The following is a 260,128-nucleotide window of genomic DNA, read 5'->3' on the forward strand; positions in this document are numbered from 1 at the left end:
GGCCCTATTTTATTTTCAAAGCCCGAATCATGAATAGACAGGCAAACTATAGATATTTGGACTACGGCATCTCCCGGACTGTCATTTTTGTCTTCTTAAGAGAAACAACCGTAGTTCCGTTTCAAAACACTTTTCACCGTTTTATATTGCTCAAGTTTTACAAATGCCCAATATCAGGCAAATTTGCTGAATGGGGATCCACCATGTACTTTGCAGGTGTAAAAGGATGTTGTGTGATCACTTTATGTAAAAAAAAACAAGTGTACATCTGACATTAGCGAAGCATGAAACCTAACCAACGAGTCCCATATTTTCTAATACTAATTTAACAACAATTTATTTATCAACACTATTGGATAGGTGCTGCCCATTGAACTAAATCTTTTGAAACACAATTTAAATTATATTTTTGTATTTAACAAACACGAATACATTACATTTATATTTACATTCATTCATTTAGCAGACGCTTTTATCAAAACAATTTCAAATGAGGAAGCATTTAACATTTTGTCAACATCAATGAATGAATGAAGATAGCTCATGATTTAAAAAAATAACCCTGGAGATATTCTGTAAAAACATAAAGATCCTGCTATACACACAAAACAATGCCTTAGAATGCTACAATACCAACAAGAGAATTACTTAAAATTTCATTATCATTCAAGAAGATGAATATATGTGCTTTTGTATTTCAAAGAGAAGCTCAATAGTGCTCTAAGCAACATTTGTTCAATATTAAACAAAAGAATAAGTACTTTTTGTACTCTTTTGGCCCTTGAAGGGCCCTTGAGGGGCCCCCGGGAGCAGTCTTTGAGAGCAGCATGTTTAATGGGCCAGCACTGGGAGCATTGCCATGCAAGCTAAAAATGTTTACTGTTTGTTCAGCCAGACCGAAGTCAAGAAAGACAAGACGAATTTGATTGCTAATGCAAAAATAACAGACAATCATAAATCATGGAAGTGGGAGTCGATGACGAGAGTTAATCAATACGGGCCCTGACTTTGCCATTGTGCGGAGTGGCACTCCATTTATAACAGAGGAGTTTGAGGAGAAACATTACTCACATTAGGGTATGCATGGAGGAGGGCGAGGGGGCGAGAGGGTACTTAGTCACCGCAGCTGCAGAATGCTGGGAGAGTGTCTGAACGGTAGCCATAGCTCTGCAGATGCTCAAACATCAATTCCCCAGACCCAAATGATAACGTTTTTGCTCTCCTCCATGCGTTAAGGTGTGGGACACGTTGCAACTCAATTGGTTTGTGTTTTAAAAAAAAGAAGAAGAGAAGAAAAACAATGTGCATTTCCTGTAACAAATAAACAGAAAAAGTTCACTAAATTCCATTATACTCTGCTGAGAGGAATGCTGTCCACAACTGTTGAGTCTCCTTGATTTCCTTTCTGAAAGTCAGGCAGCCTACTCGATTTGAGTGGGTCTAGGATGGAGCTCTCTGGGGAAATTGGGCCCGGGGAGTGCAGGCTGATTTACTCTGGGCTTGACCCGTCTGCACAATGAGCTGAAGGCACAGAGGCGACACAGGGTTCTCATCCCCGCAATATTTTCCTACGCACACTAAAGGACAGGCCTAATGCACCACAGACCGGGCAATGCTTTCTCTCCTTCATCTTCTGGTCTTTCTCATTCCCGGCTACGATTTTCTCAAGCTGCTGTAATTTTTTTCTCACCAGTCACCCATCTGGTGATTCCAAGGTGGATGTATGACTTTATTTGAGTTTCATTAGATTCGTATTGCTTTGATACAGGAAAGAACATATCAGATTGATCAAGAGCCAATTTAATGCAGGATTCATGGAGTATGCATCAGTCAACATGCCAAGTAAAGAAGCAGAAGCAACAATGTCTTCACAATCAGAGACAAAGAACCGCATTCCATGATTAGAAAATACTATAATGGCTTCACTTGAAATATCTTCCTCACCTATCAATACAGATAAAAGGTAAGGTAAGAAAGAAAGTGCTTAAGGTCCGCACCTTTTAGAGTAAACGTATTGATTTTCTAGGGTGCTCTTGTCGAGGTGGAGCCAAAATTACTGGATGAATAGTAGAATGAATGGTAACCAAGTAAAGACTGTTATGAAAAAATACTAGGTGGTGTTAGAGTTTAAAAATACTAGGTGGTGTTATAGTTTAAAAATACTAGGTGGTGTTAGAGTTTTAAAATACTAGGTGGTGTTAGAGTTTTAAAATACTAGGTGGTGTTATGGGTTAGGCAGTACCCATTGACTTGGCATTGATTTTGATCGAATAGAATAGAAGTGAATGGGTACGGCAGTTGTGCAGTTACCAACATTCTTCAAAATATCTTCTTTTATGTTCTGCAGAAGAAAGAATTTTCATTTTGGGGTGAACTATCACTTTAAGAGCAACAGTAACACCACTACATCTGAATCTTCATTATCAAAAGGGTTGTAGTTTAAAACCGTTTAACTCTAGTTTTACTCAACCCAACACGCAAAAGCTTAAAAAGACAAAAACAGTCACAGTTGGACAAAACAGTTCAAATTGTATTTGTTTTGCTTTCCGTCACAAAGTTCTATCCCCTACACCCATAACAGGTCACATCAACAACCTCCTACCCGAGATAACATGCAGTTACGCACACACATACCCACTTTTCTCAGCCTCTGCCTCAGTCCACTCGTCCTGACCTCTGGAAACGGTTAGAAATTTCACACAATATCCCAGCACAGCAGTGTCTGTGGCAACACTGGGAGCCAATATGTTTCCATAATTGGGCCTGTAGTGGGGGCAGAGTCCAAGGCAATTAATCCGTTCCTCCTCTGTTGTTTTGCGGCCGGATGGCGGCGACTAGGTACAGAGTAATTGGACGAGAGCGCCCTTGTCCCCTCCGCTTCACATTAATATCCCTCCACCCAAGCTTTAATCCCGGCCAGGCCTCAGCCCGCGTCGCCTGAATTGCTTCCATGTCAAGTATTTGCAACATCCACGTGGATCCTGAAAGCAGAGAAACGAAGGCAATGATAAATAGGAAAACAGCAATCGAGGGATGGGTTAAGAATGGGCTAATGTTCTAAAAAGGTGTCTAACTTGTCTACAAATACCTATTTAATACTTAAGGCCAGGTTTCACAGACAAGGCTTACCATTTTTTATTTATTTATATATTTTAGTTGCTTTGGTTAAGTTACGTTGATGAAAACATTACTGGTGTGCATCTTGAGACAAAACAATGGCATGACATATTTTAAGATACAGTATGTCAAGGCAACTTATTTTCAGTTAAGAAAGCTCAAACTTTTAACTTAGTCTGGAACTAGTCTTAAGCCAGGCAAAAGGGTGTTGATCCGAAGTAAAGTAGACTCAAATTCAACAAACTTTATATGATTATATTATATTATATTATTATATATTATTATATTATTAATCTGACTTGAAAATCTATTTCCATTTCATGAAATTTATTAAATTATTTTGATGAGATAAAGTAATGCAAAAATGTGTACATAATATTTTACATGGTATGTTAAACTAAATCAGTGGTGTAGTCTACGTGATACGCAGGTATACACCATATACCCACTAGAAAACGTCAAGGATTTCCATATACCCACTAAAAAAAAGCTGGACAACATTGTTTTGTGTCAGAAAAGTGCGACACGCTGACTTTTGTGACCATTGGTGTAACTGGGAGAAAACAAAAGGAGATCATGAAAGAAAAGCATTTAAACTACACTATTTCAGTGCAAGCTTGCCCCTGAAGCTACTGCCTTAACTTCGGGTGACACCTGCAGCTACAGCCGGTGTTACAGAAAATGAGCCCGCCGAGGCTCATGCTACGCTGTACAGTGGGTCCCCCTCCGTCGATTGCGTCCGCTGGTCACCCGTATTCCCCCCGATCTTAGACGAACAATAAAACATTTAAAACCACTGAGTATTCTTTAACAAAATAAGCTTATTTGTCATCATTAATCTAACAGTAAGGGGATTGTTGGCATATTAAATTGTATCTAACTAGCCACTTCACAAACACTATCAATAAATGAGAAAGGGAGAAAAAACGTATATTACAATGTTCATAATTATTTTAGATGATAAGAGATGAGAACTCCTGGCCAGCCTTGTGAACGTCAGGCTAGAGAAACTGCCAGCAATCTATAAGTAACTGGTGCTGGATAAAACTGCACAAATGTTAATTTTTTATAAATAAAGATAAACAGTGCTGGCTTCCGTTTATCAATGTTAATAATAGGCGCAACTTGCACTCATAAATGTGACCCAGTGGCTGAAAACTAGGCTAGAAATCTAGTTATTAGTGACGAGCTTCAGAGTTTGATTTTAAACATTTATTTCAATATGATTTACTGTAAGTCTTTGACGTGGCCTTAGTCAGTCAAAATCAAACTAAATCAAAATCTAAAGATTAGACTTTCACTGTATATTCTTTACATTTTGATGGTTGCCCTGCTGAGAAAATTATGGAATCCTGCCCAAAACACTATAGATGCAGATGGGAATCAATAGAAAACCCATTAATAACTATTTTTAAAATTTCTAATAGAAAAATATGTGGTTCATAATGGTATTTTGAATGGAAACCACTAGAATTTATGTAGCCTTTTGCAGGATGGATTTATGTAGTTCTTCAAAAGTAAGTGACGTTATAGCTGGGCACAAAGATGCACTGAAAATTACCAGCTGATAAAACCTGTGCTTTAGGTATTGTGCCTACATACACAATCTAAGGCTAAATGTTACTCTTAACTGGCTGAGAGACCATGATTAACAAAACCAGCAAGTCCCCCTAGCTGTCATTGCCTATTTAAATCCTGCTTTCAATAAATCTTTCAGAATGCTCTTGACTGCATATAGAGGCACACTCAATGCATTCGTACATGAGTGTGGTGGTTGTTCATGGGTTGTCGATCTGGGACGGGCGAGTTGGCTTGGGGGGGTGAGTATACTCACTACAAAAAACTGGACTACACTACTGCACTAAATGTGTGGTAGTTAACTGCTTTAGGATCAACATGTTTTTATAGATTTCTCAATAAAATAGTGAAGCAAATGTGTCATTTATATTCTTAAGTGCAGATACTTGTAAAGAAAAGAATCAAAATTATGCAATGCATTGTGAGGTTAAACAGAGGGGTTATTTTGAGGTCAAGGTTCACAAATCAATGAGTCATTTTCTGAGTCAAAACACCACAGGCACTTCTCGAACACTTACTGTAATTCTGGCCCAGGTCTGTGAACAAAGCATATTCTCTTCTTTTATTCTGTCTCTGTTCTCGCTTTGTCGGTTCTCTCTCTCTCTCTCTCTCTCTCTCTCTCTCTCTCTCTCTCTCTCTCTCTCTCTCTCTCTCTCTCTCTCTCTCTCTCTCTCTCTCTCTAATCTCCTCCAGCAACTTTTATAAGCCTAGGTGCACCTCAAAAACAAATCAATAGAGGTGTAATAGCACAGAGCATGCTTTGAAATTTTTATATCATTAGTTTTGTTTTTCCACACTTGCTTCTCATGCATCAAAAGGTGGATTGGGGGTGCGGGGAGGTGGAACATGCAACGGCGTCTCCTCGTAAAGTTTATTTAGTATTCTATGAATATCATATCAGTTATGTTTCCTAATGACTTGGCAGAGATGACAGTGGACATGGGGGAGGGGTGCAGGTGCTGATAGGGAAGGCAGAGGGGAAAAAAGAGAAAATCAATAGGAGTAGCAGACTTTTCCGCAGCATGCTGGAGAGGGGATCTATTGTGGAGGAATTATGATTTATGTCAGGGGTGGAAGAGCCGTCAGGGTGCGGCATAGACGGAGGTGTGCGCCAATAATGATTAATGCCTCCCCTCTGTCCCCGACACGAGGCAGCCGCGGCCCCTCTCTCGCCCACCCCGCACACCCACCTCAGTAGCTTTTGCATACTCCTCAAAACTGGGTTTCCTACTCCAGCTCTGCCAAAGATGCAGCCCTTCATTTCATATCAAACCTTTTTTGTGCCACAAGCAGAAACAGATCACACAGATGAGTTTTGTAAGACTACATTGAATTAAGACAGTATGTTGAAATTGGTCAATTGTAAAATGTTAATTGGAGTGTGCATCAAATGCATGCAGGTCATTCTCTGTGCTGTTTATATAAAAAGTGTAAAACAGGCCTAACACTTTTCAACAACCTTCTAACTCAATGTATTGCGCTGCATGTGTGTTTGGCTGGCAGGCTGCAGTTGGCCATGATAGATTCGCAGCTCCCCAGCTGCGCGGCTGCAGGACAGGGCGGTCACTTTTTAAGCTGGACGTCCGCACTCTGTCTTTGCCAGCTGTGTCAGCGCTCCCAGACCGGAGACAGAGTGCAGGGGGAATGGACAGAGAGAGAGATGGACAGAGCAAGAGAGCCACTGATGGAAGCAAATGAAAAGATGGAAGAGGGGCTGGTGACAGCAGACAGAAAGAGAAATGAAGGTACTCGGAGTACAGAAGCAGCCAACAGTGTCATAAGTTAAAAAAGGTTTTAAGCATTTCTTGTGTGTTGAGACATTCCAGAAATGTTGCATAACTTAAAACTCTCCACAGTGGGGTTCAATAAGTCTGATCTCACAATATGGGATTCTCAAACTAGTTTTAACCTGAGGAAAAAGTTTTGGGATTTAGAAATTATTTTTTAAGACACATTATGTTATTCAAATAATTTAGATATGTATACTAGGTCACCAAAAGGGAAATTTGTGCATTTTTTAACATTCTCTTTGAACCATTCTTAAATCATGCTGGTAAAAAATGATTCATTATGAGTCCTTTCCAGCTTGAGGACACATCATCAATAAAGCAAAGAAACGGGACATACCCAAGAAAAAAGGCTGGAATTCACATATTATTCCTAAAGTATATTAAAATTAAAAGGATAGGATTTGCAAAAAACATAAAATATGCTACATAAAATATTAGCGTTTTAGACTGCTGGACCCTGCAATAAAAATGCTTTATTTAGGATGCCAACTCAGTCCAGAGATTGAGGCCATTTGTTATCCTATTCAAAAAATAAATGACTTTCCCAGCATAAATGAAATTCATCACTTTGTTTTTTCTCTCATTAGATCCCATTCTAATAATGGAATAGTCCTTTATTTTGAGTGCAAAAAAACACTGACACTTCCAGAACAGTGAGACACAAAAGCATTGATAGTTTCCTAGTAGACCCTCGTCCACTTAAAGAAATATACCGGGGAAATTGAATTTCAACAAGAAGCACTGCTCACACTGAGGTATATTCATACCCCGATGTGTGCTACTTTGCGAGGAGCAGTGAAGAGGAACCGTCGTGTTGAAAGCATTCTTTGGAACGCCTTTCATTATCACCTGGAAAGCAGGGGCACCCTGTGAACTATTCTAATATGTGGGGAGCTGAATGAGGCTTCTGAGGAGGGAGTCGGAGGCAGCCCATTGTGACCTCGCTCCTGGAGCCGACGCCTCGGCACACTCTCGATGAGGGCGTCTGCACCGCTGCAGTGATTCGCCTGAGCCCCTAGAGGGCAAACCTAGGTCACTGGAGAAAGGGGAGCTGAATACAGAAAGAAAACTTTTTAGTAAAGCAGAGACGAATGAGATGAAAGCCAGGCAAGCAAATGATCAAGCACCGATTTGCTTTACATCAGGTGACGGCACGCGCTCCGATTTCACAGTCACATATAGTGCCCCGAATGCACTCGGAGGGAGAGAGGGAGCAAAACAAAAGGAGGTGAGTTGAAAGAATGGAGGTGGAAGGCAAAGAGGGCGTCGGGTACAAAAGCGAGTCTGAGGGGGGAATATGGGAGGGAGTGAGACTGAAAAGCTCATTTCCACCCTCCACTGCTTTCTTCTGCCTAGTGTAAAAGATTACCCTACAGCAGCCAAGTAAAGAGGAGCTCTACACACACACAAAGGGGCATAGATTCAGACGAAAACACATGTGCACATGCACACACATAGCACTCTGTTATGTGTTTCCGAACATTCACACCTGCACATCTGAGCAACACTTTTGGCAAGATATCAAAGCAGGATCGGAGCTCCTGAATAGCACAGTACTGGTATAAAAAACTAGATAAATATTGTTGTTCTCATACTCTCATTATAGTAAAAACATTGTTAAACAATTATTTATTTTTTTACAATAAAGTATTTGGGTAGTTTTCTGTAATTATCGCTGAAAATAACAGAACAATTTATTTTTATTGTCTTACTACAAATACAAATTCCAAAGATCCTAGTTCTAAAGAAAATTCTTCATGCAAAACAGCTGTGAAATACAGTACCTTAGTAAATTACATAATATTTGACTAATGCACATAAGACGACAGAATTCTAAACAATTAACCTTCTGGAGCCGCAGGGAACACAAATATGAGAAAATTCTGATTTGTTTTTCCTTCAAGTCATCTTAGTTTATATCCCCTATGCATTAATCATTTCTCTATTCAGCAGAAAGTGTGGAGCCAAACACCCCTGGCAGGGCTCTCTCTCTCTCTCCTATCACAGCCGAAAACAATACGGAGGCTGAATTGGGCGTCCGCCCTTCGCTCTCCGGCCTTCAAATACTGTGCAACAAGGTAATTAAGAGCCAGAGAGTGAAATCACATATGGACAGAATGCTAGTGCCAGCCTTGAAAGCTTGGCCTTTGAAATGCCACGTTGTGACTGGCTGAACCCCAACCAATCGATACTGAATCAGGTAGACACAAGGTACAGGAGAAGAAAGAAGATAAAGCCAGAGAAAAAGAGAATGCTGTTGGATTGCCGTACCATGCTTCTCCTGGCTTTCCCTTTGCCCATACACAGAGAAGACCCTCCGCATAGACCCTCTCCTCGCCTTGTGATATCGCTGCTGTGGAACACTGGTCGTAGAACCTTTTGACATTGAACCTGGACTTGATCTGACAGTGCTTTGTTGGGCTTCTACGGTTCTTACGTCTGCTGTTTCTTTGGTTCGTGTTAAGATTCATACCACACAGGACATCTCAAGGGGTCGTAGCTAAATTCCCCAATTTTGACTTGACAGAATTTATGGTTCCTCAAAGACCTTTTATCTAAGGTTTATGCACATATGCTTGAAATTAGATTTATAGGCAAATTTAAGCTGTGGCTATGAAGTTCTTAAAAGAAACTGCTTCCAGTTTTTATTGAATGGGTGATCTTCAAATGTATGTAAAATATGCATTCTATAAAGCATCTAAAATATCAGACAGTTTTAAATGAGCAATTTAGTTACTACACTCCCACATCTTGTTTCACTTTAAACAGTGCAGATAGGTGTGGTCTGGAACACATGGGGAAGTCAATGTGTATGCATTGCTCTGGTGTTGCTGAGCACGATTTGACAATTTGACCCAATTTTACAGGCCTCCATCAGCGATGGTTGTGCTGCCCCTGTGGGTTGATATGTGGATGGGCTCCTTGGCTCCACGCAAAGGTGCAGAGCCACTGAAAATAGAGCACAGGCTCCCAGCGGTACCATTGCAGCTTCGGCATTACAGGGCTATTAACCAGAATTGTAACTTCCAATTAAAAGATGATTCAACGTTGAATTCTGATGGATGAATTTTGATTAAATGGAGACCCCATTTGGAGCGGAGGGAGACGGACTTCGGTGGGCTCAGGGTCTGGTTAAGTGGTAACGGTCTAATAAAGATTTCTGTCTTTTCGGCAAATTAAGGTTAATTACTTTAAATAACGTAGCTGGAAGCGGATAAAAAAGAGATGTGCTTTATTCTCAGGACGGTTGTAATGGATAGAGCAGGTATCCACCCCACTGTTGGATTTCATGGACGGGCACCCATCAGATATGCATTAAATCTCTCTTACTTATGCCAAGGACACATACATGCACACACACTGTAAATGAATATGGAGCTATGAGCTCCACGTCAAACAATCCAATGGCTCGTTTTATTAGCCGAGGTGCGTGATCGTTGACCTCCTGTTCTGTAATCCCAGAACACAGCGTTGAGTGACAGCACCATTGAGTAGAACAAGATAAAAGAGTCCACAATAGCCTTATTAGTTGAAGATCTGACTGCAATATATTTAATGCTGAATCTTAAAGTCTTAATATATGTGTGTGTGTGTTAAGCTCAAGGGGGGGGGGGCTGGTTCTTTTTAAAATGCTCTTATTTTCTAAACCCTTGCTAAATATCAGAGTTGGTTAGGCGGTTATCTTTGGTTGTCTTTTCAAATATATATAGTCCTATATAAGTCAGAAATTTGAATCTGAATGTCTTACAAGCTTTGTGGTGCAGAGCTTACAAAAGTCAAAAGGTGTGTGTGTGTGTGTGTGTATCCTGGCAAGTATTGTTACTGAGCTACACTGCTGTGATTACTGATGATGTCTGCCATTGATTAGCCAAACACAGTGGGAAAGGTAGGCACACAGCTGGGACCAACACTGGTCTCCAGGAGTTTATATATTTACACATAAGAGTCCACTATAAACCCTTCATCACTCAAGTACACATGGCTAATGTAAACACATCACAGAAAGCCTCAGCTCGCATTCACTAGTGCCTCAATACATTACAATACATCCCAGCTTCCCAAATCAGCAATAATCAGCGAAGTTTATGAAAACATGAACAAGCAAAAAAAAGCTTTGAAATCAAATAGCCTCGCCTTTGTGTAAAATTGTTAAATGTGAGGACAGCCTTTAAACACAGTATAGAACAAAATGCAGGCCAAAATGCCGGGGTTTGTATCAGACCTCACGCTTTCCAGACATTACTTTTCAATTTGTAGCCATAGTATAAGTCTCCGTTAGCCTCTCCCTGGCGAAGGCTGCTGTGTAATTGACAATGACAGAGAGCAGTCAGACTTGATTAGTTCAGGCATGGTAAGCAGTTCATTACTCCCAGGCTGGGGGCGGTGGGGTGGGGCGGAGGTTTTCGAACCCTTAGAAGACATGAGCGGAAATATAGACTGGGGCCAATTTTTGTTTTTTATATAATTTAGAAGATAACTTTTAACGTACAAATACGGAAGCCATTAGCCAACTGGATACAATCATATTTGTCACCATGTCATGACATATTATGCGGACTGACACCTACGTATTTTAACTACACAAGGCCATTTTTTGATGATGTACAGAAATGAAGACAGTTCTGCCAAAATTGGCACTTAAAGAGTCTCGCTTCCTCAATTATAGCATAAATACAAACATGGCACATCAGTATATTAATAACTTTTAATCTCATTGGTTCTTTTGTGTCCCGTGGCGAATCACAAATAACAACAAGATACAAAACAAGTGAATACCAATGAGAAACAAAGTTACCACGTTTTAATTTAACATGTTGATCTGTTTGTTTACATTGATGGTACTGATCACTACACAAACTCGAAAATATTAATTGTTTTCTCTTGCAAACATGTTGTTTCACAATAAGTCAGGATTGGTTGGATGTGCCTTTTTGGATCTTTTACATTTTCAATATCATTTATTTGTGTACAACTGAAGAAAGAATGTCATATCACCTAAAACTTTGACAAGTATCTTTGTTTTTATAATCGAGTGAGGCATAACTTTGAGGATTGTTTTATTTAAAATAAATAAATAAAAAGCATGGAAGAACGTCACTAAAGTACAAGCACTTTTTTTCCATTTTATTGAGGCTAAATAAAGTGTGTGAAAGTCTGTGGAAGCCATTGTATATGTAAATCCTATCTATAGGCATGCTACCTCTGACCTATAGGATCAGGGCCCAGAATGATTTTGTAATAGTATATTTACATCAGCCTGAATGTTTAAGGTGTGCCTTTTAGTGACTTGTTTTAGTCTTTAGATCTTAATCAAAGTTATTCATTCAAATATCATCGTTTTTACAAGGGTTTATATGAACTAAAACATGTTTTGTGCATATTTTGTTATGAACATCAATGTGTGCCTTTCAGAGTGACCTTGCAATAAGAGATTAATTATTTCATGCATAGCATCAGGGATGAATATCCAGTCGTAGGATTCATCACTGTTTGAATGCATATTGAATGTTAAGTCTTCTTACATAAAGAACACACAAATGCTTGATTTTTGCTGTCAGTAGATATTGAAGGTCATAACTTTTCCAAAGATATGTAAGCTGTACAGTAGGTTTAATAAATGATTTATATTTATACTATGAAGAAGCGTAAGATTTATCTTCCTTGTTAGCTTTTTGCTGTCACACCATAGGACACGTTTATTTGTCAACTACCAACAGTCACTATACGAGTCACAATGTGTGCAAATCAAATCGAATAACAGAGTATACTAACCAGTTCATTCTACATAAACTAACTAAATAAATAAACATAGATAAAAAATGACAACAAACAGCAGAAAAGCTAAATTTTACAAGACCACAAAGCAAAATAACATTGCTGGTACAAAATGTCTTCCACATGCATTCTGCATTGAAATTGACTTTATTATTCCAACAACGTTTGACTATGGTGGGCATAGTACAGCAGAAGATTTCACTGTATCACTACAATGTATTAAACAGGTGAGATAATGAGAAACAGAGGCACATAATAGATGGAAGAAGAGGAATAGATACAGATGGAAAGAGCTGGAGAGCATTTGTGCCACAGCAGAAGCCGCTCTGTGAAGAATTGCAAAAGCCTGGGCTTTAAGGCAGCTGACAAAAGGCCTGTCCCGAACGATTACATGATCTAAATTCTAATCAAACATCATTTACAGCTTGTTTTATTTGGGCCTCTTGAGAGACTGTCCCTCCTGCCTCTTTGCCATGGCAACCAGTGTCTCATTTCAGAAGTGTCATGCCACATTATCATCTGGCTAGCTCACACACTCCGCCCGACAACTTCGCCCACCCTCTCTTTCTTTTTTCTCTTTCTGGCTAACATTTTCTGCATTTTTATATAAGCCTATGTTTAAGGATAATACTGTTATTTATCGCAACGCAATATGCCTCTTGGTTTTAGCCTTGTTTTGGGAACTGAGAAAATGGCAAATAAGATATACATAATGTCTTCACAAAACATACATACTTATTTGACCTATAGTACTTTACAAAAAATACTTTGATAATAATAATGAAGACCATAACAGTTAACTAGCACTTTCTACCTCTACATAAACACTAAATGTACCAAAGGGGCTAATTATGATCCATAACATTAGCATAAAGGCAAGAACTGTGGGACTCTTTATGTTTTTACTGGTAATACAGTATGTTATTAATAATCTGCCTAGAACGAAATGGTTGGTGAGGGACACTGATGGTAAAGCAATATATCATGCAGTCATGTGTATAAAGAGGGACGAACTTGTTTCTCCAATGTATTCTGTATTTGATTGGTATGATGCACACAGCTGGTGGCTTTTCCACGCTGCCGCGATCTGAATCACTCTGCTAATTGTCTAGATGGATTGCCTACACACCGCACAGCGACTATACACTCAAACAGACATCATTTTCCAAAGATAGTTGCTGTTTAAAGCAAATCAGCCGCCTCTTCTCTCAGTCCCGTGTGTACGCACACCCACCATAAATGGAAGACGATGGCGTACTCGAGACCCCATAAACGTGGCAATTTACAGCAAAATGCAAACATTCTTAGCGCAAAGTCCAATTTCATCAGAAATAAACTGAGGGTGCCTTTGATTGCACACCACATCTGTCCTCGAATCAACTAAATTTAAACGTGACAAAAACACAGGTGGCATAGGTGCGGCGGGTCCCGAAAGGGGCTGGTGTCCCGTTCACTGCATGCAATTCAAATTAGGGACCTTTTTAGAGCAAGACCAAAATCACATCCTTTGGTTACCTAAATAACAAGCCTCATTGCAGGCTCGGGCCTGAAGAGAGAAAGTAATTTGGGAGGATATTTGCTTACATGTGTATAAGCAATTTGGTGCATTAGGACACCCCCCTCCTCCCTGCACGCGCACAAGCGTGAGGAAGTGTGTGCATGAGTGGCACCACGCAGGCACACGCGCCACCATGCAACGGGGCGGCTGCTGCCTCGGCAACGGTTCCCGCGCCGCTCCGGTCACCAACCCCCTCCTCCCCTCCTCATACCCGCTCGGTGGGAGTTACATTCCCATCATCAGAAGCTGCAATTTGCTCAAAACAATGTGAAATCATACACTGGCGTGTCTGGACAGCCCCGGCTCCCAAGGCGCACAGCACATATGCAGATTTCTGGATTAATGTCCCCCGCGAGCAGGACGGAGGACAGGGGAAATGAGGGGGAGGGAGAAAGAGAGGAAAGTGGGAACAAATAGGCTAACAAGACCAGGGGTCTTTTCCCTATATTGTCTTTGCTGTGCTTGCTTGAGTGATGCTGAACAGATGCTTTTAATAACTTAACCAACTGCTACTTATCTCATTGGTAATTCAGACATACTATAAATATTAAAACAATATGCTATGTATAAAAATATTCAAATATAAGTAATTATTTAATAAAATATATTTTAAATATGATTTGTTCAGTATGGACCTGTGAGTTAACATACCATTTTTGTTGGACGTGTTCCAGAAAGAGCTCTGCAAAGATTCTCCCACAATTTTAACTTATGTTACAGCATAAAGGCCTAGAAAATGCGAGAGTAAATATTTATATTTTAAAGAAACAACATAAATAATATCACAAAATACCAGATTTAACTACGTAGGAGCCTCACAAGAACGATCGTGTAGATTCACTGCATGGTGTGGGAGACTGTTCACGCCTGCCGTTGTTTTTTTGTATACTATGAGGCATGAAGCTGTGGGTATCACACATTTATGCAGCGGTGTGTGTGAGCGTGTACGTGCAAGTTCAACCCGGCTGCAGAGGTAGATCTGCCTAGCACACTAGGGCCTGTGGGGAGTCCAGGCTGTTCCAGGTCCCTGCTGTAATTTTCTGTCAGCCTGGCAGGATTTACCTCGCCTGGGGCAACAGCGGCTGGCTGTGGAGCATGCCACCAATCAAGGATTGAACCTCTCACCTCACTGGCCGTGTGTGTACACAACACCACCTTCCATCTTTAAGTGCGAGCGTGCGTGAGTGTTTGTGTGTGCGTGACGGAGTACGTGATGGCAAGAATGGAGAAACGCTATATGTGTTGTGTCACAATGATGCACTAAAAACCTCTATGACATCAAAACACAAAGACAAGGGTATGAAAGGTATAGGTTAATTGTATCTAAAACATTTAACAGACATTTGCAGATCATATACGAGCAGACATGCTACTAGCATTTAAGTATTTTAGTATTTAAAACAGCAAACGTGGACATTAGAAGATTTAAAACCAAATATCAATGGGCAGCATTACTACATTAAAACAAGAAAACAATTATATCACGTCAGTCTGGAAGAAGGTCAGTTTTGTACTTAAAACACTCATTCATAGTAATTCCCTTCATCCAGCTCTGGTCACCTTACCCAAGGGTCTGGGTTTTCACAGGCAGATCTGCAGGTCAGCAGCTGAGAAGAAAAGCAGGTACTTGGGAGCAAAGCCTCCACCAAGCCCCCTTTCTTCATGTTGAGATTGATGAAGCCTTGGCCTCAACGCTGCTGTACATACAGTGTACCAACAGCCATGTCAAAACAGAGGTCCAACACTCGCCACCTGACAGCTGTGCTCTCCAAAGCCCCAGTCACACCACTACAGACTTACATGTACACACTTACTTCCTTTTACAATATCGTACATAACATCAGCTGAAGTACTGCATAAGACCCCATGCAGCGTAGGGAAATAAGACTCTAAACATAAATAAGAGACAACATCTTGACAAATGAGTTGCTAATGAGAGCTGTATAACAGCAGCTGTCTTCGCTTTAATCACAGAATCAAACAGAAGCATCTCAAATGATGACACATTTCATGAAAGTAATCACCAAATAAATGAAAGGTCCATATGCAACAGATTGAGATGGAGAAATAAAATCAGCTGTTACACTTACACAGTATTTCAATTTGCAGTTTCCTCTAGGAGCTGAACATTCTTGGGAAATTCATTTTTTCTTTTTATGACTTTTGCTTAGCTCATGACAAAGTAAAAAAGAAACCATATAACAGGACCATTTTTAGTACAAAGAGAAGCAATGTTGTGCACCATTTGGCTACTCCCTGTCATTATCTGCTTTTTGGCAAACCCTTGGTCTACTTTGAATTACTTTATGCCACAAATACATTTTCATAAGTGAGGACTTTAGGTCAAAAGGGTGAAAAACTTTGCTTACACATTTACCAATTTAGAACCTAAAATCATTACAAAATACGTCCATAAACACATTATGCATTTTTAAATAACAAGTGGTGGTACACAATATTGTCAAAACAATAACTTTCCCTCCAATAACTGTGATAAGTATTTATAAAATGTTTACCAAAAGCATCTATAAGCATCTATTAACGTGGCTTTACCGTGGGCAATAACAAAAACCTTAGCTTGTGTTTTTCAGTATGCATCTCTCTGACTTCAGTTTACCTCTAATCCTCCCCAACAGAAAGAAAGAAAAATTTTGTAAATAAATATCGGTTTCAAAGTAAAGGCACCAAAGCCCTATAGGCAGGTGTACTTATTTCAATCAGGTGACATTTGTTAGCTACACACACCAAGAAGGAGGCAGCCACTGGCTAACCTTTCAGCTGTGAATTATGAGAATTTACCTTCATGCTTCAATGCTTTTGCTGTTCTGCTGCCTTTAGTGTCTAAATCAAAGGCGGGATCTGCCACCTCGGCACTTTTTCTGGCAAGGGCAGCCATTGCACGAACGCTTGACAATCAGTGACATTTACCGTGTCGCCCAGCCCACTACAGCAGACAGCACAGAGCCCTGGAGGCAAACACAAGTCAATTCATGCTAGCAGCCATTTTCCTCCAATACTGCAACATGGTGGAGTAAAGAAAAGCTAGCAGTATATAGAGTGTTGTCTAGGGAATAAATGAACAATTGTTATAAATTATTATTGTTATTGTTTAAATATTCTGGTTAATGGTGTAGCTAACAAGAAATAATTTCAGAAAGTTGACTTTTCTACAATGGATCTTAACAATCGAACATCTGAAAGTGATACAGGTAATCCACCCAAAAATGAAAATCCTGCCGTCAGTTACTCGCCCTAACCCTATTGAAATTTCAAACCTGTATAACTTTCTTTCTTCTGCAGAACACAAAAGATATTTTGAAGAATGCTGGTAACCAAACAGTTACAGTACCCATTGACTTCTAAGTCAATGGGTACCAGCGTTGTTACCAACATTTTTCAAAATATCTTCTTTCAAGAAAGTCATACAAGTTTGAAATAACAAACAACAGTGAGTAAATGATAAGAGAATATACATTTTTGGGTGAACTATCCCTTTAAACGTGAGACTACATGCCAATTCTGTCCCTTTAAAAATCCATGTCACAGCATTTAAAATGCACTTGCCATCCAAAGAAAATCCTTTAAATTATTATAAAAAGACACATAATTGCTTCTGGACATTTCCAGTAAAATCCCCATATCTGCATGTGTCACTTTTCCCATATGCAGAATAAGCGCAACGGATGTTCTTAACATTAGCAAGTGACTAAACAGCAGTTTTGAAAAAGTAGAGAAGTACAAAAAACTTTAGCTCGAGGCCGTAATGACAAAACTTCAGATTAGATCCAGAAAGTGCAATAGATATTTGCGAACAGAGTATCGCCTCAGGGAGATGAGAGTGGCTCCCAATGTCTAGCTTAGTGAAACTGGGGCCCCATCACTCCCCAGACGTTTCTAATTTATTTAACAGCTCAACAGGTAATTTTCCAGCAAAATGCTGATTTTCCTCACCGGCTTCCTCTTCAGCATGTATTCTAATTACCAGTGGCTCTCTTTGATCTCGGGCACCGCACTTCACACCGCTCGGGCTTCCCGGGATCTCATTTCATTAGAGGTTCATTTCGTCTTGGCTCACTCCTTATTCCGCTGATACACATTCAGTTAGGGGGGAGATACGACCTGACATATTAACTGAGCGCACTGACAAATACTGTCAAAATACACAGCGGCGCTTCCGTCCGCTCCCCGAAGACGGGGCTCAAAAACAAAGTCCGCCGCATTTAAAGAGACGGATAGTGGGATTAGATATGAGTCCAGGTTCTGATTACCTGATTAAAATTTGGAAGCTGGGTTAAAGACAGCAGTATTAAATTAATTTCATCAGCTCCATATCAATCACGCCGCTCGGGCTCACAGGGGCAGCGCATGCTGTGAGTGGTTTTAATCTGTATTTGGCAGTGAAAAGATCAGGAGTCTCTTGATAATGTGTCAGGGTTTCATTGTTACAATATAATGTGACATGACAATACAAAGCTCACTACAATGCATGACTTCTGATAGATTTCTAACTAACGCAACTTGTTCAGTGCAGGTAAACTTATCTACCTCCTACTCGCATAACCACCTACAGTACAATCATGTAGTTGTAAAAGCCAAAGTTTGGGAATATCTAGCACTCCAACAACATCCAAATTGCAGTTAATATGCAATAATCTCGATTCTCTTATCAATTTAACAGCCCTCCGAAGAAGTTAAGGCCATTCCACAGTTCTTGCTCAAAGTGGGTCATTAGACACTGCTGAACAAAGACAAAAAGATGCCTCATCTCAAAGCAGTGGCGACAGGACCCAGTGCACTAAAAGGGGTCTTCAGAACGAGAAGAGCCCAGAAGGTGGCAGTTTTCCGGGAAGGGCCCCCTCAGCTCCGCCATCTGTCCGTCTGTCTGTCTCCGCAGAGGGTCACTGCGGGGGGTGGGTGCACACCCCCTCTGATGCCCGGAACAGTGCCACGCCTGCACGGAGCGGCAGCGTAACGCGGACGGTGCCCCGCGCCGCCATCGGATGGGCGAGTCTGTCTTACCTGCTGTGATTCCATTACCAGACTGCCTGTTCCGGCGCTCAAGTGTTTCTGTAGCATATTAAACAGATTAATAGAACAATGCTCCAGGGAGCAAGCGGCCTGTCAATCTCGGCTAAAAACACAAAAGCAGAAAATTAAAAAAGCCCATGGCTGAACTCCAGAGCCGATAAAACACGCTGGAATCTGCAGAGGAGGGGGAGCAACACAGATGGTAAATATTTATTCTCCATCTCGTTGCTGTAGAGACCACACAAACATGCTGGTGTACAAAGACGGGCATTCTAATACAGGAACCTGCACACACACTTTATATTTGGCCTATCTGCCCGTCACACACACAAACAACATAAACATACATTCACAAACGCTTTAAAAGGTCTGATACATTTTTGTTTGCCATGCGAGGAGTTCAAGGTCAGAATGAAAAGACAGTCCTGCCTCATGAAATATACAGTGACAGCAATTAAACCTCTACTATTCACTGCTACAATGTTTTTTGCTCGCTTAGTCCAGCACAAAGTGCATGGCAAATATATTATGGGGATGTTGCTCATGTTAGATTGCCCATGAAAGCAATTTAATAATTTTGATTTAAAGATCTGAAAGACAGGTCTGACTTCGTCCTAAGAGATTCGGAGTAAATTCACTCTGAACTGCGTTTTATTTCTCTGAGAGATTCCAGGAGATTCGCTCTGGTCTACAGAGACCACAGAGGCATGCTGGTCTATCTGCCATCTTGATCTTGTCTAGATTTGTCTACACCAAACAGTCATCGTGCTTTTATAAAATTTTCCAGTTTCAAAACATCAAAGCCAATTTAGGTCAGTTTCTAGAAAACAAACATGTGAATACAAATCCACTTACTCTATTCGTCAGACACTGTGTTGGTCCATTGTGTGGAATTGGCTCTTTCCTCAAATCCAGTGGCTTTTCCTGGTCCCTGTGCCGGCTGCTTATAACCAGGTTAATTGCCACAGTTGCAGTGGCTGTTACATCACAGGAGGGGAGAAAGTTTAATTGTGCACTGTCCTGATGGTTAACCTCATAGACAGCTGGCCTGCAATATAAGTGATGAAGAGCTCATGAACACTTGCTACCCCGAAAGACATTATGGGATTTCACATTTATGTATATACATTTTAACTATTTCCCTGGCTTTGACAGAATTTTCTGTCATTGTGAGTCAACGCCTACCTGCTTGGATTGATGGAAACTTCTGCCAAATCCATCTTTTCAATGCTATACAATAGGGGAGCTGTTACTCACCTACAGAAAGAGTATACCACCTACAGATCCAAAATAAGCATATACTCTGTTTTGTTTTGATGTCAGTTGAGCCTTTTACAAAAAATGCATTTTAATCAGCATTTTTTGATACATTTTCTTGACTTTTGAAGACACCTACTCACATCAAAGTGTTGATAAAAATAAACCTTTGATAATGGAATAGAATTTAGTTTTTTGCACGCTTCTTTGATTAATATAATGTCGCTGTCCTTCCGACACCTTGGATGTGCAAATTTACAGTTTTTCAGGAAATGGAACACTGAACTTTTAAAATGATTAAAAACTGTGTTGTCAATGTTTACAAATTGGTTAGCTATTTGAAAAACCCAGTGACAAACATAAAGGGTGACTAATTATAATGATTTAGCCAAAAATACAAATCAGCAGGACATCAGCTTTCGGAAGGACAGCAGTGATCTGTTCGTATAAATAAGATATTATATTAAATATTCACAGGGAAAAATATTCTGGAGGCAAAACTCTCAAAAAGGCTGACACTGGATGGAAACTTTAAAAACTGGGGGGAAATATTTATTCCCGATATGTAAACTTAGCCTCTCTATCTGCATCTCTGTTTGACATAAAACTATAGGTTATTATAATGTGCTTATCTTTATGATAGGTGAAGTCAAATGGCATCAAACTAACTAATTATTTTCACTTAATCCAGAAGCACTATCTGTTTCAGTTTTTCAACACTACACACATCAGTACAAAATACAGAAAATCTAAACATTTACAAATGAATCAAAATATTTAGGCCTTAATTGTATACAGTATATTCTTAAAAAGATAAAACCGCAAGTGCTTCTAGTTCACTGTTGTTTAAATCTTGCAAAAATACTCCATTGGCTTACTATTTCAATGCAGGAAAAGGTAAGAAAACTGTTTAAATAACTTATTTTCTATGTCTTTGCCCAATAGAATGATTTTTTGCACTTCACATTTTTGTTCATTATCCATTTTAGCACTGTTTATATGTAACATTAAACTAAAATGTAAACAGGGGCATGGGCTTATGAGGTGCTGTCCACGGTCCTGAAAACCGTAGCCAGTAACCATAATGCTCTACATAGAGTAGTTATATCAAGAAGAGGTTATGACAGATTTACTTCACTCTCTAGTCACACAACCATCCACACCTCAGCGCAGTCTGACCTTCACCGGTGCCCTTTCCTGCTCCGTCGCACTGCAGCCACCCACCTCTCTCGCTCTCTCTCTCTCTCTCTCTCTCTCTCTCTATTTCTCCCCCAGTTTCATTCACTCACTCTCTCTCTCTCTCTCTCTCTGCCTATCATCCCGTTTCTCTCTTTTACTCGGCTTGCACCTCTCCCCCTTCACTCGTTTGCATTCCTCTCGGCCCGCTCCTGGATCATCTCCACTTGGCAGCCAAGCCGGCCCTGTCTGTTTTCATTCCCCTCCAAGAGGACAAGTAATTTGGGAGAGAGGAGAGCAGATGACCACTGGCTTCTGACCTTTTCTGCCTCAATTTAACTCCTCCGTGTAGCACCGCGAAAGTGGCAATCAGACTAGGCAGAAGTGACACCCTCATCTCAGCGCGCCGGAGCCCCGCACACAATCACAGTGTCACTTTCCATCACAGCACCGCGAGGAGAGGAGGGGTAGGTCTGGACGCCACTGTGGACGTTTCCCTCCGCACGGCTCTTATTAATGTGATGGTGGAGTGGCCAATGAGAAAAGCACCATTAACAGGAACTGGACTGTGGCTTGTTATCAAAATGTGATGACATAGTTGGAATCATCCTTACAGTTTATGTGTCAAGTGCTAATAGACTTCGGTAGTGAGTGAGGCGAAACCAAAAGGTGAATGACAAGCACTGTGTGAACATGTTGTTACTTGTAGAAACAGATCGAACTAAACTTGTGAACAGATTTTCATTTATACACTTATTTTGGTTTTGGATTGTTTTTGGTTTTGTTGGATGGGCTGCAAATGATCTAAAACAAAACAGAGCAACAAATACGTGACATTTTATGTAGCAATGTCTACTCACCTATATCGTATATTTTGTACTTGACTTATGTTCTTATTTAGAAAAATGTTATGTAAAAACAATAAACATTTCAGGATGCAGGGGTTAGTTGTCTCACTTCACTTCAGTGAATATTTCTTAGGGTAGATCTGTTTTGCAAACACATTCTGTATAGGAACGTACCTAAGTCTTGGCTATAAAAATCAGTAATAATTGACTTCATATGGATATTTATAACATGCTATAAACAGATGTGCAGAGACATAAAACCCTTGTGACAACTTTCATCCGAAAGGTCACGATTCAGGGTCTGATTCTCAAAATGCCCAGTGGCAGCCAAAAGCTCAGAGACTTCATCAATGCATTCTGAAATGCTGAGGCTGTCGATTTTGTTTGTCTGAGAAGAGCAGGGGGCGGGGAACCTCTCGGACGAACCGCAGCGCCTGCTCAATATCAGCAAGTTCCACCTCTGCTAAAAGACATGCCAATGTGTGCGGATGTATGTAAGCCAGTGTGAAATACAATGAGTGCCGTGCTCACAGGCTACACATGTTATGGCAAGAGCAGCCGTGAAATAAAGTCGCTCAAAGGGGATCTGTTACAAGTGGCATATGCAAAAAAAACATCACATGAGCCACAACACACACTGGATAAACGGATTACAGAGAGTGTTCATGGACTACTTTAGGACCACACGACTTAAGGAGCCATGGAGCATTGTAACATGATCAAAAAAAGCATCCAAACAGATACGATATGTGGCGTTGTTAACTACGGCAGCCAATGCAGTTCAGAGAAAAGACTAACTATCATCTTTCTTTTTAACCAGAGGGAGTTTACCTGACTAGAATACAATCATAAATGATGATATGCCTCTAAGGGGGGTAGTATCATTTGAAAAGATCCAGTCATTGTACTCTCTCCTCCCCTCTGTGCTGAAAATGAAATTGTCTGATGTGCAAGATTTACCTATGGCCCCGTTCAGGCAAGAGGGTCGCGGCTCCACGTGTCATCTTGTGGCACCATCACGGTGGCTCCAATTTACACACGGAGCCGTTCTGCATTTCAAAGGAGCACAGCGCGAGCCCTTCTGTTAGCGATCGCTATCTGAGCCCCGCGGAAGCGAGATTAGGCCAGCTGGAGAAACCGCTCGCTGCTTCCCACGCATTTACATTTTCATTTTCATATTAGATTTTTCCTCCATTCCCCCTCCTGGGCTTTAACTAGTCTGTCCGTGTACCTTTGCCTTCTTAGATCTCCTCAGAATAGGGCTGTGGCGTAAGCTAAAGGATGCTGCTCTTTCTCCGACGTCTTTCTCTAGCTTTTTATGCATGTACGATTAATGGAATAACTAATTAAACTTTTTGATGTAACAACAAATAATAGAGTTCGTTAGTGAAGAGCCTTTCAAGTATTTCATCTCGTGAAAAAAAGACAACTGTTTAAGAAGGACAGAAATAGATCAAAGAATTACTAATAAATCCATGCGAGAAATGCAAAAAGCGTTCAAACAATATCGTCCAAAAATGAAACGACTGCGAGATAAAAGGAGGTTCATACGAGCTCCTCGAACGTTCTTGTTCTACTCTGGTTTTGGGCTGTGAATCAGAGATACTGTTCAGAGCGGCCTTGACGTGATTAGATGTTTTTACCCTTGAAAATCAAACTTAAAAATGCTGACACTAGAAAGAACAAGACACAGTTGAAGTGGTAACGGGCCGTATAGCTCATGAACAGCTTCGACGTGTGCATTAGAAGAACATTGAAGCATCAGACCAACAGATGTAAACGGTAAGTGAGTTTCTTTCTTCTGTAAGAAGAAAAATACGATATTTTGAAGAACGTGGGGAACCAAACAACATTGACCCCTATTGACTTCCATTGTATAGACACAAAACCACTGAGATCTCTCTAAATATCTTATTTTGTGTTTCACAGAAGCAATCTGACATCAATGATGTCCCAGAACTAAAAATTGCTAACATTCTTCCAAATATCTTTCTCTGTGTTCGGCAGATCAAAGTAATTCATACAGATTTTGAACAACTTGAAGGCGAGTATTTTTTTGAAATCCAGTTTTTGGGTGAACAATCCCTTCAAGTTCTACAATTAAATATGTCAACACATCAATAAGATTGAATCTCGTTGGTTCTGGTGTGGCAAAGTCACATGCCACAATCAAGCTTTTTGGACATTTGGGACCTAAACATTTTTATTTATTTAAAAAAAACTTTGTGTTCAGCTGAGGAAAGCAAGTCATACATCTGGGACCCTGAGTAACAAGCAATTTGAGTATTTTGGATTTTGGGTCAACTGTCCCTTTAAGTTATGTTTAATATATAGTTAGCTACACTATGAGGTGCTAACCAAAAGAAGCTAAGTTCCTAGACGTAATTTAAAGTAGTTAATCTAGATGCAGTAGTAGTTTCCTCATCAATGTATTGTAGTACACCATTATAAGCATATACAATATACTTTTACTGAGTTTTAACACAGAAGGGATAGTTACATTCTTCCTTCCAGTTTTCAGCACTTTAAATGCTTCTGTCTCACAGGCAGATCTCGCTCACTGTGAGTGCAGGGGCCTCATTCAAAGTGGCACTCAATGAACTTAAAGGGCCACGGTGTTACAGTGATGCATTGCACACATAAGCACCAATGACTCACCCTGCATATTAAAGGCAGCCAGCCACACACCTATGTATTCTCATCACTTTCCTGAGACCTCAATAAGCAGACAGAAAAACTAAACCAATCTACCAGCAGAATGGAGTGACAGCTGAGCTACAGGCTGGCAGTGGCCAAACTGGTCAGCCATCAATGTAACTAATGCACATGATGTAAAAATCAATAATTGTCTTGGACACCCATATTTTATAAGTGTTTAGTTATTTTAGACTAATAAGAATAAAAAGAGGTTTACATAAGAAAACGCAAATCTTTAAATTCTGTCTTCATTTACTCACCCTCGAGTTGTTCCAAATCTGTATAAAATCTGAATAAACACAGAAAAAGATATTTGGAAGAATGCTTGTAACAGTTCTTGGCAATAATTGACTAGTAGGCAACAAATCCTTTGTACATTTCTTTGTTCTGTTGAACAGAAGGATATTTTGAAGAATGTAGGCAAGAAAACAGTTCTGGGGCACTTTTGATGGAAGTCAATGGTGCCTGAGAACTGTTTGGTTACAAACATTCTTCCAAATATCTTTATCCGCGTAAATACAGATATGGAACAAGTTGTGGGTTGGTAAAGGATGACAGAATATTCATTTTTGAGTACCTGTCCCTTTAAATTACTTACCCTCATGTTACTTCAAACTTACTTTTCACTGTGGTAGACACAGTTTTATATTCTGAAAATCAAGGTGCAAGCATTTTGAGTGTGAGGAAATGTGCTAGACAAACATTCTTTACAATAACAATTGTGTAGCACACAAAAAAGACAGACAGGTTTGAGTCGAGTGCTACATTAAAATCCAATCATCTGTAAATAGTACATAGTTTTAAAATGACCATGTATCCAATATCCCCTTGTCAGATAAATAAAGTTTGAATTTGGATTTCTGAATTCTTCCAAAATATCTAAACCAATGTAGATTTTCCTTGGCTAGAGAAAGCAAAAATATCCCGTGCAATGTTTACTTACATGGCTTAAATGTTTACTTATGCGAGTGACTCAATCTTATCTCCACAGGACAAGGGAGGACTCATTTTACATTTTCTGCATGTTCCTGATGGCAGACAGCTGACCTTCACTGCAGACACACTTGGGCGGGTAACGGCGTTCAAATTATGTCCGTTCCAAAGGACTACATGAAACGGCCATGGCCCTTTAAAGTCGTTCAATTAGATTATCATTTTCATTTCTTTCTTCTTGTGCACATTCAAGACGCACGCACGCCTCCAAAATAAAATTATACACACCCTAATACACACATGTGAAGGGAGGCACAAATGCAAGCGCACACTCTGAGACGATTGGGAAGCAGGGAGGAAGAGTAAAAGAGGAAGGAGACGTGTGTGTGTGTGAGAAAAAAACAAGAATGACAAGAAAAGCAAACGTGATCTGCAGGCAGATTCTGTGACTCTTGTAACAACAACTCATCCCTGGGATGAAAAAGTCAAATTGCCTGTTTTAAAAGGCTGATTTTAGACACTGTAATTGTGACAATCGTTCATTTAAAAAGTCTTAATCATATTTGGATTATATTTACTATATAAAATTTAAAATAAAATAAAAACAAAATTGTGTATCAATAAAACAAAGTGTGTATAAAAAAAAAAGTGTGTATCAATAATAAAATAAAATTGTATGTCTAAAATAAAATAGAATTGTGTGTCTAAAATAAAATAGAATTTTGTTTCTAAAATAAAAATTTTAAAAATTAAAAGATATTTAAAAAAAAATGTTAAATAAATAAGAAATGAGTAATCAAACGAGTGAATCTAATAAAGCCCCTGCTTTGCTTCCTTTGCTCTCTGATTCGCCCCCACCCACACAACCCATCTTTCTTACTCTCCCGCTTTCTCTCCCTGCACTTATTTTCTGCCCCTGCTGTGGTTTTGAATCCCCCGAGCTTGTCAAGAGGACTGGCAGCGCGGACGGCACCGCATCACGCATTACAATTCACCAAAGCTTTGTGTGTGAGGCGGTTGGGGGGGTGTATTTTCAGGGGAGTTACCATAATTATATGACAAAATGCAGCAAATCTCACAGGGTGCAGAACACAGGAGCAGGGGTCAGGGGACAGAGCACTTTCAGCGGGGTAATTTGTAAATGTCATTCAGGTGGGCTCCTCTGTCAAAGCAGGCATCCGCAGCAGGCTTTCTCATGCAGATTTCTAGAAGCAAAGCTGCCAATGCTGCTTAATTCTGCTGACCCCTTTGGCACTGTTACCTAGGTATGCTTGTACTATCAGCATAAATATGCTATGAAAACAAACTTGGTACGTTTATGAACAAGATTTTGTGTACCATTACAAAATGCATTGTTGTGGAGTGACATTGCATTTATTAAGTTTGGCTTGTTTTAAGATAAAATGACACATTCGTTTAATTTTAAAGAATAATACTTGAATACACAATGTGAACTATTTCTCCTATTATTACTATGAATTCATCAATTTACATGAATAATATAAATAATATTTTTTTTAGTTTTTATAAAAACATGAATATAAATAGAAAATGCACTGTATATAATAAAAAGCAGAAAATATTAATTTTACCTGTATATTATGCATAGAGGCTTTATACTACAGAACTGGTCTTCGGAGTGCAAAATCATATCCAGCACAGGCAGGGACTAAGACAAAAAAAATGCATTGCTATGATAAAAGTATTCTGCGTAACCTTTTTCTGAGTGCTTGGCCTCTAAGAGTCAGTTGAGATAGAAACGACATGAGGTGAGACACTGCCTATATGATTAGGTGCTGTTGAAATGACCAAAACGCTGCTTCAGAATGTGTTACGCCAATCTGAATAATCACAAGAGACCATTCCAGACCCAATCGATGCGCTATCACTATTTTCCCTTAAAAGAGCTGCCTCATTTTCCCTCAAGTGGGCTATCAGTGTTGCCTATAACCCATATATTTCAAGGCCTGGCCGAAAGTTTCCATCTCACCCTCTGTGAATTCATTTCAAGGCGGTCGCTCTCTGAAGCCTTGCTCACGAGAGCTTGGAGGTTTCTGCAGGACCCTACCAAACATACTTGTGCACCTTAAATACAAGAGTTCTGAGGAGACAAACCAAGCCTCAAGGACTGATATATCGTGCAGAAAGGATGGTTACACAATAGATGAGCAATTGCAGGTAAGGTGAGCCTTTAAGAAGCAGTGCTTTAAAAGATTTATTGAGGAACAGAATATGTTTGGTGACGTTGTTCATTACCTTCATGAAAATACATGTGGTTCATTCTCTCTGACTTTAGTATCAACCTGTAACCTCCGCAGCAGAAGCGATTCATGGCCTAGCTGTGACGTTTCTTTGTTAGCCGAACTTCATTGCCGCTCAGCTGAATCATTGATTACTAACCATTACATAAAAGTAGAGTTCAAGGCGAATCATGAAGCCTGTGAATGTCACCACTATATATAAGGAGAATTCAAGTAAATTCAGTTGCTTGTAAGAAAACAGAACTTCACAAAAGATCCTAAACATCTCATGGGATCAAGGAAAAGACCCATGTACTGCTTTGTCTACGGTAGCCTGTTTAGAAGGACTATTCTGTCCAACAAAAGCATTAAAAACCACATGAGAAATGTCTTTCTTTGCTCCTGTTATTCATTGGTGACTTCATATCTTTGAAATTGGAAGACAGCCATCATTAGACTATTTCCTTCAGCACATTGACTATAATAGGACTGTGGGTTTTATACTCAAGAGGCCTTTATACTTATTCTGTCTGAGCGCAGCACATTGCAGCTTCCCATCCAGGCGCCAGTCATTATATCTAAAGCAGTTGTGATATTCATTATGAGGAGACACCTTGCCTTGACCATTCTGCTCTCAGCCAATGGGACAAAAGACTCCCCTCAATGCCACGCCAACACTCTCACCCTGTGACTGCAATGCAACAAGTTTGCATATATACTAACCTGTTTAATTCCATTTACTTGATTGTAAAATAACCCTTTTCACCCTTTAACTGCTCCAGCATCTAACTTCTTTCAAACACATTTTCAGCGCTTAATGGGTACAAAGGTGCTCATTCTGTGACTGAAAACCTGAAGCTAATGAATCAGCTTTTAAATAAATAGCTGGGATCACCGCGTGCAGCTTTCTTCACCCGTGCCGGCGATACGCTGGTGTTGCATGGTCTGTTTTTTAACGATGACTTTCCTCCCTTTCAGGGGCTGTGACTGGGGGACCGGAGTCAGTGGTGCTGCTTTAAAAGGCATTTAGCCAGTAATAACATATATGAACAATACGATAAGAAAATTAAACCTTTTGCTACTCTCATCTTTGAAGTCAAACTTAAAAACAGCCTTCTTTATCCATACCCAATACACAGCTTGGCTGTATCATCTGGAAAAATGCAGGATTCATGTGTTTGAGTGTGTAAATAAGTGAAAGCATATTTCGCCTATGTTTGAGGATTCAATAGATACAACACTATCGGGGAGCTCTGTGAATGTAAGTGTGAGCTGTGTTTTATTTCTCAGTCATACCCAACTGTTTCTGCAGGGAGCAGATGGGTATTGTAGTTAATGGACCAGCACTCTGAGGCATGGCTGCGTTTGAATCAGACCAACCCTACTGCTTTTCCAGCAGGAGTGGACAGTAGGCTTTGAGCAATGTTTGTGGCGGTGCGTTCGTCCATTTAACAGTTTCTCAGTTCTGATGATAGTGAGCTGAAGAGGAAGCAGATTTGTGGGTACACCAACACCAACTCTTATAATAATCTCCCTCATGTAGCTCAGCCTAGCATTACAGCTAAGTGGAATGATACCCAGTACTGGTAACATGGGTACAAAATCTTGTCTTAAACCTACAATAGCTACAGTAAAACAAGCTCAACAAGATTTGATTTAATTTGACTTTATTCTTAAGTGTAAACGTGATACAATAGGTTCTTCACAGGAATGCCATAGACAAAACACATTTGGTTCCTCAAAGAAACACAGAGTCAAATTTCATTCTTAGCTCATATAGTGTAAAGAATAGTTTTCCACTACGAACGATCATTTTGTGATACAAAATGGTTCTTTGGATGTAAACAGTTCTTTAATGCAAAAATGGTTCTCCTATATCTTGTGGCACTTTTTTAATAGTGTAAATGAAAACCACGTTAGAATGATATTAAATAAATATATCATCCAACTCAGATGTCCAAAACTGTCCAAATTCACTGTTTTTCAGGAAATGGAAAAACACTGTACCGTTTAAATGAATAGATACGGTGTTGTCAAAGTTGACAAATACTTTTAAATACTTTGTATTAGTTATACATTTGCAAGCCCCAGTGATAAACAAAGGATGACTAATAATAATAATGATGATTTATGCCAAAAAAATGTAATTACAAAATATGGAGATACAAGGTTTTTGAAGGGCAGCAGTGATGTGCACCAAATAATATACTGAAATAAACAGCAACACCTACACTATATTGGCAAAAGTATTGGGTCGCCCCCTCCTATTAAACAGGTTTGACTAATTTATTAATTTACGTGGGTACCAATCTTAATGTTGCAGCATATAATAATATTCAATGGAATTGTGTGCTTCTAATTTTAAAGCAACAGTTTGAGAAGGGCCCTTTTCTTTTCCAACATGACAATGCCCCTGTGTATAGGGCAAGGTTCCGAAAGAAATTACTGATTCAGTCAGTGTAACAGAACTTGACTGGTCTGCATAAATCCAAGTCCTAAACCCAGCCGAACACCTTTGGTGTGAATTCCAATGCAGACTTTGAGCCAAAAACTGACACAAACACAAAGGACTTGAGCACAGGAGTTATTTTGGAACAGAAAAAGGCACTTCTGAAACTGTTCAAAATTGCATTTCTACAAATGGCATCATAAAGAATTTTGTTTCCATCTCGGTTGCAGCAGTTTTGGAAGAACTTCTTTTCTGTTCTAAAATGACTGTACCGCTGTGTACAAGTCATTGATGTGAAGTGATGAGTTTTTGGCTCAAAGTCTGCATTGAAATTCACACCAAAGTTGTTCGGCTGGGTTTAGGACTTGGATTTATGAAGACCAGTCAAGTTCTGTCAAGTTCATTCCTTTCTGAACCTTGCCCTATACACAGGGGCATTGCCATGTTTGAAAAGAAAAGGGCCTGTTGCTATGAAATTATACACGGAATTTCATAGAATATCATCATAATGTTACAGCATATAATTGGTACCCACAGAAATGAATAAAGTAGTCAAACCTGTTTATTAGAAGGGGCGACCCAATACTTTTGGCAATACAGTGTATATACCTTGACCTATTTAGTAACATTTTTACTGAATCAATTAATTCAAATGGACAATTTGACAAATTAAATCAGAGAAAACTGCAAACAAAGTTTCAGAGGCACGTCGCTGTCCTAATGAACCTCTAAGTTATCTCTTGAGGAAACTTAATGGCCAAATAAAAGTGCATTAAAATCATCATGATATGCACAATGTTGTCTAATTTCCTATCGCCAGCAAAATCACCACAGTTTTTCAATACTCCCCAGCGCAAATGAAATATGAATGTCCTAAAAAAACATAAAATACACAATGAAGGCTCGCAATCCTCACATTCCAAACCCATTTTACCTTAATCTATCCAGCACAGTTCCCAACCAGAACTCCCTGTAAGCAGGACACTTTAGCAGGCAGCGACTACTTTCCCCTGAGGCGATGAGAAAGTGAAGGTTTCATTGCAACTATCACAGCAATAACGTGAAAGCACACTGCGTTAAACCCATTTGGAGAGGTCACGTTCAAATGAGCTTTGCATCAGAAGCTTTGCATCACCCGCACACATATGCACACATGCTGTAGATGAGACAGAACATACAGCAAACAGACAGCGGCTAGCCAACGGCAGTGTGTTCTTTCACAGCATATAACTAACTGACAGATTGCTCAGGGTCTAGAAAGATGTGAGAAAAAGAAGAAAGATGTAAGGATACAGAAAGAGTTGGTGAATCTCTTTTATTACCCTGCTTGCAGTTTGGTCACCATCTGTCATTTCTTGTAGCAAGAACAGTTCAAAGCATATATACAGTCTGACAATTTAAACCCTCAGATTCTGAGCATCCCTCCCGCGCAGCATACGGCAGAAAATAAATCAAACGCACGATAGACCCACAAATGCAAGTGATCTAGAAGAGAAGATCTCTTTTCTCCTTTCAAGGCAGGGTGAAAGTTTAACATTCCAAGCGCTTCACAAGCACAGAGGCGCATGAAGAAACAGGAAGCGTTGCGCCTGTCGAATTTAGGAAATGTGTCTGAAAGCAATCAAACAATGTCCGGACCAATACCGGACTCATCATGATAAGAGGCAGTCGTGAGGCTGAGGGGCTAGCAGGCAGTGCTCTAATCAGAGGCCGGACCGCCGTAATTGCCTGCTACAATCTATCTCTGCCACTGCCGGCTCCATACTTTCCGTAGCATTAGAAGGCTGCCCAGTTCATTTCAATACGCAGCACGCCGTCAAGTGAAATTGGCAGGGTAAATAGGAACTGCTGTTTATTTCCTGCTTCCTTCTGTCGTACCGGGGCCAAACACAGAGTAAAAGGGAGTGCTATTAGCTCAAGCAGAATCCACACAAACCGCAGAAATTACTGTCAGCAGGCAACCCTCCGCAAGCCACAAACAATAGACGCCATCCAAATTAAAGCACAATAAATCACAATGCGTGTAGTTGTGCCGAGCCCATCGGAGACTCGTCTTTTTTATGTGTGTGCGCGTTCGTTTTGAGTTTCGAGAAGCAGAGGGCCTCGAGCTCTGCGTGAAGCTGCGGAAAACAGGTCCGGAGAAATCTTAGGTCATTATCAGGAAGCACATTCTGAAATTCACCTCACACTGCTTTTAAACTCTCTTGAAAATAACATGTGCCAAACATGTGTAATGGCATAGGGAGAAAATAGGATAATAATAGTGAATGGTTTCGGGTAAACAATGAGGTTTTGTTACTCGCATTGTTGCAGAGGTGAATTCAATTCTTTGTTTGCCACAGAACACACTCTCCGTCTGGATATTTGCTTTGTACTTTGTCAAATAAAAAACACTAACTAAGAAACTAAAAACAAGCATCCCATTTTACTTTAAATATGTCTAGTGGTAGTTTGAGAACCAATCTATAGTAGACAAAACAAATGAACCAGTCTATACAAACGGATCCAAAAGGTCAAAATCATTTTAACATTATGTATATTATCACTTACGGTGTACATTAAGAAACTGAGGTTTAAAAAATCTGTAATGAAACGGAATAATTTCATACTTTAACTTAGTGTTGCAGACACCTTCTGGGGTCAAACATAATGACTTATCATGGCCACCACATAGTAAGCAGGAAAGACTAAATCAATAACCCATTGTAAACGACCTCGTGGACATGGCCCAATACAAACCAAGAATATTATGAGGCACGGAAACATCCACAACATCCAGTCCCATGAGAACTCAAGGCAAGTCAGGTATGTATAAAAACCAGTTAGGTCATTAAATCATATTCCTTCGCCAATAAAATACACATCTTTTCTGTTTCCTGTAAAGTTACCGCTATGCTGCCAACAGCAAACGTCTGACAATATTTTGACAAGATCGACAGGGAATATTTTATATCTGGTTTTTTTCTAGGGTACTTCACTGCTTTTATGAGGTGCTCGTGCTTTTTCAATCAGCAATAACAACAGTATTTGCCGCATTCCATTCAACAATAATGTTTGAACCCTGGGTTCAAAAGGCCTGAAAAAATTGTTCAGCCTGACTTTTTCAGTTCTGGATGTTCAGCCTTCAACAATTCAACAATAGAGTCTGAACGGTGGCTTGTTCAGAACAGGCTACAGTGCTATTCCTTAAAATGACCTCCAATTACCTCAAATATATTTTGAGGCTTATCAAAAGGATGACGGGTTCGACGTTGGTCCGCACTCAAGACTTTTTAGCGTGAAAATGTGCAAACGTTTATTGTTCAATTCAGTCTGCCTGAAAGTGTTTTTTCCAGGTCGGTTTAGAAGGTTTGAAAATGAAGAGTGCTGAGCAGCATCTCCAATTTTTATGTCAGTTGCTAAAGTCTATATCAAACAGTGTATTCTTATCTTGTTTTACTTCATGCACAAAATGTTTGCACATTTTAAGAGCAGTGGTTAAAAAAAATACGCTTTGTACTATCAACACATTAAACACAAAACACATAATAACTGCTGTGTCTTTTCTACTTTGCATTTCTCATTTATCAAACAAATACCCTGAAGTGGTCATTTGTGGTGGATTCAGATTGCAACATTAAGAGGTAAGACCACCGCAATCTCCCCTGTTATCTAGATCTTCTCGGATTAATTATCACAAATGCCTAAGAAAAGGCTCCAGCACCTAAAGCCTGAAGAACATTACTGACAAGAATCTTGACTAAATCAGATTCTAACTGCTAAATCAATGGCAATTATTGTGAGACAATTGACAGCAATGCATCTCAAATGAGCTTCTACGCTTTTTCTGCCAGTCTTTAACAAGGACTTGAGGAAAATATAAGACATTGAAATGTAGGTTTTGGTGAACTCTATTGGCGTCCATGACAGAACAACAGTGATTTACAGGAACGGCCAGTTTTTTTATCTAGTTTGCATTCACACTTATTTTCACTGGAGCGCACACAAAACACTGCTATCCAATCAAACAGCTAATCTGTAAACACAATCACTCACTTCAACAAGTGAGGTCATGGTGTCATATTGTGTCATGTGATCAAATACATCATCTTCATCAAAACATGAACACAATGCATTAGGGCCATTACAACATGCAAATAAACAAATCAGTTTAAGTCACTGTCAAAGTACAGTAGTAATAGACCATAATTTTGTGTAAGATTAAATACTAAATGTATTTGTAATAAAAACAAGTTGGTTCAAAAATACTTTAAATTCATTGGCATTTAACTTTCCTTTTTAAAATAGAAGGGGGTGTGAGGCTTTTCCAGTGGGGTCTCCAATGCATTGCAGTGACTCTTGGTTTGGACACACCACAAATCACAGCCATACATTAATACTACAAGAGTAATCGATTAATTCTGAATGTTGGGTCTTTCACAGTACGCTCTATTATTTCTAATTACCCAATGGGTCACGGAAGTATGCCTCTGCAATTGCACACTGCCTACCAGGTATATAAAAAAGAAGAAAAAAAAGAAGTCATTCTAACCCTCCTGTCCACTTTCATACACACACACACACACAGGCCCTCTACCAAAAGATCACAGCTCCACCTAGTGGAGCAACAAATGGTAACCTGGTAATACCACATTAAACTGGAACATGCGCGTTATTTGACAGACAAATGTCTGAGAATTGATTCAAATTTTAACAAAGTGATTGTTTTATTTATTTAATTTAGTTAAAAGTACGTTCTTTTTGACTTATCTAATGATTTAAATAAACTAAACATCCTGCAATAAAATACACAGAGTTCACAGTATTGGTAGTATTGCTGGCACACATCTGACTGACCCTGGGTCAGCCAAAACATATTTCCTTGTGCTGTCTTTAGTTCAAATGCAAATTCAAATGAAACCTTGGCACTTGGCAAATTAAACATATTTATGGTCTCGTAGTATACAACATGAGTTGAATTTGACAATACCTAAAATAATAATAATTTTTTTTTTAATCTGATAGTATAAAAGCAATAACCATGTATTTATACTACTTTTTTACTGTTTTGTTTAATACATGTAATAAAGGATAAATGTAAATAAAAACAACATATTTAGATATTCAATGCAGTAACCATTGCAATATCTTCTACAAGTACTTCAAACAATACAGGCGGTGGGTTTGTCTTTTGCCATCTTTGTATCATCTCTCACATATAGCTGTACTATGCATGGTAGTTAATTTTCATTTGGTTTTAATGGAAAGGCATATGAATAGTATTTATGCATTCATCAACAGATAACAAACACATCTATTTTTGTACTGTCACATCCTGCCTATCCAGTGAGCAGACCAAGCTGGAAAATAAGCTCGCCACACACACCGTTTCTCTCGCTCTCTCTCTCTCTCTCTCTCACACACACACACACACACACACACACCCTCTTCACCCGCTGAGTTCCACAGTCTGGGCCTGCTGCACCGAGAGGGAATTTACATTTTAATAGGCAGAGCTTCTCGCACCGACTTCGAATGAGGGTATATGCTCAGCTGAACAGCGGGAAATGCACCCCACAGCAGAAGTTTAGAATGAACCTCAAGACAATTCCTGGTGCACAAAGACAGAAAATGATATATTTTAGCCCATCTCTGTCCTGAATATAGTGAAATATGCATACATATAGAAATAATTTTCTGCCAAACCTCGTCCACACGTCTGCGGGTTTGCGCAACCATTCTAAATTTAAGCAGCAGCTTTCAACATGTCTCGAAGCGAGTAGAACCGAGACGTAATGTGTTGTGTGCAGAAAGGCAGAAACATACAGAGTCCATAAACAAGACTTCCAGTACCAGAGCGCTACTGTCAATATCCTCATTAGACATCAAACAAATGGATTTCTGGGGACTCGCAATTGAGTGGCTCAGAGATGACGTATTTTTGTTAGCATTTGAAGACTTCCGTTTCCATCGCCCCAAAGTCTATGGGTTTTTTGTAAATCGCCTGAAATAAGGTCTGTAGCTAAGAAAAGCTCGAACTATTTTCACGTTTTATCTACAACATAAAACAAACCAGTTATAAGCCGCTTGTGATTTTTTTTAAACCTTTATTGTGTTTTTAAAACGGCGGTAGCTAACAAGTTGCTAAAAGTGGAATCTAGTAATAATGCAACATGGGCAAAAATGTCTTTACTCAGTGAATGAATCCCCATTTACGATTTATTACTTACCAGGGAACACGTTTTTAGTAAAGTTTGAGAAAGTTGTAGGGGGCTTGGCGTAGCAACCATAGTGTCTGTTTATAGGATCGTGTTAGCTGTTTACTTCTGCCGCTTGTATTTACGCTTCAAAAAGATTATCTTGATAGAAAAAAAGGTGCAATTAAACATCATGAAAATGTGTAATTCACAATCTTCAATTTTGCGATTGTTCAAAACTCTATGGGAAAAATAGGCTTTAGACATTTAGTCATTTAGCAGACGCTTTTATCCAAAGTGACTTACAGATGAGGTAAACAAGGTCGAGGGAACCAGCGCAACGCTTACTTGTTAGTCTACAAAAATACATCATCTCTGAGCCACTCGCCCTGAGACTGTATTAATGCTCGTCTTAACAAAAAAATTACTCATGGCCGTAAGTTCAAATCCATAGGTGCTTATTGAAAAAGCAACATTGCTGTACAGTATGCTCAAGCAGGAATGTTTCTTTTTTGCTGAGTTTATGATTTAAAGTTTATTATGTTTATGTCTATATACAGCCTTCTATCTGTTTTTGGTGCAACAATGCAAACGTTCTTACCATCACATGCGTCAACATTTATATCTATTGATTTCCACATTCTTGGAAACAACCATTTTGTTCTCTCATCCTCAACATCTTTGCCTCTTTTTCCATTTCTACGCCATGTCACGAGTGAGTGTGAATCAGCACAAGATGTCACAGCTCCGGGCATGTGACGGCCCCTCCCAGCTCTAATTAATAACTATTGAACACGCTAACAACAATCAACACTAATTAAATACGAGCTTGTTGACAAGAGTGCAAACCTTATCAAAAACACCCCTTCAAAAAAACCTAACTGTGAAGAGGGCGAGGAAGGAGGGTGCTTCTGTTTTCCGTAATTAGCTAAAGAAGAGCCCCGAGCCACTCTTTTGATTCAGGGCCCTGCAAACCAGTAACGAGTTTTGTCTGACACCCCGAAAGAGGAGGCAGTCGCCCTTTACAGCGGGTCACATGACCAAGCTGAATCTCTGCTCTGGTTATGGGTCAAGTGAGCAGAGTACAGACGTGCTTTCCATTATTTTGTTTTCACAGATGACTAAGAAAGAATGCTTATATTGTTTTTAGCCAATCGTGAATATCTTTTGTTGAAATTTTTTTTCATTCATCATATTTATTACGTTTTACAGCCAAAAAATATGTTATAAATGCTTTTGATGAACACGGACCACCCGAAAGAGATGAAATTTTCACGAAACGTGCTCTATAGAGCAGTTTGTCCGTTTAGTGCTACTTTAGAAACAACATGGCGAATTCCATGTAAGGGGACATGCGGTGTATGTAGATAGAAATAGCTCATTCTAATGTAATAAAAACCGAACGCTTAATCATGTAAGGTCTTTATACACCTATGAAGACATAGTTATGTATATTATATTGCATCTCCTGTCAATACATCCTTCAAAAACAATACATCCTAACACTGCCCCAGTGTAAAAATATAAGTATATTAATAAATGCATTACAAAACACCCGTTTTAATTGAGATTAAATATAGATTTTGAATATATTACTTAAATAAAAATGAATATAAAAAAAAGTTGACCTTTAAATGTAGTTTTATGGCCCGTAAAACATTTTGGCAAGTAAATTGTGTCAATTCACAATGGCAAAAAGTTTCAAGGATTCTTTTCGTTCAGAAAGCACACAAAGCAAAAAGATCTAAGAAATCTGCACTGACAAATAACTCCAATTTAAGATCAAAGCAAAGCAAAAGTGTCTGCCACTACAGCAATCTACGAATGACATTAGCTGTCATTGGGGCAGTCAACTTGAACAAACTAAGCAAATGTCACAAAAGGGCAGATTAGCAGGTTTTTTTTAACATTACATCTTTAATGTATTCTATGAACAACAGTGGTAGTGCAGAAAGTTTCAGAGCTGCTGGCCACACACAGGGTGGAGTGGGCAGTCGGGGCATGAGTTGCCCTCCCGTGCCCCACTAACCTAACTGACATATGTATGTGCGCAAACAACCCCTCGCACTCTCCAAAACCGGGAGTAATGCCGAGTGACAGCTACCACAGGGTCCGGCCTTTGCATCGACAGCAGCCGTTTGTTTCCATGATCGCTCCCTGATAGGCAATTGAATTTGTCAGTGACCCTAAACAATTGCTCCGATAAGATCCAGCGGGCCTTTCCTTCCCCTGGCCCGACTGCCCATCCTAATCAATACAGCCGATCAATGGCCAGCGGCGACTATTGATAACTCCGTCCCGTCTGCTCCCTTCACCGCAGAAGCTTGTCCAGAGCAGAGCAGGACCACAGCCCCCCACCCGCACTTGTTGATCACTGTCTTGCATTGCCGGAACTGATGTCTATATAAGCGTCTGTTTGTACCGACCACTGCGCACGCAGTCCTTCGAGCAGAGATCAATAAGACCCCTGAATCCAATCAGAACATCCCACCTGATCATCATTGAGCCGGAGACACTGTAGCAAAACAACACTGTAGCGCTTGTGTGCGTAAGAGCGCTTCTCAGGTTCAATTGCATCAGGTAGGGGGTTTGGAGATCGGGAGAGCCCCAGCTGCGAGGAGCCCGCCGGTTTGTGAGCCTTGTGCAACTGAAGAGCCTAGAGAAGCAGGGAACCGTAATTAAAACCCTACCTGAGCTCCACTCTTGATTCAAAACAGGGAGCACGCTCCCCATGTGGCTCGGCTATGCCACACGGCTCCCAAACCCTCGGTCACATGTGGTTAAGGATTTTCCACCTTATTAGATAAATTGCCAGAGATTAAAAGCAGTCCCCCCGATTCACATTCGGCCCCTAAAAAACTCTCTCATGGCACCGCCAAGACACGCTGACCCAAAGACTGAGACCATAGCAGCTGCAGCAATTAGAAGCCATTAACAGAAAATTAAAACGAAGACGCAGAGAGGCATGAGAAGCACGATTCGCCGAGCACCTCTCCGAGAAACTAACGTGGATCTCCCTTTCCGTCCCATTGCCTCGCACATCTGTTTGTGTTTGTTGCTTTGGCATGTTTCCGCCATCGCCTGAGCCAAGAGGAGTTAGTTCACCGTGCTCATTAATTAACAGATTAAGCCCCCCTGAGAAAATGGCTTGAAGGCACCGCTGTCAAAACCCCAATCCCAACGCGTATGAGTCGGCATGATATTTGTCCATCTAAACCCGCTGTCAAAACATTGCATAAACAAACAATACCCTCTTCTTCTCGAAGAGTGTCTAGCTTAAAATGCTGTGAAACAAAATTACAAAACATTTTTATGCGATGAATGGGATTGAAATGGCACAGCCGATGGGTGAGTTTGATCCAGTCTGGCCATCAAGAGGAGCTTGTTTTTCTTCGGCTCACCAACAAGGAGAACAATTAGTATCCAATCAATAATAATGCTTCCTGTAAATTTCTCTATCAATTTTCAGACAAATCGGAGCCCTTGAACTGTCAATAAAAGCCGCTTGTTTATCCGAAAAACCAACATTAAGGTTTGCACCAAGCTCTTCAAGCAAAGTTGTTTGCGCATAATTGGAATTCTTTCATCGCCTGCACGCATCTGGGCGATCCACACCTGACTGGCCGTTTGAAAAGAAAATGCAATGAGCGATCGTGCACTATCAATTCAACGCGTCACCTCTGCGTTCTTGAACGCATCCAAAAACGTGACTGTGGCACAGGCGATGATTTATACGATATCAAAGATGCATATTAATTAATGACTGTCATAATTTGACTACAAATGGATGTACGGTATTTCTTTCGGACTAATTATTAAACGGCCTGCTGTTTGACAACACATTATGTATTCTCAAGAGTATGACAGAATACAATGAGAGTAAATACCGCTCATAAATGCTTCAGCCCTGTGCGATTGTGATTAACAGTGACTCTTCACACACATCTCTTCCTCTCACAAACATAAACGCAGGCAAAGAGAGAAAAATCGATTCCGCACGTAGTTTCGTTCCCTGTGTTGACAGCACCACAAGACACCGAATTCCACCTTTGGGACAGTGTTAATGTTGTTGGCAAATATTCTGTACTCATTTGAAAATGAGTGATCGCGTGGTAAATCTCTGAAATAAAGCAAAAAATTTGCTTTATTTCAAGGTAGCTAATTGGCAATTAGTAAAACAGTTGTGGAGCATTGTGGCATCAGTCTAATTGATAGCGTTTAGAAAGCTGGCTTACACAGCAGCATGCTTTCAGAGCTGTGCACAGCAAGCTACATTTCTTCATTAGATTACAGCAAATTGCTAAAACAAGGAAATGGGCTCATTTACCTAAACAGTGTAAATGAATGTATGTTTGTGAAGCTTTTATGAAACTAGAAATAACTTGCTTGTCTGTGTTTTAATGCACTCGTGTCTCCAGGCGCAGTCAAAGATCAACGGGGTAATTAAAACCAGCGCTTCACTGGCAAACTTTCCACAATATATGACAGGTGTTGACTTCAGGTCCCTGCGTTTATTCTGTAGCCTCTACAGAACATAAACCCAAAGGTCAAACTAATACTAAAGCGTTATAATAATTTCAACACCAGCTAGGGGGCTTTAGACACTTAATTTCACGTTATGAAATCACTGTAACGCATCAACTCTTGTGAAAAGCTTATCGCTTTCATAAAAGCAGCAATAGCAGTATGACTCCGGCGACCACAAACAGCCTATAGGTTAGGTTGAACTTCAAACAACTTGGTAGGGTAATAAAAAATGCATGGTCACGCGTATGCGTTTATAGTCATTTAACAACAGCTTAACAACTCAACCATTCAGAATTTGAACCGTTTGATAAATTACAAAAAAAAATGACATGCATTCACAGAAAAAAGGCCCTTTAAAAAGGTCCTAATGTGGGCAGTTTAGGTATGTACACATTTGGTACCAATAGGCTATGTACCTTTTAGGTTCCAATATGCACTTGAGGTGCAAAGGTGTAGTTTTTGAAAGGGTACCGACCTAGTGACGTCTTTTTTCTGAGAGTGCGAGTGTACATTGAAAACTAGATTCACATTTCAAGATAGAAATTTGCTTGCAAAAGAGAAAAAAAAGTTACATCAATATGCACTCTTTGGGTGCAAATGTGTATACTTTTTGAAAGGGGACCAACCCAGTGACACCTTTTTCTGACAGTGCGAGTATAAAATGAAAACTAGATTCGTATTTCGCATTTCAAATGTGCTTGCAATATATATACAAAAATCTAAGTCACAAGTACATATAGGTTTTAGATTTTTGGACAAGTTTAAAGCAAAAAAACATCTTTAGCAAGGTAAAAGTGATACGAATAGTTAAAAATGATCAAATCAACATACAAACATCATAATAACGTCATCCTCATAATTTCTTTTTTTCAGTCAGCTTCTAAGGCTATGCTCAAGGTGAGAGACATATAATAATAAAGCTATAAAATTTGTTATATATATATATATATAAAACCTGCAAGACTACATTTGGATTAGTTTACTTAAAAGGAACCATTACATTAAAATAAAAAATGATCTACACATTTAGTGGTTTAATATTCATTAAAATTCAGACTAACAACATTCTGATTTACATCTGGTACATTGACATATTTAAATAAACAGAAAATGCATGTCTCAGATTTGAGAGCCATGTGCTCATCCACATGTCTACTCTGTTTTTAAGGGTCTGGATCCCTTCTGCCACCTCCCACCGCAAAATCCTAATTACAAATCCAGAAGCACAAAAGCAGGGTGGAAGACTGACGAGGGCGGAAAAATATGCCAGGAAGGTGTGAGCTGCTATTCTGACACTCTCCGGCATGTGCAGCATATTTGTAAACATCGTTAATCACAGATTAGCAGATGGGAGTGTTAATTGCACCTGTGGAAATAACATGACCCAAAGGATGCTTCTATTTACCGCCTTCAGATGGCATTTCCGTACAGGGAGGGTGAGAAGGAAAACCAGGAAGGCTTTGCCCGTGACACAAAGAGGCTGTTTTTGAATGACTCTCCAGAAAGTTGTCATCCACCCCCCTCTCATCTCACACCTCACATGCTACTCTAAAGTGAGATCCAGCATCACATTGCCTTTCACTCTCTCTTCTGACACAGATCGCAAAGCCATGCTCCCCTGACCACCTGCTACCCACCGCACTGAAAACCATACAATACACTACACACAAGGAGCTAATTAAATAATCTTGCAGTCTTTTAGAAAAGACATACCAAATTTATCTTAAAGATACAGTCTGTAACTTTTGACTCCGTATCACCATTTTTGTTTCTTTAAATTCTTGTTTTTTTTTTTATCATACTTTGAAGGAATAATTCACACAAAAATGTTTTTTGTTCTATTGAACACAAAAGATAATATCTTAGAAAATTTGGGGAAGCAAAGAGTTCTGGGGCACCTTTGACTACTATAGTAGTTTGTTTTCCCACTATGGTAGTAAATAGTACTCCAGTATGGTTTGGTTACAAACATTCATCCGAGTATTTTTCATTGTATTCATTTTGTCTTTTGCCAAACACAGTATGGAACTACTTGAGGATGAGTAAATGATAGAACTCATTTTGGGAAGAACTTTTTCTTTTATTGATATGAAAGATGCCCTATGAAAACGGACTCAACAACTCAAATTATAAACCATAATTATAAGCTTACAGTTGTTAACTGTGGTAAAAAATAACATTTTAAACAAGAATGTTTTCCTTTATTTTACATTCTATAACCGATTTATTCATTTTGAACCGAAAGAATAACAGACTTCAGCATTAAGCACTTTGTTTCAGGAATTTGTCATTGGTTTATAGATGTTTTAGCCAATGTGACAAATCAGAAGACCTGCATGAAAAGGGCAATATTTATCGACTGACCGAGCTGTTATATGGAAAAAAAAAAACATGGAAAAAAGTTAATCCCTACCCAAACTCAAGCTATTGAACTCTCCAGATGACGTAACGCTCGTCCAGACGAACTTCCTGTTTCAGTTCTTTAACAGAACACCAATGTTCAACAAAATACAACAAAAAAATACATATAACCATTTCAATCTATTAAACAAATATTTGTAAGATTTAATTATATAAGCACGATTAAAATGCTAATAATAAATCATTAAAAACTGAAACCGGAAGAGCCTCTGGACCAGTGTTTACATCTTGCAGAGTTGTCTAAATTGGTTAAGCCAATTTTAGCATACATGTTGGGCTAAATGCTTAATCTCCATTCTATACTTATAGTATGCATTCTAAGTGTTTGGTATGCGTAAACATTAATAAAATGACACCCATCATCTTTAATGCTCAGCGGGAGACACAGAACCGGTGTCAAGCACTTGGGTATGCATATGTCAGCCTTGCAAGGTCAACAAGGGACGTATGGTTTTATTCTGTTATCATGCAGTGAAATCAGCCCTTTGAACTAATTCTCAAGCAGCTGGCCTTTGCACAGTAACACACACACAGCTGCTCACACTCACGTGCCCCAGCATGCCCTGCGCCCAGCCTAGCTGAAGCAGTCTCGATCAATCAGGCTCCTCCCATGCAGTGATCGCTAATTGATGCACTAATCCAGTCTTTAAGTACTGTGCCAAAGAGCTCGGGAGTGCGTCCAAAGTAAACACCTGCCGTCACTCATCAATGTGTTTCGCTTCTACAAAACAAATCGAAGGAGACCTTGTACTTACAGACTTACCATGCATGAGACCCAAGACAGGGAGCAGGCAGAGATATGTCCAGTCCTTTTGCCCGGTGTAACACAGATATCCATTATTCCACATACCGTCTTAACGTGGCATATGTAATGCTGTGGATACCTGGAGGCTACAGAAGAGAATGGCAGCAACAGAGCATTGTTGGAAGAATCGCATTGGATGAAACCAGCGGTTTCCATTATTACTGTGCAAGCAAGGTTCAGAATGTATTTCAAAACTCTTTTTGAAAGCAAAAGACAGTAACGATAACTAAACACATTGTCAAACTAAGAACTAATTTCTATCAGCAATGTGGGGCTTTGGAAGATGCGTTGAAATTGGTGAAGGTTTATAACAACCTGTTTTGGTTGAGCTATCACAATGAATGGCTGGAGATCCGAAAGCCCACTTTCATTGAGAGGAGAAGCAAACTCTAATATTACATGAAATTACTTCTCTGTGTAATCTTACCTACTTTATTTTAATGATTGTCATCTTGACAGAGGTCTCTGTGGACTCTTCAGCTTGTGTCACTCTGACATATCTTGCCAAGTGAACTGTCAAGTGTGGCACGCTACTGCCACCCAGTGATCCAAAAATGTACTTCAGTCTACCCGATGAAGCAAAGGCTCCGAATGCATAGCAGAAATCAATGTTTTTACATTTTCTTTAGCCAACATTTTCCTTGTACTATGGGATGGATTTCACTTACAATTTTTAAACACACTGCAAAGGTGCATGCGTGTTCATAATGAATTATTTCAGACACAGTTCTTCATGTGTGCCAATGCATGGCATCTTTTATATGCTCAGGTGTAAAACAAGACGTCAATGAAAAGCATTACATAACATATAAACCTTTATACAAACAGTATAATCGAGACATAAAGAAAGTGAATGTAAATAGTATATTCAATAAATGCACGTGTGTTCAACTTAGTAATTGTTATGTCAATTAATATGACAGTTTATACATATATAAAATGTATTTTTTTTGGTTGTGAAACCAACAACAATAGAAATGTGCTTTGTGTCATTTGTGCACAACAGCTTAGTGTTTGTGGTTCATCTTTTTGAGTTCTGCAGTACCACAAACCTGGATGATCTTGTTCACGACAGGCCACACAGTCTCTCACTGACTTCCCACAGCTTCCTTGCCAGGGCATCGTCCCGCCCCAGAGCACTAACATTCTGTAGTCCGCAGGAGGAGAAGTAACGTCCGCTCAGAGGCTCAAGGCCCTCTTGCAAAGCACAGTAAAGTGTGGTCTGTGCTCCAGCCTCAGTGTCCAGGAAAAACAGCTTTGACATTGGAAAGAAAAGCAGCTTTTGCCACCCCAGTCCCATGTACCGACCGATCTCAGTTGCTATCACACCTGATGAAATAAAGAAAATCTGGTGACACACTGCACAGGGAATTACTTAATAAAAAGTAGATGTATGTAGCAAAATAATACTTCAATGAATAGTTCATTAAACTAATAAAGTGTCATAAAAAATGTTAACATTTACAGTATTATTATATGCGCTAACATTACACATGTATACATATGTCTGTAGAGCACACAACATTATTTTATATATTTCTTCTTTTAATATACAAGTTTGAAAGTGATAGAATCTTCCTTTATGGGTGAAGTTAAGGACCTTTACGACCTCAGTTTATGACCCAAACAATAACTGAGGGGTCACTGACCCGGATGCAAGCAGTAGCATGTGACATTGGTCCCCTCCAAGCAGTTTGCGAGCTCTCGCGTAAAGAGCACGTTACACAGTTTGCTGTGACAGTAAGCTCTGAACGCGTGCCAGGACGACTGGCCGGTGACCAGATCTTTCTGTGTGTTGAGAAGGTTGAAATCCACAGATCCCAGACGATGAAGCAGGGCAGACACATTGACTATACGGCTGTGCTCGGCCTCCTTTAGACGATCCAACAGCAACATGGTGAGCAGAAAATGACCCAAGTGATTGACCCCAAACGCCATGCCAAACCCGTCTTCTGTTTTGCCACACGTAATAAGTCCTAAGAATAACAGTTGATATCAATATGCAGTACATTAAATACCTTCATTGCAAACCTTTGTTTTTTGATGCACGCTAAATAAATAGTTACCTGCATTATTGATAAGCAAGTCAAGTCGAGGTTCACTCTTAAGAAAAGTTTCGGCAAAGTTGCGCACAGACTTCAGACTGGCCAAGTCCAAAAGCATGTACACCACTGCAGAGTTCCCACTTTCCTGGAGGAGTTACGATTTAGCACATCTGACTTTTACACTCGTGCAAATAAAAACACTTTTTTGAAAAAACTGGGCTCAATGGATAAGTTTACCCTTCTAATGTCATACACAGCAGCTTCTGCTTTTTCTTTGTTGCGACAGGCCAAAATAACCCTGGCTCCTCTTCTGGCCAGATCCAAAGCTGTGGCTTTGCCAATACCTGTGTTACTCCCTATAAAATAGACAGTAGACTGAACTGAAATTGCTTCTTTAATGTTCACGTGTATATTAACTAGTTCAAAACTTTACTCATTCTGTTTTGTACGGAAAAATTAAATAAAGGCCTATATAAATATAATATAGTATTAGATATAATATAGCATTTGTGTAGTCACTAGGCCCAGAATATAAATATATATATCCAATACTTAATCCCAATTAAAAGAAAATGTATTAACACAAGAATGTTAGCATGGTGTAAACCAATTCCATGCGGGCTGGCCCTGTGATATTAATACAACATTAATATTCTGGCTCTTACTGGCGGCCTTTATATTATTTGGTCCCGTCACCAATTTCAAAAACAATTTCAACAAAATTTGTAATGATTAAGTTGCCACAATTATATTCTCTGCATTAACTAAATAAGACGTATATGCTTCATGATCAATGTTTTTAAGATCATGTACAGTTTTATTCGAATGTCTCTAAATCTAACTTTTGAACAGTGGTACATGCATTTATGTATATATGCAATGTATACAAACAAGATGGAGCGTTTTATTTTGCATTATGTTGATATTGTATTCAACAACAGATAATAAACATCAAACCTGTAACAATTGCCGTCTTCCCTTTTAACGTTGCGCTGCTCTTGAATCTAGATCCTCTAAACAGACTGTAATAAATCAGTATATATGCAAATATTGCAGCTGCCAGCACTGACAACACGACAGACATTTCGGCAAAACGTGTTTGCTCCAAGATTTCAGTGTAACTGCGTTTGTTTTCACAACTTTGTGTAACTACTTCCGGGTTCTTCTTACTTCAAAACGACGCTAGGTGGCACAGTTTCTCTCAGATCCACTTATGAACGGTCACTTTTTTAACATTTATTATCGCAATATTAATTCCCATACAATACACGTATTTGTTCCCTTCCACCAGATAACATCCCACCAAGAACCCAACACAGGACTCATTAAAACCCCTATTATATCCAATATAATTTCATAATGTTTTTGTTCCCGCAGGAAATAAACTTTTTATTCAGAAAGCATCTTACAATTGTTCAAGGAGACACCCTTAATTAATTATACCTTTACATTAGTTAAAGATATATAGCTTAGTTAACAACTTTAGTATTGTTTATTTTATTTTGGCTGGTTTTAAACATCTACACATATCAAGCACACTCTCACAATGGGTTGTTTTCATGCTTGTACCCTTTATTGATGTCTTTTGAACAGACTGCATCACGACAGGGATGAGGAGCAAAGCTTGAGTCACTGCGCCGTGCACCCACATAATCTGCTTGATTTCTTCCTGACATACTTTTCTTTCAGTCGATGAAGAAAGCGCTGCAAATGTCAGCCGAATTCACCAGACGTTCAGCCTGTGCTCGGTCAGGTCTAGCTGGGCATGACGGGATAAGAATGAAGGGGTGGAGGTGAGGAATAGGTGGAGGAAGAGGAGGAGGATGCGGGAGGAAGGGAGGTGGGCGGGTCGCCCTCACTGCTGCACTCGGCGGAGAGACTGAACTTGGGAGGTCTGAGCGTGGGAGCCCCATTCCCTGTAGTGTTTGTACTCGCCCCCATGGTGGTCACACTCCATGATGTATTGGTAACCACGGTAGCCGGGATACTGGTAACAAACCCATCTACAGGCATTGAGAAAAATCCACACTGAGTTTTAAATGTATTATTCCCACATACCGACATCATAGGTTAAAGGAATAGTTCACCCAAACATGAACATTCTTTCATTATTTACTCTTGTCACTGAAAACCTGTATGACCTTCTTTCCTCTGCAGAACCCAAAAGAAGATAATTCGAAGAACGTTGGTAACCGAACAACACTGGCCCCTATTGACTTTTATTGTATGGACACAAAACCACTTTCTCATAATATCGTCGAAGAAAAAGTAATTCACAGGTTTTGTGAGTTGAATAATTGATGACAGAATATTTATTCCTGGGTGCACTATCACTTTTAGTAAATGTGTGGAAAAGAGAGACAAGTATGGTACTCACGCCCCACTTTCCACCTGCATTGATCCGATCTCATTGGAGGGCCAGCGCATGGCCTGGAGAGAGGGGTAGTCATCAGTCATCTCCCACTGGTGTCCAATAAAGTTTTCCCGCTCAAAAACAGTAATCTTTGACTCCTTTTGGTTCTTTAGATCATAAAATTTGGACATAACACTTGGAATTTTGATCATTTGAAAGGAAAGGTTATAATTAAAGTGTTTTGGTGGTCAGAAATTAAACCTCTGAAAACTAAAACCTGTAAAGAATTTCATATTTTGCCTAAAAATATTTCTGTTTTTTACGGGTGATATTAAAACATGAAAAACATCAAATGCCCATGGATCAACTGATGGCATCCCATACTCACGGCAGAGCAGATTGGTCTGAAGGACATTAGCCTCTCAATGTGATAGGCATTGCTGCCACTCCAAGACTCCCAGCGATGGTAGTCTCCTCTTTCCAAAATGAATTGCTGCCCACAGAAGCTGGAGTGTTCAAAGCCCACCCAGCTGTTCAAAACATGTACACAGTTAGAAATAATGACAAACAATTACATCACAACACACTAGCCTCAAGCATTTATGTACTGTATGTATTGGCTATATTTACTTATCCTATTCAATTTATAATCCAATAATGTGAACCGGTTTGTGTAAGGGAAGGTAAAATAAAAACAACGGACTTACGCTCCACACTCCACTTTCAGAGAGCGAATATTGTCCAGGCCACATTCCATGATGTTCTGACATGCGGAGGTGAACTCCATGCGCTTGCCTTGGAAATTCTCTTGATCGTAAACTGTGAGCTACAGGCATTTACAGAAACAACAGTCACCATTGACATGCACAGTTGAGATAATGTGTCAAAATGTTATTCTTAGTGTTGTTATCAAGCATTTACTTGCCTTCCATGGCCCCATTGGCATTGGATTAGTCAGAGCCATCCTTGAAGATATCTCAATATTGACAGACCTGAAGAACACGGGTTTCACCATCCCATTTATGACAATTGTACAAAAAGCTTGAGGCAGTTGTTAGTGCTGCCAAATGTCATTGTTGAACTAAAGAAAATAAATCATTGACTCTGTAAACTGATTTACAGGATATCATTCTCACATGAAAATGATAAATTCGGTTAATGAAAGAGAAAAATCTGATTTATAATTACAATTATTATTTTGATAGAAAAGCTTTACACAATGGAAACATGCAAATCTACAAGGTACACAGATTATATTTGGCCCAGTATAGCTGTTGTGCATCAAAAAACACAAGTACAGAGCGTTCTTAATGCTAAAAGCATTTAAAAAACATGATGCATTTTTTTGTGAATCATTTTAATCTACTTTCTTCTGTTTAACATTTATTTTGTAACATTTATTTATTGCTAAGAAGCTTCCTGTTTGTTATGGTCTTTAATGGTGTTCATGCAATGCTGTGTTCCTGCTCCATAATGTGCACATCAGTGAGTTGAACATGACTGACTAAAATAAAAGGACTAACACAAGGGCTTACCTGACCTACCCAAAAAATAGCTGCAAGCGCTCAGGGCCTCCACACAACAGTCTCCAGACCTCCAACTAAGGGCTCTATTTATACGTTTCATGACAGAATGGGAAGACTGGCCACAGGGCGAGCAGGAGTCAGCACTTTGCTCCAGGCCTCATTGTTTTGGACTGAGCCTTTGGCTTTACCCTGCTCACAATGCCATCTGCTGTAGCTAGGGAGGCACGGTGCCTACTGGCATCTACCGCCGGGGTGCATGCCAGGCACAATGATTTCATGCATACTTTTACAAACTGTATAACTAAAGTGAACCACAAAAAATGTGGGATCTTTTTAGCAAAGAAGTTGGTAGAAGTGTTTTGTTTAAATTTTGTAAGGACCTGAAACATTATAATGTAAAGTTAAATATTCAAGGAATGAAGGCCATTGTTATAAATATCTGTTATTAAAAAATAAAATTTTAGTACTGCACTGGGAATCTTCTTCTTTCTCTCTTCTCGACATTGTGACATAAGTGTTTCAGCCACCCGCTTTGGCCTGCCTTTACATACCCGCACACAGATGCTGTCCCTCACATATGCATACAATACACCATTAGAAGCACATCCATTCAACATGCATGTCCTGCCCACTCCTTTGACTTTATGCAAAGCAGGCGACCGGCAATTGCCTGGTGTGAAGTATGGCTAAAATAAATAGCATTAAGTTTAAGAAATACGCATCATCTTCAATTTGGAGGAATTAGGTTTGACTACTGGTTTAAATTGGGCGTTGGAAACAGACTTTTATACCCACATGGCACTATGTGAATTATACTGTATGAATCACAATTTATGTTATGTGGGCCAAGATTCACACAAACGTTTAAGCAGAAACTTAACTGCAAGCTAAGACTCCAATTTTTGTGAAACCACTTGATGAGCTAAAATACACTCATGTTTACCCATAAAACTGCTGAAGTATCATAAAGTGCAGCACAACAACAACAAGACTCCCTCTTTCTCCCAATGGAGAGGTCTGTGGCCAAACGACTGAAGTCAGCACATTACTGGCTGCGTTACAGAAAGTGAATGAGCAAGAGAGAATGAAAGACCGGTGAATAGCTGAAGAGACAGGGCGATAGAGTTCTACTCTTTCTGCTGATGGAGGTAGACATCATACATTCAGCCGTGGCCTGGAACAAAGCAATGAGCAAAGTCAGCTGGGTCACACAGATAAGCCTGGGCTTCAACCGCCCATCATTTTTTATCCAATCACCTGCCCTCGTTCTGCCCTAGAGGTACAGCTATATATACATGTATATATAAGCCATTGGAAAGTTCATTCGTATCTTGGCATCGCTTACTCTGCTAACACACCTCAAACATTCTTGCTCTGTTCCTGGCTGTTTTGCTGAATTTTGGTGAGATCCCATATTGGGGAATGGAGATCGCAGAGGGTGGGCAAAGGGTCAAATTATAGTTAATAAGCATAAAAAGGTTGACTGTTTTAATAATAGGAGATCTCCCACCATTTAAACAAGCTGGGGTGAATCCTAAATGTGGGAATGTCTAGAAATTATAGATACATTAAAAAACATGTAATTGAATGTAAATGACACGGCCTGTAATAGTCTTGATAATTAGTTTCTCTATAAAACGTGTATGTTTACTGTAGCTGAATATATATAGCTCAATTCTGAATTATATGTTTTACCTTGTGCCTGATTGATGGTTTATGCGTGACAACAACAATATGATATTCTTGTATCTTGATAGCAAATGTGTAGCATATCTTGAATTCTCTTCCATTCTCTGTATTGGCAAACAGCTTCAGTCATGTCTCACACTGCTGTACAGGGAAGCATGGGGAGTCGCCATGCCACAGGAAAGAGCTCCTACCGGGTAAGTCAATCCCATAATGTTCTTACCTGAACATTACGCTCATTTAAACATTTGCACTATTAGGCTTCCATAACAGATTGGTGATATGTAGAATGCACTTATGTACTTGTCATATTTACAAATCATATTTGTACTCTAAATCTGTGCGATCAGATATGTCTGTTTGAGTTCGAGAATTTCCAAGGGCAAATGATGGAGCTGAGTGGAGAATGTCAGAATATCTGTGAGCGTCTGAGCCGAGTGGGTTCCATCAGAGTGGAGTGTGGGCCGTAAGTACAGAATGAATTTAAGAATCACATACATGTTATACAATGAATAAAATTTACGATAAACATTAATGAAAAAAAAATACATTTCATTTAAAATCTGTGTTGTAGATCAACCAAAACCCTTTATCATGGAATTTAATTTGGAATAAATTTGGAATTTAAAATTCTTTGTTTACAGCGAAATGAAAAACTTTCAAACTGATGCTTTTAATAAAAAACATTGGATATAAACAATTCCGATGCATGGTATAACATATAGTAGGCATGCTTGTAAACTGACCATATTTGTATATCCTTCACAATACTGCAGATGGGTGGGTTATGAGCAGCAGAACATGTGCGGTGAGATGTTCATCCTGGAGAAGGGAGAATACCCTCGCTGGGACACTTGGTCCAACAGTTACCGCTGTGACCGTTTCATGTCTGTCCGACCTGTTCGAATGGTGGGTAAACATAGCATCACAAGACATAAACATCAGGAGACAGCTTTGAAGGAGATTCATGAAAGACAGCAACAACATAACTCTGTTTTGTCCCTATAGGACCCACAAGACCATAAGATCTGTCTATACGACTGCATTAATTTTGAAGGCCGTAAGATGGAAGTTTGCGATGAGGACGTCCCAAGTTTGTGGGGTTTTGGCCTCCAAGACAAAGTAGCAAGCATCCAAGTTAATGGTGGAACGTAAGTGATTTCTATCCTAAGCAATTTTGTGTGTTTTATCTATACATTTTTTGGGAAGTGAACATATGACCTGCCCTGAGGTTTCTCAAAAGTTTTTTATCATTACTCCAATGCCTAGGTGGGTTGGGTACCAGTACCCTGGTTACCGTGGATACCAGTACCTGTTTGAGTTTGGATCCTATAAGCACTGGAACGAATGGGGTGCCAGTTTTCCCCAAATCCAATCTGTGCGTAGAATAAGAGACATGCAGACACATCACAGAGGCTGCTTTGAGATGACGGCATAAACACAGACAAACAGCATAAACAGGTGGATGCGGCAAGGTCCTGCAGGAGGAATCCGTCATATTCAAACTGCCTCACATAACAGATATTACCCATGGATGATGAAACCCAATTGCATGTATGCATGGTCGGTTGCATGGAAAGTAAAAAAAATCCCAGTCCCATTTATACAATTATTATTATTACACGTGATGTTAATGCAAACTGAACTTTAATTAATATTTGTTTTTCTTTCATTGACTCCAGACTTTGTTTAAACTTTTCCTTTAATAGATTATATTAATTTCTAATTCTGCCACAAAGGAACTAAATAACGATTCACTCATCCACAGCCATCAATATTTCCATCCTTTTCATCTTCTGAATGCTTGACTGGTATGTTTAGCATTATAAATGGAGTAATGCAAAGAAATCTCAACATGTCAGGCTTGATTGAGGGAGAAGATTTGCCTTTAGGCTAACTCTCTCTTCTGGCCATCTCAGACCCTTATCTCTAGCAAAGAGGTAATCCTGTTACACTTTTCTCAGGGATGCTGGCATCTAAAAACACATTTACTACAACCAAAAATAAACGATTTTAAAAGCACAATTACAGTAAGATATCATTTGTTTTGCTTTGCATGTTGTCACATTCTTCTCAACAACACACTATCATTATTTATATGTCAGATGATCTCAGAAGTACTGGGATTAAAGCAGCGAGTTTATAAACTAAAAAACAAGCCAACATGTAGTAAATGCGGCCTAACAACAAAACTGCTCTTATGATTGTCTTTCAGGATTGTGTTACATTGTTTTGATTATGCTTCACATCTTAACTGGACAAGTATGAAAAAAACTCTAACGTTTGCAGTTTGTAGCGACTGCGCGTTTCTATCAGTCACTATGGTAAAAACACGTTTTATGGCGCTTATTTGCGCAAATAGAGGAGCTGTATGTTGCTTTTCATCAAAATGTCCTGCATTCCATGTTTTCTGGGTTATTTTGAAACTGTTTATAGGTAAATACTGTGTTGGTGTTAATCATTCTTTAAAGTACCGTGGCCGAGAAGTGCAAAACAAAACAACAAGTTGCAAAACTAAAAACAAATCTAGAAGCAAAATCCAAAATTAAAAAGGACAAATTGTTTTTAGATTTGATATTGTGTGTCAAATGTATTAATCTTTCTAAATACCTTGAATTGCAGGTGTCACCTTTTGAATTTGTTTTAACTGTATAAATTAGAGGTCCACCCATATGCGTTTTTCATGGCCGATGTTGATTATTACAGGTCAAGTAGACCGATAACCGATATTTTGAACTGATATGTCTAGTGTAAAATATTTAGAATAACGAGAGCTCTGACAAAAACGTTGCCCAAAAACCATGGTTTCTACACGTTTACTATAGTAACAACGTGGTTAACAGTAAGGAAATAAACAAACAATAGTTGTCAGAAAGACGATCCACTTGATGCACTTAATACTTTTAATAAAGTTTAACTTTTACTTTTGAAGTAAAACATAAAAAAGTAAGCACTATAATTTAATTTAAGAATCGTGATCTCTATTTGAAACCAAAGAATCGTGATTCTCAATTTATCCGCAATCGTGCAGCTCTAGGCATTAGAAAGAGAGAGTGAAAAGTCTGTATCTTAAGAAGACTGGCTAGGGGAGGTGAATGATCTATTCCTGTAACAGTAGGCTACAGCCTGCGTTAAATAACCAGCAGAAGGCAAACAAACAAATGTCCCTTGCCAGAGCTTGGATGCGAGAACGGACACCCGCGCACAAACGCTTTCGTCGATCTGAATGCGCGTTTGGAGATGAAAGTGGAGCAGGTCTGCGACGCAGGTGTCCCGTGTACAACCGAGGAGGATTTGTTCAAACATTCAGAAGGCCTAATGACTCCGGAGGATGTGCTCGGGCTGCAGAAGATCACAGACAGTAAGTTGAGCGCTATCCGAAACAGGAAGCCAAAACAAATGTTTTCTCTCACGCTGTGACATAACAAAAATCTGGAAATCTGAATGAATTTATATAAAATAACTTAAATATGCTGCGTCTTTTAAAATGTACATTTTATGATGTGACTTAATAGTTTTCATTCGTGGAGAATGACCATTGCAAACCTCTGACTGACGATTATTACGTAGTAAATCGACAGATGAATCCTTCGATAATCGATTAAACAATTACTGCTGATCGAGTGAAGTTTGCATGTCGTTTTTTATTGAATGTCTAATTTCTTAGTTGCATATATGCTATTATATACAACTGCATACATTTTTCCTTGTAGGCTATATGGTCCTTTTAATCCATCAACAGGTGTTTATTCATATAAGCTATAAAGCAAATGTGGTTGAGTAGCCTATATGTCCTGACAATACTATAGCTGACCAATACTGTTATAAATGTCTGTTTTATTTAGTTGTCAATAACTGGCACTAGAACAAAGAGACTCAAAGATCTTTGAAATGCAAATGCAAGAGTTCAATTCATTAATATGAGAACTATTTTTCAAAGCTGAAACCGCCACAACTGACTGAAAGAAATTTGCATTACTGTTACATTTATCAGGTGGCTTCTCACATTGTTTTGTGTTCATGAAAAGTTCATAAAACAATTAATGATACCGTTAGTTTTGAGCAGTGTTTCTTCTTAAAGGATGAATTACAGTTTTGTTTACATCTGCACATTAAAGGGATATTTCACCCAAAACTGAAAATGATGTCATCGTTTACTCGGATCTCATCCCCCATTGAATAGTATTTATTTCCCCTATACTATGGCAGTAAATGAGGGATGGGATCTGTTTTGTTACTGACATTTTTCCAAATATCTTCCTTTGTGTTCATCAGAATCAAGATATCTATACAACTGGTTTCTGGTAATTAATTTGTTATATAAAGAAGTCTCCTTTGTTAACCTACAGGTGATACAGGATTGTAGCTATATGTCAGCTGATGTTACTAGTGACAAAATTAGATGTACTGAAGATACATGGGCAATAATATTAACAATCCATGCTCTATGTCAGTCAATTATGGAAAATAAATATCTCTTTTTCACTTTATCTTCTAACCACTTTATGGTCAATATTTAATAGAACTATTATTTCATTGAATAAACAAAACGTCTGCTTTAAAACTTCTTACCCATAGCAGACTTGTGCACTTTTGCGTCCCTTTGTCTGTGCCCAGCACACTTAGAAAAGAGCTAAAAAATTTACTTAAGTGATTGGCTAAGCCCAGTTTTACCCATCTGTTAAAAGGAAGCTTGGGTAGTGAATAGATTGGATGACTGGGTTGGGTCGATGATGTTAATGTACTGTAAAACTTATGATTTAAGTAACATGAAAAAAATAATTGTATGTATATGATAAGCTCGCCTCAATGTTATTCTATCAGACAAAGACAACTCAAAGGTTAAAGCTGTCCTAAATCTCTATAGCATCTCCCAATCGGTGACATGTGGTGGCAAACATTCTAAGCTTCTTAGGATAAATCCAGCAAAGGGCAGGACGTCTGACAAAGCTGCTGCCAGCACCTCAGTTGTCTCTTCTAGGAGGTTGGCACAAGGAAACAGGAACACAAACAGGCCCAAACTTTTCACCAACTCCTAATACATTTAGGAGTATACATTTCCTTTACATACAACATCACAGAGTAAAGAAATAGTTTTTTTCCCTGCAGTCTCATCACACAGACCCAGAGGCATGTTTTTGATGGCTCCCCTGGGTACATGTCGTAAAAATAGGGTTAGTCTGAGAATCACACTACTGTAATTGCATGCATATTTTTAACTCAATGGATGTTAGGGTCACATGCTTATAGGAGCAAACAATCTGAAGCACACATTGTCAATAAAATGTAATAATATTATATCAAGCATTTCTAAAACACATAGAAATGTATTTACCTGCAGTATGCCATCAAAGCTACCATACATGAACTTGATAAAGACCTTCTTATTCAAACTGAATCTCGAACTGATTCAAAGTGATACATTCACAAATCGGTTTTGTTAGTTCAGATTCTAAACTGTATAATTGTTTTAGGGAAATAGTTTCTTAGTAAAGTCACTCATGCTATGGACAGCATTTTGTCAGTTTGGAACTTGATAGACCCAGTTTCTAAACTGGGGCGAACATGTGTCTGGGCACATGCTTAATTGTTTTGGTTTGGCTTCATTCCCATAGATTACCTTTGTGGTCCAGAGCAGAACACACACAGCATTGACTTCACCAGATTCAGAATCAGAGACATGGAGACCGGCACAGTTCTGTTTGAAATCGCCAAACCACCTGCCACAGGTGATACATGGGCCTGGACTCTCAAAATCGATTGTATTTCGATCATCACTCCACCGAAATAGAATGTTCATTTAAATGCAAGCCTTATCTTGAGTTTTTCCTCTCGAAGCCCTGATTTAGATGCGGTCTGTTTCACAAGAGCTTCAGTAATGCCAACCTCATTCTGACTTATAGGGAGTGTGGAGGACACAAAAGACTTTGATCCTAACGGCGGACGCTTTGTGCGTTACCAGTTCACCCCCGCCTTTCTACGACTACGCCAGGTTGGTGCCACGTAAGTAAGAAATGATTTGCAATCAGTAGCAGAATTACACTTGATCCTAAAATTAGTCTAAAATTACACATAAATCGGTTTGACTTCATTTTTAATTCCTGCATTTTAAAGTGGCAGCTTCCTGGCTGAGACAGTCTTCAAATGTGCATGCCATTAACTGTTGTATATGTTTATCAAGTGGTATCATCCCCTTCTAGGCCCCTGATTTTCATTGGTTTACACACTGTGGAGACTGCTACCGATTGGTCCCTATCTGTAAAGCCCATACCCACACGCAATTCTATGCAAACTATAGTAGGGAGTAACAGTAGAGTCATAATCTCACAAGAAGCCCAATTTTGATGAGACCTCTTTTTCCCTTCATCCACAGGGTGGAGTTCACTGTAGGAGACGCTCCCATAAACAATTTCCGAATGATCGAGAGGCATTATTTCCGTGGACAACTGCTGAAAAGCTTTGACTTTGAGTTTGGCTTCTGCATCCCCAGCAGTAAAAACACATGCGAACACATATACGAGTTTCCACCTCTTTCTGAAGAAACAAGTAAGTGTTTTAACATTTAGGCATTTGGCAGACGCTTTTATCCAAAGCGACTTACATTGCATTACACTATACATTGTATCTGAGTATATGCAATCTCCTGGGATCAAACCCATGTACTTGGCGTTTCTAGCTCCGTGCTCTAACAACTGAGTTACAGGAATGTCGTGGTTTTTAGCGGTGGTTACATTTATAATGTATATGTTCGTGTATGACTTTCTCAGAATTCTTGTGAGAATGTGCAGTTTTTTTTATTGACACATCCATTGTGTTTCTTGTATCCTTCCACAGTGCATGACATGATCCTTCACCCTTATGAGACGCAGTCTGACAGCTTTTACTTTGTGGACAACACACTTGTAATGCACAATAAGGCAGATTATTCCTACAATGGAGGACAGTAAGAACACTGTCATCACATGCAAAGTTTGAATGGACTGGTACAGAACTGGAAACAACCTCTAGGCCGTGTTTGTGATGCATTTGGTTAAGGAAATTAAACCAATCTCAGGATGTGTGTGTTTGTGTCCATGTGTGTGCAAGAGAAGATGTTGTCAGAATAGGCCTGTACTCATCGTGCATATTTCGTACACTGATTTTGTAAAACTGTTTGATATTGGGTTTCTTACGGACTGTGTTTCTCTTTGAGTGTGCAAACTTGTAAGTAATGTAATAGAACGCTGTTATGAACAAAGATCCTGTTTTTTTGTCCGTTAATTACTGTAGGCTACTACTTCTTGGACACTGTGTATTTATTGTCCCAAATAATTCTACAAAATGAACCTTTATTTACATAACGCCATTGCCAGTCAAACATAAAGTCATGCATAAAACTCACGTCATCACAGGTGAATCGATAATACTGAGTCCCAAAAGTATAAACAGAAGGTCTGATAAAGATACAGAACACAGTTTAATGTGTTCGAAATGTGAGGGAAAAACCCTAACACTTCTTACACTCTAAAATTGCACTTTCTTGTATCTCTAAGAAGGATGGGTTGTAAAGTAAACGTTTTTTTACTTTTGTATTTCTATAGTTTGGGCCAGTTACAGTATAATTTAAATTTGTATCATTATACTACTGTACCTATATGCACACTGTTACATTCATTTTCATTTTAATAGCATCTTTTGTCAAAAACTGTGATAGAAAAATGTTGAATCCTTTTTATCCTTTATTCATTGAAGAGTTAATATAATTTAGATTTTAGTTGTATTTAGTTTGATTAATATTTTAAATGAGCTTTTATTATTAGTTCTTTAGTTTTATTTTAAAGTTTTAGCTATTTTGGTATATGCTTTTGTCATTTTATAATTTATTTGTTTATTTTTTATGTTGCTTTATAATATTAATTAATTTTTATTATACGTTTTTGTTTATTATCATAATGTTAGTCCTTTAAACTGAATTAAATTTATTTTTGAGGCAACATTAACATTTTTTCTTTAGTTAGGTTTTTCCCATAATTTTTAGGTCAATATTTGATTTGATTTCAATGAACAGAGACGTTTTCAAAGTTTTAATTTTAGTAAACTAAAATAACCTTGATGCATAAACTACATAGTGCTGAAATTCAGACAAAATAATACTTACACTGTAAACAATTAAAGGAATAATATATAACACAACCAGGGAGGAAATCACTTAAAATGATATACATTTGCCATATGTTCATATTAGTTCTATTAAAAGATTGTACATAATTGACATGTCCACCAGATCCACAGTCTGGATATAATAAGGCTTATAGTTATATTTTTCCCTAATCAAAATTTTGGTACTTAGGATTGTTGACATAAAAATAGAAATCTTATATATTACCGTAACATATGCTTGCAGGGAGATAATTAATTCCATCAATTAAGAAGTGGCTTTTTAACTTGATATAGTGCTTTTCTATGTGTTTATGTTGGAAGAATGTTCACATAAAAAATGCTGGGTTGTTGTGACTCCAGCATTAAGTTAATTAAAATAACCCAAGGACTGGTTTTGTCCATATTATACCCAACCATGGGTTGACAACAGCCCAGCATTTTTTACTGTAATAAAGACAACCACGCCCCCTGTGGTTGCCATGGCAAATGCAAAAACAGAAATCAAAACTGACTATAAAAACTAAACTACTCATTCATCACAGCAAGCCTGAAATGCCTCATTGAAATCTTACCAGCTGAAACATTGAAAGTATCAGTAGTATCATAATTGCACAAAAGCAATGTAGTAAACCTTTATTACTCTGTCATCATTTTCAGCATAGGAATCACAGTGTGAAAAAGTATATCTGTGTTTTGCCTCATTTTACAGGATCTGACAGACGTATTTGCTAACAGCAAGGATTCTTAAAAGGACCCCTTCTTAAAGGTCTCAGAGCAGCGGCTCGGTTATTGTCTGCATGAGGACTGGATTCATGTAGAGGGTTTAATCCTCATAAGAGAGTAATGGGAGTGTTTTCTGATGTGGAGCGGAGACCTTGCATGCTGTCTGCCGTGGTAAAAGCAGCCGTGTAAAGCCTATTCAGGTACAGCTCCGAAATGTTGCCTTGCACCCTGTTTTCGGTCCCAACTGACCCGAACTCTCCAGAAGGAAAGCTGTATAGCTCCACGTCACCTCTTGCTTGAGTGGAAATAAGCCGAGATGGGGAGGACAATGTGTCCATGAGTGCCAACGAATCTGGAGCGAGGCTGTCATTCCTTAGCTCCTCCCAAAGGTTTCCTTTAGAAAACACAGGAAACACTACATGAACGTGCCCTGAATATGGGTACAAATTTAGTTTGAGGAAAGTTGGAAGCTGAACAGCACAAGCACCCATTCACTTCCATTTTATGGAGACAAAACCAATGCAAGTGAATGGGTGCCAGTTAAAAACATTCTTCAAAATATCTTTTTGGTGTTCTGCAGAAGAAAGAAAGTCTTACTTAAAATGACTAGAGGGTGAGTAAATGAGAACACTAGCCGCCCCTTGGAGCTTCTTACCATGTAACTGTAGGTCTGTAAGGCTGGGATTTAATGCGTCAACATCATTATTGATTTCCCCTTCCAGCAGAAGTTCCTGCATACTGCATCCTGCTGTGCCATGACCGGCCTGCAGGGTGGTGCTGTAGCTTGGCGGGGTGTGAGCTGGTAATGGTGAATTCAGATTGCCAGTCCTGGAGCTGGGAGGATTCCCAGTGCAGGGCAACTGGGAGACATGCGAGTTGAAGGAGAAAGCTGAAGAGTCTGGGGATAAGTATGGGGGAGGTGGGTGGACAGATTGAGATGGCAGAGGGCTATAGGGAGATTTCTGATGCTGGACACTGGTCTCATGGACAAGTGGTTGTCCATAGGATGGATGCATGCTAACTCTTAAGGGGTGGGAATGTGTATGGCTATGTAAATTGAAGTAAGAACCAAGATTCTTTAACTTCTCAGGTCTTTCCCCAAGCAGACGTTCCAACTCCTCTGTAATAATAAAAATGACATCGATTCTTTATGCCTCAAATGATATAAATATTATAATATTTATGACAATTATTATATAATACATTTATACATATATAATTTAACCAGAATCACAGTAGTAAATAAAAAAGGGGTAATTTATTGCAGACCAACCAAGATTTTAATCATACATGACAACCCAAGTAGCATGTTAACATGATGTACAAAAAACATCAATGTTTTCCCAATTGCCCAGTTTTCTGAACTATCCTCATTCAGCCCAAAATATTCCAAAGATTCCCATGAAACCGCCCCTGTACACACCTGGTCGGGCCATGCTGCGGCGTACAGTGAGAGGATCTTTACGCCTCCACTTGTGTAGCTCCTCCTGCATCTTCTCCACTTTGGCTGGATTTAGCGCCCACAGGCAGCCTTTACGAGAGGAGTTCCCATTCTTGTTCTCCACCTTCTCAAAGCATTTGTTCAATGACAGGTTGTGTCGGACAGAGTTCTTCCAACCATCGGGGGCTGTCTGATAAAGTACCAATAAAATATGAGTTTTAGAATTATATATTAGGTAATAATAGAGAACACTGGATCTGGATTAAGTCTGGATGTTATAAAATAGGATTACATGTAAATACAGTATTGTCTTCATAGAACATTTGAATATTTACTGCTTGAAACTGTTTTCACTCTTTAGTTTAATTCATAATGATGTCATATCAGACAACAGTGTGGCATTTAGTGAACTCGGCTTCTTTCCATCACTGTAACCCAAGCTCCATTCATTTTATAATTCTGCTCTTCAACGGAATTGCTTCTTTACATCCCTTCAGTCAAGTAAATCGAAGTTATGTTGTTCTTTACTGGTCTCCGTTACCCAATGATGTGCCAAAATAGTGTCACAGAGTCAGCCTAGCCCCAGGTAGAGGGTGAATCAAACCATCAGGCATACTATATAGAGATCGTGCCATGACAGGTGTGTTCCATGAAGCCTGAGGATGTGCTGCTTTGGTGCATTACCCTGTTTGCATTTTTCTATTTCTTACATTAGTCATGCATTAGACATGCTCTCCTACAGGATATCAAAAGTTCACATATAAATGTATATTCAACTTTTACAAAATCAGATAATGATGTATATACCTTAAAGTACGGAAAGTGTTCCGTCATGAAGCTGTAGATCTCGCTTACTGGCAGACTGCCTGTTTTGCTGTTCCTTAAAGCCAGGAAGATGAGAATACTACAAAGAAATATTTAATATCCAAAAAATTAAAGTAGTTGTAGTGGGGTATTGATGATTGTTTGATTATATTTCTTGATATTAATGATGATATGTTTGATAGGAAAACGGTGCATACACGTACCTATAAGAATAGACAGGTTTAGGGTACAGCGGCGGGGCAGAACTGTCCGGAGATGTTTGTGAAGACAGACTTTGGTTACAGTAATGTGGTACAACGTCTATTCCTCTTGAGGTGTACACACCAGAAAACTGGAGATGGTACATAAAAATCACGATATAGACATATGCCTTTGATTTACAGCATACAGTGGTTTACTATGGTTATACATTTTGGGGGGTTTACACTTTATTTACTACATTGGACATTAGACAACTAGGTGTCATTAGTGTTACAGAGACTTACTTTCTGCAGAGCACAAAAGAAGATATTTTGAAGAATGTAGGTAACCCAACAACGGCAGTACCCATTCACTTCTATTTTATAGACACGAAACCAATGCAGGTCAATGGGTACTGCCGTTGTTTGTTTACCAACATTTTTCAAAGTATATTCTTTTGTGTTCTGCTGAAGAAAGAAAAGTCATGACGGTTTAAAATGACAAGAGGGTGAGTATATGATGGGGTGAAACATCCCTTTAAATCAGGTTTACCTGCTGTTCTACAGGGCTGAGTGTGCTGTACATCTGATGGGTAACTGAAGTGTAGCTGGGAGGTTCCTCAGATCTCATCTCTGGTTCGTTGCAGAGCTGCTGAGTTCCCTGCCACAAGAGCAGACCATGATCTATTAAGTGCTGACATATCAAATGTTAATGCTTCTTTCTTAATAAGGCCATCTGCTAGCACATCTGCCTGGCAGATCTTTATGCTTTTAAGTCTTTGCCCCTGGCAAGTTCGTTTCTTTGTAGCATAAAGGCTAGCTTGATTTTTCTTTGCCTCTCCTTTTTCCGTTTATATTTTTTCTCTTTACTCTTTTCCGCTTGGTCTTACCACGAAACTGGTGGTGTCCACATCAGAGCTCAATGGAGTCCAAGAGGATTGTTCGTCCAGTCCAGCAGCTGCCACCCTGAGACCCCTAAAAGCCTCAGGAACAGCCCCTTCGCTGCATTGCCGACTGTAGGGATGGAAGTGCCTGTTCTCTGCCAAACCGTGTGCCTGTACAGGACCCCCATCTACGCTGTGTCTGCGAAAGCGCTCGGCAATAGCGCTCTTCTGCCTATAGGGAGCGCTTTCTCTATGAGAGTACGGTGCAAATACCTCACCAACACTGCCCTGGTGACACTGTAGAGTATTATAAAACAACATATTATAGAAGCAGATTTAATACTTCTGTATAAAACATGCATATTAGCTCACTAATCATAAAAACAAATTCCATGTTCCTGTTTTATACCAATTTATGCACTGTGGGTTAAGGTTAAATAAATCATGTTTTCCATAAAAATGCAGTAGCATGCACAGATCTTTGATCTGCTTAAGAGTCTATAAAAGCATGTACTGTGACATGCAGCCCTTCCCTGCAGGCCATAATGAATTAATATAAAATCAAATGGATTATATACATCTATTTCTGCCTCAGGGTCTGTGTCCTTGAAGTGCCTTGTGCAGGGGTTCATGTACTCATCGAATGGTTATAAATTTCACACTCTGTGGTAATGAGAGCAGCTGGTGGGCAACAGTTTCTAAACGGCGGCAACTATAGAAAGGTCTAGACTGAAGGTAAAGAAGCAACATGTTATCAGATTCTTCGATCTAAGTTCAGATATAGAAGATTTATTACCTTAAGGATTATTAAAATCTATCTATGCATCTATCTATATTTATTTATTAAATACCTGTGATTCTGGCATCTGAAATCCGGGTATCTCCAGGTGGTCAAATGAGTGTAGATGGCTTGGAGATGGTATTGGTGAGCTGCTTGTGGATGGGAAAGACAGGCCGCGTGGCTCAGCGGACATCGTCCCTTCAGCCTGCCTCTTTAAAAAGAACAAAATACTGTTTTACATTTTTATTTTGACACAAATACAACGACGTAATCAAGCCCCCGAAGTTAAAAGCGATATTGATTGATAAACAATGCAATGTCTGGTTGATTCAATACGGGCTGTCAATCACAGGGACGTGCTTTTCATAGAATCACTTCCTGTTCAAACACACCTGCAAAGATGAATACCGTGGATTCCTATGACAGCCACTAAAGGGTTCTGTAACAGCTGGGGTCTAACTGTCCATCATATGGTTAGTTATATAACTCACACACAGAATGTAACATGCAAATTAGATCCTTGTGATGTTGTAAAGAAAGAAAAGAATTTTCACATGCAAGTCAAAACATGACATCTTAGACCATCGCAATCCCTCAGGTTTGTTCACCCAAAAATGAACCAACATATTCTTCCATGCAAGGAAAATGAATGGGGCCTAAAATCTCCTTTAGTGGTTTATGGACAAAAGTGAATAAAGAATGACTAAGTAATATTTTACTTCAAAATAAAAAAACTTACTCATTCACTCGTGTCATTCAAAACCTCAACCTGTATATTTTTTCCTATGGAAGATATTTTGAGAAATGTCAATGGAAGTCAATGAGGGCCAATGTAGTATTTCTTTAAAATATCTTATTTTGAGTTGTGCCAGAGAAAGAAAGTCATACAGGTTGGGAGTGATGAACGAATAATAAATTTCATGTAGCCTATCCCTTTAAATAAATAAAACATTATGTAATAAAGTAACTTTTCAGTAAATTACTCTCTTTTGTCTTGGCCAAACCTACATTTATAATCCATAATTATGCAACAAATTGTAACTAAAATCTCTGTCTATAAGCATTTTCAATAAGTGATGTTCCCATCACCCTGCTGCAGAAAAAAAACTGTTATTGATCTGTTATACTTCACTGCTCTAAAATCTGTTCTTAACAGTTTAAACATAAGGCCACAAGACTATCCAGTATATCCGGTGTTCACGGAAACTTAAGTTACTCTCATCTACTGTCAACAGAATGTGTCAGGGCCAAAAACTCATTAAAATCACCAACAAACCATGAAGGAGAAGCAGAAAAGTGTTAGTGAAAATGAAATGGAGAAGAGGGAGTTTTGTGCCATCTCAAACAGAGTGTAATTCAGTATCGGAAGGGAAGTTGATCTGTGACTTAACTGATCCCCCGACCTGTTATGGTCGACATACAAACCATTTCCACTCTTAAGAAGAGAAAACTGCTGAGCACAGATAAGTAAAGTTATGGGCGGGCGTAATAAGCAAGTTTTATGTTACATATTAAAGTACTTGACCTGTAGGACACATCACATTTCAATCCTTATCTATATTTTTATGTTATAAATGGTAATTGTCCTTTATGTATCAATTTATGTTGCTTGCATTTGACAGCATTAAGATGTTTCTGCGAGCAATATAATGTGATTTTAGAACATTTTCATCTACAATTCTTGTCTAGAGGGTGACAGTGTTTGTATAGTTTAACTGCAATATATAATGTGATATAAATACAAGAAAAAACATTTGATTTAATGAAGTGCCATCTAATAACAAAAAGCAAATATTACAATTAATTCTAACTGATGCTGAGGATATTGCATTACATGTATAAAGACTTGGCTTTCCTGAAAGGTGTGCTTGTGTTAAACAAACTATTTATTTTGCCATTGCATTATAGTGACTTAATGCCATTAGACATTTATTTATGAATAAGTATTCTATAAATGTGAAAATACTTTCAGCGCTATACTGGCATTTTGGGTAGACTTTATTGGTTTGTGTGTTGTCTGGGAATCTTTAATGCAAGCCAAAATTTGCTGAATTCTGAATCAAGTAAAACAGACTATGCTGCCCCATCCTTAAAAACAGGTTCAAGTAGGTTTTTTTTAAATATAATATACATTAATTTAAAACGACCTAAAAAAACAAGTATTCGATATATCTAAAAGTAGACCTACTTTCTTTGGCATAAAAATGTATCATACCTCTCTCAAGACTCATCTTAAAACTGATCAACATTCATCTGACTTTGAGCTTGTTTCATGCATGTCTATACAGCCACACCCACCCACTGGAACCGTTCTCATCCCACTTGAGTGGCATTTCAAATGAACTGCATCTTCCTCATGCATCATCCATCTAGCCATTTACCATTTAGAATAGTCATCACTGGGAACAAACTGGTGCTTTAAAAAAATAAACTTTCTATTTCCTCAAGTGTGATCAGGTTACAAAGTCCTCTTAAAATACTAAGGACAGAGCCTTAAACATTTGCAAATCTAAGACACTTCTGAGAACCATGTGTTTTTTTATTTTATTTATATATTTTTTGGAAGGTAGGAAAGCTGTTTGCACATCTATTCGCGGTTCTTTTGCAATGGGCCACCTGTACACCTGAATTCATAACTGTTTAGTTGTTCATAGATTAAACCAAAACAGGTTTTATCATTGGGTTTCATTTCAAGTCACTCTGGATAAAAGTGTCTGATAAATGAATAATTGTAAATGTAAAACAAGAATTGAAATGTCAATATAATGGAATTGAAAGATCAAATATTTATCATCAGTCAAAGGGTATAAATAAAAAGCCTTGCAGTAATGATTTAGGATATAAACACCTCGAGCTGCCTTGTTTGACTGCATTTTCTTTTTAATATAAATACTTTTATTTTCTTCCAACATTATAAAATATGTAAATTACATATTACAATTCGTCATTTGTACATATAGCTGTCATGTAAAAAGCAACATAAAAACAAATGCATTATTTTGCTGTCATCTCTTAATACAATACATTTCAACTGTACGCAGCAACTCTATACCTCAATTATATTAGTGCTTGTAAACAGACAATATATTACAAAAACATGCAAAACACAGCTGGAAACGTATATCTATAATATAACATTTATATCATTACTCATTCAATAATAAATCATATTTATTATCCCATGCCTCATAAACATACAGTCACTCTCAGCTCTAAGATTTTAAACTGTGAATATTTCAAAGGCTCAGTCCCTTTGGCCGTAAGCCAACATGTGGGAGGGAAGACATGCTAGAACAGGTTTTCTGATACACACACACACGTGCTAAGGTCACTGGCAGCTAAGAGTCTCTCCGAAGTAATGAGAACATTTCTTAAACGTTAAATCAGACACATCCCTAATCATATCCAGAGGGAATGGGCACCCTGCCTAAATTCAGCACCCAGAGGAAGACGACCCTGCACCTGCCTTGCCCTGCCTTACTCTTCTCTTTTTTCAATACATTTCAGCGGAGATTTCATCCAGGTGGAGACAAGCCTTACAAGAAGCCTGGGGGATATTTCTCCATGACTTATTTACAGTTGCCAAATGGGATACAGTAGTTAAAAATTTTCTATGAGTGAGAAAGCTGTTTACAAGAGAGCCCATAGATGTTTATATGTCTGTGTGGGCTTCAGTGATCAGAAGTCTTCTAAGATTGTATTATGCTGTTAGTTTGAAACTCCAGTCAGACGCATATGATATAGCCTGGATTTTAAGAAATATATTTTGCACTTGAATGTGTAGTCACAATTGCATAGAGTTACATGAAGACTTACCAATGCGTGTGGTGCTTCCAGGCCCGAACAACTGTAAACGTAAACCAGGCGATTAAAGTCCACAGGTACCTGCAAACTGGCTGCAGATCTTCTCAAAATCTCTCTCTTCATGAGTTTCCACTCTGCTTTTATAGTGACTGACTACTGACAACCAAAACAAATGAGACAGGTATTTATAGAGAGAGCGAGAGAGAGAGAGAGAGAGAGAGAGAGAGAGAGGGAGAGAGAGAGAGAAAGGGAGGGAGGGAGGGGAAAATGAATGTCAGTACAGGTGAATTCTTCCCCTACCCTTCTAGTGAACCTGGGAGGACGAAACATGGCTCTCGTGAGCTGCTGTATTAAAATCATATTCTAATGAGAAGGGGGATTAACTGGGCGGAGGGAAACACAAACAGTGATAGTGGAAGACAATTGAAAAAAGTGCTGATGTGACAGTGCTTGGTGGGGCAGATCTAGGCTTTATCGTGTCAGGTAATCAACACTAAAGAACAAGTGAATCAGTGAAAGATGGCTGTCAGGTCTTTTAACAATGTTCAATAAAAAATTCACATTTGTGATGTGAATCACGTGAACCAAACGCGTGAAGCATGTGCATTTGTTATGTCTTCTGTTCTTTTATATACTGCATAAATAAAGTCAAGGGGGCCACCACACAACATTTCAACACAATAGGGGTATTAAAGAAATTTGGATTTTTTTAATATTTTTTTTATTTGCATTATCTACAATCAGGTTTGGGACATCACCGTCTGAGTAAGTAATTACAGCGTACATAAACTTCAATGGCTATATAAGTTATGTGCCTCAATAATAACGTATTATGCCGTAATGCTTCAACATGCCGTTTCAGCAATACTTTTTCAAAACATTCAATTGCCCTATTATATTTCAAGGTATCCTGATTATTCTTGTTTCAATGTTCTTCGCAAAGAAACCCCTGGAATAACATCCCTTAAGCTGCGATGGGGTAACTGATCATAGTGAATAGTCCGCGTGTCCTCTCCTGATCCCTGGTTTTGACACAAGAACATTAGCCTTTCCTTCATAGTGTGCTGAAAACCAACTGACTAAACAGGCAAGATTACACATCTTTGTGCAATACGTGTACAGATTTAAAAAAACGGTAATGTTTTATCTGTTGTCACCCATTTGTAGGAGGATAATAAAAAGCAAATATGCATCAATATTGTTTTATTAGAATGTGTTCTGTCTTTTATTCTGCTGTATTGTCGAGAGTGAAAACTATAGATGATTTACAACTTCAAAAACATTTGCAGCACCTGCACTGATGAGGGTGGGTATTCACTTTTGGCTGAACTTAATAGCCGTAAAATTTGCACGTATCATTATCACACTTAAACAGCTTGAGTTTCTCCCTTTAAATATAAAGGCATGTTCATAAAAAAGCAAAATTTTTAACATTGCATCGCTCTAGAAAATACATTCCCAGGTGTGGTTCCGCCATCCTCAGTAGAAATCATTATGATGCGCTGGATCTGGACAGAGACAGGGTCACAAGGGTTAACAGTACTCATAGTTCACCCCCTGATCTTCATCCACTCATCCTAGCTCATCTCCTTGAATGAAAGGATTTGATTTTTGTATCCATCCACTTGCTCCAAACCAATCAAGGTTTCTGTGCTGTAATCCTACGAGATGGCATTGGACAGGACCTTCTGAAGACCTGCATGTACAAACAGCAAAGTAGAGAAAATCAATCTAAATCAGTGTCTGTCATTTCCAGTTGCTTGTTTATTTAATGTGTATTGTTTTTGCATGCATTTGCAAGCATTTTTGTATAACAATCTTTTTATATACTTTTTATTCTTACTGTCAAAGTGATTTCTCAGTAAAGTTATTTGTACTCAATAATGTGATCTGTCAGTCTGACTTATCTGCTTTTTAATGAAAGATTATATCACAATTTTCATATTTAGTGATTGTATTTTTTTGCGTGTATGATACTGTAAAATCAACATTATCCCGAGTAGTTAGTAGCTGATGTCATAAGAATGGCTCTTTCTGTACAAACAAACAATAATTCATATGAAAGATGATCTTGGGACAGTTCACCCAAAATTCTGTCATCATTTACACACCCAAGTTGTACCAAAACTGTATACATTTCTTTGTTCTGATGAACACAGAGAAAGATATTTTTAAGAATGCTTGTAATCAAACTTTACTTGGCCACCATTAACTAGCATAGTAGGAAAAATGACAATGGTAGTCAAAAGCTTTTCTGCATTCTTCCAAATATCTTCTTTTGTGTTCAACAGAACAAAGACACTCATATAACCAAGTTCTTGGTGGACAAGAACTTGGTTACAAACATTCTTCCAAATACCTCTCTGTGTGTTCATCGGAACAAAGAAATGTATACAGATTTGGAAGAAAATGAGTAAATGAAGACAGAATGTTTGTGTGAACTGTCCTTTTAAGTCATGATATTAACCCAAGCTGTGTCCGGGAGGTATGTGATTGACACATTATTGAACATCACAAGCCCTCCCCTTCACCCTGAACCCAGGACAATAAAAAGAGCTTTACCATACAGTATATAACACATAATAGCACATTGTTATGAAGTATTTGTGTAATTACAGCCTGTAACAACACAATATCATATATACATTTCCTTTCGAACAGAGATGTGAAGATACGATTGATTCCAAATGTGGATCTCAGTCATCAATCTACCCCCAGGGTTTATGTGCTGGTGTGGGCAGAGCTGTCAGCATAACGCGTGTTCAGGCTCATATAGAAAGCCACTAGTTTATCTGCTCTTGCAGAAGGTATTTATTCATTTCCCACCGCATTTGTGTTGTACGTTCATCAGAAAGTAAGGTGTCTAACAGGACTGACCACTGTTGCACAGAACCCTCAGGGTAACATTGAAGGATATTTCTTGTCAAATTCCAGTAAGTGACACTCAAACAAGCACCTTGCACTAGAGGCTGTGATACAAATTGTGGATTCCACATTGTAGTTAAAACACGAGTTAAAAGGTTAACGTGGCTGAAAAGACTGTTGCAGATTTCAATGACTTCTTTTTGCACCATTTCGACATTTTAAAAATGCAAATATTGCTAATGACGTGGGGGGCCTGAGGATAGTTGTCATTTATTTCTCAGATAGTTTTTTGTCTCTTTATGTACGGGGATTAGAGGGGCATGTCATCACAATAAGAATGTGCTATTATATAAACTCAGTTTTAAATAATCATGTTTTTTACTGTGCATTTCAAGTAATAGGAATCAAACTGCAGCTGGGTTGTTTTGATTAAGTAATAATAACTCAAAAAGAATTACAACTAACTAACAAAATAAAAAGCAATAAAACATGATGATATCATTTAAAAAAAACTAAATATATATGAATATTACTTTAAATAAATTTAAATAAATAATCTGTTATTTGTTTTGGCACATTTCCAATTGTGGCCAATTGAATAGCTACATTTCAATCTAAATGTAAAAGTTATTATGAAGTTCCAAACAAAAAATCTACATTATGTAAAATATAAAACACACAAAGGCTGAAGATGAATAAATATAGTCTTCTGTGAAAAACTGTGAAATTGCACGTAATTACACTACCAGATAATGTGAGATTTTTGTTAAAACAAAGCTTTTCAGTGTAACAGATGAGAGACAGCAAGTAAAATGAGAATGCCTCAGGCATACTTACATTGCCCTTTTCCCACTGTTACAAACTGACAACATGGGTGGAGCACAGACGTGGTGGTGGGGTAGAAGCGAGTTATTGGGTAAACCTCTTCAAAAAGACAGATTCGGTTTGGAATACACATTGGGCTGTTAAAATTATGCAAACAATTCTATCCATTATTGTAATAAATTTTCTTCCATAGGACTTGGTGAGTTTTGTGATTTGATGCAGCAGGTTTATTTAAAGAAAAAACAGACACCTTTTACAGTAATTGTGGATCAGGACTTAATGTGATCAAGTCATTTGTTTATTTTTAAACTAGTTTAGTGTGTTTCAATTTGACATGTGTTGCATCAGAGTTAAAAAGTACAGGTGCACCAGGTGTGGTGAGGTAGATTTTCACGGCACAGGGTTCATTTTTAGTTTCCCCTGAAACATTCTGCACTAGTTTTTGTGTGTCAATGGTCATTATTCAGGAAGATCAATAACTCTAGTATGTAGCAAAATGTTTTTTTCATTATTTCCGTATCTTAAGTATTACAGTATAGTAAACTGCTTTGAAATTGGATTGCATGAAAAACTATTTATCTTTCAAAATTTCTGTGAGCAAGTGAAATGAATGTAAACCCTTAAAAATCCCATTAAGAGTTTAAACCATGTACATTCTCTTCAAAATTATTTCCTTTTCAAATCCTATTATTACTTGATCTGGAGTCAATTTAAAATGGGCCAAAATCACCACAAAACTCCCTGAAATACAGAATTCTGGCTGATTAATATAAGAATTAGGATTGTAAATACTGAATTTGTGGAAGTGTAACCCAGCTGGGAGAGAATATGTTAAAATTCATGTTCACTACTGGAATGGGAAAACTCTTTATATATTACATTTGATAAAATACGATTATGTGAAGTGACAAGGCTAAATATTTGCCTTAAGGCTAAAATACACTTCAAGATATTTGCTCAGATTTTGCCCAGATTTTCAGTCTGGACATGTTGCAGAAAGTCTGTGCCAGTCTGCAGATTTGATCAGTTAGTGTGCTTCTATCTGAAACATTGAAAACCTCTGCAAGTGCATGATGTCTAGTTTAAAAAGGATTCTGTGCAGATTTTGTTGTGTATTCCAGCCATTACTTTGCAATTGAACACAATGGGTGTTCAGAAATATACATCGCTATGTGCAGGACATGTGTGAAGCATTCAAAAAAGAACCAAATATAATGTAGGCAAATTAATAAAGTGGTGGCCAAAAGTAATGTTTAACACTGGGAAATTGGCATCTTTGCTCTTTAATAATTGGTCAAATTAATTCCATAACAAAGTTCAGAGTTTTGTCAATTTTACCATTTTCCATACACCTCATATTTTTAAGGTTTTAACAATCCTGATGTTAAAAGCAAAGTTTATGCATTTCTGGTCATTCCTCGGATCAAATGTCAATTTCGTGTGCGTTTCAACAGGGGGCGCTAAAAACAGGCGGGCAACTTTTACACTCGCCGGCTTCCGTAAATTGCTTTCGGTCAGCTGTTTGTGAAGACAAGTATTCTGTTATGTCTCTGTTCTGAGTGTTAGGATACGTTGAAAGACTCACATCATGGACAGTTCCGACACCAGCGCTATTCTTTCGGAGGACCCTTCAGAATCGGATGAACCCGGTCATTTCTGTTGTTGTTTTCGGGTGCCTGCGGGCGCCAGACCTCCGCCGTGCTCGTGTCCGTATTCTGTGACCGTGGAGCCCGTGATTTTTCTGTCTATGTTCGCCATCGGTCTCCAGATGCCTCTATACACGCAGTACCTGTGGGATCGGATCAGTGAAGATGTAGGTTATAATGGCACAAAAGCAGGAGGATGTAATGCGTCGACTGTTCACGACCCTTTGGAGAAGGTACCGCTAACTTTAACTTTTTGTGTCTCCTAATCCATTTCACAATTCTCCAAAATGGTGTGTTTTGCGAATTGTTCAAGGGGGGATTAAGGTGTTCACGTCTGCCAGATGTCGTCCCATGAATAGATCCCAACACGCTACCAACAATTGGGGCAAAGAACATATGCACCGATATGTTCATTTTGGTCGATAACGACAACCGCTGATTCTTCGCCGATAACCGATATATTGGCCGATACACAGTATCTAGATATGAACGTAACATTTCTTGAGACTGAAACAAAAGGTGTACGACTGCTTTGTAAGAAAAGATTCACTGCAGAAAACAAGGTAACCGTTAGTTCTCTTTCCCCTTAAAAGTATGTACCAAGCCTACTTTACACTTGTTAAAGATTATTTAACCTTCAAACCATTCGTGTATTTTCTTTATTTAACAAACAAATTACAGAGGCTCTTCCCACATGTCTAACAAGTCTCAAGACGTATTCAGACACCAATCGGATTTAGACACCAATCGGATTTAGACACCAATCGGATTCAGACACCAATCGGATTCAGACAATATGCATTTGTTCCTATAATTTACGCATTCATAAAGTGAAAAGACAATACTGTACAGTATTTTAACTGTGAGCAGCGTCCAGCTGAAGTTTATTTATGATTATGATTTATCCGCGATAATATATCGGCCCATATTATCTGCCGATAGCATAAAAAATGACCATTTATCGGCCGATACCGATATATGGCCGATAATTTATCGTACACCCCTACCAAAAAACGTGGATGCTTTGTTGTTTTATCAGTGGTGTTATTTAAATGTTTTACAACTTTATTCCCATCTAGGAAGTCGAGACACTGACTGCCCACTGGAACCTGTACATTAGTTTGGGTGGATTTCTTGTTGGCCTGCTTGTGGTTACCTGTCTGGGTCCATGGAGTGACCGCGCAGGTCGGCGTATGATTCTTATCATTCCGTCCTTAGGTTTGGCTGTTCAGGCAGGCGTTTATCTGATTGTGATGTATTTAAAGCTCCCTGTGTTCTGGTTCCTCATTGGACGGATTATTAGTGGCCTCTCGGGGGACTTCAATGCCATTTTGGCGGGTTGCTTTTCTTATGTGGCCGACACGAGTGGCAGGAGCTCACGCACCTTCCGCGTAGCTATATTAGAAGCTTGTCTGGGATTGGCTGGAATGGTTGCAAGTATCATCGGAGGACAGTGGCGTCGGGCGCAGGGGTATGAATAAATATATAACTTTATTTACATTTATACATTTGGTAGATGCTTTCATTCAAAATAATATACAGACACAGTTACATAATTTGATATACAGTTGTATAGTTTTTGCTAAATTATTTCTCTCCAGGTATATCAACCCTTTCTGGCTGGTATTGGCCACAAATCTAGCAGCGGCCCTCTATGCCTACCTCTTTGTGCCTGAATCCGTTGCTCGTGACCCAGAGGCAAGGCTCTTCTCCACCAGTCACCATCGGGCCGTTTACCGCCTCTACACATCTGATGAACCGCAGGGACGCAGGACTAACTTGTGGCTCTACACTTTCACTTTCTTTATGGTGGTGTCTGTACATTTTGGGTGTAGAGACCTTTATGTGCTCTATGAGTTGAGTGCTCCGCTTTGCTGGGGTCCTGAGCTGATAGGATATGGCTCCGCGGTCCTGCAACTGACGTACCTCACCAGCCTGATAGGACTCAGGGCCATGCAGTGCTTTCTGAAGGACTCTTGGGTAGCTTTGGTGGCTCTGACCTCAAACATCATAGGCTTGATAGTGATTTCAGTCGCTGACACCACAGCGCTAATGTTCACAGGTAAGGTCTCTTGTTATTGCCTCATGACAAATACAGTGTAATACTGACAGATAATACAGTCACAAGTTATTTAGCTGACACACATATCCAGAGTGTGAATTCATGTTCTACCTTTAGAGTAGATCTACATTACAGGATAAAGGTCAGAATACCTGAGATAGCTAAAACAAATGCTGATGAAGAACCACACTGTCCTCAAGTGGCTGCACGTGGTAAATACGCAATATGCTGGTGAATATACAGTGCAAAACTTACAGAAACTGCTTACCTGTTTTCCAGGATATGGTATTTGTTTTCTTTTTATGGCCTGTACTCCAGTGCTGAGATCTAAACTGTCTAAGCTGGTCGACCCCTCAGAACAAGGTAACACTGATAGATAAATGGCAAAAACACTGATGTCTTTGCACTTAAGGCCTGTATTTTAATTGATATTTTTTGCTTTGCACAGGGGCACTGTTTGCATCAGTGGCATGTGTGGAAGGTCTGTGCTCACTTGTATCTAGTGGGGTTTTTAACTCCTTGTATCCGGCTACCTTACAGCTTATGAAAGGTTTCCCCTTCATCTTTGGGGCTTTGATTCTCTTCATTCCAGCTGGAGTTATTGGGTAAGAACCTGAAAACCTCTGAATGATCGAATGAAGATATAAATTAAGTTGATATCACATTTGGACATAAAGGTAAAGTGTTTTTAGGTGATGCATTAAACTATTTTTATTGTGATGTGTACAGGGGCTTGGGTTACCAGGAGAAGAGGAGAAACCGTGAACGCTCTGGGATATCCTGATAAAGTTTCTACTGTAGGCAGCACAAGTCTGTGACCAAGGCTGGGATTCTAACAGAATAAAGGTGACTGCGATTAAAGAACACAAAAAGTAGACTTCCATATGATATAAATTAAAATTCAACTGTATGTGTGTGTAAATTCATATATTTGAATCTTTTTTTACAAATAAAAACATATTTTTTTATATCTTTTGAATAAAAGATTTTTAAATCTAATGTGATGTTGACAGAGATTTCTGTATTAATGCTGTAAATACGTCAAATGATGTAAAATCTAAAGATGTAAAGACAGATGCAAAGGTAACATTTCCTTCTTTTGAAGGGTAGTTTAATTCTTTTAAATTAAAACGGCTATTATAAAAAATGCCATACTGGACATCTGGTGATCACATACAGCACTTATCAGCCTGTGATCTTGATTTGCATAATTCTGTGTAGACATTCTGTGTGATTATTAAAAAGCCATGTGTCAAGCTCAGGACATCACACTTTTGCCTCATACGGGTCATGATCACAAAAGAATTATCTGAATGTGAAACAAAAATAAATGTAATGCTTCCTCTTTATCTAAAAGTGCCACGATAAACCTCTTCTGTAAACAAGAATTCTTACATGCACTGTAACATGCACATTTGTGAAAATTGGAAAATAAAGGGATGTTTTCCAAAAACACATTTATTGCTGTTTATTTATGAAAAAAAGTTCATTGTCATTGTTCAGATTTGTATTTCACATTAAAAAAGGCTAACGAACATCATAAGGCAACAGTATAGGGAGCTTTTGCTAATACAGCTGAGCATATCCTGAGGTGTTAGTACTGTAAATGTTCAATAGCGTTGTTAATTGTTAGATACCTTGCTTCATCAAAGTGAAAATGACTTCAATTTGCTGCATATTCTGGCAAACGTAATCTTTCCATCTTCGGAGTGATGTTACTATTGCTGTATTTTCTAATACTGTATGAGGTGCTTCATGCCCATAATATGTCCATAAACAGCTGTGATACATACAGAATCTATGCAATTGAAAAAATGAGTTATTTGCCTAGTGGATGAGGCAAATCGGCTACATAATAATAGAGTAGTTTATTATAACAACCGGTGCACCAAACATGTGTTCAACTGCTCTCTACAATTTCCAGACCTCTACTGCAAATTGATTTCTAAAGAAACATAAACATTACATATGTCTGAAGTCTTTTAAGGCTTTAAATTTGTGTCCATAAATGTCTAAACCAGTAATGAATCAGAAGCGAGGATCATCTCATCATCAATTACATTAGAGGGTGACTATGCCGATGTCAATAATATGATTGACAAATCTGAAATGAAATTCGGCTTCCTGAGTTATAGAATGTCCCACATAGTTTTGGTTAGAATGGTCAATGAATAGCATGTGAGGAACATCAAGTTAATATAGCAAGAACTTTGGTTATTTACAGTTTGTCGTCTATAAACAGCTGCAAATGATGCTTACAGACATTAAGTAGTAAATAACACCGAATATTCTTGGGAAAGCCCTCCCAAAAAGATTCGGCTACATGCATACAGGCTATAGTGTTCTGGTTACACAGCGACCATTACTGAGAACGCCTGTATATTCGGTATTAAGATATATTCATATTAATTAGTCATTTCTTTTGTGTCTTTTTATCTTCTGTTTTTGCTGCGTCTGTCTGCTCCTGGCTGGGGCCTCCCTCCAGGAAACGCAGAATCTTCTCTATAGTGGCTTCCTGATACTCGTGAGACCACCTGTAACATCGAGCCATTTACACACAGAAAACGTATTAGATTTCTCCACCTGTAATAAACGTAACTCTTCATATTAAAATCTGCTGTTGAATATGAATCTGGTATACAACTTCAAGGTACAGATCTAAAATAAACCAGAGTGGTCAATGATTAACAGCATATTGAATTTCAAAAGGCACGTGTCTATAGGATAGTGCTGCAACACTTGCTCAGTCAGCAACAACATGTTACGTCAAGTTTTGTAATGACTTACTTAATTCCATTAAATTTGAGAATAGTGCTCATATCCTCTGGCAGACAGGCTGGATCAGGCCACACAAAGTTTTCAGTGACAGGAACAATGTTTTTCTTTCCATTTAGAGCTGTGACGATTTCCTATGGATAACATTAATCAGGTAATATGTCAATATAATAGTATAGATATATATAGATCTAATTGTAGTCTATATTTGTACACATCATTTTATATGCTGGTATCAGGTGTTTGATCAGGTGTTTGAAGTTCTAAGAATAACAATTCTCTTAAAATTGGCATCAAACCTTATGGACCCAATCCTTCATAGCAACATCCCCCATGCATTTGTCCAATGCATTGGCCGACAAGACCAAGATGAAGTTGCGTGCTCGCTGCACGCTCGTGATGAGCTTCTCCTCGAACCTGCCGGCTTCCAGCTTCTCCACATCAATGAAGACGCTGAAACCACGTAATTGTAGATGCACCTTTAGAAGGCTATAGAGAAACAGAACAGTGTGGGGTTAGCTACTTTCCTTTTCTGCTACGGTTAACTGAAGCATTCAACCTTAGAGACATCTTTTTTTTTTCAAACCAGAGTGAAAATACAATCGTACTGTAATTAAATGGCACACTGGCAACCCTGGTTCTGTGGTCTGACCTTGCAAGCTGTGAACCCGTGGTGCGACGGTAACTGATGAACACATCAGGGCCCGTCGGCCGGGAATCAATTAAGCAGGGTTTGGTGGGACGGCGGGCAGACGATAGAATCTTGGTGCGATGGATCCCGTTGTCTATGTGACAGTCAGACTGCAGCTGTTGATCTGTGATGTGAGCGATACTGTTCCGTTCGACCCCAGACTGAACTAGGCCGTAGGTGTACTGTCGGAATCGGGGGTCTATGTCGCCCAGCCAGTCTGCGAGGTTATTGGGGTCACACGTGGAGTAGTTGGCATAGGTCTTCAGCACTCGCAGCTCTCTTAAAAACCTGAACAGTGGTAGACAGAGGTTATGACAAAACATTGTATTAAACACAAATACCGGACAGGAATTACCTAAAACCAGAACTAGGCCTTAATTTAATGAGGGCATTACATGCCTTACAAAAAACATTACTTGTGTGCATTACTTTGAGACAACAAATGTATTTTAAGATGTCAGTGCAAGTTGTTTTAAGTTTGCACAGCTCTAACATTGAATTTAGTCTAGGACTAGAATTAATCCCTGTCTGGGAAACCGCCCCATAAGTACCAACCTCTTCCTAGTTAACCCAGATTTCATGCCTAGGTCATGAATCAGATCCTGTTCTGTGATGTTCAGCAGGAGATCTCCATCAACCTGCAACTCCTGAGACACAGTGAATCTCTCAATAATGCAAAGAAAGTTCAATTCTAGCATCTAGATATGTTGTTCAGTATATTTACTGTGTAGCTGAACTAGGAAATGGGAGTTGGGTACAAACCTGAAACTGATCACTGAATGCATTGAAGCCAATCTGCTGCAGCCATGTCTGCACCTCTCCCACCTTCCAATTGGGCACAGATGACAGGACACGTCTCGGTACGTTCTCACCCATCATCCTCAGTGCCCGCTTAGCCAGAGAGCAGACAGTGGCATTACTGGAGTACATGACGATTCTTTTAAGACTCTGTACGGCGCCGATCTCATGAAATATCTGAGTACAAATGTGCAGAAAACATAAATATTTATGTACTTTTATTCAAAGAAAACTTGCAGTGTATTCCTTTTTTATGAGTAAGCTCAGTACAACTGCCATCAGTACTAAAAAGTTAATACATGTTTAACCTTGGTATTACGCTGCCGGGACTTAATACTGGTCTCAACGCAAAGGTAAAACGCTGCTATGCATTTCCCCTCCAACCGTGTGCCGTCTAGTAGGGGCAGTAAGTGTTGCAGGTCTGAGGCTGTGCGGCCCTGCATGTTGTCCGTGCTGTCCAGCAGGTTGCGGGCAAACTCATCAGGGTCTAATGAGGCGATGAACGGCTCCACCAACTCCAGTGTGCCCGACTTTACCACCTCTTTCTCAATTTCCCTATTAGCCGCCAAAACAGCCACTGCAAGACAGGCGTGGAAACGGATCAGCTCGTCCTCTTTAGAGAATGCCAGAGGGAACAGCCATTCAGCTGCCTGTTTCTCTATCATCAGACGCTGGCAGCGGTGCCCGCCATACATGGCGCAGTTAGCCAGGGCAACGGAGCAGTGCCGCAGCACGGTTGGGTCCGTTCCACGGCACCAGTACAGAAGCGTGTCCAGAGCACCGTTAGTGATGAGCTGGGCAGATGTCTCCTCCGTGTGTTTAAACATGTGCTCAAGAATGCCCGATACGCTACGTGCTAACTGGGCGTCCTCCTGCTCACGGGTCAGGTTTAGTATGACACCCAGGCCCATACGTGCTACGTAGTCCCTGAAAAGAAAAGAAAAGCAATTTCATAAACATGGTATTTAGCCTCTTTAGAAGACAAACATACAGAACAGTTGGACACTTAATCCACTATTTAAAATGTAAAATGTATTTCACTGAGATCAAACCAAGTGGCATCAATAAATGATGGTGGACCTTTTATATTACAAATTCACTTTTTCTTAGACTGGAATTATTTTGAGCAAACTGACACCATGGTTTTATTATAGTAAAAGCATAGTATTACCATAGTTTCACATCAAATATTATGTTTAAACTATGATGAGAAATTGTTGGTTGCTGTTTTCTTTATTTAAAGGTCAACTGGCACGTGTAATTCATTCTGTAATAACCATAAATATTTACCAATGACTTTGACAACCAAAATGTGAAACATGTTTTACTTCTTTTGTCATTTAAATCTAACAAACTTAAAATGATAGTTCCCCAGAAATGTAAAATTCTGTCATAAGTTACACACACCTCATGTCATTTCAAACCTGTATGATTTTTTTCTGAAGATATTCTGAAGAATGCTAACATAAAACCATCAAGACATTTTTTCAAAATATCTTCTTTTGTATTCCACAGAAAGGTTTTGAACAACATGTAAGGGACAGGCACTAACAGCCGTGAACAACGTTCAAATGTCATTTTGGTTTAATCTTTTCTAAATATAATGCCAAATGTTATTATTAAAAGACTTATTTATATTTAATTTGTCAAAAAAAACTTGTCATAATAATTTGCTGCATCCGGGTTACCATGTGGTAGTAGTTTTGAGTGGTTGTTAGCTGGGAATAACCAGAGCCATTGAGAGAGAGAGTTGCGTCAACTCCGTTGAGTCCAATGGAACCGTTTTCCATGGTGGTTAATGGAGCCTCTCAATAGTTCCCAGAAGTGTTACTATAAACGCAGAACAATTGTGACAAACTTTTAACAAATTTAAGGCCATTGCACATTACATGCGAAATGTACGGCTCCGAATGTTAAAAAATAAATACGACCTCACATTGAATCAATCACATTTACACACTGCCTCCGATATTTTCGTCCGTCACAAATTTTGCGTTTTTCGCATCCGTAGCAAGCATTTTGAGAGGCGTTTTGACCATTCAGAGACACCGTACAAACGAGCGCCTAATGTGAAAAAACGCAAAATTCCGGACTGTATGTGCAAAGACCTTCAAAGATGTAATTTAATGAATAAAAAAGGAAAGAAGTGAAGCATTTCATAACTTCCTAGAACTATCTGAAGGCTCCAAGCATTACATGTCACGTGAAAAATGTTAACTTCTGTTAACGCGACTCTGAGGCTGCGTCCGAAATCGCCAACTTTCATACGAGTAGGTGAACATTTGTGTGAGTTTATGAATAGTTTATCCGAAACCTCGGTATGCAAAAAACAGAGCCCTTTCAGAAAGTCCGTTAGCAAAGGAAGTGACTTCCGTTTGTGATCACCTGATCTTGGATAACGAGTTTTCGCGACGTAATTTGAAGCAAATACGGTGCGGGATATTGACGTTCCGTACAAATGTACGTACAATGATTTAGTTTTTATTTGATTTACACTATTTTGGTCAGTATTAATTATGATTACAGATGGTTTAAAAATAGAATAAAGACTTTCCTGCAAATAAAAATGTCTGTTTGATATGTTTAAAAATAGCTACTAGAAAATTCCTTTATCATATATTCCCTTTATTAATACCAAGTGGAGTGAAAAAACAAGGTGAAATAAGATATAATTATTTAACAGTAAACAGGATTCAGAGTGCACACGTGCAGCGTTGTCGATATAACATTTGGCCAGTCAATTCGTGTACAAACGCATACACAAGAGACAGCCCAACACCCTCCAAAGAGGTCGCTTCAAGGGCTCAGTCCTTCTTAGGGAGCGTAGGGATGCTCACTTCCGTTTGGAAAATGCCCAAAATCTCGTAACTCTCACATTCAACCGCTCTGGGAATAAAATAACCTGCAGATGTCGCGACTGGCCAATCAGAATCAAGCATTCCAACGCGCGTGTAATAATGATGACAGAATCCCTAGCGCACGCACAGCACTATATTTTTAAAAGCCAAGTGAACGTTTGTTATCTAATGCGGTGACATTTATACATTTTGTAATATGGTTTAAATGTCCAAATAATTTGGTGGCAACCATATGAACAACATACTTAAATACAAATGCGTTACCTGTTTTCTGATACCAGTATCTGTTCCAGGAGCTTGGCAGACTCATACGTGATTTCCACGGCTGGCGTCTGCAACAACAGCAAAAGCAACTCCAATCCTCCATCTAACCTGATTCTGTTGCAGATCTCCTCAGCTACCTGTCGACCCACGGTGGGCACGATCCAGGCCTCCTCTACTAGCTGGAAACATTCAGCGATGGCCCGACGGGTGTCGTCCACATCGCCGGTGTCCCTGGAAGACTTCAGCGTTTTGATGGCGGAGCGCAGCGCGGGGAGAGAGCCGTCCAGCACGGCCTGTACGTCGGTGCTGTGCCCGGGAGAAACGGCTTTGGGATCAGCGCTCGTCCTCCGGTTCTGCAGTCGACTGACATATTCGGTAACCGTGAGTCTGTCAGAGCTAAACATTGAGAAATGCCGGCAAAGATTACTGATATAAACGACGGCGGATAAAAACATCTACCAGCTGTTTCTTAAAGATCAGCGAGCCTGTTGAGACTCAACCCGTGGGAAATGCTCTGAATACAATCTGCTGTCTTGTGTGAATTTGGTTTCTTTCTGTCACGAAGACATTGACCTGACGAGCAGCATGCAAACGTGTTGGCCTGTTATATATTCCCAAACAAAGCGTTCAGATGACAGACGTATCAACAGCAGTCGTTAGTTCCATATCAAAACCAAAAATAAACAAGAGCCCACCAAAAAACAATGCCCTTTAAATAACAGCCTTATGTCTCAGACAAGGCCCATGTCGAGTTTGTTTACAAAAACCGTACGAAGTAAGAAGTCGCTGAAATGCGTGATCGGGTAAAAATAGACAAAAAGATTGAATGGCGTCAACCGGTTTGTTGCTGCGCCGTGAATTCAGATTTGCTGAACAAAGTCGATTTCAGTTTCCTTCGGATAAATGCTAGTCACTCACAGTACTCGAACGCGCCCCCTGAGGTTATTGTAAAGCAAAACAATATGACTATATTTAAAAAACAAACAATGTTCTCGAGTGAAACAGCATCTTCAAGCATCTTCGTCTAGACCCGCCCAGTGCAGTGTTCGTTCACCCTCAGCATCAGTATCTCTGGGATTCAATGTTCGGCTCCACCTAGTGGAGAAAGATGGGAACGTCAAAATACAATAGTCTTTCATCGGACGTTATCTTGTAGTTTGTTGCCTCTTTGCGATTTTTAAAGGATTTTCCTTCTTAATGTACTTGGGAATTTAAGATATAATAATTCAGGTATTTGATCAAAAATATTTGATTATTTGTTCCATATTAGTAACTTTTACAGTAGACTTAGCAAGTTGGGGGAAATATGCTACTATGTTTTTTTATAAAGAAAATGTCACTAAAACTTTAGGGAAATTACTAGTCTTAGTGAAGTGACCAAAGTTTTTATGGCAGATTGATAACCATTTGTATTGCCATTGTGCTGGTACAAAACTCACGGTTGAACTATGGTACGTTATGTTCATCAAAATGTTTGTAGGTAGGCTATTGTGTTAATCATCAACTTTTTACCGAGGTCAACAGTGTTTACCAGAAGCTTAAGCAATGCACTCGCAAAAGACCATCATGGTGGACTCCAGATATACAGATAATGGCTTGTTTTAAACATGCATTAACGGTTGTTAAAAACTTTTGCATTAATAACATAGATACAGAATACAGGATAATTCATGGAAAAAAAGAATATGGAAAAACAATGCTGTGAATACATAGGCCTACATGTTGCAAACAATTAAAGTAAACAAGAGAAGGTAAAGCAACCCCCTCAGCATTGATCCACAGATCTCTTTGTGTGTTGTTTTCAGTCCGGATTGTCTCATTCTCTTGTGTCTTCTTCAGAATCACCAGGATGAAGTTAATCTTTCTGCTAGGACTTGTTATCTACACATATGCATTTGAAGGTATATTTTCATATATTTTACATTTCTTTTGATGTGTCATTAAGAAATGTGTTTCTTGACAATTCTTTCTGTCAGAGTCCTGTCTCGAAAGGTGTGAAAATGGTTTTGACGCCACCAAAACTTGCCAGTGTGACTCAATGTGCACTTACTACCAGACCTGCTGCAAGGATTATGAGTCCATTTGTCGTATTAGAAGTAAGTTAACTTACTTAAGCATGCAAATTGTGTATTTCCAGAGCTTCTAGTTTAAAAAATCTCATAAAAACTAAGGAGAAAATTGTTGTTAATGTAAATTCACAGCTCGTGGAGACACTTTCCCTTCGTATCCTGAGGATTATGATGAGGACACAAACAGCACAGAGGTGCCTGGCGTGTCCATTTCACAGCACACACTCCTGATCCCTTCTTCAGAAACTTTTGCTGAAATTTCCAGCCTGTTGACACCAACTTCGAAAAGCTTAGACAAAACTGATGCAAATCCCACAATCGCAGCTGCTGCAACTACACCATTACCCGATAGAATCAAAGACCCCATCACAACTGCAAGCACACCCACAACTGCAGACCCAACAGCCCAAGACCCCGATGCTGAGGTGTGCAGTGGAAGATCTTTTGACTCCTTCATGCAGCTCAAAAACAGCTCTATCTATGCCTTCAGGGGTGAGTAAATGTAACAGTAATCACAGTTGTAAATTTTTGTTTCTAAAAATGAATAAAAACTAAAATCCAAAGACAATTTTTCACAACAGAACCTCTTTCACAAAAAAATACTTGACTCTTGCTTGAATATTGACATGTATTCACCAGGAAAATATTTCTTTGAGCTGGATGAAAAAACAGTTTTGCCAGGGTACCCAAAACTCATCCAAGACGTCTGGGGAATTAAAGGTCCAATAGATGCTGCCTTCACTCGCACAAACTGCCAAGGAAAGACGTACATATTTAAAGTATGAATAGACTCAATTAAAAGTGCACATTCATGATTAAAAAATATCTAAATATTTTGTTTCACAGATAATTGTAAGCAGCAATATTAAATGATTTTTTTTTTAAATTATTGTCAGGGTAATAAATACTGGAGGTTTGATGGTGGTGTTCTGGATGAGGATTACCCACGAAATATATCTGTGGGATTCGAAAAGATACCAGACCACCTGGATGCCGCCTTTGCCATTCCCGCTCACAGCCATCATGGCAAAGAGAAGGTTTATTTTTTTAAAGGTCAGGCCTGATCTAAAAACAATAACATTATTCAAATGTACTTTTATGTTTGGGATAATGCACCCCAAAACTTAACTGTATACATCCTCATGTCGCTCAAAACATGCACAGGATTCTTTCTTCTGTGGAAGACAAAAAATATATATTTTTAGAAATGTGTCAGTGGTTTTGTTTCCATCCAATGGGGGTCAATGGGGCAAATATTATTCAGAATATTTTTGTATGTTCTGCATAAGAAAGTCAGTCGTACAGGTTTGGAATGACATGACATTTTTTGTAAATGGTTAACATGTTTTTAGGAGATGAGTATTACCAGTATGAATTCAAGTACCAGCCATCCCATGAAGAGTGCATTAGGATGTCTTTAAGATCTCCTTCAGCTCTCTTCAGTAGATACACTGATATTTACTACGACCGTTGGGTTGCACACTTCAACCAGCTTTTCAGAGGAGGTAAGTAAGCTGTGAATACTGTGAAACTGGGATTGCTTCTGTTGCACAATCTTAAGCTTTTTGTCCACTTTTGTAAAGCTCAAAGTCACCATGGTGGCCATCGTTTCATAAACAAAGACTGGATTGGCATCAAATCTCCTGTGGATGCTGTGCTAGCTGGCAGACTCTACGTTACTCCAAGACGGCCCAGCAGGAGGCAACAGGACAGAAATTACCAGAGGGAATGGAGCCAGCAGTGGGACCAGCAATGGAACCAACAAAGGGGATCCAGGAGAAGGCAGAATAGATCTCCACACTGGGAGACCTTTGCTGAAAGGGGCATCAATATTGGACAGGAGTTTGCTCAGAGGTTTGGGCAGGACGGGTGGCGAGACCAGGACAGACGTAGGGACTATTATAACAGGCAGAATGACCAGGATTATGACTATAGACACAACCCTTCTGAAGATATAGTCTATGACATCCTGCGCAGGAGACAGCCCTTACAAAGTGTCTACTTTTTTGAAGGAGGTAATGCAATTTACATGTTTTTTACAGCTCTAAAATATTTGCTTGCCCTATTATATACCGTATACAGTAGATGACAACCTTCTTCTTTACAGATAAGTACTACAGAGTGAATCTACAGACCAAGAGAGTTGACTATGCAAACCCTCCATACCCAAGACCTATTGGCAAATACTGGCTCGGCTGTAAAAACACACCCGGAGCAGAAAAGAGATAATTCATATTGTTTATATTGATAATATCATAAAAGAAAAATAAACTGTATTTGCAAAGGACGATCAGTTCACCTCTTTTTTCGTTTCATTTTATTGTCCAGCTTTTTTGGAGTAATGTTGTCATAACATTTTACATACAAGAGGTACACAAAGAATCACTTTGTTTGGTTCTCAGCAGTTCAATATAAAATCTGGGTTCTGAAGTAGAAACGGTTAAAAACTACTGATCTAAACCATCCGATTTCAAATCAGTAGTTGTTTGTTGTTATCTTGAGAACAGGTCAATGTCACGAAAAGTCAGCAAAATCTGTAGGGACAAAGTTCAACCCCTGATGTATATTCCGGAATATTGTGGTGATTCGTAAGGTTCAGTGGACACAAAGTCATTTCGAGTCATTTACATTAAGGAAATAAAATGTGTGTGGGTGACTTTCTTTTGTAGAACACACCAGAAGATCTTTTGAAGAATGCTGGAAGCTAAACAATATTGGCCCCCACTGACTTCCATTGTCTGAACACAAAACAACTGACACATTTCTCAAAATATCTTCTTTTGTGTTCACCTGTAGAGTCATTTGAATGAGATCAGGGTGAATACATTTTCACAATTTCATTTTTTTGACTGAACTATCGCCTTAAGCTCTTTCACATTATAGATCCAGAAATGACCGCAATGGGAATAAAACCTCTATATCAAAAATTGTATTTTAGGCAAAAGTTACAATAATGGAAATAACGAGAATATATAAACAAAAAAAGGTTTATTAAATTGCAAACCTTGCGTACAAACTGTAATCCAGCTCCCTTTAATAAGTAAAGATTAGAGTCTTTTGAATGTGTTTACATAAACGTTAGGAATTATTTACATAAATATTCTCATAACTAGGTTCAATTTCTGCTTGGCCCACAACTGTCTCATTTATAATAACCTCAGACAAGGTGGAGACTCCATCAGATGGAGCCACAGTCTCATATTCATGTTCTCCTGGAGCATCCGTTTCACTGTCTTGTTCCACCAAAGACCTATGCACATCAGTCTCTGGAACACTTTTTAAAATGGAGGACAGGGGCCTCTTGGGGGCGTTGTTGTCCTGAGGAAAGTCTGTAGTCTGCACTATACAGGGAGAGCTGAGGTGCTTCTTGCGATTAGGTTTCCTCATGACCACCTCCGCGTTGCCTGGCCCGGTGGTTTGCTCCCACGCGCTGGCTCGTGCCCCCAGCTTCCTCCTCGGAGGCTTGGCAATCACTTGTCCCCTGCCTTTGGGCTGGGCGGCCATCTCTTTCTGTCTCTGGAGACTGCCCAGTCTGCGCAGCATTGCCTGCACAGGCCCCTCTGAGCTGGGCTCTTGTTTTGCCATCTTTGGGGTCTTGCCTACAGTCACATACACAGTTGTCAGTTTCTCTGCATCTGCATCTGTTTCTTGTCCCCCGTCAGAGGAGCTTTGAGGGTGGGCGTTTTTTCTTGTGTTTGAAATGGTTCGCCGCCTCCCACTTGGAACATTAACAGGAGTTTTTAAAGGATCAGAGCTATATATTTCCGAGCTGGCTTCTGGTGTCTCAGTGGAAGCTACTTGCTCCTCAGAGATGTTCTCCTCGTTTTTCTCTTCTGCCTTATTTGCGTCTTCCTCAGTGTGGTTTCCTTGAACTCCCTGGAGGGCCGAGAGCATCAGGACCCCCCAAGTTTTGGGTTTTCGGACAGAACCAGGCAGATCCTGGGTGGAGCTGCGGCGCTCCTTATGGCTGAACTTCGTGCCTTCGGCAAAGGACACTGAAGGGCGTTTGGATTTGGCGATGCTGGAGGTACGTGGGATACCGAAAGCTTGTGACATGTCCTCAGTGCTGAAGTTTGATGGGTCAAGGAAAAAGTTACACTTGGAGTTCAGCTCCTGGAGCTCTCCACCGGTCACAGTTAGAACATCTGAGAGGGGACCAAAGGAGAACACGAATAGCTTAAAGGTTAATGTTATTGCTCAGATGTTGTCTGGATTATAAATTAAATGAATGAGGTGAATTATTTTATTAAATCGTGTAACAAAAATATGTTTTCAGATCACAGTGTGAATATAGCACATTAAATTAGCCTTTTTTTCAAATATTAAATAATTATTTCATTAAAAAATATATTGCCATAGTCTAGGATACACCCGTTTTTTTTGTTTTGCTACGTGCGGTATTTTCGATATATTGCTACACCCCTATTTACAACTCTCTTTTTCTGAAATGTACATAGAAAGTAGATTAAAGGTATATTTTCTTTATTTTTAAATGAACAATAAGTATACTATTAGCAAACTTGAATAAACGTCTCTTTTTTTGTCAGGGAAAAGCTGTCTAAAGATGTCTATAAAAAACTTTAGGGATAGTTCATTCTTCAAAAATATCGTCCTTTATGTTCAATCGAACGAAGAAATTGATATAGGTTTGGAACAACTAGAGGATGGTCAAATTTTCATTTTTCTTGTGACTTTGGAGACCAACAGACAAACAATCCAAACTACTGCAACAACTTGTATGACCACATAAGATCACACCTTAACATAAGCTAATTTACAAAACGTTTTCTCTACCTTCTCTAGGAGGTTCACAGTAGATAGCCTCTCCATCATCATCAGTTTCAAACGAATCAATCACCCAACCAGACGACGGCTGTTCAATAAAGCTGTGGTTAAAGGTGAGCTCAGGATCATGATGTGAGACTAAAGAAATCACAGAACAGCACATTTTACATTTGTAGTTATGAGTAAGCAACATACACCAATAGAATAAATTACAGCAGACACATTACCCGTAACCCTCGGTAGACCAGATGACCACATGGAGATACATGGCATGGCTGAAGTCATGTTGGCCAGCACAGTGTAAACATGATGCTTCATGCGGACTGCAGGACTCCCATCTCCAATCGCCACACTGTAGGACGGGTTTAGCACAAATTGGTTTATTACATACAGACTTTGATTCTACATATTTAAAATGGCAAATTCATACCCTTCCTTTCCTTCGACTGGCCCTCCACAACAGCAGCAGCAGAACAACAAGGCAAGTATTAAAACAAGCAGGGGGATCAAAAGCCCGGCTAAGAGAGCCGCCCTGCTACCTAGACAAAAACAGAGACACAGAAATGGATGAGGGGTGCAGGTATCTGTGAATCTGCAAATTGATAGAGACATTTGTATGATTCCTGGGTCTTTTTCTAGGAGACATGTATGAGACACGGGCAATTTAAGTAAAAGTTTCCATTTAATCTAACATAAAAATAAGTGAAAAATAAATCTCATGTGTAATTTTTCTTACTTATGTGAACCTTATATAGTGTCTGTATTGTACACACTGTGTGGGCAAGCCCCTGTGGTTAGATGGCAGGCGAGATTCCCACAGTCACACACAGAAGAGCAGTTGACACCGTACGAGTGAACAGGGCAAGTGTTGTTACAACTACAACAGAGATTAAACTGTGAGTGATGCGCTTTCAAATCAAAGGATACATTTGAAGAAAATCCATTCTCATTTTCACCAAGTAAAAACAACCTAAAAATATCACTGTACCCTCACCTCTCACCCACGAAGCCAGGAAGGCACATGCAACTTCCTGTCACATGATCACAGTGGCCGTGATAGCAGGTTTTACACAGGAATCGACAACCATCTCCGTAGGTGCCATCTGTGCAGGGTTTGTCACATCTGCAGAAAGGGAAATCCAAAATGAAATATTTAGTATTTAGGAAGTAAATGTAGTTATTGAGCAGATTCCTTCATCTAAAGCATGTTGTTTTATATTTGTTTACACGTATGATCTTGTGGGGTCAGCCTATTGTCAAAGTGATAAATCATACTCAAATCATGCATTAGCTTGTTAAAAGACTGCTATGTATTTAGCATCAAAATGCTAAACTATAGGGTGCTTTCAAGGAAGATGACCAGACAAGCACAAGCTAGATGTTAACAGATCTGTACCTTAGTCCAGTCCAGCCAGGGTCACAGCGTAAGCACACTCCAGTTTCCGGATTACATGGCTCTTTGTTTCTGCATTTTGGGCAAACCTCCTGACAGTGATGACCATAATAACCTTCTGGACAGCGCTGGTCACAGCGGGGGCCGCTCCACCCTGATTCACACGCATCACACAGGCCATCCTGTTTGGAACAAGGCCTGCCACCCGTACAGTGTCCACAGCTACTCACGCATACACACGTGCAAGAGAACAACATGCAAGAGTCAATACAGTGTGTTAGGTTGGACTTGATGCTTTATATGCACATAAAAATATCTAATGTAAATAAGTGCACTCATATACAGACATTTGATGTGTAAAAGTTCAAATTCATTTATAAGGATAACTGTATAGTTACCTGTAACAGCTGTTATTCATGTTTAAATCTCCGGTATCAAATAATTGAGCATAAAATAATATTTCACTCAAAAGTAAAAATTCGGTGAAAATGTACTCGATTTCAGGTCTCTATGCAGTACATTCAACAATAGAATAACACATATTTCACATACACAAAACATGATATATTCAATACAACATATTAAAAATGTTTGTTAAACTTTGAGTTTCATTTTTTGTGTATATGGTCCAGTTATTTAGCTAAGACTGTTATTTAATAAAAATGCATATTATCAAATACTAATATATAGTAAGATTGTGATTCTGAACAAATAAATAAAACTGGTAGACATGGTTTACTAACAAAAAAAACTAACTGGACTGAAGCAACATGAGTATGAGTAAGAGACAGATGTTCAATTTGGGTAAATCTTTAATCAGATATTTTTTACTGTGATCAATTATTGACATCATTCATATCATTGAAATCTAAAAATACTTATCGCTCATAAAATAGCTCTAAACTCTGTATACAGTCATTTGTATAAAAATACATTTTAATTCTACATAGATTTTTGTAAATGAACGCACTTGTTTTCATTTTAGTATTTTTACACAGAGTTTCAATCATTAACTCGAGCACTCACCTCTTCTCACATCCTCGTCCATATTTTCCTTCACTGCAAGGTTCATGGCAAAAAGGGCTCTTGTAACCCGGGTGACACAAACAGGTGCCATTCGACGGGAGACAGTCGGCATGATTGAGATCACAGATGCAGCGGCGGTCGCAGGACGGTCCCCACCAACCATTGATGCATTGACATTCCCCAGTGCGCTGCTGGCAAGGAGACACGTAGCAGTTGCACCTCAAACTGCACTTTTGGCCCCAGTAGAGCTCATTGCACAGACAGCGGCCTGTGGCTTGGTCACAGGTGGATGTGCCAAGGTTGCACTGACAGGCTTTGGAACATGTAGATGTCCACCACCCTTCATCACAGGTGCAATTGCCGTAGACGGGGTCACATTTCCCATGAGGCCAACATTTGCAGATGTTTTTGCAATGGTTGCCCCAGCGGTTAGGAAAGCATGAGCACTTGCCCGTTACAGAGTCACACAACCCATGAGGATGGCAGGGACAGAGTTCCCGACAGTCTGGCCCCCAAAACTCAGGAGGGCATCCTATACAGAAGAAACAATTATCATAATATAGGAACCTCAAATGTCCAAATTTACAGTTTTTCAGTTGTCAAATATGAAAAGCACTTTTTAATACTTTGTATTGGTTAGATAATTGCAAAACGCAGTGACAAACATAAAGGGTGAATAATAATAATGATTTATAACTCAAATAAATATCACGAAATATGGAGATACAGTACAAGGTTTCAGAAGGAATGATATCTCAATTTTAAGGATGAAATCATACAATTATTTATTTGCTATACATTTACCACTTAAAGGCCTGAAAATACTGAAATCATGGAAGGATCGGACCCCTCAAAATATATATAAGGAATAGTTCACCCAAAACTATTTTTGTTCGCATGTAGTCCTTCTTACGGTGTCATTTCAAACCTGTATTGCGTTCTTTAACAGAGCAACAAAAGAAGATATTTTGAAGAAAGCTGATAACCAAACAACATTAACCCCCATTGACTTCCATTGTACTGTGACATTTCTCAAAATATCTTAAATAAATTATAACATTTCTGATTGTGGGATGAACAACCCCTTTAAATATTTAAACATTTTACTCACGGGTCTTGCACTGGTACCCATAAAACCCAGGTTTGCATCGGCAGAGCCCGGGGTAAACACACACTTCCTCCTGTAGACAAGCTCTCACTCCCTCACAGAGTGCTAAGAAAACAAGAAAGAGAGCAAGATGACCAAAATACAACGGATAAAAACATTACAAAACTGCTGACGGCAACAGGCCTCAAGGAACAAAACTCATTCTGTCAGGCACCATCAATAAAACAAACAGAAGGTATTTGTATTAACCATCTGGCTTCAAAACTCACGGACTGTACATTCATCACCCTGCTGGCTCCATCCAGAACAACATATAGGAGAAGAGTCTCTGTTGAGGAAATATATCATTAAATATATTATGGGATTCAAACGACCACTAGTGAAAATGAAATCTTCTTTATTTGATATGTTGTTGAATACAATTTGAGTGAAAATTGAATTAAAACATTAATATGAATTGTTTTGGGTATGTTTTCCTTTTTTTTAGGGACGGCACTCATTCAAACAATTGACATGGACCACACTGGCGTACATATTATAATAAATGTAATAAAAACAAATAAAAACATGTTAAATTTACTAACCATAATCATTAAATATATTAATATAACATTACCTATTCTTATTATTTCAAGAAGCTTTCTGGAAAAAAAGGCGCTACAATGACACACCCAAAACAAATGAATGTATGTTATAGATAAACAGAACAGATGTATCAAACGTACGAAAATGACATGAGATACCTGGGATTCGAGCAGACATTCTTCCCCGTCGGCGAGAGTATCTGAGCTGAGCATTGAATACACATGAGCATCAGTCCTAATGAGAGAAAGATGTCCATCCCCGTCTCAGTATCAAGGGAGGAACCGAACCAACCAAAACCCCCTTTGGCTCCACCGCACCAGTACAGTTAGTTCTGTACTTATGGAACAGAACTCCAGTGATCTTGTTGGTCTGCAGTAAAATGGGCTCTCCGAATCCTTTTGTTTCCTCTGCAAGTTTCCTGAGGAAGAAAAGGCAGCTTCCTCTAATTCAACAAGCCACTGGTTGTTTAAAGACAAAATAAATCAAGGCCCAAACTTCAGGGAGGGAGGTGTCGGGTGTTTTTAATGGCAAGTGTGTGTTTGCCAACACCATCTCATCTTTTTATTTATCTCTACACCAATTAATTGTGTCCCTCATCCCCACATAAATTACAAATATAACCGACAACATTTATTGTGTTAACTTAAAATTCACTTATTTCAGAATGCAGACCAAAAAGAGGCCCACTCAGGTCAACCATCACACGTAACACTTTGCTTTTTCGTCACTTTTTAGTGACCAACATTCTTACAAATTGTAATATTCATAATAAACGTAAAAACATTATAATATATTTTTCATTTCTTAAAGTCCCCAAAATTACTTTATGCATGAGTCACAGACATGACTTCAGAATTACATGAAGCCAAAGGCCTTTATAACTCACGGGCACCCATTATCTCTGATTTCCTCAAGAGGAAACACAGTCTTCCCCTGTCTCAGGAAACACCTTAAGACTCACACATTACAAATCGACTTAAACCATGATATAAAGATGCAGACACGTGCTAACGTGAACAGTTAACAGCGTTTACAAAGGAATCCAGGCCATCATATTTAAAATAGATTTAGAATAGATCACAAGTTTTAACATCCCTTCTTAAAAGTTAAAGGTCCGGTGTATAAAAATGTGCAGAATCTAGTGGTGAGGTTGTGAATTGCCAGCTCACTCCACTCCTCCCTTTCGAAGCACTACGGTGGCTGACACAGGAATAAGATGTCGTCACGTTTTCACTTCTTTACCGAAGGAGGTATTTACGGCTAGTGTAGAAACAACATGGCAAATTCATAATGTAAGGTCTTCATACAACCCTTAGGACATAGGTATGTATATATTATTGAATTTCTGTCAATAGATCCACCAAAAACATACACACAGCAACTTTTAATTGCATTAGATATATTCAATCACACTTCAGGCTTTTGACCAACAGGTTGACATTATTTTGGATTGACAAATTAACACAAGAGCTCCACGGCAATGATACTCCTTAACATAACATGTTGGATACAAATACAGTTGGCTGACCAACTATTATTCATTTAAAAATATATTTTAAACTTTTCTTATTTATGTATTAAAATACAATTATTACACACAAAGGCATGCTACAAAATATACAAAAACTGGTACAAAATACTCTTTTTAGGAACAAACAATGAATAATGTTCTTTAGTTTTTAGTTGGACTAACATGAGCACACAACACTCTAATGCCCCCTAGTGACATTTTTGTCAATGTGCCTAGTGTCAATGTGATTATCTTTGATAGTCATGTCGAGATCTTTGGTAACAAATCTGTTTAATATTTTCACTGTGGGTGGTTCGCGGCCAGGTGGTTCAAGATGAACAGAGGATCTCTGTTTCCTCGCCATTTTCATGCTCATCTGGATTAAGAATTTCCCATGTGGAGCTGGATGTCGGGTGACTGGAAGCCTGGGAACCAGAAGTTTTGATAATACTGGGCCGCGTTAGAAAGCCAAACCTGAGGGGTTAAGACAGGATCAGGATTTAAAAAATCACTGGTACAGAGGGAAAAGAGTTAAGAGCGTTGGTGTTTCTACTAAGACTAAAAGATATGAATGAAAAATAATGTTGATATTTTGATGTATTTCAAAATATATTTAGATATATATTTACCATAAAATGGCAATGATTGACCGTTATCTGAAACAGTTTGAATACGTATATGGAAATGAAAATCTTATTTAAAGTGAAGTTTAAATTAGGGACCACAAAAAAAAATCTGTCTTAAAGGTCTACTGTATAAAGGTTTGCGCCATGTAGTGGTGAGGTGGCGAACTGCAACCAACGGCTAACTCCACCACTCCCTTTCAAAGCACTACAGCGTCTGACACAGGACTTAGATGGAGTCATGATTTTCGTTTCTTTGCCGACGGAGATAACGTATTTACGCAAAACCATCTGCAGAGCAGTTTGTCCGTTTAAGGCTACTGTAAAATGACCATTGGACCTTTAACACTTTCATACTTTAAAATCCAGTGTTTTAGAATGCACCAAATGTTTAAAGTGCATTACAATCACTGCTATATTAATAATGTTGCTTCATTTGACATAACCAGTAAATTCATCAAAACCATACGGTATGTTAGTATATAGTGCAGCTCTGTGTACTGTTGCATCACAGGTATTGAAACTGAACTCACAGGTTTCTGATGCGTGATTCTTGGGGCCTGTTGTCTGTGCTGCCATTATCTTCATGTTCCTCTCCGCTCCTCTCAAACAGAGGACCATCCATTTCATCACTGTAAAACACCAATAGGTGCTCAAAACAATGATCACATCTACAGTAACGTAACACTGCAGGATGCTTACTTACGTGCTGCATTCGCTAACAGGTATGCCAAGCATTTTGGCTTTGATGATAGTTCTCTGTTTCTTAATGGCAGAGCGCACAGCATCAAGTAAAAATCCTGGACATCTCTCATCATTCAATATTTCCCTGAGGAACAGAGACGTGTTCAAACGGAGTTGTTGTGACAGGAAATGATAGAATGTATGGTATAGGTTTGGTCTATCTCACCTTTGGTAATACGCAAGCTCCTCTTTCACTAGAAAGAGATTGGCCTTCAACTCGTTCCTCTCAAAAAGCATGTCCCGTACTTCCTGCTTGGTAAAACACGGCCGATTTGGATCCTTCAGGTCAATGATCATCTTATCTGTAGGGTCAATGGCTGAACTATTCTGAAAGAGGCAAATGTGGAATTATATGAGGGTGAGTCAAGCGCCATAAATAACTGAAACAGATCTTTTTCAAAAGTGATCGATAATATTACATATGATATGCATATGAACTATTCCACAAATATTACTATTTTTTCACAAATGATGATATTAATATAATTGCGAGTGCCTCCAATACCAACCAAAATAACTTATTTACATTCTATCTGGGTTTTTTAAGGTAAATGGCACTAGACAGTGATGTAAAATAAAATATGTTCTGATGTGTGATATAATTAAACATGCCTAAATGTTTCTAGGCTAAAAGCTGTGTACACACATCCTTTTCTACTACTCTGCGGGCAAACATGACCTATATTTGCACCACCCAGCCAAACCAAGTGGAAATAAGGTCTCATGCTACAATACCATCAAGCTTTAAGGAAGTAGTACACAAACACATACAAAAAACACAATACCAAAAACAAACCCGATGCCAGACGGCAAGCTGGTTAGTTAGACTTACAAATAAGCAATCTACACAGAGGAAGCAAATGGCTAACCGTGTTAGCTGGAGTATGCATGCTGGCTTTCTCGAGCTGTGATGTCAGGCGTTCGATCTCCTTCTGTTTCTCGCACAGGTCAGCCTCTGCGTCAGCTCTCCTCTCCACTGCAGTCTTTACCTGAGCCTCTATGATGTTTTGCTTGTGCCTGAGCTCTGCGTTTATCTTCATTAACCTGTCCTGCTGTTCCTGGAGCTGGAGAACAAGACAAGCTCAATGCCAATCTAAACTGCAAAAAACATTAAGACTAGTGTTCAGGTCTGACCAGTTTCATAACAGTCCAAACCACACTCCCTTAGGCGCAATGCAATTCATGAGTAACACATTGTTGGCTGCGACCGCATTGATGGGACATCTACTTTCCGTTTTGATAGTTTATTTTGTGTCAGCGAAAGTGACACGCTGTTGACACTGTTTCATTTCAACAAGACAGCCTTGATGTTGCATAAAGCTAAATAAACAAACAGGTCTACTAGAGAGAGACATTTTATATATAGGGGTCTGATTTTTAATAGATAGGAGGTTAAGACTCTCAGCGCATTTGAAATGTAAAGACAGATTCATACCGCTTCAACCTCATTGGACATGCTGGAAATCTCCTGAACTTTCGCTCGTAACTCATCGCGTTGCTTATCCACCACTTCCTTCAGCTTCAGCATCACCTCTCGCTCCTGCCGTTGAGTGCGGTCTGGAAAAGAGATGGAGAAAAATGCATAGACACTGTTTTAAAGACAGACAAAGTTTAATAAGTCACACAAGGAAAGCTTGAGACTGTAAGTTACCTTGATATTAAAATTGGGTGTAATCGACTGTATACCCAGCAAACACAGAACGTTCCTGCAACGTTCATTTTTGGCTCCCTTAAGAGTACTTGTAAAACCAAAAAATAACGTTATAAGAACATTCTTTTCAGGTTTTATTTTCAGCAACCAGAACAAACGTTCCCAAAACAGGATGTTCTTTACTTAACTAAAAAAATGATACAGAACATTCTCTGACGGTTATTTCTGCAACCAGAAAATAACATTTCAACAATGTTCCATGGTGGTTTTAAAAAATGACCTAAAAATGATCAAAGTTTGACAAGAATGTTTTGTGAAATAGTGAAAATAGTAAACAGTAAAAAACGCTCCCCAAATGTTCTAGAAACCAAAAGTTGTTAGCCTGGTGTATAAAACAATATTACACAGTAGGAATCATATCTCAGATTTTAAAGTTCCAAAGATGATCCAGCTGCCCACAAAACTGTAATGAACATCAACAAAAACGCTGCTTGTTGGGTTTTACACAATTTTACACATTTTTATGAGAAATAAATAGACAATGTTGTTGAGGCCATATCTAAATTGTTCTAAAGTTATACTTGCTTTTTACCTTCTTTTGAGTGTGTGCATTGTAAGCGGCCCAGAAGCTCCTGGTTCTCTTCCTTCAGCAGTTGCACCTGTGCCTGCAACCCATCTACAGTCCCTTTCAGTTTCTGCTCTTTCTGATGCCAGTCCTAACACCACAACAGTTAACAAATCACATGGACTTCCGGTTAATAAATCACACAACAACAGTAAAACCTAACACCAAATACCCACGCAATACTATAAATAGCCAACGTGCTTTTTTTTTTACTTAGGCCTTTTGTACAGATGGTACACGATTGTTCCCTAAATAAATTAATGGCAGGCAGACCGGAAGTGACCCCTATATTTCCCAGTGCAACTAGTCGTTATCCTCACCTACGACAAATGAACGTCGTCTCACAGAAAAACAATACAATACCAATAACGTAATCTTCGCTTATTTTAAAAGTCAGCTACAGTCGTTTATAGTAACGTTAGACTACTTATGTTACAATATATGCATTTCTTTACATACCCTTGATAAAAATGTCGCGCTTATGTGCGTCACTATGCGCTACGCTTTTCGTGTTTAAAGAAACGTTACACACCGACCAAGCGACCATGTTTTCGTGCTCTTACCCGACTGTCAGGGGTGATGTTCGTCTCGTCGCAATCCTTAACATGTCGTTTCTTCTGCTGTAACTGTAGCGACTCAAAGGCTTTCAATAATTCCTCCTCTTTGCATTTTTGAGCTTGATTTATCGCCGCGAAACTTTCCAGAAGCTCCAACACTTTCACTATTCGAGACACCAGACACTCCACGCTAGCTTTGCCGTAGCTATCTATAAGCTTCTCCACTTCCCATCCCACTACCTTAGCGATCTCATATACGTCGTCCACCGTCAAAGACGAGAACGATTTCTCGAAAGACCGATTCGTGCGAATAGTGTCATTTTGGTTTTGATCGACGGCTGTTCCGCAAGTCTCCATGTTGCACGTGAACTCGCGTTCAAAAACGACAATCGAAAGTCAGTCAGATGTTTAAATTCAATCTAAACGCGGTTTTTCCGTTTCTTATAGGATACAAGCGTGTATTCTCGACGAAAGGTTGTTTTGTAAGGCCGCGCAGACCAGACATAACTTTAGCCTTTGTTAAGACGCTTCGGTAAACAGCAGCGAATTATAAAGCTGGATGTTCATCCGATGTTAAGCTTTGCGTGTCCTGACTTGATCGGCAGTCTACACCCACAGCACCCAAAACCCGAATAAATCTTGTCAGGGTAGGTTTGCATAGCGTTCCTTTTCAATAAATGGGTAAACAGAGGTGCATGTTTGCATTGGCCGTCGTCTCCTTTTCTGACCCACGCAAACCGAGAGAGCTCAGTGAAGAGGAACACATGCAGATTGAACATTGCTGCGAGGGATTGTCCTTCCCATAATTCTTACATTTTATAACACATTCATAAGTTATGAAACCAACCTAAATGACGACCGCAACCTTACATTCTTATAAAAGTTGTAACCTTTATTATAACCCACACTACAGTGTACATAACAGATGCACAACATAGCCACAGGGTACAGACAAATGACTCAAGATTTATAAAACACGGTACAAATAATCAAGAAAAAGGGATCAGATATTTTAAGGTGAGAATTAATAATTCAAACTCACATTTTACAGACAGAAACCAGCACAAAATATGCTTTCAGCTTTGTGAATTATCAATCCAATGGCTGTATTTTTAAAGCAAAAAACAAAGGCTGACATGCTCCGGATTTTTAGCGGTTTACAAAACTCTAAAATGTATCTAAACTTAATGAAAATAGAGTTCAAAGGCATTGCTTTAGACTGTTGGGTTCTTGTTCTATATATAGTCTCAGTCTGTGGAATTATGCATACATGTCTTCACGGTCAGCATTGTAGATTTCACCCTCCTGCAGCGAAGCAAAGTTAAGGAAGTGAGATGGTCGGTGGACCTCATGGTAGAACTCTTTCGGGTTAGCCAACTGTAGATCATACTTCATATTGGGATCGTGGCGAACGCCTGTAATAATGGCGGAGGGTTAGAAAAACACACTGGACTACATTTATTTCCAAATTTCACAATAATTTAAAGGAAGGCTGTGCTTACCCATGAAGTTGTAGTTCCAGGAACACTGGCCAGGCACCATGAAGAATCCCAGGAAACGATCGGATAAGAGCATCTGGACTCTCTCGTAATGAGATGGGAGGTAACCCTTGGGATTATTACCCTTATCTGTATTTTGTCTGCCCCACTCATATCCACTAGGAGTCAACTTGTAGGCCGTCAGAGTGCAGGAACCTGGTGTAAAACTAGACAAGCAATCAAGTTTTAATATGTGAATCAACAAACACAAAGAAATTTGTTACGGTCTGTTTTTGTACCTGCAAGTAATAATGATGGTCTTCTCGCCATCCCAGGATGGGTTGTCAGCCATGACCTTTGCATGGGTGGTGACGTCCTGAGGGGAGAGCTGGGGCGATTCATTGGGTTGGGTGTGGACCCATCCAAGGGGCTCCATTTCCTAAGAAAGCAACAAAAGTGATTAGCTGGGACAATGGAGATATCTAGACATTTACATTTAGCGGAACGCTTTTATCCAAAGCAACTTACAAATGAGGTAAACAATGGAAGCAATTCTACAGCAGAGACCCTGGGATTGTGTATTAACGGGGGAGTATCAGTTTGTTGAATACTGACCTTCAAGTACTCATGTTGTGGCAGCTGGTTAGGGAGGTGAACGGTCTGATGTGTACCCCATTGTGGCACCATCACTATGCAGCGAATCTCCTTCACTTGAGGGTTATCTGGAGGGCTGGTTCCATACAGATACCCTGCAATCTAAAGTGTTAACAAGAGAGGTTAAAGTCACCATGCAATCAAACAGGAAAAAGTGTTGCAGCGATTATTTATCCATGCAGTTTTCTTTTTTATTCATCTGCACTTGTAATCTTTAGTCAAAAACGTTTAGCTCCTCTCCCCCTCTTAACAAAAACTTCCTCACATGACGTCAGCAATAAAAAAAAAAAAAGAGTTAGGAAAATACTGACTGACATTTTTAGCCCTCCACTCCAGGCCCAACTTACAAGAAACACAAGGGGAAAATAAACCCTCACCCTACAGTTTTCTGAATTTCAGAAGCTGTTTCATTTGGATACACGATAAGGAAAAGGCGATCGCAGCTTACGTTTCATGGTGACTTTAAATTCTGGCACAAGGGATAAAACTAAATGCATAATTCAGAAACATTTTTAAAAGGAAGTCTGACCTGAGCACGCAGATCTGAGATACAAATGAACTTCTTCAGAACATTCTTAGGCAGGATGTAAGTGTAGCCCGTCTCTTTGATGTCATCTGATGACACGTAGATATGGTTGGTACGTAAGTGCAAGTTGGCAGCAGAGATAGCCCTGTGGGAGATCAGAAAACAAGTTAACAAAAGCCAAATAAAGATACGAGCTACATATTCTACGTGATGATCCCAAAAAGCCAACCGTACCTAACTCTCCATTCAGTTTTGGAGGAGAAGGTCTGCGTCTCATAGTTGCTGGTGGTGGAGGTGATGATCTCATCTCCGTGTTTGTTGACTGTGCGAGTCTGTGTGGCTGTTAGCTGAGACTGTTCCTTGGTCTGCTTCTCAATCTCAGCTATCTGCTGCCTTTGCTGGGATGGAGCTGAAATCTCCATACCCAGGATGATATCTCTGATCTCAGACTGAGTCAAAGATGCCACGTTTACACTGTGCAGAAAACGGAATTATTTAATAACAGGAACCCTTCACACGTTTATGAAGCCATATTAATGTACACTCAAAGTCAGAACCTACTTGTTCTTCTTGCCATAGTCAGCTAGGATGAGATCTTTGAGCTGCACTTCAACCTTGATCCATTCTTCATCAGTCAGAGTGGGCCAGATGTGATGAGGCTCTGTGATTGTGGTCTTGTCAGGCTTCAGGATAACTTTGGCACGGTCGTTGTTCACATGAAGTGCTCTCAGAATTAAGATCAGACGAGAGAAAGCCTACAAAATGAAAGATACTAGTTTAAAACTTTATAGTAATGGCCCTTACACGCATCTTAATGTTTAAATGTGATTATGGGGTAAAATAATAGCAAAAGAGCTGCATTTACAGTGTAGGAGGAGATGGTCTTGAGCCAGTCGTCATACAGATTGAACAGAACCATCTGAGGCTCGGTGGCTTTCAGAATGAGGTCCCCAAACTTCTCCACCTTCAGACAGGCCTGGAAAGGCAGCTGAAGCTCAGAACCCTTGATAACAATATTGGGGAAATCCAGCAAGTGCACCTGAAGAAAAAGAATAACGGAAAACATACAAATTACCACATCACGAGTGCATGTATAACATAACTATACAAAAAGTATAGCACGGTTTGCTAAAGTAACAGTATTAAAGGCATTTCTAACCTCAAGTGGATCCAACATTCCCTTCCTTGTTACAATGATCTGCTTGGGCTGCTCTTCAACAGGCAGCGATCGGATAAGAGCAGCCACTTCTTCAGCAGTCTTCCATTTAGCCAGCTATTAAAAACACAACACAAGCCAAGTCAAGTTTATATATATATAGCGCTTTTTACAATGTTGAAATGTTTCAAAGCTTCTTCACATGAAAATGAAACCACAAGAGGAAAATTAGTGTAATGAGTCCAAACAGAGAGCACCATCCTAATTAATGCAATTTATACAAGTTAAACTTATATCAGCAGTCTCCCGGTAAGCAAGCCAACATGGCAACAGGGCAAGAAACCAAAGCTTCAATGATTAATAAACCTGGGTGAAAGTTCTCTTCGGACGCATTACAGTTGCCGTCAGTGACTTGAGTATAAAGTAAATGTTTACGATAAACAGGGAGAGCATATCAGTATTGATTTTTTGAATTTAGATTTGTTAAAAAAATTAAAATGCTCAACTCAGGGAAACCAAAAAACATGTATTTGACAAATAACTGCAAGGTGGGGGAAAATACAAGACAGATGTCCAGACCAACCTGTCCAAGACGCTTTTGACCTGCCCAAACAGATGTGTGGATAATCTTCAGGAAAAGCTGTCCAGTTCTGGGGTTGAAGATGAAAATGGCTCCATTGATCGGTTTCGTGGTCAAGTTGCCTTCAAATGTCTAAAAAAAGAAATTAACCTTTATAAATATCAATCTAGAATAGACACACAACCATATCAACGGACATCTTGATGCTGCATTCACTTGCCTTGTGGATGGTGACTCTGTACACATTGGTGTCATCCACAAACCAGATGATCTGGTTGGAGAAGAGCTCTCCATAGTTCTGCGAGGACAAGTAAGGCTCAGTGGGCTCTGAAGAGTAAAGTTGCAGACCCTTGCGGATACGCTCTCTCAGCACATACAGAGCTGGATTGGCCTTCATTATCTTCGCCATGGCCTGTTGGATCAGAGGTTTGCCTCCAGGGAACCAATTTCCATAGGCACTGCCATGAGAGAGACACAACAAGTCAAATACAGTAATGTAAATAAAGGTGTACTCTCATCCATGATCATGTGATCTTTAATGTACTGAAGAACACTAGTCACAACCTCATAAAACACTGACCTGTGCAGATTGTATGCCAGATCTAAGGCAATCAGGACACCAGTGGGTGATGGGTAAATACTCATGTTGTCCGTGGTGTAATCCAGAAACTTGGCCCTGGCATATCTCTCAATGTCATGGGAGTCATAATCACCCCATCTGAGCTGAATGTCAATCCAGTACTTCTGTGTGGTGGTGCTGTCCATAACATCCCTATGGGAAAGAACAAGAAGCCATTTATCATACCGTATGAAACGATTTAGATATATCTTCAATAGGATACATCATAAGATTTGATCTAGTATATAAACTCTTAGATTCCAAGTTACTTTCATATATTCTTTTTGACATACTTTGAGTCTGCAAGAAGTGAAGGACGAGAGACGTTCCACTTGTAGGAGGCAAACAATAGAATGTCAGCACAGGAGGAATTCATCTTGTATGACTTCCTGGGATGGATGGTCTCTTTCTGGACCGTCTCGATTTCCAGAGCATCCAGCTCTTGGTCAAACACCTGCATACAGCAAACAGAAGCTTATTGACGGCACAACAGTTTAGCCTTACATGTGAAACAATAGTAACACTATTTTTGGTTAAACAAAAATGGTTGACAATTCTACTTTTAAAGCTGGACATATCCATACCTGACAGAGATCCATGACAACGCTCTCGTGAATCTTCTGCCACAAGTGAGCTCTGAAGATCTGGATCAGAGAGATCTTGAGGGTTGGAATTTTACCATGCATGAAGATTCCAGTGAGGTCCAGCTGCACTTGGAAACCCACGTATACCTTAAGAGAGACAAATAAAATAGTGAGTACTAGGAAAGACTTATTCGTTGACTAAACCCAAATGCACCAGGCAGACATACATTAGCTCTGTTGATTGTAGGAGACCACCACAAAGTGAATCGTCTGTTAGGAATCTGGTTCAGACCAGATCTCTGAGCATTGGTGAGTTTCTTCCATTTCATGGACTCCTCAAAACCACTGGCCTTCTCCCTAAAGAAGATTGAAACATGGATTAAGGAAAATAAAAAGCTCATTCAGACTGGACCTTTTTTGATAAAGGTTTAATTGATAAGACTACTAGAGATGTAACCTTACATAGTACACAAGAGATTGAAATGTTTACCAGAAAAGACCCTCCCAGGTGGGAAAATAGGTTCCCTTGAACAGAGTGTGCTCCAGAATGCCCTCCACTCCTCCAAGTGCTTGAATCATATCTGTGCGATAGTTGTTCAGATTCCACAGTTTTCCGTCATGCCGTTGGTGAGTCCACCAGAAAGGATTTTGCTTCAGCACCTGAACAAAACACACAAAAAATTGAGACAACATACAGATATATCAGAAAAGTTTCTAGCATTGCTTTAACATCCGAAGATGGATTTCCATGCAGGAAAGTCCATTACCTGGTACTGCTTGAAGTCTGTTCTGACTCTCCAACCCTTGTCATAGGCCAGCGTGTGCCTGTCTTTCTGGAAGAGGGTGTTAATACGAGGAATACCTCTGTCCCAAGAGTCCTCCAGATCCTCTAGAGTCAAACGTCTGGATAATATAAAATACTAATTCATAAGGCTATACGCACATCGCACAAACAATCAGTTTTTGTGTTTGGTTGTGAGGACAGTACCTGTTTTGAGCAATGGCCTCTTGACGCTTGAGTGCGTATTCGGCCCAAACTCTTTGGGAGTCAATGAACTCGCTTTCCCATGGCTGGATGTATCTGTACAGATTAGGAATCAACTGATCTTCTTCATGACTCATACCAGAGCGGAAATGAGTGATGCCCACGTCAGTCTGTTTGGACCATCTAAGTGAACACAGAACAACTTTAATGCACATTCCAAATTCCGTTAATTCAATTTTTAACTTCATTTTGATAATGCTAAATTGAAAGTAAAACCAGTTGCGCACCTCAGATCAGACTGTGGAATCAGTACATGTCCCATTGAAAGCATTCCCAGTCCTCCCAACTCTTTAGGGGTGTAAAACACCACAGGAGGGAAACGACTGGGCATTTTGGAGTTCAACCCAATCTTGATACGAGTTTGGATTTTGTTCTCGCACTTCACCAAAAGGTCCAGAAGCTCCTGGGTGTTGACCACAGCTTCACGGAAGTAGGTCATTAGACCAATCAGAGCAGTGTTCCACTTATTCACAATCTAAGAAGAGAGATGTTATGTAAAGCCATGCGCAAAATAGGGTACACAGGTTATAGGACGGTAATGTGACAATCTCATACAAATCTTTATTGGAACATTTAACTAAATGAATAAAATTTCTTGTATGTCTGACGTGTTTAGAAATTAAGGTTTTACTTTTGTGAAAGTTGTGGACCCAGAGGCCATCAGAATTTGTCGAACTCTGTTGTGGAACCTCTGCATCGACTCATCATCCACACGCAGGAAACATTGCGCTGTCCTCTCTTTTGTTACCTAAAACCAACACAGAAACAGTTATCCATAACTCATTTAGAAAAATGTTACCACCGTCTCAAGGATCTAATCCTATTTACCTCATTCTGCAAATTCCAGACACCATCTTTGTGTGTGAACTCCTCGTAGCTCGTGCGGCACTTTGGCAAGATGCGACACTCAAAGCCACACATGTTGAAAAGCAGGTTAGGGTTGTCCTTGCTGTAAACTGACACAAAGCTGTTCTCCCACTGAACTGTGGTCACAGAACGGGGAAGGCGATTCTTGATGTCCCAGAACACAGCACGGCCCCTGAGAGATGTAAAGGAGGTGTGAGTCAATGACATTTTAGGTTCATATTGTAACGTTTTAAAACAAAACAAATGTCTAAAGTGCTTACAAATTCACATCATGTTTCATCAGCCTCATTCTAGCATCTCGAGGCCAGCATTTCTTATTGTTGTAGCCCACAATGTTTTCATTGTTGGGGTCTGGATGCTCAGTTAGGTACCTCTGGATCAAATCTCTTGCCTCATCAGCAGAGAACCTGAGTTTAAGGAAACCAAAAGATAAAAAAAAACTAGTACAGTCTTGAAAACAAATGTTTCAACAAAGACATAGCAGACCATCTTAGCATGCATTTCTGACCTGAAAAATATGTGAATACGATCTATGTATCTGCAGTAAAGGCGAATTGGATGGGCACTCTCTGTGACCGTGTCCTGGAAGCTGAGGAAATCATTGGGCATCTGTGGAGGTCCAGCCATCTCACTGGCTCTGTGCAGACCCAGCACCAGCAAGTCCATGACAAGCCCATAGTACTGCACGATGAAAGAGGCAAATTGCAGCCCGCGGATGATACCGTAAGAGTTGGTGTGATTCATGTCCTGTAAAGACAAAGAGCAGCAGGCTAAATACAACAGATCAGTAAAAAGTTTTAAATAAACAAGACCAACCATAAAATAAATGTTTTCAAGAAATTACGCGTAGAGAAAGCAGACCTTATAATTGATGACAACATTGTTTTTGGCTGTCATGTAATCAGCAATGTTGTGATCCACAATGAGACGCAGAAGCCTGTTCAGCAGCGTCAAGTCAATCTTCTCGTACATCTTCTCATAGCGAGACTCCAACATGACATTACACTCTCCTTCTGTTGTCTCCCACACATCCTGCAAGTTGTTGATGCCTGGAAGAAACAATTAAAATCATGTTTAAGCAAATTCTAAGCATGTATAAGTAAACCAGCCATAGCAATACCCCACCAATCTGTGCTGAATCTTTATAATGTAAACCACTAGAAAGCAGTGTAGTCTTTACTCACCTTGGCACCATTTGTATACTAGTAGTGGAGGAGGCTCTGTGTCAGCTGGTTTGATCCATGGTGGGAAAAGTCTGCGCTTGTCGGCTTCATACCACAGGTACTGATCCAAGTATGCATCAGTGATCTTCTCCAGAGGTTCAACGTCATAAACCGGTACAAGGTGACTATAAAGGTCCATGAACTCAATACCCACCTAGAAAAAAAGGCCTCATTTTAGATGCGAGCTGGAACCAGCAACAGACTAAGAGGGCACTTGTCTGTATATAAAGTGCACTGCGAAAGTTGCATGTGTGCTAACCTCTTTGAAGGCTCTCTGAGTGAGTAAGTGACGTTTGATTCTGGACAAAGCCTCGTGAGGGTTGTCGTAGGCCTGCTCGATCAGACCCAACTCCTCACGCTGTGACTGGTTCAGCCTAGACTTTACACTAAATTGAGAAACAAAGCAAAGTCAGCAATGGAACATCAAACTGTTGTATAGCCACTGAAATAGGTGTGGGCAATCGGATCTTAAATCGAGATCCATCTTGAAGCTGTCCTCAATCCACTTTTTAATGGAATCGCAAGGATCGTGATCTGGTCTGTTGTCTAAAAGAAGAGGTGTGTTAGACAACATTCAGCGCTGCACAGACCCATTGGCGTATGACATTGAAGCAACCTGAGAGCAAGGAGCTCGGTATGCTTGCAAAACTGTATTGCATGCGCAAGACCATTTTGAAAGTGCTTTAGATAGGGCGGCTTGTTTGTGTGTGACGTTAAACGATGGCACACCGCTAATTTACATAGTTTTAGTCTATTTTGAGATGGAAACTTTCCCCTAGTTCATATAGCCTATATCTAGAGCCCTGTGATGTCTGATGTAGAATCCTACTATTTAAATATGTCAGCTGCCGGTTCTGTGTATGAGGGAATGTGTTGCAGTTTACATGCTTCACGTGTGACGCTTATGGAACAAAATAAAACACAGGTTAACCTAAACGCTCGAATAAGGAAATACTGTAGTGTTCTATAGTATTTGATATAGCAAATTGTGGTATTCTTGTTGTAAATTGATGAACTATAGTAATTCAACTTTAATATTTAATATAGTAAGATTCAAACACACTTTATTATAGGAAGTTTACTGCAGTTTACTATAGGCCTAGTAAATACTATAGTATAGGCTACTAGAGTATTTTTATGTGGACAAATATATCACTATTTTATAGTAAAGAATGGACAACACAGAAAATAAAAATGGGTGAACTAAAAATGATATGGCCCTAATCTATCCATTGTATATAACATTAATGTCCTTTGTTGTTAACCAGTCTTAATGTGTTTTTTTTAAGATGATAACAGACATTTTATACTTGTGCTACCTGTACAACTGTTTTGCCTGTGCTAGAAAACCTTAAACCTCTGTAGCACCATTGCTATGGGCAAAAAACAATGTACAACCCTGTATTTAAATTCAGATCGAGATTCTTTGTTATGAAGATTGTGATATGCTTTTTTGGGAAGATCGCCCAGCCCTCCACTTTACTGATCACACTGATACACAGATGGCCTGACCTGTAAGCTTCTTTAAGTCTCTCCAGAGCCAGGATGAGCAGCTTAGTGTCGTGTTTATACGAGAGAGGAGGAAAGGGGATTGGAGAGAACCGCCGACTCTCCAGCCAGTGCACTGTGGTGGTGTAGATGGCCACGGCCTCCTCAGCTGTGATGTAGGGACCATCCTACAAGACAAAGAGGACAACAACTTTTCTATATCTTTTTACAGAAACATTAACCTCATTAACCTATTTAACACAACTTGAAGCATAATGAACTTATGTTCATTAAGAAAAGTACCTTTAGGTAGTTATGTTGCCTCTCTTGCTCTGCCTTGAGGTAGAGTCGAGTGAGACGTCCCAAGTTCTTCTTGCACACAGTCTTATCCACAGTGGCTCCTCGCCTGATTCGCTCACGGTTGTAGTGAGCAGTGTTGGTCCACCAGTCAGCTTTGGCCTTCACGTAGCGGAGGATCATGTTCTCGATAGGGGTTGGAAGTCCTGGAACCTGAAATGAGAAATAATTTTGGTTAATGTTATTTGTTTTCCTTCTCTAGTCAATATTGTGTGTCATTGTTAAATGTGAATAATTTTACATACCTTCCAAGGGATGTTGGCCTTCCAGCACCTCCACGACTCACTGAGATGCTGCAGGATGGTCCTGGCTTTGTTCTGTTTGATGCCCTCAGGCATCATGTCGAGGATGTCGTGCATCACGGCAGCTCTCAACTCCAAGTCAAAGTGAGACTCAACACGCTGTTTGGTTACGGTCTTGGCAACACCCTTGGAATGTCGACCTGAGTGACCAGATATAAATTATTTCTTGACATATTTGACATGCTACTAAATCTTTCTAAACTAAAACATTTTGCATAATTTTTACCCTCAAATTGCCTGGCCAGGAGGTTGCCAAGCCACCTCTCCAGAAGAGGGGTGATGCCTCTCATGAAGAACAGCCAGACTCTCCATCCTGGAGCCCAGAAGCCACATCCTGGACCTTTCCCAACTGGTCCCTATAAACACAAAAAGCCACCTTAGATACAAGATATAGCACCAATTCTAACACAGAAATGCACTATGGTTATTCACTATTCAGTGTGACACGTGTGAAAATATGGGAGGTTACTCACTGTGTTGAAGCGGTAGTAGACCAGATGCTTCAAATCTTTGCACATTCTGATCTGTCTCATCAGCTTGTACTTGTAGCGGTACATGCCGGTCAGCTGACCCACATGGGCGAAAATGTACTGTAGCCCATCAGACAACTGCATTAAAATTTAATGACAGGGGGTTTTAGGAATGGAACCTTAAGACTTCCTCATAGGTTAAACAGAATTTGTACTGTACTCATTACACAAATATTATACCTGAAAAGCATCGACGTTGCCAAGTCTGTACTGCACATGGCTGTCCACAACAAGCTTGCTCAAACGAAGAACTTCACGGCACAAATGGAACGCATTTCCGAATCTGGATTTCTTACGTTCCTTTGTTGTGAGGGTCTTGACAGGCTTTAAGTTGAAGTTGTAGTCCAAGTGCAGGTAGTTCAGGTTCTTTCTGTGAATCAGCAGGTTCAGCATGTTGTAGCCCTGCCGACACACCTGGAGGCCAACCTCTACCCAATCTAGCTTTGTAGACTGGAAGAATTTGGTGGCCTTGAAAGAACGGAACAGGTATCTACGAAAAAATTATCACACATCCATTGTTAGAGTCAATGTATAAAGCTACAAACCTAAAACAAGTAATATATCCCATTGCTAACCTCTTTTTCTGTGCCTTAGGGGGTCTGTGTTTCAAAGCATTAAGCACATAGTACTTCAGAAGCTTCTGGTAGGACACGCGCACCTTCACAGGCTGGCCTGCAGGGCAGTGTTCGCGATACCTGAAGACATAAAAACACCTCTAGACATTACAGACTTATTGTTCAGTCTGCTAAACTAAAAGAACGCTCACAAAGATTACATAGCTAAATGTGGTGCATATATATATATAACACCAACCAGTTTTTGATGAGAGGAACATCAATGGCTCGTCTGGTTCTTCCTGATCTAAGATTAAACGGACGAGGCGCCCAAAGCAATGCAATGCCATTAGCTGTGTTGTCAGTGTAGAGGGGCGTCTCCTTCAAGAATGGCTCAAGATACTCAGGTAGCTCAAACTCCTCATCGTCATCTGGCAATGGCTCTTGGCTCTGCACATTAGCAACTCAATTGGCATGGTTGGAAAGATGGACATTATGAATAGTCACTATGTCTTATACTTACTTTGACAGAGTGTCTGTGAGAGATGGGGTTGATCAAAGGGTCAAAGTAGAATGCAGGCAGATCAGGATCCTCCGTTTTGATGAACACAACATTGGGTGTGTGATACCTACGAAGTACAAATCAATAGATTGGCACAAGGAGCAACTCAACTGAATGAAAATGAGCTGAGGATGAAAACGTTAAATACCACGTGAGGTGCACATGATGTGGCAGGTTGTTGTACAGGTAAGGGAATGCAATTTTGTACTCTGTCCTGATTGGCTGCCTGATGATGATCTTGTTGATGTCATTGAATTCATTCCAATCTTCATCCCTGTAACCAGATGACATGTTAAACCTCTGGAGTACATAAAATAACATAGTTAGGTTACAAAATGAACAGACAATACATACTGGAGGTTAATGTCTCTGACAAGGGGCTCAAATTTGGGTCCACCAGGAATGGCCATGTTTAGAGCTTTTGAGGTGAAAAAAGCTTTCAAGTCAAACAAGTAGAAGTAGTTGTCATCCACCAAATCTGTCATCAGCTGATTGGCCAAGCGGTACAGAGTGGACATCATTGGCAAGGTGAACTGCCAGCGTCTGTATGTGGTCCCATTCACGTATCTGGGAAAGGAGAACGTAAATCATGAGCAAAGGGAGGAATAGGGAACATACTTTTATACTTGTATCCCAAAACTCACTTGTTAGAATCATTAAGGGGTTTATGCTCATATAACCAGTCTGCAACAGAAGAGTCCTCCTCTGGGTCCAGCTCCATCTGGATTGCTTCTAGAGGCTCAACATCCAGAATGTTGTCTGCATAGTCCAACGGAGGTTCTTCATCATCGAATGGAGGGAAACGCATCCGTTTGAAGTGCCGCCTGTCTCTCTTCTCTCTACGCATCATGATCCACATTGACCTGGTGAAAAAAATTTAAGTCCCTGGTATAAAAATCAGAAGGTATTCAACAGAATACATTATTAAAAGTTAGAGGATTTGGCAATCACCTACCCCCACTGAGCAATGTAAACTGGCTCTATAATCCATGGGATTTCATTTACAAAGGAAATGGCGCCTGTAATGTGGTAAAGGACAGGAACATCTCTGATTTGCTCCCATGGCATGGGCATGTTCTCCAGCAGTTTGAGCACAGCATGGGGCATATATTTCAGGGCACTGCAAAAGAACCGATACAAACAAATGTTAATGGAACCTAAAAGAAAGCAATAAACGCAGTTGCTGAGGACAAATAAAGCCTGTACAATGTGATTGTAAAAGTAGGGTTACTTACCCAAGGTAGACCCTCTTGTCATGACGAAATTTCCTGTTGGTCATGTCACCATGATCCCTGATGATTTTGCGAACGTGCTCAGGTGGCATGTCCTCTTTCTGGGTGTCCACAAAGCCAAATTTCCTCTTCTCTGAGTAGCGCTTTGCCTGCAGCTGCTGCCATTTCCGGGCTACACGAGAAAGGCATGGTCAAACAACCAACTTTCGCTTTAATTGTATACAGTGTCTATCACTTCGTTGCATTTTGCTTCATCACTCACCTTTCTCTTGCAGTTTCTCCTCTGTCATATAATCTGGTATTGGAGCAGCAGCAGGAGGTGGTGGAGGAACACCTGGAGGCATTGTTCCAGGAACACCTCTGTATGGGAACGCAGCTGCCATTGCAGCGTCTACTGAAAAAGCAAAATAAGACGTGCAAAAAAAATAAGAGGTCAAAGGGCAAATCATGTTGTATTGTAAACGGCCTTAACGTGCAAATAACAACGCGGTGCCCTTTTCAGACAAAAGCACAAAAAAACTAGGTAAATATAAATAAGCAGCAAAAACTGCATCAATGGCTACGAAATAGACTCTTGTTCAGCATCTGTACAAACTTAGACACAAACTACAACAAATCGCTTAACTTGCCCATGGCGCCTGAAAGATTTCCCTTTTGCAAGTCTACATTTTTTTCACAAGTGATGACCATAAACTTTCCAACTTTCAACACCGTTAAAATAATATTTCGAAAATTAATAATAATAACAAGCACGCTGTGTGCTTTAACTGTGTACCTTTTAATGATGTAACAAAGCATGAATTAGCCTAGCCTAGCCTAGCTTGCCTTAGCCTACGTTACACCACAAGATAACATGACTTGCAAACCAAAATTTGTATAAATAAAACTGTGACTTATAAACCTAGTAAATGATAACACCAATCTATTGTGTAGAGCAAAATACCTTTGTTAGTTAAAAACAGTATCAATCCAGTGAATGAGGTTCTCTGCTGAGTATGATCTGCGGATTCGTGCGGAATGGCGCACAAGTAAACGACAGTGCACGTTGTGCGTAGACTCCTTCGATTCTCAGATGCGTTTTACGTATCTTTACGATTCAGACCTAGAGGAAGTGATGTGTCGTTACGTAAATGAACGAACGAAAATGCGTAGTGGAAGTTCCCGGATATAACCCCGGAAATGAAAACGTTTATTTTTTTAAAGTCTTAATGTTTAAAAAAAATAGCAAGCTAAATTAATATGATTAATAAATCACAATTTAATAGAAAACACATTAAGAGCTGTGTTGAAATGTAAGATGTAAGAAAAAAAAATTCTGTTCAATTTGCGATTTTTTTCATGATGTCTACCATAGATATAAATAACAACAAACTAACAAAAATACTTTTATTTAATAATAATTTATTGAAAAACGTATTAAGAGCTGATATAAAAGTTGCTTATGATGTAAGAAATCGATTAAAAAATTATAATGCACAAAGATTATTAACATTATACATTTTCAGTGCTTCTACAAATTACACACTAGACAAAATATCCCGGCCAGAAGGTGGTGCTGTGGACAGGAGAACAAGTTTTCAACGTTAAAGGGACAATTCAACCTAAATTGAAAATTCTGTCATCATCATTTACTTACTCGGGTTGTTCCAAATCTGTATAAACTTATTTGTTCTGCTGAACACAAAGAAAGATATTTGGAAGAATGTCAGTAACCAAACAGATCTCATCCCCCATTTACTGTTATAGTACGGAAAATAAATACTGTGGGAGTATAATAGGAAATGAGATCTGTTTGGTAGGATAGTATTATAATAAATGCAACAATAAAACTTGGATACAGGATACAGTTATACGGAGTACAGAGACAGAGGAAGGATGTCTCTGAATAACTGATGCTTCCTCTTTTTCGTTCGCTGCCATTTGAGATATGTGTAAGACAGCTATTCTAAATGTCCTCTTAGATAACTATGTTGGTAGTTTACCATGTCAAAAAAGCCAATGATTTATCCAATCACATTTGTTCTGTCTTTTACCCAGTCACCTAACGCAAAACCCAAGGTCTCAGCATTCCACGATTTCCCTCTCTTACAAACAGGATACTGTTACTCCATTCATCACAGTTTTACAGTCTGTCATCAGATAAAATCTTCATGGATCAGTTTAGTTAAGGTTCTCAGTAAATTATGTAATATGCTGCTTTTGCTGCCAAATTTAGACCATATTGTGCAATGGGATGCCAAGGCCAATTTATCCTGTTGATGCCCAGAAATCATTAAGGTCTGAGCTAAGGTCAGCTAACGTCACAGGTGAGGGGGTGTGTCTGTTTCATTTCCTCTTCAACAAGAAGTATTGTACAGGCACATTTAGCATTGACAATCATATTTCTGGCAATAATCTATTCAAATGAATAGCACTGGTGAAGTAAATGAGCATAAAACATAAAAAATCCCAAAATGTCTTGAGTCCAATTTTTGTCTTCACTCTAAAGTATATTGTACTTACCCTTACTAATGTGTGTGTGTGTGCCTCTTGTATTGGGCCTTAAGGGAGTGTTAAGGTCGACGGGTTCACACATTGGCATCATCAAAATTCAAAGATTTTTTTTATAGCATTACAACATGTATCAAAAACATGTGTCGGCATCTAGTGTGCGCAGGGGAAATGAAGTGGGTTCCTCCGGTGTTTATCCCGGGAATGTCGAAGACAGGATGCAGAACCATAGAGGAAACCCTGACGGCAAACTCTCAGTGCTTAGAGAAGCCCAGCGGCAGGGAACATCAATTATTGCACATGTCTGGCTGTGGAAAGAAACCTGTACGTCCCTTACATCTATAACAACTTGTATTTGCTCAATCTTTCTTTTGCTGTCACAATTTAAATATTGTTATTTATTAATCCTGTTTCATGGATGCTCATGAATCCTTTCTCATGCATCCCACAGAGCAGAAGCAGGGTTGAGACTTTCCTCATCCACAGTCGCTGCGAGTAAGAAAAGACACGCAGAACTCGAAGAGACACTGGGACACACACAGGCAACATGATGGAGCTGAAGATCCAGCTGATACCTACTGGGGAAATCATATTTCCTCCGGGGAAAAATGGAGACGTTTGCTGTCAAGGCTGCACCAAGGTAAGAAGATACACAGTTTTTAGTGTCTACATTTTCGGTTGCTAATTGTGATAGCTTTTAACTTATTTTGTGCTTTAAACATGCAGAAGATTTGCATGTCCTTAAACTGAGGTTCATGAGAATGTACCATGTTGTGAGCAACATTCTGATTGTCACCACATGCTTGTTTATAATAAAAACAACCTGAGTATAATGAGAATCCATGATGTTTACAGTAAAATAACCTGTTGGATGAATATCAAACTACCATTCTGTACTGGGATGGTGTCGCAGTGAATAATAAAAACCACAAAACAATCAGAGGTAATGGCATATACCGAAATCTAAATGATACATTTACAAAAAGTTGAGTTAGTTGCTATCATTAATTTATTCAAATTCGCTGAATAGGACTAGGTGTTATAATCCTTCTATTTCAGCACAGTTGAATTGCCCAATAGGACATTTCTCACGCCTTTTGCATGTCAGAGGGAGCAGTCAAGAATATGAATAGAGGAGGTCTGAGGTTTCACTTGGTTCGTCGGGTGGGCATCCCCTCTGTTGGGGGATAAATAATTATAGAAATACATACAGTGTTTATTTATTTATTTGCAGTATTTCTGTATTGATTTTTTTCTTCCATAATAATGACTTTTAAAAAAAACGTTAAATGTGAAAATGTAGTATTCATTTTTATTAGTAGTTCAATGCTTTATTGTAAAGTATATACACATATATATATATATATATATATATATATATATACAAAAAGGGAAAGGTTGGCTGACTTCCAGTGTCACACCCGTTTAAGTAAACTACTGTGTGCTTTGTGTTGTGTTCTTATTTAATTTAAAAGCAGTTCTCTATTATTTGTTTGCTGTTTTATCTTTACAACTTCATGGGTCATGTCCATTGAATCAACAGTTTTACTGTCTGCTTAAGAACTACTTGAGTTTACTCTCCATTTAATAGTGGATTGAATGGAATGCTATGAGGAAATGACACCGACATTCCGGAACAGCATACTTTTCCTGACTTTCTGCCAAGGTCACATCACCCTTAGCGAGTGTATGTGGATTTGAGGGAATGCATAAGGGAATAAGAAAGAGATATGAGGGAAAAAAGCGTAATACTATTCTTAAATCACTGATAAAGACAGGAACAATAGCTGTAATGCCATTTCCACCCAACCGGGGACAGGAGACATAGACACACCCTTTATTGCAGTCTGTCTTTCCAGCTTTGCCTTGTCAACAGGATACAACCTTTCCCCCCTGTTCAGCTGGTCGGCAAAAATGTGATTGTGCTTTACGCTGGTCCGGAGTTTCTAAGCACGAGCACGAGAGAAGAATCGATTACACCCCCCTCCGGCTACAGTACCGCACTGCACACACGAGGTCACCTTCACATTGATAGAATTTAGTTTAGACAAGGCAGTCTTCACATGGTATGTTTGACAGAGTATTTGTGTATTGTAAAAAGGGAGTCGTTCTGAATAATTTGCAGTATTCATATGCTTTATATCACAAACAATTGACAGCCTTAAAAGCCTTAATAAAATTCAAATCAAGTAAAAACCAGCTGTAGACCTAAAATAGATTCAGCAATGACTCAAGCATTTGCATGTCAATTCACTGCTGTACATTCATTCATCCTGAAGCTATTATCTGGTAAGGGTAAAGTGCAGTACCCGACTACTGTCGATAGAGGGCGAGATAACCCCTGCGTGCCTTTGTTACGCCTACTTTGCTCTATTTCAAAATCCAAAAGGCATGGTTTTACACCTTCGTTAAAAGTGACACAAAGTTAGACAACAATCCCACACATACTCATGCAAGCAATAGCAATAGCAATATAATTTGTTCTAAATAAGCCCTATACTCCATATGTGAGAAAGGTCAGCCACGCAAACAATTATTTTACAAAGTACATATCTTTCCTTCTAAAATGGCTACTTCATTTTCCAAAAACGTCACACGGCGTCACATTTTCAATGCGTGAAGAAAACGTTCAAGACATACATTTTATTTGATCAGTCGTGGGGATTGGTCGGGAACTTCCTGGTACAATATCGTTCGTGCGAGTGAGTGAGCGAGCGAGCGAGAGAGAAGGAGGGAGGGAGGTAATATTTCTAACATTTGCCTCAACCTATTACTCAGTGTATCATGGCACATATGACCATACACTAGAGCAAGACCGGCAAACGCGACAATTTAAGGCCGATTCTTGTTAAATGAGTTAGCGATCGGACGCCTAGACTTCAGCGGTGTATTCTGGTCGTTGAGTTTCAGAAACGAGAGAAAGGTCCAGATTACAGCTCAACGGCGGAAAGTTTGTTTAAATGGCTTTTTCCCTGCATTGAATGCAACATTACAGTAAGAATCTACGCGTGGACATATTGCAGGATTTGCAGTCGCTTTTTTAAATCAAGGTAAGTGTTTGTCGCCGCGTCATTCATTCCGTTTTAGAATAAAAGCACATGTCAGTTTACCCTTTATGACGTATGACCTTAAAATCCACACGTGTGTTGTTAGTGTCAGCGTGCTGACTTTCTGTACGCGCTTCTATAAAAAATAGTTTCCTTCGAGTTATTCGTGGGTTGTGTGAATTTGTGTCTCAAAGCCCAGTGAGATCGCTATCCCAACAGCATTTCTGGGGCATGGCAGCTCTGGGCTTTACCGCACCATGTCATGTACATTTACCAAACGTAAAGTTCTTGACACGCTTACCATTCAATGATATAACTACCCGTGACAGCTTCATCTCTTCATTCAAATGCACGGTGGCTATGTAAACAAACCCTCTTCCAGCTCCATTTGTTTGGAAGTCATCTGAGTGACTTCAGGCCACATGTTTTTCCAGTTCGCTCAAAGAGAGTGGCAGGGGGAGTTGAAGGAGACCATCTGTCATTCCCAACTAACCTCCCTCGATCCCATCATAATAGAGGTTCTACCATGCTTTCTTGTGCAATTCAGAAAATGTGTTAGTTTTGCTGTACTAGGTCAGGGGTGCAAGTTAAACTATGTTGCTTTCACCAGTGTGTGGTTGAGCTGAATTGGTGACATCTTAAGGTTGTTGACTTGTGTCCTCAAAGGTACTTGTGAGACGTGTTGTGTCTCATGTGAGGCAAAATGATGAAGATATGCTTGTCAAATTAAATGGACTGCTGTCAGGGGGAAGCTGCTCATTTGTTTAAGTGTAATACTGAGTTGTGGTGTAAGTACAATAATTTACAACACTTAGGCCTCCAGTTGAGTAGGCTTCTATTGAAGGCGGATCTCTTGGTGAATTATTGCTATAAACAGTCAAGCTTCCAGTGGCTTGGGTTTCAAGAACTATAGGAAAACAATGTGCTTTACATATAAACGCATGGGTTGAATAGTTTACTTTACAAAGTGTTGTTAAAGATATCGTTTACCCAAAAATGAGAATTCGGTCATTTACTCGCCCTTGTCAATTCAAACCTGTATGACTTTCTTCTGCAGAACGCAAAATAAGGTATTTTGAAGAATGTGGGAAACCGAACAACAGCGGTTCCCATTCACTTCTATTGGATGGATACAAAACCCATACCAAGTCAATGGGTACTGCCATTATTCGGCTACCAATTCTTCAAAATTCCTTCTTTTGTGTTCGGCAGGAGAAAGAAAGTCATGCACATTTGAAATGACAAGAAAGTTAGGAAATGATGACAGAATCTTTTTGGGCCATCTGTCCCTTTAAATTTAGAAGAAGGCTTATACTGGGTTAAAGGGAAATACTTTGGGGCACAGCTTCATAAAGAGTATATTTTAAGAGCTACAGAAATCTGTTTTTTGGTTAAAGACATTTTATACGTGAGTTATTTTCCAGCCGTCTCAACTTTCTGCTCAGTTTTATGGGTCAGCCACGTACAGTAAGCGCGCGTAGTTTTCCATCCAGCAAGGAGACGTACTTAGCGTCAGACAAAATCACTTTTGCTGTATCGACTGCAGCGAGTTCTTGTTTAGGCTGTTTCATTATCGTCCGATCACTCCGTGTTCTTCATGCGTTTATGGTGGCGAGGATGAGATATGAGATTGCTGCCGAATATTTGGTTCAGGGTGGGAGGGCTGGTGACATTCGTGGCTGTGTAATTTGTGCGTTTGTGTGCACCAGCCCTTCCCTTATTGCTGGTCTGTCAACCAGACAGCTGTCAGCGTGTCCGTGAGATCTCAAAAGGGGATACACCTGTGTGTGTGAGACCCAGAACAGGAAGTTCTCAGGACTAACCAACCGTGGGTCTCTATACACTCTCTTAGACTTGACTTTTAAATATGGCAAAAACATTGCATTATTTGGTGACACCATTTGATGTTGACATTAAATATTAAGTCTCAACAAGTGTATAAAAGCACTACATAATTCTGCGGTGTTGAATGTTTGCATAAAGAGGAACAAAGGAGATCCGTGGAGTTCAGAAGTGCTGTGAACCATGATATTTGCTTACAGTATGAACAGTAAACTTCGTCTTTCGTCTTGTTTTAGTTTGAGAACGGGAGGTTGGGGGACACAAAGAGACCCTGAGAATGTGGACTTGTGTGTGGTGTGTCAATGTCTTTCTGCCCTGTGGTGAGTCATGAGCTCATTGAAGGATATGCAGTTTTTCTTAATTTAGCTGTGGCTTTTCCACTTCAGTTTTCCCATCGAGGTCCCTGCCCTAGAAAAAACTGCAAGAATGATGACTTTTATCTGCAGCTCTACAGTTTCTTGTTCATCCCTTATTAATAATATGATTGTAATATCACATAATAACAAATTCCTGTAGCTCAGTGGTAAGAGCCTAAATGTACATGTAAATGTACCATAGAAGTTTGATATGTACACAGTACTTGAGGTTATTCAAAGTACTGCCATGGTGCTTGTTCCTTGTAGCCATTAGTACATTGCTACAGGTATTACCATGAAGGAGACAGAAATTATGACTTTTACTGTAAAAGAAGTGAACAATTAAAACTAGTTTGTTTAGAGGAAGAGAGTCAGTCCACCACATCTTATTAGATGTTCAGAGTTACTGTCATTTGAGATTTTCCTGCTCTCTTGTTTTTTGCTGACAAGTTGGAATAGGAGCTTTGCCCTACTCACCTAGACGCATACACACACTTCCATAACTACTGATTAACCTGATGGTGTTAGATATTCTGTAAGCCTTCTGAGATCCTTTGACACATGCTTAAACTGTGCCCCGATTGACACGGGTGGATGCTGGGGCTGCAGTCGTGGGATTAAAACTGGCGGCTGAGGTTACATTCCTTTTTCCAGAGATTTTCCCTGGAAAAAAAGCACACCGATGAAATTACAGCAGTGATTACATCTTTTTGCTCGTAGCACTGTGGAATTTATTGTCAGTTTATTCATTCTTGTTCGGCTGATTAAACATAATGTTTGCGTTCTGTCGTGCTTTGTGGCGTGACTGGCAGATCTGATAGTGGCTTCACTTTAACTAGAATTACGTGTAATGACTTGAATATGTGATTTGAAATGTTCAGCTAAGACAAAAACATGCTTGATGTTACCCTGAACCTGTGCTGCACATCTGTACCCGGATGTTCATGGTACCATCCTTCACAGATACTCGTGATGTGTTTAGATAAATCAAGACTGAGTTCAGCAGGGGTATTTATCAAAGACCTTTGAAATGAAACCTTTATGAGCTGATACTGGTTCTTCTCACAATCGGAATATTGGGAGGTTGTGGGTTAATCTTTAATAAGACTCTCTTTGGCATGTAGATAAGTCATGCAATCCAAGCCAGGTGTGTCCTTGCACCCACGCCACAGAGATGGAACAGGGAGGGTATAATATGCATATGGAGCCAGGCTTGTTGACCAGTTTTTATTGTCTCAAATTAACGTGAAGGGGTGAGGCATAAAGTATAAGCAGTGTTTGCATTGTTATGGAAAAAAAGGCCTGATGATAGTGCAATTCCTGTTGAGGCCTGTTACTTGGTGGGCGATCTGTCCTAGTATATCTCTTGACCTCGGTCTTATAGAGACAGACATGTGTAATGCATGACTCCTTCGTATTATGTAATATTTTGACTAGAGGCTCCAATACTAAATGCTATAATCTACTTCAGAGATGATTTAACTATTAGCATCATCCTTTAGGGAAAGATTCAAAAAAGAAATCAATATTCACATTTCCTTGATTCATAGACCTGATTCATTTTATTTTTAAACCGATATGACGGCTGATATTTTTATAGTTGTAAGTATAGGCTGTTCACGACACGACATGTCTTTGCACTTCAAAGAGAACCATAGCATGTCTTGATAGTCACTCATGTCAGAGGCCCTCATGAAAAAGCAAAAGCGTGTTTAGGAATGCAATCATGATATCGTAGTAGTGTGTGTGTGTGTGTGTGTGTGTGTGTGTGTGTGTGTGTGTGTGTGAGAAACTATGTCCTGGCATGTTTCATCAGATTTAACATACCTACTGCTGGACCTCATTTCCCAGAAGGGCACCAAGTTGTGAAAAGTGACTCCTTGAGAAAAACAAGTGATTTTCTATGCGAAACATAAATTCCATGAATTCTGTATGATACAACTACACTTGATTTGCTGTAATAGCTTTTAGTCTAAAGAAATTTGCGCTTAAAATTCTACCGCAATTCACTTTGGCTTATTGAGTCATTCGTACGAGTGTGACTATGAATCCTCCTGCATCAGCTTTATTGTTGGCTTAAGGGTGGTTGTCCTTTTGCCCTTCCCAAGGGGAACTGCTGGTATCTCATAATTAAGGCTGTAACGTTTGGAATGAATGGGTGTGGTAACTCTCTGGACCCCGTGATCGACATGTTCATGGTTGATGGTCGCAGCAACTGAGCGTCTGTTCACCAGCTGTGTGTCATGCCACATGGTCTGCCATTGAATGATCTGTGTGTGGTATTCATGCACACACTGATACATTATGTTAACCTTACCCCATGACTTATATGAGCCGCCCGATGGTGTCATGTCGGGCCCAGTCATAGCTGAGATGTTGTAATGGGATGTTGAAATAAATACTTTAGTGTTTTCCTCAGGGAAAGATTTTCACAATGGGATTCCAAAATGTTTGCTTCATCCCGTGGCTCGTGTTCTGTTAAAAGGTCAGGTTTCAAGTTGGGATGGAGGAAAAAGCAGTTTTGTGATATTTTACACGGTGATACTTTATCAGTATTTTTATACCAGGAATGTGTGAGAAGGCAAAATGTACCGCACCTTATAGCCAACAAACAGTTGTTGCTGTTTGAATAAAATACGCAGAATGATCTAGAAGAGACTTGAGCGAGTAAAATGTCAATACATCGCAGTTCCGTGTATAAACATACAAAAATACTGTGTATATCACTAGTTCCCTGCTAAAGATTATGAAAATTAATTCTAAATGTTCAGATTATCCCAGCTACAGGACTAGCCTGAATTTATAAATTGACGTACGTCACACTTACTTAATGCCAGTTGGCCTATTTTCCTCAATCTGCACTCATGATGACCTGCCTCTTTATCTTTGTGATTCATCCAGCAGAGGATTTTAGCTTTCTCTCTCACTCTGTTAGTTTACGAAGGTTTTTAGCTGCAACATCTGTCGGAGAAAAACTGTTTAACGGGGTCATATGACACGGTTAAAACGAATATTATCGTTTGTTTTAGATATAATGCAATGTGCATACAGGATTTAAGGTTAAAAAAACGCTGTGTGCTATATGATTGGCCAGTTAACCAGTTCATAGTGATTGATCGGCCACCTTCCTTGCGTATATATTTGGGCGGTCTTAGTCAAATCATACCACGAACTGACGTAGATTTGGGCGGTGTGGTTACGCGAGACGTTTCCGGTAGATCTGGGTGCTTTTAGATAGAATGTATCTTATGTTCCGACACTTTAATTTTTGCAATTGTACGTGTCTAATACATGCATGGGCAACTTAAAACTCAAAAGTTTGTCTCTTTGGATAAAAGCGTCTGCTTAATGACTAAATGTAAATGTAAAAGAAAGATATTTGGAAAAATGCAACTGATGTTTCAGGTACATCATAGACGACTAGCATAGTAGGAAAAAGGGTAGTCAAAGGTACCCTAGAACAGTCAGCAGAACAAAGAAATGTATACAGTGTTTCCATTTAAGAATTGTAACTTTTGCTGCAATGCACTCTGTTTTAGGTTTCCGTTAACCAATAAAATTGCAGAGAGTCTGGTCTGGTGTAGTATTTTTATGACTTCTGCTGTGTTTCAAGTGATCCACCTCTGTCCACGCCCTCAGAACTCAGCCTATGCAATACTATCCATTATATGCCCCACTGCAGCTTTTGTTAGCGTGTGGGTGCCCAAAGTTATAAACACAGCTTGATAGAGGCCAGAGATAGAATGAGGGAAGGAGGAGGTGGCTTTGTCAGCTGTGTTCCAGCCTCCATCCGCTCAGCATTGGATAGACACAGCAACTCTTGTGGGAACCCCCTGTCCCACGCTGTGAAGCATAACCTGCCCTTATAAGGCATTGTGGGTATTCTAAGCTCTGGGAGGAGGAGACATGGCCACAACATTGGCAATCCATCTGCGACTGTATATGAAAGCAATGGGAGTTCCAGCTGGCCTTAGGCAGCGGCGTTGTGCTGTAATCCCAGACCGGTCCTGGAAAAAGGAGCACCGGTTGGGGGGTGGGTACAGGACTCCTGGAAGAGTAGGATGTTTGGAGTTCCTGTACAAGTATAGTCTTGTCGCTTGAACTTTACACGATTAACTAGTTTTTGTCAGAGGTGAGAAAATGGGTGCTTTGATGAGGTAATATTTGTCTTTTTTACCCTTCCTAATTCACTTTTTTGTTTGTGCAGACGTGGGCGTGGCTCCACGTGTGTCCACCCACAAATGTGTTGCTCTGCCCACACATGTGTAGCTTGAAAAGGGAAACATCATTGATGTTTTTAAAACGAAGATTTCTTCCCTTACAGCATTGCAGCTCTGTTGCAGGGCATTTGCGTGTACACGGGGATTGTTTCTTTATGAAACCCTTGAGGAAATGCCAGCGTGGGAAAATAGTTAAATTGCGTTTGTGGAAAACAGGCTTGTGCGCATCGTCGCCGAGCACTAAATCCATGAGTTATGGATTAAATAGATATTTTGAGGAATGTTGATGATCAAACTACAATGGCCCCAGTTGAATTCCAATATATGGACACAAAAAGACTCATACATTTCTCAAAATATCTCCTTTTTGTGTTCCACAGAAGAAAGAGTCATAAACAGATTTTAAACCACCTAATACATTTCAGAGCCAAGCACAACATGTTCTCTCGAAATGTGTTAGTTCTGCTCCATGAAAGCAAGCCAGGCAGGCACTAACACAATCTTGTCAAGATGCTGTATGACTCGGAATGCCCCGAGATGAAGGTATGAAAGACAACGTAAGAGATCAAACTCTCTGTTTTTGTCAGTCAGCATAGAACTTCCTGAACTCCACGTTGCCACAGTGACCATGTATAGTTATAACACAACATCCTCTGATTACTACATAATGGTGAGAATGCAGTGGGTTTGCCCTCGCTGTATATCCCTGCTTCTGTCTGTCACTGTACCTAGTAATGTGCTGACTGTTCAAAACCTTGTCTTACATGCGGCCCTTTGTTATCTTCTCCATACCTCTCAAACTCCCTGTGCAGGTCCATTTTTTTGTTCTTTCAACAAAAGTTATTTTTTCCCCTTCCTCCTTTCCCATGATGCTTCGGGCTGTTCTTCCCATATCATGCCTTTCTCACCACTCCCAGTGCTCACGGCCGCAACACGTTAGTAAACAAAGAAGGATTTATTGTCATTGTGTTGTGTTTGCTCTGTAACCACATTCTCAGGGACCGTCTTAAAAGTCATGAACAAAGAGAATAAGTGAAAGAAAAACAGGATTAAAGTGTAGCAACCTTTTTGTATGTTAAAAGGGTTTATTCATTGGCTGCTGTCTGAAGTGCTGAGTTAGGGGTCAGCCTAAACAGAGAGGAAGTATGTCGTAAGCTCAGAACCAAACTGAGTGGGGTTACGAAGTTCAAACATCAGGGTCATTTCTTATTAAAGCAACAGTTCGTCCCAAAATGATTTACTTATCATTATGTCATTCCAAACCGGTATGACTTAGTTTCTTGTATGAAACACAAAAGGAGGATTTTAGGAAAATGTACTGGTTGCATTTCCATTCAGTTGCAGTGAATGGGACCTTTAAGCTTCAGAATAGATGTGAAACCGCCATAAAAGCGTTATAAAACTAGCACATAAGCTATATTGCTATAGTGCTGTATTCCAAGCTGTCTGAAGCCTTATAATAGCTTTCTATTTGGCATGTTAATGATAGGGAGAAGTAAGAGTATTCGTAAACATTCTTTTTATAATCTTGTAAATAAACATATTTTTTAATAAATTGATGCAGTTTACAAACTTTTCTGAATTATTAGTTTAATTTGCAGACTCAAGTACGTTTTTTGTTAAGGCTTGTAGGCAACAGTCCACATTCACTGTAACTGGATAGAAAATGTAATGGAAATCTCACAAAGTCTTGCAGCAAAAAGAAAGTGAAACAAGTTTGGAATGATGGAAGGGTACGTTAATAACAGCTTTCATTTTAAGGGCGAAGTCTACTTTTAACAATGGCCAGTGGTTTTAATTTCACGTTTTAGAGTGTATTGCTTTTGATCTTTGGCCTCTCAGTGTGAATGTGTTCGCAGCACAACCGTTTCAGAAAATAGACCTGTTCTCTTTTGAGAGTATAAATAGGCTTGCGACAGAGTGGGCGGAGAGAAGATGGGAGGGGCAGAGAGAGAAGGAGGAGGAGGAGGGGTGGATTGAGAAATTCAACGACCAAAAATTTTCATGTGTCACCACACAATATTTGAATTTAAATTCCTCTCGCACGCACACTATCATTGAATATTGACGACAGTCCGTTTTCAGATACACTCATGTGGACAGATGAAATTATTGTGGTCAGGGACAAAGAAATTGATAATTGATTTCTTTGTGCACAGGTTAATTGACTTCAGAGAGTCAGAGGGGAACATAAAAAGCAACCCTTTAGCTTGAGCCGAGAAGCATGCGCATTCATTTACATACCGAAAATATTTTTTAATGATCCAAAATAAAGTTTATAAAGAAATTTCGTAACTTTGCTTCACAAATGCATTGCTGTTTTGTATTGAATGTTTTCTAGGTTTCAAGTAGAGATTGAGTACTTTTAAGTTTTGAAGCGGTTATTTAATTTGACCCCTCTGTGGTTGCTAGCATGTTAGAGAGAGGCTACCAAGCTAATCAGAATGGTTTTTAGCATTTATGCTAATATGTTTAAAAAGCTAGCTAATAGGGATGTGCACGGATGTTTGAATATTCGATCCGCAATCATTATTCGAATATTAAAAAGGCTATTTGAATATTCGTATTTTTCATAAGAATAAAAAACTGCTTCACCACAGGGTTAGAATTGTATATTTTGTTTGTGGTCCTTATCTTTGTTCAGTCAGATTGCAAACTAGTTTAAATATTTTAAATTCACACGGCGGCCTGACGGATCGCTGTTAAGCTCGGCTCACGGTCAGCTTGTTGAACAGACTTTCACAAGAGTAAAATAGATATATATATGCTTGTTTTTCTTATCAGAACATGTAAAACAAAATAAACTTGATAACCATATATCACAGACTGTTTTGTATGTTTGGTTTTTGTATTACTTCGCTTCGCGCAGGTTTAAATGCAGTTTTTACGAATGTTTTTATTTCAACGTTGCTAATCTTTTCAACATAAATAAACCTATATACTCGATATATGATTAGTGCGTCATGAATATTTAGTTCTAATTATAAGCTTGATGTGAAATTGAGACTTAAAAAATATATTTACATTTTTTATTACGTCTTTATTAACTTAATTCAAAAATAAGAATATTTGAATATAAATTTTTTTTGTGCTAAAATATTCGAATATTATTGGAATATGCCCAGACCTCTTTGCTAATTGCTTCTGCGTAGAATCTAAATATTTTATTGGTTGCTAACTGCTAACAGTCGAGTACCTTCAGTAGTTTTGTCGCTCACTTGGTTAAGCTATTTGTTTGCAGCTCAAAGGTCATGGATTCAATCCCCAGGGAACACGTAACGATGAGAAAGTGTAGCTTGAATTAATTGTATAACTTCTAAATATAAACTAAACTAAATATAAAACTAAAATACTAATTTTAATGCTATAAGAAAGAAGATATATAATTATGAAAATATTTATTCTTAAGAATAAGTGACCTAAATATAGGAAATCAAGAGATGGGACCCAACAGTGGCCAATATGGTTTGTATTACAGGGGTGAGAGAACACAACAAGCGTGCAGGGAAAAGAGCCAGAGTTTCCATTAGTGCTTTCCCACGGATATCATTTGACTATTCTAAGGAATGGAACCCTTCACATAACAAACAAAACTTCAGAGTGTTTGTTTCTCAGCCAGAAGACCATGTGAGGATGTGTCCCAGCAGTCTCAGATTGACCCGTGGCAGTGGGGTGTCTTTCAGTCCAGAGAGTCTGGCACACGTAGGCCGACTGCTGTAAAGCTTAACTTTACTTAACATCAGGTTCAAGGGGTGATTCACGGGGGGGATGTTGATGACACCATCTCTTAAAGGAACAGGTCACCCAAAAATAACCATTAACCAGCAATCGCTCGCTTTCCAAAATTGCATGCCTTTCAACAAAACAAAAGCATATAGTGATCGGGGCTGCCAGGTTTAAAAAACAACCAAAAAGCATAAAAAAGTACCATAAAGCAAGCTTCTGTTGTATTGCATGTACATTATTTAGAGCTTCTGTTTCATAAAAAAATTGATTTCACAAAAATGGAATTTCAGTAAAACTCTCTTTATCTCTCTCAGGAGTTCTTTATCAACCACAGCAAGGTGGAGCGCTAACACCTTGTATTATTACCACAGATCAAAGATTATGACGGACATAATAAAAGCTACCCGGGAGATCAGGATGATATGGAAACCGTTGTTTGTTTATCCTGTTTCACGGACGACCATTGTAATCCACTGACGGCAGCCGCTCATCATAAATTCATAAATCAAAGTTCACTGTAAGTTTCTAAAGCAAATGCGTAATTGCGACGTAGCTGTTCCTCATCCTGTTACCCCTGCACGCTGGTTCTATAATGTCAATGTTCCCAGATGGAGAGAGTAACTCGCATCGTCTGGAAAATATTACTCAGATTCCAGCAGGCGGGGTCTCTCATTATGTTGGCATATGTGTGTGAGAGAGAGCGAATGAGAGAGAGAGTGAAAGATTGATAGGAAAGACCAAAGGAGGGAGAAATAAATTGTTAGTATTCAGAGATAGAAGAAACTTGTATCTTGCCTAAATTTTATGCGATGTGAAATGCATATAATGGCGAGTCACTTGGAGTCCAGTAAGGGGTTTAGCTCAGTGTACGGAGTACAAAGGACCATAAATAATGTTTATCTGGACACTGTTCATGTCTTGTGTTACGTGATGAAGAGCAGAAAATGGGGTGTGTTTATCAGCTATAAATCACACCTGTTGGCTAGGCTGCACTTTAAAACGATGTTGCAATGAAATCAAGCTGTATGTAACTCATAAAGCCGCCATTACAAATAACCTGTCAGGTATGCTTGGCCTGTTTTTTGACTCGAGCTGAGTCCGTGCACATCAGTCTTGCTTCCCTGACTGATCCCTATCTGAAATCTGCCACAAATCTGCTTCAGCATGCACTAAGGCTGGAGGGGGCAAGAGTAGGTGGGCTAAGAAAATAAGAGCAGAAAAATGCATAATCACTGGTCGCATTTCATTCAACACCTAACATTAGCTATGCACCTTTCTACAGTGCTGTTATCCTGTTTATATGGCTGGTACAGGGGGGCTTTTACCTTAATCCCTATTGCAGAAAAACTGAACGAATGAGCTTAAGGGAGGCAGAGAGGGGGAGTGTGTCATTTTTCAGAAGGACTGACTCCTGCCTCTGTAGGCAGTGAGGGGGTAGAGAGGGGAAAAGGAGGGAGAGACGCAGGGGAGAGAAAAGTTAAAGTTGAAGAAATGGCAGCTGAGGAGCTCCCACACATGGAGTCGAAGAAGTTAAAATAACAAACTCCGAACACTTTCTCTAACAAGGGCTGTTGCGTTGGAAATACAAAAAAATCATATTGTTACAGCAACAAGGACGATGAAGTATCGAGGCCTGGTAAGAACACAGCATGTTTAATACTAAACAAAAACAGCTGGAACATTCTGCAGTGTCAGTGTGCGGCTTATTGACACTGAAATATGTGGTTCTGTGCCAAAGTTTAGAAAAGTCTTATTGTTTGATTTATTTTGTGTTTGGATTTGTCATGTCTTATGTTCTTAAGAAAACAGCATTTGGAATGTATAGTTGGTAGTAGACCAATTTGGATTTTTAAAATGGTCATACATTATGTAATGACCAGGATGTTGGTAAAGTCTGGGACTATTATATCATTTAAAGGGACAGTTAACATTAAAATTCTGTCGTTGTTTACTCACCCTTATATCATTTCAAACCTGCGTGACTCTCTGTTTTTCTATGTAGCACCAAAGAAAATGTTTCGAAGAATGTTGCTAACCATATAACATTGTACCCTATTGACTTCCATTGTATGGATATTGTGTGAGACATTTAAATCTCTTCTTTACTGTTGTGCAGAAGAATGAATCATAGTTTTTTAATGGCGTTAAGGTAATAAAATCAATCTCCATTCTGTTGTTATCAGCCATGTATCCGATTTAGAATCCAATTTATTATTGAGGGAACAATTAAAAGCTAGTGTTTATCATCAGGCCCACAACCAATGGAGATTCTCTTTTATGTTGGACATTTATTATCAGTGTCCGTGTTTACGCCATAGTCTCTGTTCACGGTAATGCAATCTCTGGCCTAGAACCAGCAGACACTGTTGAATTCCTGGCTTGAAGGAGAGCAGGATAGATAATGAAACTGCCGCCTGTCATCAGGCCATCCCACCCCGCTACATTTCTTCCTGTCTGTGTCATCTTCGACCTTCTGCTGATAGCCACAGTGACTTCAAAAGAAGCAAACAAGACTGAGACCTCTGCGAGCATACGTGCATGAGATTTTGGGGGGTTTTCAGGCTTGTCACCTACTCTGTGATGTCACGTTGTGATACTCCACGAACACACCTTACGGTCAGGAGCACGTTATGCGTGTTTGAGTTTCACATCAGCTTTGAAAAACATTTGAAGGTGCGAATAACAGCAAAGGTTTGATGAATGTCTTGCATCAGAGTTCTGGTATCTGTCGAAGAGAGATTGTTGTATGTATGCACAGTTTCACCCGAGATTCCAGTGGATTGCTTTAGGGCCAAACTCCTCACAGGAAGATGCAGATCTCAGGCACAGGAAATTAAGTTTATAAAGTGACATGTTGCTCTTGACGGCTGAGGAGGGATGTGATCTGTTTGGACCACCGAGATAAGGAAGACCGAGACGAAAAGAAAATGCTTAGTGTGCGGAGAAGTAGTCTAGGCAAATAAAAGCTATTTTGAAGATGGTTGAAGATAGTTTTGATTTGTTTAACATTTCATTAGTCAGCAAATAATTCCATTTTGAGTTACTATTTTTAATTGTGCAAAACAGTACAAAAGTGAACTTTTCGTACTATGATGACCAAACAAAACAAAATGTTTTATTCTGTGAGTTTAAGGTCAAGTAAGCAGTTTGTAAGTTGTCATTACGGATGCCCTTCAAACATCCTCTGGACATGAATGCCAGGCATTGTCTGGCAGGCCCGACTGAAGGACAGTTTGTCACTTTCCTAGTCAAACGGCAGTGCTGTGACTGCGTTTTGAGACTTTATCTTGTGGATGCATTAGAACATGTGATTTAACACTTTCACCTGTTTAGGCAGAGCCAGTCACACCTGTCTGTCAACTTTCCCCCGCTGTCTGATACCCACCAGCTGACTTTCCAAACTAACATGGCCCCTTTAACACGGGGGCAGCCAGCGAGTCAGCAGTTTGATGTGAATTGCAACGCCGCCCATGGAATTTCTAACCGTCCGAGTAGCAATTAAAGAAGTGCTGCAGAGTATCTTATTTGAAGATTTATTGAAGATGATGGGTTAATAAAGGATGTTATGAAATGGGAGGTGTTTCGTAATGCCTGTGCCAGAGTCTTTGCTTTGTAGTGTATATGGAGATTGTATATATTGTAGTGTTAATCTTACGTTTGCATGACCTCTTAGAAATATAGTATATGAAAAGTACTTTCTTTGCTCAAGTTGGCATCATAAATTTTGTGAACGTAATCACTTAACCTGAGCTGCAGGGAAATAAGGGCATTATGCAAACAAACTTGACCGTGGTAAAACATCTGAAATAATAAACTGAAATATTTGCCTGCAGAATACATGACAAGCAAAACAGGGGAAAGTGCTTGGCAATTTCTAAAAAGTAAAAAAACTTTGGTAACACTTTGACACTTTGCTATTTGTTTGCTTCCCTGACCATCTGCAGAAATCTTAACGGCAGGCGTCCGACCCTTTTACACTTTGCGTGAAAAAAGGAATAAACAAAACTGAGAAAACCTGCGGCCCGCTTTACACTCGTCATCGCTGGTGTGTGATGTTGTTTAATGCATTATTGCAGTATTATGTTGATTATTTCTTCATTATGTATTCTCAAACGACTTTGATCTTGGGAAAATTGCTATATTAAAAGATATATAAATCTAGCTGTGGCTCTCCACAACGGCTTGTGCCTCCACCCCTTGTTCTTTCCTGCTGAACAGGGGAGAACTGAAGAGAGAGGTATCGAGTGAGCCAGATGACTTCGGGATGGAAATTGTTGGTAACCTTAATAGCATAAAATCATAAGCAAACAAGTTTCTTTTCCACCATTCTCCCCATTCTTGCTGTGAACGGGGGTGCTTCATAACTTTGCTCTTTATCTAGGAATGTGGCCTCATTAAACATGGAAAAATGCTTGATACATTTTCTTCTTGCGAGTCATTCATCCTTCAGCACTGTTCAGGGTCTAAAACATGAGTGAATGTGTTTATTTGATCAGAGAAATCATTTGTGTACGGTATATGAACCACACAAATGAAGATTTTCACCAAAATGATTCTGATTTCTCAGTGTTATAACAAAGTTTTAGTTCACATTATTGTTTTTTAAAAAACACTATTTAGAAAAGAACTGCATTACTTGAACACTACTGAAAAGTGAAGTTTCAGCAAAACGTCTTTAGGTTAATAAATATCCAGCACTTTCCTCCATTTAAATCAGGACCTGTTAGCTATTTTTGATTCAGAAAGACTTGCACTGTGTTAGAGAAATTAAACACTTGAGACTGTTTCATTCTCATTTTTGTAAAAAAATCAATCTTCGTAATTGTAGCTTAGCTTTGGTGTCTGTTCATCTGTTTTTCTGACGACCGCTAATGTCTTTTTGCAATCTGAGAAGTGCTGACTGAGGCGCTCGACTCGGCAGATCCTCCTGACACAGATTTTTCGTTACAATTAATAGGTGGGATGTTGGAAGGGCAAGCAGAAAGTAATTATGGTTGAATTCCTCTCGATTCTTTCGGCCTGTACAAGCAAAGACCTCTCTCCTTCATTCTAATGGGTTGCCTGTGGACCTGTCTTGGAGACTTGCTGTGTTTTTTTTTCTTAAAGCAGGATTTGGAAAATGTGAGCACATGGCAAAGGCGTGCAGTTTTTTGCTTCATAGACCAGCATGTATGGGGAAGGGGACCAGGGTGGGTCCATAAAACCCACAGAAGAACAATGCTGTAACCGAGCCTGTTTGTGGAGAAAGTTAAGAACGAGAAGGGTTTCCTTTTCGGTCACAACATATTTATTATTTCAAATGTCTACGTTTCAATGGCTTTTGACCAATATATGCATTGTACATCTAGGTGACGTGCAGATAATGTTTGCCAACAACCACACAGATATGAGTCACAGTACACATCATATTTAATTTGTCATGGACAATAACTAGGCTCTGTGAGATATTAATCATTTCAGTGTTGTTTATCTGGATGTCGGTCATCCACCTGACAAAACATTGCGTGTATTTGAGACCATGTTCGTGAGTTTTAGTTTTGATTGCTTCTTCTGTCATAGTTTACACATAATGTGTGTGTGTAAGTGAACCTCAGATTATGTAAGTCAGCAGTCATTGTGGTTGCAAAAAACATCACACGCAATTTACGGGCATGACAGAACATCATAATATATGTGTAAATGCACAGGTATGCAAACAATGAAAAACAAATATGTCTTATGTAAGTCTAGTCTCATATTTTGTGGTCCCAATGAAAATGATCTTTCAAAGCATTGGACAAGCTCTCTGGTTGAGTTAGGCAGCCAAATATGTCATGGTCTATCTGTACTGTCGGTTCAGTTTTGAACATGCCTTGATCATCAGTGTTTACTCTCAGTTCTGTGTTATTGCTGTTAAATATGAAATATGACTGTGTGCACTGCACGCTATTTTTATTTGCTTTTAATTAATTTCATTTCAATTCAATTTTATTAAGCGCTTTTTACAATGTTGCATTGTTTCAAAGCAGCTTAACAGAAATAAAAATAAAAACACAGAAAGAGGTAGAAAACAATATGGTATTTTTGAAAAAGTAAGACCATTAAATGTTAATGGAATTTAGAGAAGACTTTAGCTAACCTAATATCAGTAGTCTTCCGGTGACCAAGTCAAAACATCACGATCCAAAACTCCAATGATGAATAAATAGAGAAAAACATTGAGAGAAACCAGACTCAGCCAGGAGGGCCAGTTCTCCTCTGACACATTACAGCTGCACTCACTAACTTTGGTTAAAAGTTACTTGTCATCTGCTGTCATAAAGAGAGAGATACGAAGTATTGTGTAAACTGTTTAGAAAGTAACAATCAGTACTGTTTTTTACTTATTAATGAAGTCAAATATGTGACACTGCTCATGAATGACACAAACATTTGAATGGTGGATTCATTTGGTTGAAACCATACAAATACAATGCATTTAAAACTTGTTCAGGTCTGATTAGTAAAAAACGGATTCCTTGTGATTTGGGGGGTTGTGTTCACATTACATAAAACTATTTGGAGAACAAGTGCTCCAAGTTGTCTTTGAAGCTCTGTTGTAGTGGTCAGCAGGCTGACGGTCCTGTAGTGATGTCACATCCTGGCACTACACTTGCTCCCTCTCGCCCGTTGTGTTTTCTTGCTGGCTCCTGTCTCCCGCCATAGTCCACCCTCTTTCGGTACTGTTGTATGGCATCAGCCGTGTCCCTGTTTAGGTTTGCCGTACATCACTTTAATTAAAGTGATTGCTCAGGTGTGCTGTATCTCTCCCTCTCTCTCCCTCCAGGGGACGAGCGCTGCTGTGTCAATAGCAAAACAACAGCCGCGGCAGCTGGTGCATTCACACAATGTGTCTGTGTGTATTTCAATGCATAATCACGCATTTGTTCATCCAAGTGTGTTTGTGTGGCAGTGAGTGTGTGTACGAGTGCGTATCTAGATATTTCTGTTGAAGCAAGGAAGCGTTACCCATAGTCCTCTGTGATCGAGATTACAGACGCACCTTTGATGTCCTAGAACCTGACAGTGTGTTTTCGTGCTCTGCTTGTTTATGCCCGAGCATCTTTGGATAGGTACCAGTGGCTGAGGTAGTTTTGGAAACATGGATTTTTCTAACCTCGGGGATCTAATGAGAAAAACCCAGGCCTCTGTTTTGGAGAGGGGTATGATCTTTAAGGACAATGATGCGATAAAGGATGTGAGTATGAATGGGTTTTACCAGCACACTCAACTTTAGCTAATGGAAGTGGTAATGTACAACAAATGGGAAAGTTGTGCAGTCTACCTTGGTAAGTGGGTTTCTTGGTATTAATATGGTACTCTAATCTGTGAGATGTGATGCCACAGTATTTCCATAGTATATATGCAAAAAAGGGTGGACCAAACATGATACTACATACATGGCACCATACATCTGTTCCTTTTGGTACTTTTTGTGTAGTGTTTTGGACTGTTTTACTTGACGCTTGTCATAAATAGTTAATGTTGTTGTGTTTTATGCATTCAGGACTGTTAGGGTTGGTTTGAACGCCGAAAGTAAGATGTGAAATATCAAAAATGTACTGCAGTTTTAAGATGTTATCCTTTCCCTAACACATGTGTGACTTAATATGCAGAAATATTTTATCAGCTTGATTCAAAAATCAACCGAGCAAACCGTCCAGAACAAACATTAACAGGGTTAAGAATGAGCTGAACTCTTGTGTGTGATATGAAATGGGAGGGGCAGTGATGAAGTGTTGTTGAGACTTTATTTTGCTCCAGGTCCTCTGAGGGCCTCATATTCCGTGTGTGTTTACATTGCATTGCATCACTTTACATTGCTTTGCCGCTAGGTGTGATTTTCATGTCTAATTTCTCTCTTTCTTGCTCCGTTAGGCTGTGGGCAGTGACGGAATTCGGGTGACAATGGAGAGCGCCCTGACCGCCAGGGACCGGGTGGGCGTGCAGGACTTTGTCCTGCTGGAGAACCACACCAGCGAGGTGGCGTTCATCGAGAATCTTCGCAAGCGCTTTAAGGAGAACCTCATTTATGTGAGAATTGTTGTTTCACTGAATTCAGGGTGTGTTTTTGTTCATTTGTCAACCGAGTGTTGATGTTCTCATGTGTTTTCACACACAGACGTACATTGGTTCAGTGCTGGTGTCGGTGAACCCCTACAAGGACCTGGAGATCTACACTAAGCAGCACATGGAACGATACAGGGGCGTCAATTTCTATGAAGTCTCACCGCACATGTAAGTTATCATTACCCACAATTCTGCACCACAATGTCCGAAACATTGATTTATGTTATGAAATACATTTGTCTCAAAAACATAACAGCCTTAAAATGCAACAGATTACTCATTACGTACAACATCACCATACCTTTTTTAACCAGGAGGGCGAACTTTACTCAAAATTTGTGTGAGGGAATTAAATCTACAGTATATTCTTCTCAGCTGTCAGTTAAGAAGTTCAGGGGGTCGAGGTGATGGCTCCTCTCACACTGACGGAAGACTGTGGATGTGATTTGGGGGGGTTATTTCAGCTGTCATATAGGCTGAAATAACACGGACCCTCTCTGGTGTCGTCCTGCTCATCCCTAATGAAAGACATTCTCGCACTGGGCCTTTCCAGCATTTATGCAGTTATTTTCAAGTTGCTAAGAGATTTTATAACACTTTTTGTATGTATTAGACAGATTTTGCCCCCATTGTCTACCATAGTAGGAAAAAAGACAATGGTAGTCAAAAGTGCCCCAGGACTGTTTGCTGTCCTAAATTCTTCAAAATATCGAAAACATTATCGAAATATATCAAATTTTTTTATTTATTTAATTTAAAGTCAAGATTGCACCGCGGGCGGCCGCCTCGATTTGTGGCTCTGTGGTACTATTATTGTTTGTTTGTCCTGTCTTAAGTAACTTTTTTTCCGATCAGCTTTACTTGAAACGAACTCCTAGACATCAGAAAAAGCACTCCAAATTACTTTTTGCAGGCTTTCGAGCATTCAGACGTTTTACTGTATAAGTGGATGTTTATTAGATAATTATTTATTATTTTAAATGTTCTAATTCATTGAATATTTACCTTATTAACAATGAATTAATTCAATTCAATGATTCTATGATATTTCAGCTGTAGACATATTGGATTACTCGCGTCATGTAGTTATTTGGTAAACATTGACTTGTTCTTCATACAGTTACGCTGTGGGCGATAATGCGTACCGCTCCATGCGGACGGAGAGACGAGACCAGTGCATCCTGATCTCAGGTGAGAGCGGAGCCGGCAAGACCGAAGCCTCCAAAAAGGTCCTGCAGTACTACGCCGTCACCTGTCCCGCCAACGAGCACGTGCAGAGCGTCAAAGACCGCCTGCTTCAGTCCAACCCTGTGCTGGAGGTAAACATTACACATGTACCGCAAATCTAATATGTATGATCTGATAAGTATGGTCTGTAACTGTTGCCATGGGCAGAAGAAACACGCTACTAATTACTTTTAGCAATGCCAAGAAAAGAGCAGTGTTTATTCTGAGCTCGAAGTAATCCTGCTTTAAGTATAAACCTCAGCCGTAATTATATGACACTGTTATGATCCGACCGATAAGATTGGGAGGTGTATGAAGGGTGTCTAAAAATGGTAAGGCCAACGGATACTGCGCACAAGACTGTACTGCCAGATGTTTTGCAGATGTGGTTCTTTCATGTGTTCCTGTAATCTGTCAGTTTGAGTGCAGCTGGTCTAGGTTTATTTTGTGCAAAGCACAACTTGTTTTTGGGTATGCCAGTTTAAATTAGATTTTGCTTTCTAAATATTTCTCAGGCCTTTGGAAATGCAAAAACTCTACGAAACGACAACTCCAGCCGCTTTGGGAAGTATATGGATATTCAGTTTGACTTCAAGGTGAGTCTTTTGCTATCCATATTCCTATTTGGTATACATTCCCAAAAGTGTTGTTGTCACATTATCATCAACCAATTCTTATGCCTCCATCACTGTGATTCATCAACATTGTGCTTCTGTTGATACACCTTCACTCCCACAATGCTCTCCTTGGGTTGGGTATATCGCTGCATCCACCTGCATGTTTGTGCTTGCGTGTTATGCGTGTTTGCATGTCAGAAACTCGTTATTGTCCCCTCTGCTTCTCGCTCCGGGTGTCCCCGTTGGCAGGGTGCTCCTGTTGGAGGTCACATTCTGAACTACCTACTGGAGAAGTCTCGCGTCGTGCATCAGAGCCACGGCGAGAGGAACTTCCACATCTTTTATCAGATCATCGAGGGAGGAGAAGAGGACCTGCTGAGGAGACTGGGGCTGGAGAAGAACGCCCAACAGTACCAGTATCTGGTGAAGGTGAGAGATCGTACACAAAATAAAAAAACATTTTAACTAGGATCATTTTAGTGAACCAAATTCTAATATATAGTAGGTATTAATTAAAACATTTATTTTAGATATTGGCCTTATTATTACTTGAAAAACAAATGTTGCCATAACAATAAACTGCTGAGGAGTTAAACTGAATAACTCAAAATAAATAGTAATAAACTAAAATTGGCATTAATATTGTAAAATAATATGAATGCCATACATTTTATATATATGTAAAATTATGAATTAATAATTTAAAGTTCATTTTGAAATATTAATGTTAATAAAATCTAGCTGAAAGAAAAACTATAATAACGTGCACTTTTGCACAACAAGAACAGAAACTTGCATTAAGAAAGTTAGTCGGGTCAGTCTTGGTTTCATAATGACTAAAAGTAAGTTTATAGCTTCCTTCAGCGCAGTGCATTCTTGTTAGGCTTGTGGGAAAACCACTTTTGATGTTTACACAAATATGCAGGAATCTCCCTCTGTTGTACTTCCCTGGTGTTTTATAGAGGAAGCCAGGAGTAGCCCCCCCTCCCTGTTTCCTCTGTTTTGCTGAGTGAGCGTATGTATCTGTGTGTGCACTTTTTAGGGTAACTGTCCCAAAGTGAGCTCCATCAACGACCGTAATGACTGGAAGGTAGTGAGGAAAGCTCTGAGTGTCATCGGTTTCTCAGATGATGAAGTTGAGGTATGACCAATCATCTGACCAATCACCACACATCTCATACACACACACACACACACACACACACACTCACAGAGAGAATGATCTCAAGGAAACAGAAAGAGAAAGTTTTTCCTCTGTATCTGGGTGCAGACCCAGAACAAACCTGCACATCGCCTTGTGTATGTTTGTGTGCTTTTTTCTAAAGGATGCATATCTTTTTTTAAACACTAAATATATGCAGATTCAACTGCAGATTCATGACTCAAAATGCAAATGCTTTCTATACATATTACAATATTTATATTTTCTCTTTGTCTCTGCAGGAGCTTTTGAACATTATTGCCAGTGTTCTGCACTTGGGGAATGTTCAGTATGGTGGAGAGGACGGTGGAAATGCTTATATCACTACAGAAACACAGATTAAATACTTAGCCAGGGTAGGAAGACAGTTTTTTTATGTCATGAGCATGTGGCCACATTTGCACGTTTAAACTTGTAATGATGTTGTGTATTTCTTTTTCTTAAAATGTCATATGGAGCAGTGATACTGAAGAGGTATTCTGATGGTGTATGTGTGTGTTTTTATGATTCTGCAGTTGTTAGGTGTCGATGGCTCTGTTCTTAAAGAGGCCCTTACACATAAAAAGATCATTGCCAAAGGAGAAGAGGTATGACTACCATCATTTAAAAAAAGATATTGATCTTGTGCTTACTGTATTTTTTATCACTTTTACAATGTGGTACCCTAGCAACCCTATAGAAATGTCCAGGCAACTGGTACAAACTTAAAAAGATTTAGACTTGGACTTAAAAGACAGAGTGTAATGTTTACAGTATGTAATAATTGTTTTGAAGGATTCCCATGATTCCACTGTCTGTGTTTGTGTTGCAGCTGATCAGCCCCTTAAATCAAGAGCAGGCAGCCTCAGCACGAGACGCTTTATCCAAAGCTATATACGGACGCACTTTTTCCTGGCTGGTCAACAAAATTAATGACTCTCTGGAGTTCAAGGTATGATCAACAGTCTGGTTTTAAGTGAAGTACTTAAAAAAAGTATTTAGAATGGTTGCTATTACAAACCCAATTATAACACGTCAGCCATTTAATTTCATTATGAAGTGTGTTTTGGGCCTTATTCCGGTAGGATGTATTGGTGCTCTATTGGTTCCCATCCGGCAGATAACATCCCTCCAATTAAACCCAAAACAAGACCATTCAAGTTTCCATTGTGACCAATACAATTCCTGTTGTAATCATAAATCCATCAGAATGTCTGTGATGTTTTTTCAGCCGGGTAACATGTAAATATCTGGCGCCCCCTCGTGGTGTGAAGGTGACACATAGTCTGACTGCTTTAGTTTCTGAAAGCTGTTTTTGGAACGCCTTCTGTCTGTATGATGTTACAGTCTGCGTATGTTTAGTCTACTCTGCCTGCCACAGCTGTTATTGAACATTTTTGTGGTTTTTATGTCACAGGATGAGACTTTTAACAGTAAAAATGCCTCTGTCATTGGTCTGTTGGACATATATGGTTTTGAGGTCTTTCAGAACAACAGGTAGAGTTGATTTTATTTCATATTTTGAATGCGTTTCAGTTTGTATAAGGATAAAATGAGGTAGATTATATATGAAGAGTTTGGTTCAAAAAGATGATATTAATATGATATTAATTGGAATGCACAATAAAAGAACATGATTTTGATTTGACTGAATGACTTTCATGAGAAGATATTTTGAAGAATGTTGTTAACCCCATTCACTTGCATTGGTTTTGGGTCCATACATCTGAAGTGAATGGGTGCCAGTGCTGGTCTGTGACCACCATTCTTCAAAATATTTTTTTTTGTTCTACAGAAGAAAGATAGTCAAACAGGTTTGAAATGACAATAGAGTAATTCAATATTGACAGCGTTTTCATTTTGGGGTGAACTATTCCTTAAACATTGAATGGAATATTACATTTAAAAACGGGAAGTATTACTGACAGTACTGTAAAAGAAAGAAGTTTTTCTCTCTTTTTATGTTTCTCTGTCTGTCTTATCCGTTTGATTGACTGTTTCTCTGTTTATCTCTTTTCTCATGGCTGTTGTCTGTCACTCTGTATAGTTTCGAGCAGTTTTGTATCAACTATTGTAATGAGAAGTTACAGCAGCTCTTCATTGAACTGACTCTGAAGTCAGAGCAAGATGAATATGAAGCTGAGGGAATCACGGTAAGACCCCTCCCACATGTATAGACACACACACACACACACACACACACACACACACACAGTTGGGTTTATGTGACTCATGATGGAGTGGGGTCTTACCCAAAGCTGAAAGGAGACATTATTGGCAAATGTGGGATTTTTGTGCTGTTAATATGATAATGCTACCCTCTGAAATGTGTCATTAAAATATTATGATGCACTCGCGTGTGGGCTTGGAATGCTCTTGATTTTGAATTCCTTGAATTTTATAGGAAAAATAACACCACAAATCTTGAATATTTTCCACTTGTTTGAGACGCATATTTTTTCTATTTCAGTGGGAGCCTGTGCAATATTTTAACAACAAGATCATTTGTGATCTTGTGGAGGAGAAGTTCAAAGGAATCATTTCAATCTTGGTGAGAATCTCTGACATCTCCTATCCGCAACAGCACAGTCCAGTGCAGTTTAACCTGCTTACACTTTAAACTACTCATCTGTCTTTCTGCAGGATGAAGAGTGTCTCAGGCCTGGAGATGCGAGTGACATCACGTTCCTGGAAAAGCTGGAGAACACTGTCGGCGGCCACCCCCATTTCCTCACGTCAGTGACCCTACCTTCCCTTTCGCGCTTATGAAAATAATTTGTGACATTTGCATTTAGTCATTGAGCAGACGCAGTTGTGACTGGGTTGAACTATAACACTTAAATCATATTCTGAAATTAGTTTGGTGTGATATTATTTCACCTACATACATATATGCATTATACAGTCATAAGCTGGCTGATGGAAAAACACGGAAGGTGATGGGTCGTGAGGAGTTCAGACTGAATCACTACGCAGGAGAAGTCAACTACAATGTGAACGGTGAGTTTTTGGATAAAGGGCGGGAAAAACGAAGAACCGGAGAAAGCCGGTCATCGAACAAGAGCGAGTTCTAATGCCCACATGTTTTCCCAGGCTAAGTGTTGACTCACATCATTGTTTATTTTCCAATTTCTAGGGTTCCTGGACAAGAACAATGATCTCCTTTTTAGAAACATGAAGGAGGTGAGAGTGGAGGCCCAGAAAATACCTTGCATAAAAACAACCCCAACACTTTATTATAATTGTAAAAGTTTATGTTTATAACTACTTTTGTTTGTCTAGGTTATGTGTATGTCTGAAAACAAAATACTCACTCATTGCTTCAACCGAGAAGAGCTTACAGACAGGAAACGACCAGAAACGGTAATTAAATGTGTTGTATATCTAAATTAGCTTTTGTAAACTGGCTATCCATTTATCCTATCACACTTTAATCTATTCTTCTTCTCTTGTGCAGTTTTGTATCAGATTATGAGAATCTCTTGTGCAAGCCTCTGGAATTTCGATTCATTTTCATTTTTAAATAGATTAATTTTTGTTTATAGACTTTCTGCTATATAGAATACACTATGGATCAAAAGTTTAGGATAAATTACTCATTATTTATTAATATTCACTTTATATTTTCCACATATAACTTTATAATGAAGTTCATTATTTTTATTAATGTATTTTACGACGCCATTGATGGAGCTCACATCTATTTTGGGCTCTTATTTGCTACAGTTTCTTACACCAAATAATTTTTTATAATAAGTTTTGTAATAAAAGAGTTTTATAACAAAAGCAATGCATGTATATGTTGGCACAATTATATCGTTTGTCTATAAAATGAATTATTAAAAAAGTAAAGCATATGCCTTCAGATCAATGAGAAAGATTTCAGTTAAGTGGCCTTATGAACATTACTGTAGATGCGGTCAAGTTATTGAAATGGTTTTGAATCATTTTTAAAAAATGTTTTTGTAAATACACCATCTCTATTCTGTATTTCTACTAGTACTGTATTTAAACACAAAGCTCATAAACTTGGCCTCTATCCATGAGACTGAGAATCTCTGCTTGTCACCCACACTGTAAGGAATGCCCTGTGCTGTGGTACCCGCTTATGACTACGTAAATCCAGCATCCCCCCCGATGCCCACTCTTCGGCTCCTCATTGGCTGAGTGTGGGTGGGCTGCTGTTGTGGAGTTGTTTGCTTGCATTGTTGACCACTGGCCTCTTCCACATTGTCACTGCCTGGTTGGAGTTGCACACTGGGACTTGTGTTCTCACTCATTTTTCACTCTTCGTCTCTTCTCTCGTTCCCTCACTCCGCTGGCTCGCTGCAACCAGGCGGCAACGCAGTTCAAGACCAGTCTGGCGAAGTTGATGGAAATCCTGATGTCTAAGGACCCGTCATATGTGCGCTGCATCAAACCCAATGATGCCAAGCAAGCAGGTTTGTGAAAAGGTTTCTGTATTTTGGTGTTTTGTTTTGTTGTGTTCTGAATGATTGTTAAATAAGAACTATCTGCATTACAGTGATGGTATAAGGAGGTGATAATGTTGGACAACAGGGTGAAAAATGATTATTACATTAATGAACTGTATTTATTATTTATTTGGTAGTCCAAGGTACTTTTAAAAACATGGTTTTACTGTGGAACATGTTTAGAATTTTTTTCATCATCATCAGAAGTGTAAAAAAATAAATATAAAGAAAGACTAAAAAGTATAGTGAAGTATACGATTGAGAAATTACAAATGTAATATTTTTATAATGTTATAAATATGAAATATATAATAATCTTGAATCTGTTTGTGCTTCTCAAACTGTGGTGTTTGTATTCACAGAACAGTGATTTATCCCTCACACTGAATAACTATTATGTCATCAGATTATGTCATTTGTTTTTCTCCTATAATGTTTTTTTTTCTTTTCTTTGTTAATAATTTTTCACTGAAATATATTGTGTGTTCGCAATTACTTTTATTTTTTTACAAATCTCCATTACAGAAAAATAAGTTTAATGGGAAAATATCTCTCGTTGTCTCTCAGGGCGTTTTGATGAAGTCCTCATCAGGCATCAAGTGAAATATCTTGGTCTGATGGAGAACCTTCGAGTTAGGAGAGCCGGCTTTGCATACCGCCGTCGCTACGAGACCTTCCTGCAGAGGTAACGCCTATTTGGAACAGCTCAAATGTACATTTATCTGTTTTTACATCCCTACATGGTCTATTATTGGCACACCCTGGTTGAGTTGGTTGTTGCTGTTATAGTTAAGCAGCTTGGCCAGTGTGGTCATGCTGGTTGACCAATCACAATCATCAGCATTACAGAGAGTTGCTGGTAACTAGCAATATATTTTTCACAGTTTTTTGGGAGAGATCACCCAAAAGTTTAAATCTTTCATTGCTTACTCACCCTCATGTCACAGAAAACCACTTAAAATATCTTGTTTTGTGTTCCATAGAGGAAAGTGTCATATACAAGTTTTGAATGAACAGGAGTATAAATGATGACATCATTTTAGGGTGAATTGTCACTTCAACTAGTAATTTAAAGTTGGCTATAGGTTGAATAGCTTTGACAGTCTGAACTCTTTTTCCAATAGGTTTCTCACTAATATTTTGCTTATGTTTGCAAACTGGCCTATTTCATACTTTCTCTTCTTCTTTTGAAAATCCGGCACTTCCTGTGAGTGATCATAGTTAAAAGAGGTCAAAGAGAACAAGCAGTGTGTGAATAACAGTAAAAATAATAATATTACAGTATGGTTAAGTGTTGTGTGTTTGCTGGTATTTTTCAGATATAAATCTCTGTGTCCTGACACCTGGCCAAACTGGGAGGGCCGTCTGGTTGACGGAGTAGCCACTCTTGTTAAGCACCTTGGCTATAAGCCTGAGGAGTACAAACTTGGCAGGTTGGTGATTTAAAATTAGGGTTACCACTGTCATGGATAACCTGGAAATATCAGGGAATAAAAAAAGTTATTTCTATGCCTGTACTTATTATAGTAAATATTATAACTGGTTAATAACTATGTACTAAACTTGAACCTATCCTTAAACCTAACCTTATCCTATGTAGTTACTTTAAAATTACCCAGTATTTTCTACACACTGGGGACACACACTGTAAAATAAAGTGCAACCCAATAATATTTTTTCTTTTATAGGACCAAAATCTTCATCCGTTTCCCCAAAACCTTGTTTGCAACCGAAGATGCACTAGAAGTCAGAAAACACAGCCTTGGTATGCGTTTAAAGAATATTGAAATATTTTTATGAAGATATTGTGAAAGAAATACATGTGTCATGTGTTAATGTTCAATGAATGGTTTCCAGCAACCAAACTTCAAGCATCCTGGAAGACCTACACTCAAAAAAACAAATACCAAAAAATGCGACAATCTGGTTTGTATTCATTTGTACACGTTTTACTTTATAAAAAAATAGCTTCATTACATAACTAACTCTTTTTGCACTTTGTCCACAGCTATCAAGATCCAAGCCTGGTGGAGAGGCATTCTTGCCCGCAGGGAAGCAAAGCGCAGAAGAGATGCTGCCAACACCATCCGCAGGTCTGTGTGCATGATGTGACGAAGAAATCAAGCAAAACTTACGTGTGTATGATTCTATAACATGGTAGGTTTTTGGTTCTGTCGACATAATTGTAGGTTCATCAAAGGCTTCATCTATCGCCACCAACCACGCTGCCCAGAGAACGAGTTCTTCCTGGACTACGTTCGTTACTCATTCCTTATGAATCTGCACAGAAACCTGCCTAAAACCGTTCTGGATAAGAGCTGGCCAACACCCCCTCCTGCCCTAATCGAGGTAGAACATGATTCACGAATCAGCCGAATTATCGTGCGTTTCTTAAGACCTGAACTGAGATATGCCTTTCATTCATAGGCTTCAGAGCAACTTCGCAAACTGTCCATGCAGAACATGGTGTGGAAGTACTGTAAGAACATCAACTCAGAATGGAAACACCAGGTGTCACATTTTACTTAAACATTGAATGCCAGGGAATTTTACCGATTCACGTTTGGGTCTCTGGAAGTTAAGTGTTGTTATCTGCTATTGCAGTTAGAGCAGAAGATGGTTGCAAGTGAAATCTTTAAGGACAAGAAGGACAACTACCCGCAAAGTGTCTCCAAACTTTTTGTTGGCACAAGGCTCAGTGAGTTTGCAGCTACATTTTTAGCCATAATCTATAGACTCATCGAGTTTCTATTGTTATTCTGATGTGTTTTCTGTGTGTGTGCAGATGGAGAAGAGCTCAACCCTAAAGTGCTTCAGGCTCTGGGGAATGAGAAGATGAAGGTGGGTTTTTTAAGAGTTATTTTGTTTTTGAAAAATCTTATTTTTTTCAGTTCAAGATGCTGAAACAAAAGAGCTTTTCTTAATCTGAGTGAATGTAGTCGACTCATGGCTCCGCTGTTGTGATCTAAAGCTTGTGTGTCCTTCCCCGCAGTATGCAGTTCCAGTGACTAAGTATGACAGGAACGGATATAAAGCTCGCAACCGACAGCTCCTCCTAATGGGTGACAGTGCCATCATTGTGGAGGATGCCAAGGTGAAACAGCGAATCGATTACAGCGCACTGAAAGGTGGGGAAGGAGAAAGATGAAGAAACAAATAATTATGAGCTTATAAAAAATAACTGACTTGTTCTGTTTTATCTGTAGGGATTTCTGTAAGCTCTCTGAGTGATGGATTATTTGTTCTCCATGTTGCCTGTGACGGGAATAAGCAGAAAGTAAGTGTGAAGATCAATTCACTCCAATTATTAATTATTGTTGCACAATCTTTTATTCGTTTCGTTTGGTTAGATATTCTTTTATTTGTTCTGTTTATTTTGTTAGACATCATTTTATTTGTTTGTTTGTTAGATGTTTTTTAATTGCTTGTTTAGTTAGACATTGTTTTATTTGTTTTGTTTGTTTTCATTTTTATTCGCTTGTTTTATTTGTTTTTGTTAAATATTATTTTATTTGTTTTTTGTTTTTGTTACATACTTTTTATCTGTTTTGTTAGTTTATGGTTAAACATTATTTATATTGTTTGTTTTTTGTTTATTTTTGTTAGATAATCTTTTATTTTTTCTCTTTGTTTATTTTGTCAAAAATAATTGTATTTATTTTGTTTGTTTGTAAAACACAGTGTTTCTTTTCACCGAACTAAATGCTTTTAAAGTATGAGATTTATTTTAAATTATGTGAATTTTGTGATGCGAATTATATTTGTGTCACAGGGGGATGCTGTGCTCCAGACCGATCATGTCATTGAGACGTTAACCAAAGTGGCTATATGTTCTGAGAAGATCAACAGCATTAACATTAACCAGGGAAGGTAAGTTACAAAGAACTTTTTCGTTTGAAAACTTATGACCTAGGTTTTATTTTTGTACCAGTTCATCTATAGTAATAAAAAAAACTTTAATTAGACACCTGCACTAATAAATGACTCATGCCCTTTGTCTTTTGAACAGTATAAAATTCGATGTGGCACAAGGAAAAGAAGGGATAATAGATTTTACATCTGGATCAGAGCTGCTGGTAGCCAAGGCTAAGAATGGACACCTTTCAGTGGTGAATATCTCGCCGTCTGTCTCTATCTATCAGTCTGTCCATCTAATAAACTGAGCATACTTAGATACGCTGTATCTTATTTTTCAGACTGCACCTCGCCTCAACTCAAGATGATAGAGAGGTCAAGACCAAGCACTTCCTGTTCCTTCCAATATACTCCTTAATTCATCAATCACATGACTAGAGGCAGAGCTTCTCTATGCCAATCAGATGACAGCCAGCTGCACCAAAGGGCCTCTGCTTTCGGTTGTGAAAATCCAGCAAATTTATTTATGTTTTGGGGGATTAATACAGTTTTTATGACTTTTTATTTTGACGCCAAGAAATAACAATATATGTGCATTTTTCCTGCACTCTTATCTAGCTTTCTAGCTAGTTTATATGGGGAATATTGATTTGTTGGTGGAGAAGATGACCTCAGACATGATAATGAGGAAAATCAGGGTTCATAATGACTAGTTATTAGCTTCTAGGTTCTATTTCCGTTCACCTGTGATTTTTGTCTATGACTTAGCGTCTCTGTAACACAAGCAATACTTACTTCTTAAAAATCTCAGTTCTATAAATGTTCATAGGAAAGGTGTTATTTACTTCTTGCTGCTTGGATAACCCTATCAATCAAAAAGGAAAGCTGAACTTGTTTCACTCATTAGCTGTGCTTCATCATTTCGGTCACAAGTCTAATAAGTTATTATTGTTGATGGCTTGTATTGTTCAGGAGCTTGTAAAAATGAAACGTGAGTTTTAGAGAGTGTGCGCCAAGTGCATTGAGGGTGCGTGTCATGTACAAAAAGATTCCTAGATTGTAATGTTGATGGAAAGAGTGAGCAGTTGCATTCAGTGAAAGTATGTTATTGAACCAGCCCCTTGCACATAATCTAAGTAATTCGTCTTTTATTTAGCTGTATATGGTCGAACCAATGCAGACTTATATAAATGTAACAGGTGAGAATAGAGATCTACAAACATCTCATTGCTGAATCCCAAATATGTGCCTCAAAATGTTAATGTTTTTGTAGATTACATTTGATATTTGGTTTAAAAGGAAAAAGAGGAAAGTGTTAGCTCATGTTGAAATGGGTGGGGGGGGGTCTAGTAATGGACAGAAGATTGAACTTGGTCTTTCCTCACACACGATGATGAATATATGCATTGTCTCCTAATAGACTGGGCAATGTAAAGCCATTTTCTCCACATTCTTATGGCAAAGCAGTAGGATTTACAAATAGCAAATTTAATATTGTAAGAGATTAGCCTTTATATATTGGGAAATTGTGTGTTATCTTAAAAAAAATATATGATACTTGGCAGGTTTGTGTATATGTAGATAAACATGTATCAGGACACAAACCAAATGTAAGTTTACGTAAGATTTGTTTCTTGCACTGTAGGATTTCATGCACCTCAACTTCTCACAGACCAATTATTATATGTTCCCTTGATGCCAATATTGTTCAAAAAAGATGACTCGAGCATGTGCCTTCCCTGGTCTCACAGCAGAAGGTTTATGCTTTAAACTGAAACACTGTAAGATTCCATCTGTTAAATGCTGTTGCATTTAAGATATTTAGAACAAATGTATATTTTTGATTTACATTTATAAAATTCCCCAATGTTTTCCAATGTTTTGCTTTGCCCCATCTCTTTCTACGGCGTTTAGATATAATTCACACGTTGTAATTTTGTTTTATACAGTATCTTTAATGTAAGTACCTGGAACAAATCTGTTCTTTGGAAGCAAACTGACAATGCACCTGAGCATATTAAAGCTGATTAAAAGCTCTGTCTTTTGAATGTTATTCGTAAGAATCTGTGTATAAGCATATTGATATTATTTGTTTTTTGCTGACTAGGTCTTTCTAGCATGGATTTCATAAATTCAATAATATGCCTGTGGAGCAATAGAAGAGCTTGCTGAAAAAGTATTGTTTGTGAAATTATCTTGAAAAGATGGATCACGAGTCCCATTAGCTGAAACAAAGAGGCCGGGTATCATTATGACATGAATATCTTAAAAAATTACTATATCGAGAGAGAGAGAGAGAGAGAGAGAGAGAGATGCTAGGCATATAATTAGAATATCATCAAAAAGATGATTTATTTCACTAATTCCATACAAAAAAGTGAAACTTGTATATTATATTCATTGATTACACACAGACTGATATATTTCAAATGTTTATTTCTTTAAATTTTTATAATTATAACTGACAACTAAGGACAATCCCAAATTCAGTATCTCAGAAAATTTGAATATTGTAAAAAGGTTAAATATTGAAGACACCTGGTGCCACACATTAATCAAATAATTAACTAAAAACATCTGCATAGCCTTTAAATAGTCTCTCAGTCTAGTTCTGTAGGATACACAATCATGGGGAAGACTGCTGACTTGACAGTTGTCCAAAAGACGACCGTTGACACTTGCTCAAGGAGGGCAAGACACAAAAGGTCATTGCAAAAGAGGCTGGCTGTTCACAGAGCTCTGTGTCCAAGGACGTTAATAGAGAGGCGAAGGCAAGGAAAAGATGTGGTAGAAAAAAAGTGTACAAGCAATAGGGATAACTTCACCCGGGAGAGGATTGTGAAACAAAACCCATTTAAAGATGTGTGGGAGATTCACAAAGAGTGGACTGCAGCTGGAGTCAGTGCTTCAAGAACCACACACGTATGCAAGACATGGGTTTCAGCTGTCGCATTCCTTGTGTCAAGCCACTCTTGAACGACAGACGGCGTCAGAAGCGTCTTGCCTGGGCTAAAGACAAAAAGGACTGGACTGCTGTTCTCTGATGAAAGTAAATTTTGCATTTCCATGCAATTTGAAATATATCAGTCTGTGTGTAATTAATTAATATAAAAGTTTCACTTTTTGAATGGAATTAGTGAAATAAATCGACTTTTTTATGATATTATTATTTTTCCTGTATGCATATACACTCACCTAAAGGATTATTAGGAACACCATACTAATACTGTGTTTGACCCCCTTTCGCCTTCAGAACTGCCAAAATTCTACGTGGCATTGATTCAACAAGGTGCTGAAAGCATTCTTTAGAAATGTTGGCCCATATTGATAGAATAGCATCTTGCAGTTGATGGAGATTTGTGGGATGCACATCCAGGGCATGAAGCTCCCGTTCCACCACATCCCAAAGATGCTCTATTGGGTTGAGATCTGGTGACTGTGGGGGCCATTTTAGTACAGTGAATTCATTGGCATGTTCAAGAAACCAATTTGAAATGATTCGAGCTTTGTGACATGGTGCATTATCCTGCTGGAAGTAGCCATCAGAGGATGGGTACATGATGGCCATAAAGGGATGAACATGGTCAGAAACAATGCTCAGGTAGGCCGTGGCATTTAAACAATGCCCAATTGGCACTAAGGGGCCTAAAGTGTGCCAAGAAAGCATCCCCCACACAATTACACCACCACCACCAGTCTGCTGTTGTAACAATTTTTTGATGGATCCATGTTCTCATTCTGTTTACCCCAAATTCTGACTCTACCATCTGAATGTCTCAACACAAATCGAGACTCATCAGACCAGGCAACATTTTTCCAGTCTTCAACTGTCCAATTTGAGCTCGTACAAATTGTAGCCTCTTTTTCTTATTTGCAGTGGAGACGAGTGGTACCCGGTGGGGTCTTCGGCTGTTGTAGCCCATCCGCCTCAAGGTTGTGCGAGCTGTGGCTTCACAAATACTTTGCTGCATACCTCGGTTGTAACGAGTGGATATTTCAGTCAAAGTTGCTCTTCTATCAGCTTGAATCAGTCTGCCCATTCTCCTCTGACCTCTAGCATCAACAAGGCATTTTCGCCCACAGGACTGCCGCATACTGGATGTTTTTCCATTTTCACACCATTCTTTGTAAACCCTAGAAATTGTTGTGCGTGAAAATCCCAGTCACTGAGCAGATTGTGAAATACTCAGACCGGCCCGTCTGGCACCAACAACCATGCCACGCTCAAAATTGCTTAAATCACCTTTCTTTCCCATTCTGACATTTAGTTTGGAGTTCAGGAGATTGTCTTGACCAGGACCACACCCCTAAATGCATTGAAGCAACTGCCATGTGATTGGTTGATTAGATAATTGCATTAATGAGAAATTGAATAGGTGTTCCAAATAATCTTTTAGGTGACTGTATATATATATACACACACACAGTTGTGTTCAAAATAATAGCAGTGCGTTTAAAAAAGCGAGTAATGCTCAAAATCCTTATGACTTTTATTTCAGTACACAAATGCATTGGGAACACTGCACATTCTATTCTCAATCAAAACATGAAGAAAAAAGTATCAAATTTGTTATTACACTTCAGAAACTGAAGAAAAAGGAATGTTAGGCTGTTCTGCATTTTTCATTACAGTCAAATATTTACTGTATAAAATGAAAATATTTTTTCTTGTAGTCACTGAACTAATATTTAGTTGTATAGCCACGGTTTCTGAGAACTGTTTTACATCTGTTTTGCATGTCGACCGAATTCTGACACCTGTGAACAGGTATTCCAGCCCAGGACGATTGCACTACAGACCACAATCTGACAAACAAAATTGCTTTCATGAGTCCACAAAATTGTCTGGATCTTTGCCATTTTGCCTATTCTTCGATCCATTCGAGTGGTAGTTTTTTGTTTTCTTCCACGTCTTTCTGGTGTTGGTTGCCATTTTAAAACATATTATATAATTGTATGATTTACCTCTCAAATTGAAATCCACACTGTTATTATTTTGAACACGACCTTTTCAATTATTGATTCAATTACACAGAATTAACAGCATGCGTGTCATGACTGTTGGGTCTGTTGGTTTTCAATTTCTCTACTACACCTCCTAGTAAAATATTTGCAATTTAGAAATATAATTTCTTCCAAAAACAGTGACTGATCTGGTTAGTGATGTTGGACTGGTATTATTTTGAACATAATTGTATATAACATACCTGGGGCCTGTTTCAGTAAAGAGGTTCAACCAACACAGAGATAAAATGTGAACTCTGAGTTGATTTACACAGAGATGCGATTTGAGATTTGAGTTTTTGGTTTCAGAACAGCTGATTTGAGTTAGTTCTGTCAAATCTGGGAAGGCTTACCTTGAGTTAAGTATAGGTGCACCACAACTACGACAAGCTAGCACCAAAAAAAGCAAAATGGCGGCAGAAAGCACTTTAGTGCGAGGCACACTTTAGTGGATTTACTTATGTGCTGAAAATGACTTGTTTAAATTAATAAACAGTTAAACGTACCAATAAACTAATAAATTAGTCATTAAATGAGTATAGGACACATGTAGTGCGTCACTCTCGTTCATAGATTGACTAATCGCCGGTTCGAATCCTGTTCTGAGCAGCTTGGAATTGGTATGACTGCACGTCAAAATTAAATGTTTTTTACCTTTCTTGCTTCATTTCTGCATGCATGTCTGTATTTATAAATGTCTTTATTCATGCATTTTATTTACACTTAAGTTAGTCATTTTTCATCGTCCATAGAAAATTATGCTCTGATGTTATTGATGTAATGATGGATGAGATATATTTTGATATATCTAATTCACTGTAAAGAAAACCTGTACAGTTTTAATGAAAATGCACAGGGGAATGACTAAATTCCAATCGGGTCCCAAATTGCTCTCCTAAAATCTAAGTACATCCCTATGAACTAATGCAGCCTCTTCATGTACTGAATCCTCTATAAAATAAAATATGACACATTAGTCACTGAGATGGTCTCCGTGTGATCAAAATGTATGCCATGAATGACTGTATTAATGAATGAGCTACACCACTTGCATTAAAAGGGGGAGGAGATGGAAATAAACTCTGGGTTAACCGAAGCAAACCTGCCCTCGACCGGAGTAAGTTACTATGGCTACTGACTCTGAGTATAAGTTACGTCTTCTTTAGAAACGGGCTTGAGTTACCCGCTTTCTCTGGTTTGACATACCTCACATTCTGAAATGGAAAACCCGGGGTTTCCCTCTTTTCAGAGTTAATATAGCCTACTCAGAGTTGTCACTAAACTTTCTTTCTGAAATGGCCCCTGGTGTATACAAATAGTATTTGTCATGGTTTTCAGATAACATCCCACCAACACAACCCAAAACATTACCATCAGCCCCAAAGAGACATTATAGTGTCCATTTGGTGAATTTGGTACGGTTACTGTAGTTTGATGTATCACATACACCTTATGAACTTATGGGGAGAAGTAGACCCTATGGGGGATCATCCCTGTAAACAGAAACCAGTTACAATAAAGAAAACAATTCAGAGAACTGGGCGGGGATACATCTATTGCCCAACAAAGTCAAGTGACTCGAGAAGATCGCACAGACACACAGAGCTCTTCCGACAATTGTTACACAGCAGGTATGCTTAAATGGGTTGTCTGTTACACACACGTGTTCTTTCAATAGATTTGTTGCTACTTTACGAATATTGTCGAAATTATGTTTTCATTCACCGTTTTCGTAAAAGTTTAGTTTAGTTTATCATAGTTTCAGTTTCGCTTACATCGTATCAATGGAACTCTACGGAAGTATAGGAATGGTGCGCGTGACTCTCCACGGGAATTTATGATTTATCTAATAAATTCGCACTTTCGGTCCTTATTCGGAACCGTCGATACACACATTATATAAAAGTGAAAGGTTTGAAGGATCTCAGCGTGTGTTCGGTGATGGCTGATGGGCCATGTAGCTCTGAGGTTCAACGGCGACGCGTGGAGCTGGTGGAAAACTGCAGCAAACATCTGACGCGTCTGCTGGACGTGCTGTTTAACGTCGGGGCGATCACGGAGGAAGACGTCAGTCTGGTCGAAGGTTCAGCTCACGGGGGTGAGAGAGAGTGTATAAGAGCCCTCCTTGACGTCCTAAATGGAAGAGGAGAAGAATCGTGCCGTGCGTTTCTATACGTGCTTCCATACGTTCAGGAAGAAACTGGATTTTTAGGAAAGCCTGGTCATGCCGAACATATTAAGAAGCATAAGGATATCCTAGCCAGACAGAACTGCCTGGTGGATTATCTGACCATCAGAGGTCAAGATGAGGATGAGGAAGAGTGCGGGTGCTTGACCGACATCACGTTCTCGAGACAGGCTGGTTATGCCATGCCCTTTCAATACAGGCATGAGGCAGCCGGAGTGGGCGATGGTTTTAGGTCACGTGATTTAGGTAGACAGGATCAGATGTGTGTATTCAGGGATGTGTACAACAATCTGATGTCAAGCTCGGTGAGTGGTGTGAACATGCTGTCGGGGGTCGCCGGTAGCGGGAAGACCACGGTTGTGAGGCGTCTGGTTCGTGAATGGGCCGCTGATCCCAACTTGACCAAGATCGTCTTTTCTTTGTCCTTTCGGGAGTTAAACCTCATTACCCAAGAGCAAAGTTTGGAGGAGGTGCTGTCAGACCACTACAGTCACCTAAAACCCCTTCTGCACGGGTTACTGACCTCGAACCCGGCTCAGTTTTTGCTTATCTTAGATGGACTCGATGAATTCTGTCGCTCTCTTAATTTTGAAAACACCCCCAAGTGCTCAGACCCGGAGCGTGTGCAGCCTATACAAGCCATTGTGGTGAATTTAATCAAGGGCAATCTCTTACCGGGCGTGTCCATTTTCCTCACCTCCAGGCCTCATGCCGTGTCCAAAGTACCTCCTGTGCTGGTCAGTCAGTTCTACGGTCTGCTGGGTTTCTCTGTAGCTCAACAAAAGCACTACTTCGAGCAGAACTGCAGTTCTATGGAAGCTGCTGCGGCGGTGTGGGCGTCCGTGTCTTCGCATAAGCCCCTTCTCCTTATGTGCCACATTCCTGCGTTCTGTTGGATAGTGTCCACTGCATTACATGATGGCATCTCATGCCTTTATAATGACACTGTGATTCCTGATATCAGGTCACCAAACAGCTCAAAACCGGTCACAGTCACTGAAATATATTGCTGTTTTGTCAAATCCATCTTGCTCTTCCATGTGCAAGGCCGTACTGAGGTCTCCCATCTCACCAGGCTCCAGCACGCCCCTCACGTCCTGTGCGAAACGCAGCCTGTGCTTAAAAGCTTGGGAGCTATGGCCTTCAAAAGCCTGCTGGAAAGAAGGTTTATCTTCAACAGCTCCGATCTGAACTCTTTTAATCTGGATAGCACCAAGCTCTCACAGGCTTTCCTCATAGAGACATTTAAAGAAGACAGAGCCTCCCTCACTTTTGAAAAGGGCTTCCATTTTGTCCACACCAGTGTGCAAGAGTTCCTCGCCGCGCTCTATTATGTTTTCCAGTCACTCTCTGGTTCAGATCCATTCGCAGGCCTCAAAACAAGCACGGGACCCTATCTGACATCAGCGTGTAAGCAAATGGCATCAGCGGCTAGTAAGCTCAGCAGACCACGGCATCTTTTCCGCAGACGTATTAAGAAGGCTCTTCACTGTAGTGAACGGCATCAGTCTGGACACATGGATCTCTTCAGCAGGTACGTTGTACAACTGCATTTGACTTTTGCATTTCAAGTTAAGTGTTTTTATGCCAGCCTATTGTGCAAGGACAAATTAATGCAGTCTGATTCCCCAAAAAGCAAACAATTGGGGTTTTATTTAAAAAAAGAAAATGTGCTTTTGTGCATGCCAGTATTCACAAAACCAATGACATGAGGAACAGACGTGTTTTATATTTAATGGCACAGAATTACACATTTCGCCTGTAACTACATTCTCACAATGAATGTCACTATATGCTGGTACTGACGATAACCATGATATTAAAAAACAGGATTATCAATATCATGTCAAAACTACATTTATAAATAAATCAGCACACATTTAATATTTTGCATTAAGAGTCCCAATGTATACAAACGGTCTCTCTTTTACTCCCTACACTCATATTTTGAGTGTGATTCGCGTATAGACTACTTAAGTAAATGTAAACAACATTGATCCAATGTTGGTCCAGATTAGCGTCATGTTTCAGTTTTTAACACTAGACAAACTTAACAAAAGTACAACCAATATAGCATTTATAACTGAATCAAAATGTCAAACGAATATCTCAAAGATTTAATTACATGTAATATATATAAAAAAATTAACCAGAGGTGCTTGTGGGCCAGTGTTTACATCTTCCAAAGTGGTCTATAGATATTGCAATATCATTATCATGAATTCTGTTCATTCTAACCATCTGATGAAAATCTGATGTTGTGTCAGCCTGATTCTCAAAATTACTGGCCTAGATTTTAATAAAAATTCTTCTTACAATCACATTTCATAACTTGCTTTTTATTTCTGCTCGTGCAGGTTTGTATGTGGCTTATTAGTTCCTACGACACGCTCAATCCTAAACGGATTCTTTCCTGACGAGCCCCGAACGCAACTGATCCGCTGTCAACCATGTCTAGACCGGACTCCTATTTTTCTTCTCCGTCTGTTACAAACCCAGCTCCGGAGTACCACCCTCACTCCGGAGAGGCAGGTGAATACATGTCACTGTCTTTATGAGGCCCAAGACCCCGGTTTATCACAACGGCTACAGGGCTGGATGAAAGTCCTTTCACAGCAGACCTCAGATCAGTCGGATGTGGTTAACAAAGACTGGAGCGAGCTGGCTTTCCTGTTACAGCTGAGCCCAGACCTGCAGGTACTGAATTTGGACGATCAGGGTCTTAATGCAGATGGACTCTGCAGACTCCTACCGGTTCTTCCTCTATTCTCAACAGTCAGGTATGTACTGTATATCTGAAGTGTATATGTAATAAGTTACAATTAACTGTGATTTTGGGATGTTTACTTTGTCTTTTCTTGTATGTATAGCGTGGGACAGAATCCTCTCGGCCCAGAAGGGGCGGGTGTCTTATCCCTCGCTCTGCGGAGCCCAGACTGTTGCATTCAGAACTTGTGGTAAGTTGTCATAAAATACGACAAAAGTGAGATTGTAAAAGATACTACAAGCAAGAACCTTTCATTTTTTATATCACAGGGTGGTTAAAACTGCTCTCGGCTGTGAGGGCCTGAAGATCCTTGTAGAAGCACTGAAAGAAAATCAAACTGTGGTCGATCTAAGGTGACCTGAAAAAATATTTACGTCTGATTAATTGAACACAGAACCGTGTCTATGTCATGCTCTGTCTTTACTCATTATTTTAACGTCTTTTTCTTAGAATGGCCATCAATAACATTGGAGATGTTGGAGCTGGTCATCTTGCAGAGCTGCTGAGGACGAATCAAACACTGAGCGATATCAGGTGATGAAGACTTGTTTTCAACTTAATTTTCTCCGTCATATGAACCTATGTAAAGATGATATAAAGTCAGCCTTAACAAATGCTTCATTTTGTGTTTTATAGACTTCGTGATAACCTGGTGACTGACAAAGGGGCAGAACTTCTTATGGCAGCCCTCAATGAAAACACTACATTGAAGTATTTGTGGTATGAACCATAATGAATGTATTTAGGTTTCTTCGCACAATTCTGTACAGTGGGTGCCTTAATGTGTTCTTTTTTTATCGCAGGATGTTCGACAACAAGTTTTCCAAAGATGGTGTAAAGAAGCTCCAGGAATTTGCAAGAAAGAGACCCAATCTTGACATTAAAGTTTGTGTCTGACAACGAACCAGTAATATTACGGCATATGCGGTACTCAAGATGATTGCATTGTTGAACTGATACCTTCAACATTTTCCTGTATACATAAGAGAATAATTGAAGAGCCATAATACTGCCTTCTAATGGACTACTTATTTTCATGGTGCGTTTACTTTTTACTGTATATTTTTTCAGTAAATAGGCTTACTGAGAACTGTCTGTGATAGACTTCTTTTTTATAAAAGAGACTGGATAGAATTCATTTATTTTGTAAAAGATGAATGCCAGTGGTTTAGCAAATATGTTACTTCATTTTGATTGATGCTTACCACGCAAGTTTCAAGGTTCCTAAAATGGCTTCCTTATCCTTCCTTAAGCCTTGTCTTCTTTCACTCTTCTTCTATAGTGCCAATAGCAGTGGCATAGTCAAGCTCTGACATATAGTTTATTGCCCACTTTTGAGGGCTATTGCTTCTTAGAAGTAAAAATGTATGTGTAAAATACACAAAAGCAGAGTTTCGGATTTCGTACTTTGCTAAGTCAATGTTTTCTTAATGTAACTGTTTCAAACAGTGTGTCGGTGATCCACATCATGGTAAAATCACAGTATGTTAAATTAAGGGATTAATGTTGAATTGTTTAACAATGTTAAGCCTATGTATTTTTCTCTTTTTGTAATTTTACAATAGGCCAAATACACGTATTATGTCTGTCTTAAACTGTTACATTTTATAGTTAAACAATCATCTGTGATATTTGCTAAATTCAATTAATTTGAAAATAAATAGCGTATTGTTGTTTAACATATTTGCAACGCATAATGCAAGTCTTGCCATGCAGTCACTTAGAGATGTTAAATGAACTCATAAAGGATTCTCTATATTCCATTGTGCTTTGGTAATGGAATCTTTTGAATGTCACCTGTCCACTGTTGCAAGCATATGCTTCTTGTCTATTACAGACTCGCTTTCTTAAGGGGAAATACTTCCACTACATATTTATTCGTATTATTTCTATTATTACACTTCCATAGTAGAAATCCTTAAAATGTAAGATTTTATAGTGAAAGCGTCCTTTGTTTTACTGCACAAAATAGCAAACTAAAAATGAATCATGCACTGTCTGAACAGAGGGTGGAAAGTACAACAAAGAACATTTACTGTGCAGAGGAAGACCTTCATTCTTGGGAGAATTTGATATCTGCCACTGCCAATGCATTTCCCGGTGTGACAGATTTGCAGTTACCCGTTCAGACCAGCAGATGTCGACGTGGTGTTTTATGACTCATCAAGAATCCAATGTTGAGTAGGCTACAAGGTTTGAGAAACAAGCAACATGATGTGCTGGTACACGGCGTTTTGTTTGTTCAGTAAAAATATATTTTAGATTTGCTGCTTAGTTAATTCTTCAATGGCCTTTAGTTAACCAACAGTTGTAGACGAAGATACAGATTTGACAAAAACAAAAGGATCTTTTCCTCTTATGAAAATCATGGCAGGCAATGCGTTTGCGCTTTATATTCCTGACATGTTACAGTATGTTTTGGTTTATGTCTCATGTCTCGTGTTTTTGCAATAGTGCCATGGGGCTTTCCCAGTCTGGCCAATATCATCAGAGATGTTGAAGTCCAGAATGTGGAAGACTCCCTTTGTTTTGAATAAGCCAGAATAGGACATCTGATACTGACATTGCAAGCATTATGCACAGCGAGCGCACAACCATGTAATAACGCGAAGTTTCAGATGTTTTGAACATTTGCTAGTTTTCTTTGCGCTCAGGAAATAGAGGGAAACATGATGAGAAATCTTTATGTACCGTATTCGCCTAGCGGTTCTCTGATTGGCTGTTCTCATCTCTAGCTCAGGAGGCAGCCAATGGGGAAGCTGGCTTGTTTGTGCGGAGCAATGGGTGCTAATATAAAATCAGGAATAAGCGATGTTGGGAATTAAATTGAACATAAACCAAAGAGTGAAATCGGCATCAGGTTATTTCATAACTTTCCTACGCCGAACGAGCCGAAGCGAAGATTGGGCGAAGGATTCGGATAAACAGGTATTTCTTATTCAAAAGGATGCTCTTTTGTAAGTTTACGTGGAAGGCTGTTGATCGTGTATTACCTCAAATAAACAAATGTTATGGAAGCAATCATTTATTTTATTTTTCAATTTACATACCATTGTTTAAGGATAAGGTTGTTGGTGTATTTGCTCGTTATACTTCCTTATAAGACACGAGCATCGCATATTTTCATCATTCTTAAATAACTGCTTAACTTTTTTTTAACCCGAGGCTTAGGAATCCGATATATTAGAGCTATATGCCGCAACTTTGTAATTGACATTTACCTTGCAAGATGCGATGCAAACGGTACTGTGAACGAAATATACAATGACTTTCGCATATAACATAACGTCCGATCGGATGCTTGCCATTGTTTTACCTGTTCATACTGTACACTCCGTGTTTGGCAGGTTTATATAATGAACAGGGAACAGCGTGTACATCAGCTTTCTTTAATATGAGGCTGAATTCACATTGTACTGGACTTGGTGGCTAAGTATAGCACAATAAGCCTATAACCAGAAAATGCAGTCATCGCGTCTGTTTATCAGCTCGCAGATCCCTTGTGAGCATGTTGTAGAAACTGAACAGCTGCGTTCTGCATGTATAAGGAAGGAGGAGTAAGAAGGGGGGCTGTACACAGTACACTGATCATGTCTGTCCAGTTCAGACCAGATTTAGGGCTGCTCATTTTCCGCAGGATACATCTTATCTTTGACACTTTAGACGGCACATGGAAATCAGGAAATTCAATTCAACGTTCAACAATGCGGCACTTCTACGTCCTATGCAAACTGTTGTGTGAAGCGACTGCGGCGTTTTGATTATGAACCCTACATGCATGATTTTGTATTTCATAAAGCAGCAGATGAAATGTCATTGTAAATCGTGAAAAAAATGTCCCCGTTGTCAAAAGATTTTTCTAAAAAAGATAATGTAACACAAAACGACTCGCGCCGCACTGGTTCGAACCGGCTGGATCTTGGTTTCACGTGGAGCTGCGCTCAGAAACTGTTCATCGGGGAACGAATCGGGGAGAACGGAACCGTTCGGCAGCCAATGGGACGACAGTGGGCGGGATTAGAGGAGGGCGAATGGGCGGGAATTCGCTGAACAACATGCGCTTTTGGCTCTCAGCTGGATTTTGTTTATGAGAGGTTCTTTAGAAAAGTGAGACAAAGGAAGTGTGTTTGAATGACGATTAAAACAAATAAACATTCGCCTTATTTTGTGAAAAAAGTCTGTGTAATGATGAGCAGTAATATTTATTCATATGTTAATATTAGATGTAGACTAATGTTTACATATGTATTGAGTATATGATATGGACTCATAATCAAATAATGTTATTTAGTATTCAGTATGAATTCATAGTTGTCCCTCTTAATATTCTCTTCTGTATGATCATTTTTACAGGATTTACCAAAGTTTAGGGGAATTTCCTTTATTTGACCGGATCTCCTTTAGTCATGGCTCCCTCACTGGCCACTGCCTTCTCCAGGCGCTGGTGGATGGCAATTACTGCGGTTATTGAAAGCCTGCTGTTCTCTGCTGTGCTTCTCGGATGGGGCTCGCTGCTCATTATGCTGAAATCAGAGGGCTTTTACTCCTACCTCTGCAGAGAGCCAGGTAAATACAGAGACCGAACAAAGATCGAAAATCTGTCTGGAAAATAAATCCACTATTGGCGTCAGATTGCATGTTGTGAATAATTACTTTAGAACATTAAAGACACGTTGTACATGGTCTGCATAATAAAAGTTTGGAATGAGCACCTATGCACCTTTTGAAATCGGTAATAAAGCTTTGTTTTCAGTTTCCTCTCGGTTGTTAATAGCCAAATGTTTGGCAACTTGAATCGAACTAAACCGTGACAAAACATGCCCTAAATGTTTCATGGAATCCCGATTTGACAAGTTGCCAAATTCGACCTGGAAAATCTCGCTTCCCAACAGAGGCTGCACTTGGTAACCTCAAAACCTCCAAAGCAACCTGGTTGTTAAATGTTATGATCTAACAACTGTGTGATATAAGACGCAGCGTTTAGAAGATTCTGGAACCGCTCACAGACTTGGTGGAGGAATACCCCATATAAATTAATCTTTGACTGTCACGGGCACGGCACCTTATTTGGAAACCCTCCTGCCTTGTGTTGCCATTAGCAAATACAAACAGCATCTACTGGATGCTTGGCATCATAACCGGGGCTTGGAAATTTTGGCAAGTGGGGTTCTAGATCATTGAAGCCCTCACAAACACATTTGATCTAGAGATAAACAGACCAGACAAGATCCATTTGCAAAGCTTACATAACATGTTGAGGTTACGGCAGCTGTATGTGCTCAACCAGATATCTTTATTTTAGCATTGTTTCAATTGAATCAAATAATTGGAAACATTTAAAAGATAGTGGTAATATTAAAAATATTTAATATTAGAAATATTAAGCTTCCTGTACATAACTATGAATGGACATTAATGAGCACATTCAATGATACATGCTACTTTTTTTAGGTGCATCACAGGCCTTTAGGCAATGTGTAATGAGCATGAAGGAAAGAAATAGACCACTTATCAAAGATGAATGTTAGAATTTTGTGAATTTATACGTGGGTCTGATTATATTTGTTTATTTGTTGTGCCTTAAAAGCACAGCCTTTGATATACCACTGTATATAACTAATAATTTACATGAGCATGATCGCTTGCCACGAATAAAAACATATTAGGATTATATTAGCGTTGCAGTGATAACTGCCCACTGCTCCGGGTGTGTGTGTGTTCACGACTTGCAGTGCGTGTGTTCACTACTCACTGGATGGGTCAAATGCAGAGGATTACCATTTCGGTAATGGGCCTCCATAACTGAAAAAGATGTCACTTTCAATCTTCACATTCATTTCATAAATCTTAATTTTCAATGTCACTTAACTGAGCAGGTTTAAAAAATAATTCAGGATATTTACGTCACTGAGAAAACATGAGAATCAGGTGTATGCAAAATACAAAAATCTAAAGTATTTCTTAAAAGCAGATTGTCTTGATTTTCCTGTTCAGTGTTTTTTTGTCTTAATTCAGAACCTACAATTATGTTGGGTCCTGTCATAGAGCTGCTGGGAATCTAATGCTAATGTTTTTCTAACAGATACTTGTTTACACTATTTTGAAGTGTATTTTTTTTGGAACGATTCAGCATGTCTTTGGGAAAACACATTTTCAAAGCACCCAAGAATCCGCCAGGCTCCTGTTATCTTATGACCCAGCCGACATTGGCACAGTGGCTACAAGTAAACATCAACGCAGTGATTTCAAGGGTACGTCTGTATGTCCTTCACCAACAGTTTTTGAGACTTTGTGGTTTACACAACAATGTGTGAAGCCTACAATCCAAACACATTCAAATATGTGTTCTCCTTGCAACTAACTAATAAACATTCAGTTGTTACTTGTACAGTGTTTTGGGCATTTATGCCACTTTTATTGATATGATAGTACAAAGATAAAGTACACAGTACACTTCTCCAGCAGTCTTTTACTTCTGCCCACGTCCCCATTTTAGCTTTTGTTTGCATCTAATCAGAGAATCAAGACTTTAGCCCAGATGTCTGATGACAATAGGATGATGTGGCTCAAGTGTTTGCCCAATGCAGATATGAGATTACAGCACCCTTTCCTCACCTCTTGGTCTACTTATTTGCCCTGGTCTCAGCTTTCCACATTATCAAGAGGCTGGTTCTCTTTATTCCGCAGGCATGAGGAAACAGAGATCAGGAAAATGCTTGTGTGGCTAAATGCTTGGCCTCCAAACCTCTGACAAAATTATGAAAACTTTGTTCTTCAGTCACGTATTGAATTGTCTTTCCATTCCTCTCTCACTTCTCCATATCTAGAGCATAGGGGGAATCTGTTCGGCCGGTGTTATAACCACACTAGTTGAACAGTGAGTTCTGCAACAGAGCTTTCACTCATCTGGTAAAGGAAATCTTTTGAAACCTGACAGAATCAAAGGAAAAATTGTTTTGCATTAAGGAAGTTCAGCCTGTTTTTTAACTTTTTAAAAGGAAAATGATGTACCCCAACTGTCTTCTTTTTTTATGTATGATCTTGGGTTAAACTAAGACATATTTTGTGTGAGATTCACCCAGCCTGATCTCAGAGAAATTCGTAGTTATAAGTTTGTATTTGTATGACGTGAGTCATACGATTATAAGAAAACAGCAACAATGAGGTCCACCACGAACTCCGCCTCTAAACCAAACCATTATTGGCCCTAATGCTATTCATATTAATGTCGGTATTTAACAGAAGATTGTATTAACTTTTGTATCTTGACATATATGCGAGTGAATCGGCTTCTGAAATAAATGTAGAAAATGTAGGGCGAGACTTGATTTCCCACATTGAGAACTGATTGGATCATTGGAAGATGGGCGTTTCTAACAAACTCCCCACCGGATTCACCATCGGCACCCTCCAATGCTGAAAGCACCATTCCTAGTGAACGGAAGTAATGAAAAGTCGTTTCGAGTGGGGGAGGAACTCCACAATTCTGATAAAAAAATGCACAGATAAGTCACTTATAAAGAAACGCTACAATATTCCATAAACAATATGATTTTGCAATTTTTACTTCATGCCATCTTTAAAATGTATGAATGAGATCAAATTCGCATTGGTAACGCATACAATTTGCTATGAGATTGTGTTGGATTTTCCTTTAAAACTGGGAAAATCCTGAATTAACATGAAAAAACTATTACTACTACATTTGCTTCATGAAGATTAGTAAAAACATAGTTTGTACAGTGTTACTTGAGCAAGCTTTGAAACCTGTCTGTATTGACTCAATAGCTCCTCTTCTATTACTCAGCAAAACATGTAAAGCTCTGCAGGTGTCTTCTCTCTAATAATCAATAAATGTCCTGTAACCCATTCCTTGTCATATGCTCAGGCCAGCCATGCTTCTCAAACATAACTCATTTGTTTGTTTACTTACATTTTAAAAGAAACAAAAAAGGCACCCTTACCCAATGGCACCACCCTGTCACGGTCACAACAGCTACCTCCATATGTCATAATCTGTACCCACCCCCATGTTCCCAGCTCAAAACAACCTACTCAAGAACACATTCAAAGGCTGTTGACTGATGTCTTTGAAGTTTCGAAAGAACCGTCGATAAACCACTTTCTTGTATCTTTCGAGAATCAAGATCCTGTCGAAGTGTGGCTGGCCTGGTCAAAATAACCGGGTCACCGGGGTAAAACAACAGGCTTAGATGTTAATAGAGCTGCTCGTGCCTTGGGTGTCGGTTTATCTTTTGTCCCTCCACACTCTCGCTATTTTTGCTTGTTGTTTACTATGCTGTCTGTTTATCTGACCTTTAACCCAGCTTCCTTACTGATCAGACTGGCTGGAGGGGCTGGTGTCCAGTCTGTCTCACAAGCTGTATACTGTTTCACTGCCTGGAGTGTTATAACTGGTTTCCTTGAAGTCAGAGCCCTGATTAGTTCATGGGGTTTGACTGGTATAGTTAATATAAGTAACAGAGACAACAAGTCCATATCAGTGATTTTCAAAATGGCTCCTGATATTTACATAGACCTAGCAGTTGACGTTTCCTTTCTTCGCAAATCTCCAGGTAACAGTACAGGGCAGAATGCATCTGACAATGAAAATAGTACAACAAGGCCGACAGATGAAGAGGAGTTCCTTCAGATGAAAGGCTGGCCCATCTGCAAAGAACAAGACGAGATGCTGAACCTGGCGTTCACCATCGGCTCCTTCCTCCTCAGCGCCATCACGCTGCCTCTCGGCATCATCATGGACAAATACGGCCCTCGCAAATTGCGTTTGCTCGGCAGGTTAGAGGAGCATTGAATTCCTCATACGCTTAATAAAAACATACTCTAAAGTGTATAGGCACTGCCTCTAAAATAACATAAAATCATCTCTTCGTAGTGCCTCCTTTGCTCTCTCCTGCATCCTGATTGCATATGGATCCAGCAATCCAAGAGGTACGTGAGCACATCTTTTCTAGACCACTGTTACTGTTAGGACCAGCCTGACCATGCTCACTTAGACCTCCTTGTCGTTTTCTTCTTCAGATCTCTCCATCCTGATCTTTTTCGCCCTGGCGCTGAATGGGTTTGGAGGCATGTGCATGACCTTCACCTCGCTCACGGTAAGCGCTCATGTCCGTCACAGGTGTGATGTCAAAGGTGATGTGGTTGGCGATGTGAAAGGCTCAGTGGGTGTGCCGTGTAATATTTTGGTGCAATCTCACGTCCCTGTCCCATGTCGCTGACCTCAATCTGGTTGAATAATGCAGCGGTGTTCTGCTCTAAAAGACACAAAACATCATCATTAATTCATCTTCAGAGAGTCTTTATTCATAGTGGCCAACCAGGATCGAGAAACAGCCTGGTTATGACGGGTGTCATTTGAATCTCCATTTACCAATATAAAAAAATACAATAAACCCATTCATACATAAGTGGTATGAATCTACAGAATGATTTTGCACTGATATTTGTTCCAGTTTCATTCGATAAAGTCCCACATTGTTAGTGTTAAAACTACCAAATCTTGTTGCAGTTCACTGGGTTCATATTGTGGTTGTAAACAGGAAGTAGTGCTCATTGGCAGTTCTTCTGTTCTGCTGCTCTGATGTCACAGAAAACCTTGCTAGCGTCGATAGTGTTTATTTTATTTAAGCACAGCCATTACCACAACTGTTTCCTTCACTTGTTGATGTTTTCTATATAAGGTTTTACCTTTACAACATGTTTCGGCCTGTCTGTCCAACCCTATGTGTTCTGGCTCCATCTGTAACAAACACTCAAATAGAGAGATAAAGAGACATAGAGAAAGACAGAAAGAGAGAGAGGACATTCGCACGCATAAGTGCACTGCGGAACAGTACAGACCGTTATCTCAGCTGTTGTACTCTTTTAACCTTTTTCTCAGCTGTTCTGTGTAACTGTGTGTTTTGCTCTGCTGTTTGACACAGCGAGAGGTTTGAACTTATGGTTCTTTCTGTTTGTCATCCGTCATGTAACTTTGCTGCAAAAGTCTGCCTGCAATCTCTCTCTCTCTCCTTCTCTCCATATGCATACTCAGCAGTTCACAGAACAACGGCGAAAAGTTGAGAGCCCTCAAGACACACCTTCAATATTTGTCCGGTTAACTGACTCAGCTCTTGCCTTCATGGCTGTGCTGTCCCCAACACCCCCCTCCCGCACACCACAAGCAGCATCTCTGATTCTGATTCACTGTCTGACCTCAATCACTCATCTGTCCATTTCTGCCTTTTTATCTCGGTCTCATGTTGTGCTCAGATTTGTAAATCTGCAATAAGAGGTCAACTGGTTCAATATGAATTCAAATATGTATCATCAAAAATAAATGGGGTTCATTTTATAGGTAATATGTTGAATAGTAAGTACTTTTGTTTTATTTCACATTAAAATATATTTTCTTGAGGTGCAAAATTGCGTAAGATAATATGACTTGTTTACAGAGAATATATTGAAAATTGAAGTTATTTTTACCCCATTGGCACTTTTTATGTTTGAACCACAAACTAATTCAATTTTGACGTTACGTAAATACTGATTAAAAATGATTTATGCAGTGAATTCTTCCAAGACTAATCTATGCCATGCAATCCACTTTTTTTACTAAATGCCACCACTCCGAGAGAATAGACAAAGTTAGCAATTCTATAAAACGTAATTGAAAACACAGTTAGATCCATTGAGCCATTAAAGCTGCTATCATGTTCCTCCATTATGCCTGTATCCTCTTTCTCTGTCTCTCTTTCCTTCTCTCTCTTTGATGCACTAATGCTTTCTTTCCATTTGTGCTTTCAATCCGTTAATATCTTTAGGATGCTGAGTCACACAAAGAACGCTATAATGCAGATTATGATGGCAGAGACAGAGTTTAGCCAGTAATCAGGCATGTTATCTTTATCAGAGAGATGCTTTCTCTAGCCATTCACACTGCTGTGTGTTTTCAAGGTCATTTAAATGCAATCCATTCTCTGGCTCATTTTATGACTGAACACTTATGTGCGTCAGGCAGGGTATGCACGTTGTTTGGATATACTGATATGAAGACACCAGCAGTTCATGATCCTCTGGTAACCATATTTGGAGTTTGCAGTGTCAGGATCTGTCCAGCCTCGGCTAGCTTTGAGCGACTTTCACTTCTGTTTCCTCATGTTCATTTCCTCTTCCCCAATTGTTATCCTCTTCAGACTCACATCTCCACAGACACACAGCAGTGATTCAGTGTTTCCTCACTGGAAAAATTATTTGACAGCTTTCTGTGCTCATATATTTCACGAGATAGCATGAGTAAGCAACACATTTCTAATAATGATGGGATGATTCTTCATATTTGTCTTTATTTATTTGTTTCCCCACTATTCCTTATTGACCAAGATCCAGACATTACCACGTTTATCAGTCTATCACTATTTGTCACCGACCTTTAACATTTTTTGCACAAACAGACGTGTTATAGGGGAAACTCTATTACTCAGAGGTTTCTCTATCATCGTTCTCAAGTCCAAAGTGTCATTTTTGAAGGATCCACTGACATAAATGCAATATAATATTCATAACTATGTATATGTGTATAAAGACCTTACATAATGAAGCATTTTGGTTTTATTACCTTAGAATGAGCTGTTTCTATCTACTTACACTGTGGGTCCCCTTACATGTCATTCACTGTTATTTCTACATTAGCCCTAAACAGACAAACTGTTCTTCAGAGCGATTCGTGAATACGTTATCCCTTACAGCTAAGAAGTGAAAACGTGACGACATCTTAGTGCTGTGTCAGCCACTGTAGGGCTTCAAAAGGGAGGGGTGGAGTGACCCGTTGGTTGCTAATCAAGACCTTACCGCTAGATGTCACTAAATTTAATATACTGGCCCTTAAAGTTTGGGCTGTAAAATGAATGTAGATTGTGGGTAAAATAATCAGCATTTGGGGCAAATGTTTGAGTTCAAATTGAAATCCTCAGTAGTATGGATTTAAGATTAAAGATTTGGAAACCTTGTTTAGTTATTGGTGTTGTTGAGATTTCTTCCAAAACTTGAATCGAGAGATTTATTGATTCTTGGAAACTTGATTTATGAGAATTTTCTTTGGGATATTTTTTTTGCATAAAAATTGTCTCTCAGTGACGTCTAAAATAAATAATTAAGATGTTTTTCAAGGATAAACGAAATGTATTGAATGAGTATATCTGTGAAAAAGCATGTGTCATGTGACCTCGGCCAGTCTGCTGACTGAAGAACACAATGTTGTTTAAACAAAATCTGTACGTCCTGTTACTCAGTTCTGTGAAAGAGCCATTAATCTCCCGTCTGCCCTGTCTGACAGCCCATCATGTGGAGCTGTGCTCTACCTCTGTATCTCTTCCACACTCCATTAGCCAAAGTTCTTCCCGGGGCTCTTCAGCCACATGCTTCTGAATGTGGGAGTTATTGTGTGGGTCTTCAGGGATGTTTTGTTTCTGAAATGAACTTTGCTCCAATTAGAAGCAGTGAATGACGTCTGGGTTGCCTTCCAGGAGAGAGCCTTCTTTCATTTCTGTCTGTAATAGGCTTTTGTGTTGTGAGAAACCGAGATGTTCATAGGATTCTTGGAAAATCAGTGTTCTCGGTTTGGGTTTGATTTATGGAGGAAATGCAATACGGAGGCACTCTCAGCTGTCGCAGCATAAAAGTGGGATTTGTTAATGTAGGAAAAGGAAAATACCACAATAAGTCTCTTAAGTGTTACGTTTTTTTTTTGTTTCAATGAGCTCCAGTGTCAGAAAAAAACATTTATGAAAAATAAAACTTATACATTTTCAACCAGTCTATTTATGTTTATGTTTATACTTGTGCTACCTGTACAACTGTTTGGCCTGTGCTACAAAACTTCAAACCTCTGTAGCACCAGTGCAATGTGCAAAAAACGTAATGTACAGCCTGTATCAATTCAAATCGTGGATCGAGATTCTTTGTTATGAAGATCGTGATATGCTTTTTTTGGAAGATCGCCCAGCCCTAGGTCATATGATACTGCAGGCGTGTGACGGAAATGTAACGCCTCTTACCATATTTGGAACGTCAGGTTCCAAAGCGATTGTACTGACAGGTACCCCACCTTACTTTTGTATATATTTGGGTGGTCTTAGTCAAATCATACCTCGAACTGACGTATCTTTTGGGGGGGGGTTACACGAGGCGTTTCAGGCAGGGTGAACATTCGCTTTTTGGTGGAATGCATCTTTTTTCCGACACTTTAATGTTTGCAATTTTACGTGTCTAATACATGTGTGGGCAACTTATAACACACCAAAGACACCGAAAAACACGTATTCGCACCATATGATCCCGTTAAATAAATGCATGCATTTTTACATAAAATGATAACAATGGAAATTTAAGATAAAAAACAACAACAAAACATTAATGAACATTCAAAAAACACCATTGTACTCTTTGAAACTATAGCTGCTTTCTTTTATCCTCTTAGATTGTCTGTTATTTCCTATCTTTTGGGTTGTCTTGCTTCCGTTGAGACTCTCTGTGTCTTCTGACAGTTGTTTACTCTGTCAGTATAGTTGAGAACAGCTTGTGCTGTGCTCCTCCGCCCCACTGAAGGAAAACGACATTACGCAAGCTCATCCAATGTCCCTTACACTTTCTCTCGCTGCTAAAAATATTCATGGCATGCAACTGACTTTAAAAATGACCCCCCCAACCTACATGTTGCTCCCACCAGAGAATGTCACTGTACCCTGATATAATGTTTGCTTTCATACCCTCCATTACATCTGATGGGTCATGTTACAGCGTTTGTGTTTGTTTATGAGACATTCTGTTCAAAGTTTAAAGGAATGGGTTGTGAAATGTACTGCTAAAGCGAATACATTCATACTGTAAGTCGCATTAAATATTGTTTTTATTATCTTCCTTAGCTTCCCAACATGTTTGGTGATCTCCGATCGACTTTTATTGCACTCATGATTGGCTCGTACGCCTCATCAGCAGTCACCTTCCCAGGAATAAAGGTAAAGATTTGCCCTGTGTTAGACTTTAGGCTGAATTAAAATCGGAGATATTGATAACTGATTGTTTTGACAGGTGATCTATGATCTTGATGTTGACTTTATTACCATTCTGCTGGTGTGGGCTGGCTGTGCCGGTCTGGTCTTCATCAATTGCTTCTTCAACTGGCCGCTTGAACCCTTTCCTGGACCAGAGGACATGGATTACACGTATGTACAGTAATTCTGTGTTTCTGCATACAGGTTCTGAGACCTTTGGGCAGCTGTGTAATGTCTTTATGTTGCTTTGTTATCTAGAAAATAATCAGAATATGTCTATATACTTTGAGAATGAGGTTTTGTTATGATGCACCTTAATTCACCTTATTGTCCATTTTTCACATCGCCCCTCCAACAGCGTGAAGCTCAAGTTCAGCTGGCTGGGCTTTGACCACAAGATCACAGGGAAACAGTTCTACAGGCAGGTGACCACAGTGGGTCGGAGGTTGAGTGTGGGCAATTCCATGAAAAACCATCCTAAACAGCTGGCTACCCAGGAGGGCAATAAACTCTGCCTTTCCACCCTTGATCTAGAGGTCCAGTCCAAACCAGAAGGGGAATGTGAGTGTCGTACTGTCCTTTTTTACATTAAACATACAATATTACGAACCTTCTAAAGAGTGAAAGGTCACAGATTTATATTCAGGACAAAATCAATAAAATTAAGGTAAAGATCATGCAATAAGTATTGTTTTACATTCTGAAGTTTATCATTCTGAATAGCAGTGATAATGGAGGATTGCAGGGTCATGAGTTCAGTTCCCAGGAAATGCACAAACTGAAAACCTTGAATGCAAATGATAACAGGTGTACCGTACAGCAACACATTAAATCATATTTGAAGAGAGTGACCTGTAGTTTTATTGTGGCAGTTTTATTATCTGGCTGGGAAATTGTCCTATTGTAGGTGGAATTCAATGCAGGCAGCATGATTCTGCTCTGTTTAATATCCGTGTCATGATTCCGCTATCATGTCATGTTTATTCTTGGTCTTGCAGCGGAGTCATGGCATAGCCTTAGGTTTTGTGTGAGAAAGACTTTGTTTAGATTTTGACTTGCCATGTGCTTTCTCGTGTCCCGTCGGTGTTCCCCGCCCTTTTGTCTCGTTAGCCTTCCCATTAGTGTTTCATTACCTTCACCTGCCCCTTAGTAATTATCCTGTGTTTGTTCCCCTTTAAAACATCCTCGTGTTCATTGTCCTGTGCTCGTTCGTTGTACTTGTTACCCCGTCCTAGAAGCTTTGTCCTGACAGATGCGGTTAAGTATATTTAGTCTTTGTGAGTGTTCGTTCTAGTCTTAGTGTTTTATAGTTGAGTGTTTAGTTTTTCAGTATATCGTGTTCGTTATTGTGAACTCTGTTTTGTTACCCCCTCGTGGGTTTTTGTTTTCTGTTATTATTAAAGTCTGTTTGTTAACCCCTTCATCCCTGCTGCCTGCAATTGGGTTCTTCCACCACGCCTTCCGTGACAATCCGTTCCAGGTTCATTTAGCACTGTGATACCGAACCAGACAGTTGTGTTCTAAAGATAATCTGATTATCGGTTTGGGATGGATTAGAACATTGAACGTCATCCGTAGTTTATTGAGGTGCTTGTACACAGTATACTGATTTCCTCAAATCTCAGACCACATCGAAAAGATATGATTTTAACGAAGACATAAACCTAAAGGATCAAATCATGCTGGGAAAATATCAGTATTTGTACAAACCTGTGGCACTTTAAATGCACGTTGTCATGACAGACACCCCAAATATTAAGATGACTAATATTACGATTTTTCATATAAAAATTTACATTTTTATATCGAAAATAAAAAAACTGAAACGTCACTAGTGGCCTCAGACTTTCGTACCCGTGATGTTCAGGTTCTGTTTAAATGAGAGAATTATGCAAGTGCCAATACTGTTTTGGAGGGACTGCAAAGTCATTGTTCTTTAAAAGGTCCAGTGTGTAATTTTTTGGAGGATCTATTGACAGAAATGCAATAAAATATACATAACTATGTCTTCAGAGGTGTATAAAGACCTTACATAATGAAGCATTATGTTTTTATTGCCTTAGAATAAGCTATTTCTATTAACATACACTTTGTGTCCCCATTCATTGAATTCTCCATGTTGTTTTTACAGTAGCCCTAAATGGACAAACTGCTTTAGACAGCGTGTTTCGTAAATACATTATCTCCTTCAGCAAAGAAGCGAAAACGTGACGAGATCTTAGTCTTGGGTCAGCCTCCGTAGTGCTTCCAAAGGGAGGGGTGGAGTGAGCTGTTGGTTGCAATTCACAACCTCACCCCTAGATGCCGTTAAATTTCATACACTGGACCTTTAAATTCAAGAGACTTAAATAATCATGCATGTTTTGGAAAGAACAGTGCCAATGTACAAAATCATCCCCCTCACTGCGCACCCCAGGCATCCAGACATGCAGGGAATATACAGTCTGACACAAGAGTGTCTTAATGAACTATACTAATGAAAAAAATCCCCATTAATGTGCTTGGAGATTCCTTCATTAGCTTTAGTCAGCAGGGATGCCTCGGTTCTGAAGTCTGGAGTTTTGTGTCCAGTAAAGGCTTTGAGTCCACGTATGGCCTCTGTACAATCACACATGCTGTTTGCACTTTGCCTCTAGTAACCCAAATCTGTGCCAAGCAATTATTCCAAATTCAACTCAAACATGTCAGAATAATGATGGGGGGCTTTGCTTCCCACTAGCCTTTTTTAGGGTTCCGTCACTCTCAGTGGGGTCTCCCCATCATCCTCTTTTATAGCCAATGAACCGTGCAATCAGATCAGACCGTGTTCCTAAAAGACCCGCGGCACCGGTGTACATCCGTAGCTTAAAACAGTCGGAGCAAAAGAGGTGACCCTGGAGGGGCGGAAAGCACTGTGGGGCAGCTTTAGAGACGCAGCTGGAGTTGAAGCGGTGTGTTGTGGGAGGTTTTTGAGAAAGAAAGATTGTTGCTCATCTCTTCTAACGGTCTAACAGAGTGCTAATGCCTTTACCACTACATGCTCCCATTACCATAGTAATGTCAAGTGGTTTGAATAAAATGTCAGAAAAATTAGATCATGTTTTTATAAGGATGTCAGGTGTATTGAGGTCAGATTCCTGAAGTGCCAGGTAATAAACACTGAGTACAGCTGTAATGTTCACCATAAAGACCTTTCCAGTGCTGGTTGGTGGACGGCTGTGTGTATTTACAGCATCGGGATTAGTGGATCATTAACAAATCCAGACCCCCAGGCTTCACTATGCCAAGTATTGACTCAATGCCTTGCCATTCAAGCATGTGTAGAATTATTTTCCATTTGAACAGGACCCGGTGCTTAAGTGCTGTTGCCCATGCAGGTGTTTTAAGGATGTGGGTTTGCAGTGATTTTCCATGAAAGACTATAAAGCACTTTTTAGTGGGAAGCAGTTATTTTAAGGATAGTTCACTCATCATCATGTATTCGCCCTCATGTCAGTCCAAACCTTTATGACTTTCTTCTGCAGAACCCAAGATATTGGAAGATTGGAAGAATGTTGGTAACCGAAGAATATTGGCCCCATTTGTTTCCATTGTATGGACACAAAACCATTTAGACATTTCTTGAAATATCTTAATTTGTGTTCCACTAAAGAATGAGTCATATACAGGTTTTGATGGTCCAAGAGGGTGAATAAATAATGACAGAAACTTTTAATTTGGGCGAACAGCCGTTAAAACAGCTGTTTGCATTCACGCCCATTCAATGACAAAATCAATTGTGAAATTTAATTGAACAGGTGCACCCATTAAAAAAGGCCCCACCCATATGACAAATACTGTTTAATGTAATGTTCTATTTGTGTCTCTCTTCAGCCCAGTCCTTCATGAAGAGCATCTTCAGCCCCATATTCATGCTCAGCCTCATCACAATGTGCGTGACTCAGCTCAGACTCATCTTCTACATGGGGGCAATGAACAATATCCTAGAGTCTCTTGCTGGTGGAGACCTAAACAAAGGTGTGTACTGATGCTTCACTCAACATTTCTGTATGTACGGTACTGTATAGGTGGGCGTACAGGTTGTTAAACTGTTTTGAAAAGATTTGCGAAATGCCACCAAACAGGAAGACTAAGGGCTTGGAGCTTGAAAATACACTGCAATTGTCTTTTGCTGTGTTGCTTATTGTCACCTATAGAATTCCTCTAACAGACTTGCTTATAAACGGTTTCAGCGGCAACAACATACACGTTCTGTGGCCCAAAATGTATTTCTGGTAGAATCAATAACTGTCGAGTAGCTTAAATTGAATTGCATAGAATTAATATACAATAAAATATTCAGATACATTTTATATAAAATAAACAGTTATATTATAAGCAAACACAGACCGGAAGTTATCGTCGGGCCAGGCTCGTGCGTCCGATGAAACTGTCTATAATAACTCTATATGATGTCAAACATTGTGTTTGGCTGCCTTACTTAATCATTTGCCTCCTGTCTGTTTTTCCTGCTGCTTGGTGTCTTTTTCAGTGGAGAGGATGGAAATGGGTAAGACCGTTGGCAAAATAAGATGCATTCTTGTCTCCTCTTTCACCTTCACTTGACATTGATTCTTGTTGTCGTGTAAAAGCACGAGCCGAGCACTGTGTGCCCTGAGATTGCGTGATGCATCAAAGTCAGCGCACAGCATCATATCCATCTAATAATTCACCCGTCCACCTCTGCTTGGAATCTTGTCAAAACGATGTTTAAACTCGACTTTCTTATTTTTCTTTCAGTGAGCACGTACACATCTATCTTCGGGGTGCTGCAGTTACTCTGCCTCATGACGGCCCCTGTGATCGGTTGCATTATGGACTGGAAGCTCAAAGAGTGCGAGGAGGGAAATGAGAAACAAGTGGCGAAGTGAGTCCCATCATAAGCTTTCTGCCGCCTGATACATCATGTTGGCACTTAGCGCAAAACAATCCACCCTGTAATTATTATCTGATGATCAGCCTGATGTGGCGTTATATCATGGTGATGCGATCATGACTCATTCTTTAGGGATCCTGCCCAGCCAAAGACACGTGACAAACAGATCCAGAAGATCACCAATGCCACCCGTGCGTTCATCTTTACTAACCTGCTGATGGTCGGCTTCGGGGTGACCTGCCTGGTGCCCAACCTTCCTCTACAGGTAACTTAGAGCTATCCGCAGAACCACATTCTGCCCAATGGGGAAGAAAGTGGTGCATGCAAAGTCGCTCACATGTTACTGCAGATGGGATTTTGAGCGGTAGCGCAGCAGTGCCTCCCTGTGGTACGATCACAACATTATTTCAAAGCCAGTTATTCATTATTTATTAATTACAAAGAGCATATAGTCTAGAAAAACATGTTATGCTTCAGTAAAACGGTATAATAGTGCATTTCTTGTTTTCCTTCTAGATTTTGTCATTTGTGCTGCACACCATCGTGAGAGGGTTTATTCACTCCGCAGTTGGAGGATTGTACGCTGCAGTGTAAGTGTAATGTATTATTTATCTATGTTTGGAGTTTTAATATTTGGTGTCGTTTTGAATCAGGATTAAAGAAACTTGTTCTTTACGGGCGCAGATACCCCTCCTCTCAGTTTGGCAGTCTGACGGGAATGCAGTCTCTGATTAGTGCCCTTTTCGCATTACTGCAGCAGCCTCTGTTCATGGCCATGATGGGACCGCTGGATGGAGATCCTCTTTGGGTGAGCAGACACACATGCACGTACGCACGCACACACACACACACGGGTTCGATTGAAATGTGTTTGTAATTTTCAGTAGTTCACCCCGAAATGACAAAGGCTGTTTACGTGTTCCAAACCAGCATGGCTTTCTTTCTTCCATGGAACACAAAGTAGACATTTATTTTTGTATTCATCCATGCAGCGAAAGCCTATAGTGACCAGGGGCTGTCAAGCTTCAATGAGCACAAAATGTTCCATTTAGTGTGCTTTTCTGTAGTCTAATGATAGCTTTGCATGATCAAAAGATAAACATTTAAGTCACATGGTTGTGGAACAACATCAAAGTAAATGACAATAAATTGTACATTACTGGCCAAAATTGATGTTGACATCTTCGCTCTTTATTGAAATATATTATTAAAGATGTTGTGTTCATGTTGCATTCATGTGTTCGCAGTATAAACTAAAGAAAAATAAAGCTTAGCAAAAAATGACACACAACACAAAGTTATAATGACATTCTCTGATTTGTATATATATTATAATTTGATTTGTTTAAATATGAGATAAAAAAATATTATTTAAATTGTATTTATATTTTCAAACAATAGAACTTATAAAATAATTATATATCTGGATGTATTTTTATTTAATTAATTATTTCTATTAATTATTTTTATTTTCAAACAATAGAACTCAATAGTTTTTTGGCTATTCTGCACCATGCATCTCGTATTTTAATCTACCCTGAGGGAGCAATAAAGCAAATATTTTACAATATGCCCCTCCGGAGATCATATTTGGTCACAGTACTTATACATTCTATGTGTCTTTTTGGGTAGGTGAACGTGGGGTTACTGGTCTTGAGCATGCTGGGATTCTGCCTGCCCAGCTATCTTCTGTGCTACAGCAGGCACCTGCGCAGACAGAAGAAGGAACGTGAAGAAGACCCCAAGATCTACGTCCAGATCAACAACAGTGCCAACCCAGAGGCCTTCGTCTGAATCTGACGCGCAGACAACAGCCGTCCGCTACAGAGACTAGGAGGGAAGAAGGGGGAGAGGACATCATGTCACTAGAGGAGTGAGAATATCTCCCTGTTTCCTCTATCCGACTCCAATCACAACACTTGCATTGACACACACACGTTCAACAGGCACAGTAACAGCCAAAGCAACCCCGTGTTTCACAACGTGCCACAAACACATACTTCCTAGAAATGGATTGAAGTAACACTGTGAAGGGCAAGAAAGAAATGCCCTCTTCTATCTCATGCAGACGGCACACCAATGATAAAACAATGCCCTTGTGTTGAAAAAGAAAAGGATAACATCTTGACTTGATGTACTGCCTGACGAAAAAAGGGGGGATATTGCCCTTTTCAAACCCATATCTAAGATAGACTGATATTCATTCAGTATGAGGACTCACAAAGCACCTGAAATGAAAGATGTATTTCATGTATTTCTGTCAGACAAGCTCAACACAAATAGGTGCAAACCCCAGCAGACAGTGGCAAGGGTCCGTAAGGATTAGAGCAACCTTCAAGCAGAAAGATTCTGCACATTTTCTGTTTAAAGTGTAGAGGGCTGTGTTAACATTTTTGGGAAGGTCATAGAGGGACCTTAGTAGACCCCTACATCACAGATCCCAAACAGATTTCCTGGTTGTCTTATTGCATGTGTGCAGTATGCGATGAGAGACTGCCCCATAGACACAGATTCATTGATGTGAATGCCTGAACGCCAGATTTCACATCTTAATCTCATATACCAGCATGGGCATGAACCTGCATCTTTTTCGGAATTGGGCTGCCTTTCAAAACATGGCACCGGAGGCTAAAAATAAACACAATTGTGCTTTGAGATTTTTGCTATCTTTTGCTATGGCATGTGACATTTGATTCAGTAGAGATATTGTACATGTCAGTCCATCAGAACGATGCAGAAGTCCTATGGGTCTAGATAAAGACTGGATTTGGGATACGCCTCACATTTAGTTTGCAAGTGACTGAGCTTCACCAGCACTGGATCATACCATTTACCCGAAATTGTTTCCTATTCTACTTACCTGAGCTTCACTTGGTTAACACAAAACTGTGTGCGTATATCATTGTGTGACTTTCTTTGTTTCAATTCAAACGATCAGGGTATTCCTTTAAAATAATAATTCACTTCAGATCCCTTCGAGAAGTAGGGAAAGAGATTGGGGTAAATCATAAATGCCATTTTGTTATTTATCTTGAACAACAGTAAACATGGGTTGACAGTTATCGAGGTGCTTACGTTTGCCATTACAGTGTTTTTGTTTCAACCTCATACATACACAGAACAGTATGTTAGCCATACAACGTATGTGAATGTTGTGTGTGTTCTCAATAGTTCTGGTGGGATTACAGTTTATTTAAGGTCCTTAAACATCAGGAAAACAAGGGTTTTCTGTATTGCTCAAGGCAAGCAGCGGCTGTTTCTTGCCCCTGTACTCTAGAAATTTGTAGAACTGGAATTTAATTGAAAAAGGGAGATTTTTGAGAAATGCTTGATAACAATCTCTTTGGCTGATCCACATTCTTGTGGCTGACTATAGATATTTGCAGTCAGTATTGTGTACATCACAAAATATTTTAGCAAATTCATTTTATGGAAACAAAGAGCATTCTGATAAAGTTTAAATTCGGAGGCATACCGATATCTTCTTTCTTGTATATACAAGCACCTACAAACGCACAGTTGCTATTGTCGCCATCAAGAGGAACATCTAATGACCTCTTAATTTTTTGTCACAGTTTCAGTTTGCGTGTATATGTTGAAGCTGAAGCTTGGTGTGTCCTGGATGGACTTCATTAGCTTAAACATGACTATATTGCAAGTGAATACCACTCAGATGCAGTACTGTATTACACATACTGAATGTTAGAGCAAAATTCTCCCGAATGAGAGAAGTAGCACCTTTTTTTCTCACTGCCATACCTTAAATTTTCATTCTTTTCAATACAATCATGATTTTTTGCTTTTATACCCCATTGTATGTTTATTATTGACGACACTGTCTATACAGAGATGAGAGGGAGAGTGCAGGAGTCTGATGCAAAGATCAGATGAAACGCAAATGTTTCTCACTGAATTGTATTGTATCACTTAGTGTATACTGTTGTTTACTATTTTGTAGATTTTTCTTTTTATATGTTGTGTTTTCTTGTTACGTGTATATTGTTTTTCACTTCCGTGAGTGTTTTTATATTGTATTTCGTTTTTGGGTTACTTTTATCATTCTATATACTTTTTTAATTTTGAATAATTATTCCAATAATTGCCACAAAATGTAGGGTCTATCAGATATGTGAAAATGAAATAAAATCAGATTCATTTGTATGAAATGTGTGTTTGCGCATTTTAAGTCCATGGTAAAATAATATAGTTATATTGATAGTGATAGTGTATAATGAATTGAATAGAATGAATATAATGAATGATAGTGTTTTTTTTTATGGCAAAACGACCTGATTGGAATTGAGAATTTTAAAGAGACGTTATTTAACTGTACAGCAGATGGCAGTGTGACTTTACTTTTCAGATCAAGGTTTAAAAAGCCAGAAGATACGGTAAAAAACTATAATAATATGGAAAATATAATAATCAAAATCATTCCAAGCATACAAATAATGATTTTACAGCACACGTACTGAAAACAATTAAGGAATACACGTCATCTGTAAGTGGGTCCTGATAGACTGACTGGAAAGTCAGGTTTGGGTCCGGACAGGTTTGGATTCAAACTGAAAAACAACCCACACCCTTTACATCCACATGTCCAGGCCCTCAATTTAAAACCAGCGGAACAAGATCAACATTGTCACGCATATCAGGCTAACCAAGTTCTTTTACTCGCTGTCCTCACCTTCAATAGACCCACGAACTAGTATTTGTGCGAGTTAAATATCAGGGCAGGGTGTGGCCTCCAAAAACAAGAGCGCTCTGTGCTCCTTTTGACCAATGGGAATCGCTCCAGCCTAGGTGTTCATGCCAGTGGGTGTGGTTGCCGTGACGACGCGGCGCTCCCGTCGACGTTTTTCAGGAAATGAATTTAAAGAAATGAGAAATCCAGGAAGCTGAAGTGAGAGTCGCTGTTGGGAGCATTAGAGCACCGAGTCTCTTTAAACTGCTTTGAATGCTGGACACAAGGTTACGCGGGAGACAACATGTTAATAAAGGAGTTGTAAGTAATGTTGGGTTATTGTACGAACTTTTTTCTCCAGACCTGCGCGTGAATTTGACTTTGTCCCGTCGATTTCGCCGGTGTTCGGTCGGCTCTTTTCATTCAATGCCTATCATTTTTCATTCAATGATGTTTAATTTTTATTTTTGAGAGTCAAGTGGGAATTTGTTTACTAAACTGACGTTTTAAAGTTTTGCTAGTTAGTTGTAGTCAGCTCTATGTTGCTTTGAGCATATTCATTGATAATGATTGTCATAATTTGCGTTGCAAATCAAGAAAACGCTTATCGTTCCCTGTCAGGTACATTTTAAATATGGTAGCTTTATAAACGTGATTGTCACATGTTGTCTTTAGCCAGTCACGCGTCGTAACGACACAGGTTACACGTCACTGCACCTTGAGACCAAATATCGACCTTTAAAGCAACTGTACCGTCTGTATATGAGCAACATCCATCCGACTGTATTGTATCCATAATGTTATACCGCTCGCTCATAACAACGGTGTATAAAATGGGTCGAGTTATAGCGCTTAGGGTTACGTCATTCTGTCATGAAGCCTGATGAAGAAGACGTTTAACTTTTAGAGCATAGCTGTCAACTTCATGGGCTTGAATTCAATACAAAAACCAAAGATGTACTATTAAAATGCATATTTTTTTATAACCAGTGAAGGTTACTTTTATTTATGATCTCGGACATATTCACTATTATAAAGTTTAGGGTCACTTGGCTAAAATGTGTTTCATGATTTGAGTCTTATATGTTGTACGCTTAAATGTTTGATGTTTTTCTAGGAAAAGTAGCATTGTGCCAACTCTACTTTCTTTCAGTAGAAAACTACAACAACTAATAGTTAGAGCCCAGCATAAACATTAATTTGAGTCACAACAGAACAGAATTTGAATTGGTTTACTTATATTCTAAAATATAGAAAAATATAAAGAATGAGTAAGAGATACTAAACTTTGAATCGTAGTGTGTGTGTATATATATATATATGAATGCACCTGATACAGTAAAATCCATTGTTTTATATGCTGGAGTCCCATCAACGCTTATTTACAGTACATATTTTCTAATATATAGGACAGTTTACCTGCTTACAAAGAAATGAAAGGTCTATTATTTTTATGGTTTGTTTATTTTAACTGATAGGAACCGAATATCACCCCAAAAATCTGGGGGAAAATGTAAATAAAGGTTATAAATTGATTTGCATTTTAGTCAGTTAAATAAGTATTTGATCCCCTACCAACCAGCAAGAATTCTGGCTCCACAGATTGTGCCTATATGGACCACAGATTAGTCCTGTCACTTTAAGAAAGTACTCCCAGGTCAGCTTGTTATGAATATAAAAGATGCTTGACAACAGAATCTGTATCTTCCATTCTTCCATTTCAACCTCTCCACCACCATGGTCAAGACCAAATACGTTTCAAAGATTGTAGACCTGCACCAACCTTGGATAGGCTACAGACAGAAGCTTGGTGAGAAGGAGACAACTGTTGGTGCGATTTATTTATTATTATTTGGAAATAGAAGAAATACAAAATAACTATCAATTGCCCTTGGTCTGGAGCTGCCTGCAAGATTTCCACAATGGGGTAAAGATGATCATGAGCGGTTAAAGGGGTCATATGACACGGCTAAAACGAATATTTTCATTGGTTTTAGATATAATGCAATGTGTATACACGATTTAAGGTTCAAAAACGTTGTATTTTGCACATACCGTCCATGTTTGTATGTCCTCTTTGCCCCGCCTCTCTGAAACACGCAGAGTTTTACAAAGCTTGATTGGTCAGTTAACCAGTGCATAGTGTGTGGTCGAATACTGCAGGCGTGTGATGGAAAAGTGACGCCATCTTACCATATTTTGAACATCAGGTCCAAAGCAATTGCAAAGCAAAATTATTTAGAAAAGGCTTTGGAGAAAGTGCTGTGTGAACAAAAATGACTGTTTTCGGAGGGAGAGAAATGTTGACTATGACCCCAAGAACTCCATCCTACAGAGAAGCACAGTGTTGCTTTAGAAACATTATGCTTTAGGGCTTTTTCTCTGCTACGGGTACAGGATGACTTCACCGCTTTAAGGGGCTGAGGGACGGGCCATGTACTGTAAAATCTTGGATGAGATCCTTAACTAGATCACTTAAGATGGGTCGAAGATGTGCCTTTAACATGACAAAGACCCAAAACATATTGCCAAGACAACCAAAGAGTGGCTTAAGGAGAAGCACATTAAATGTCCTAGCCAGTCTCTAGACCCTAGTCCTATAGGAAATCTGTGATAGAGGCTAAAACTCCAATTTCCCTGAGCAACAGCCAAGAAACCTTAAAGATTCACAGAGGAGTGGACTTGATTGTATCCTGACACATGTGCAAACCTGGTGAGCAACTATCAGAAACGTCTGACCTCTGTGCTTGTCAACAAGGGTTTCTCCACCAAGTACAAAGTTATGTTTTGCTCGGGGATGAAATACTTATTTCACTGACGGAAATGGAAATCAATTTATTATCTTTATTTGACATTTTCCCACTGACTTCTGTCTGTTCTATCAGTTAAAACAAACCTACCATAAAAAATATAAACCCTTCATTTCTTTGTAAGCAGGCAAACTCGGCAGGGGATCAAATGATTATTTGCCACAATGTATCAACATTCGTTGTCCAAAGGTGTCTGTCTACTTACTGAATGAATGAAAGAGGTCAAAGGTTACTTTAATCTGTTACTCATAAAAAAGGCTTAATTGCTTTCTTCTTTTCTTTCAGCCGAATCGTTCTGCCGATTTCTGTTGAGGAGGTAAGTACTGTTTTTGTTACTCTTTCTGAAATCTCACAGGTGTTTGTTTTTATGTACATTATTCAAAAACAGCAAGTTTAACATGTATAGTTGCATTCCATTCCCTTCGCCTGTACAGAAGGACACAATAATACTGAATATGCAAGACTGATGGCGAATTGATCCGCCCGACCTGTTAAAACAGGAACCATGCAGAGGATGTTACATTGTGGAAGTGGGTTTTGTAGACATAGGCAGTGTAGGGGCAGCTGACTCATTTCTATACGTCACTGGTTTTTATGAACTTTATGGTTTGGATGAAAAGAAGCTGTTAAATAAACCTGCTTCAAATAAATATGACACAGTCATATTTTTTTAATAAATCCCAATATTACATAGTTATTCAAATATAGCGGTATGCACTGAAGTGTGAAAAAAGCAATTGTATTATAAATCTTGAAATAAAGAACTGTTGTTCATTCCATTGTCTTTACCACAAAGGTGTCTTTAAGTTTAAATAGGACAACACTTCCGCAACCATGTTGATTTTTGCATATTTTCGTATCTCTACCTACAGGCCTGTTGTCTCCATAATGTGACTGTACTGTATATCTCCCGCTCACAAGGTAACAGGCTGTGGGTCAGCCGTTCAGTGGCTTGATATTGGATATGTTTGTCCTATATAGATCCTCTGAAGATCTGCCATGTCATGGTAATCTAAGAGAGTTTTCAGAGTTACAGTCAGAGACTGAAACATGACAAAAGCGTAGTTTCGTTTTCTTTTCTATCACCCGATTTTAAGGGTGGAGAAGCACACAGCAGTTTTTTTATGTTTGTTTATGACAAGCCAGTCTATATTTGGCCATTTACCTTGGTTGTGATTTAATCTTTGATCCACTGATCTTTTCTGAGATCGCACGGCAATGCATTGACCGAATACATATACTGTCTATATGTTTTTATTACACTTTCTTTATGATGTAAATTCACATACAGCTAAGTAAATAACATTACTGTATTTCTTTGACTCCAGTACCAGGTGGGTCAGCTGTACTCGGTGGCAGAGGCCAGCAAGAAAGAAACAGGGGGCGGAGAAGGTGTGGAGGTGTTGAAAAATGAACCCTACGAGAAGGATGGAGAGAAAGGACAGTACACGCACAAGATCTACCACCTGCAGAGGTTCGATTTGATTAAATCGTGTATTGTAGTATTTATTTTTTACCATCTGATGCCATTACTGTTTTTTAAACACGTATATAATAAGTCACATTTTTGTTCTTTATCATATGTAGTAAAGTGCCATCATTCGTACGGTTGCTGGCCCCATCATCTGCGCTCAGTATCCACGAGAAGGCCTGGAATGCTTACCCATACTGTCGCACAGGTACCATCCACAGCATGAAACTATATCAGGCCGAAGGGCTGCATGTATATTTTTACAGGTGTTTGTTGAATTCAGTGTTCATATATTGCAGAAATTTAAAACTATGTTTTTCTTCTCCATTTGTCCCCCACATCCTCAAACATCATTTCAGTTCTCACGGTGAGTCATGTGTCTTGCATAACCACAGTTTAAAGGGGCGTCCTTACTTAGACAAACAAACGTTAGCCGTGTTTAAAAAATGAACATCAGTTGTGTGTGTTTCTCCGTCTCGCCTGTAGAACGAATACATGAAGGACAATTTTCTAATCATGATTGAGACGTGGCACAAACCTGACCTCGGCGAACAGGACAATGTGAGTATCCAGACACAATAACAATGTTAAACGCAGATTAACTGTGATAATGTGTTAAAATGAATTGGATTTGCTACGCCCAAAGTACATAATCAGGATATCGATGAGCAGTTCTGAGAAAATGCTAAACAAACCATGACGTCTCTATGCTTTTTGTTTTTTATTTGTTTTCCCGAAGGTCCATAAGCTTGACCCAGAACAGTGGAAGAAGGTCGAGGTAGTTCACATTGACATAGCCAACAGATCTCAGGTGGACACCAAAGTAAGAACGATTTGAGTTTTTACTTCAGATGCATCATGAGGAGATGTTAAAGATTCAAATTTGTGTTTTGATCAAATTGCGACATAAACCTAACATCTTGAACTTCCCTAACAGGACTACAAACCAGATGAAGATCCAGCCACATTTAAATCAGAGAAGACAGGAAGAGGACCATTAGGACCTAACTGGAAGGTGTCACTCGACTTGAAGCAACAGTGATTTTGTGTTGTCCTGGAGCTGAATGTTAAAGATTTGTTGCTTTGTCTTTGCAGAAAGAACTTCCTCAGAAGACAGACTGCCCTCATATGTGCGCTTATAAACTAGTCACAGTCAAATTCAAATGGTTTGGCTTGCAGAACAAAGTAGAGAGTTTCATCCACAAGGTATTGAACTATAAGAAACAGTTTGGTATCGATGGAGGTGCGGTGTGGAAATATATAGTTTGTAAATGTGCTAGAAGGGTGTGGCTCTGTGTAGCTTTTCAGTGACTATCTAGATACAAACATTTTATGAGTCATATCTTGTATTACAGCAAGAGAAGCGTCTATTCACCAACTTCCACAGGGAGCTCTTCTGCTGGATAGACAAATGGATCAACCTGACGATGGACGACATTCGTCGCATGGAGGAGGAGACACAGAAGGAACTTGACGATGTCAGTTGTTCTCTCTCTTTCTGTAGTTATGTGACATGGTCGAACAGATCACAGATTTAAGTTATGATGCTGAGTAGATTAAACGTATGCAAAAACTGAAATAATATAGAAATGGACACAATTTTGAATGAAAATGATTGAATGCTTTATTCGATTTGCCTATAGATGCGAGAGAAGGATCCAGTTAAAGGGATGTCTGCTGCCGATGAATAGATGCTGCAGCCGCGACTGTGAGTACAGCCTTGTGTGCAAATAAACAGTCTGCCGTAAACACCATGTAAACAGACGGTTGTCCGGCTACATTATTCAAATGTCTTGGGAATATTTTCCTGTTCCTGTAAATGTTGTAGAATGCCTTTCTGTGGTTTCTTCACGTTTTTTTTCTCAATTTATGTTTAGATGACATTCAAACGACAGCAGTTTGGTCATGTCCTGGTATTGGAAAGAGACTCTACATTATGATCGGCTGCTCTCGGTCTCTCTCCTCAAGCTCCACTCCAGTATATATTCGCTTTTCTCCACACCTGCAAACAGACGGGCCTCATCTTGACCTAATCCAGAGATGTTTCTTACACTAAAAAATCGAATGCATTCTGTTTAGTTTATTGGTTCATCTCCTAAAATTCCGGTTTACTTTTATCTTGTGTGCGTTTTTGTTGATCATGTTGACCAACAGCGCTTATGTGCTAAACATTCCTCACTACTTGTATTACCAGCTTGTTTACATGTTTTTCTAGCATATATTAACAGATTTGAACATGATCAAGATGCCTCTGTTACATGCTAGTAACTATGAGTTTATTATACATTGTTATCCATAGACCCCAATTCTCAGGTAATTTTGTACATTGAAAAACTGAATCTTTATATATATATTGGGATGTTTATGATAATAAAACGAGTTTACAGTTATAAAATGTCAACCGGGTTTTGTTTGAATTAGTTAAAACACAAGGTAAATATGTTGGGTAATCATTATCGGTTTGGCGATTGTGAGCTGTATTTGAGCACTCATTCATTCGAGGCATGTTTCACATTCCCATTGCAGTAATAAAATATTTTGGTGTTGCTGGATTTGGATACAATGTAATACTTTTTTTCTCCAACAAATTATATTAAAAAGAGGTTATTATGATTTGCAGATCTGTTTTGTGCACATTGTATGTGAAGGTTCCATGTGTATGGTTGTTTAATGACTAGATTAACTAGATTTTAAATTAATTACATGCTGTAAATCATTTTTTATTGTTTTTGAGATATGCCAAATACAGCAACTTCATGCTATGGTATTGACATCCTATATTTCTTTATTTTGGGGATGCGACTGTCATTTTACTCTGGTGGTAGTTTAATATGATCATGCTACAGTTCTTGTATGCATTTGTTGTACTTTATATAAGCATTTGTATATTTATGCAGGTCAGTTTCATGACATCAGAAACAGTTTTGTGTACATTGTAGCTCTCTTTTATCAAGCAATGACACTAGCGATCAAAATCATTCAGTCCTATAATGCAACTAAACTTCACTTCAAATGTTGATGTGCATTAGTGGTTATTAAATAGGTCACGTTGCTTTAGAAAGGATAAATAACATACATATATTTCCAGCAGGACAAAGTACTTTATATGAGTCATTCTGTTTAAAAAAGTCCTTCTGGTTCTTTATTTGGCATTGCCCTCCATATCAATTAATGTTTTTTTATTATTTGTAATTGTTTCACTGCTTTCAACATGCATAGCAATGTTGAGAAGAACTCACAAAGGCGCAAGACTATTGCGACACATAAACATTTAGCTGTTTCTGCAGGGGTATGCAAACTTCTGCGCTAAGTGGTACTCTACATAATGTCTAAATATCATTTGCAATGCAAGTTCAGCTTTCTATTTGTGTAACACTTTAAATAAGAAACTACCACTGCAACTGCATTCAGTCACATATTAAACTAAAGTAGGGTTGGTGTTGACATTAGTCAAATATTTGTCAGTTGGTCTAGATCGGCACCTCCCCAGAAAAGTCCTATTTAGGCGAATACAGAGCTGTTTTCAAGACCATTCTTTCTTTATTTGTTCAGTCTAGTAAGTAATCCCTGTAAAATGCAATGGAGATAGTACACAACTCAATATAAGCTTATGTGAGTTATGGAAATAGTCTGACGCATAGTAAGTCCACAGACTAATAAAACTGAGTCACTCTTAAAAACAGCACCAAATGCATAAAACAACAACACAAAACAATTAACTTTTTCATTTATTTATTACAAATGTACAGCTTATAAGTCTTTAAGATGATTTAAATGGTTTGGCTTAGTCTTTTATTTAATTTCTATTTCACTTTTACAAGTAGCATCTGCTAAACAAATTTCTCCCATCATCAATCTCTCATGTAAGAGTTGTGTGATACAGAACAGTCATAACAAGTACAGTGCAACTAGCATGACTGATTCACAGAAGGGCGTTCCTGTATGTGTGCATAAAACAAATAAATTCACCGGTGCATTGTGTGGGAAACGTCTGCCTTTGCAGCAGAATCAACATTTACAATTCACTCCAAAACAAGATTTAGAGTTAGACGAGTAGTGTATGTGTGCAATGAGCCCATGTCTTAGCTAAAGTATCTTTCTGAATGTAGTGCTTATTTAAAAATGGCCTAAGGTCATTCTCCCAATATCAAATCTTGAAGTCAACTACCACCTCGTGACCATATTTAGTGGAAAACAAAATCTGGAAAAATATACCACTACTTACTGCATAAAATATGCTTCTACTCACCATGTGCTTCTAGTGTGGAAGAGAGAGAAGTCATTCACATAATTACTGTGTTATAAAGAAACAGCAAAAATTCTAGAGTCAGTCTAGCAGATGTGCAAAGGCAATAAACACAGATTTTCAGACAATCGTTTTGAAACGTTTCCGGGATGATAACATCCCATTCCCCATATAGAAAAATGTTAATGATACAGAAAAGACGAGAGCAAAATAAATGGCTTAAATAAAAAGGCTGGGGAGATGGGCGGGTTTAAGGCTCATAGCATGAAATCTAAAATGCAACGTAACTGCACAACAAATACTTGAACACACATCGAGCCTCACGTTGAAGAAATGTGTGCGTACGTTGTGGAAGCTCCAGTTACAACTCCTTTCTTATCAACATCAAAGGGGGTGATGCTCATTCTGTCACTGATTCCACATCACTGGTCCTGAAACACCAGTCGGACATCTTCACTAATGCGACTCGCTGTCTCTGAAATGTTAGTGATGAGAACGCTGACACTGGTCATCTTCAACATTCACATGCTTGTAGCTTATAGAACATAATAACGGTCTTCTTACATTAATAAACAATTAATAACATGCTTTCCGATAAAAAAAAAAACACACAACAAAATAATATTATTAAGCATGAATTAATAGGCATGGATACTCTGGGGAAAAAAAGGCCCTGGAAGTCCAACAAAAATCTGCTAAGCTGATGAAGAAGGCCATTAGAATAAAGTTAATGAAGTATACGTGCAGAAAATGTAGATTTCTTAGAAATGTGGTCTTTGTTTCCCGAACAAATAAGGAAAAGAATGTGGCGATTGTGCTGACACATTTGCATTGTACTGATAACAAACCCACAAATGTAGGGATTGAGATGAGATGAGGAGCCGTGGCTGTGTCTCACTGCCAGGGTGAGATTCGATCTCGCCCGCTGACCCGGCGAGCGTTTCCAGTACATCAACCCTGACCGCTGTCTTTGTGCTCGAAGAAAATAGAGGGATTCGTAACTGTAGTGTTATCACTCCCCTCTGCTCCTTTGGCTAGTATTTCGACAAAAACATTAGTATACATCCAACACTGAGTGAACACTTTTGCAAACAGGAGTGTTCATTTTCACAGGTGTTCTTCCCCCATTTCTGTTCTTGAAGCTCCGTGTGATTCTCACTTAAAAAGAATAGATTACCAAACAAATTCAACCAAAATCAAATGAAAACATTGATAATTGTAACAATAATACAAAACACAATCATTAAAATAACTCCAGTGTTTTTTTGTTTTGTTTCGTCAGTATATTTGTCCCAAGAGAAACAGGCCAATGGAGCGGCACTGAAAAACAAAATTGTTCAAAAGAGAAGAAAACGAAACAGGAGGAAAGTTTCGGGTTCTCTAAATGAGTTTAAGAGTGCTTGTGTATTGACAAAAAAAACAGACAAATAACTCAAACAGCACTGAATTGTGGGACTGTAAGAGAAAGTCGAGTCAGTATTGTCATATTTGATGTGTAGAAGAGAGAAATCCTCCTGAAATACAGACGAAAGATTAACAGGAGTGTAACAAAAAAGAAAATCGCTCCATTTCCAAAATCTCTACGTCTTGGTGTCTTCTCTCGCTGTCTGTTCCCATAACTCCTCTTAATTCTCAATTTTTATTAAACCATTCTTGTTCCTGTTCATCCGACCTTCATCCTTTTCTCCCTCATTTCACTGTCTTGACCACCAATCGCAGCTGTCGGTTTCTCCACACACTCATTTAGTCAAATATCCCCTACCCGGAGGACCCCGATGCGCTGGGTGGGTCACTGTTTTTTCTCCCTGGTGGTGATGGTCACCAGCTGCTTGGCAGCTTTGGCGATGTCATAAGCGCACTGGATGACCTGCTGGGTCAGTAGCTGGTAGTCCACTGTGCTGGTTGAAGAGTCCGAGGGTGCTGCTTTACGACACTCAACCTGCAGACGTGAGGCGCTGGCACCCAGCAGCTTCAAAGAGGAGCGAACAGCATCCAGTGCAGGCCTCTGAAGAACAGAGACAGTAGAGTGAGATTTAGTGCTTCTGGACAGGGAACTTTTTAAGCAGTTTTAAATGCTAAGTTTTTTACCTTTGGGAAGAGAGAGGCCATTTCTGTCACAGCTAAGTGGATCTTCTCCGAGCATGGGACAAAACTGCAAACAAAGCTGTGTTAGTTTCAGATGTCATTCATCTGATTGGCTGGCAAAAGGAATACGTTTCAAAATGAATTTGGTTTTGCTATCATGTTTTGTTAAATTGCATTATAGACAGCTGGTTGGCTTGCCATACCTGTCGTGTTTAAACTCCTGTGCAGCTCTCAGAAGCTCTTGAATGTTCTTGGTGACCTGCTCGGTCTTCATGATGACGTCTTCGGTGCAGGGCAGCGTGGGGTCGGGATCACAATCAGCCTCGTCCACATCCCCCCTGCTGTCCTCCTCACTGCTGCGGCCCACCCTACCACAAATACAAGCATCGTTAAACACATAAAGCTACAATCAAAACACTTAAGCTTTCTCGAGCTTTCTCATACGTAGCACCTAAACTCTGGAATAGCCTTCCTGATATTAGTCGAGGATCAGACACACTCGCCCAATTTAAATCTAGATTAAAGACGCATCTTTTCAGCCAAGCATTCACTTAAAGCAAATATGCTAAATAAACCACCAGGAGATGCTGACATTAGATATTATTTACCAGAATAATCGGATTTATTATATAACACACCATGTAGTGTGTTTTACCCTTTCTTGGGTTTTTCGTTTTTCCCCTGTAAAGCTGCTTTGGAACAATGCAAATTGTGAAAGGCGCTATATAAATAAAATTGAATTGAATTAACATAGTACAGCGATTGAGTTAAACATTCTAAATAAAAGCTCAAGTTCATTGTGAAGAATGGAACACTGACAAACACTCACCCAAGAGAGACGTCATACGTTTGAGAGTTGTCATAGTCGCTGTCTGTGCCACTCCCGTACTTCTCGAAGGATTTTGAAGGCTGGATAAGACAAACGCATGTCTGTTAGACATCACGGCTCCTGCATACTCACATACTGTGGGCAGATATACAAGAATACTGCCACTCACATTGTATCGTCCTTCGGTGGAGGCGGACAGGTGCGGCCCTCCGTAAGGGGTGGGTCCTGCAGGAGCCTTTCGCACCTGAACACGAGCAGAATTAAGATGAAGCAAAACCGAACGGACAGCCGAGCAGGAAATTTAAGAAAAGAGACAAGCCTTGATAGACATTTAAGCACTGTTAGATGAAAGGAAATCAGCAGCAAAATCGTATTATTCTGCTGAACGGAAGTAACTTGGTGGAGAAGTTTCAGATATTGCAGCAGCCGAACGGGAAGCTTACAGCTAAACTCGTGAAAACTAATAAAATCTCTTCTCTCTAAACTAATGAACATCTAAAAATAGAAATAGGGAAAAAGAAGAGCGTGGTTAAAAAAGCAAGCACCAAGGTACATCCCACATACATTCCCCTGTGCTAATAAAATACAGAAAACACCACACTGTCAGCAATGACCCAAAAACAGGATTGCATAACCAAAACATTACATATTTGCATAATTGCAAAAGCAATTAAAGCAAATAAAAAAATTCGACATCCACATAATTGTCCACAGAGGACAATATCTTGTTTTAAGGCAATACAAAAATTAACATTGCATTATCTACAGCGACAGTTTACTTCCTATAAGAAAATGATTTCATGCATTTCCACTGAGTGAAGTTACATTAAGCAGGTAACCGATCCCCCCAAAATCTAATCTCTGAACATTCCAGACATGTCAAAGACAAGCTGTCTTGGCACATCACCATTTCCAAAATGATAAAATGCAATTCATGCCACTTCAATCAACCTACAGTGGAAAAGACATACAATAATGGTGTATTATTGTATCAATACACAATCAAGTGAGCTGCCTACCTAGGATGCATTTTTGGGCACTTGGAGCACTAATATTTACTCTAAAATCCGCTTTGGAGGATGAGCTTCGTGACAAGGCAGATAGCCGTTTCCACCGTCTACACAAATTTGTTTGTCACAAATGCACCTTTTGGATTTTAACATCACATGACGACCCCATTTAGACCACTACTTAAAGGGATACTTCACCCAAAAACAAAAATTCTGTCATCATTTATTCAACAAGATATTTGGAAGAATGTTTGGAAGCGAACAGTACTGGGGCACTGTTGACTTTCATAGTAAGAAATACAACTATTATGGTATTCAATGGTGCTCCAGAACTGTTAAGTGTTGTGACAACTTCAGGGGGAATTAATTTTCAGTATTTAAATTTTTGGAGGAACTGTTCCTTTGACACATTCCATATATTCAACTTATTAATATCAAAACAAAACCTTCATATTGCTAAAAATGCCATCAATGTAGGCAATTCACTTGCTTTTGTTACACCAACTATACAGGAAGTGTTATCAGAGCATGTCGTGTTCTGTCCGGCCATAAGGTGGCGATAAAGAGCAGCGAGTGTGAGTGAGTGACAAACAGACTTCAAAGCAGAGTGCTACAGGCAGAAGCATCACACCAATCTGGACTCAGGTTAGCACAGGAAGAAGAGCCCGACAGGAAAAGGAAGTTTCATAAAAGGTCAAGTCGGACGCTAATGCTCACACTTACGGTGGGGCTGAGAGGCTGCAGGCGGCCGGTCAGGGGGTCCAGGGCTGGGGTGAGAGCTCTGGGGGTGTTGCCCACAGGCTCGAACATAGAATAAGCTTGCCTGTCCCTGCGGAGGGGGGCGGAGGAGGGGACGCTCAGGCTGGAGTCTCTCCCTCCCCCTCCTCCCCCACCGCAGCTTCCCGTACCCCTCACCCCGCCGGGCCATAGTCCTGGGGCGACACCCCCGGGAAGGGAGCCCCCGGTCCCAGCCTGGGCCCCCCGCAGCACGCTGTTCTCCGTCTGCATCCGGGTGATCTACAGGGATGGAGGGGGGGTCACACACACGTCCACAAACACATAACTAAAATCACAACAGCCTCAAAGGGGAACTTTACATCATGCTGGGGGGATAAAAAGGGGCATTCTGATGGACTGAAAGTTTAAGGTTGGATATTCAAGGAGGGTGGATTCCCGGTGGATGGTATATGGATTATGGCAGTTACATAATACAGCTCTCTGCTTGCTCTGATTGGTCAGTTTGTAAAAGTGGGCTGTGTCAAACTCCATTACATTAGTCTTTCGTCTATCCATGTGAAACATTTCAAAACAAGCACATAGTTCAACACAAGAGGAAACGGGGGGCGGTGTACCTCTTTCTGAAGCCTCCGTAACTCCTCGCTCAGGTTGTTGTTGACCTTCATGAGCTGTTGAACTTTGGCTTCTGAGGAAGCCAGGGCTTTCTTCACCTCCAGATACTCCTGTAGTGTGATGGGTCCATCTGACAGGTCCGACGAATCCATGCTCTGATGCACAGACACAAAACACATCAAACCTCACTCTGCTGTTAAAGGCAAAATTATTTATTTTGAACAAAGGTGTAGTTTGACAACCTTGGTTAAAGACCTTGGTTAGGGCTACTGTAGAAATAACGTGGCGAATGCCAAGTTAGCCAATAAAACAACTCTTCATTATGTAAGGTGTATAATGCAATGTAAGTCACAATGGATAGACGCGTCTGTCAAATGCGCAAATGTAATACATCTCTTAATACAATACATAGTTATGTATATTATATTGCATTTCTGTCAATAGATACTCCAAATAAATTACACACTAGACCTTAAAAATTGCTAATTTTACTTTGGATACAAGTCATTTATGGAAACAATGAACAAAATATAAAAATATATAGTAATATGGATATTCTGATGCAAAAATATTACATATTGCAACGTTAATGTATATTTAAATAGACATAATGTGAAAGCACATTTACAACTGTTTGATGGTGTAATAGAAGCTATTACAAAGAATTAAAAGAAAAGACTGTAAAAATTGTGAAATTTGACATACAGCACAATTCTACTTTAGCAGCCGTACAGTGAAGAAGAGCTATTTTCTGCTCTCCCACTACCTGTATGTAGACTGAGCATGCTCAGACACAACTTCCTGTGTTCAGCTGCAGAACAATAGCCCCCACTGATCACAGCCCTTAAACGGGGGGTGATGTCATTCTTTAAGAATGAGGCAGGGCTGTTCCTTGTACACCAGTGCATGCTGGGACATGACAACTGGCTTCTGTCCTACTGTAAACACAAAGTTGCTGGACTGGCAAAAGAACCCTCAAAATGAACTAGAAAGACGAAACCTACAGACAAAGAGTTTCAACCTCTCCCAAAAATCGACATGATCTCTTTTAAATGTTTTGCTAATCATCCATGTTGCTTCATCAAAAAAGAATAATGATTAATTTCAGAATAATCTAAATGAATACGACATCAAATTTTCACATTAAAAACACCTACTAATGTTGATTAAGAGAAACGAGAGAAAAAAGGTTTAGTCGTGCTCACCTTGGCCCGGTTGTTGCGCTGTGTGTTGTTATTATTCTGTGCAGTCAGCTCGCTGTCTGTGTCTTCATCTGAAGCTACGCTGTCATAATCATGTTGGTCATCGTCTGTCTGGCTCAGATCCAGAAGGTCTGACAAACAAACAAACACCACATCTAGTTAGTCAGACACTCAACTGCATCAACAGTCTTTATATTCCACTCTCTATTATATTCCACTCTCTCGAAGATCTATTCATAAAATCATCTTAAAATGTCTCTTTTAAAAAGTAATGCGTGTGTGCCTAACCTGTAGGGCTTGTAAGGCCTTTACCATGCTGCCGTCGCTTGGCGTCACTAAGGATGTCGATGATGAGGGTGGCAAATTCACGTGCGTTAAAACGGGCCAATTTCTGCCGTCCCTATAAACCAAAAACAAACAATTAGAATTAGATATTCATGATCCGGAAGTAAAATGAACACTTTCAGATTTAAAATGTGTTTTCTGTAAAATGAAATTTTTGTTTGAGCTGTGTAATGTTATGCATATTAGACTACTGCTTCATTGATTTGACAACATGTAAATAACAACTGAATCAACCGATGGTTGCATTTTCCTATGCTGACTCCTATGTATTTTGCTCTGGATTTAAAAACTACAAAAAACGTTTACGAGCATTTTGTTGCTCTGTCACAAACTTTATTACAAAACAGTCCGGCTTGGCAGAGAGCGACCGGGACATTTTAAAGACTGGAAAATTCTGCCTACTGCAGTGTGCACTGGTGATGTGGCAATGTAAACTACTCTTGACCACTGGACGTGTATGTGTTCCTCCTCCCATCATCTCTCTCTCACTTTCCATTTTTCAAACCCTCATTTATACGCAAGAGCAGGAAACTCTCAGTCCGTCCAATCAATCCGCAGGAAACATGCCCTGAGTAATGGCAGTATAAGCGGTCTTGCAGTATAAAATAACTATTTAAAGCAGCGGGTCAAGCGAAGATGCCAGTGGAAAGGCTGAGGGGAAGGGAGTGGTTGCCCGTCTGCGCAGCTGGAAAACATATGTGTTGGTTTTGCTAGCCAGACCTGAACGGTAGTCATCTGTACGGCCACAAACTCTATTTTTAGCATTGTGCTTTCATCCTCTCTACTCCAGTCCAGATATCATCTCTTCTCTCCTTGTGTTCTTATGTGTGTGCCCCTTGTGTATGGGTCACATCTGTGCCTGACGGACAGATACCTTTCATGTGCTGGGCTAATACTCTTTGTGTGTTTTGTGTGTTACCTGGTTGCGTGTTGCTGAATATTCAGGGTTGACGGGTAGAAAGGGGACAGCGCTCCGTTCCGTCACGAGCGTACTGTGGTTCTGAGTGGTCAGCCACACTGAGAGAAACAGAAAAAAGTCATGTAACAAACACGATGATAATACGCACAACAAAACTATAGATTCTGAGAATGTGTCTCCCATCTTCACCCTTGTACAGACTTTAATGTTTTCCATCTATAGTGATCGCTAACTATATGCAGTTTGAGTGTGCATGTGTGTTCAACCCTGTCTCGCACACGGTCCCGCTTACCAACAGAGCCTTGGTCTGGCACCCGGGCACGCTACCTCGTCTGCCTCTATGACCAAGAACGAGAAAGCAGAGAGAGGGAGAGGAGGAGAGAATTCCTGCGGCACTCCCTCGCTCTCGCTCCCTTCTCTCCCTCCCTTCTGCATAAGCTGCCTGCTAAAGTCCTTCTATAGTCAGTGTTTATACAACACTGATCACTGTCTCCTGAGACACAGCTACAACTGTCCCCACATCTCCGGACCATTCCTTTAATGCATTATGGAAGAGCTAGACAGAAGTGAAAGGAAGGAAGGAGCAAAGAAGGAACAACCGGGAGGAGAGTTGAATCTTACCTGCATCGTTCTCTCTACGGTCCACTTCATCGTACACATCCATAGCCAGCTCTTCGAACAAGCGGTTATTTAACTGTTTCCACACACAAACATCGGTATGTGATGTTAAATTCGCAGCACAACAAAACATTTGCGAACAAATGTCAACCAAACAGAAGGGAACAGACAAACAAAAGCACAACAGTGCGGCGACATAAGCAGATTGTGAGCAAGCTAAGGGAATTGTTTCCAACACTGAGAGCATCTGCTGAAATTATATAATGAATTCTTAAGCACGTAACGTGTTAAGCGAATAAATTTGTCGGTCTAACCTTAAAGTGAAAAACACTGCAAAATGCGACACAAACACAGTGTATGTGACATAAACATGCAACTATGTAAACCAAAGAATCGATGAAAATTAAAGTGATAGTTCACCCAAAAATGATAATTCTGTCATCGTGTACTCACCCTCCTGTCATTTCAAACCAGTATGACTTTTTTTTCTTCTGCAGAACACAAAAGAATCACCGTTGTTACCAAGATTCTTAATATCTTTTCTGTTCTGCATAAACCCAAACAGATTTGAAATGACAAGAGGGTGATTCAATTACAGTCGAACTTTCATTTTTGGGTGAACTATCCCTTTTACTGTGGGCGGAGCATAGCACAACACCACAAAGAAAAACCAAGAGACTGACAAAATGTACTGTCATTTACTTCTAAAGTCAAAAGCTATTGTATTGTTACGTGATACAACTTGAAAACTCGAGCAAATTTAGGGCCACGACGTGCATTACTCACCGCCTGAAGCTTCTTCTTGGCTGCCTTGGCCAGTTCAGAGAGGTCCAGGCTACACGGAGACAAAGACACAGGAGTAAAAGGATGCCGGAGACATGCGGACAGAGAAAGATGAGGAGGGAAAAGCAGGGAGGTGTGAATGGATAGGTGGATGAATGGATGGATAAATGTGGTGGAAGGGGAGGAATGTGGGCAGTCGGAAGAGATGAGTCAGGAAAACACTGATGTGCTGCAGTCATACAGAATGGCCAGACTAACTGTAAATAGTAACGGTGTGTGCACTTAAAATGAGCATAAACACCAGTCATGGTCAATTACGCCATGTAGCATACAGCAATTACAAATAGATTAAAATCAACATGAAATTCCATTTACCTCCATAATGTGATTTTTAATATTTGAAACAAAATATTTTACGAAAAATTACAAAATATAATTCTTTTACAAAACAAATGAATAAATACAAAAATATTACAACAAAATATTACTAAATAACTCAATTAAACATGTAAGAAGTAAACTTGCCACTGGTCACATAAAAATAAACCGAACACTGAAAGTTAATAATAATGAATTATGGTTAACAAATGGTCAAACAAAAAATATATAATTTCCTAGAAAAATCAGATTTAGAGTCGCGCAAAATTGGACTCTTTTGTCTTCCTAACGTACATGTGTTTTCCAACCCCTGCCTCACCCCTTCAAACACCCACACCCATATGAAAGACATTGAGCAGGGTTTATAGAGAGGGCGATGAAAAGAAAGAGAGAGATACCTCTGCGTCGGGCACTTAGGGCGAGCTCTGTCTCCAAAAGCGCAGCGAGATGGAGAGAACAGAGAACGAGTGAGCGAGGTCGAGAAGTGAACAGGAGACAGACAGAGAAAGAAAAGGGACAGTCCCCATATCAACACTCCTATCAGGTAGGTCACTAAAGTCAGAGATTGGTTTCATTCAGCTGTGGTGCTTTTATGGCAGCATAGAGTAATTTGCGACGGCACTGTCTGCCATCCTAATGCAAACAGGCAGACCACGTGGCGCAACCTGCTGGCCAGTGCGCTCAGATACACGGGCTGCCAAGTATACAGTATATAGAGTCTACCCAGTGCGGGCAGCACTGAAGACTTATCATGGAGAATATCATGCATAGCATAGAAAACATTACTTAAAACATTTTGAATATAGACATACACATGTAATCATCGGAAATGAGACATTGCAAAATACCTTTATTCACACATAGATGCTAACATACAATGTACCTGTCTGCCATCTGAGGAATAATATAATGTCCATTCTTGTGATCTGCAAAAAATCAATAATGCTTATAGTCCTTGTCTGAAAATATAACAGTCACTATAAATGCTTTTACATTGTGTTTCTAAAACTCTAAACTCACCTGGGCGACGTCCACACAGGTAGAAAGCCAGTCTGTCTGTGAGCTCATACTGACACTCCACCAATCGCTCGGCGAGTTCCACATGACCTGCTTGCCTGCAAGAGCATGTTCGCACATGAAACACACAACTGCGCTTCACCCCAAATTTCCAAAATTCAATTCACACGCACTGATACGTTACATTATTGTAGCATGTGACCCTGGGTCTTAAGTAGCACAGGAACATTTTTAGTAAAAGCCTAAAATACATTGTGTGGGTCAAAATTATAGATTTTTCTTTTATGCCAAAATCATTAGGTTATTAATTAAAGATCATGTTCCATAAAGATATTTTGTAAATTTTCAACCCAAAATATATAAAAACTTTATTTTTGTGAGTGGATGGCCTGCTACAGTGCCTCGGATTAACAACTTCAAAGGCGATTTTCTCAATATTTAGATTTTTTGCTCCCTTTACTTCCAGAGATTTACACTCTTGTATCTCCACCAGATATTGTCCCATCTTAACAACCCATATAACAATAAAAAGCCTAACCATTCAGCTTTCAGTTGATGTAAAAATCTCAATTTCGAAAAATTGACCCATAAGACTGGTTTTGTTGTCCAGGGTCACATATTCATTTATGGTGAATATTTCTACCATTTAAATGGCAAACATTGACACGAATAGGTAAGTTGGTGATACCCAGGCCTGGCCTCAATGGATTTGTTGATACTATATTAACATCTGACAGTCAAGAAACCTTGGTGTGCATGTACCGAGCGTAATCTATAGGTGTGCGGCCATTGATATCCGGAGCCCCTGGATCCGCCCCGTACACCACCAGCAGCTCGGCCTGTAGAACCTGCCCCGCCTTAGCTGCCACATGCAGAGGGGTCGTACCCTTTTCCTGTGGAGGAGAGGTCAGATGTGTGACCACCAAAGCTTAAACACAGAACCCGTTCGCACTGCACATCACTCTGATATCAAAATTATACAAACAAATCTAATAGTATAAACTAGTCAACGACAAAGTATAATGACAACCAAAGAACAACATAACATCAACACCTCACAATCTAATAATCGTGAGACCTGTCTGTTAGTTTTCAGTTAAGAAGATTTGTGCGAGACTGATCTTACCGGGTGAAAGAAGTTTGCTTGTGCTCCCAGAGACAGCAGTCGTAAACACGTCTCTAGACTTCCCGTTCGCACACTTGAGTGCAGTTGCTGCGGGCAAGAACAAGAGAGAGTGAGTATGTGCACGTGAAAGACAGAGAATGATGGCAGACCTCCTGTGAATCTTCTCATTAGGGCTGCTCAGTAGCACAGAGGCCACATTTATTCACTAGCGGGCTGTCATTTTAAGGGGAGATGGAATGAGACAGAGAGGGACGTCTGAGATAGAGAGAGCGATGTACCTTGCTGAGGTCCTTGGTGGTGACCCCGTCATCGTCGCGGCAGGGCAGCTTGTGTACAAAGGCTAACATCTGGTACTTGGCACGAATGAACTCGGACTTAGTGGGACTATGGGGTGACAAACAGCACTAAAGTCAACATCAAAAACAATCAATTTGAAACGAGATGAGAGGCGTAATCAAATATAAGCACTATTTTGCTTTAATGCAATATTCTAGCTTGAAGCTTTGGTCTGCTATTACATTGAGCTTCTCAAACAAATGGAAATTATATACGGCACAAACCAAAAAAATAAAACGTATAGTCCCAGCCTTTTGTGTTTATGACATTCTGGTATGAAGCATGAATGGTTGATCAGACGACTTACTGGACTTTGTCTTGAGGGTTTGGTTTCCTCCGCCCACTCTGAACCTGCGCTGGATCCAGCAGCGAGTGTTCCCAGATTGAGTTAGCGCCATTACTGGCCAGAGTCTGTACCATCTGAGACAAACGCACACTTATAGAGCTGTGATTTTGAGAAAAGCAGCAGAGATTGTGAATGTTAGGCTTTTGTAAGCTACCTGCAGTAAAGATGGAGGCCAACCGCTGTGCCGAAGGTGTTTAACAATGGAGATGTGACGGCCGAGACTCCGATGTACAGAACAGCACTCATCACAGATCAAAACCCCTCGGTTTATACTGCTCCAGCCTGGGTCTGAAAACACAGTCACAGGACAGACTTCGTTAGAGAAAACATCTAAAAAACCTCGCGAAACTAGTTTTTCTTTTTTAACGCGCTGAAGACGCACATATGGCAGGATGTGAAGGGTTTGTTTTGTTTAGATTGACCACAAAGGTGGTTTTGGTTCTTGGACATGTAGATTTATCCACATCCTCTATTATTAAAGCAACAGTTCATCATTATGCAGATATAAAACAACCATGATGTGCATTCCTGGTACAGTATGTCCTGATCCCACCAATGTATGATCATTCCAGCACTTAACAGGAAAGAATGACCCAAATGCCCGGGTCCAAAATGAGGAACAGCTGATGAAATGAAAAGTCAAATAGGTTCGGTTTGACATGAAGTCATTGTTAGTATATAAAACAATATATAAATGCATTTATATCTGATACATTACATTTAAATAATTTATCACTTTGCCTTTTTTGTGGTGAGGACAAAGAAAATACTGACAGGCCAAGTACAAATCTGCACTAGCTGTCTAAGCATGTAAAACATACCGCTTTGCATAAACCACAGCATACTGAACCTTGCAGAATGAGGTTATCCGAGGCAACGGCCTCTCCTCAAATCCTTTTTCTACGGCTTCTGAACTCAAGGTCCACAACATCGACAAAGGACAAGTGTAGTCAGGGTTAAGGTGACATTTAAGTAAACATAAAGGTGACTAAGTAACAATGTGACAGAAATGCTCCTCTGATCCAAAATTAAAACAACTCGCAAATTATGTTTTTGCCTGTAATCTTTCATAACAAGCTTTTCTTATAGCCGACAATTAAACAGCATGCACTGATGAAAAAAACTGCTTTGTGTTCTTTGCAACAAAAGAAGATATTTTGAGAAATGTCACGGTGGTTTTGGTTCAATACAATGGAAGTCAATAGGGCATTCTTCTAAATATTCAATTTTGTGTTCTGCAGAAGTAGGCTACTATCCCTGCCGTGAACACGATCGCGAAGGGTCGTGTGTTTCCCATTTCATTGGCTTACTTTACAATGCCTTGTGCATTTTGGAAAACAAGAATCCATGTTGGATTCGGAAGACAGAATCCATGTTTCACGTGGTGCATTCTGAGAATATAAAGCTGGGTGTGAATGTGCTCAAAATCATGTTGCTTTTTCTACCCAGACAAGTGTTGTATAGCCAATATATAACTTGAATATAAAACAAAATACCATAGAAACCTGTATCAGATTCAAGTCCCTAATGCTTGCATACAGGACTATCACTGGATCTGTGCCGGCATACTTTCACACTCTCCTACACCCCATCAAGAACCCTACGTTCAGCAAACCAACGGCGTCTAGTACTGCCTTCTCAAAAGGGCAGTAAATCGCTTTCCCGCTCATTCTCCTTAACAACTCCTTCCTGGTGGAACATTCTTCCTGACTCAGTCCGGTCATCCAAATCTCTCACAACCTTCAAAAAACGACTTAAACCCATCTCTTCTGTGAATACAGACAAATGATAAATAAAATACTAACTCTTTCTCCCCACAGGTGAAGGTCTGGCATTTGTTGAAATGATGGCGGCGCCACCCCAGCATGCAACACGCCGTGATGTCGATTGACAAGCTCTATACAAAGTTTCTTTGCAGTTATTTTGGATTTATTTGGCTCAGTATGAAATGCATGCATCATCCACGCTCACGGCGCTTGAGCGTGCATCCAGTGTCCGGGCACAAAAACACGTAAACCAATGAACCTGTGGCATTTGTCATGTATGGCGACAGTTAGGGAACCAGAGCTGGAGACAAAAAGTGGAGTAGCCAATATGGACCGCCCACTATATATGAAAAATATTCCCAATGAGTTATTACAGAAACAATATATAAGGTATAACTATTGTATATTATAGAACCACCGCTCCGAAGTTATAAAGGTAATACATTAATCATTTTGTGGTTCACCAGTTTTGAAACATTTTAATATGGTGATGTTAGCCGAGCATAACATGCGTGTAAACTTTTTTTTAAACTAACTTGTGATCTGAATGAAAAAAGATTTAGGAACACATACAAATGATTTTTTACAGATGAAGTTAAGAACGTGGTATTTCTGTGCTCGATACAGTCCCCAGTGTTTCGGAAAGTTTTTTTCCAACATGAAAAATCGTTATGCAACAACGTTTCTTAGTTCTTATTGGACAATTCTACCGGCAAAGCACTTGGTACGCCCACGCATCAACCATGGAGAGCAGAAGGAACATGCGCACAAGTCACTTTCACTTGTATGCAGGAGAGAGAGAGCACTATGTCCGCGAAGTTCAGCTGTGTTGTTTGTTCGCTGGATATATCATTTCTTGCCAATGTGTTGTGTGCGCATGTGTTGTTGTTCCGCCCTCTCCCCCCACACTACTTTATAGGTGTGTGCTTCCTGAAAAACAATGCAAACCCCTAGAATGTTTGCCCATCCAATTACAATGAAGCATTTTGGACTGTGCTCTTAAAAAAATAAGTTACCGTAGAGCCCTGGTGACTTAGACTGCAGTCCACAATTAGGAAAACAAAGCAACTTCTCACAAGAATTAAACTCAGCAACTGTGAGGGAATATCACACTACACTTCCACCTACGTAAATAACACTCATCCTTCTCATAAGTGCCCAAAACCGTTAGTGGAACATCTCAAACCCTTCTGTGCCAAAAATGACACGTAAACATGCGCTCAAATACACTGCACATATTGCGCCATTAAGACCTCTATGGCCCTGCAATTGACGATCTTCCACATGTTCATTCATTCCCATAGCTCATTTACCAGAATGCTTCCACCCCTCTGCGCACCGCCCCTCCTCCTCCTCTCCACCTCTCTCAGTCATCATATCCTTCCCTTCCAACACACTCACCATTATCTACATTCCTCTAACATGTCCACCATGATAATGACAAGCTCTCCCAGTATCAGGACAGGCCGACAAAGGACACGTGCACACGAGGACGCTACTGCTGAATAGCTGAAAGACAGGCGCACAGATATGGTGCAGTCAGCAAGGGGCAGTGGTGACAAGCTTAGAGCAAGACTGCAGGTAGCCAGGCAGGTCAACAAGAAAGGAATTGTCACAATAAAAAGATGCTGGGTAAAGCCAGGAGATGATAGTCATATACACATACATTCCCGAACAGAGAGCAGCTGTGGATAAGGGAGCAGCTGTCATGCACCATGTCCCATCTCTTGGTCACCCCATGGGGATGGTCGGGCAAGGCCAAGGGTGGGTTTGGATGGCGCATCTGAGTGGCATTAAAAAAAAATGTTTTATGTACTGTGTGTTGCCGAAATGCGTGATTTTATCTTTTGGGGTGTTGTGAATTTGGTTTAATATTATTACATGATGCATTTGGGGACAAATGCCTGAGAAACAACTGGAACCAGAGGCCAAATTAGTAAAAAAAGACACTGGGTTCTATTCGAAATTCCTGTTTGTACAGGAACATGTTTCTTTTCTGTTTAAAGATAAGTGTAGTGTTGACATCAGTCTTCCTGAAGCCATATTAAACTAATACACCTTGTCGAAGGAAACACACATGTGACGGGACCAGACCAGATGAATTACACATCCAAACCAAATCCTTATCTTTTGCAAATTTTGCATTCGGTTCAAACTAAGCCATGCACATCTAACACAGGCCAATATATTATCGGTAGAAATAGTTGATGCTCAGATGGCGGTCCTACATTGTGAAATTAGACTTCCCACATCATTTTATAATATTTTACAGGAGCAGACGTTTACAGTAATTCTATGTGAAGAAGTCATTTAAGGTCCAACAAAGTAGGACAGTCACAGTTCATAAAGAACCAACAAGATAACCCCCTTGACTTCTCAAACTTCAATGTGTCCGACCACAAACACCATGTATATTTTAGCAAGACACTAAATAACTCCAAGATCTATTTTATATCATCTGTATCACTGCTGTATCTCTAGAAACATTCATTAGAATACAAAAAGAGTATCTACACCCAAACGGTTATTTAAACTGTGCATAAACAATGACTTAAGGCAAAGATTGAGCACGTCAGTTTGCTGTGCCATGTCAACCTGCTAACTAAGCTAACTAGTCTCTTACCAATTTCAGACTAACTACAATTAGGAGAAAAAAAGTAGTGTTAGGCTGAAAAGCTCTCTAATGCATTTAACGTTACTATTTGTTAACGGTGTTTGTTTGTTGTGTATATAAATTGTGGCAAGCGATCTACCGTTAGACGTCTATCTGCAGGCTACTAGCAACCAAGCTAACGTACTGGTTCTGGATACTAAATCCGTTTCTAGCTCTTATTGTAAACAACGTACTTATAACTGAACTATGTAGTTTTACGTATATTATGATCACAGAGGTGTTTGTTCATGAATGCATGTTATAGTGCTGTTAAATGATAGCGACTCGGAGAGCTCGTTTCAACTAACGCAACTCAAAAAGTTGAGCTAACGTTATGTTAGCTAGGCTGCAATAAATTCACATTCCAGAATGATTTTGAAAACACGTCTATGGCTATGTATTATGGGATATACATTCACTGTCGTCTTTCTAACGGAGGACGAATGCACCATCGGATTAAAAGTGGGTTTGAGCGAGAAGATTCAGTAGGCCCCAGTAAGAGCCTTGATTTTCGGGGATTTTCCTGATTCGTCTGACCAAGCAGCTGGGCGCGAACGCGGCTTCCCATTCGACCGCCTGCCGCCGCGTTTACCAGAGTCCCACACGGCAATGGCTCACAACAGCGCCTCAAATCCATAAATCTCAGCCTTACCTGGTGCACTGCAGTCGGCGCACACCTCGCTTCTTTGCACTTTCCTGGACATCGCAGAAACAAAATCCAAGGCTCGGATATTACGGCCCAATATTTGCACTTGTTTTTTTGTCCCAGCAGCGACGTGTCCGCGATTTTAATGCCGCCCCGAATGTCCGGAAGCCGGCGACGAGCTCTCCAGCGCTCCCGGTCCTCACCCCTCACTCTTCTTCCTTTTCGCTGTGTCTTTTTCCAGAAGGCCCTTTAGCAGCTTATTTCAATTCATTTCATTTCGAGTGCCCGAGCTGAAAACAAACGTATATTTCCCCCCCAACCATTATCCAAGCCCTGTGTCTGTATTGGACAAAGAGGGAGTGGGAGTACGAAAGTATGAAACGCGGTTTATTTACATCCTCTGCCCTATACAATTTCATATGGCAGGCTGCACAGCCTCGCTCTCTGACGTCTGTCTCTCCTCTCTTTCTATCTTTCCCCTCTCGTCATTAGTGCACAGGCGGGGGCAGATTGAGCGAGGGATCATGCAGTTAACCACTAATGTAGACGAATTCTATTGTATACGTTTATATAAATACAATCCCCGAAATTAATAAATTATTTTTAATTCTATTGCAACTGCATTTATTCTGCACTCTGTATTTATTCAAACGTCCTTTATCTATTTGCTTTGTACAGTCATTGAGCTGGAGGGTCTCGTGTTTGGTTTTCATGTTTTATGGGGACCATAGATAGTCTTAACTGTGTATTCTATGGGCCAACCATTTTCCATTTATCCATTTATTAAAAGCTGTCTTCCTTATGAGGAAATACATGTCCCCACAAGATTAAAAATGACTGATAATACTATTGCGAGAACATAGAGAATTAAAGAATATATTCTATTCTATATAATAAAACATTCTAGAGTATACTTTGCAGTTTAGAAATAGAAGAGAGTCCATATGCAATTACAAAACATAAGTAGGCCTACATATTTTATAGTACTGTTATTGTCGATTACTATATTATTATTCAGATTACTTCAGCAGTAGGGCTGTTATTAAATAATCGTCTCGTCGCAATTATCTGAATTGATTCAGATAACCATTCTTAGAAAACTAGGGTGATCTGCAGCATTTTAAAATCCATCGTCTTGAGCTCCTTTGCGCTCAAATTTTCATGTCTTCATCATTTCTTTGTTATGAGTTTTATTAAAGTGATTCCAGATTTGCTGCATCTACACAGAAAGACGACATTATCCTCATATCTCAGTTTCCTTTTCTGTTAAGGTCACTATTTAGGGAACGTTAGTTATTTACAGAATTTATACATTTCTAAATGTATCTCTATTTTATCAATTGGATAAACCAATTGTAATTTATGGCTATGATTGTCAAAGCCTTTATTTAATAGACAATTAACTACACAAAAACGTATATTCTACACTATTTCTGAAGATAATAATTAAGAATGTGGGCTGTTTTCTATTCTGAAATCTGTTCTATTCCTCTGCGTGTAAACCCAGTTTAATGTATTTAGGTGTATTTAGGTGATGATGAATAAAATGTTTGATTTTATTGCACGAATAAGAATGATCAAAACACATTGATGGCAGAAAGAGATTCTCTTACATGGCGTCGTTCACGGCAAGCATGACACATGACTGTTGAGACTAAAGTTCAGAGGATACTGGATGTGTAAGTTGATTTCGGCGTCGGGAAAGCCAAAGCCCTGTCTCACCGAGCGTGCGTGTGTGTGTATGAGAGACAGAGAGAGAGAGAGAGAGAGAGAGAGAGAGAGAGAGAGAGAGAGAGAGAGAGAGAGAGAGAGAGAGAGAGAGAGAGAGAGAGAGGGGAGAGTAGGAGGAGGAGAGAGGAGAGACGATATCAGAAGAGAGAGAACTGATACACTTGCGTTAGATTTAAATTGCATTTCACTATAGATACTTACTGCATGACTAGCGGCAATGCAAAGGGGATGCTGCGGAAGAACATGGATAGAAATCCCCTTATCGATTGTCGCGGCAATAATAGCACGCGCCCTTTACAAAAGTAAGTGACATCGCACAAAAGCGGAGAAACGGAACGTGGGAGAGAGGAGCGAACTATGCACCGAGGATGATTTCTGCAAGAAAAACTCCGGAGAAGAGTCGCCTCCACCTCCATTATTTGGTGTGGCATAACAAACACCGGCAGCTGGAGAAAGAGCTCTCGGCGCGCGAGCAGGTAAGAAGCGTCCGTTCCGCGTGTCAGTCTCGCGGGCGGATGATGAGAGGAGCTTGCCATGGGTTTGACTGTGGAAACTGATCTAGGTGTGATCCACAGTGACTAGGATAGTGGTCGGCAAAATGGTGCAGAATTTATGTCAATTGAATTTTAAAGCTCAAATTAAGGTATTTTTCATTTATTGCAAATCCATCCGCTCACGACTATTGTTCTTGATTCGGGTCGTAATCTATGACGCAAAAAGTGTATTCTTTAGTTTATTGAATTGGAATGCCACAAAAGAAACCTCACACCCTGGATGTATCTTAAACCTTTAAATATGCCTACCCTAGTTTGTATTTGGGACGAACGTTTTAACGCGTCTGTGATGGAAAAATAAATGCAGACTGAGTAGGCAGCTCACTGGGTTTTAAAACAAATCCCCTGGTTCTCTAAACCACTCATGTTTCACGTCTGTCATTTTACTGCGGGTGCGATAAAGGGTAAGTGGTTGATCAAAGATGCAGTTCGGTTTTATTTCGTTCATAGAGGTGGTTTAAAACACAGAGGGACTGCAGAACACAGTGGCATTGGACACAGTGTATGGATGAATAAGTCCCAGAGAATCAACCTATGTTCATCACTCAGCTTCGGAGGATAGATGGTGTGTCAAAAGAGGGTGTGTTTGTCTTTCCGATCAGACAAGAATCAATGCAATATCTGAAATAATCCACAGATTAGTGACAATATTGTGTCAAGCAATTATTTAAATAAAAAGATTGTGGAATATGTTGCAGATTCAATTACAGATGAGAACATAAAGGGAATTAATAATGTAAATATTTTTTATTTCAGATATAGATAGATTGACATTTCATAATTAATACGAGCAACTCATGTTAAACTACATCTGCATCCAAAAGTTTTACATTGTAAATGGAGGAAGTTTATGCACAATTGATTAAAGAAGTTCAGAATCAAGAGTTTAACTATTATAATACATCATTATGGATTATGTTTAACAAAGTCTTTTATTTTAATTATAGAGCCATTCAATGATTTTATCTTTCTAAAAACCCCAACTGTAACTCATACAAATACCAGCCATCTTGTTCTCTTGCAGGATTTTATGACTCAAGCTAACCGTAATAATTCAGCCCCTAACCCGTTGATGACTACAGCGATATAAAGCACTCCAAGTTTATATGATTCACAGCTTGATGACAGCATAATCTAACCACACTTGGCATGATGTGCAAAGTTATCAAGATTTAGGATTGCGCTGGGGGTTCTTGCTGGATAAGTTAAATTGGGCTCCTTTGCGACGGGACGAGGCATAAGGACAGAGGTCAATACCGTTACGATCACTTCTTTTGATGAGATCGGATAAATGAAGCATCCTGACAAGGGGAAAAGCTGCTGCACCAGCAAACAGAATTGTGGGATTTTAGGTGTCAGAAAAGAACAAAGGGTGGGGGAACTTGAGCCATTAGAATGGAGGGAGATCGAAGGACATGAATAGCAAAGAGATGAATTTGGGGCATTGGGGAAGAAGAAGTTAGTGGAGGAAAAAAGGCTCAATTTGCAGTTTGCCTTGACAGTGCCATAAAACAGTCATGGGGAGGAAGTGGACCGATGACAGCTCGGAGGAGAGAGAGAGAGAGAGAAAATTGAGAAAGCGGATGGATAGAGTCTGTGATTGAATGAGGAAACTGGAAAGAAGAGCATTGCTGGGTGATGTATCTAGAAAACGGGCGAGCCCAAAGAGCCGAGAATTGGTTGAGCTGGATTTTTATTTTTTTATTTTTGGGAAGTCAGCAGTGCCTCAACAAATACGCATCAATAGTGCTGCAGTTTCTTTACCCGTGTCTCTCCATCAGCACATTTTCTGTTTCCCTCACATCTGCTCAGTTTCTGTTTGATATACTATCTCTATTCTTCAATGGGCCACCCTTCTGTTACACCGTAACCCAACACTAATTGAAGCAGAGTGTTGTCATTGGGGATGGGCAGTGGGAAGGGGGATGCAGAAAAGCATCACCGTTTCACTCCAAGTCACAAGTCATTCGAATGACACAAAGGAGGCTAAACAATTAGAGAATTTTCATTTCACTATTCCTTTATTGACAAAACAGTTTAAAAGATCGTTACAGAGAGTCTGAGGGTTGAGGACATGTCTGTGTGTGCAGTGATACCTTGGGTCACCAAATTGAAAATAAGGAAATAAAAGAGACTTTTTGAGGATCATATCTGATTTCATGGTTTGAATTCACCATCAACTGATGCATAAACATTTGAGGAAACATCCAGGTAACAAAAAAACACCCTAATCCATTGAAAATAACCTGAGCGTAGGCGATAGTACCCTGCTGCATTCGCCTATACTGGAGAATAGTGTTGTTTCATCAGCACTAGTCATCTCCCTGATTTACATAAAGGGCTCTGAACAAGCTTCATCTTAAGCAACTTTGTGTGTTAAAAATAAGGCAGCGGGTATTTACACTAAGTTACATTTACATTAACATTTACGGATTTGACAGGCGCTTTTATCCAAAGCGATTTACATTGCATTGTACTATACTTTTATTTCTGACTATGTGCAATCCCCTGGGATCGAACCCATGACCTTGGCTTTCTCTGATTTAAAAAATAAGAACGTTTAAATAGCAGTAGGTTATGTTTACACTAAGTGTAAAGCAGCATTTCATAGCGATGTGCTATTTACACTAACTGACATTCCGTATTTTCTGTATTTTCTTTGGATTAAGTATAGAAATAGTAGTTAAATGCTATTTTTGTCATGGGGACCACTACCACCGACGGCGGATGAAATGCATAATTCAACAAAGGTATATTTATTATACAGATCCAAGAGATGCGTACATTCATGAAACACAACAGTAGACACGACAAAGGAACAGGCTGAGTCGTGTCCAGATTATGAGGCTGATGACGGGCAGGTGTGGGGATCGCCAAAGAGGGACAGGTGAGGGAGCATGGAGGATCGTGGGAAGTAAAGTCCTTGGAGAAAACACAGGGAGAAACAGAGGGAACCGTGACAATTTACTATACGGCGTGGAAATCATTATATTTATAAAAATGTTTAAATTGATGGCAATTTATTAAGATATTAAAGCCATACACCTACTCCTAACCTTACCCTTAACCTAAACTATGAATAAAAATGAATTTAAAACATATGGCTTTATGATCTGTAAGGAAATTGAAAAAGGTTAAAGAGCGTTTTCAGCAAGAGGGGGATTAGATTCCTGGTCTTCTGTGCCAAGCTATACAGACTTTATACCTTACGCCACTGTTAAAAGTGGCATCGTTCTTACACTTTCTCTATCCCAATCACATATTGGTGGACGGCGTTAGTGCATATAGTCTCTGCCAACAAGGCGGACTTTTTGGACTCATTGTAAATAAATACAGTATAAAAATAATGCATTTCTTTTATATAAAAGAAATGTTCCAAAACATAGTAAGTGTCAGGAATCACAGAGAACGAACCCAAGCGCAGGCAACAGGAGATGAAGGGGTTAACAAGACTTTAATAAATAATAAAACAGGAACAAAACAAAAACCCACGAGGGAGTAACAAAACAGTACACAATAACAAATATGATAACGGACTACTAAACACTCAACAAGAACTCAATATAAAACACTAAGACTAGACTAGACGTTACTTGACTTGACTTGACAAAGCTTCAAGGACACAGTAAGGAGTACAAACAAGGGATATTGTACAACCAACGAGCACAAGACAATAGACAAGAGGGTATTATATAGGGAGACTAACAAAGGGGATAACGATGGGCAGGTGTGGGTAATGCGACACAGGAGGAGAGCTATACTAGAAACGAGAGGGGCAGGGCCAAATGACGAGACAGGAGAGAACGCATATTATGTCCTGATTGACCATAATATGATCCTCTCCACATAAAACACGTGGGTCTGTCATGATTCTGCCCCTAGACCAGAAAATCAAGACAAGAGCAGGCAGAATCATGACAGGACCCCCCCCTTTAATGAACGCCCCCTGGCGTTCACCAAAGGAGCAGACTAACGAGACAAGACTGACTGGGAAACGGACAACATCCAACAAAACATGGTAAAAAACAACAAGGGCAGACAGGCAAGAATAATCAATGGGTTGGGGTGACATAATAAAAATAACAAACAGGGGAGGGGGGGTGGGGGAACACAAGAGTTCATGGGGGGAACACAAGAGTCCGGGGGGGTAAATCCGTAGGGATTGGCACAAGGGGAAACAGTCTTTGTCCCTGGCGCTCGGAAGCGCGGAGTACCAGGGTACACCCTGGGGGGCGCCGCTCGAGAGCGCGAAGGCCCAGAGGTTCTGGGAGGGGCCGGCTGAAGAACAGGACTTGAGGCCGGCTGGAAGGCCGGCAGGGCAGGACTTGACGCCGGCTGGAAGGCCGGCAGGGCAGGACTTGACGCCGGCTGGAAGGCCGGCAGGGCAGGACTTGACGCCGGCTGGAAGGCCGGCAGGGCAGGACTTGACGCCGGCTGGAAGGCCGGCAGGGCAGGACTTGACGCCGGCTGGAAGGCCGGCAGGGCAGGACTTGACGCCGGCTGGAAGGCCGGCAGGGCAGGACTTGACGCCGGCTGGAAGGCCGGCAGGGCAGGACTTGACGCCGGCTGGAAGGCCGGCAGGGCAGGACTTGACTCTGGACTGGGTGCAGGTGGGACCACCGGACTTGACGGGACCACCGGACTTGACGGGACCACCGGACTTGACGGGACCACCGGACTTGACGGGACCACCGGACTTGACGGGACCACCGGACTTGACGGGACCACCGGACTTGACGGGACCACCGGACTTGACGGGACCACCGGGACCACCGGACTTGACGGGACCACCGGGACCACCGGACTTGACGGGACCACCGGGACCACCGGACTTGACGGGACCACCGGGACCACCGGACTTGACGGGACCACCGGGACCACCGGACTTGACGGGACCACCGGACTTGACGGGACCACCGGACTTGACGGGACCACCGGACTTGACGGGACCACCGGGACCACCGGACTTCGACCCGCCCTCCGTTGCCTCTTCTTCTTCAGCCGAGCCACCCGCCTGGTGGTCGGCTGAAGGAATGACGAGAAGGGCACGGGCGGCTCGGGATTGGAGGCCTCGGACGAGGACCCCCAGGATTCCCGTCTCCCACGCTTTCCACCAAAGCTGACTGCGGGTGGGGAGGCTGTAGGTGGTTGAGTGGACCTTCCCTGGGTGACCACACCCAGGACACAGTGCTCCGGGACAGACGCCAGACCGGAACGAGAGGCTGGATAGCACCTGGAAGAGGAGCTTCTACGTAGCTCCTCTCGAAGCTGCAGCTGCTTTACCAAGCGCGGGAACGGTTGATACACCATCTCCTCCCGCTCCGGAAAAGGCGGAGGATCGTCCATCCCAGCCACCAAGTATGCCCGGACCAGCACATCGGGAAGGGATGCCTTCCTGGCCTCAATGTCCCGGGCGTAGTCCAGCAAGGGACGCTGGCACTGGGAAGGGAATGGGCCTCCTCCGGCCTGGGACTGGGAGACCATATCCTTCCACCACTCAGGATCGGAGGTGCACGGCCATCGGGGAAAGGTTGCACCATCCATGGATGCCTGCTGGGTTCTGTAGTGGCTCGTTGGTTCTGTCAGGAATCACAGAGAACGAACCCAAGCGCAGGCAACAGGAGATGAAGGGGTTAACAAGACTTTAATAAATAATAAAACAGGAACAAAACAAAAACCCACGAGGGAGTAACAAAACAGTACACAATAACAAATATGATAACGGACTACTAAACACTCAACAAGAACTCAATATAAAACACTAAGACTAGACTAGACTATACGTTACTTGACTTGACTTGACAAAGCTTCAAGGACACAGTAAGGAGTACAAACAAGGGATATTGTACAACCAACGAGCACAAGACAATAGACAAGAGGGTATTATATAGGGAGACTAACAAAGGGGATAACGATGGGCAGGTGTGGGTAATGCGACACAGGAGGAGAGCTATACTAGAAACGAGAGGGGCAGGGCCAAATGACGAGACAGGAGAGAACGCATATTATGTCCTGATTGACCATAATATGATCCTCTCCACATAAAACACGTGGGTCTGTCATGATTCTGCCCCTAGACCAGAAAATCAAGACAAGAGCAGGCAGAATCATGACAGTAAGGTGCCATGAGGTGCCATTTTTAGTGTGCGTTCCTGACACCCCTAGAAATCAATGTATACAGTATATATAGCCGTGGAAAAATTAAGAGACCATTTCAAAATGAATTTCAGTTTTTCTGAATTTATTTTTTATAGGCATGTGTTAGGGTAAAATCATAATTTTTGTTTCTGCTAACAAAATTTCTCCCAAATGTCAAATACAAATATTTTTTCTATTTGCATTTATATGCAGAAAATGAAAACTAGAGAAACAGGTCAAAATAACAGCAAATATTTTCTGTATTTTTCACACCTCAAATACTTAATATTCAATTTTAAGCAATACAACAATAATACGTCTGCACGTATTTAGGAATAGAGTTTTTTGTGATAAGCTTGATTTTTATCGCAGTTTTCTTGTCATGCTGTCAGTCTGGAATGGCAATGGACACAATACACAAATTGCTGCTTAAATGAACATTTGAAATGGTCTCTTAATTTGTTACAGTGGAGTTTAATTCCTACATCACAGATATGTACAGTATATGTGTAAAAAAACACATTCTCTATATAAAATATTTACAACAATTAGGGGAATTGGAAATATATATACATACATAAGCTATTTCTATACTATTGAAGATACATGGCATCTCACTAGGTTTAGCAACAAAGCTATTGAATCCTCACTGTACTTATCATTCTACAGTACTTTAATGGTAACACACTTTCTATGACATTTAGTGCAAATGTAATGACTGTGATATTTCTTAGTCTATACAGTATTTCTTAGTCTGAGTTTTGCTGTCCGCATAGAACAAGCTCTCTCGGTTTTTGCCTCCCACACTAAGAGGTGGTAAACTCAGTCCTTATAGCTGAACCCTGGAGGCCAATCTTCAGAATACGATTGGCACTGTGGGTGTGTGTCACACTTCACGACACAATAGCAGCGCAAAGTTAGAAAAGGCCCATATTTCTTCCATTTACACCATATTTTTCTGCCTGTAGACTTATTTAAAGAAAGTAATTTTTCATTGCTAACATGGGTTCACCCCAGTCTCAGTGTCCCTTTGTAGCCTGTTTTCTTTCTTTAATAAATGGATAAACATGATCCATTTATAATAAAAAATATATGTTTTAATATATGTACTGTATATGTGTACTGAATGTTCTCAATCTAAATGAATGTATCCGTGCGTTCATTTAAAGATCGATGTTAGTTTGCACACACACACACAAAATGTACACTTTTTAGTACATTCAAATTGATTTCTATGGTGCTTTATATATATTTTTTACATTGTTGCAAAGCTGCTTTACAATTCAAATGATAAAGCACACAGAACACGTACAATCCCCGGCATGCTGTGATATGCATCCCCCTCACTCCACACACACATATGATTTTCTTTTACCTGCCTCCCACATGCACAGTTTGGACTTCCAATGAAAGATTGATGTTAGTTTAAGTAGCTGCCAAAGAAGATTAGCCAAGGCAGAGAGAGTGCAGGAGCAGATGCACCAGCCAGAGATGACTATCAATAATGCAGTCTCCAGCAGGCCCACAACTGAGAGAGAGAGAGAGAGAGAGAGAGAGAATGGATGAGCATGTGGAAGTGACACAACAATGTGGGGAAAGACCATGGATTATGTAATATTATAAATTTTGATATGATGAGACAAAATTAGTCAACGTGAATGAGTGTGTCAGATGAATTGCATGGATGTTGGCATGTTACCCTGTTACTGGATGAGATGCAGCGTGGGAAGGTTAAACAAATTCTGATCAGTTAGAAGAAGCTAAGCTGTAATGTGTAGGCGATAGGAAGAAATATTACCAATATTACCCATTTCTGAAACACTTGATTCTGGTTGGTTGATCGTGGCATTCAGTGATCAGATATTTTTTGAATAATGACAGTATGATGTTTATGAATGATGTAGGTTTCATGCGTAAAAAAGGTCAAAATGCTCCCAAGCTGACACTGGGATGGCACCCTATAAATGGGAACAGATATACTTTATAAATATTGTATTTGTAGGGCAGTGTACTGTACCCTTGAGGTACTAATATACACTCTTTAGGTGCAAATGTGTACTTTTTGAAAGGGAACCTCCCCAGTAAAAGCTTGGGTCAATTTTTCTGACAGTGTAGTTGTGCTCATAATCTCTCCATGGAATCTACTAGTAAGCGAATGAAATAATGCCGGCAAATCAATGTTTCATATCCATTTGTGTATTTGTTAAGTAGCAAGATAGTATCCGGTTCTATTATATTATTATCTCAATGAACAGTGCTTATCACACAATTTTTTTGTAAGTAGCAAAGAATGGTTTTCTAACTGCTAATGCTTTCCAAATCATTGTCCACCCATCTCATGCCCGCTAATCTATCATAGTACCAAGTTTCTCTTATCCCTCAATAACCGTTACCGGCTAAAGCATGTCCTCCTCCTGACAGTTCTCCTGCCTTCACTCTCTCTCTTTCTCTCTGTCAGTCATCTGAGTGGGCTTGATCTCTCTAGTGTTAGCCTCAGGGCTGATCGGAGACCCCCACAGGACTAACACGACAGCCATCATTCACGACTCTTGTTTATCCTCCATCAATGTACGTCCCCATCCGCCATCCCCTCTCCATTCTCCTCATCCCGGGGTTACCATAGGAACCCCTCCCCCAACACTTCCACCCCATCCACACCCTTTTTCTAGTAAGACACCTCAGCTGTCTCATTTTACTCTAGGGACCAGCCGGGTGTTTTTCTAGGGTCTGCCGGTGCCTCAGTTGTTGCCGGCGAATGTCGTTATGCTGTTAAGGAAGGGGCGTGCTAATTATTAAGCTGTGGGACATACGCACTCTATACAGGGACGAGCTTGCAACAACAACACATGATGACTGCGCCTTGTTTTGTTGTATCAAACATATAGTGCCCTACACAACGTGCAATATATGACTGAACTAAAATGTGAAAGAGCGGCAGTGAGTGGGGCTCGGTCGTGTGAAAGTCTCTTCCGGAGTGGTTCCTTGGAACCAATGGAACACCCTCAAAATCTTTGATATTTCGGTCCTGTAGTTCATCAAAGCAAAGTTTATAGGGTTTATTTACCGGTTTTATCCCCAACAAGCATCTGTGGCACTAGTGTTAAGGGTTTGTTCATTAGCAACAGTAATCGTTATGCATAATGCAATAGTCATGGAAAAATGGCACACTACAAAGCAGATCTCACAGCACACGTGAAACCCTCGGGTAATATGTTTCCATTACCACGTGCCCATCCTCAAGCGCTTGGTTAACAACATCAAACACTCACACAGAAATCTCTAAATAAAGCTGTCCTAACTCTCATTCCTGCTCTACATACATCACGCACCGTCCGCATCATCTGTCCTGACCTTGTTTATGAAGGGCTTGCTTATAAATATGGACACAAGCAAGCCATCTCATCAAATAATGATGAATGGGTCATGCTGCTTTTATGAACACAAGCAGATTTACTGAAATGCATGTTTGCATTTGGAGAACAGCTGAGAGATGATTCTTATAAAATAATATACGATATTTGCAATCGCTTGTTTTTGGGGCAGTAGTTAAATTGTCTGTGATGGAAAGACGGAGGTATTGGATGAGAACGGCACAGTGCTGGTTTTCACAAGTGTGGAATTGCAGTGTGCTTAACGGGTATCAGTTTAAGTGTGGAAGTATTTCTCACCGTGGCTGTTGGGCGCCGTGTGAATGCGCTCTGTGTCATGTTCGGGTGTGATGCCTTAATTATCGCCTGTCACTTCTCTTTTCCATCGCAGTCTTTTACTTCTGCCTTTTTTTCCATTTACCTGCTTTTCTTTTTATGTTGCAAACAGGGGCAATGATTCTGATTCGGTTCTCTCCTGAGAGCTTTCTAAAGCTTGTTAAATCTGAAGTGAGAATGAAACAGTTTTCTCACATATTCTGTAGTTCCGTGTGCCTCCATATTTCTCTTCCTTTTTCCATTTGCTGGTCTGTCTCTGAAATTGCATATGGCCAAACTACACATAGTGTTTCCGCAGTGTGTGAGCTACAACGTTGGCTAAAATTTTCAATCATAATAATAATACTCATATTCTGCACAATACGCAGTATTTCGCAGATACAGTTTACCAACAACACATTTTCAATAAATAAGTAATTTGTTCTGGGCTCTGTGAAACGACACAACAGGCAACATATTTAATATAAGGTTATGTGAAGTGGGAATTGATTTTTTTAAGTTATATTTTTGGGCTTTTTGCCTTTATTATGATAGGACAGTGGAAAGGTGACAGGAACGTACTGGAAAGAGACAGGGGAGCAGGATCGTCAAAGGACCGCATGAGACTGGAATCATATTCGGGTCGCCATGAGCGTACTAGCACTATATGTCGGCGCCAACACTGCATGATTTTCTTTCTTCTGCAGAACACAAAAAGAAGATCTTTTTAATATGTTGGTACCCAAATGACCCCACCTCATATTGACTTTCATTGAATGGAAACCAAACGCCTGAGACATTTTTCAAAATATCTTCTTTTGTGAATTATAATTTTTGTGAACTATCCCTTTAATTGAGAAAATAATGTGAAATGATGTGAGTAGAAAATGTATTTTTATCTAAAGGGGAATATTTGGCGATATTTGTTTAGCATAAAGTGAAATCTCTTTTAATCCAACAGGTGGATTTAGAAGTATTAGACCCACGTGGTCGGACTCCATTGCACCTGGCTGTGACGCTAGGCCACCTGGACTGTGCCCGTCTGTTACTCCAGCATGGCGCTGATATCTGCAAAGAAAACCGAAATGGATGGACAGGTAATACCCTGAGAAAATTATCTCACATTCAGGTTTAACCTAACCTTACATTTGACATCTATCAGTGTTACAGGAAGCCATCAGCACACGTGACCCCGAGCTGGTTCGCCTGGCGCTGGGTTACCGTGACTACCAGCGCACCACTAAGAGACTGGCAGGGATCCCCCGGCTGCTGGAGAGACTCCGACAGGTTAGCCCCAGATGTGTTTTAATAATAAGCGGGTTAATGACCAAACAACAAACCATGAGCTCACCCACCAGTTTAACAAACAGAATCTTAACAATCACCTGCTGCCGACACACCTGAGCCCTTCATTCCAGTAGACACAAGCATACAGTTACACAAACAAGACGTTCACATCCACCTATGGTCAAGAGTGAGACCTCTGTGTTTCTTTCTCTGCTCCCTTTCCACAACCCCGGGTGAACTTTCGACCCTCTTCCTTATGTTTATGATGGATGTCCAATCTCCCTGTTTCTCCACAGTCCTCAACTCTCGGGGAGTTTTATTATTCATGCCTTTCCCTGCAGCGTGATCCGTCTTTCTCGACCTCCCACTGTATACTCACATTTACTCTAACCTCTCCTCTTTCTCACCCTCACTGTCTTTCAGGCACAGGATTTTTACGTGGAGATGAAATGGGAGTTTACGAGCTGGGGTAGGTTGGAAGTGCTGTAAACATGTGTAAATTAGAGTTCATGGTATGTTTGGACAGCGACTTCCCTTTTCCACTTCCCCACTTAAAGGTCCAGTCAGTAATATCAGCGGCAAGGTTGCGAATTGCAACCAACCGCTCAGACTACCCCACCCCTCACTTTCGAAACACTACGACGGCTGACAGAACATGGCGAATTACATGCAAGGAGACCCGTATGTAGATAGAAATAGCTCATTCTAAGGTAATAAAAACATACCGCTTTATTGTGTACGCTCTTTATACACCTCTGAAGACATAGCTATGTTTTTTATATTGCATTTCTATCAATAGATCATCCCAAAAATTACACACTGGACCTTTAAGTCCCTCCTTGTAATGACCATTATTGAAGTCTTTCTCTCTTTTAGTTCCACTAGTGTCTCGTATCTGTCCGAGTGACACATACCGGGTATGGAAGAGTGGTCAGTGCCTGCGGGTGGACACGACACTTACGGGATTTGAACAAATGACCTGGCAAAGAGGCAATCGCAGTTTCATATTTAAGGGTCAAGGTGTGTGTGTGTTCTGGATTTTATGGATTTTCTGTGCTGATTTTTGTTCTTTTGTATAATGAATTTAAAAACCATTGTATTCTAGTCCTTTCACTGCAATTTCCTCACTGAAAATAAGCATTTATTTCATGTTTTCCAGTATAATCAATGTATATTAACTTGACTTGATGTGACCTAAGATATTGACTCTTGTATCTCATCTAAGTAAAAAATTACCTTATGCTTACAAAAAAAAAAGCTTTTGGAGACCAAGTTTCTGTTTTAGATATTTTTACTTTCTTAAGATTTTTTAGCATACTTCTTTTATTTTTTATATACTCACAGTACCTTAAAAGACATCTTTTTGCTTCAAGTGTATCTTGATTTCAGATTTGTCTTAATGTTGTACTGCAAAGCAAGACAAAAATACAAAGTAATAAAAAAAAATGTTTAAGTGTTCAACCCTACAATTTAATACAATAGGTCACATTTTGAAAAATGTTTATGCTTGTCTTTATCAAATGAAAATGGAGGCTGTCAAAATTAAAAATGGACAAAAAGCATGATAAAAGTAGTTCATACGACTTGTGAGCTAGAGTATATTTGAACTCTAGTAAGGTAAATGAACATACTAAATTCTTTGGAAAGCTTGCCTTAAAAGTATTGCTTGACAGCTGGTCAACATTCACTTTCATTGCAGGGGAAAAAACATCTAGAATATTATTCTATAAACAACTTTTTTGGCTTTCATATTAGAACAGTGTTTAAAGTAAAAATAATTTTTGGTTATCTGTTATTTTAAATAGACCTGACAAAACCACACTTTTACTAATTGCTCAAAGCATTGGTTTAAATGAATAATATTAAAATAACATACACTTAATAAACGCAAGTGGTTGAGGATATTTTGTGCATAGTAGGCCTTCCTATTGTATCAAAATATGTTGAGTTTTCTGCAGGTTCCTGCATGTGCAGTTTCTCCAACAGCCTTTATTTTTCTTTGCCTATGGCATTTAAATCAGATTCGGTTTTGATCTCCACTTTAGTTCTCGAACGCACCTCTCACTCACTGCTCTTCATTGGCATGGAAAAACCTCACTCCCACTTTCCCTCACTGTTTAATTGGCTTCCCTCCATTCTGTCTCTCTCTCTAAACCTGTCACTCAGACTCCAGCGCAACCGTTATGGAAGTGGATCATGACAGACAGCTGGTGTTTTGCGAGACGCTGCCATGCCTGTCTTCCTCCTCTTCCTCTCCTGCCTCCCCTTCCTCCAGACTCTGCACTAACGCTTTAAACCCTCTGGGGGCGCCGCAGCCCAGCGACGAACAGGTGGCGGCCCGTCTATCTGCTCCTGTGGTGGCCACACAGCTAGATACCAGGAACATCTCCTTTGAGAGGTGAGGGCATAATAACATTGCCAAGTCATTGTCGCCAATGGAAAGTTTTGTAAAACTCTAACAAGGGCATTGTGACCCCTCAATGTGGCTTCATCACACCGTTAGAAGAGTGTGAGCCAGCACTTTCAGGCATATAAATGTTTCATCATAAAATGTGTGATATTGGACTTACCTCTGTATCCTCGGCACATAGGCCACCTTGTTATCGTACCTGCGTTGTCTATGCAGGAATAAAACAGGGATTCTTAGCTGGAGGAGTGAGAAAACAGAGATGGTGAATGGGTACGAATCAAAGGTACTGCTTGAGTTTATGAAAATCATTTAATCATTGTGTGATGAAGAACTACTTCCATGCATATTCAAAAATGTTAACATAGAGTGCCAAGTGTAAAGTACAGGTTTGTGCATTAGATTTTGCATAAGTGCCACAAGTTAATTCACCCCCTATGTATTTAAAGTGATAGTTTACTCACCCTTTTCTCACTTCAAACCTTTATGACTTTCTTTCTTCAGCAGAACACACAAGAAGATATTTTGAAGAATGTTGGTAACCGAACAAAGGCGGTACCCATTGACTTGCATTGGTTTTGTGTCCAAAATATCTTCTTTTGTGTTCAGCAGAATATAAAAGTCATACAGGTTTGAAATGAGAAGAGGATGAGTAAATTATTTTGTGACTAAATTGCTATAAATAATATAACATTAAAACATATAACAATTTTTTTAAATGAAAAACATTGCATACCCTAGCTTTAATATGACCAACAAACAATTCTTTTTGTTATCTTTATAGTAATATGTGGCTAAGAGGGAGAAACGTACACTTATCAGCTAGCAAAATCACATATCTACTGTGCTTGAAGGTTTGGCTCATGAATATTAATTATGGTACTTGACTGGTTGCTCCCCGAAGGTTACCAAGCAACGTCTCCGTGACCCTATTAATATTCATGCAATGCCTTAATTTAGCAAAATGTTACACAGTTGCAGATTTAGCATGCTTCTATTGACCTGAATAAAAATCAGACAATTAAGATAAATAAATGAATGACTGTTTTCTGTTGTTGTCAATATCTTTGCTTCAGGTTTATTGTGCCTCTAATGTAGAGTTGATCACACGCACACGTACTGACCATCTCCCCGACCAGCACAAAACAAAAGCCAAAGGTATGTTTAATACCGAAATTCAGTTTCTTATTTCACAATTATATTGAGTAATATTTCCCGAATTCCAATCCAGTTGATCACATTTGATGTTTTTTCCATTTGACACATGTGTGCTCTGTCAGGCATTTCATAATGAATATGACGATTCAGGATTTCTCTGCCCACTCACATTATTCCCGAACAAACAGTGTCTGTCTTGCTGCCGTTGTGCTGATGTAATACGGATCTTTGGGTTTCTGTGAGTCTGCTGTGCCGTGACCCGCTGTGTGTTGTGTTTTTGTATTAGGCGGTAAGACACCTCTGCAGTCATTCCTGGGTATCGCTGAACAGCACGTGGGGCCAAACAATGGCGTGAGTGAACCTGTAGAAGCTTTGTAGAAGCTTTTAGATGTCTTTACAGCACAATGATATTTCCTTATCCTCAACATGTGTGTGTGTGTGTGTTTTAAAGAACACTATGGTGACTCAGATATCGTGCCCTGATACGAACCCTTCGGCCCTGACAGCTGAGGAATACTTTAATCCCAGTCTGAGTCACAGTCCGAGAGACATCGGCCAGCCCTGTCATCTCACCACCAAAACACAAAGGTAGTGCTTTAAAAACACTGTTTTATTTTAGTGGGATCTATGGGATGATTTGTATCAAATAAATGTATTGTTTGTGTGTGTGTGTGTGTGTGTGTGTGTGTTCACCTAGATTCAAAGCTAAGCTGTGGTTGTGTGAATCGCACCCTCTATCTCTGGCGGAGCAAGTCGCTCCTATCATTGACCTCATGGCCATCTCCAACGCCCTGTTCGCTAAGCTTCGGGACTTTATCACCTTACGCTTGCCCCCTGGATTCCCTGTCAAGATAGGTGAGAGAGAGAGAGCGCGAGAGAGAGAGAGAGAGAGAGAGAGAGAGAGAGAGAGAGAGAGAGAGAGAGAGAGAGAGAGAGAGCGAGCAATGACTATTAGATGATACTATGGACCTAAAATACTGTTCCCTTCCTTGTTTAAAGATAAACAATCTATAAAATCTGTAGTAGTAAAAAGAATTACTAAAATAATATGGTTAACGCTACAGAAACATACATTTCTGACAAATACTTACAGTTGTCTTTCCAGAATCTATAAATAAAATGTAAATTTGTATCTATTAAATTTATAAAAAAGACATATTAGTATTAGACTCTAAATATACCTATTAAAATATATATATATTTTTTTTTTTTCTAGAAAAAAATATTTTCCTATAAACCAAATTCAATTGTAGATCCATCCCTTAAAAGTATCTATTAAATACAATTTTTACTTACATTTAATTCCCACAGAAATTCCCATTCATCACATCCTGAATGCACGCATCACCTTCGGGAACCTAAACGGCTGTGAGGAGGGCACATTGGCCCGGGTGGAAGGTGAGGGGGACGGACAGAAGGAGAGTCCCAGGACTGAGACACCGTCTCCAGGCAGCGATTCCTCCAGCGTGTCCAGCTCCAGCTCCACAAGTGAGAACTCTCCTTTTACAAATGTGATCATTACAAAGCATTTAAGATGATAACAGATGGAGAAACGCAGTGTTACAAAGTAATACCACGTTGAGGCAAAGCACTTGCTATTTTGGCCAGGGACCAATTGAACGAATAAATGTTTAATGATTGCTTTCCCGATTGCACCGCCTAAAATACTAACGTAATTTTTTTTATCTGTTTGCCGATATGTTTGAGTCCATAAATCTGCACAAGTGCACCAGGCATCATTCGCTCTGTGTGTGATTTATGTTTTAGATTCATGCCGTGGAGGGGAGATTCCAGCCTGTGTGTTTGAAGCTCCGCGGGGCTACAGCGTGTTAGGAGGGAACCAGAGGCAGAACATAAGAGAGGAAGAAGATGACCTGCTGCAGTACGCCATCCAGCAGAGTCTGATAGAAGCCGGATCAGAGTATGACCAGGTCTGACATGTGCACACACGATTCCACACGTTAACAGATGGACATGTCAACAAATTCCAGAAATATACGTTACATAAGCACTGTGTCCTAACCACGCGTCATGTGCAATGTATCAAGTAACATTTCTGTCCTTCATGAGGGGAAAATGTTAAGCTAAGTGATTAAATCACAGCCAGTCAGAAAATATTTCAAGTTGAGGTTTAAAGCTGCCTTGTGTAACTTGTTTGTTAGAAAGAAACAAAAAGAAGTTACTAAGCAAATAAATTTAAAAATCGACCTTACTCACCCAGATAAACAACAGTAATCTATACTAATGATTTATAGGTTGAGCTGTCGGGTACATTTTTTGTGGGAAACGCTTGAGTCGACAGTCGTCAGTTTGAGACCTTGATAAGTTTATATTTTATCTTTTAAGTGCTAATTCATCAGCCAAAATCATTGCTAAAATCACAGTTTGTCAAAGACAGTTTCAAAAACGGCACCCATTTTCTACGTCACCCAGTTGAGTGGATCAGGTGGTCTGAGCTGGCGTTTGAGGGGAGGCGGAGACTCGTTTGCATTTTCATTAATCTTATATAATAATTCTTAATAAAGGTGGGTTTTAGAGTAACATTAAAGCTATTCATTATAAAATTATGAACAAATTTCCCATCGTGTCACTCAGCACGACTTTCAATCTAATGTATTTCAATAATGCATAAATCAACACAATCTGACCAGAATTCTTACTTATTTTACAAGGTGGCTTACTGTACAATGTCAATTGTATGTTTTAGTATGATTTGACTTGAGCCCTGTAACATTGAGTTTAGGTGCGGGCCTGGTGGGCCTTTATCTTTGCTTTGCCAACTCGTAAAATTTTTGCATTTTAGCAAAATATAGATTCATATATATATATATATATATATATATATATATATATATATATATATATATGTATAAAATGGTATGAAAATCTAAACTCAAGCTGAGTCTGAGACTGTATTGTTCAGAGGGGGCGATAGAGAGGCAAAAGTTATATATTGTACTATAATACTGTATACCGATTTGAATGTTTGTTTTATCAGTAACAGTTCACTGTCATCAGTCATCTACTTCGGTCATCTTGGCTACGTCCCCCAGGGAGGCTATTTTCTGTGTGTAATAGGCATATAAGTACAGCGACTGTCTGCGTATGTGCAATCGCTGGGATCGAACCCCAAGACCTTGGCATTCCTAGCGTCATGCTCTAACCACTGAGTTATGCAAGAGTTAGGATTTATTGTGACACCTGGTTAGGACACAGTGTAGCCTTTTAAACTAGTCTCACACACCTGATTCATCTCCATTCTCACAGGTGACCATCTGGGAGGCTTTGACCAACAGTAAACCAGGATCTCACCATCTGTCGAGTGACCCGAGCCGTCTCGAAAGGTCTGCAGTCAGTATTCCCCTTCTACTGTTGACACATCTCACCCACAACAGACAGCGACAGAATCACACACCCATCACATTTACTGGAGATATTGACACAGGCCTGAATGTCAATACAGTACAGTGTGATGCTCATAGAAATTCTCTGAGGTTTATAGCTCTTTCTCCTCACCTCTGTTTGCTCATCATGGAGCTGAGTGGCCTCGCTTGCAGCTGAGAACTAGACTCTCATGTCATTTATCGTTATGTTTTAGCTTTAGACATATATTTTAGGTATAAAACCTTTTTAATACTTTAACATGCTTTATTGTTACGCATTCAGTGAAGTCTCAGTCACAAGACTCTTCCTCTTCCTTTCCATTTCCCAGAACCCCACAGCACAAACCCAGCTCTGCAGAGAGCCCTCGCAGCACACCGACCAATAAGCCGCCACGCAGCTACAACGAGCAGCTGCGATTAGCCATGGAGCTGTCCGCCCGCGAACAGGAAGAGACGGAGCTTCGACAAAGACGGGAGGAAGAGGAACTGCAACGTATCATACAGCTCTCACTTATGGAGAAGTGACGGAACTCGGGGGCTGGCGGGAACCAAAGGGTGGGAGGAGCATGCCTGGGTATATATAACCAATGTGAGCTGCGATTGATTGATCGGTTCAAATGCCCCGCCCTCTTCTTCCACTGAGCTGCATACTGGGAGACGGCTCTCTAGGCCAGAATCGCAGAGAAACCTCTGTCCTCAATTTGCAAGTTTACAACAACAAGCAGCTAAACTGGTTTTCCACTGACTAGCACCAATCCGGTGCTCTCCCAAAGTTTGAATGTGCATTTATGATAAGGACAGCAGGGCTGCGTAGTTTTTGAAAGCCATCATCCGTGCACTTAGCAAGAGACTCTCAGACTGGCTGGTAATGTTGATTTCTAAAGGAAATGTTTAATTTAGTCACTTTTAAAATTTTACATGCATTTTGGTTCAAAGAGGTAGAAAATTGGCCGCTCTTGAAAGGGGGATGGAGGAGACGTGATTTGTAATAATAAAGGTTGCTTGCATACTAATGTTTATGATGCACACACACGCATCGATTCTCAATAAGAAAAATGTGTTGCAATGATGTTGAGAATAACACAAGTTTGTAAAAGATGTTTGATCCAAACACCCCAAACCTCCCTAAAGCCCCCCCCCCCCAGTTGTTCCAAACCTGTATAAATGTCTTTGTTCTGTTGAACACAAAGAAACTTATTTGGGAAAATGTTAGCAGCTGACATTTCTGCCACATCATTGAAAAGATTTAGTCAAATGTGTCCTATAGCTGTTTGCTTTCCTAATTTCTTCGAACAATAGAAATAAAACAATAATTTTTCAATTGGTGATGTCTTGAAAATGTCAGGTGTTAACAGTCTTCCAAATATATTTAGTTGTGTTCATCAGAAGAAAGAAACGTATACGGGTGGAACAACCCGTGGGTGAGTAAATGATGACAGAATTTTCGTTTTTGGGTAGAGTATTCCTTTAAGGGTTTACCTGAAAGCCAATGGGGCAGCTACAGCTATGCTTTGTGCTCTATGTCAACCGCATGTTTTTATTATTATTATTTAGCCAAACAATAGAGAATGACTGTAATGATATGACATGGAATAACAGGTAATAATGAGAAAATACTGAAAGAAGCAAACATTGTCAGGTACATCACATATATTGAATCTTAATAAGTTCCTCACTGCAATAGTCATTTGTTTCCATGCCATTTTCAACAAACGTATCACACACACATACAACAGTGCGTGCACTCAACTTAAAATGGTGCTAAAGTGATATTTCTTATCAGATTTTGGGTACGTTCATCAGTGCCATTGTAAGCGCTTGTCTGTCAACAACCAACAAACAAATCCTCATTTTGTTTAAGTTTCCTTCAGTGCTTCATTCAACACCATTAAAGCTCATTGCCCTGAATAGATTGGTCTTGGAACACCTGCAGTAGTTCATCAAAAATCGAATTGTGCTTTCATAAGAGGTGCCAGATCTGGAATAATACATGAAAGAAGCAATCTCTCACCGAGAGCAGAAACCAAACACGTTTTATTGGAGAATCTCAAAATAGATGTTTCTCCGAAGTTGCATTTATCTTTAGGCCCGAGTGACGTGCCTTCAGGGTTTGATTTATCAGGCAAATCAAAAAAAAAAAAACACGGCTTTGAACATGGCACTAAGCAGCAGAAGATTCAGTGGCAGAGCTCTAAACAAACACGTAGGTCTGCTTTTGGAGAGAATCGTGATTTGTTGCCTGTGGATGGCAGGGTTCAGCCATTGGGAAATGTTTGATATGAATCAACATTTAGTAGAACGTTTTAGAAGTGCATTATTTATATTAGACTTTTTTTATTTGGTTGACGCAGTGGTTTGTGTGGAGTGCTCCTGTAGTGTTTGTATGTGTCTAAATTATATTGTTCATATTTGTAACGTTAAGGAACTCTGAATAAAGGAGAAATAAATGAACATGAATCTCAAATGCTGTGAATGAATTTGTCATCAACGGCTTCCAGAAAAACCAACAGTCCAGAGGAAGCTTTGGTTGTATGTAAATGTAAATGGACTCTATAGTTATAGAATACATTTAACACTCCATTACCATTGTTTCTCTACCATTAGGCCTACTATCGTAAACGCACACTAAAAAGAAATTAAAATGGTATGCAGTTATTTTATAGGCTTTAAAAGGCTATGGTTCTGCAATATTCATCTCTACTCTAGCGATTTTAATCAAATGCACTTACATTTCAGTGATGAATATGAATAAATATTACATCAAAGTGCTTTTAGCTCAAAAGAGGCACTCCTGCCGAGAGCAAACCAGCCGACCAAAAGAGTTTTTTTAAACACGTTATCATACAGCTGCTCTTCACCACACTGAGGCGCTATTGTTCAAACACAGAATCACAGCACAGCTGCAGACAGATAAATGACAATTTCTAGTGTCATGCACTTTGTAATACTTTACTAATCCTAACACGTTTAAGATAGCTTTATTATGCAAATTAGCCCTATTAAAGAAAAAAAAGTTAAGTATTTTCTGTGAATTTCATTTTGTTTATCTAAATATGTGCCGGTTTCAGAGACCAGGTTCCGCTTGAACCAGGACTATGCCTTCACAGTGAATTATCGTGCAACTATTTACACTCCAATTTTCTGTGCACATTTTAAAGCTGTGAAATGATTGAAATATACGGTTTAAATTGTGTAAATACTAGTTAAATTTACTAAATCTGAACAGCTCAAATGAAGAGTAATAACAAACCTTTAGAGAAATGAACGGGGGATTTTTTATAATCTTTTTAATATGCTCCACTGAAAAAAGCAATTAAATTATTTTAAAAGATTAAATTATTGACGTGGAGACTTTAGGAATTAGGTGATGTAAACAGAACAAATGACAATATTCGTTAAAATAGTGCAGTTTTATTATTTATAAGTCACAGATAAAACACAGGATAAAAAAGTTAATATCAAGTTTACCTTGGTTTCAAACAGACTCCTGACCCACATGCTATCGGACATCCAGTCAACTCTACCATTCAAACAGTGCAAACATATTCAAATAAAAATGCTATCTAAAAAAGAAAATTACAAATAAAACAATAAAAAAGAAAAACAAGAGAGTAAAGTGCACGGTTTAAGAAAACAGCTCCCTTGTTTGCATTGCTACCTGAAAGATCCTGAACACAATCTGACACACTCGCTCACGACAGCCTTCATTCACAGCTACAGTAGCAAAATAGCTGCAAACTTAGCTTAGACTTCACTGAATGAAACTTTAAAAGAAACGTTTAATGCAGTCTGGTAAACAGTAATGGTCACATTGTGTTGTACAAAACGGTCACTGTCTTTTTCTTGTCCATTGCCTTGCGGAAACGGCGAACGGGGTGAGTCTTTGCATACTGTCGTGTCGACATGGAAACGTTAGGCTGGATGATGGTGGGTTCAGAACGTCCGGACCCAACCGCCTGACTCTGCTCCGGGCATGAGGGCGAAAGGTGGGTGGAGTCTTCAGTCCAGCTTTTCTCCATTACCTGGACAGCAGACTCAGGAGAAGGGGGAGCCTGAGGTAGAACGCGTTGCTTCTTGTGGACATCATCATGGCTGTGAGTGAGTGGCAGAGAGTCCAGTGTGGATAAAAAACAAGAGGTCTGAGAAAAGCCTGCTGCAGAAGGCTGGAAGTCCCAGTCGCTCAGATCACGAGTAGAGAGCTCCAGCCGGTCCAGTTTAGCGAGCGATGCGGAGCGTTTCATGAGGGATGGAGGAGTGAGACCGGCCTGTCTGATGCGGGCCTCGATTTCCATGGCCCTTTGCCACACCGCAGACGCTTTGGAATCTAAAGCACGCTGCTCTCCTTGTATACAGTTTCTATGACCTTGAGGTATCTGCTTGTCTTCAGATTGTCCTACACAGACCCCCAGACCACCAGCCTCGTATAAAAAAGCCTGGAGCTCTCGAAGTGTCTCCTGAATCACCTGTAATTCCTCATTGCTACACGCCAGTCGACCTGGAGGCTTTAAAGTGTCATCAACATCCGTCTCCAACTCGGTCACACCCTCAAGCCACAAGAGACAGGAAGAGGCAGAACTGGGATTCAAGGTGATCGGGTCTGTCTCCACAGAAACGCTGCCTTCCAGATACACAGAGAAGGAAGGATCATGAATTACACCGGAATCCTCATCATCGAGCACTTTGGTGCGGAATTTTTCATTTGCAGGCTTTTGGTGCTCAGTACAGGTTGAGTTCACACTGTCCTCTGGCGGGCTGGAGTAGGACTGCGGCTCTGGAGAGTCCACACATGGGGAGGGAAGAGTGGAGCGAGGAAGGTCTTGACCCTGACGCAGTATTAGTTCTAGCTGCTCGGTAGCCCGCCGCACAGATCCTGAGGGCCTGTCGGAGGGGGAATGAGGGACTGAAGCAGTTTCCTCATCCTCCTCAGGTGTTTCGGTTTGATGAGGGTTAAGTGGCGGGCTGCAGGTGTGCGATATGGATTCCAGTTCGGTAACTATATGACGCACAGACACGCTATTGTCATGGTGAGGAGGGTGGGGCTCTGCATCACTATTGGTCTCAGAGTGGGCGTGGCACTAGAAACAAAGAACATTATGAAAGTGAATATTTTCTTAATACAAATTAAATTGCTTTATTTCCCTTACATTTAATTTATGCATTTGGTAGACGCGTTTATCCAAAGCGACTTACTTTGGATTATAGTCTACATTTGCTTTAAGTATGTGCAATCCCCTGGGATCGATTTATTAATATTTTATATTTGCTTTTTATTTTTTATTTCAGTAACTTCCTCATTATTTTTTGGTATATTTTGCAGTGAATTTATTTCAATTTTATTATATAACTTTTTTAGTTTTCATTTATTTTCAGTTGATAATTTTGGTGTTTAAATTTAAAGTGACCCAATAATGAAAAGTCTTTCATCATTTACTCACCCTCTTGTCATTTCAAATCTGTATAAATGACTTTCTTCTGCAGAACACAGAAGATATTTTGAAAAATGTTCTTAACTGACACCCATTCACTCGCATGGTTTTGTGTCCATGCAATAGAAGTGAATGGGTGCCGGAACTATTCGGTTACCAACAGTCTTCAAAATATCTTCTTTTGTGTTCTGCAGAAGAAAGTCATACAGGTTTGAAATGACAATAGGGTGATCAAATGATGACATCATTTTCATTTTTGGGTGAACTATCCCTTTAAACAGTCAACATTAATCGTTTTTTTTATTTATATGTTTACTTTGTTTCACATATATTTCAGTTTCATGGATTTGGAACAACATGAGGGTAAATGTCAGATTAAAAAACATTCCACTACTACCTGCAACTCTAATTCAAAAGGAGGCAGTGTTGCAATGACATCACTTGCCCACACGTACTCTGCCAACATGCATAGTTCCTTTAACGGAGTCATTCCCATTAATGTTTCATAATGCTAATTTATCTTCTGTGACCAAACGGCAATAATACAGACATGTATTTGAAGCGTTTGCCAAATCTTACCTCATCAGCTTCCTCACTGAGGCCTACCGAGGGTGGAGTGCATCTGGAGTGAAGTGGACGCACATGGGCCGGTTCAGAGATCGAGCGAGGCTGACCGTCCTGCGACAGACACAGGAACTTCTCTCTGGCACTAAAGAAGTCAATGCTATCTGTGCTAAGGTTAGATGCAGCAGCATTCTCTGAGCTGTCTGCAACGTTCGGGTTGTTGTCATCATCGCTGGAGCGGAGTTCGAGTACCGCAGGGGATTCTGAGGGGCTGTCAGCCTCAGGCGTGCTTAAAGACGACAGATGCCCCTCATCATTGCTGATAGCGTCCAGACACAGTTTAAATTTTTGCGACACAGTGGTTTCCAACACATGATAAGAGTCGTTTTGATCGGCTGTGTCTGGGGACAGCTCAACACAGTCTGTTTTTGGCTCAGGCACATGGTGAGACGACTGGACGCCGAGGTCTGGAGTTATTTCGCCGCCCTCTTCAGGAGAAGGGGCGGATATACGAAGAGAGGGTGGGGGGTGAAGACTGGTGACAGGCTCAGGCACTTCAACTCTTAAATGAGAGTTCTTTGCCATATTCTGTTCAGGCACCACTGTGGCCGCCCGCTGTCTGCGACGAGGCAGGAGGAAGGTGTCCTCGTGAGGCAACTCAGAGGTTAGATGGTGAGAGAGCTTGGATGTTTCATCTGTGGTAGGGTGTGGAGATTTAGGGTAAGTATTGTCCATGACAGGCTGTGGGTTGGTTAAGGACTCTAGCACATCGATGCCCAGCATCTGCTGGAGTGAAGGAGCACCGTTGTTGTTGTTATGAGGGTCAGAGCGGTCCAGTGGTCGTGGTGCCTTGCAGAGCAGCTCGTGACCTTCTGACAAATCGCTGTCTGAGTGAGAACGCCACAGCTTATTATGCCTCTGTTTGCTAAAGAAAAAAAAACAAAGAGGATGAGAGGAGAGCCATGGGAACATTAAGTTTGGGTGAATGGCTTAGGGTGGTAAGCTATCTTTCGTCAAAAGCACATAGAGCTTGGGGTGTGTGAATGAAAATACAGACATGAAAGCAAAGTATGACAGTGAAAGCTGCGCAACAAAAGGAATGCGGAGAGACAGCTATTCCAACTTAACATGCATCAGATCACAATAGCGATGAAACGTAATGCCATTGTATTGAAATTCACAAGCATTTACTCAACTCTAACCACGTCTACCTTTTTTTAAGAGCACAGGTATTACACGTGATCCAGAGTCAATGTGTGTCAGTAAGGCTATTCTTCAGCTCTTCATTCAAAAGGAGGTGTGGGGGATAAAAAGACAGTTTCATAACCGTTGTGTCTCAATGTGTGGTCTGTACCTGGCCAGTAGGATACCCTGGTACTCCTCCAGCTGTTTCATGAAAGACGGGTTGGGTTTGGTGACGGTGCGGCGCTCTTTCACATGGTCGAAGGCATGCTCTAGATCCCAGCCGTACTCCTTCATGGCGTACGCAATCACGGTGGAAGCAGAACGGCTCACTCCCATCTTACAGTGAACTAGACACTTGACTCCAGCTTTTCTGCAGCACAACAATTTAATAAACTGCCATTAAAGCACATTTTGTCCATGAAATACACTTTGGCACCAAGTATAATACAATTATTCGATATTTCTATTTCAAACAGAACGTAAAAACAAATAATTTAAAGCGAGTCATGCTTTTATTGACCTAAGTAACATTTGTTCTTTGGAATTGAAATCAATATTGCGAACTTCCAATTCAAAGGTATTGGAATCAACTGATAATTTTGGCATCTAATACTTACTTGGCTTTAGAAATGAACTTATAAGTATCGTTCCAGTTCTCCAAGAGATTTGTGGCCTCCTCGTCATATACTCGGATGTTATGGTACTCGAAAAGCCCAGGGAAGAAATTATCAATCTCCCGTGTAACGTTCAGGATGTAACGTACTCTGAGGAAATAGAGGAGTGGTCAAATAAACAAAGACTGCATGCAGCTGAGCGGATGTATTCATTTAAAGAAAGAGAGAGAGAGGCCTGGGATAACGGTGACGCTTACCCACTGCTTTGAAGCTCCTCAAGGTTAGAGGCATTCCATTCTGAACCCTTGAAAGACAGTCGGAAAACAACCATCCCAGTTAATACTTCTTAAGACTGAAGCAGATTCTACAGTTCTTCGTATAATCAGCCAAAGTGTTATAGAAGAGAAGGTGAAAGACTGACCAGATAAACATGATCGAATATCTCAGTGGGGCTGTCCATCTGTCCCAGGATGATGATCATCTCATTATCGATAAACTCCTTGAACTCCCGCAGGTTGCAGACCATTTGCATCTCCAGCTCTGTGCGGATCTGAAGACAAACATTGTTATCTAAAAGCTGCTTAAGGATGTGACCAAATATTCACGGAATAGACATCAAATGCTTAAAATTATAAATAAACTACTGCAATGCCATACTGATTGAACGCTTTTCTGAATATTAGATGTGAATGTTTTTCTATCACTGTGTGATATCACTTTTCCAGTTACCGAATCTGCTTGTACACATTAAGATTGAATGGTTTGCACTGAAAATACCTGCAATGACTTAATATTGTACACAGAGATGTTTGTACCTCTTTCGAAGTGATGTTTTCCAGGTCCTTCTGCATCATAATCTCCCTCAGACGTGCCTTTATGAGCCTCTCTGTCCGCTCCCTCTCGGTTGGCCTGTACACATAAAATCCAAACTTTTTTAGTCTTTCTTCTTGTAAAGCTGCTTTGAAACAATGCAACATTGTAAAATGTGCTATATAAATAAAATTGTATTTAAGTTTCATCAGACACACGCTTATGGCCTGAAGTTAACTTCCAGTTTGTCTAGTGGCTAATAATAAAAGCATTTATGTATAATTTTATCTATAGTAATAGTATATTGTATAATAATTGTGTTAACAAAACAATTTGTTGTATTCTCTTGTATATTATTTTATTAAATAAACAATTTGTTGAATGGGTAGTGTAACTTTGTCGCATTTAAGTAAGGGTTCTTTTTATGATGTTGCTTTGAAACAGTCTATAGCTTTCCTGTACCTTAACTAGTACAACACGCTTCTAGCATCTGCCAGGTCATTCAATTCTTAGAGAATAAACATACACAAACATGAAGAGCTTGAATATTGTCACCTTTTGGACAAAAGCATCTTGCAAATGCATAAATGTACATATAGTTTGATGTCAATGAGAGGTGTAGCCACCTTTCACATGATTATTTGCATGTCTTTTGTCAGAGTAGAATCAGACCAAAACCAAAGAACAAAGTCAAAAGCCAAAATCCAATCCAAGAAAAGACACAGCACATTTGAATTGTAATGGTACATTGCGTCATCCCCGGGCCTCCTCAGATGGGTTCACCCTTGGACAAGTGTTTTTTCACTGATAGCAACACAAGCCCTCATTGCCCCCAGAATCACTACCAGTAACCTTAAAAACACAGCTAAATGTAGGTCAACACCCTCAGCTGCAGAGTGAGTGTGTGCGTGAGGAGTGATGTGTTCAACAATAAACAAACTCCATTATGGACAGAATGTTGTGAACATAGAAGAAAGTGAGGTAAGTAAACAATGATCGAATTGGGATTTTAATTCTCTTCCATCCAAATTTGCTTAACCGGTTACTCAGAGAAGCTGCCAGTGGGCACCCTTCCAAAAGTATCGCTCGACAGGGTCACTCTCTCCAGTGTCTACGACAAGCAGCCTCCTCCTCAAGCTTGCTTTTTTGAGCCACCTGTCTCCATCTATCTACCTATCCGTCTCGTCCATTTTTCCAACTGTAAATCAACTCATCTCAGCATAGGGCTATTTAAAGTAACCAGCCTCAGCCATGCCTGTTCAAGACAAAAACACACACACACGTGGTAACGTCTCCGGCTGCGGGAAATTCCCCTGCACATTAAACGACTGCCCAAGTTAAATTTCGGAAGCAAGACATCATCTGACTGTCGATTTTTAGATAGGACTAAGGAGTTAGTCGTATCTACTTGATTTGGCAAGAACACATGGATCTATTATTGGAATGCATGTTCTTTGTGTTGCCTCTCGCTCCTTGACCTATGAGATCGAACCGGGAGCTTTCATCACACCGATTAGATGTTTATGTATACAAACACTGGAGTTCACCCCTATTGACTATGTTTCATAAACAACTATCAACTTTGACCTAATACAAAAAGCACATGAGCGCAATAACAAATTGGAAATTGACCCATATACCACGTTACTGATGCAAAACAAAAAAGTGAGAACAACATTCAAACTGTATGTGGGTGTGGGTTACTTACACATCGGTGAAGAGCACGGGCGAGTCTGCCCGGTGTGACTGCACGTCTTGCATGGCGTTCCACTCATTAATGTAATGCTGGTCAGATGTCATACAGGTCTGATAGTAGCTGACCCAGGTGAGGAAGAGACTGCCTGGATAGTAGTTATGACATCGGGCCACTTCGCACACCTTATGCAGGGATTGCAAGGCTGACCTGCGAGAGTGCAGTACATTAAGGGTTAATAACATAAAAAGGTTTCCTGTTATTACTTAAAAATGTGGACACTTACCACATGGCCTGCACTGAAACTGGTTTGAAGACGTGAACTCTATTAACAGTGGACACACTGAAGCCCCTATTGTGAAAGAATAGCAACCTTCAAGACACGCAAGATCATTTTGAAATAAGGAAATAGTTCATGTGTGTGATGTGCCTCACCCATCTCCATCCAAGTGTATAAGCGTATCGCTCCACAAGGGTAAGACCAGCCCAATTGTGCATATGCTGCGGGAAACGCATCATTATAAGTTATGAGCACCAAAGTCTACACCAAAACATGTCTCCTATTAAATCATTTGCAATACTGACCGATCTGAATCGCTGAAGTCCATTCCCAACACCACGCTCTCTTCTGTGTCCTGTTTCCCGTTGGTGGAGACAATCACCATGTAGCGGGTACGCTGGAGGTATGCGATCTCCAACCGGACAGCCTGTGAGGAAAAAAGAAACATGAAAATTTAGCTTTCACCTGTCAACTGTATGTTTAATGAAAGGTCTTAGTGATGATGGTTACCAGGCGGATGGTGTCTTCAGGGCGTAGCAGGGTGAACATGGTCTGCAAATGCTGCTGAAGGTCACCTTAAGAGGAACCAGAAGCAACCATAAACCAAACACAAAGTGTGTGACATTTGCATACATCAGCTAAGACAGAGTCACTCTCGCTTCCTCTAAAACAGGTTCTGTGTCTGGTCTGTTGGATTAGCTTGGGGTTTATAAATCATGAACAGAAATAGTAAGAAATATACATACAGATGGAGATTTAAAAACAGACATTGTTAACACAACCGTTATACAAATACAATGGCTCAAAGAGAATCTCACCATGCAAGCCTAACTTTAAAGGATAGGACTATTCCCCCAAAATAATAATTTCATCGTTTTACCAACATTCTTCAAAATATCTTCTTTTGTGTTCTGCAGCAGAAAGAGAGTCCTTAAGGTTTGAAATGACAAGATGGCAAATACATTTTTGGGTGAACTATCCCATTAATGTATTCATTTCATTGCATGCAAAATATTGCGCATGCAAAAAAACAATACTAGACTTTTTCTCAGAACAAACTTCCCTTTTTTTATTCCTTTAAACACTTTTGTAATACCTTTACGCAATGGTACGATGCATCTCACTAATAGACCGCTGAAATCAATGCTGTCTATGTGCAAGCGCAGCGGTATGTCTATCAACAAGCATGTGCATGCGCATACACAGCATTCTTTAACACGATCAATGTCCTTCAGCTCAAGGACAGGCCCCTGCATTGCCATATCCAACAGCTTAATGCTATAAAAACACAACACTAAGCATTGCAGAGAGCTTTTCCCACATTTGGTGTGTGTGTGTTCTGTACCTGTGTGTTTGTTACGCCGCTGTGTGATGCAGGGTACCGAAGAAGGGGAGGAGCAATTTCCCCGTGGGAGGAAGAGGGCGGCGCCTTTCACAGTTAAGAAGTTCTCGCTGATGCTGAGAAAAACAACAATGAACGTGAGACCGTAAACATGCATATCAAACCTTAGGTTCTTCGCCACAAAAATTTAAAACAGATGTACTTCCCGACTGCAGGTTCAATCACAGTTTGAAGTTGATATTTTGGTGCAAACCATATACTATCAGTACATAAAGAGGCTCTCAGATACACTTTCAACTGAGTGATGGACCTCGGGCTAGGACACATAAGTGTGTGAGAAACACTGTTTACAGACATCGCCATAGCAACACTGTTATTAAGCCTCTGCCGGGCAGAGGCCACGGCCATTCTGATAAACAAAGCTGGGAAATGTGTGACCTGTAACAGCTTTTGCTTCAATGCACTACCTGCAACTCCACACTTCCAGGAACAGACGGTTTTCTGATCTAAATCACAGGTTACTGCATTTTATGGCACAGACTTTGGACTTTCCGCTTATAACTCCTAAAATCCCTCTGACTGAGGAATCTGGGTAATTTTGCGGAAATGCGAGCCCTCCGTCCCCGGAGCTTCGGGAAAGGAAGGATTGCGGAATATAAGGGAACGCGAGAAGCCCGGGATAGTCACGCCCCAAAAAAAAGAAAAGAAAACAAAAACATCGGGTTCGGCTGATCTCATTTCCCAAAACCCAGTCACCCCCTGACCCAGCGGTTTCCTCTTTCTTTTAGTCTCTCTCTCTCATTTGACTCCCTTTATCTCATACTCCCTCACTTGTATAATGCATGATGGAGGATTTGAGGAGAGGACTGGAACGGTTTTACAGATATAAAGTACTCTATGAAATTTGCATATGCTTTTGGAGACCCCTCACCTATCAGTACATGAGAGCAAATGAACAGCAGGCTGATGCAGATTTACGACTTATTTTACACTTCTAAAAATAAACAGCAGGATGAGATTGCTGTCTATCTTTTACAGTGTTGGGAGCCTCATATGACTGCATGACAGCTGGATGAGTTTTTCTGGATGAGAGAACAAAGCATGCAAACTGATGGATTTCAAGGTTGCAATATTCAAAGATTTTGCATTTGGTGCTGGGTTGTTGCAAAAAAAATAACAACAACAATCATGCTGAACCTTTTTTTAACCATCAGATTTTAACAAACTTTTTTGGTGCACATAATACACCACATCGTTTCATGAAGACACACGCACAACTGACAGCAATTAGTATAAAATGCCGCCTGCCTAGCGCTGAAACATTTTGCATCGTGGGTGCAGACATCATTTCAATCATGTGCCATGAATATGACCCGCAGGCCACGGCAGGCTGGTTGTAGCACAAGCAGCGCAGTGTCTGTACAAGGAGCAACCAGAGGGCTTCAAGGACTGTATGGCACAATTTCCACCCACCGGAATTTCACAGAAGCAGATATGTAAAGGCTCACACATACACACCACGACAAAAACTGATGGGTCAGACAGAGAGAGCAAGACAGGGAGCGAGAGAGAGAAAAGAGTGTGGGTGGGTCATCTTTTGGCACGCGTCAGTGGACCGTACTTGTTAGGGCACAGACACAATCGTCGCTATGTTAGGCACCTTTTAGAGCCGCGCACCAAGCCCAAAGCTGCCTGACCCCCATCTGTCCCTGGCCATATTAGTCAGTCTCTCACTAGGGAAGGGATAAATATAGGCCCGTGCTGAAGGCCTGATATGCAGAGAGAGTGGGAGATGCCATTCTGTCACCTTCCGAGATACAAATTAGGCCCCTTGATGCTTATAAGGAAACATGCAGGAAGAAAATGTCAAAAAGGGAGCAAAAGATGGAGAGGCAGGCCTGGAAATCATGGAAAAAAATGAAGATAAAACAATGAATTTTCACACTGCAGGCTAAATTTTTAAAATTTGAAATATTTCACCGGCAAAATGAAATTACCCCATGTCTTACCCTCAAGGCATCCTAACAGAATACGAGTTTCTTCTTCAAAAACAATGCAATCAGAGTTATATTACCGCGTATCCTTTTACTTCCAAGCGGTAGAATGGGGGCAATTTTTTGAAGCTCCAAAAAGTGCATCCATCGATCAAAGAATGACTCGACATGGCTCCGGAGGGATAACGGAAGCTAGACATCAACGTTAATAGCGCTGTCATTGTGGATATTTCTCTTAAACAAACATCTACTCGCTTCAGAAGACGTTTGTTAAGGTGTTAAAAACAAAGGCAGTGACGCTGCACGTTTCAACAAAACACAGTACTTCCTTCTGGTAAGACACACCTGCAATTTCCCAGGTTAATCGTTAAAGCTTGCTGACAAACATATACCTATTCTTAGTCGCTCTGTTTGCCTATTGGCAGTGTTTACAGAATAACGGAAATTGGTACAGTACATTGTGAGATATAAGCATTGGGTTACAGCTCACTGGAAATCTGTTGTTGATACTGTGTCAGGTGTGACTAGGTGTAAGAAAAATCCACCCTGTGATCAAGTCTTTCCTAATTGAAGTCTAATAAACGTCTACACATTCCTCTACATGTGGAAGAAAACGGATCATGACAACGTCAGGTGAACGCTTAGACTAAAAACAGAGCTGTACACAACCATTCTGTGCACTCAAACATAAAATAAATGCAGTCGAATGCCTAAACCTAAACATTTCCCACTATGCTGAGATGTACAGTAAACTGATTTGGTTCATGTTGTTCATCGAGTTCGGAGACATGCAAAAGCTGTGGCTGAAACCAAAGGTGCCCACAAACAAATGAGGGAAAATTTTAAGACCTTATGAATAACTCACTTTAAAGTGTAAATCTTTAAGTCTAGCAAGCATAAAGGCGGAGCTGAACCTTTCGATTCAAGTTTTCATATTGATCAATATTAACCAAGACTAAACGTCTTGTTTTGCACACAAAGATATCACATCATGGCTAGAGAGAATGATGCATGATAGCATATTATTCCTAAATGTACAAGTAATACGTTTCGTGTCAAACACTTTGCTTTTAGTGGTTGACACAGCCACTGTATTTAAAACAGCAAATTTTCTGCCAAATTACAATTAAAAACAACTATTCTAAAATAACTCACTTCTTCAAGAAACAGTTTTCTATTTTCACAAAGTACAAAAAATACACTTAAATAAAAAAGCATCCCCCAACATATTCGCCAAAACAACAAAAGTGTCACTTGGTAGGGTTAACATGACTTTATATGGTTATTGCAGAAAAGTGGGGGTAAGGTTGATCCGACTCATCGGTTAAAATCGTGGACAGGTAGGTGAATCACCTCTCACACCTGTCACATCTCACACCCCACGCAGGCTTGAGAAACATCAGATTTTACCGTCACTACATTCACTTCCCTTTCAATAAACACTTAAGTAACGTTACCTGTTTCATAAGAATGAAACGCATGACGGCTTTCCTCATAAACGCCGTTATTAATAAACACAATAAACAGAGATTTTCACTTACAGCTGGTTGATCTGGTTTTGAGAAGCGACTGCGTTGTCGGAGAAGTACGGCATGATTTTTGCCCCGCAACAGGAGCAGTATCCCCGGGTGGAGGAGCTCTCCGTTACCGCCACACTGTCAAGGGTCATGACGGAGGATCAGAAAACCGGGCACTGCCGCCGGATATCCTCAACTAGACCACTCACTCCTCCACATCCATGATGCCTCCACCCGTTGAATAAAAACAACGAACGGGGTGACGACGCTCACAAACTCGAGCTCGGTTGCCCAAAACCGGCTAAAAATGTTGTCCGGGTTGCTAAAACGGATTTAAGACCAAAATACTCCGAGGCTTTAAACGACCCCAACGTGCCCTTAAAATAGCGTAATAGTTAACGTATGCTAATAATTAAGCGAATAAAACATACAAACAAAAAGCCACATTTCTTAAATGCGACAAAAACACCAATAAACATGTAATTATATTATATAAAAGAAAAGAGTTCTTTTAAATTTGATCCAGGCATGTGCCGCAACCCTCTCCAAACTCTCACAACCAAGTTTTACATGCCTGAGGAGCGGAGCGGCGCAGTCCGCACTAATGCTTGAACGGAGGGAAGGCGGAGCCGCAGACATGTACTTCCGGAAGAGGAATCACTGCAGGGCTCTACCGACGAACGACACTTCAGACACCAGCTCAGCGACACCAAAAGCGGCCGCGGAATGTAACTACAGACTGCTGTTTCCATGGAGGAGCTATGAATAGCGGAGGCTTTAAAAGAACTACGGTAAAAAAAGTTGCAAGGTTTAAAACAGCTAACGTACTGCTGGTGTACTGAATATCATAAAAACATATGCAGGTTCACTCTTTACATCAAAATTGAAAGTGAATAAAAACACAAATTGTAACATTTAAAACATGTAAATATTAAAATTATAATTGCAATAAACTTGTTTTGCATTACGGTAATGAGAATCTGTTCTTAATATGTGTTCTTAATTATGACCAGTCTGGTGTGATTCACCCGTGTTGAGATTTATAATCGAATCCCTCCGTCAATTGAGGCTTCCCAGGGTGGACGGACATTGACTACTCCAGGCCTCAGAAACAAGCACAGAAATCAAAACAAAACCTTTGTTGTAACACAAAGTAGCACAGACGTTTAAAAGCAGGTTTTGAAGCATCAGTAGCGTCATATGGACTCATAAGAAGGGAAACATGAAAGGGTTTAATAATAAAGCCACAAACAATAGAAAAGGGGGACACGGGATGGCATTTATTCTTAAACATATTCATCAAAAAGAAACCAACACTTATGCAAATCCGAGCATATGACTTTGCCTGTGACCAATACTTGTTGACAACAAGGAACTGGACACTTAAAATAGATAATTGATAACCTTTACAAAATGATAAACTGGTCCATCCTGACGTACTAGAAGGAAATGATTTTTTATTAAATTATTAAAAGCGGCACTTTCTAACTTTTTAATGAAGCACAAGAACATTTACACAGTATGGAAATTTTTTTTATTTGTTATTTTTATATTAAAAATACTACTTTTTATTACGCTCAGGCACAGTTAAAAGATTGTCATGACAGTAGCCAATGGCAAAGATTATGGCAACTGCACCTGTAAGCAGAACAACATTACGGGTGAATAAATGATGAATATAGTGCTCCGGAGGTTGACGTCACGCAATCCGAACTCTGCCATTTTGGCAGGCAATCAGAGAGCATCGGTATTGACAGTGGTCAAACAATAACATGACTGTTTACACTTAACAAATCATACTATTTAACATGGTGGACAGCTGCTGTGCACCAGGATGCCAGAACGGGCAGGGGAAAGCAATCATTTGCTCATATTCCTAAGGATCCAGAATCCCTGATAGACCATTCAATGGTTAACTGCAATAAAACGTGCTCACCAACACATGTCAACGCTAACGTTATCTCTTCCTCTCTGTCGTTATGCTGCCAAATCCGAAACAAGACACATAAGAGCAGCACTCGCCTAGTCCAGCTGTGCAATCGCAGTGGACTCCTGACACAACCCCATCGTGTCTGACCACCACCCATGCCTTCAATGGAGGGTATTTTCGTTTTTTGGGAATGTTTAACCTACAAGATCAATGATACAGCTATGCTGGCTTCAAACAAGGACAGCTAGGATCGATAATGTTAGCTAACAACACAGTTGACTTACCCTTCCAATGACGAACAAATTGGGAGAAATTGGTGAATGGCTCACATTATGCCATTTAAACTGTTTGTTTAGAGATTCCTCGACATAGGCAAAAACAGCTGTTTGTAAAAATTAAGCTAAACGTGTTTCAATTTAATCTAGAAGGACAGATCTGCTACACACACGAATGCATGTTGCAGACATGGGCTTTCTCACTACAAAATGTTTACGTTCCAATACATCACATGCTGCTTTCCTCTCCGTGCATTCTTCCATCTGAAGCCTTATCAAAAACACACCCAGCTAGTTATCACACAAGGTTGTGTAAGCTACTTTGTGTTTATATCTGAGTTTTCCCCATTAAGACCTTCTGACTTGGCAGGTAATATGAGCTGTTGCCATGTTGTTTACAAAAACGTTAGTCCTTGTTGCTCAATGGCTGCTGTCTTCCATGCAATGTCCTGGAAAAGGTCACTAGTGCTTTATGGATGCTCCCTTCATTACCCCCATTTCACAACCGCACTGTTCTAAAAGGCCAGCTGTTTCCTATACTGAGAGCCGGGAATGTGTCTGATAGCAATTCTTTACAACATCAAAAAAGTTAGCCAGCAAATTCTGTCTGTGAAACTGCGGTTTGAGTTATATTTGTTGAAGATTTACCTCCGACATGTTTTATATAGTGCATAACCATAAGCAGTATCCCATTTATATTACCCACTGAAGTAAATACATCACTTAAGTTTAATTTTCCATAAAGACATCAATAAAGTACTTTTTTTATCGATATTGGTAGACACAAGCCAAAAAAGTATTAACTGCAAAAGATAATAAGTTAGGCAAGTTTGGCATCTTTAAAAAATTCACTGTTATATAAAGTTTTCATTAAATAAGTTACATAACAAATAAATACATTAGTATATCATAAACAGTAAGAAGATATTTTAAAGAATGGTTGAAACCGAACAACAGTGGTACCGAATCACTTCTATTGTATTGAAACAAAACAACTCTTCCTTTGTTCGGTTACCAGCATCCTCCAAAATATCTTCTTTTGTGTTCTGCAGAAGAAAGAAAGCCATTAGGCTTTTAGTCATTTGTGGCTAATCCCTTTAATATACTGTATGAATAAACACTGATGGAGCACCAAACATGTGATAAAACTAGACAAAATAAGATACTCTGGCGTGCACCGGCTTGCTTTGCTTGATTCGCCCAGCCCTGCGAGAAACCGGCTTCCAACGTTATCCACATTCATACACATATAAAGTAAATAGGAAAATATCTCTGTATGTACTCCAGAATAACCTGCTGAGGCACACCGTTGCGCACAGGACATTATTATTTTATGCTAGATGTATTTTCCTCATTATGTTTTTTGGTGCTTGTATTTCCTGCTCTGTCATGTAACCGTCCTCTTCTTCAGACGAATTTGAGCTGTTGGAACAAGGCCAGTGCATAAAGCAAGCTAAGAACGAATAGTCTCATAATAAACACAATAAATGTGCTGCAGGCCTGCTTTGGCTTAATAGTGCTATAAAAAGTCAATAAATGCAAACAATGATGATCATGGTAGTGTTGGTCAAATCACTGTTAGTCATTAACTTTTCTCTGAGCATGTGTCTTGCAGTCCATTTTAAACTGCCTCTGAAATACTACATTACACATAAGGGCTATAGCGAAATTATCATAATATATCAGATGTGCATATCACAATGGTTTGTAGATCAATTATTTTAATACTTCAAAATGTTATGTAGTCCAAGGTTTAGGTCCATGCAGATGGCAAGGATCAGAAAGAATGTGAAAAATGTTTGTTATATACATATTTGTTTTTTATATTATAAAACCGCTCAAACTTTTGCGTCAAGTATTATTTTATACACAGTCCCCCCATTTTCAGGGGCTCAAATGTAATTGGACAAATTAATATAATTGTACATAAAATGTACATTTTCAATATTTTGTTGAGAATCCTTTGCAGGCAATGACTGCCTGAATTCTAGAGCCCATGGACATTACCAAAGACTGGGTTTCCTGCTTTGTGATGCTTTGCCAGGCCTTAACTGCAGCTGTCTTCAATTGTTGTTTGTTTGTGGGTCTTTCTGCCTTTAGTTTTGTCTTTAGCAAGTGAAATGCATGCTTGATCGGGTTGAGATCAGGTGATTGACTGATCAGGTGAATATTCCACTTCTTATCTTTAAAAAACTCCTGGGTTGCTTTTGCAGTTTGTTTTGGATCATTGTCCATCTGTACCGTGAAGCGCCGTCCAATCAACTTTGCTGCATTCGGCTTAATCTGGGCAGACAGTATATTCCTATACACTTCAGAATGCATCCGGCTGCTTCTGTCACATCATCAATAAACACCAGTGCATGCCCATGCCATCACACTGTCTCCACCATGTTTTACAGATGAAGTAGTATGCTTTGGATCATGAGCTGTCCCAAGCCTTCTCCATACAGGCTTTTTTAGGTGTTTTAGGTTCTATTCTTGATGCTTGTTAATGGTTTGCACCTTGTGATGAACCCTCTGTATTTGCTCTGGTGGAGTCTTCTCTTGATTGTAGACTTTGACAATGACACTCCTACCTCCTGGAGAGTCTCCTTCAGTTGTGAATGGGTTTTTCTTTACCAAGTAGAGAATCCTGCGATCATCAACCACTGTTGTCTTCTGTGGACGTCCAAGCCTTTTTATGTTGCTGAGCTCACCAGTGCATTCTTTTTTTTCTCAGATTGTACCAAACAGTTGATTTGGTCACTCCTAATGTTCCGGCTATCTCTCTGATGGATTTGTTTTGTTTTTTAAGCCTAATGATGGCCTGTTTGACCTGCATGTTGTGCTCCTTTGAACGCATGATGAAGGTTCACAGCAATAGATTCAAAATGCAAATTCCACACTTAGAATCAACTTCATACCTTTTACCTGCTTAATTGATGAAGAAATAACGAAGGAATAGCCCACAGCTGTCCATAAAACAGCTTTTGATTCAATTGTCCAATTACTTTTGGTCCTTTGAAAAAGGTAGCTACTCTCAATAGCTGTAATTCCTAAACCCTTCTTCCAATTTGGATGTAAATACGCTCAAATTAAACCAGAGAGTGTGCACATATCCATTATATCACTATAACTTGAATAGGTTTAGGTAAAAACCTAACAAAAAATAAAAAATTGTGCCTGTGTCCAAATATATATGGACCGAACTGTATATAGTAAGGTGCAAAACAGCAAATCTACTGCTTTAAGCAATGCACCAAAACAGTGTTTGCAGACTTTATAGCAGTACTGTGAGTATTGCCGATTCCCTCCTCGCCCCCTAGTAAGTGGTCATGCACGGAATAATACATGTTTAATTTAGCCAGAACGTTACGTAATCCAGGGTCAGGTTGTTGTGTCAAGGTTGGGGTGCTGGTACCAGCTAAGGGAGTTAAGAGTAAAATAAAAACACACACAAAGAAAAGTGTGACATCATAAAGAAATGACATCATAGTAACAATAGGATTACCTAACATGCCCTGTAATTGAGGCCATGTGTGGCAATGCATTCTGAGCGCCAACTTCTGCGGTACCTTGTAAGCGCGACCTAAGGGTTTTACTTTTTGTCTTGGATACTGCAAAAACAAAAGCCTGACATCATGCAAGACCCTTGAAGAGGTTCCAACTCTGGCAGCGGGAAACCAAACGGCATAGCGTAACTATTGATCAGTTACCCAGCCAGTATTGTTATGATTCAAGTTAGACCGCAGTCTGAACTCTTTCTAGGTCCTAATAGACAGTAATTGACACGTAACAGTAGCAGAAAGCATAAACTATAAAACATAAATGTGACGATTGGATGGAAAGTGTTCCTGACAGGAATGGTGAGACCAAATCAGTCAACCCAAAACAAAGACAAAACACACAATTATGATGTCACTACCTGCGTATATTCTAATGCATCAGATTCAACAAACAGATAGTCATGTAAATATTGTACATGTCAAATACTGAACTAGTTTGCATGGTCACGCACACAAGGTAGTATCAAGTTCTGTTCTGGTTTAACTGATATAATTGATAATACCAAACTAATATTAATTACCCTTATATCCAAACTCGTTCTGATAAGATATGAATTGTGGCATCATCTAAAATCACAGTTGACAAAGAGTTCTGCAGATATGTTTCCTTTCCTTCATATGTGGCTAAATTAAAAGTATTGTGGTAAAAAAAACAGTAACCTATTCTGAGCTTGAAACAAACATGTTCAAAAACATTTAAACTCTGAAAGACTTCAGATTCAGTCATGTACTGTTCCAAAAACTCCCTCTGGTGGTTCAATCAGAGACGTGTGTTTTTTTAAACATGTTGATGGATTAACTGGCAAGAGGAGACATGCTTATGGACGTACCTCCTGGGCTGAGAGCGCCGATCATCTTCACCACTGCCCTCCTCCTAAAGAAAGAAAATTGAGACATGATGGTAATAATTTACAGTAACATTATTTAATGTTTCTGAAACTGAAATCCTGCAATTTCTGAACTAACAAGTGATAAGTGACGTGTATACGTGTATGTCACTATAATCCTATCTTTCAAATACATAATTGTATATACACATTAAACTCTTTTCAGATCGTTTCTACAACCCTTCACATCTAAAAAAAATATAAACAGGGCACGATTACAATACAGATTAACCTAAATGCAAAAACAATTGACATTGGTAAAGGCATGAGGATGAGGATGGACTGGACACCTAATACACATCATCAGTCAATAAAATAGACTGGGATGTTTAATCAAAACACCTTCTCCATCTGCAATCTCATTATAGAAGAGGATATTTGTCTTTTTACCGATGATGTGTCAAGCCTGCTTATCTTTAAAGGACTGCAGGCGGCACATATAGCTACATTTTCTAATGTCTGCTATCGTGATTATGGACCTTTTTCACTTTTCCGTTTGCGATTTACCATGACTTCCATTGAAGCTGTATAAGAAACACCCTCGGATTTGCTTTAACTATTTTTTTGACAATAATAATATACAGACATGTGTTCACCTAAACAAAAAAAATTCATAATGTACACGCTCTCAAGTCATTCCAAACTTGTCTGACTTTCTTTCTTAAGCAGAACACAAAAGAAAATATTTTGAAGAATGATGTCAACTAAACAACATTGGACCCCATTGACTTCCATTGTTTGGACACAAAACTATTGAGACATTTCTTAAAATACCTTATTTTGTGTTTCACAGAAGAAAGAGTTATATATACATGTTTTGAATGACATGAGGGTGAATAAATCATGACAGAATTTTAGTTTTTGGGTGAACTATCCTTTTAAAATTCACAAGATTACTCACATGGGTCTCAGTGGTGTCACATGACAAGCAGTTTGTTATAAGGAAAATAATAAGGCCATTTTATTTAAATAATCTGATTTTCAAATTGGTTACGGTTCTTACAAGGTCGATCTGGGACTCATGCTGAAAAACACTGCTTACATTCTCCTGTATGGGGCATGTTTTAAATGTTTTGCAACCCTTAACATGGATTTCAGTGTAACAAGACAAGCGCTGAAATATTGAGTTTGTCATGGGGTTTGACCATCAGCTGGGAGTTATGATTAGAATAACATACTTCAGTTCCAATAAAGTGAATTTAAATGCGCCCGATGACCCGATCTCCCAAGGCACACATTCTACACAACAGCACACACTGCAAGAAATACTGTATCCAACAATGCAACGCACTTAGCTTGATCATACATCTCCAGTGGAACAAACATCAGGTTTATTTTACAAATGGTGAACCTGGCGGCACTCACTTAATATGCAACTAAGTTTGGTCATCGACATAAAAAACTGTTACAAATAATATTTCAAAGATAGTATGCAGTACAAGCGTTTTCTATTTCAAAGACATAAACAAAGCACATTAACCCATATGTGTGAATGTGAACCCATAAAACCGAGAGTTCTACTGAGACTTCCAAAATTTCTCAATATTAGAATTTGGAGTGTGTCTTACTGTCACTACATTTACATTAAGTCACTAACAAGTAAGCCCTTGTTCTTCATAAGACATGACAAAACGTACTTAACCTACTTTTTATGTCATCATCAAGTGTATTTAGCTGAAAAATGTGGTTCAATAAAAGTGACTGAAAACGATATATGATTTTATTTCATTTGTTTAAACTGTTTATACTATCGAGTCCGACTGGTTCACCTGCTATTTTATAAAAAAGTAATATTCAGTATAGGCTGGTGTCCTATTCATGAATTTTTCAGAAGGCACATGTGAAAGATGTGACAGTTTATGGTCTGCCTGCCAAACAGAGACCCACATTGTGTGAGGTACACAGAAGTATTCAGAAAACCTGCGGCATTCGTCAGGAACAAGGAAGTGGTGGAAACCCACGGGCTTTCTTTATCAAATTGCAACTATAGATGCAGTTGGAACAAAAAGTGACGAACAGTTCAAACAATCCACATAAAAGAAATATGTCCAGTTTTAAGTTACAATTGAGGCAGTTGGCAAGCTTACACGCATTAAACATCCGATTTAAATATTGTGTAAACAAAACATTTGCTTGTTGAGTTAACAAGAAATATCTAAGTCTGCTGTATTATTACAAACTTTATCAAATTATATAACAAAATAACAGATTGGTAACGTTACTAAAGCAGCTAGCAACTAGCCTGCATGCAGGCAACTTACAAAACGGCTAAATGAGTTATCATTCTAGACAGATTTTCACAATGTAACGTCTTGGTGGTAAACATAACATTTATACACATCGAACATAATCGTACGTAACATTATTTATTTAACTATGATACAACGTCGTCGGCTAGTTCTGATAAAGTGCTTGTCTAACAGCGTTGATAAGCTCATATCGGTCTGCGCATGCGCAAACGGAATGAACACCCGAACCGCTGCTGCTACCGTTCAGAAAGGCATACAATAAAAAACTGGTAAAATAATAAAGGAACCTACCGACACACATGGGCTGGAGGTTGTACTGGGTGTTGGCGACCGTTGTACTGTGACCAGCGCCATTCAATGTCCAGGAAGAAAAGATGAAAGGGAAAACAGCAGCTAAACTCACATAATTTGGAGCGTTAGGTCAGAGGAAGATGTGCATCGTCTTCGAGGTCGCTCACTTCTCCTGTTGGCTCTGCGCATGCGCGATGCGTCCCAGCTGTCAAACCACGGACAATAACTTAATAAAAGGGATTCGATATATTTCCGTGTCTCTAATGTATTTTAAACGACGCGTTGCTATGTCCGTATTGTCATTGCTGCACGTTTTATAACTGCCAGCTTAATCTTCTAAGGCAAGATGTTTTGCATACATAATGTTCATGTTCATAATGTTGACGTTCACTTGAAATGAACTGATGACATGAAAGATAGACATTTATATTGAACACTGCTCTAAATGTAAACCTGAACAATATGTGAATACCTCATCATTACACGAAGCTGTATTCAAGGAGACAGTAAACAATCCACACCCACAATGACTGATGTTAAGGTCACGTTTCAATGGGTGTTGTCATCTCTCCCTAACCTCCCTCATTAACACATGTAACCTGTTCCCCAGTCACAACAACTGCCATTATAAACCTGAAAACAACACTACTAATTGTGGGTTGCTGTATGACGAGAAAGTTTCCTAAGCTCTGAACATAAACACAAAGACTGTCAACAACACAAATAATGCATGCTATGACTTTGGATAATTAAGTTTGATGTTGATCATAGGATGTAGCCAAAAGACAAGCAAATTGTAAATTTATTGGTTTTACCAATTTTAAGTGTATCAAAGTGTATATTTATTTTATGTAGACTTCATTGGTAATAGATTTTTAAAACATACATGCATCAAGCAAAAATAATGTAATGTCTAAGAAATAACATTACTGTTACATCAACAAATTTAAATCACATTTATTAATATGCCGATTTTTCAAAATGTGATTTCAAAGCTACTTTGCAGTACACACAAAGCCCACAGCCTTCAATCAATGCAGATTCAGTCTAGTCTGCCAGAGAGAAGCAGCAATCATAACAAAATTCAATGCACATTGATTAGACATGAAAGATAACAGAAGGTTGTGTGTGTGTTGGGGTACACATAATAAATTATTTATCCGGGCGCTTTGACAGCGATTGATATATTCATCACTCAACCTTACTACATGGTCAAAAACATTATTGATTATTTAACGCACTATTGCAGATCTTTTTTTATTTTAGGCACTTTTTAATCAAATCCATTTTCCTGTTAAAAATTCACAGCAACACAAAACACATTGTTTCAGACTCTTCTGATCCGGGTCAACTGAAGCGTATAAGGTTTGTCTCTGATTTTGTCTGATATCACAACTGAGATGCAGTCTGATATGGAAGACCATATCACTGTCTCGAAGTGTGTGGATTAGCAGGGAGCAAAGGAAAATAAGATTGAGATTAGGGGATACAGGCTGTCAGGGTTTAACACAGACAGACAACAGGAGCAAAAGCAGTCATGGTTTTTAATGAAAGCACAGCGCAAAGACGGTGAAAGGATGTTGGGGTGGTGATCGAGTACGAAAAATCTTCCCTCTCAGACAATTTAAAGCAAAACACATTATAAAAAGACTAGTTATTTGGCATACTTTAGATACAGTGTGTATAATATAAATGGAGCGACAGTCAGCACCTGCCTCAATATTTTTGTAACAGTTATGTTAATCAGTTCCACTAGTGTTAAATGCCATATAATCTCATTTGAGACCAGAGATCTGGTCTTCCATGTTAAAATGACATGGCAACACGACAACCACCTGATTAAGAAAACAGTAAAATGCTCACATTCACAGTGCAATTGTCCACCTAGTGGTTTTTTTCTGGAATCACAACATTGGGGTTAAAGTGATAGTACTAGAATTCTATCATTATTTACTGACCCTCTTGTCATTTCAAGCCTGCGTGACCGCAACAAAGAAGAAAATACTTTGAAGAATGTTGTTAGCTGGTCCTCATTCACTTGCAATGTTTGTGCATCCATTAAATAGTAGCACATGGGAGCCAGTATTGTTCCTTTGCTTCCTTCAAAATATCTTCTTTTGTATTTTGTGGAAGAAAGAGTCATACAGGGTTATAATGACAAGAGGCCGGGTGAGTAAATGATGAAAGAATTTTCAGTTGTGTGTGAACCGTCACTTTACAGTTCCATCTCTGCATACAAATATGTAATTTCCTACTGCCTATAATTTCCCCAATGCCCGTATAAATCCACATTAAGGACAGAATAACTGAATTACCAGGGCTAGCACTATAGTAGAGTAATGCTGATGGGATTGAATGAGCATCAACTGGAGGATTTTCTAAGGCACAGTCCGTTCTGCCACGAGTAGAGCAAATTGGAGTTCCCCTTGGTGATACACACCCGAAAGTCATTTATATGAAACCAACCATTATCTAAAAGGGTACACATATTGCTCTTGTAATTTCTGGTTAAACACAAGTAAAATAACTGTGATCACAGCACCATTTTCACACATAATTTCACAGCTGGAACATTTCTTTTATGTTTGATCTACAGAAAGACTTCTGTCAGGAAATTCTGTTGTCAGTCAGTGAGAGGTGTTCTTCACTCCGGTTTCTTCTCAGGCATCGTGCTGTAGCGCCCGGCGGCGTGTAAACAACTGCTGCAACCACGACGATCAAAACGACGATCAACAAACTCACTCCAACCGTCAGACCTGTGAAATCATATAGTTATTAGATGTATTATAGACGTACTTTACTGATGGCTGAAAGTTCAACTTTAGTGAGTGTGTGAGTGAAATGTTTCAGCACATGTGACACGCGAGAAGCCTTCGTGACTACGACTATACTTCATAATCGTCTAATAACAGTGTATTTAAGTATAGTCATATTTATTAATTAAAGCACGTCCGATATTCTTTACCCTTTTGTTGTTGGCCAATGACGCTCGCGAACCTTTCCATGATCTCGAAGAGGAATCCAGCTTTTGGAGTTAATGGAGTTCCTTCTGTCGGGCGTCACGTGACATGACATGACGTACAGATAAGAGAAAAGTTGTATAAAGTGACCGGAAACAGTGTTTTTAACGGGATCACAATAATGTTGAATTTATGTTTTTTTATCCTTTTATATTTTCAGCTTTTTTTATTGTTTTTTCAGTGTACCACATATCAACGTCTATAGCCGATAGATGGCACTAATGTACAATAAGAGGACACTCAAAATGTTCCATACAAGAAACGCATGTCCCTTAAAAGCTCTAAAGAAATTTTGATCTTTTCCACCACCGTAGTGAGAACAGTATATAACTTTTGTCACTTTTTTCATGTACGGTCATATTAAGATCTCCGTTTCTCACATATCTTTGTAAGAATATGGTCGGCCCAGTTTCCATGGTCTCCGTTAGATGGCGCCACCGCACAGCACAGATGACGGACGTTGTAATGCTCGCGTCTTAAATGCAAGTAAATACAGTACGCGATCATAATGAAAGCTTTAAGTCTATACACAAACTCTTATACATCCACAAGTACCACGAAACAACAAGTATAACAATATATTTATATGAGTAGTTCGGCTAGTCATAATTGAATCCCACTTTCTGGTGCGTCAATATCAGTTTGTAAAGGTGAGTTAAAGTTATAGTGGGTGGAAGTTTTGAGCCTTATGAAAGCAATTGTATTAACAGTAGATTGAAAATGGAGCGGGAAAGGAGATGGAAGGTGTGTGCGCACGCGTGTGTGTGTTTGTTGAGATAAGGAGGCATTCTATGTGCACAAAATGAGTTCATTAGGCAGTGGGCTGCAATGAGGGAGCCCAGTTGTGTTTGATAAAGGGCCTGCAAGTGAGGAGGAATGAAAGGTTTCATTTCCTGTCTTCGCAAGGCAACATATCACCCAGATCGGAAAGTGGCTGGGGAGGCTGGGTGACAGACAGGAGAACAGAGGAAGAGGAGGAGGAGAGAAATGGCAGGATTCAAAGAGCTATTTTAAACAGGTATTAAAGAATACAAACCAGCAAATAGACCTTTATGCAAAATATGTTCACAGGTGGGTCATAATAAATCATAATAAACAGTGAAGAAGAAGTCTGTATAACGGTAAGATGGATAGTTATCTGTTACAATAACCAAACCGCATGCTTGATTTACTTTCTTACATTCATTTTCAGCTAAATACGTGCTCTGATGATGTCTTTCTGATTTTCCTCCATCACACGTTGCCTGCACCTTTTATGAGTTGTGTAATCTATCCCACTTACGTACAATTCCTGTGCACCTTCGGCTTTCATATTCTGCCAACGTTTGTACGGATCACTACAACACCAATCACGAATTACAATTCTGCTTGTTTTCAATGCAACTTAAAATTTCATCCATAAGCTCCTTTTGAACCGACTACCATGTTCTTTCATTCCTCATTTACAAGGTGAGGGTTTTCACTGGTCCTTCACTGGATTTTCTATAAACACATCGTTTTGTCTCGAGCCCAACATCTGACCCAAGCATTTAAAAACCACTGCTTCAGAATACATGAAAAAAACAAAGTGAATAAAAATAAAGTGGACATATATTCTGAGCTAATGTCAGTGTGAAAGTGCAAAGCGACACACAAAAACAGTAAAGTAAAGAGAAAAATATGATCGCCGCGATAAAGTGAGAACAGACGGGCCGATAAAGAAATGGTACGATGCACAGAGAGAGACGGGGATGCGACAGGGTGTTTAATATAGATCCTTCAGTGTGATAAAACTGACAGGAGGTTCCATCCCCAGAGATGCATAAGGCTCATAGGAAATTGCAGGAATGAGAAACAGAATACATTGTTTTATTTTTATTCTCTAGTTATTACGTTTCTGCTTTAGAAGTATTCAAATACTGGTTTGGTCCAAAGAGTCTTTTGATAAGTCTGTACAAGTCATTGAGAGTCACATTTTGAGTAAAAATGAGAGACCTTCTGTTGCGGTTCGCATTGTAAAAAAAGCGGTAACTCAACACTGTGTGTATCTGCGTTCAGTTTGAGTAAGCACAGAGCAGTGTTTGCTCAGTCTCTAGATTCTGAGGCAGGGTTCTCATACGATGTATAGATTAGTCCCTGATGACAGTTTAACCTCTTTGTTAACGCACCTGAATTTGAGATCCGTGTGACTCTCTTATGAAACAGCAGAAATGAAATGAGTTCTTGGTCGAAGGTTATCAAATGCAATTAATCCATCATAAATTATATAATCATTTACAAGTCTGGCAAAGGAGAACCTTTCAGAAAGAAAAACAGTTTTTTTATTAAATAAATAACCAAAATTGGTTCTAGAGTATCCATCCATCCATTTTCTACCGCTTATCCGGGGCCGGGTCGCGGGGGCAGCAGTCTAAGCAGAGATGCCCAGACATCCCTCACCCTAGACACTTCCTCCAGCTCTTCCGGGGGGACACCGAGGCGTTCCCAGGCCAGCCGGGAGACATAGTCCCACCAGCGTGTCCTAGGTCTTCCCCGGGGTCTCCTCCCGGTCGGACGGGCCCAGAGCACCTTCCGGGGAAGGCGTCCAGTAGGCATCCGTAACAGATGCCCAAGCCACCTCAGCTGACCCCTCTCGATGTGGAGGAGCAGCGGCTCTACTCCAAGCTCCTCCCGGGTGACCGAGCTTCTCACCCTATCTCTAAGGGATCGCCCAGCCACCCTGCGGAGGAAGCTCATTTCAGCCGCCTGTATCCGGGATCTTGTCCTTTCGGTCATGACCCAAAGCTCATGACCATAGGTGAGAGTAGGAACGTAGATTGACCGGTAAATTGAGAGCTTCGCCTTGCGGCTCAGCTCTTTCTTCACCACGACGGACCGGTACATCGACCGCATTACTGCAGAAGCTGCACCGATCCGTCTGTCAATCTCCCGTTCCATCCTTCCCTCACTCGTGAACAAGACCCCGAGATACTTAAACTCCTCCACTTGAGGAAGGAACTCTCCACCAACCTGAAGTGGGCAAGCCACCCTTTTCCGACTGAGGACCATGGCCTCGGATTTGGAGGTACTGATTTTCATTCCAGCCGCTTCACACTCTGCTGTAAACCGTCCCAGTGCATGCTGAAGGTCCTGGTTTGAAGGGGCCAACACGACAACATCATCCGCAAATAGCAGAGACGAGATCGTGTGGTCCCCAAACCTGAAACCCTCCGGCCCCTGGCTGCGCCTAGAAATTCTGTCCATAAAAATTACGAACAGAACCGGTGACAAAGGGCAGCCCTGCCGGAGTCCGACATGCACTGGGAACAAGTCCGACTTACTGCCGGCAATGCGAACCAAGCTCCTGCTTCGGCCGTACAGGGACCTGACAGCCCTTAGTAAAGGACCACAGACCCCATACTCCCGAAGCACCCTCCACAGGATGCCACGAGGGACACAGTCGAATGCCTTCTCCAAATCCACAAAACACATGTGGATTGGTTGAGCAAACTCCCATGAACCCTCCAGCACCCTGTAGAGGGTGTAGAGCTGGTCCAGCGTTCCACGGCCTGGACGAAA

The 260,128-nt window shown here is 39.7% G+C and overlaps 18 protein-coding genes and 1 long non-coding RNA gene across 34 annotated transcripts; 9 read left to right on the forward strand and 10 right to left on the reverse strand.

Annotated features, from left to right (window-relative positions):
• Positions 1-42,945: 42,945 nt before the first annotated feature.
• Positions 42,946-47,565, reverse strand: dhrs13a.3 (dehydrogenase/reductase (SDR family) member 13a, duplicate 3). Its single transcript, XM_079482134.1, has 5 exons — positions 47,378-47,565; positions 46,658-46,776; positions 46,442-46,565; positions 46,025-46,351; positions 42,946-45,704 (listed from the first exon to the last, which is right to left on the reverse strand). The coding sequence occupies exons 1-5, from the start codon at positions 47,502-47,504 to the stop codon at positions 45,442-45,444; spliced, it is 960 nt and encodes a 319-aa protein (XP_079338260.1). The 5' UTR covers positions 47,505-47,565; the 3' UTR covers positions 42,946-45,441.
• On the reverse strand, positions 47,212-50,916 carry cryba1a (crystallin, beta A1a). Of its 6 annotated transcripts, none has more exons than XM_079482143.1 (6): positions 50,318-50,451; positions 49,699-49,765; positions 49,481-49,599; positions 49,162-49,303; positions 48,798-48,850; positions 47,306-48,423 (listed from the first exon to the last, which is right to left on the reverse strand). In XM_079482143.1, exons 2-6 carry the CDS (start codon positions 49,735-49,737, stop codon positions 48,276-48,278), a joined length of 501 nt encoding a protein of 166 aa, XP_079338269.1. In that variant the 5' UTR covers positions 49,738-49,765; positions 50,318-50,451; the 3' UTR covers positions 47,306-48,275. The 6 variants fall into 6 exon arrangements, with proteins under 6 accessions (XP_079338268.1, XP_079338269.1, XP_079338270.1 ...); XM_079482144.1 differs by having other exon boundaries at positions 47,307-48,423; positions 50,309-50,362; XM_079482140.1 differs by having other exon boundaries at positions 47,549-48,423; positions 48,798-48,940; positions 50,318-50,916.
• A 653-nt stretch (positions 50,917-51,569) lies between these two features.
• On the forward strand, positions 51,570-54,014 carry crybb1l3 (crystallin, beta B1, like 3). The gene is made up of 6 exons (XM_079481532.1): positions 51,570-51,701; positions 52,109-52,182; positions 52,336-52,451; positions 52,762-52,894; positions 52,994-53,136; positions 53,255-54,014. The coding sequence occupies exons 2-6, from the start codon at positions 52,117-52,119 to the stop codon at positions 53,421-53,423; spliced, it is 627 nt and encodes a 208-aa protein (XP_079337658.1). The 5' UTR covers positions 51,570-51,701; positions 52,109-52,116; the 3' UTR covers positions 53,424-54,014.
• Positions 54,015-55,121: 1,107 nt separating this feature from the next.
• On the forward strand, positions 55,122-59,956 carry unc119a1 (unc-119 lipid binding chaperone a1). The gene is made up of 5 exons (XM_079481059.1): positions 55,122-55,346; positions 57,601-57,714; positions 57,889-57,988; positions 58,359-58,531; positions 58,820-59,956. The coding sequence occupies exons 1-5, from the start codon at positions 55,226-55,228 to the stop codon at positions 58,930-58,932; spliced, it is 621 nt and encodes a 206-aa protein (XP_079337185.1). The 5' UTR covers positions 55,122-55,225; the 3' UTR covers positions 58,933-59,956.
• Positions 59,957-60,034: 78 nt separating this feature from the next.
• foxn1 (forkhead box N1) lies at positions 60,035-68,922 on the reverse strand. The gene is made up of 9 exons (XM_079480890.1): positions 68,774-68,922; positions 65,028-65,168; positions 64,183-64,473; positions 63,846-63,953; positions 63,317-63,444; positions 63,096-63,192; positions 62,271-62,478; positions 61,503-61,967; positions 60,035-61,241 (listed from the first exon to the last, which is right to left on the reverse strand). Exons 1-9 carry the CDS (start codon positions 68,882-68,884, stop codon positions 60,955-60,957), a joined length of 1,836 nt encoding a protein of 611 aa, XP_079337016.1. The 5' UTR covers positions 68,885-68,922; the 3' UTR covers positions 60,035-60,954.
• A 5,018-nt stretch (positions 68,923-73,940) lies between these two features.
• slc46a1 (solute carrier family 46 member 1) lies at positions 73,941-77,607 on the forward strand. The gene is made up of 6 exons (XM_079481325.1): positions 73,941-74,330; positions 75,177-75,568; positions 75,699-76,159; positions 76,439-76,522; positions 76,608-76,764; positions 76,889-77,607. The coding sequence occupies exons 1-6, from the start codon at positions 74,040-74,042 to the stop codon at positions 76,941-76,943; spliced, it is 1,440 nt and encodes a 479-aa protein (XP_079337451.1). The 5' UTR covers positions 73,941-74,039; the 3' UTR covers positions 76,944-77,607.
• Positions 77,608-77,612: 5 nt separating this feature from the next.
• On the reverse strand, positions 77,613-84,589 carry sarm1 (sterile alpha and TIR motif containing 1). Its single transcript, XM_079481326.1, has 8 exons — positions 83,546-84,589; positions 80,732-81,350; positions 80,388-80,600; positions 80,181-80,272; positions 79,587-79,913; positions 79,234-79,423; positions 78,947-79,068; positions 77,613-78,693 (listed from the first exon to the last, which is right to left on the reverse strand). The coding sequence occupies exons 1-8, from the start codon at positions 83,998-84,000 to the stop codon at positions 78,573-78,575; spliced, it is 2,139 nt and encodes a 712-aa protein (XP_079337452.1). The 5' UTR covers positions 84,001-84,589; the 3' UTR covers positions 77,613-78,572.
• Positions 84,590-85,074: 485 nt separating this feature from the next.
• vtna (vitronectin a) lies at positions 85,075-87,911 on the forward strand. Its single transcript, XM_079481327.1, has 9 exons — positions 85,075-85,296; positions 85,385-85,446; positions 85,522-85,641; positions 85,747-86,106; positions 86,254-86,393; positions 86,511-86,667; positions 86,967-87,119; positions 87,198-87,629; positions 87,722-87,911. Exons 1-9 carry the CDS (start codon positions 85,265-85,267, stop codon positions 87,841-87,843), a joined length of 1,578 nt encoding a protein of 525 aa, XP_079337453.1. The 5' UTR covers positions 85,075-85,264; the 3' UTR covers positions 87,844-87,911.
• Positions 87,912-88,585: 674 nt separating this feature from the next.
• Positions 88,586-94,882, reverse strand: scarf1 (scavenger receptor class F, member 1). The gene is made up of 11 exons (XM_079481332.1): positions 94,670-94,882; positions 94,196-94,254; positions 93,930-94,031; positions 92,819-93,350; positions 91,796-92,014; positions 91,394-91,522; positions 91,173-91,276; positions 90,830-90,938; positions 90,627-90,751; positions 90,409-90,537; positions 88,586-89,759 (listed from the first exon to the last, which is right to left on the reverse strand). The coding sequence occupies exons 1-11, from the start codon at positions 94,765-94,767 to the stop codon at positions 88,693-88,695; spliced, it is 2,673 nt and encodes an 890-aa protein (XP_079337458.1). The 5' UTR covers positions 94,768-94,882; the 3' UTR covers positions 88,586-88,692.
• Positions 94,883-95,861: 979 nt separating this feature from the next.
• rilp (Rab interacting lysosomal protein) lies at positions 95,862-100,963 on the reverse strand. The gene is made up of 8 exons (XM_079482159.1): positions 100,228-100,963; positions 99,632-99,755; positions 98,824-98,945; positions 98,258-98,452; positions 97,555-97,715; positions 97,351-97,473; positions 97,178-97,276; positions 95,862-96,495 (listed from the first exon to the last, which is right to left on the reverse strand). Exons 1-8 carry the CDS (start codon positions 100,576-100,578, stop codon positions 96,351-96,353), a joined length of 1,320 nt encoding a protein of 439 aa, XP_079338285.1. The 5' UTR covers positions 100,579-100,963; the 3' UTR covers positions 95,862-96,350.
• A 129-nt stretch (positions 100,964-101,092) lies between these two features.
• On the reverse strand, positions 101,093-115,082 carry prpf8 (pre-mRNA processing factor 8). The gene is made up of 42 exons (XM_079482160.1): positions 114,922-115,082; positions 114,241-114,372; positions 113,982-114,150; positions 113,702-113,866; positions 113,391-113,609; positions 113,101-113,313; positions 112,895-113,020; positions 112,708-112,813; positions 112,444-112,634; positions 112,206-112,325; positions 111,811-112,120; positions 111,574-111,708; positions 111,327-111,456; positions 111,044-111,240; positions 110,745-110,951; positions 110,466-110,629; positions 109,213-109,339; positions 108,915-109,107; positions 108,592-108,779; positions 108,239-108,477; positions 107,991-108,137; positions 107,692-107,902; positions 107,495-107,611; positions 107,091-107,338; positions 106,807-106,986; positions 106,586-106,721; positions 106,309-106,478; positions 106,046-106,175; positions 105,819-105,965; positions 105,528-105,688; positions 105,196-105,387; positions 104,836-105,073; positions 104,619-104,747; positions 104,039-104,152; positions 103,745-103,918; positions 103,441-103,634; positions 103,114-103,353; positions 102,883-103,024; positions 102,315-102,455; positions 101,999-102,138; positions 101,724-101,926; positions 101,093-101,636 (listed from the first exon to the last, which is right to left on the reverse strand). Exons 2-42 carry the CDS (start codon positions 114,359-114,361, stop codon positions 101,482-101,484), a joined length of 7,029 nt encoding a protein of 2,342 aa, XP_079338286.1. The 5' UTR covers positions 114,362-114,372; positions 114,922-115,082; the 3' UTR covers positions 101,093-101,481.
• Positions 115,083-116,724: 1,642 nt separating this feature from the next.
• Positions 116,725-151,138, forward strand: myo1cb (myosin Ic, paralog b). 3 transcript variants are annotated; one of them, XM_079482121.1, is made up of 33 exons: positions 116,725-116,792; positions 116,920-117,108; positions 137,556-137,711; positions 137,800-137,915; positions 138,868-139,066; positions 139,490-139,570; positions 139,841-140,020; positions 140,634-140,732; positions 141,035-141,148; positions 141,308-141,379; positions 141,604-141,723; positions 142,189-142,268; positions 142,819-142,924; positions 143,242-143,322; positions 143,415-143,506; positions 143,677-143,771; positions 143,908-143,954; positions 144,054-144,134; positions 145,108-145,213; positions 145,814-145,931; positions 146,566-146,679; positions 146,935-147,011; positions 147,104-147,172; positions 147,255-147,339; positions 147,436-147,595; positions 147,674-147,757; positions 147,851-147,944; positions 148,032-148,087; positions 148,239-148,374; positions 148,453-148,523; positions 149,019-149,116; positions 149,256-149,355; positions 149,443-151,138. In XM_079482121.1, the coding sequence occupies exons 2-33, from the start codon at positions 117,016-117,018 to the stop codon at positions 149,467-149,469; spliced, it is 3,207 nt and encodes a 1,068-aa protein (XP_079338247.1). In that variant the 5' UTR covers positions 116,725-116,792; positions 116,920-117,015; the 3' UTR covers positions 149,470-151,138. The 3 variants fall into 3 exon arrangements, with proteins under 3 accessions (XP_079338247.1, XP_079338249.1, XP_079338248.1); XM_079482123.1 differs by lacking the exons at positions 116,725-116,792; positions 116,920-117,108 and adding an exon at positions 119,046-119,518; XM_079482122.1 differs by lacking the exons at positions 116,725-116,792; positions 116,920-117,108 and adding an exon at positions 131,066-131,295.
• A 4,521-nt stretch (positions 151,139-155,659) lies between these two features.
• LOC306908882 (NLR family CARD domain-containing protein 3) lies at positions 155,660-160,822 on the forward strand. Its single transcript, XM_079482124.1, has 7 exons — positions 155,660-157,827; positions 158,651-159,073; positions 159,164-159,250; positions 159,330-159,413; positions 159,511-159,594; positions 159,697-159,780; positions 159,864-160,822. The coding sequence occupies exons 1-7, from the start codon at positions 156,047-156,049 to the stop codon at positions 159,955-159,957; spliced, it is 2,637 nt and encodes an 878-aa protein (XP_079338250.1). The 5' UTR covers positions 155,660-156,046; the 3' UTR covers positions 159,958-160,822.
• Positions 160,823-161,586: 764 nt separating this feature from the next.
• On the forward strand, positions 161,587-180,625 carry slc43a2a (solute carrier family 43 member 2a). 3 transcript variants are annotated; one of them, XM_079482130.1, is made up of 15 exons: positions 161,801-161,988; positions 163,414-163,626; positions 165,191-165,311; positions 167,637-167,859; positions 167,957-168,012; positions 168,103-168,179; positions 172,986-173,078; positions 173,152-173,285; positions 173,473-173,675; positions 176,967-177,110; positions 177,873-177,999; positions 178,141-178,273; positions 178,525-178,598; positions 178,693-178,816; positions 179,641-180,625. In XM_079482130.1, the coding sequence occupies exons 4-15, from the start codon at positions 167,714-167,716 to the stop codon at positions 179,800-179,802; spliced, it is 1,473 nt and encodes a 490-aa protein (XP_079338256.1). In that variant the 5' UTR covers positions 161,801-161,988; positions 163,414-163,626; positions 165,191-165,311; positions 167,637-167,713; the 3' UTR covers positions 179,803-180,625. The 3 variants fall into 3 exon arrangements, with proteins under 3 accessions (XP_079338255.1, XP_079338256.1, XP_079338254.1); XM_079482129.1 differs by lacking the exon at positions 165,191-165,311 and having other exon boundaries at positions 161,587-161,988; XM_079482128.1 differs by lacking the exons at positions 161,801-161,988; positions 163,414-163,626; positions 165,191-165,311 and having other exon boundaries at positions 167,214-167,859.
• A 2,062-nt stretch (positions 180,626-182,687) lies between these two features.
• On the forward strand, positions 182,688-189,990 carry pitpnaa (phosphatidylinositol transfer protein, alpha a). 4 transcript variants are annotated; one of them, XM_079482138.1, is made up of 12 exons: positions 182,891-183,013; positions 185,788-185,818; positions 186,831-186,976; positions 187,090-187,181; positions 187,333-187,340; positions 187,460-187,534; positions 187,713-187,796; positions 187,911-187,988; positions 188,069-188,179; positions 188,329-188,451; positions 188,617-188,681; positions 188,851-189,586. In XM_079482138.1, exons 1-11 carry the CDS (start codon positions 182,997-182,999, stop codon positions 188,662-188,664), a joined length of 813 nt encoding a protein of 270 aa, XP_079338264.1. In that variant the 5' UTR covers positions 182,891-182,996; the 3' UTR covers positions 188,665-188,681; positions 188,851-189,586. The 4 variants fall into 4 exon arrangements, with proteins under 4 accessions (XP_079338261.1, XP_079338263.1, XP_079338264.1 ...); XM_079482135.1 differs by lacking the exon at positions 187,333-187,340 and having other exon boundaries at positions 182,688-183,013; positions 188,851-189,990; XM_079482137.1 differs by lacking the exon at positions 187,333-187,340 and having other exon boundaries at positions 182,839-183,013; positions 187,713-187,784; positions 188,851-189,990.
• Positions 189,991-190,683: 693 nt separating this feature from the next.
• Positions 190,684-209,112, reverse strand: git1 (G protein-coupled receptor kinase interacting ArfGAP 1). Of its 3 annotated transcripts, XM_079482125.1 has the most exons (21): positions 208,635-208,911; positions 203,718-203,851; positions 203,525-203,637; positions 203,160-203,265; positions 202,882-202,968; positions 202,518-202,648; positions 201,759-201,853; positions 201,622-201,664; positions 201,137-201,163; positions 200,364-200,412; positions 199,581-199,653; positions 198,960-199,057; positions 197,984-198,095; positions 197,699-197,826; positions 196,496-196,648; positions 195,867-196,160; positions 194,303-194,377; positions 194,134-194,213; positions 193,508-193,672; positions 193,308-193,371; positions 190,686-193,224 (listed from the first exon to the last, which is right to left on the reverse strand). In XM_079482125.1, the coding sequence occupies exons 1-21, from the start codon at positions 208,684-208,686 to the stop codon at positions 193,009-193,011; spliced, it is 2,295 nt and encodes a 764-aa protein (XP_079338251.1). In that variant the 5' UTR covers positions 208,687-208,911; the 3' UTR covers positions 190,686-193,008. The 3 variants fall into 3 exon arrangements, with proteins under 3 accessions (XP_079338253.1, XP_079338251.1, XP_079338252.1); XM_079482127.1 differs by lacking the exon at positions 195,867-196,160 and having other exon boundaries at positions 190,684-193,224; positions 208,635-209,112; XM_079482126.1 differs by lacking the exon at positions 201,137-201,163 and having other exon boundaries at positions 208,635-209,093.
• Positions 209,113-210,463: 1,351 nt separating this feature from the next.
• On the forward strand, positions 210,464-231,430 carry ankrd13b (ankyrin repeat domain 13B). The gene is made up of 15 exons (XM_079481535.1): positions 210,464-210,835; positions 221,696-221,831; positions 221,897-222,021; positions 222,445-222,490; positions 222,898-223,041; positions 224,188-224,419; positions 224,648-224,714; positions 225,505-225,586; positions 225,873-225,937; positions 226,038-226,174; positions 226,284-226,441; positions 226,898-227,074; positions 227,354-227,517; positions 228,854-228,930; positions 229,299-231,430. The coding sequence occupies exons 1-15, from the start codon at positions 210,728-210,730 to the stop codon at positions 229,492-229,494; spliced, it is 1,914 nt and encodes a 637-aa protein (XP_079337661.1). The 5' UTR covers positions 210,464-210,727; the 3' UTR covers positions 229,495-231,430.
• Positions 231,431-232,362: 932 nt separating this feature from the next.
• Positions 232,363-253,772, reverse strand: ssh2a (slingshot protein phosphatase 2a). Of its 2 annotated transcripts, XM_079482074.1 has the most exons (15): positions 253,572-253,772; positions 250,975-251,018; positions 240,887-240,999; positions 240,052-240,116; positions 239,847-239,968; positions 239,697-239,762; positions 239,548-239,613; positions 239,277-239,471; positions 237,574-237,667; positions 237,180-237,308; positions 237,016-237,062; positions 236,762-236,908; positions 236,314-236,514; positions 234,975-235,884; positions 232,363-234,044 (listed from the first exon to the last, which is right to left on the reverse strand). In XM_079482074.1, the coding sequence occupies exons 1-15, from the start codon at positions 253,632-253,634 to the stop codon at positions 232,776-232,778; spliced, it is 3,531 nt and encodes a 1,176-aa protein (XP_079338200.1). In that variant the 5' UTR covers positions 253,635-253,772; the 3' UTR covers positions 232,363-232,775. The 2 variants fall into 2 exon arrangements, with proteins under 2 accessions (XP_079338200.1, XP_079338199.1); XM_079482073.1 differs by lacking the exons at positions 250,975-251,018; positions 253,572-253,772 and adding an exon at positions 244,419-245,146.
• Positions 253,773-255,097: 1,325 nt separating this feature from the next.
• LOC306908140 lies at positions 255,098-256,651 on the reverse strand. The gene is made up of 2 exons (XR_013787973.1): positions 256,537-256,651; positions 255,098-256,327 (listed from the first exon to the last, which is right to left on the reverse strand). It is a non-coding gene; the product is annotated as an uncharacterized lncRNA (long non-coding RNA).
• Between the last annotated feature and the right edge of the window lie 3,477 nt (positions 256,652-260,128).

The sequence above is a fragment of the Barbatula barbatula genome, assembly GCF_947034865.1.
Source record: "Barbatula barbatula genome assembly, chromosome: 19".
Lineage (NCBI taxonomy): Eukaryota > Metazoa > Chordata > Actinopteri > Cypriniformes > Nemacheilidae > Barbatula > Barbatula barbatula.

What these genes read in the sequence shown, in the direction of transcription:
- slc43a2a (XM_079482128.1), top strand. Translation starts at nt 167,357, where the DNA reads ATGCTGTCTGTTTATCTGACCTTTAACCCAGCTTCCTTACTGATCAGA. An exon ending in TGGTGGAGACCTAAACAAAG is followed by an intron (nt 177,111 to 177,872) that starts GTGTGTACTGAT and finishes TTTTTCTTTCAG; the next exon opens with TGAGCACGTACACATCTATC. An exon ending in TGCCCAACCTTCCTCTACAG is followed by an intron (nt 178,274 to 178,524) that starts GTAACTTAGAGC and finishes TTTTCCTTCTAG; the next exon opens with ATTTTGTCATTTGTGCTGCA.
- vtna (XM_079481327.1), top strand. Translation starts at nt 85,265, where the DNA reads ATGTTGCAAACAATTAAAGTAAACAAGAGAAG. An exon ending in ATTAAAGTAAACAAGAGAAG is followed by an intron (nt 85,297 to 85,384) that starts GTAAAGCAACCC and finishes TGTCTTCTTCAG; the next exon opens with AATCACCAGGATGAAGTTAA. An exon ending in GAAAGACGTACATATTTAAA is followed by an intron (nt 86,394 to 86,510) that starts GTATGAATAGAC and finishes AATTATTGTCAG; the next exon opens with GGTAATAAATACTGGAGGTT.
- foxn1 (XM_079480890.1), bottom strand. Translation starts at nt 68,884, where the DNA reads ATGAAGAGAGAGATTTTGAGAAGATCTGCAGCCAGTTTGCAGGTACCT. An exon ending in AACACTTTCCGTACTTTAAG is followed by an intron (nt 62,479 to 63,095) that starts GTATATACATCA and finishes GTACTTTATCAG; the next exon opens with ACAGCCCCCGATGGTTGGAA. An exon ending in TACAGACCTACAGTTACATG is followed by an intron (nt 61,242 to 61,502) that starts GTAAGAAGCTCC and finishes TGTTTTCTAAAG; the next exon opens with GAAACCTTTGGGAGGAGCTA.
- scarf1 (XM_079481332.1), bottom strand. Translation starts at nt 94,767, where the DNA reads ATGGACATCTTTCTCTCATTAGGACTGATGCTCATGTGTATTCAATGC. An exon ending in CACAGGGGCTTGCCCACACA is followed by an intron (nt 90,939 to 91,172) that starts GTGTGTACAATA and finishes GTTTTTGTCTAG; the next exon opens with GTAGCAGGGCGGCTCTCTTA. An exon ending in CCAGTCGAAGGAAAGGAAGG is followed by an intron (nt 90,752 to 90,829) that starts GTATGAATTTGC and finishes CCCGTCCTACAG; the next exon opens with TGTGGCGATTGGAGATGGGA.
- dhrs13a.3 (XM_079482134.1), bottom strand. Translation starts at nt 47,504, where the DNA reads ATGTCTGTCGTGTTGTCAGTGCTGGCAGCTGCAATATTTGCATATATA. An exon ending in GAAGACGGCAATTGTTACAG is followed by an intron (nt 46,777 to 47,377) that starts GTTTGATGTTTA and finishes TCTATTTTATAG; the next exon opens with GGAGTAACACAGGTATTGGC. An exon ending in CTGTGTATGACATTAGAAGG is followed by an intron (nt 46,566 to 46,657) that starts GTAAACTTATCC and finishes TAACTCCTCCAG; the next exon opens with GAAAGTGGGAACTCTGCAGT.
- cryba1a (XM_079482139.1), bottom strand. Translation starts at nt 49,788, where the DNA reads ATGGTGAAACCCGTGTTCTTCAGGTCTGTCAATATTGAGATATCTTCA. An exon ending in TGCCAATGGGGCCATGGAAG is followed by an intron (nt 49,600 to 49,698) that starts GCAAGTAAATGC and finishes AAATGCCTGTAG; the next exon opens with CTCACAGTTTACGATCAAGA. An exon ending in TCAGACCAATCTGCTCTGCC is followed by an intron (nt 48,941 to 49,161) that starts GTGAGTATGGGA and finishes TATGATCTAAAG; the next exon opens with AACCAAAAGGAGTCAAAGAT.
- sarm1 (XM_079481326.1), bottom strand. Translation starts at nt 84,000, where the DNA reads ATGTTTTTATCCGCCGTCGTTTATATCAGTAATCTTTGCCGGCATTTC. An exon ending in ATACTGGTATCAGAAAACAG is followed by an intron (nt 81,351 to 83,545) that starts GTAACGCATTTG and finishes TTTTCTTTTCAG; the next exon opens with GGACTACGTAGCACGTATGG. An exon ending in TGAAGGATTGGGTCCATAAG is followed by an intron (nt 79,069 to 79,233) that starts GTTTGATGCCAA and finishes TGTTATCCATAG; the next exon opens with GAAATCGTCACAGCTCTAAA.
- ankrd13b (XM_079481535.1), top strand. Translation starts at nt 210,728, where the DNA reads ATGATTTCTGCAAGAAAAACTCCGGAGAAGAGTCGCCTCCACCTCCAT. An exon ending in AAACCGAAATGGATGGACAG is followed by an intron (nt 221,832 to 221,896) that starts GTAATACCCTGA and finishes GACATCTATCAG; the next exon opens with TGTTACAGGAAGCCATCAGC. An exon ending in TTTCATATTTAAGGGTCAAG is followed by an intron (nt 223,042 to 224,187) that starts GTGTGTGTGTGT and finishes CCTGTCACTCAG; the next exon opens with ACTCCAGCGCAACCGTTATG.
- prpf8 (XM_079482160.1), bottom strand. Translation starts at nt 114,361, where the DNA reads ATGGCAGCTGCGTTCCCATACAGAGGTGTTCCTGGAACAATGCCTCCA. An exon ending in CGTATTCACATATTTTTCAG is followed by an intron (nt 108,138 to 108,238) that starts GTCAGAAATGCA and finishes CCTTAAACTCAG; the next exon opens with GTTCTCTGCTGATGAGGCAA. An exon ending in GACTATGGCAAGAAGAACAA is followed by an intron (nt 103,354 to 103,440) that starts GTAGGTTCTGAC and finishes TTTTCTGCACAG; the next exon opens with TGTAAACGTGGCATCTTTGA.
- myo1cb (XM_079482121.1), top strand. Translation starts at nt 117,016, where the DNA reads ATGATGGAGCTGAAGATCCAGCTGATACCTACTGGGGAAATCATATTT. An exon ending in AGTCCAACCCTGTGCTGGAG is followed by an intron (nt 139,067 to 139,489) that starts GTAAACATTACA and finishes AATATTTCTCAG; the next exon opens with GCCTTTGGAAATGCAAAAAC. An exon ending in GTGACGGGAATAAGCAGAAA is followed by an intron (nt 148,524 to 149,018) that starts GTAAGTGTGAAG and finishes TTTGTGTCACAG; the next exon opens with GGGGATGCTGTGCTCCAGAC.
- crybb1l3 (XM_079481532.1), top strand. Translation starts at nt 52,117, where the DNA reads ATGTCTCACACTGCTGTACAGGGAAGCATGGGGAGTCGCCATGCCACA. An exon ending in CAGGAAAGAGCTCCTACCGG is followed by an intron (nt 52,183 to 52,335) that starts GTAAGTCAATCC and finishes CTGTGCGATCAG; the next exon opens with ATATGTCTGTTTGAGTTCGA. An exon ending in ATCAGAGTGGAGTGTGGGCC is followed by an intron (nt 52,452 to 52,761) that starts GTAAGTACAGAA and finishes ACAATACTGCAG; the next exon opens with ATGGGTGGGTTATGAGCAGC.
- ssh2a (XM_079482073.1), bottom strand. Translation starts at nt 244,546, where the DNA reads ATGACCCTTGACAGTGTGGCGGTAACGGAGAGCTCCTCCACCCGGGGA. An exon ending in GACTTCAGCGATTCAGATCG is followed by an intron (nt 239,763 to 239,846) that starts GTCAGTATTGCA and finishes CGTTTCCCGCAG; the next exon opens with CATATGCACAATTGGGCTGG. An exon ending in GTTTCAGTGCAGGCCATGTG is followed by an intron (nt 239,472 to 239,547) that starts GTAAGTGTCCAC and finishes GCACTCTCGCAG; the next exon opens with GTCAGCCTTGCAATCCCTGC.
- LOC306908882 (XM_079482124.1), top strand. Translation starts at nt 156,047, where the DNA reads ATGGCTGATGGGCCATGTAGCTCTGAGGTTCAACGGCGACGCGTGGAG. An exon ending in CACATGGATCTCTTCAGCAG is followed by an intron (nt 157,828 to 158,650) that starts GTACGTTGTACA and finishes CTGCTCGTGCAG; the next exon opens with GTTTGTATGTGGCTTATTAG. An exon ending in ACTACATTGAAGTATTTGTG is followed by an intron (nt 159,781 to 159,863) that starts GTATGAACCATA and finishes TTTTTATCGCAG; the next exon opens with GATGTTCGACAACAAGTTTT.
- pitpnaa (XM_079482138.1), top strand. An exon ending in AAGATCTACCACCTGCAGAG is followed by an intron (nt 186,977 to 187,089) that starts GTTCGATTTGAT and finishes TATCATATGTAG; the next exon opens with TAAAGTGCCATCATTCGTAC. An exon ending in GATCTCAGGTGGACACCAAA is followed by an intron (nt 187,797 to 187,910) that starts GTAAGAACGATT and finishes CTTCCCTAACAG; the next exon opens with GACTACAAACCAGATGAAGA.
- git1 (XM_079482125.1), bottom strand. Translation starts at nt 208,686, where the DNA reads ATGTCCAGGAAAGTGCAAAGAAGCGAGGTGTGCGCCGACTGCAGTGCA. An exon ending in CCTGTGTGGACGTCGCCCAG is followed by an intron (nt 201,665 to 201,758) that starts GTGAGTTTAGAG and finishes GATTTTTTGCAG; the next exon opens with ATCACAAGAATGGACATTAT. An exon ending in AGGCCTTACAAGCCCTACAG is followed by an intron (nt 197,827 to 197,983) that starts GTTAGGCACACA and finishes TTTGTTTGTCAG; the next exon opens with ACCTTCTGGATCTGAGCCAG.
- unc119a1 (XM_079481059.1), top strand. Translation starts at nt 55,226, where the DNA reads ATGAAAGTGGAGCAGGTCTGCGACGCAGGTGTCCCGTGTACAACCGAG. An exon ending in CGCCAAACCACCTGCCACAG is followed by an intron (nt 57,715 to 57,888) that starts GTGATACATGGG and finishes TCTGACTTATAG; the next exon opens with GGAGTGTGGAGGACACAAAA. An exon ending in CTACGCCAGGTTGGTGCCAC is followed by an intron (nt 57,989 to 58,358) that starts GTAAGTAAGAAA and finishes CTTCATCCACAG; the next exon opens with GGTGGAGTTCACTGTAGGAG.
- rilp (XM_079482159.1), bottom strand. Translation starts at nt 100,578, where the DNA reads ATGGAGACTTGCGGAACAGCCGTCGATCAAAACCAAAATGACACTATT. An exon ending in ACATCACCCCTGACAGTCGG is followed by an intron (nt 99,756 to 100,227) that starts GTAAGAGCACGA and finishes TTGTGGTGTTAG; the next exon opens with GACTGGCATCAGAAAGAGCA. An exon ending in TGTCCAATGAGGTTGAAGCG is followed by an intron (nt 98,453 to 98,823) that starts GTATGAATCTGT and finishes CTTGTTCTCCAG; the next exon opens with CTCCAGGAACAGCAGGACAG.
- slc46a1 (XM_079481325.1), top strand. Translation starts at nt 74,040, where the DNA reads ATGGACAGTTCCGACACCAGCGCTATTCTTTCGGAGGACCCTTCAGAA. An exon ending in TTCACGACCCTTTGGAGAAG is followed by an intron (nt 74,331 to 75,176) that starts GTACCGCTAACT and finishes ATTCCCATCTAG; the next exon opens with GAAGTCGAGACACTGACTGC. An exon ending in CAGTGGCGTCGGGCGCAGGG is followed by an intron (nt 75,569 to 75,698) that starts GTATGAATAAAT and finishes ATTTCTCTCCAG; the next exon opens with GTATATCAACCCTTTCTGGC.